General features: G+C 51.4%; 7 protein-coding genes, 3 long non-coding RNA genes and 1 other non-coding gene across 24 annotated transcripts in view; 3 read left to right on the top strand and 8 right to left on the bottom strand.

Moving 5' to 3' along the window:
- Positions 1–16614: 16614 nt before the first annotated feature.
- Positions 16615–39944, bottom strand: LOC106842432 (uncharacterized). The gene is made up of 6 exons (XR_011502573.1): positions 39666–39944; positions 39065–39104; positions 36303–36486; positions 34157–34245; positions 32566–32654; positions 16615–16710 (listed from the first exon to the last, which is right to left on the bottom strand). It is a non-coding gene; the product is annotated as an uncharacterized lncRNA (long non-coding RNA).
- Positions 28447–28550, bottom strand: LOC123283657 (small nucleolar RNA U13). Its single transcript, XR_006524333.1, has one exon. It is a non-coding gene; the product is annotated as a small nucleolar RNA U13 (small nucleolar RNA).
- A 5264-nt stretch (positions 39945–45208) lies between the features above and the next one.
- On the top strand, positions 45209–64902 carry L3MBTL2 (L3MBTL histone methyl-lysine binding protein 2). 2 transcript variants are annotated; one of them, XR_011502572.1, is made up of 18 exons: positions 45804–45958; positions 47788–48028; positions 49580–49713; positions 52136–52259; positions 53121–53200; positions 54822–54939; positions 55390–55524; positions 55817–55905; positions 58528–58759; positions 59195–59271; positions 59459–59563; positions 60268–60415; positions 60771–60853; positions 61205–61439; positions 61637–61692; positions 61929–61994; positions 62944–63060; positions 63527–64902. XR_011502572.1 is itself a non-coding variant. In XM_014858994.3 (17 exons), exons 1-17 carry the CDS (start codon positions 45935–45937, stop codon positions 63637–63639), a joined length of 2121 nt encoding a protein of 706 aa, XP_014714480.3. In that variant the 5' UTR covers positions 45209–45934; the 3' UTR covers positions 63640–64902. The 2 variants fall into 2 exon arrangements, 1 of the variants encoding a protein (XP_014714480.3); XM_014858994.3 differs by lacking the exon at positions 61637–61692 and having other exon boundaries at positions 45209–45958.
- CHADL (chondroadherin like) lies at positions 63090–72553 on the bottom strand. The gene is given in 7 exon segments (XM_070506816.1): positions 63090–63116; positions 67397–67425; positions 67428–67585; positions 68535–68701; positions 69257–70951; positions 71486–71654; positions 72435–72553. Coding segments are annotated over 7 exon segments (2259 nt in total). The 5' UTR covers positions 72449–72553.
- A 6980-nt stretch (positions 72554–79533) lies between these two features.
- RANGAP1 (Ran GTPase activating protein 1) lies at positions 79534–109572 on the bottom strand. The gene is made up of 16 exons (XM_014858998.3): positions 109251–109572; positions 106044–106193; positions 101594–101721; positions 100337–100396; positions 97435–97614; positions 94556–94690; positions 91993–92151; positions 90721–90834; positions 90210–90309; positions 90040–90124; positions 88813–89011; positions 85267–85386; positions 83538–83640; positions 82277–82365; positions 81884–82005; positions 79534–80609 (listed from the first exon to the last, which is right to left on the bottom strand). The coding sequence occupies exons 2-16, from the start codon at positions 106153–106155 to the stop codon at positions 80540–80542; spliced, it is 1776 nt and encodes a 591-aa protein (XP_014714484.1). The 5' UTR covers positions 106156–106193; positions 109251–109572; the 3' UTR covers positions 79534–80539.
- A 5631-nt stretch (positions 109573–115203) lies between these two features.
- ZC3H7B (zinc finger CCCH-type containing 7B) lies at positions 115204–168618 on the top strand. Of its 3 annotated transcripts, none has more exons than XM_014864378.3 (23): positions 115204–115463; positions 136865–136923; positions 140217–140250; positions 140383–140580; positions 141579–141737; positions 144143–144223; positions 145064–145120; positions 148629–148671; positions 149244–149437; positions 149783–150107; positions 151060–151118; positions 151778–151940; positions 153421–153582; positions 155242–155447; positions 156540–156640; positions 157889–158070; positions 160608–160693; positions 164011–164144; positions 164290–164395; positions 164534–164642; positions 164870–165003; positions 165134–165297; positions 165689–168618. In XM_014864378.3, exons 2-23 carry the CDS (start codon positions 136871–136873, stop codon positions 165933–165935), a joined length of 2997 nt encoding a protein of 998 aa, XP_014719864.1. In that variant the 5' UTR covers positions 115204–115463; positions 136865–136870; the 3' UTR covers positions 165936–168618. The 3 variants fall into 3 exon arrangements, with proteins under 3 accessions (XP_014719864.1, XP_014719865.1, XP_044635064.1); XM_014864379.3 differs by having other exon boundaries at positions 115214–115463; positions 151841–151940; XM_044779129.2 differs by lacking the exon at positions 144143–144223 and having other exon boundaries at positions 115252–115463.
- Positions 121184–142175, bottom strand: LOC139045025 (uncharacterized). 2 transcript variants are annotated; one of them, XR_011502571.1, is made up of 5 exons: positions 142037–142175; positions 133079–133216; positions 122535–122652; positions 121815–121894; positions 121184–121292 (listed from the first exon to the last, which is right to left on the bottom strand). It is a non-coding gene; the product is annotated as an uncharacterized lncRNA (long non-coding RNA). The 2 variants fall into 2 exon arrangements; XR_011502570.1 differs by lacking the exons at positions 121184–121292; positions 121815–121894; positions 122535–122652 and adding an exon at positions 128429–128975.
- On the bottom strand, positions 142876–145306 carry LOC123289361 (uncharacterized). The gene is made up of 4 exons (XR_006533284.2): positions 145171–145306; positions 144450–144557; positions 143502–143593; positions 142876–143091 (listed from the first exon to the last, which is right to left on the bottom strand). It is a non-coding gene; the product is annotated as an uncharacterized lncRNA (long non-coding RNA).
- A 4242-nt stretch (positions 168619–172860) lies between the features above and the next one.
- On the top strand, positions 172861–196815 carry TEF (TEF transcription factor, PAR bZIP family member). 7 transcript variants are annotated; one of them, XM_014864384.3, is made up of 4 exons: positions 172861–173126; positions 186686–187003; positions 191273–191493; positions 193215–196815. In XM_014864384.3, exons 1-4 carry the CDS (start codon positions 173024–173026, stop codon positions 193428–193430), a joined length of 858 nt encoding a protein of 285 aa, XP_014719870.1. In that variant the 5' UTR covers positions 172861–173023; the 3' UTR covers positions 193431–196815. The 7 variants fall into 7 exon arrangements, with proteins under 7 accessions (XP_014719870.1, XP_014719867.1, XP_044635041.1 ...); XM_014864381.3 differs by having other exon boundaries at positions 172956–173126; positions 186671–187003; XM_044779106.2 differs by lacking the exon at positions 172861–173126 and adding an exon at positions 182437–182677.
- A 1410-nt stretch (positions 196816–198225) lies between these two features.
- Positions 198226–209949, bottom strand: LOC123289335 (cuticle collagen 2-like). 2 transcript variants are annotated; one of them, XR_006533241.2, is made up of 3 exons: positions 208953–209949; positions 203428–204133; positions 198226–199958 (listed from the first exon to the last, which is right to left on the bottom strand). XR_006533241.2 is itself a non-coding variant. In XM_044779074.2 (2 exons), exons 1-2 carry the CDS (start codon positions 209830–209832, stop codon positions 199771–199773), a joined length of 1068 nt encoding a protein of 355 aa, XP_044635009.1. In that variant the 5' UTR covers positions 209833–209949; the 3' UTR covers positions 198226–199770. The 2 variants fall into 2 exon arrangements, 1 of the variants encoding a protein (XP_044635009.1); XM_044779074.2 differs by lacking the exon at positions 203428–204133.
- A 9311-nt stretch (positions 209950–219260) lies between these two features.
- TOB2 (transducer of ERBB2, 2) overlaps positions 219261–228585 on the bottom strand; it is an 11594-nt gene continuing 2269 nt past the window's right edge. For 2 of the 3 annotated variants that reach the window (XM_044779041.2, XM_070506814.1), the window contains exon 2: positions 219261–223178. In XM_044779041.2, coding sequence (XP_044634976.1) covers positions 222044–223081 — 1038 coding nt within the window. In that variant the 5' untranslated portion in view covers positions 223082–223178 and the 3' untranslated portion in view covers positions 219261–222043. Of the gene's footprint in view, positions 223179–223713; positions 224069–228585 lie in introns of those variants that run through there. The other variant, XM_014864385.3, reaches the window with a different exon arrangement.

Here is a 228585-nt window from a genome sequence, read left to right as displayed (position 1 = left end):
TGGTGTGGGAATAAAACCTGGAAGGCTAAGAGAGAACCACAATGAGTCCTCCACTGCTGGGTGTTAAAAGAGTGGAGAGGTTATGATCCTTCCAACTGAATATTACATTGGCTGTGAACAAATGTGAAAAATATGTGATAGTCTGCTAAGGGCGAAAGAAAGAAGATCCTCTTGAATTAGCCAATTCAAACTGTTTGTTGTTCTTACTGTTTTACATTGTCTTAACAAAAATAACCAGTATCTTAATGTGAGGTGAACCTGAACACTCAGCGCTAATCAGAGCCCACCTCAGAAAATGGATCAAGCATCCACCTGCCTCAGGTCAGTGTCCAGCAGATGTACATGGTGAGCCCACCTTCCGTGCTAGGCCGCACAGCACACATGACAGCCCTGTCCTTAAGTAAGTTAGCTTGAGAGCTAGAAAAGGTAGAGTTATGCTTTTTAAATAGGATAAAAAGAAAGTATTAAGTGGCGTGAACAGAGAACAGTTAGAGGGGGAAGGGGGAAAACCTGGCTGATGGGAATTCGGAACATTTCTGGAAAGGATATTTAAACTGGATTTTGGAGGGGAGATGAATGGGAAAAGGGAGGCACTCTGCTCAGAAGAGTAAAGTATCCTCTTGGGAAAACAGCTTCGGATCCACTTGGGTGAGACCAGGTTGTAGAAGATGGTGAATGCCTGTTAGAAAAAGACCTTCGTTTTGCTCCCTGGTACTAGGAGCCCAGGATTGACCTGAGCTCCCAAAAGGGAAATATTTAGAATTCTAACCCATTTCCAAGCAGTGAATTCCCAGCTTTCATAGCTCTAGTTTCTTTGGCTCAAGACAGCTGGGTTGAAGTGGTAGACCACATTTTCACTGCAGTGTTGCAAGGAGGAAGTGGGGGCAGAAATAAATGGGGAGGGGCAAAAGCGCCATCCTTGCCCGGGCCAGAGTTCCTGCTAGGGAGGTTGAGAAGATACAGATTAATCCAAAGTCAGGAATACAGGAAGGTGATTTCAGTGTTTCTGTGTATTTGAAAATTATTACAATGAAAAGGGGGGCGAGCTAAAAGGCGCTACAAGTCTCCAACTGGGCTGTTTCTACCACATCAATCTAGGGAATGGGCCAGTGGGGGCGAGCAGAATTCCAGGGGCTTTCATTTCCTTAGGTTACTGAATCCTCAAAAATAGCCCCAACTGAAAAATGAGAAAACTGCAGCTCAGGTGAAATAACTTTCTCAAGATCGCACAGCCAGGAAAAGGCTTACCAGAAAGTCAAAGGTTATCGGACTCCTTTCTTCTCTATCTCCTTTATCTCCCTTACTGTTAAGAAGCCCTAGTGATGGCTGCAATTAACTAATACATACGACACAGGGGCCCTGTTCCAAGCAAATTCAAAACATACTAAAAACTGAAAGGAAAAAAAAAATAAGGAATCAAAGATAAGCTCCCAGGACTTCTCCTTTTACAACCAAGAAAAGTGATCTGCAGACAGATGGGTTCCTGGAATGTTAATGTTCATGATGAGGCCACCCTATTTAAAGAGTACACAGGCCTTGGGACCCCCCGGTGGCGGAGCAGTTAAGCTCGCACGTTCCACTTCAGCGACCCGGGGTTTGCCGGTTCGGATCCCAGGTGCGGACATGGCACCACTTGTCAAGCCATGCTGTGGTAGGCATCCCACATATAGAGTGGAGGAAGATGGGCACAGATGTTAGCTCAGGGCCAGTCTTCCTCAGCAAAAAGAGGAGGATTGGCGGCAGATGTTAGCTCAGGGTTAGTCTTCCTCAAGAAAAAAAAAACAAGCCAGCATGAAAATGAATGAAATGTTTACAAATAAATTTAAGAAAAGAAGTGTACGACTGGTACACTGAAAACTACAAAACATCATTGAAAGAAATGAAAGACCCAAATAAATGACCAGACATTCTTGTTCATGGATCAGAAGACACAACACTGTTAAGAAAGTGTCCCAAACTGACTGAGAGATTCCCTGTGATCCCCGTCAAAATCTCTGCCAGCTTTTTTAAGCAGAAGTTGACATGCTGATCCTAAAATACATTATGGAAATGCAAAGGAGCCAAAATAATCTTGAAGTATAAATCTGGGGTATTCATACTTCCCAATTTGAAAACTTGAATAGTCAGACAAAGCCACAGTAGTCAAGACTATGGTAGGGACATAAGGACAGACATTAGACAATGGAATAGAGAGTCCAGAAATAAACCCACACACTTATGGTCAATTGATGTTCGATAAGGCAGCCAAAACAACTCAATGGAGAAAGAAGAGCTTTGGACCAGATAGTGCTGGGACGGTTACCCAGAAATCCACATTCAAAAGAATGAAGTTGGACCTCTAACTCACCCCAACTATAAAATTTAACTCAAAATAGATCGTAGACCTAACTGTAAGAGCTAAAACTACAAAATCCCAGGAGAAAAGACAGGTATAAATCCTCACGACCTTGGATTAGGCAATGGTTACTTCAATATGACACCTAAAGAACATGCAGCCAAAAGAAAAAGTTGGACTTCATCAAAATTGAAAACTTTTATGCATCAAAGGATGCTATCAGGAACGTGAAAAGACAACCCACAGAATGGGATAATATATTTGCAAATCATATCTGACATGGGTGTGTCCAGACTACATAAAAACTCTGACACTCAACAAGAAAAAAGACAACCCAATGAAAAAGTAGGCAAAAGATTTGAATAGATACTTCTCCAAAGATGATATACAAATGGCCAGAAAGCACCTGAAAAGATGCTCCACGTCATTAGCCGTCAGGGAAATGCAAATCAAACCACAGGGAGATACCACGTCACACCCCCCAGGATGGCTGTAATCAAACACACAGACAATAACTAGGCAAGGGTGTGAAGGAATTGGAACTCTCATCCACTGCGGGGAGTTACATCAAACGGTGCAGCCACTTTGGAAAGTTGCAGCAGTTCTAAAAAGTTAAATATTTGTATTTTTAAGAATGATTTGCACACCGCAGAAAGTTTATCGCAATAAATATTTGTCCACAACGACAACAACAGAAGTTATAGTTACAATACTAGCCAGCAATTCCACTCCTTGGTACATACACAACAGAGCTGAAAACATATGTTCACACAAAAACTTATGCACGAATGTTCATAGCAGCATTATTCATAATAGTTGAAATAACAAGCAACTCAAATGTCCATCCACTGATGAATGGATACGCATACAATGGAATATTTTTCAGCCATAAAAAGGAATGAAGTACTGATTTATGCAACAACATGGATGAACTTTGAAAACATTATGCTAAGTGAAAGAAATCAGACACAAAGGTCATGTTGTATGAGTCTATTTATAGGAAATATTCAGAATAGGCAAATCCACAGAGACAGAAAGTAGATTAGTGGCTGCCAGGGGCTAGGTAAAGGGGAGAAGGTGGGGTGACTGCTAACCGGGTTTCTTTTTGGGGTGATGAAAATATTCAGGAATTAGATAGTGGTGACAGTTGCACAAGTCTGTGAATATGCTAAAAACCAATGAATCGTAGACTTTACAAGGGCAAATTTCATGGTATGTGAATTACATCACAATTCAAAAGGAGGCCACGGAGCAGCTGGAGGGCCAGCCAGGAGAGTGCCGTGTTGGGGCCACCTCCCAAGAGCCCCACCTGAAGCTTTAGAGATGTGTATCCTGCAGATGGGAAGCCTGAAAAGTCAAAAAGGATGAGTCTGAAGGACGAGTAAGAAGACTTGTTCTCAGGTGGAGGCTCCAGGAAAATTTGTGCCAGGATAAGGAGCGCTGCCTCGGGAGGTAGCGAGCTTCTACTGAGAGTAGAAGAAACTGAGAGACCTTTAAAGATCACCTTCAATCTTTTGATAAAGATATAGATAGAAAAAAAAGTGAGTAATTCACTTTATAAATGGATGCTCAATAGTTATACAATCATCTCATCTAAGCCTGAGGTTTTCTGAGGGGGAAGTTTATCATCCTTCTTGCTCACTATAACGAAATTAACCCAAAAGTGAGACCAAGCAGCAGATACTATCTCCCAACTCATAACCCTAACTTGACATCAGTCATTTCCCATGTATGAAGCATCGAAGGCCTACTGTGTATGATAAGCTCTGGTGACAGAAGAAGGGAGAACTAAGAAAGACAAAATCAAGTGGTGGTCAGAGTAAACTATAAAGTTAAAAGGTGTGTGAAACAACCTAAGTGTCTGCCAACAGATGAACACATAAAGAAGATGTGGTGTATAGATACAGATATAGACACATAAACATGATGGAATATTATTCAGCCATGTAAAAGAAGGAAATCCTGCCATATGCAACAACATGGATGGACCTTGAAGGCATTATGCTAAGTGAGATAAGTAGACAAAGAAAGACAAATACTGTATGATTTCACTTATATGTGGAACCTAAAAGAGCCAAACTTGTAAAAACAGAGAGTAGGATGATCGTTCCCAGAAGCTGGGGGTGGGCGAACTGGGGAGATGTGGTTTAATGGTACCAACTTGGAACTAGTAGATAAATAAGTCCTGGAGATCGACTGCACAGCATCGTGATTACAGTCAACAATACCGTATTATCAACTTCAAAGGCACTAAGAGACTCACTCTTAATTGTTGCCATCACAAAACAGAAATGACAATTATGTGACACGATGGAGGAACTAGCTAATGCCACAGAGGTGGTAACCATATTGTGATATATAAACGTATCAGACCAACACACTGTCACCTCAAACTTACACAATGCTGTACGTCGGTTATATTTCAATTTAAAAAATCAAAGGGTTTGGACTAATGACTACGGAGAACGCAACAGTTCTATGGCCTTAGGCAAGTAATTTGACTTCAGTTGTCTCATCCGCGAGATCCTCCTACCTCACTGAGCGGTTGTAAAGATAAACGAGTAATGGCAAGGATGCGAAGAAATCAGAACTCTTGTAGGTTGCTGGTGAGAATATAAAATGGAACAGCCACTGGGGAAACAGTATAGGCGTTCCTCAAAAATTAAACATAGATCTATACAATCCAGCAATTCCACTTCTGGGTAAATACACTAGAGAATTCAAAGCAGGGACTTGAACAGATACTTGTGCACCCACGTTCCTGGCAGCAGTATTCACAATAGCCAAAAGGTGGAAACAGCCCAAATGCCCATCGACGGATGAATGAATAAACAAAATGTGGTACACACCTACAATGGAATATTATTCCTTCAAAAGGAAGGAAATTCCAACACATGCTACAACACAGATGAACCTTGAAGACATTATGCTAAGCGAAATAAGCCAGATACAAAAGGACCAACATTGTATGATTCACTTACGTGAGGTGCCAAGAGCAGTTTCATAGAGACAGAAAGTAGAATGGTGGTTTCCAGGGGCTGGGGAGGGAGGGGACTGAGAGGTTATTGTTTAATGGGTGCAGAGTTGAGTTTGTGTTTCAAAACAATGTGAATATATTTAATGCCACTGAATTGTACACTTAAAAATGGTTAAAATGTTAAATGTTATATGCATTTTACCATAATAAAAAGATTACATAAAACTGTGTTAATGAAAGTATGTTGTAAACTGTGAAGTACTGATCCATATGTTAATTTTTTCTCTCCTGGATGCTGTCATATATTATGACAGCCAACTATATATTATTCCCTATAAGGATGATGGAAAGATTTCTGGCCACGACTTCTAGTCTTTCCTCCTGGTTCACACACAGAACAGGGCCTAATAGAAGAGCACTGGAAAAAGGACGGGGAGAGAGCGCTGTTTGCGTCCTACAGCAAGAGACAGGATGACCACTATTTTCCATACATGGCTCGTGATGAGAACAACATGAAATGAAGCGGTAGCTGGGGTCTGTCTCGTATAAGTTACACAGAACAGCGGCCTCACCACCTCAGGGCTACCAGGTGGTCACAGCCAGAAAAAGACAGGAGAGAAGAAAGAAAACAGCACATCTAGAGGGTATGCGATTGGGCATTCCCACTCGTGTAGCAAGTATGGAGCTGAATGGCAAGGACAGGCCCATGCTGGATGCTGTCGTGAGGGTGGGGTTAGTGGGGAGACACTCACAACCAACAAATGGAGCTTCTAGCGATGAAAAGTACAAGGTCTGAAATGAAAAATTCACTGGATGAGATTAACAGAAGCTTAACTGCCACAGAGAATGACAATGGGTGAACTTAAAGATATGACAATAGAAACTACCTAAAATGAAACAGCGAGAAAAAAGACTGAAAAAAATGACCAGAGCCTCTGTGGGACAATATCAAGCAATCTAATATTTGTGTAATTAAAGCTCTAGAAAAAGGGGTTGAAAAAATATTTTTTGAAAAAATAATAGAAAATTTTCCAAATTTGATAAAAACCATAAGCTCACAGATCCAGAAAGCTCAATGAACCCGAAGGAAAATAAACACATAGAAAATCATACCAAAACACATTATAATAAAATTGATGAAAATCAGTAACAAAGACAAAATCTTAAAAACAGCCATAAGATAAAAGGACACATTATGGAACAAAGATGACTATAAATTTCTCATCAGAAACTATGCAAGCCAGAAGACAAAGAAAAAAACTGTCAACCCAGAAATCTATAACCAAAGAAAATAACCTTCAGAAATGAAGGCAAATAGACTTTTTCTAATGGAATTTTAAAAATTACTAAGTTAATGCAAAAGATAGGCAAAGGGAAAAAAAGTAACACAGAACAGACAGAAACACAAATAGCAAGATAGAACATTTAAACTCAACCAAAATGGTAATTATAGGAAATATAAATGTTCCAAATACTCCAATTCAGAGGTAGACATTATCAGATGGCAATTTTTAAAGACAAGACCCAACTAAATGCTCTCCATGAGAAATCCACTTTAAATGTAAAAACAAAGGTAGGTTAAAAGTAAAAGGATGGAAAAAGATATACATGCAGATGTTGAACAAAAGAAAACTGGTGTAGCAACATTAATATCAGAAAAAGTAGACTTCAGAACAGGAATGTCATCAGGAATAGAGAGAGATGTTTCCTCATGATAAGGGTGTCAAGTCACCAGGAAGATGCAATAATCTTAACGTATATGCCAATATATCTGACAATTTATATGAAATGGAAACTTTCCTTGAAACACAAAAATTACAAAAATTCATACCAGAAACATAAAAAACCTGAATACCTCTAAGTCTATCTAAGAAACTTAATTCATTATTAAAAGCTTACCAAAGACAAAACTCCAGACCAAGACTATTTCACTGATAAATTCTATCAAACATATAACGAAGAAATAACATGAACCTTACACAAATTATTTCAAACAATAGCAAGAATACTTGCCATTTTATGACATCAATATTACCTTAATACCAAAATTTTTAAAAATTATAAGAAAACTGAAGATCAATAGCCTTCACGAACATAGATGTAAAAATTCTAAGCAAAATATTAGCAAATAAAGTCCAGCAAGGTATAAAAAGGATACTCTACCATGATCAAGTGGGGTTTATCCCAAGAATTCAAGGTTGGCTTAATATTCCAAAATCAGTCTAATTCACCAGATTAACAGAATAAAGGAGATAAACAATATGATCGGCTCAATAGATGCACCCATTCATAATGAAAAGTCCTCAGCAAATTAGGAATACAAGTGAACCTCGCAGCCTAAAATGAGACCAAAAAACCACAGTTAACATCCTATGTAATACAATGAAAGAGCAAACGCGTTCTCCTAAGCTCAGGAGTAAGGCAGGAATCTCCATTCTCACCGATTCTTTTCAACATTACACTGGATGCTCTAGCCAGGAATATCAAGTAAGAAAAAGAAATCACAGACAAAACGGTTGGAAAGAAAGAGGTAAAACTGTTTTTATTCTGTCATGATCATGTAAATAAAAAGCCCTAAGGAGCCACAAAAAAGCTACTTGAAATAATGAATTTAGCAAGGTAGCAGGAGACAAGAAAAGTTTACAGAGACTATTTGCGTTTCTATATACGAGCAATTAACAGAAAGTGAAATCTATATATTCTGCTTACAAGTCTTTTGTCAGATATTTGGTTTGCAAATATTTTCTGCCAGTTTATATCTTGTCTTTTCATCCTCTAAACAGGGCTTTTACAGGGCAAATGTTTTAAATTTGATGAAGTCCAATAACATCAATTTTTTTCTTACGGATCATGCTTTTGGCGTTAGGTCCAAGAACGCTTCAACCAAACCCTGGGTCCTGGAGACTTCCTCCTACGTTATCAGATAAAAGTTTTAGAGTTCTGGGGCTGGCCCCGTGGCTCAGTGGTTAAGGTCGCACGCTCCACTGCAGGCGGTCCAGTGTTTCGTTGGTTCGAATCCTGGGCGCGGACATGGCACTGCTCATCAAACCACGCTGAGGCAGCGTCCCACATACCACAACTAGAAGGACCCACAACAAAGAATACACAACTATGTACCGGGGGGGCTTTGGGGAGAAAAAGGAAAAAAATAAAATCTTTAAAAAAAAAAGTTTTAGAATTCTATGATTTACATTTAAATTTATGATCCATTTTTAGTTCATTTTTGTACGGAAGTTTAGTTTGAGGTTCTTTTTCTTTTCCTTTCTTTAAAAATTTTTTGCTTATGGATATCTAGTTACTCCAGCACCCTTGGTTAAAAAGACTCACCTTCCTCCATTGAATTGTTTGTGCACCTTTGTCAAAAATCAGTTGGCCATACTTGTGTGGGGCTATTTCTGGTTTTTCCATTTTGTTCCACTGATGTATATGTTTATCCCTCTGCCAATACCACCACAGTCTTGATTAATGTAGATACGTCTACATGTAGAGAGACTCTTCCCACTTCATTATTCTTTTCCAGAATTGTTTTAGCTATTCTAGTTCCTTTGCCTTTCCATATAAATTTAGAATAATCTTGTCTATATTTAGAAAAAAAATCTTGCCGAGCTTTTGGTAGGAATTGTGCTAAACCTGTATGTCAAATGGGGGAGAAGTGACCTCTTTACTATGTTGCATCTTCCAGTCCATGAACAGAGACTGCCTGTTTATTTGGATCTTCTGTGATTTCCTTCAGCAGTGTGTTGTAGTTTTCAGCATACAAGTCTTGTACATGTTTTGCTACATTGACACCTAAGTATTTCTTTACTTTTTAGTGATTGTATTATACTTTTAATTTTGATTTCCATTTTTTAGGTTTTTTTATTTGTCTCATTGAAAGTATACAGAAATACAATTGATGTTTCGGTGTTGATCTTGCATCCTGTCACCTCAGTGACCTCACTATTAGTTCTAGTGGGTTTTTGTTGGTGTTGATTCCATGGGACCTTCCACATAGACCATCACGTCATCTGCAAAAAGAATGTTTCATTTATTCCTTTCTGATCTATGTCTCTTTTATTTCCTTCTCTTGCCTTGTTGCACTGGTAAGAATGGCCAGCACCATGTTGACTAGCAGAGGTGAAAGTGGACATCCTTGCCTTGTTTCTGATCTTAGAGGAAAAGTATTCAGTGTTTCACCATTAAGGATGGTGTTAGTTGTAGGTTTTCTGTCGATGTTCTTTATCAAGTTGAAGCAGTCCCTTTCCTAGTTTCCTGAGTTTTTATCATGAATGGGTATTGAACTTTGTCCAGTGCTGCTTCTCTATCAATTGATATGATCATATAATTTTTCTTCTTTCACCTATTAACATGATAGATTACATTGATTTATTTTCAAATACTGAATCAGCCTTGCAACTCGAATAAACTCCATTTGGTCGTGCTGCATAACTCTTAAATATTGCTGAATTCTATTTGCTAATATTTTGTTAATTTTTAAATCTATATTCGTGGGTGATATTGGTCTGTACTTTTTTTCCTTCTTTTTTCTTTTGTAGTGTCTTTGGTTTTGGTACCAGGTTAATACTGGCTTCAGGGGCCAACCTAGTGGGCATAGTGGTTAAGTTCCTGCACTCTGCCTTGGTGCCCGAGGTTTGCAGGTTCGGATCCCTGGCGCAGACATACCACCGCTTATCAAGCCACACTGTGGTGGCATCCCACATAAATAGAGGAAGATTGGCACAGATGTGAGCTCAGTGACAATCTTCCTCAGGCAAAAAGAGGAAGATTGGCAACAGGGCCAATCTTCTCACACACACAAAAAAATACTGGCTTCATATAATGAGTTGGGAAATGTTTCTCCTCTTCTATTTTCCAAAAAAAAAACTGTGTAGAATTGGTGTTAATTCTTTAAACATTTATTAGAACTCTCCAATGAAACCATCTGGGCCTGGAGATTTCTTTTTCAAGAGATTTTGAATGCAATTTCCTTAAGAGTTAAACAGCTATTTAAATTATCTATTTAATATTTGATGATGTGAGGTAGTTTGTACTTTTTGAGGAATTGGTCCATTTCCCCTAAGTTGTCAAATGTGTGCGTACAGAGTTGTTTGTAGTATTCTCTTATCATCCTTTTAATGTCTGCAGGGTCTGCAGCGATACTCCCTATTTCATTCCTGATAGTAGTGATGAGGTTTAGCAATTTTGTTAATCTTTTAAAAGAACCAGCTTTTTGTTTCATTGATTTTTTTATTTTTTTTTTGTTTTCAATTTCATTGATTTCTGTTATCTTTTTTTTTCAGGTAACATTGGTTTATAACATGATATAAATTTTAAGTGTACATCATATTTCGATTTCTGTGTAAGCTACATCATGTTCACCAACCAAAGACTAATGACCATCCATCATCATACACGTGTGCCTAATCACTCCTTTTGCTCTCCTCCCTCCCCCATTCCCCTCTGGTAACCACCAATCCAATCTTTTTCTATGTGTTTGTTTGTTTGTTGCTGTTAATTGTTTTTATCTTCCATTTATGAGTGAGATCATACAGTATTTGACTGCCTCAATCTGACTTATTTCACTTAGCATAACACCCTCAAGGTCCATCCATGTTGTCGCAAATGGCAAGATTTCATCTTTTTTTTATAGCTGAGTAGTACTCCATTGTGAATATATACCACATCTTCTTTATCCATTCGTCCCTTGATGGGCACTTAGATTGTTTCCAAGCCTTGGCTATTGTGAATAATGCCTTAATGGATGTAGGAATGCATATATCTTGACACATTCATGTTTTCATGTTTTTTAGATAAATACCCAGTAATGGAATAGCTAGATATACGGTAGCTCTATTCTTAATTTTTTGAGGAATCTCCATCCTGTTTTCCATAGTGGCTGCACCAGTTTGCCTTCCCACCAGCAGTGCATGAGGGTCCCCTTCTCCCCACATCCTCGCCAACATTTGTTATGTCTTGTCTTGTTAATTACAGCCATTCTGACAGGTGTGAGGTGATATCTCATTGGAGCTTTGATTTGCATTTCCCTAATGATTAGTGATATTGAACATCTTTTAATGTGCCTGTTGGCCATCTTTATAGCTTCTTTGGAAAAATGTCTGTTCAGATCTTTTGCCCATTTTCTAATTGTGCTGGTTTTTTGTTGTTGAGATGTATGAGTTCTTGATATATTTTGGATATTAACCCCTTATCAGATATATGGTTTGCAAATATCTTCTCCCAGTTGTTAGATCACCTTTTCATTTTGTTGACGGTTTCCTTCTGCTGTGCAGAAGCTTTTTAGTTTGATGTAGTCCCATTTGTTTATTTTTCTTTTATTTCTCTTGCCTGGTCAGACATGGTATTTGAAAATACACTGCTAAGACTGTTTTGAAGAGCATACTGTCTATGTTTTCTTCTAGAAGTTTTATGGTTCAGGTCTTACATTCAAGTCTTTAATCCATTTTGAGTTAATTTTTGTGTATGGTGTAAGATAATCATCTACTTTCATGCTTTTGTAAGTGGCTGTCCAGTTTTCCCAGCACCATTTATTGCAGAGACTTTCCTTTCTCCATTGTGTGTTCTTGGGTCTTTGGTTGAAAATTAGCTGTCCATAGATTGTAGATTTACTTAGATTTTATCTTTATTATTTCTTTCCTTCTGTTTGATTTGGGTTTATTTTTTATCTTTTTCTAGTTTCTTGAGGTGGGAGTATAGATTACCGATTTGAAACTCTTCCTCTTTTCCAATGTAAACAGTTAGTGCTATAAATTTCCCTCTCCGTTCTGCTTTTAGCTGCATCCTACAAATTTTGATACGTTGTATGTCATTTACATTCAGTTCAATTCTTTTTAATTTCTCTTGAACTATGGATCTTTAACCTATGGATTAGTTAAAACTATGTTGTTTAATTTCCAAGTGCTTGGAGATTTTCCTGGTATTCTTCGGTTACTGATGTCTGGTTTGATTCCAGTGGTCAAAGAACATATTCTGTGTGAGTTCAATCATTTTAAATTTGTTGAGATTTGCTTTATAGCCCAAGATATAATCTACCTTGGTATATGTTCCATGGACGCTTGAAAAAGAATGTGCATTCTGCTGTTGTTGGTCTATAATGTGATTGGTCTATAATGTCTCTAATGTCCATTAGATCCTGTTGGTTGATGGTGTTATTAAGTTCTATAGCCCTGCTGATTTACGTCCAGTTGTTCATCAGCTGTGGAGAGAGGGGTGTAAGTCTCCAGCTGTAACTGTGGAGATGTCTATTTCTACTTTCAGGTCTATCAGTGTTTGCTTCACATATTTTGCAGCTCTGTTGTTTGACACATACCCATTTAGGATTCTATGTCTCCTCGGTGGATTGACCCTTTTATCCTTATATAATAGCACTCTCTGTCCCTGGCAATTTCCTTTGTTCTAAAGCCTACTTTATCTAATGTTAATATAGCCACTCTTGCTTTCTTTTTATTAACGTTTGCATGTATCTTTTTCTAGCATTTTACTTTCAATCTACAGTTATATTTAATATCATTAAAGTATATTTGAAGTGAATTTCTTATAAACAGCATATAATTGGGTCATGCTTTTAAATCCATTCTGACAGTCTCTGTCTTTTAATTGGTATATTTAGACAATTTCCACTTAATGTAACTATTGGTATGTTAAGGTCTAAGTCTGCCATTTTATTTTTTGTTTTCTGTTTGTTCTCTCTGCTTTTCAATTTTGTTTTATTTTTCCTGCCTTCTGTGGGTTGCCTGAACATTTTTATTATTCCATTTTGATTTATCTACAGTGTTTGTTTTTGATCTTGGGGTTTTTTTGGTGAGGAGGATTGGCCCTGAGCTAACATCTGTTGCTAATCTTCCTCTTTTTGCTTGAGGAAGATTGTTGCTAACACCTGTGCCAGTCTTCCTCTATTTTATGTGGGATGCCACCACAGCATGGCTTGACAAGCGGTGCTAAGTCCGTGCCCAGGATCCAAAACTGTGAACCCCAGGCCACTGAAGTAGAGCACACAAACTTAACCACTACACAACTGGGCTAGCCCCTATCTATAGTGTTTTTTAGTGCATTTCTCTGTATAGCTTTTTAGCGTTAACCCTAACTATTACGTTATATACACATAATCTATCAAAATCTACTGGTGTTCACATTTTACCAGTTTGAATGAAGTACTGAAAACTTACCTCCATTTACACCCCTTTATTCTGCCTCATTCTAGTATCTTCCTCTACATACATTGAGAACCACACTAGGTAATACTACAGTTTTTGCTTCAACTGTCAAATTTAATTTAGAAAACTCAAAAAGAGTAGGGGGGCCAGCCCGGTGGTGCAGCGGTTAAGTGGGCACATTCCACTTTGGCAGCCCGGGGTTCGCCGGTTCGGATCCCGGGTGCAGACATGGTATCGCTTGGCACGCCATGCTGTGGTAGGCATCCCACATATAAAGTAGAGGAAGATGGGCACGGATGTTAGCTCAGGGCCAGTCTTCCTCAGCAAAAAGAGGAGGATTGACAGCAGTTAGCTCAGGGCTAATATTCCTAAAAAAAAAAAAAAAAAAAAAAAAAGTAGGAAAGTCTATTTTTCACCTATATTTTTGCTCTTGCAGTGTTCTTTCCTGCCTGATGTTCTAGGACTCCATTTTCTCTATCATTGCCTTTCTGTTTAGACAACTTTCTTTAGCCATTATTTTGGGGTAGGTCTGCTGGTGACAAATTCCCTTAGTCTTCCTTCATCTGAGAACGTCTTCATTTCCTCTTCATTCCTGTCTTGCTAGGCTGCTCTGTTCCTGGGCCTTTGGTTTAAGGATCTTTTTTTTTGTCTGTGCCTGTTGATGTCTCCAAGTTCCAGGTTTCTGGCTTCTCCAGATCCAGTCTGCGAAATGTGAAGCAAAAAGAAAACTCGGGAACTGACCACCATATTATTTCTTGGGTCTGAATGTCCCTATGTGATCTGCTCTTCTCTCCACTTTTCATAGTCTTCTTAAGTTTGTTCCATATACAGTCCCTGTGTATACGGTGTCCAGGGTTTTTAACTGTATTTAGCAAGAGAAATAGGGAAAGCTGCATCTACTCCATTTTCCTGGAAGAAGCCCAGAAAATGATTTTTTTAATAATAATATTTATAACAGCATTTAAAAATGAAATACTTCAGATAAACCTAAAAAATAAGTAAAAGCCCTGTACACAGAAAACAACTAAACATTAGTGAGAGAAATTTTAAAGGCCTAAGGAAATGGAGAGGCATGCCACGTTCATGGATTGGAAGACTCAATATCGTTAAGACGTCATTTTCCCAATGTTGACCTCTAGAGTCAATGCGATCACAATAAAACTAAAGGGTTATCTTCTAATTGACAAGTGATTATAAAACTTATATAGAAATTCAAAGGATATAATAGTCAAAACAATTTTGAAAGGGAAAAAAAATTATACACCCACTTTTTGAAAAGTTCAAGGACTTACTCTACCTGATATCAATACTTACTATAAGGTATAATAATCAAAATAGTAAGATACTATTGTAAGCATGAACAGGCAGATGAATGGAACAGAACAGAAAATACCCACATATTCATGGACAACTAGTTTGCAGCAAAGGCACCAAGGAAATTCAACAGTGAAAGAATAATCATTCTAATAAATGGTAGTGGAACAATCAGACAGTTATAAGCAAGAAAATAAACAATAACTTTGATCTATACATCAAACTATATTCAAAAATTAATTCAGACCAGGGGCCAGCCTGGTGGCATAGTGGTTAACTTCACGTCCTCCACTTTAGCAGCCCGGGGTTCATGGGTTCAGATCCTGGGCCTGGACCTACATGCTGCTCATCAAGCCATGCTGTGGCAGTGTTCCACATACCAAAATAGAGGAAGATTGGGATGGATGTTAGCTCAGGGCCAATCTTCCTCAACAAAAAATAGAAATTTAATTCAGACATAAAAGTAAAAGCTACCACTATTGAAAATTCTAGAAGGAGACATAGTAGAAAATCTTTGCAAACCTGGGGAGGCAGAGATTTCTTGGATAGGACACAAAAATGAATCATAAAAGAAAATTGTGACTAATTTGACTAAAATACAATTTAACACTTCCCTTGAAAAAACACAATTAAGAAAATGAAAAGGCAACTCACAGACTGGGAGAAAATATTCACAACACATTTACTTAATATACTTGATAAAAGACTGGCATCTAGAATAGATAAAGAATTCCTACAACTTAATAAAAAGACAAATAATCCGGGGCCAGCCCGGTGGCACAGCGGTTAAGTTTGCACGTTCCGCTTCTCGGTGGCCCCAGGTTCGCCAGTTTGGATCCCGGGTGAGGACATGGCACCACTTGGCAAGCCATGCTGTGGTAGGCGTCCCACATATAAAGTAGAGGAAGATGGGCACAGATGTTAGCTCAGGGCCAGACTTCCTCAGCAAAAAGAGGAGGATTGGCAGCAGTTAGCTCAGGGCTAATCTTCCTCAAAAAAAAAAAAAGACAAATAACCCAATTAGAAAATGGGCAAAAGATTTAAACAGACACTTCACATATGATATGATATGTGAATGGTCAATAAGCAAATGAAAAATGTTTAACATCATTAGTCTTCAGAGACATGCAAATTAAAACCACAATGAGATACCATTATACACCCACTAAAATGGCTCAAACTAAAAAAACTGTTGGGGTCAGCCCCATGGCCGAGTGGTTAAGTTCGTGCGCTCTGCTTCAGCAGCCCAGGGTTTCACCAGTTCAGATCCTGGGCATGGACCTGGCACCGCTCGTCAGGCCACGCTGAGGCTGAACAACCAGAAGGACCCACAACTAGAATGTACAACTATGTACTGGGGGGCTTTGGGGAGAAGAAGAAGAAGGAAAAAGATTGGCAACAGGTGTTAGCTCGGGTGCCAATCAAAAAAAAAAAACAAAATAAAAAACTGTCAATACCAAGTGTTGGTGAGAATAGGAAACAAGTAGAATTCTCCTACATTGCTGTTTGCCATGTAAAATGCCAAACTTTGGAAAACAGTTTGACACTTTTTTTTTTCCCAGATATTTTTCCTTTTTCTCCCAAAGCCCCCTGGTACACAGTTGTGTGATTTTAGTTGTGGGTCCTTCTAGTTGTGGCATGTAGGACGTCGCCTCAGCATGGCTTGATAAGTGGTGCTATGTCCGCGCCCAGGATCCGAACCAGCAAAACCCTGGGCCGCTGAAGCAGAGCACGTGAACTTAAGCACTCGACCACGGGGCCGCCTCCAGTCTGACAGTTTTTATAAAGCTAATCATACCCTTAACATGAGATGCAGGAATTCTATTCCTAGGTACCTACCCCAAACGTTTGTCCACACAAAGAACTGGATATGCATTTTCACAGCAGCTTTATTCTTAACAGCCCCAAACTGGAAACGACTTAAATCTCTGTTCCTAGGTAAATGGACATCCATACACTGGAATACTGTGCAGCAATAAAAAGAAACAGCCTAATACATGCAACAACACGGGTGAATCTCAAAAAGAACTTTTAGGCTGAGTGAAAAAAAAAGCCAGATATAAAAGCATATACAGTATGACTCCATTTATGTGGAATTATTGAAAAGGCAAAGGTAATCTATTAGTAGCAAAAATCAGAATGGTGGTTGCCTAGGGCCAGAATTGCGGGTGGAGTGAGTTTGACTGCAAAAGGTTATGAGGGTACTCTTTGGGATGGTGGAAATGTTCTATTTCTTGTTTGTCGTGGTGGTTACTCATCAAACCGTACTTAAAATGGATGCATTTTGGGGCTGGCCCAGTGGCACAGTGGTTAAGTTCACACGTTCCACTTCAGTGGCCTGGGGTTCACCGGTTCCGATCCCGGGTGCGGACATGGCACCACTCGGCAAGCCATGCTGTGGTAGGCGTCCCACATATAAAGTAGAGGAAGATGGGCACAGATGTTAGCTCAGGGCCCAGTCTTCCTCAGCAAAAAGAGGAGGATTGGCAGCAGTTAGCTCAGGGCTAATCTTCCTCAAAAAAAAAAACTTTGCTTTGCAAAAAGAATGAAAAGACAAGCCACAGACTGGGAGGAAATATCTGTAAATCACATATACAATAAAAAAAGGTATCCAAAAAACCAGACAAATGCAACAGAAAGCAAAAATAAACAAGTGGAACTAAATCAAACTAAAAAGCTTCTGTACACCAAAGGAAATCGTCACCAAAATGAAGACAGCTTACCAAGTGGGAGAAAATATTTGCAAATCATATATTCTGATAAGAGGTTAATATCCAAAATATATAAAGAAGTCACACAACACAATAGCAAAAAAAACCAATCCAACTAAAAAATGGGCAGAGGGTCTGAAGAGACATTTTTCTGAAGAAAACATACAGATGCCCAACAGGCACATGAAAAGGTGCTCAACATCACAATCACCAGGAAAATGCAAATCAAAACCACAACGAGATATCACTTCACCCCTGTTAGAATGGCTATTATCAAAAAGATAAGAAATAACAAATGTTGGCGAGGATTTGAAAAAAGGGAACCCTCGCGCACTGTTGGTAGGAATGCAAACTGGTACAGCCACCGTGGAAAACAGTATGGAGGTTGCTCAAAAAATTGAAAATAGAACTTCCATATGATCCAGCCATCCCACTCTTGGCTACTTATCTGAAGGAAATGAAAATACTGACTCGAAAAGGTATCTGCATCCCCATGCTCATTGCAGCGTTATTTACAAAGGCCAAGACATGGAAACAATGTAAGTGTCCATTAATCACGGATGAATAGACAAAAAAATGTGGTATATATACACAAGGGAATATTATTCGGCCGTAAGAAAGAAGGGAAGAAATCCTGCCATTTGTGACAACACAGATCGACTTTGAGGGCATTATGCTAAGTGAAATAAGTCAGACAAAGAAAAGTACCGTTTGATCTCACTTACATGTGGAACCTAAAAACAAAACTCACAGATACAGAGGAGAGATTGGTGGTTGCCACAGGAGGGAGGTGGGGGTGGGCGAAATGCGTGAAGATGGTCAAAAGGTACAAACTTCGAGTCATGAAATGAAAAGTCCTAGAGATGTGATCACAATACGGTGACTGTAGTTAACAATACGATATGATATATTTGAAAGTTGCTAAGAGAGTAGATCTTAAAAGTTTTCATCACGAGAAAAAAAACTGTAAATATGTGTGATGATGGTGTTAACCAGACTTACTGCGGCGATTATATTGCAATATATACATGATATCAAAATCATTATGTAGCATACCTGAAACTAATATGACGTTATATGTTGATTATATCTCAACATCAAAAAAAACGGGTATCCAGAACATATAAAGGACTTATATCTCAAAACAAAACAAAGCTAACAACCTAATTTTTCAAAATGAGTAAAAGATCTGGACACTTCACCAAAAAAGATATACAAACAGAAAATAAGCATAGGAAGAGATTTAACATCAGTAGACATTAGGGAAATGCAAATTAAAACCACAATGAGATATCACTACACACCCGTTAGAATAGGGGGCCAATACGGCAGTACTGAGAGGTGGGAAGGATGTGGAGGAATTGGAACTTTCAGACACTGGGAATGCAAAGTGTACCACCACTCTGGGAAACAGTCTGGCAGTGTCTTATAGAGTCAAACATACACTTACCTCATGACTCAGCACTCCTACGGCTAGCTATTTGACCTAGAGAGACGCAAACTTATGTTCACACAGAAACCTGTACACGAACATGCATAGCAAAATTATTCATAATCACCAGACAGTGGAAATCAGAATTAGTGTTTTTTTCTCTTGCAAAGTTTTTTTTAATTCTGATAAAATATGTGTAACATAAAATTAAACATCTTAACTATTTTTTTGTTTTTTGAGGAAGATTAGCCCTGAGCTAACTGCTGCCAATCCTCCTCTCCTTGCTGAGGAAGACTGGCCCTGAGTTAATATCCATGCCCATCTTACTCTACTCTATATGTGGGACGCCTATCACAGCATGGCTTTTGCCAAGCGGTGCCATGTCCACACCCGGGATCCCAACCGTCGAACCCCAGGCCACCAAAACAGAATGCATGAACTTAACTGCTGTGTCACTGGGCCAGCCCCAACATCTTCACTATTTTTGTGTGTATATTTCAGAAATGTTACATACATTCACATGGTTGTACAACCAATGTCCTGAACTTGTTTCATCTTGCCAATCTGAAACTCTATACCCATTAAAGAACTCTTCATCCCCCCTCCCTCCCAGCACCTGGCAACCACCATTCTACTTTCTGTCTCTCTGGGCTTAACTGCTCTGGGGACCTCATATAAGTGAAATAACAGTGTCTTTTTCTGACTGGCTTACTTCATTTAGTATAATGTCTTCAAGATTCATTCACGTTGTAGCATGTGTCAAAATTTCCCTCCTTTTTAAGGCTGAATAATATTCCGGGGGGGGGGTGTGTGTGTGTGTTCACGAATAATGTATTTATTTATCTACCAATGGACATTTAGGTTATTTCCATTTGGGGCTATTGTGAATAATACTGCTGGGAATATGGGTGTACAAATATCTCTGCAAGAGCCTGCTTTCAATTCTTTGGGATGTACACCCGGAAGTGGCATTGCTGGATCATATTCTATTTTTTGTTTTTTGAGGAACCATCGTACTGTTTCCCGCAGCAGCTGCACCATTTCACGTTCCAACCAGCAGTGCAAAGGGTTTCAATTTCTCCATTGCCTCCCCAACACTTGTTATTTTCTACTGTGGTTCTGATTTGCATTTCCCTAATGATGAGTAATGTTGAGCATCTTTTCATGTGTTTGTTGGCCATTTTATATCTTCTTGGAGAAATATTTATTCAAGTCCTTTGGCCATTTTTAACTGGGTTATTTAGGGGTTTTTGCTGAGTTGTAGGAGTTCGTTATATATTCTGGATATTAACCCATCAGACATATGATTTGAAAATTTTTTTCTCTCATTCTGTAGGTAGCCTTTTCACTCTGTTGACTGTGTCCTTTGATGAACAGAAGTTTTTAGGGGCCGGCGCTGGGGCTGAGTGGTTAAGTTCACCTATTCCGCTTCGGCAGCCTGGGGTTTTGCTGGTTCGGATCCTGGATAGGGACCTAGCACCACTCATCAAGCCATGCTGAGGCGGCGTCCCACATAGCAGAGCCAGAAGGACCTACGACTAGAATATACAACTATGTACTGGGGGACATGGAGGAGGCGGAGGGGGAGGGGAGGGGGAGAAATTGACAACAGATGTTAGCTCAGGTGCCAATCTTCGGGAAGTTTTTAATTTTGATGAAGTCCAGTTTATCAATCTTTACTTTTGTCGCTTGTGCTTTTGGTGTCATATCCAAGAAATCATTTCCAAATCCAACGTCATGAAGCTTTTCCCCTATGTTTCCTCCTAAGGGTTTTATAATTTTAGCTGTTAGGTCTTTACAGTTAGATCTCTTTATAGTTAGATTTCTTAGGTCTCTCAGGTCTGCGATCCATTCTGAGTTAAATTTTGTGTATGATGTAAGGTAAGGCTCCAACTTCGTTCTTTTGCAAGTGGATATCCAGTCTTCCTGGCACTATTTGTTGAAAAGACTCCTTTCCCCATTAAATGGTCTTGGCACCCTTGTTGAAATCGTTTGACCACGTATGTGAGGGCTTACTTCTGGGCTCTGTATTCCACTGGGGAGTTAGTATGTAATGAGCACAGAGTTGCAGTTTGAGAAGATGAAAACATTCTGGAGATTGGCGGTGGTGATGGTCACATGCACAGCAGCGTGAACGTGTCTAACGGCATAGAACTGTACACTTTAAAATGATGAATTTTATGTTATGTGTATTTTACCATGGCTTAAAAAATGTTTCTTTAAGAAATAAAGGAGCCGGCTCCGTGGCCGAGTGGTTAAGTTCGCGCGCTCCGCTGCGGCGGCCCAGGGTTCGGATCCTGGGCGCAGACATGGCACCACTCATCAGGCCACGTTGAGGCAGTGTCCCACATCCCACAACTAGAAGGACCGGCAACTAAGATATACAACTGTGTATGAGGGGGGTTTGGGGAGATACAGCAGGAAAAAAAAAAAAAAAAAGATTGGCAACAGTTGTTAGCCCAGGTGCCAATCTTTAAAAAAAAAAAAAAGAAAGAAAGAAAGACATTTCAGATAAGGGAAGGCTGGGATAATCTGTAGTCAGCAGACACTCACTCCAAGAAACGCTAAAGCAAATTCTTCAGGCTGGAGGGAGAAATGAAAATTCAGAACAATAGGAAGGAAAGCAGAACACTGAAAATGGCAAATATGTGGGTAAATATAAAAAACCATTGTTCTTTTCTTAAAGTTTTAAAAAAGTCAACTGGCTGTTTAAAGTAAAAATAACAGTGCGCTGTGAAGTTTATAACATTTATAGAAGTAAAATCAATGACAACAGTACAGAGGACAGTAGAAGTGTAAATATAATGATATTGTCGTAAAGGTTTTCATTAAATATGGATCAGCTATGATAAATTAAGGATGTCCACTGTAATCTCGAAAGTAACCACTTCAAAAACAATCCAGGGGCCAGCCTGGTGGCGCAGCAGTTAAGTTCACACATTCTGCTTCGGAGGCCCAGGGTTCGCCGGTTCAGATCCCGGGTGTGGACCTACACACCACTTGGCAAGCCACGCTGTGGCAGACATCCCACATATAAAGTAGAGGAAGATGCGCACGGATGTTAAAAAATAAAATTATTTTTAAAAAATGATCCAAAGAACTGGCTATAAAGTCAATAGAAAAGAAAGAATGAAATACTTAAAAATACTCAGTTAACCCAAACAATACAGGAAAGGAAGAATAAAGAAACAAAGAACAGAGGGGACAAAGAGAAAACAACTATGAGATGGCAGACTTAAAACCAATCGTTTCAGTAATTATATTAAACGTAAATGGAATAAGTCCAATAAAATTGATGAATCTCTGATTAATTAAAGAGAGAAAACATAAATTACCAACATTAGGAATGAAAGAGAGGAAATCTTTACAGAACTCACAGAATAGCAAGACAAAATATGAAAAACTTTAGGTCAATCAATATATTTAACAACTTAAATGGATAAATTTCTTGAAAAATACAATTTACTAAAACATAAGGAAATATTAAACAGTCCATTATCTATTAAAGAAATTGAATTGATAATTAACAACCTTCCCACTAGAAAACTCCAGGCCCAGATGGCTGCATTGGAGAATTATACCATTTAAGGAAGAATAACACCAATCTTATACAAACTCCTTCAGAAAGCAAAAACTTCCCAACTTGTTTTATGAGGCCAGCATAACACTGATACCAAAACCTGATACTATATAAAAAGAAAATTGCAGATAATATCATTCACGAACATAGAAAAAATTCACAAATTAACAAACATTATTACTGACAGGGCCAGCCCGGAGGCACAGTGGTTGAGTTCGTGCGCTTCACTTCAGCAGCCCGGGGTTCTCAGATTCAGACCCCAGGCGCAGACCTACCACTGCTCATCAAGCCATGCCGTGGCGGCATCCCACACAAAACAGAAGAAGACTGGCACACATGTTAGCTTAGACACAGTCTTCCTCAAGCAAAAAGAGGAAGGTTGGCAACAGATGTTAGCTCAGGGCCAATCTTCCTCACACAGACAAAAAAACATTATTACTGAGTTGTAAAACAAAATATTAGCACATTGAACCCAGCAATATGTTAAAATGCTAATCATATCCATGCAAAGTTTACACCAATAATACAAGGTTGGTTCAACACTTGAAAATCAATCAATGGAATCCACCACATTAATGAAATAAAAGAGAAAAATCAGATACTATCTCAATAAATACAGGAAAAGTATTTGACAAAATTCAATACCCATTCAAGATAAAAATGCTCACAAAGTAGGAACGGCAGAGAATTACCTCAAACTAATACAGAGGAGCTATGAAAACCTATAGTAACAACATCATACTTCTTGATAAATAGTGAGTGCCTTCCCCTTAGACTGGGAACAACAAAATGATGTCTGCTCTAAACACTCCTATTCCACATTGTACCAATGGCCCTAACCAATGTAATATAAGAAAAAGAAATAAAAGCCATAACAGTTGGATATAAATAAGTAAAACTGTATTTATTTGCAGACTACATGATTGTATAAATAGAAAATCCTAAAGAATCTACAAAAAAGCTAGTAAAATAAGTGAATTTAGCAAAGTCACAGGATACAGGGTCAATATTCAAGACGATGTGCTATCAGTGTAAAGTCAAACAAATCAATAGAAAAGATGAGAGACATCAAAAATTGACTCATATTTACGATCAAGTGATTTTCAACAAAAGCACCGAAATAATTCAATGGTGAAAGAACATTCTTTCCAACATATAGTGTTGGAACAACTGGATATCTACACGGTAAAGAATTAACCTTGACCCCTGTCTTACACCAAATATAAAAATTATTTAGAGATGGATTATAAAACAATGTAAAAATCTAAAACCATACAATTTCTAGAAGAAAACAAAGGGGAATATCTTTACAATCTTAAGATAGGGAAAATTTTCTTAGAACACAAAAAGCACTAACGATAAAAGAAAAACTTGATAAACTGGACTTCAAAATCAAAATTTTTGGCTCATCAAAAAAAAATGAAGAGCCAGCCCTGCTTGCCCGGTGGTTAAGTTCAGTGCACTCTGCCTCAGAGGGCCCAGGTTCAGTTCCCAGGTGTGAACCTACAGCACTCAGTTGTCACTGGCCATGCTGTGGTGGTGGCTCACATACAAAAAGAAGAAGACTGGCAGCAGATGTTAGCTCAGGTCGAATCTTCCTCAACAAAAAAGAAAAAGTAAAAGAAAAAAAGGAAGAGGCAAGTCTTGGATTGGGAGAAAATATTCATAATACATATTATGGCAAAGGACTTATATTCAGATTATGTTAAAAGAAAAACTCTTACAATTCAATTTAAAAAAAGACAACAACCCAATTTATAAAAATGGGCAAAAGACCTGGACACTTCACAAATGAAGGTATATAAATGGCCAATAAGCACATTAAAAGATACTCCATATCGTTTGTAATTGTGAAAATGCAAATTAAAACCCCTATGAGCTTCTACCACATGCCCATTAGAATGGTCAACATCAAAAAGACTGACAAGACCAAGTATTGTTAAGGACATGGAGCAAGAGGAACTCTCTCCCACTGCTGGTGGAAATGTAAAACGGTAGAACCACTGTGGCAGTTTCTTAAAAAAGCTAAAATACACTTACTATACCACGCAGCAATCCCTCTTCTAGATATTTACTCAAGAAAAAGAAAAACCTGTGCCCACACAAAGACCTTCATATGAATGTTGACAGCTGTATTCACAATAGCCAAGCCACGGAAACAGCCTGACAAATGATGAACGCATAACCAATTTGCGATCTCTCCGTACAGTGCAATCATGAGGAACAAACTACTGATAAACAACACACGTGTGAATCTCACAAGCGTTATGCTAAGTGAAAGAAGCCAGATGCAAAAGACCAAATACTGTATGAAATTCTAGAAAAGACCATGCTGTAGTAACAGAAAGAGGATCAGTGGTTTCCGGGGGAAATGGCTGGAGAAGGGCATGTGAAAATTAATAAAGGGAAACCTCACTTAAAATGGAGCTGGGAGGCAAGAAGGGGGAGCCCTCAGAGCACTACCGCTCCAGGTCAATTACAGGAAGGATTGTCAATTACCGACAACAAAAGAAGTCCACCAAGAATGTCAATTACAGGAAGAGATGTACATTGCATCCCCCACAAGAAACCCATTCCTGCAGCAACTCAGCCGATGAGAAACTGTCACCGTCCTGAACTATCGCTTTCCATCGATGGACTTTTGTTCAAAACAACTCCCCATTTCCTCCTTTTTCTCTATAAAATAGCGTTCTTCTCCTTTGCTTGCTGGACTTGCGTATGGCTTTTGCTACAGCTGGCTTGTCCCCAGTTGCAATTCCTTTGCTATTCCCAAAGAAACCATTTTGCTGGTAAAATAACTGGCTGTTTTATTTTGTCAACAGGCAAGAGGCACAGAGGAGCTTTCTGGGGTGATGGAAATGATTCCGGTGGTGGTTACACAACTGTATACATGTGTCAAAACCCACAGAATTATAGATTTTTTTTCTTTTTCTTTTTTCATCTGCTGCTTCTCCCCAAAGCCCCCCAGTACACGGTCGTATATTCTAGTTGTAGGCCCTTCTAGTTGTGCCGAATTGTAGATTTTAAATGGATAAATTTTATTATATGTAAATTATACCTCAATAAAGTTTACTTTTAAAATGCCACAATGAGACACCAGTTCACATCCACTAGAAAGGTTAAAATGAAAAGACTGACAATACCAAATGTTAGCAAGGGCATAAAGCAACTGAAACTCTCCTACAAAGCTGGCAGAGAAAAAAGAATAAAACCATCTTATGGGGCCAGCTCCGTGGCTGAGTGGTTGAGTTCCCACACTCTACTTCCGTGAGGTGGCCCAGGGTTTCGCCGGTTCAGATCCTGGGCGCGGACATGGCACCACTTATCAGGCGATGTTGAGGCGGCGTCCCATATGCCACAACTAGAAGGACCCACAACTAAAATATACAACTATGTACCGGGGGGAATGGGGGAGAAAAAGCAATAAAAATAATAATAATAATAAAACAAAACAAATAAAACCATCTCAGAAAAAAGTTTGACTATTTCTTAAAAAACTAATCACATAATTTCTCTATGACCCAGCAATTCTACTTCTGGTATTTATTCAAGAAAATGAAATATTTGTCCACAAAAAGAATGTTCATAGCAGCCTTATTCATAGTAGCCTGGAAACCTGGAGCCATAAAACCTGGAAACCATAGCAGCCATAAAACCTGGAAACAATTCAATTGTCCCTCAACAGGTGAACAGATAAACAAATTGGTACAACAGGCCACTACACAACAATAAAAATGAATGAACTGCTGATAAATGCACGAACATGGCTAAATCTGAAAAACAAGCTAAGACCATTACCCACGCGGAGCAATCATTCTAGTCAGTAGAATCAGACAGCAGACGTGTGAACAAATAATGCCAACTAGAGATTAGTTGTATATTTTAGTTGTGGGTCCTTCTAGTTGTGGCATGTGTCTTCCTCGTCAATATATGCCTAACACACAGTGGGTGCTCAGTAAATACTCTGAATGAATCAAAGAACTTCCAACTTCAAGACAATCCTTTATTTCTCACAGCCACTTGACAGCAACCACATGTATCCAAGTGCTCAGGCCAATACTCAGGAGTTAAGGCCAGCTCTACTTCACAGAATTTCCAGACTCACACTCTCCCACCACCTCCATGATTACTCTGGCCTCCTGACCTCCTGCCCAATTTTGCCAGGCCTCCTACCAGATCTTCCTGCTTCACCCCTTGCCCCTCAACGCCCCCAGGCTATTCCCAACACAGCAGAGTATAAGTCAGATCTCGTTCCTGGGCTAAACAGTGGTGGCCCACATTTCACTGAGAGCCAAAGCCCAAGACCTCACAGGCCTCACAGGAGCCGGAAGCTGCCTTCCCAGTCTCTCACCAACCACAGACGCCGCCTATGCTGTAGTCTATGCTCCTGCCTAGACTGTTCCTTCCGCAGAGACCCACTGGGCAAATTCCCTCACCTTCTTCAAGTCTTTACTCAAATCTCGCCCTCTCAGTCAGATTTACCCTGACCACCCTATTTAAACACGCATTCTGCCCCCTTCTTCCACAAACACACAGCGCTTACTATGCACCAGGCATTGTTCCAAGCCGTTTCGCCTTTTTTCCTGGGTCCCTTGTGCCAAAACCATCTTTCTCTCTGTCCTCTCCACCAGGCTCCCCACACCCATGCCTCTCCTTAAATGAAACCCTGGGAGGTTGTTAAACAATCACTAGCCACCTGCTGAAGTCCCAGGGGAATCTCTCTGTACTAATCACTAGGACCGGCTTGAAAAAGGGCTGCTAGGTTTCCATTTGCCACCCAAAGGAGAGAATAACCACCAGTGTTACAGCTTCCTGGAGGGCCAGGTGTCCTTAGTGACGGGGAACCACGTGCCTCCTGAGTAAACTCTCCTGAAGAATCCTTAGCCAGGGGAGCAACTGTTAACACTTTCTGAGACCACACAGGGACCCATGAGTAAAAAGACCCTCAAGAGAAAGCTAGCTGACCTCACCCCCTGCCCCACCCCTACCTCCTACCCGCCTTCCAAAGCCTGACTCTTAGAATTTGAGAAGTTCTGGACGGTTGACTGAGTACGTTCTTACACAGAGGACACTGCAGAGAAGTACCGGAGAGAACTGAGAGGAATCTGGGCTTATTCTGAGAGCCCCAGATAAATTCCCGTAGGCGGTGGCAGCAGAACCATCTTTTCAGAGATTCCCTTGACCTATTTCAACACAAGGCACCCTTTAGCTTTATCTTCTCAATAAATAGATACGTTATCTTCTTCGGGCTTAACCGTTCTAATTCCTCTAGTCTGTCTTCTTGGGTCCCATGTTCCAAAAACATTTTAAATATTTTTAAATATTAATAATTCTCCACTGGGTTCTAAGGCCCCCATCTGGCTCCTTAAATCTGAAACTTGTGAAATGCTCGTCATAGGAAGTGAAAATCCCCAGGGGTTCCTTTCTAATCCTTGCTCAGATTCTAAACCATCTTTTTGTTCCACTATATACTTTCAACAGGCAGGAACTAAGTCGTTCATCCCACAAAGCAACTTTAATAATCTGTCTTTGTAAAGCACTTTATAGTTTACAGATGGTTTTTTTACATTCCTTCTCTCATTTAAGGCAAATAAGATGTTACATATCTGCTGGAGAACATGCCATTAACAGTGGACACTTTTTCTTGGCCTCTGAACTACAGATACAGAGATGGAACAGAGTGGTGGGGTTTTAAAGTCCATTTGCAAGATGATTTATCACAGTTCAGGGCAAAGAACCAGACTTTCAGCTCCGCAGGGACGATGTCTTATGTTTCTCTTGTATTGTCCCGTGTCTTTCAATAGATAGATGCTTGTTAAAGTATTTTTGATTAATTAGAGAGTTACGTACTTTGCAAAGCCCTCTTTTCACTTCACTAAGTGGATAATGCTACTAATGGAGAATACACAAACTTGTTTATTGACTTCTAGATACAAAATTTTTTTCACGTCAGACAGGTAATGTGCCAAGGTCGTAACAAGGTTTGAGGGAGGCGCATCTCACACAATAGCATGAACACCCAATCATCATGTTTATGAAGCATAAAAGGATTTACAAAATTTTTTTATCAGACTTTACTTTTTAGAGCGGTTTTAGGTTCACAGCAAAACTGAGCAGAAGGTACAGAGATTTCCCATACACCCCGTCCCCACACATGCACCACCTCCTGCATTATCAACATCGCCCATCAGAGTGGGACATTGGTCACAATTGATAAACCTACGTTGACACATTATTGTCACCTAAAGTCCACAGTTTGCATTAGAGTTCACTCTTGGTGTTGTACGTTCTATGGGTGTGGACAAATGTATGACATGTATCCACCATTATAGGATCATACAGAGAAGTTTCCCTGCCCTAAAAATCCTGTGCTGTGTCTATTCACCTCACCCCCGCTCTAGCCCCTGGCAACCACTGATCCTTTTACTGTCTCCATAGTTTTGTCTTTTCCAGAATGTCATATAGGTGGAATCATACAGTATGTAATCTTTTCAGATTGCCTTCTTTCACTTAGTAATATGCATTTAAGTTTCCTCCATGTCTTTTCATGGCTTAATAGCTCATTTTTTTTTAGCACTGAATAATATTCCATTGTCTGGATGTACCACAGTTTACTTATCCATTCACCTCCTGAAGGACTTCTTGCTTGCTTCCAAGTGTTGGCAGTTATGAATAAAGCTCCTCTAAACATCCACGTGCAGGCTTTTGTGTGGACATAAGTGTTCAGCTCCTTTGAGTAAATACCAAGGAGCACAACTGCTGGATCCTATGGTAAGATTATTAGTTTTGTGAGAAACCGCTAATCTGTCTTCCAAAGTGGCTGTACCATTTTGCATTCCCATCAGCGACGAAAGTTCCTGTTGCTCCACATTCTCACCAGCACTTGGTGTTGTCAGTGTTCCAGATTTTGGCCATTCTAATAGGTGTGAAGTGGTATCTCAATGTTTTTTTAATTTGCATTTCCTTGGTGACATATGATGTGGAGCAGCTTTTTTTTTTTTTTTTTTTTGGCAAGCCATGCTGTGGTAGGCGTCCCACATATAAAGTAAAGGAAGATGGGCACAGATGTTAGCTCATGGCCAGTCTTCCTCAGCAAAAAGAGGAGGATTGGCAGCAGTTAGCTCAGGGTTAATCTTCCCCAAAAAAATAAAAATACAAAGTCATTGCCAAACCCAAGGTCATCTAGATTTTCTCCTATGTTATCCTCTAGGAGTTTTTTGTTTTTGTTTTTGTTTTTAAAGATTGGCACCTGAGCTAACAACCGCTGCCAATCTTTTTTTCTTTCTACTTTTTCTCCCCAAATCCTCCCAGTACATAGTTGTATATCTTAGTTGCAGGTCTTTCTAGTTGTGGCATGTGGGACACTGCCTCAACGTGACCTGATGAGTGGTGCCATGTCTGCGCCCAGGATCCGAACCGGCGAAACTCTGGGCCACCACAGCAGAGTATGCAAACTTAACCACTCAGCCACAGGGCCGGCCCCTAGGAGTTTTTGTTTTTTTGTTTTGTTTTGTTTTTAGGGATTGGCACCTGAGCTAACATCTGTTGCCAATCTTCTTTTTTTTCCTTCTTCTTCTTCTCCCCAAAGCCCCCCAGTACATAATTGTATATTCTAGTTGTGAGTGCCTCTGGTTATGCTATGTGGGACGCCGCCTCAGCATGGCTTGATGAGCCGTGCCCTGTCCGCATCCAGGATCCAAACTGGCAAAACCCTGGGCCACCAAAGCAGAGCATGTGAACTTGACCACCTGGCCACGGGGCCAGCCCCTTCTAGGAGTTTTATAGTTTTGCGTTTTCCATTTAGGTCTATCATCCATTTTGAGTTAACATTTGTGAAAGGTGTATGGTCTGTGTCTAGATTTATTTTTTTGCACGTGACTGTCCAGTTGTTCCAGCACCATTTGTTGAAAAGACTATCTTTGCTCTATTGCATTGCCTTTGCTCCTTGGTCAAGTATCAGTTGACTATTTTTATGTGGGGTCTATTTCTGAGCTCTCCATTCTGTTCCATTGATCTACTTGTCTATTCTTCCACCAATACTACACTGTCTTGATTACTGTAGTTTTATAAGAAGTCTTGAAGTTGGGTAGTGTCAGCCCTCTGACGACATTCTCCTTCAATATTGAGTTGCTATTCCGGGTCTTGTGCCTCTCCATACAAACAATTAGTTTGTTAATATCCACAAAATAACTCAGTAGGATTTTGACTGGGATTGAACTGAATCTATAGATCAAGTTGGGAAGAAGTGACATCTTGACAATATTGAATCTTCCTATCCATAAACGTAAGAGTATCTCTCCATTTACTTAATTCTTCTTTAATATCTTTCATTAGAGTTTTGTAGTTTTCTTCATATACGTCTTGTACAACATAAAGTTTTTAAATGAAATTAATGTATTCAATATGGACTTTGTCCATGTAATGCTATCTGCCTTTTTTTTAAAAGACTGGCACCTGAGCTAACATCTGTTGGCAATCTCTTCTTCGGCCTCTTCTCCTTCTTCTCTTTCTTCTTCTTCTTCTTCTCTGCAGAGCCCCCCACTACATGGTTGTATATTGTAGTTATGGTCCTTCTGGTTGTGCCATGTGGGACGCCGCCTCAGCACGGCTTGATGAGCGGTGCCGTGTCCGCGCCCAGGATCTGAACCTGGGAAACCCTGGGCTGCCGAAGCAGAGCGCACGAACTTAACCACTCGGCCACGTGGCCAGCTCCAATGCTATCTGCCTTTGAGGTCAGGGCCATGTCTGCTTAAGTAGCAGATGGCCATGATAACATCTGCAGGTGTGGGTATCATAAATGCTGATAAGGAGGAGGAGAATCTGATGGATTCCATTAGAAACTGGATTCTAGTCCCATCTCAGCCACTAACTTGCTATATGACCTCTGGCAAGAGATTTCCCTTTCTAGGCCTTAATGAAGGGGTTAGGCTAGACCAGTGGATTCCCAAACTGACCCAGGTTCTTGTACTCAAGTCCCCAATATTTTCTCCATAGGTCTTGGGTGGGACCTGCAGAAATCTGTATAATTAAAAACTTCCCCTGGTGTTCCTGATCTCCGGGATCCACTTCCTTATTTGGAGTAAAGGTTCCCAAATTTTCTCCATTCACGTTGCCTTTAGGGTTTCAGTAATTGTTCATGATGCCCTAGGCCTACAAGAAATACCTCACAGTTCTGTTCATTAAGTAGAAAGCCCAAATGAATTCATTAAGTGTTTATGTCCTAACAACTTAATGCCTTTTGGGCACCGCACACCTTCCCAAAGCTTGGAACCAGACAGGGCACCACCCCTCTCATTTCCTGTTCCACATTGATATACACACAGTACTTACTTTTTATCACAACCTTCAAAACCTCAGCTTTGCAAAGATATGACGATTGTCAAAAGGAATTTAGTGGGAACTAATGTTGAAATAGCTCAAGCTGGCAGTTTGTGCAGCATCAGACAGATGTCGCCCCCCGACCTGCCCCCTCCAAAGTCATGTATTGAAATCCCAAACCTAGTACTCAGACTGTGATTGTATTTGGAGTCAGGGCCATGAGAGAGGTAATTAAGGTAAAATGAGTCACATGGGTGGGCCCTGATCCAATATGACCGGTGTCCTTATAAGAAGTGATTAAGACACAAATACGTGTGCACACAGAGGAAAGGCTATGTGAGGACACAGGGTGAAGGTGGTCATCTGCAAGCCAAAGAGAGAGGCCTCAGAAGACTTGAAACCTGCCAACACCTTGATCTTGGACTTCTAGCCTCCAGAACTGTGAGAAAATAAATATCTGTGGTTAGGCCACTCAGTCTGTGGCATTTTGTTATGGCAGCCTAGCAACTAACACATTAGGTTTCCCCTAAGATTTTAAAACACCCCTTAGCACCCCTGTGAGTTCCCTGTCATGTCTGAGAGCACCTCAACACACGGTTGGAGAACCACAGATCTAGGGTCTCAAACATTCCATGAGTCTGACCCTACTCAAACCAGTAATGGAGATAAATGGACATATTGCTAAGGTATAAGTCAGCTGGCAAATTTTCATTCAGCATAAATAAACATTTCTGCCTTAATAACACACCTGATTCTTTGCTTCGGCAGATGTCAATCACCAGTTAGAAGAGTTACCCTCAGATTTAGGTATCCAGTTGGGAGGTTGTTGGCGGTCGTCTAGGAGAAAGCCATTCGTGAACTGGACGAGGACGGTAGCAGTGGGAATGCAGAAAAGTGGACATATTGGGATACGTTTTGTGGTAAGAAATAGTTCAGAACTTGCAGATGGATCTCGGAGTGGGAGCGAGCAGAATCAAGGATAATTCCTAGGTTTTTGTTCAGAAGGTAGTTCTGTCTCTACTGTGACTCTCATCTTGCATTTCACAATTTTTATGGAGAGCCTGCTAAGTGCCATGCCACGTCCAGGGTGGTGGGATACAGAGGTTGGAAAGATAAGGCCCCTGCTTTCACTTGATTAAGAGTGTGGATGCTGGAGCCAGGCTGCCTGGGTTCAAATCCCAGCTGTGCCACATAGAGTTGTGTGACTTTGGGCAAGTTACTTAACCTCCCTGAGACTCAGTTTCCTCATCAGTAAAATGTATCCACCTCCTAGAATTTTATAAAGATTAAATAAGTGAATATATTGAAGCACTTAGAATAGTGCCTAACAAAGAGAAGAGTCTATAAGTTTTAGCTATTACAATTCAGGGAGCTTTCATTCTACCAGAAGGAGGCAGAAAAGAAACAAACACTGAATAGTATATTTTGATGAGTTCAATGAAGAAAATTAAAAGGGTGATATGATAGAGAGCTTCATGAAGTACTTTAGACTGAGGGCTCAGGGAAGGCCTCTCTGAGGAGACGGCATTTAAACAGAGACCTAAATGGCAAGAAGGAGCCAAACATGAGATTATCTAAGAAAAGAACATTCTAGAAAGAAACAACAAATGCAAATTCCCCAAGGCAAGAACAAGCTTAACATGTTCCAGTGACAGAAAGAAGGGCAGTACGGACTGGTGGCGTGGTGGTTAAGTTTGCATGTTCCGCTTCTCAGCGGCCCAGGGTTCACGGGTTCGGATCCCAGGTGTGGACATGGCACTGCTTGGCAAAAGCTATGCTGTGGTAGGCGTCCCACATATAAAGTAGAGGAAGATGGGCATGGATGTTAGCTCAAGGCCAGTCTTCCTCAGCAAAAAGAGGAGGATTGGCAGTGGTTAGCTGAAAGCTGATCTTCCTCAAAAAAAAAAGAAGGGCAGTAGGGCTGGAATTCAATGAGAGAGGGAGAAAATGACGCAAAATGAAGTTGGTGAGGCAGGCAGCTGACAGATCACACGGGCCCCTATAGGTCAGAGTAAGGAATTAGATTTTTTTTTTTTTTTTTTTTTTTTTAAAGATTTTATTTTTTTCCTTTTTCTCCCCAAAGCCCCCCAGTACATAGCTGTATATTCTTCGTTGTGGGTCCTTCTAGTTGTGGCATGTGGGACGCTGCCTCAGCGTGGTCTGATGAGCAGTGCCATGTCCGCGCCCAGGATTCGAACCAACGAAACACTGGGCCGCCTGCAGCGGAGCGCGCGAACTTAACCACTCGGCCACGGGGCCAGCCCCAAGGAATTAGATTTTAAGAGCAATGAGGAGCAAAGGGAGTGTTTTAAGGACGAGGATGGCATGGTTTGACTTACATTTTAAGAGATGAGTCAGGCTGTTGTGTGAAGAACAGGTTTCAGGGTGGCAGGAGAGGACACAGGGAAACTTGGGGTGTCCTGTAGGCCTGTGGGCAAGAAGTCACGGTGACTTCATCTGGGTGGTAGGAGACAGAGGTAAGAAGACAGATTCGAGACGTCTTCGATGGAGAACTAGATGCTGTACAAAGATCTGGATACCCTGCCTAGTACTAGGCACAGGTGGGTAAATTTGCAGCACAGATTTAGATTTAGATCTGTAGACTCAGGGCTCTAGATTCACACAGACACGGATTTGAATTCTGGCTCCATCACTTAGTCATGATATACCTAATATAAGTCATCTTCACAGCTTCCTTCCCTGTAAAATGGAGATAACAGCACTTGGCTCAAAGGGTAGTTGTAAAGGTAATAAGATAATGCACGCAGAGCACTTCACACAGAATCTGGCCACACGGTGGGGCTCAATGAATGGCAGCTGTTATCATTTTTTTCAGTTACTGGACATTTCCACATCCATTCCAATGAGCAAACTGCAACGGTTCCTTTCCTGGCTTCCCCGCCCCCAGTTCCACCTGCTCTACTCCATTCTCCACTCTGATGTGGGACTCTCCCTAACATAGAAACCAATCACGTCACTCCCCTTTCATAAACACTGCAGACGGCTCCCACTGCCTACAGATTAAAACCCAAATGTCTCAGAACAACCTCCACGCCCCTCATGCTCGGGACCCCGTCCGCCAACCTAGCCAGCCCCTTTCCACATCCTAGCCTCTGGCCATAATAAATGATTTCAGTTCCCTGAATAAACTACTGTTCCAACTTACCATGCTTTTCCCTACCCCGTTTCTTCTGCTGAACTATCCTTTCCCTTTGTGTACCCATTAAACAATTACTCATCTACCACGACACAGCTTAAATATCGCTTATCCTGACGCCTCCCTTCCCCTCCGCCTGGCCAGAACTGCTCCCTCCTTTCTATCATCATTGTGCATTGCACATAATTCCCGTGCTTCACTGATCACTCCAAAACTCTCTGTAATCTGCCCCCGTGAATTCCCGGAGGGGGAGTACTTTGATCCCTCCTGTAGGTTCCCGAAACCCCCCCCGCACAGCAGCCGCTCAGGAAGCATTTCATGAATGAATGGGGAATAGGCGTAAGGAGGAGACCTTAACAAATACACTTCTTCAGGGGAGTATGTTTAGTTCCTAACCGGCCATCTTCTCAGGAAGGCTTTACCCTGAGACAGTTAGGAGAAAGGGCTTTGGAGTCAGAAAGAAAACTCTTGGAACACTGGCTCCACTTCATACTCACTGTATGACCTTGAACACATTACTTAAGACTCAGTTTCTCCATCTGTAAAATGGGAATGATAATTACCTCATAGGGTTGTTGCAAGGATCAAAAGAGAGAATTTATGTAATGCGCTCAGCCAAGTGCCTGGCATATATCAAGCACTCAGGAAACGGCAGTTTTTAAGAAGTGCAAAAAGTATAGAGCAGACTGTTAATGGTGAGTACAGAGTGTGGGGGGGATACATTTTGAGGGAGTCTAAATTTCCATTTTACATATTTTTATGTACTGTTTGAAAATCAGAAATATAAAGATATAGCAAATTTAATCATAAAAATTAAAAACAGATCCAGGTCTCCTAATCCATATCCAGTGTTTTTCACATGCTCCTAGACCTTGAAGAGAGGGGTGATGTTTAAGAACACGCATGGGGCCGGCCTCGCGGTGCAGCGGTTAAGTTTGTCCGTTCCCCTTCTTGGCGGCCCGGGTTCACCGGTTCGGATCCCGGGTGTGGACATGGCGCCACTTGGCAAAAGCCATGCTGTGGTAGGCGTCCCACATATAAAGTAGAGGAAGATGGGCATGGATGTTAGCTCAGGGCCAGTCTTCCTCAGCAAAAAGAGGAGGATTGGCAGTAGTTAGCTCAGCGCTAATCTTCCCCCCAAAAAAGAAAAAGAACAGGCATGGCCTTGGGCAGGCAGGGGGCTTACACTGGGAGAAGAAAACAGTTTCTTAGGACTCCTTTGCCCTAGGTTGTCCATTCTAAACCACAAGTAAGACAGGGGTCCAGGGTGACAGGTCTGTTCTGGGATGAGCATCATGCAGACAACAAATCAGCAGTCACACACTCACCTGCTCTCAGCGGCCAGATGTGAGTACAGACGCTTGAATCCTGTAAACAGTGAGGACCAGCAAACTGAAGAGGACGACGCCTTCTAGAGGAAACAGAGCTAGCGGCTCCAGCGGAATGCTGCCCACCACGTAGGCAGAGAAATCCGGTATCAGCTCATCTTCTAACTCTGTTTTAAGAGAGAAGCTGGAAACCCAGATTATTTTTGTAAAATTTTAAATACTACTTCAAAAACTTTTATAACCACAGTCCAGGCCAAACAAAACACTTCTGCGGGCTGAATTCAGCACATAAGCCTCCGGTTTCACCACTCTTTTCAACAGGATTTCTTAGGAAACTGAGGCTGGGGCAAACCATAAAAGTGAACGCCTCCCACAAGGTGCCGTTCCTCCATCTTTGCCTGATGGGCCTGTCCTCACACCTCTCCCCGTCGACAATAACGCTGACAGTCTTTTTTTGCAACGTAGCTGACACTGCACTCCACATGCATCAGGGTAAACAGAAAAAAGTAACTTCCAATCATGCTTCACAACCCAGCTCATGATACCTTCTTCAGGAATCTTTCCCCGGATCCTCTGCCCCATCACTCACCATGCACTGCAGTACTAACACACACTTGCAGAGCACACTCTGTGCCAGGCCCTGCTGGAAGCACTTTACCTATAAAAACCCATCTAATCCTCTCATATATATGAGGTGGCTAAGACTACCATCCCCATTTTACATAAGATTAAGTAACCTGCAGAGACACATGGTTTAGACAGAGCAGGACCAGGATCTAACACCACTTTCTCCTGCACTCGATGCACAGCTCCTTGAGGACTAGCATCTCACCTTAATCATTTTTGAACCCACTTTTCAGTACTTTGGCATGAAATGTTCGTGAGTGAATGGACGAATGGGTCACTCCCCACCCGTGTATGTGTATATGGTATGCTCTGAAGGGTGACCTTGACAACACAGGCATTAACTCAACAACCATTCTACGCATCAGACCTGTTGGGTTCTACACATGAAGAGGTCACAGTTAGAGGGCTCACAGGTTGGTGAGGGTACCAGATGTGCACATTAAAAACAATAACAATGTCAGTTGGTTTTGCTTGGACAAGTCAGGGAAAGCTTCCCGGCAGAGGAGATGCTCAAGCTGAGTCCTGAAGGAAGAAAGCAAGTGTCCCCCAGGCAGACAAGGGCAGGAAGGAGAGCCCGGGCAGAGAAGCAGCATGTGCAAAGGCACCGAGATGACCAAGACCGGGGCTTTATTGAAAGTCCTGCAACCAGCTCTGGACAGTTCACACGCAGGGAACATGCTGGGCATGCTGGGAGAGGCTGGAGGGTGGGCACCTGCTGAGCGTGCAGGGCCTTGACTGGGTAAGAGACGGGGACCAGAAGGGGTTTTGCTTATTTTTTAACAGTTTGACTGAGGTATAATTTACATGCCATAAAATGCATCTCTTCCATGCGTACAATTCAATGATTTTTAGTAAATTTACAGAGTTGTATAACCATCACCACAATCCAGTTTAAGATTTCAATCACCCCAAAAAGATCCCTCCTGTCTGTTTGCAGTCAATGCCTGTTCCCACCTCCACCCCAGGCAACCACTGATCTGCCTCCTGACTGTCCAATGTGCCTTTCCTCTAAAGGCAGCAAAAAAAATGACCTGAGCAGATTTATATTTTTTAAAAAGTCACTCAGAGTCGTAGAGGTCAGTGGGAGGAGGGTTAGGACTGAAGGCTGCCTCTGTCACTCTTTCCCTCAATACCCTTTTAAGAATCTACAAGTCACCTTTCTTGCTGGCGACGTTGGAATTTCCATTGGATGTTTTTTTCATAAGTAGCACCTAATTGGTCCAAGTATCAGATGGATGGTTAGTCCCATTAATCAACATTGTGTGCATTTATCACAGGAAAACTGTAGCATTTTCAGATTCGACTGTCATCAGTAGAAGAAAATGCTCTTGCAATTCAATTTCTTACATAAGGCCCACATTTTTGTTTAGCGCCACTCCTTCTGAGATGTCAGGATTGTACTAAGGGAATTGCTGCTGTTGGTATCCCCACAGAACCACGCCATATTTAAAAAGGGCGGCTATAACATTACCATGGATTTACAAATGCTTATCTCCTGTCCTGTATGAGGGAGGGGGCTACTTGTTTTCAAAGGCTTGCTAATTGATTTCAAGGTGATCAGCTGAAATGAGCAAAAGGTATGGTGAGTTATCACGAGAAGTGAATAAAATACTCAAAAGCACCTGGCAAAACTTCATTACATATTTGTTGACTCTGAACCTGGATCAAAAATGTGAGAACTGTGGTTTAGGGAAAAGTTTTTTCGGCATCGACAGGGTTGGTTTACTTAACTTTCCTAAGCTTCAGTCTCATTTCTAAAAAGGATAAGAACTCCTCCTGCCCCTTAAGTCTGTTGTGAGGATAAAGGAGATTACAGGATAGGTGGAAACACAGCCCAGAAAACACCTGGCACATATGACAGCCACTAGGAAACACTTGGCCCCTCTTCCCTTTCACAGGCCTGTGGGGACTGAAAAGAAAACCGCGTCTCTCAGTGTACTTGTCAGTATTTGTGGTAGCGGACTGCCACCTGTGTAGACCTCTCCGCATGTATTAGTAAATACACTCCTCAAAAACTGGTATTTGATAAGCACCTGCCAATTAATTTTATACATCCAGGAACGGTATCACCAAATTCCCATTATTCTATAAATAAGTTTGCTTCCTTTACCGGATACTTCAAAATCCCTACTTACGTTTCTCATGTTCCTTCCAATAATTTGCTAGGAGGTGGACCTGTCAATAGGAAGGACAAAAATTATTATTTATCACCAATGCCCTCAAAATAATTATTACTTAGAAAATCCAAAACAACCAGTTGGAAGTTTCAGAACTCAATCAACCCTGCCCCCCATCCGACCCCCTCTCAGTTTTGACTTGCCCAAGGACTCCTCATAGTTGGTCCAGCCCAAACCAGTAAGAAACATTAAAAAAATAATAATAATTAAAACTGCTGTGTCGTGTTGATCTGGGTTGCTGGGATACAGTGGTTGGTAGTTAGGGAGGCCCAGCAAGACCAGTATTTTAAACCAGTAGCCAGGAGCTCGGATGATGAGGTCACAGGATGTGTCAGCTTCCAAGCTTTGTGCTCATCTAAGGCAGTTATCCTGAAAAACCTTGGATTTATTCAGTAGTAACCCTCTGTCGCTACTCCCTGATCTAATTAACCTGTCTACGACACAGTTTCTTCATCTGTAAAGGGGGCTAATAAAAACCCTTACTTGGTGTCTTAATTGTGAGGCTTCATCTATGACAACACAATTCAAAGTGCTTTACACATTGCAAAGCACTACTTACATATTAGTTACTCGTTTTCCTAAGTGCGGCCACTTTTACGGAGGAGGAAAGTGCGCCCACCAAGATCAAACGTCTTCCCGAGGTCTCACGGCCATGAGGGCAGAGCTTGCTCCGTTACCTGCACCCATCAAACCCTCCCCAATTTTCAAAGCCTGGTTCAAGCACACGTCTTCCTCAGCCTGGCGCAGGGGGCCAAGAGCCCCATGTCCCAGGTTCGTATCCCAGCGCTGCCTCTTCCACAATCCTAGGACACATGCCTGTGCCCTGTGTGCCTGGGCTGCCACCGCGGGACAGAAGGGGTGGTGACGGCGCCTGGCCAGCCTGGGTGCTTAATAATGGCAGTTACCCTTTGTCGGCCCAGTGACCACTCCTTTCCTGTGTTCTCCCCGCGCCGCGGTTGCAATGTAGCCGGGACACTTTGAGGGTCGGCGGGGCCAGGCACTGTATAGTTGCTCCGGCCCAGCGCAGCCCCTTGCCTCAGAGTAACTAAGACAAAGCTGGGGGGCAGGTCTCGCCATGCCCCTCCCCGACTGGGCGCAACCCCGGCCGGGCGTCCCAGCTCCACACTTCTCCAGTCTCGCTGCCCGCTCTGCGCCCAGCGCCTCCCTCCCTGCACGGCGGTCGCTGCCCCACCCAGGCTGGACCTCGCCGTCTAGCAGTGCCGGCGAGCCCGCGCCGCGTTCCCGCCACTCGGGCCGGGCTCGCACCGGCAGGGGCCGCAGCCTTCCAGCCCGGGCAGGGGGGGCGCGGGGCCGGGGGCGGGGCGGGGCGGCCGGCAGTTGGCGCTCGGAACCGGCGCGCGCCGCCCGGCCACCTGACCTCTGGGCCCTGCCCCCCGCCCCGGGCCCGGAGTGGGCGGGGATGGGATGGGGCGGGGCAGGTGGTGCGACCGCCTCTCTCCTCAGCCTGCACCCCCGCCCCCTAGCACGGGAGCGCCAGGGTCAGGAGCTACCCACTGTGATCTCATTTTGCAGATGAGGCGCACTGAGGCCTGCCCAGAGTCACAGGTGGCAGGCTGGGTGTCAAAGCGGTTAGCACCGCGCCAGCTCGTTGTCGGCGCCCGGAAGCGTTGGTCTCCTTTCCTTTGGATCCTGTTGGAACGGAAGCTCTACGAGGGCAGGAACTCTGCCTGTGTCGTCGTCCCCTCCTCCCCCTTACCCGCCCCCCCGGCCCCCCTCGTTCACTGTTGTATCCACAGTGCCCAGAGCACTGGCAGTGGGCACGCAGTAAATTACTTGAATGAGTAACTCTTACTCCGGCCCTTCCGTAACTCTCTCACCTCAACTCGAGTCACCCTGTCCGCTCCCCAAAGGTCTTAGAGAATAACTGGGGGAAGGCCAGACAGAAGGGAGTGATAGGATATAGAAGAGAGCACCCAGCCTGCAAATCACTGACGCAGGGGAGTTACTCGATCCGCTTTAAGTGCTGGGTAAGAGAGGAGACCAGCTAGGAGGCTTCAGTGGGAATCGGGAGGAGGGGTGGTGGTGGTCTGGATTCAAGTGGTGGCAGTAGGGACAGAAAGAAGTGGAAATATTTGAGGTAGGTTTTGGAGAATTAAAGGGATTTGCTGATAGATTGAAAGTGAGGGATGGAGAGGGAGGAATCAAGAGGAAGCTCCGGGGTGGTTGGTAGTGCTGTGTCCTGAAATGAGGAAAACCAGAAGAGAAATAGGGTTGGGGTAAGGGAATAAAGTGCTCTGTTTTGGTTTATGATGCGATATCAAGTTGTCAAGATGGGTATATGAATTTGGAGCTCAGAGATGTGAATTTGGGGCATATAAATGGTATTTACAGCGCTAAGAATAAAAGACATCACTTACGGTGAGAAGTAGAGGAAAAAAAAGCAGGCCCAGGACAGATCCCCAGAAAATGCCAATATTTAGAGTTCAGGTAGAAGGGCAAGGCCCTGCAGAGGAGAGAGGATTGGCCAGAGAGACAGGAGGAAAACCAAAAGGGACCCAAGAAAAGACAGTGTTTCAGGAAGGATGGAGTCATCAGTTATGTCAAATGCCACTGAGAGAAGAGAGCCACGGCTGTACATCAGAGAAACTGTACGTGAACTCGACAAAGCAGTTTGGGTGGAGCGTGAGACCAGACAGAGAAGTGAGGAGAAGCAGAAGTGGAGGCAGTGTGTGCAGACAAGTCTTTCAAGAGATTAGGGTTGGAATAGTACAATGGCAGGGGACAGAGGATGTGGGCTCAGGGGATTTATTCGTATAGTATGGGTGACACAAGAGCCCATTCAGGTTGTTATTGGGAATGATGCAATAGCGAGCAAGAAATCAGTGATCCCAGAGGGAGGAACAGAGACTCATGGAGGGTAGGCCCTGAAAAGAGAGGAGTACCTGCGATCCGTGTGTAGAGGTGTGGCTCAGACCAGCCACAAAGGGTACCTTTACTGCAGCATGAGACCCAGGCCCAGAAGCTCCGCAGCAGAAGGAATGGCCACACTGTTGCCGAGGGTCACTGTTGCTTAGCAACCTGTGTTTAATAGGATGTTTCAACTGAATTCCTAATTAACGGCCATTTCAACTTACACTAACAGTTCCTGTCACTGGGGTCCCCACTCTGCTTCTTTCCCTCCCCCAAAGTCTGGTACCTCTGACTCTTGTTGAAATGCTACGAAACTGGAAAGCTCAGGTTTTTACTTTCTTATACTGTTAATAATATATGCATTGATACGTGAAAAATAATACATCACAGAGAAGATGGATTTAGGGACTCATTCAATTTTAAGGAAGGATGCCAAAAATTGCAGGATTTAGATCTCCAGTTGAGGGCTCTCTGATGAACTCCAACTGCCTTCTTGCCCTCTTGCCCACAGGCATCTCAGACTAAGCAGAACTCTTAATTCCCTCTATTCAACCACCCAAACTCACTCATTCCTCTTACAGCGTTTAAGCATTGCAGAACATGGTCCCACCGTCTACCCATCTGACATGTCTCCCCAGAGTCATTCTGGATTCCTCCCTCTACACATTCCATACAATTAATTACTGCCTCCAATACATTTCTCAAGTTCTCCTTTTCTGCATGCCTTCTGAGTCTGCCCTGGTCCGAACCACCATCATCTTTCGCCTGGAGCCTTCTAACTGGTGGTCTTAGTGCTTCTCTTGACCCACCTCCAGCTAGAGAGGGAGCTTTTAAAACCTAATCAAATCAATTCATTCCCTTGTTTAAAACCTTCAAAGGGAGGCTGGCCCCATGGCCAAGTGGTTGGGTTCGCGCTCTGCTTCGGTCGCCCAGGGTTTCGCCGGTTCAGATCCTGGGTGTGGGCATGGTGCCGCTCATCAAGCCATGTAGAGGTGGTGTCCCACATGCCACAACCAGAAGGACCTGCAAATAGAATATACAACTATGTACTGGGGGGCTTTGGGGAGAAGAAGAGAGAGAGAAAAAAGAAGATTGGCAACACTTGTTAGCTCAGGGCCAATCTTTAAAAAAAAAAAACCTTCGAAGGGTTTCCCATTACTTTCTCCTGCCAGCTGGAGTTATTCACCTCCTTCCCTGAATTCTGTGTCTTGGCCTGGAATGCCCTTCTCTCAACAATCCTCTTCTCCTAACTGGCTCCAAGTCAAGGATGTTTGTTTTCTGTGTAGCAGGCCTTCCCTGACACCCCTCCTGGGAGCTCCCTTCCCTGTTCCCCATCAGGCACGTGGCCAAGTTCCTTTTCGCTTGGAACTAGATGTTTAAGTTTTCACTGTCTCCCTGCAGGAGGCGGTAAACTCCATGAGGACAGAGCTGTTCACCTGTTTCCTCCAAATCCAGCACGGTGCCTGGCACAGTAGCCATTAAATAAATATTTGATGAATAAAATGCTTTGCCATGAGCAGATTCTCTGCCTGTGAGATTCATGGTTCCATTTTTATAAAAATTAATAAAAGATCAAGCAACTCATGAAGGTTATTCTTCCCAGCTCATTTACTCTTCTGGGTGCTGCCACTCTAGTGTCTAATAGGATCGTAATAACTACCACTTACTGTGCCCAGTGCGTGGCAGGCACTGCACAACCCAGTGAGGTGGCCCTATTATTCCCATTTTACAAATTAAAACCTGGACTCCATCTGCTCATCATTCTTGATGTTGAATCTTGAATTGTTTATTGCACCTTGAAATCATGGAATTTTTCAAGTGGAAGGAGATGTAAGCCAGTTTACTTGATGCAGAAGGTAGGGTGCAGAGAAAGAAAGCCTAGCTCTCCTCGCGGAGGAACCGGGCCTGGAATCCTGTTAATGGTAAAACAAAACTGTTCATAAGGGTCAGACTAGCAAGCTACCCAATCCACTGCTCTGCCTTCGAGAACAGCCTGCTGCAGTCCTTGAAGTCTTATTGTCTAGCTCTTTGAGCCCTGAGCACCTAGTGTATGCTAGGTTCCGTTCTTGGCTCTGGAAGTGCAGCAGAAAACAAGAAAGGCTAAAGCCCTGCCCTCATGGGGTTGACACTCCAGTGTGGGAGATAGGCAGTAAAGGAAACAAATGAACAAGATAATTTCAGACAGAAACAAGTGCTATGAAAGACTATCAAATGGTAAAGGCATACAGAGTAAGTAAAGGGAGCAACTACTTTAAATAAGGTCCGTGAGGAGGTGACTTTGAGCTGAAATCTGAAAAATGAAGGGCCATCCATGAGAAGAGTCACAGGAAGAATGTCCCACACAAATTGAACAGCAAGTGCAAAGCCCCTGAGGCCAATTCAAGCTTGGCAGTCAAGAACAGGAAGGAGGAGAGTGGACGGATGTAGGGAAAGGTGGTGAGGATGGTACAAGAAGAGGTTGTAGAGAAAGCCAGGGTTAGGTCATTCAGGGTCTTATGGAGTGTTTGGATTTTATTCAAAGTGCAAGGGGAAGCTATTAAGGGTTTTAAGCAAGAGAATGAATACGACTTGGTTTATGATTTTAAAAGATCACGTGTGTAGATTAAAGAAGGTGATGATCCAAACAGGGAGACCAGTTGGAGGGCTATTGCAGTGGACCAGTAGCTTGTATTAGGGTGGTAGTGGTGGAGGGATACAGAATATATTTTGGAGGTAGAAGAACCAACGGTACTTGTTGATAAGGTGGATATGGGGTTGGGGATAGAAGGGATTTAAGGAAAGAAAAAAATTAAGGAGGACTTTCACATGTATGTGGTGAACCTCAAATTTAGAAATATATTTAATATATATTCAGCCTCCACTTACATTTTTTTTTCCTTTTTTTTTTGAGCAAGATTAGCCCTGAACTAACATCTGCCTCCAATCCTCCTCTCTTTTTGCTGAGGAAGACTAGTCCTGAGCTAACATCCATGCCCATCTTCCTCTATTTTATGTGGGACACCTGCCACAGCATGGCTTGCCAAGCGGTGCGTCTGTCTGTGCCTGGGATCAGCGAATGCTGGGCCACTAAAGCAAAGCGTGGGAACTTAACCGCTGTGCCACCAGGCCAGCCCCTTCATTTAATTTCGTAATTTATTGGAGCACGGCATAGCATAGGAAAAGAATTTGGATTAAATCTTAAATTCCAGTCCTGCGTAATCTTGGAAAGTGTCTAGTTCCGCAGAGCCACTGTTTCCTCATCTTTAAAACCATGATTGGATGTCTACGGATCTGAGATGTTTGCAAAGCTCTACAAGACCACCTAGAACTCAGAGCGCGTAAGAAGGCTGTGGGAAATCCAAACGAGCTGAGGTGGAGAGGCTCATATTCGAGGTTTTTTTTATTCAGGAGATGGTGATGGAGAGTGCTGCAGGATTTTGAGCGTGCGGGACATTTACAGCATCTGGCATAAGAGTATTCCCGTCGGCCTGAATCGGAAACAAATCTCTCTGCTAGGCATTCCGGCCCAAGGGCACCTTAAATTTCTAATCACGGAGAATACGAGGTTATTGCTGGAACCTGGAAGCAGTACCTGACCATCGTAGGTGCTCAATAATTGTTTAATGAAGGATAGGGTCGGCACGAAGGGAAAACGTTGGCGTAAAGGTAGGAGAAGCTTCCGCGAGAGCCGTGGCCAGCCCTAGCGCCGGGATTTTCGTGTCGCTATAGCAACGCTCCGCTCCACGCCCACCCACCCGGGAACTACAAGTCCCACAAGCGCCCGCGGCTCTCCTGCCCCCCCCCCCCCCCAACAGGGGAGAAGGGGCGCGGGCGAGCGCGGAACCGGCTTTTCCTCTTTCCTGCACCGTGATTGGTCCGTGCCTCTGGGAGACGGCCAATGAGTGCGCTCAGGAAGAGCGGCGAGGCCAATATGGCTTCCTGCACCTGGTGACCGTTGAAGACACTGTGTTCGGTCTCATGGAGAAGCCCAGGGGTGTCGAGGTGAGAGGGAGCGGGCTTACCGTGACTGAGAAGAGGAACCCCCAGAGCCTTGCTCGTGGACCCGTTAGGCCTTTTGGCGACGCGTGGAGGGCGGAGGGTGGAAGGATGGATAAACGGAGGTAGTTAGCGTGAGCAGGGCCAGAGGCGGTTGGTGTTGCCTGTTGCTCCCGTGCTGCCGGGGCGACGTCGGGCGAGGAGTTCAGGGAGAACAGCCTCCCTGGCCTGGGGGAAGGGGAACTGGGTTGAGGATGAGAGCCGCCTCGTGGTCGTGTTCTTTAGAGATGGTGAGGCCTGTCACATCGCCGTGGGAAGTGAAGGGAGATTAAAGTTTAATAAACAGTCCGGCTGGAGCGTTCACGTGCGTCATCTCCCAATCAACTCACAACAGTCCTGTTAGTGTTTCGTTTTTATGGTTAAAGTGGCGGAGGCTTAGAAAGGTGGTGCGTCTCCCAGGAAGGTCACGCAGCTGATAGAGCGTCAGGTTCCCAAACTCCAGCTGTTATGCTTTTCTCACTCTGCTGCAACCTGTAAGCCACTCACCCCGTTATCATTTGGCCTCTGGTCACCTTATATTTGAATTCGGTTTCCTTTCCAGCACATTTGCATGTGTAGTTGTAAATATAAAGTGGAATAGCTCAAAAATTGTACAGGGGTAAAGGAGAATAATAAGAAGTAGTGAATAAGAATAATAGCTCACAGGTTTAGAGCTGTCCCTAACTGCTGGAAACAGAACCAGGCTTTACACATCTTATCTCCGTCTTCATAATCCTCTAAGGAAGCCTTGTTATTATCTCCTTTGTACTGGTGAGGAAACCGAGTAGCAAGGTTAAATATCTTGCATAAAATCACACAGTTAATAAGTGGTAGAGACAGGAGTCAAACCCAGGCAAATCTGGTTTGAAAGCCTAGGCTTTTAAGCAGGAATAATTGCCAACATTTACTCCACACTTACTACGTGCAGGCCACTGTTTTGAGTGGTTTACCTGTGTTAACCCCTACTTATCCCCCAAAGCCTGTGAAATAGGTGGTATTATCCTCATTGACAGATGCAGAAACTGAGGCACCGAGGGATGGACTTGCTGCAGATCATAAGCAGTAGAGATGGTATTTGAGCCCTGGGCTAGAACCCAAACTCTTCACGCCTTTTCTCCTACATGCCAGTTAGAGCCATATACAGCATCTCATTTACATTTCACATGCTGTGAGCCAAATATTTTTCTTATCTGATAGATGAAAAAATTGAGGCCCAGAGAGGTTAAATGACTTGTCCAAGGACTCACTGCTAGTTAGGATCAGAGCTGAGTCGAAAGCTATGGTACATACTGCTATGCTGTAACTGTTGTGTCTTTTGCCTCCCAAATCCTCCTTAGGGCAGTCTGGGTCCCAAATGAACTTTTCTATGACTTAAATTGTTTTTGAATTGAAATTATTTTGGTGTATAAATGCTGAAGGACGAAGAATGACTTTCTAATAAACGTCTTTCCCAGAATATCTTCAAGAGGCGCCTTAGGATATTTTCATATCATTGTATTCTGTTTGAATCATGTTAAGATATAATTTATAAATTTGCAGAAGGAGCTTAGTGAATTCCTAATACATGTTTTCTGTCTTGTTAAGCTATTCTGTTGAGTTGCAGTTGAGAAATGTATAAACGAGAAATGATCCTGCTGTTTGCAAAAGGGGTATTTGATTCTGCCTGCCACTTTGCCCAAAAGTATTGACTTGACCAAGAACTGGAAAGGGAGCTGGTAGCAGATCTGCAGCCTCCCTCCCCACACGCTAAGCCAACCGTGATTCTTTCTGCCTGTTTTGTGTCATCCTTTCACCAGGAGACTCCATCTTCAGAACCAATGGAGGAAGAAGAGGAAGATGACGACTTGGAGCTCTTTGGTGGCTATGACAGTTTCCGAAGTTATAACAGCAGTGCGGGCAGTGAGAGCAGCTCCTACCTAGAGGAGTCAAGTGAAGCAGAAAATGAGGATCGGGAAGCAGGGGAGCTGCCCACCTCCCCACTGCATTTGCTCAGCCCTGGGACTCCCCGCTCCTTGGATGGCAGTGGTTCTGAGCCAGGTGCCTTCAGAGTGTCCCCGGAAGATGGGCAGGTTTCAGGAGGCTATGGAGGAAGAGGGAGGTATAGCCTTGTGGGCAGAGCCGTCCAGGTGCAAAGGGCTGTTTGATCAGATGTCTAAGGACTGTGAGAGAGACAGAGCATCCCGAGTAGCCCCAGGGGCCATTTCTTCTGCAGCAGTCTGATTTCAAACTGTGATTTCGTTCATACGACTACTGTGTATTCACGTTAGATGCCAGTCATTAATGTGGTGTTGCTTTTACATTTGTGTGAATAACTGGTAGATTTCTAAGCCTGGATGTTGAGAAGATAGAACACTTGTTCTAGTTACTATCTGGGTAGGGACAAGAAATAACTTGTGGGTTGGAAGTGAGGGGGAGGGAAATATAGAATAAAGTGACCCTCAAGGAAGAGGATTAGGGTGGAGGTGGGCAGATAAGAATCCCCATGGATCATCTGGAAGCCAGTTGGCTTCAGAGATGTGATGCTTGGGCAGCTGCTGGACCCCAGTGTCAGGGCCTCCAGTGTGTGGACTGCCTGTGGAAAGAGGCAGGCTAGGCGGTCTCTGACGAGGCTCCTTTTGCTTGGTACCCAAACTCTTCAGAAGAGAAAACTCTTTGCCAGTTGATCTTACTTCCTTTCTATTCGTCCTATTTTCTCTTCCTCTCTCCTTTTTTATTTTTTTCCCTTCTCTCTTCTTCAGCCATTCTCTTAGAATCTTAGAACTTTAGAACTAGAAGGAAGATTAAAGACCATCTAGTCCAGGGGTTCTCTGGCCTAGCTGTGCATTAGAATCACCTAGGGAGCTTTTAACAAACTACAGACGCCTGCGTCCCACCACAGACCTGTTAATTAGAATCTCAGGCTTGGGCAGTTTCAAAAGCTCCCCAAGTGATTCTAATATGGTGTCAGGGTTGCAACATTGGTTTAGTTCAGTCTCCTTATAGATGAGAAGAAAATAGCCCCATAGAGGGGTAGGCCTGTTGGTGCAGCGGTTAAGTTCGCACGTTCCCCTTCTTGGCGGCCTGGGGTTCACCGGTTCAGATCCCAGGTGTGGACATGGCACCACTTGGCAAAAGGCATGCTGTGGTAGGCGTCCCACGTATAAAGTAGAGGAAGATGGGCATGGATGTTAGCTCAGGGCCAGTCTTCCTCAGCAAAAAAGAGGAGGATTGGCAGTAGTTAGCTCAGGGCTAATCTTCCTCAAAAAAAAAAAAAAGAGACCCACAGAAGTTAAGTGATGTGAGCACTTTTTCCTTCTCATTTTCGTCTTTGCAAACTTTCCAACACACCTGTTTCCCCAGTCATCCTCATGGATTTTCCTTAGCCCCACTGTTGACACATAGAGCCAAGGGATGCCAAGCAGCTTATTTTAGGTGAAATAGGTTCAGATGTACATACCTGAACTTCCTCCTTCTATTCCAGTTCTGTCAGCCTTAGTGGGGCTGGGAGTTACCTGGTTAACGCAGTGCCCCAGGTTTTGAAGGGCCCATCACTTTGTTTGATTTGGGGTGACTGTATCAGGTGAGTCATGTGCTAAGTTCTCTTCCCAGCTGTCTGTGAGATGTGTGGTATCGTGGGTACAAGAGAAGCCTTCTTCTCCAAGACCAAGAGATTCTGCAGTGTCTCCTGTTCCAGGAGCTACTCCTCCAACTCCAAGAAAGCCAGTATCTTGGCTAGATTACAGGTGAGAGGCAGTCATTTGGAAGACCCTTCCCGGGGCCCTGGGTGCTGAGACACCAAGTTACTGATGGCAAGGGGCCAAGAGGGCTTAGGAAGGACCTGGCTTCTGGCTGTCTGAGGTTGTAAATTTCCTGGTATTTTTTATGTTCTCAAACCGTAGAGGGCAGAGGAATCCATTTATGGAGCTTGTTAAATTGCAGATTCCTGGAGCCTCCCCTCCATTCCCCACCCTCACCCCTCAGAGTCTGATGTGTCCAGTAAGTTTTAAACAAGAACCTTGAGGGAGTCTGACGCCCCTGGTCTTCACACCATACTTTTATAAATACTCTGAAAGGAGGATGGCAAACAGGCACAAGGTTCACCAGCCACAGTGGGTTTAGGAAGTTGATGCATCGTCTCTGACTCCATGTCGTAGGCAGCCACCTAGAAAGTCTTACCACCTCTAGTTAATTATTGACATTCATAGAATTTTTAGGAATGGAAGTATTCTTAGAGATGTGTTGTCTAACCCACACATTAATTGATAAATGTGCTGAGGTTCAGAGAGGAAGAATGACTTGCCTAGGGGTGGCTCTGTAGGAAGACAGCAGCAGAACTGAGACTGGAACCTCATCTCAGGTGCCTAGCCTTGTGTCGTTGCATGGTAACTATGGCCACGGTCCCCAGCACCGGTTCTCAGACTGGACTGCACATTGGCATCACCTGGAAAGTTTCTAAAATATTGATGCTTGGGCTGGCCCATGGCCGAGTGGTTAAGTTCGCGCACTCCACTTCAGCGGCCCAGGGTTTTGCCAGTTCGGATAGTGGGCGCGGACATGGCACCACTCATCAGGTCACACTGAGGTGGTCTCCCACGTAGCACAACCAGAGGCACTCACAACTAGAATACACAACTATGTACTGGGGGGCTTTGGGGAGAAGAAGAAGAAAAAGATTGGCAACAGATGTTAGTTCAGGTGCCAGTCTTTAAATAAATAAAATAAAAATAAAATATTGATGCTTGGATCTTATGCCCAAAGATTCTGATTGAATTGGGATGGAGCATGGCCTGGACATAGGGTCTTTAGAGAGCTCCCCAGGTGGCTCTAATGTGCAGCAAAGTTTAAGACCCACTGCTCTGACATTTATTGTGTTAAAAAAAACCAAACCAAAAAAAAAAAACTGAGTAAATTTGAAAATAATTGGCTTTATTCAACAATTCATGAATCAGACAGCATCCCAGCTAGCAGATAGACGGGAGCACCAAAGAGCTGAACAAGATGAGAGATTTTATGGGCAGAAGAGGTCAGGGACAAGGAAAGAGCAGATTACCTCATCTTTCTTTGGGGGACAGATGGGATCCAGCAGGTGGGTTACCTCACTGGTGCCGACCAGGAAGTAACAGATTTACTTGTTTGAGGTTGCGTTCCTGGGAGAGGTTGAAACTGCTGTTAGGTTAGCGATTAAGTCCTGGTTTGCTGACATGGGGCTTAGCACAAGTGACTCCAATTTGGTCTTGTCTCTTTTTTATCAATTGAAGTTTTGTCGTGCCAGCTCTTTTGCTTAGTGCTTCATCCATTTTCTCTCTCCCCTCTGTGGGACAATTACTGCTGTTTCCCTCATTCTGTGGATTTTAGTCAGGGCATAGAAAACTTCCTCTCCTCAGTGAGCTAATAATAATATTGTTAATAGCTACAATTTGGGGGTACTTGCTAAGGACTTGGCACTTCAGTCCAACCAATGATGTCTAAAAAATGAATTTTAAAAAATTCCTATTTTAAAGGCTCAAAAATTGTTAGTAACTTACAAAGACACACAAATAAAATTGGAGAGCAGGGATCAGACCCCAAGTCTGCGTGGGATTAAACCCAAGTTTCTACTTTACTGATCTCTTTAGTAAGTTCTCTGAGCCTTTCTGATCAGTGCTTACATCACAAACTACAGACCAGATCAGTGGCTTTCACTTTGGGGGACAACCCCTCTGAGCACCTGATGAAAGCCAGGGACCCTATCCAGAACATTCATGTGTGTACAAAATATTGCCTCCTGATTCAGCTCATGGACCCTCTGAAGCCCACTCTGCCATAAATCTGTAGGAGCACCGGAGGAAGGAGATGGCTGAGTTGAAGCCACTAGGAAGAGGTTCCTGGAGGAAGCGACAGCTTAAAAGATAGGACTTGTGTCCCTCCCTGTTTGCCCCCCCACCCCCATCCCCCCAGCTGGACACTAGCTGAGCACTACTGAATGCAGGGCACAATTCAGTAACTCCCATCCCTTCTCCCCTTTCTGAGCTAAGCACTGTTGTTTTTATCATCTTGGTTTACAAATGAAGAAAGTGAGGCCCCAAGGAGATTAACTGAACCAATGCCTGGATAAACCAGGCAGTCCAAATCCAGATCCGTGTTCTTAACCATTAGGCTATACCCGTCCTCTCCTCCTCCCTCCAGGGAAAACCACCAACCAAGAAAGCCAAGGTCCTGCACAAGGCCGCCTGGTCTGCCAAAATTGGAGCCTTCCTCCACTCTCAGGGGACGGGACAGCTAGCAGATGGGACACCGACAGGGCAAGATGGTAAGACAGCAGAGGACTGGTGCTCAGGAAGTGCTGGGGGCAGGGGTGCCAGGACTGGGGTGGCCCTCCCTAGGAGCCGGGAATGGAAAAGGTGACCAGCTAGGAAGTGCCTGGCGCAGGCTTACTGAGGAGTGCATCCTCCTCACCTGGTAGGTATTGTGGAAATTACCCCAGAAAATTCCTTCAGTCGCCCTTAAATTGCCCTACCCTTGATGTCTTAAAAGCCAAGAATTGGCTGCTTTTGTTTTGCATTGCTTTTAGCCCTATGGCTTTTTTCCCCTAGAGACCCAGATCTGGCCTGAAGAGGGGTGGGGAGAGGGGTCATGGGATAAGGAGAGGAAACTTTCTTTCTGAGTGTGTGTAGCAATTTCTAAGCAAATTAAATGTAGGCATGGAGCAGCTCTGCTCTAGATGGTCTGTGTTTCCCACAGAACTGGAGCTCCACAGGCATGAGGGTTGAGGGTTGGAGGGGCCTAGGTGTGTGTACCTCCCAGCCGTTTAGACTGGCTGTGGCCAGTGAGAAGCTGGGGGACGTCTGAGGAATTTAAACCCAAGGGTCTTTGAATTTCCTTCCTTCTCTGGGGAAAGAAAGGTCAGACATTTCCTTCTGAATGTCTCCTTGCCTCCTGAGAGTCTGCGGCCTTTGAATAAGGTCCTCCCCCATCCTGATGGCCACTGGTGGGGCAGGTACAGGGCTGCTGAGGAGAAGTGGCCTCCTGTGGACTTGGGATCAAGGTTGCTGCTGGGGTGGGAGAAGGACCTACTTCTACAGGCTCTGCAAGGGCCAGGTTCCTGGAGTGGCTGCTGCTTGAGCGCCCAGCCTCAGTTCTCCTCAACTCTCTTCCTCTTTCTGCTCCACAGCGCTGGTCTTGGGCTTTGACTGGGGGAAGTTCCTGAAGGATCACAGTTACAAGGCTGCTCCTGTGAGCTGTTTTAAACACGTGAGTGCCCTGGAGATGAGGGAGGGAGAGCAGGGAGCCCCGGTGCTCACCCCCGTCTCACCCAGCTGCGTCATGAGCACTGTTCCAGGCTGGATGTTGGCACTGGGGGAAGAACAGTGGTGAGGCCTGGGTGGTCAGAGCCCAGCTTTGCCATTTGTTCCAGTTTACCTTCCTGCCCACTGCTTTTCAAAAAGGCCTCCAACAAATCCTCATTGAGGGCTTCTGGTACAGTGCTTCCCCTCTGAGGCCCCCACTTTGCTTATTTACCTGATGGAACTTTGTGCTAGTTGATGCCTAAGAGCCAAGTCGGAAATCTTTTTCTCTTTTCATCCAATTTTTGGTGTTTTCCCATTGAAAGCTTGGTGCTTCTGAACTGCCCTGGGCCCCTTGGTCCTCCCTGGCCCCTATCATTGAGAAGCACCAGGAGGGTGAGCCTTGGAGGGCTGGGCTTGGAGTGGAACTCAACACGCAGCATCCGTGGCCCGTGGTAGGCCGCAGGCCAGGAGAGAAGCTGAGAGCAGCACTCTTTTTTTGTCTTTCAAGCTGATTTCCTAAACCCCAGGAAATCCAGGAGGAGGCCCTTTTACTCTTGGAGTCTTCTCACCAGAGTCAACCCACTTCCTCACCTCTCTCTGAACTGCTGCTGAGCTTGGAGGAGTGTCCTGAACAATGAAGAGTTGGCGCTCCAGCAGCTTGACTCGCTGACTCCTCTCCTCTCTGAGTTACCAGTGAAAACGCACCTGTCTCCTAGTGGGGAAAGCTCCTTTGCCCTGAATTCTCTAGCCGTCCTGGCATTTTCATTGCAGGGCAGTTACATCATACTTGCACTTAACATATCTCATCCAATATGCGCTGTAAAAAGCCCACCTCTTTGTGCCTGGGTAGCATAATCATTTCTAGGTTCTGTGATGAACCCCATCTCTGTGGCCAGGGAGATGGAATGAGATACCCCGATTGGCTTAAGCCAGGGCTGAGAATGAAAAAATGGTCAGTTTACCCAAAGGAGATTCAAGGTATTCTTGGCAGCAACATGAGGATTAGATATTGGGAAGGCAACTGACAGCAGTCCATTGCAGACAGGGCACATTTAACAGGAGGAGAAGACCAGTTGGAGAGGTGAAGAAAGAATGTGCCAGAAATAGTGTGTGGTTAAACACCTCTGTGAGAGCTGGCATGGTAGTAGCTGAGAGACGAAGGAGTCATGAGCCTCAAGGCCCGGATTTGAGTGACAGTTGAGAGGTGATACTTGTGCCGGAGACAGTGCCTGGCATGCAGTGAGCTCTAGAAAGTGTTAGGCTGGCACAGGTGTGATGTGCCCAAGATGATACAGCTAGGAGCTGCTCCTGTAAAGATTAGCACTCGGGGCTGTCCGACTCTGGACCTCAGACCATCACCCCCCGCCCACCACCCCTCCATTTCCTGACCCAGCTCTTTAAGGACACTGGACACATCTTACTCATCTCTTTATCCCTAGTTCCGTGCCTGGCTTTTTGCACACAATGAGTGATGTGAAAAGCTGAGGTGTAGGGGAGAAGGAAGCAACGACTCGTGAGGCAGCCAGTCTTTCCTGCCTGTCCAGGCAGCTCACTGTCCCTCCTTGAATGCTCTCATCCCCACACAGGTCCCTCTCTATGACCAGTGGGAGGATGTGATGAAGGGGATGAAGGTGGAGGTGCTCAACAGTGACGCTGTGCTCCCCAGCAGGGTGTACTGGATCGCCTCTGTCATCCAGGCAGCAGGTGGGTGTTCCATTGGCCAAGCGGGGTCAGGGTCTGGAGAGTGATATCTCCAGATGGGTGGGCAGTGTTGTAGGCAGAAATTGGCTTCACAAAACAAATAAAAAACCCACCCACTGGAGTTTCTGCCTCTCTTCTTGGGATTCTCCTCCCTTCCCTACCTTAGAGGGGACCTCAGAGCTTGGCAAGTTTGGAAACTCGCATTTTTTAAGTTTATTCCAGGGATGATCAGGCGATAGAAAATTCTCACCACTATGCCATATTGCTTTCCAAGTAAGTGGCATGGGCCTGTTTTGGCTCTGACTGTGGTGGACAACAGGGACTCAGCTTGCCTGGAAGGAATTCTTGGAATAGGCCACGGAGAGTCCGGTGTAGGCTGGAGAAGAGGGAAGGCCTGAGAATATACCTTTCCCTGTCCCACTCTCCCTCCTGGTGCCCTTTCCCTTCTTTCAGGGTACCGGGTGCTGCTACGGTACGAAGGCTTTGAAAATGATGCCAGCCATGACTTCTGGTGCAACCTGGGAACCGTGGATGTCCACCCCATTGGCTGGTGTGCCATCAACAGCAAGATCCTGGTGCCCCCACGGAGTGAGTTGACGAGACAGTTCTCTGTCTTGGTTCGTGCAGGGCCTTTGGCAGAAGGGGGAGTCCTCTGTCTTAGGTTAGACCAGAACAGAACCCACTTGCCTCCTTGCTTCCTGTTCTCCCCTGACCCAGAGGCAGATCCAAGTTGTGCAGCCCAATTTTATAAGATGAGATGATTGCTGGCCTGCTCAGGCAGATATAAGTTGTTTAGTCCCCTCTGCTGATCTCTGGGGGCCTCTGCCCCCCTGTTGGTGGGAGTGTTGTCAGTCTGTGTAATCTGCTTGTCTCTCCACAGCCATCCACGCCAAGTTCACTGACTGGAAGGGCTACCTCATGAAACGGTTGGTAGGCTCCAGGACGCTCCCCGTGGATTTCCATATCAAGGTCTGGCAGTGAGCCCTTTGGGTCTCCTAACTGACCTCCTTCCTGCCCCTCTCCCATTTTATCTATCCTTTGTGCTACTCATTGGAGTATTTTTTCTAAGACTCCCTTGCTTGCTAATTTAGCGGCTCCTCCTCTCCACCCAGACTCTTTGATCCAGCCGTTTGCTCTTCCAGACCCTGACCTGTGCTCACAGCATTTTTCAGGAGCGTCCATTCAACAGATTTTCTTAAGCACTTGTTGTAAACAAGGCACTGTAGGAAATACAGACCCTGCCATCCAAGACTCCCCAGTCTGGCAGAGGAAAGGAAGTCATGCATCTGAGTAATTATAAAATAGCCTTGGTTCTGACCCCAGGGATGTGCCTCAGAATCATCTGTGTGGCATTTAATTTTACTTAAAATCATTTCGTTTAACTTAAAACATCATGCACGTGGTACAAATTCAGAGGGATCACAGGGTGCAAGCAAAGACCTAGTCCCTCCCACCTCTGTATGCCAGACCCTCAGTGTGGGGCTTGCTCACACAGGGCCTGGCCGCGCCTGAGGTCCCCTGACTCAGCCGCTCATGGGTGTGGGTCCCATGTTGCCCTGGGTAAGTGTCACAGCAGTGAGCGAGGGAGTGCAGGGCAGATGCTGACATGACACGAAACTGAACAGGCCTTGTGGCCTCAGGAGGCAGGCATTGAGGAAGGCTTCTGGAGAGAATGGCATTTGAACTCAACCTTGACAGCTAGGGTGTGGGTGGCCTGGAAGCCAGCAGTGGAAAACAAGGATGGAGTGGGAGTTGGGGCCCTGTCACCTAAGGCACCAGATGCCGGAAAAGGCCTTCAACAAGGAATGGTTCCAAGCACCTCAAGGACACATTCTCTGGCTTTTTTTCCTTAAAGTAGAATTGATTTTTCCCTTATTTGAACTCGCTGGGTGCTACTCATTTGCTGTTTATCTCCCTATATGTTGTTAATTATCTTTTCATGTTCTCTTTCCATCAAAACTGCAAGCTTTTTCTCCTGTGTTTCCCATTGTGCCTCACACAGTTGGCAGATAGGGCGACTGACGATGATCATTCCCTCTCTCTCAGCTGGCCCTAGTCTTAAGATGAGGCAGATGACTGTGGGTGGTGCAGGCGACTAGGGGTATCGAGGTGGCCTCCTTTCTGCTTTAATTAATAGGAGCTTGATTCTGGGTGGCAGAGCAGGGCTCCCTGTGGACCCACCGGCAAGCACCCGCTGACTCGCGGTCAGGTAGCCAGTCCTGCGGTGCGCGCTGGAGGCAATACAAAAGCGGCTGCCCCCGAAGATGGGGGTGTGCGGGCTCCGGGGGGGGCGGGGCGGGAGGAAGCGCCAATCCAGACGTGCCCTTTGATGCCGGCATTGTCATAAGTGCTTAGTAAAATGTTTGCATGAGTGACCCATCCGCCCAGGGCAGGTGTGTAGACATTTGCCTGTTAGTCGAGAAGAAACATTAAGTGAGCACTAACTGTGCCTAGTTCCGTGCTTGTAGCTGAGAATGTAGAAGCGAATCAAGGCGAACCTCCCTTCTGCCCTTACAGAGCTCCCGTTCCCACAGGTGGCCGGGACAGCCGAGGGCAGCGAAGTAGTGTTGGGTTGGGGCTGTGCCGCTGGGTGCACAGGAAAGGAGGGTGACAGGAGAGGCTAGGTGGGAAGGCACCAGCCAGGCAGTCGGTGTCAGGTGTGCTCCAGCCCTTGAGCTGAGGGCTGGAGGGCCTGTGCTGTAGGACTCTGTGTCACCTTTTCCCGGTGGCTGCCTTGTGACCTCAGACTCCCCTCTGGTGGGATTTGAAATGGCACTGCTCAATCCCCACCATGCCCAGGCTGGGGCTGGTTCCCCCTGAACCAGCAGTGCCCTGGGGCTAGAAAAGCTGTGCAGAGCTGGCCATACCCATTCCCCTACCCAGGCGAGATGGCACCGACGGCACAGCAAACAAAAGGAATCTCCCACCCCCTCACCCATGCCCCACTGTCGGGGCTCTAGAGCAGCTTGCGGTCATCTTGGTCACTGGCCCTTGCTGGGTCAGAGGGTGCAGGCTTTGCTACTGAGGTGATATGAGAGCCGTTCTGAGCTGCAGCCCAGCAGGGTCAGAGCTGGAATTCGGCTTATGGAGGCACAAGGGGACTCAGTTCTCTGGACACGAGGCTTCTGTGTGCCATCGGCAGGGGGCTGAGAGGTAGAGGGGAGTGTGGGGTACCTGTGGGATCAGAGTGCAGATCCCTGAAAGAGCACAGGGCTAGACACCGGGACCAGGTTTGAGGCTCAGCTCTGGCGCCAGTGCATCTGTGTGACTCTGGGCAAGTCACTTGACCTCTCCAGGGCACCTGTTTCCTTAGTCTGAAATGGGTTTGTGATTCCCATCCTATTGCCTATCTGGCATTTTGGCGCACACGCTGTAGGCTATGCACTGTCCCTCAGTATCATCCTGGAGAATCGGGGACCAGGGTGGAACCTGTTAGGATAGGAGGGCTCATCTGCCTGCTTCCTGACTTAAGTGTTTGGGGTACTTCCACCCCACCTTCCCTGTCCTCTGGTTACTTTTGAGAGACAGAACAAGAATGTGGGTGGAGGGTCCTCATGACCACAACAGGCCTATGTTCTGATGTCGCTGCAGATGGTGGAGAGCATGAAGTACCCCTTTCGGCAGGGCATGCGGTTAGAGGTGGTCGACAAGTCCCAGGTGTCACGGACCCGCATGGCCGTAGTGGACACAGTAATCGGGGGTCGCCTGCGGCTCCTCTATGAAGATGGTGACAGTGACGATGACTTCTGGTGCCATATGTGGAGCCCCCTGATCCACCCAGTGGGTTGGTCACGGCGTGTCGGCCATGGCATCAAGCTGTCAGGTGAGCAGAGCCCCAGGCCAGTGTGACCCCAGGCTCTGCTGCCCCAAGGCGTGCGTGACAGCACCTTCTCTACACCCCACAACAATGCTGTGTGGTAGAGTGATGATCATCTCTGCCCTGCAGATGACAATACTGAGGTCCAGAGAGGTTGAGTGACTTGACCAAGGTCACTCAGCTTGTAAGTGGTAAAATCAATTTGAATCCAGAGGCTACAGGCTCCATCCTCTCCCTTGTCATGTGGGAAGAGTCTGGGTCTCAAGGGTTGAAGAGCTCCTGATGTCTTCTGTCTGCTAGTTTAGGTGGGGGCTGGGGGTGGTGCTGCGATACAGATTAGAGCAGGCCAGCCCCCACATTTCTGAGGGAGGCGTGGTGATGGCCCTGTTAGCAACCTCAACACCCTTCTCTTCCTCACTCCTTCTGCCATCTCCCCAAAAGAGAGGCGCAGTGACATGGCCCACCATCCCACCTTCCGGAAAATCTACTGTGATGCTGTTCCTTACCTGTTCAAGAAGGTGAGGCACACCCCTGGGCACGTTCCCCTCGGCCGTAGGGCCATTCCAGGCTTGAGGACCCTGGCTCTTCCTGGGATGCCCCTTTCCTTCCCCGTTTCCTTCCCAGGCCTACAGCAGGTGAGGCCTCCTTCTCCCTGGCTTCCCCAGGGCCGGCCTAGCGATGCCCCAACTGCCCCGTTCCTTTAAGGTTCGAGCTGTCTACACGGAAGGCGGTTGGTTTGAGGAGGGGATGAAACTGGAGGCCATTGATCCCCTGAATCTGGGCAACATCTGCGTGGCAACCATCTGCAAGGTGAGCCTGGGGCTGGCCCTACAGCTGCCAATATGGCTGTCTGAGGGGACGGAGAGGGCACAGAGCTCTGGACTCCACGTCCTTCCCACCTGCCGAGCAAGGGTTGCTCCCGGGGTACCTGATTTTTGTGAGTAGGGGACTTATCTGCTTCTTGCTCAGAATCTGCTTTTATGTCCAGGTCCGAGACGAGTTGGACAAGTTTTTTTTGAGTACCTGGCCTGAGCCTGGTCCTGGGTCAGTTGTAGGCCCTGCCCTGTCACCTGACTGTGGGCCTTCCCACTGCCACATGCCATCTCTTTTGAGTGCTGGCCTAGCTGAGAGCCACAGCCACCTCCATTATTGCTGCAGCCTGAGGAACAAATGCCCGCCCCTCGGCCCTCCTGGGGGACATGCTGATTTGCCCCTTTAACGAATCTCCAGGCTGGGCCTTTGTGCTCCCCACTGAGAATACTGTGGCAAAAAGACAGATGCAGTCCCTGCTGGCATGGCGTTTGCTGTCTAGTGAGGACGGCAGTAATCTCGCAGGTGCAGGTCACAGGAGTGCTGAGTGCTCTGAAGCAGAAACTCAGGGAAGGCTGGGATCTAGCTCCATTTGGATCCACCAGCCTCGCGTCCCCACCGTGGCCACCTTACCCTGGGATAAGGGGTAAAGTTCATGCTACCATGTTCTCTGTGTGCCCTGCCCCCCCCCCCCCACCCCCTAGATTCTGCTGGATGGCTACCTGATGATCTGTGTGGATGGGGGCCCCTCCACAGATGGCTCAGACTGGTTCTGTTACCATGCCTCCTCCCACGCCATCTTCCCAGCCACCTTCTGCCAAAAGAACGACATTGAGCTCACTCCCCCAAAAGGTAAGACTGGCCTTGCAGTTGGAAGGGACAGGGTAAGGCCATAAACCCAGAGTCCTGACCAAGCCAGACCCCTGGAGCTCAGAGTCTCAGGGTGGATAGGAGAGGTGACAGAGCCATCCAAGGGGACCACTAGCTGGTGTGTGATTTGGTCCCTTTGGGCATTGAACAACCTGTACAACAGGACCAGGGTCCTGGAGCAGGCAACAGCCTGGGGAGAAGAGAAGGCAGCTGCTGGGGAGTCCCCAGGCTGGGTCCTGCGCAAGCTCCAGGCGCCCCTTTGGCAGTGCGCTCCTTTTCTGGACTCCCTCCCGCTCACCCGCCTCTCCCTCCACACCTGTGCTTTCTGTTCCTCCAGGCCACGAGCCACACACTTTCAACTGGGAGACCTACTTGGAGAAGACCAAGTCAAAAGCGGCTCCATCGAGACTCTTTAACATGGTGAGGAGACCCAGGATGCAAGGGGCTGGGGGCGGCCTCAGGACTGGCCCTGCTCACTGCCAGGGGTGGCAGTTCCAACCCCTTCTCTTTTCGTGAGTCTCTACTGCTGAGATCGGCCACTGGGGGGGAGAAGTCCCAGCTGTGACATGGGCACTGTGCTGAGCAGTGTAGCCGGTCCCTTTCCCAGAGGGGCTGGGGCATGGGAAGAAAGTGCAGTGGGGTCATTGGTCAGAGGAACTTTCCCCTGAGGGCACTCAGCCCCACTCCCTCCGTCCAGTTCTGCGCCGCCCCCCACCCCGACCCCGGCAGGGAGCTGGCTGGCTTAGTCACTGCCTTCTTCCCCCTCACCAGGACTGCCCCAACCACGGCTTCAAGGTGGGCATGAAGCTGGAGGCCGTGGACCTGATGGAGCCCCGGCTCATCTGCGTGGCCACAGTGAAGCGGGTGGTGCATCGGCTCCTCAGCATCCACTTCGATGGCTGGGACAGCGAGTATGACCAGTGGGTGGACTGTGAGTCCCCGGACATCTACCCCGTCGGCTGGTGTGAGCTCACCGGCTACCAGCTCCAGCCACCCGTGGCTGCAGGTCTGGGCTCTTGCGGCCCTAAGGGGCTCTTGACTTTCTTCCTTTTTCCTTCCTGCCGACCACTCCCCTGCCCCATGCCCACCTCATTCTTTGGCATGAGATCGAGAAGTCTCCTGGGCCACCTCTGAGTAGCGTGGCCCTTGTCTCCCCTCCTCCCGCTCCTGACTTCTCTGTCTCCCTCTCCCTCTGGCCTGCAGAGCTCCTTCCTTGACCTTGCCCACTCTGTCATATGCTCGTGCCCTTGTGCACCCAGGTAAACTATCCAGGTCCCTCTGAGCAGCCCTGGTGACGAGGGTGGGCAGAAGGGACAGCCGTTCTCCAGTCCCTCCCCTCACCTACCCCTGGTTCTCACTGCCCAACTTTGGATTTCCTTCTTGGGATGTCCTGTAAGGGAGGCTAGTGAGGGGCGGTCAGGGGTCTCGGGATGTGCCTGTACCCCATGTCTTCTCTCAACTCTTCTCACCTCCTGCCCTTGTCTTTGAACAACAGAGCCGACCACACCTCTGAAGGCCAAAGAGGCCACGAAGAAGAAAAAGAAACAGTTCGGGAAGAAAAGTAAGTGATGCTTTAAAGCAGCCCTGGGCTAGTGGGGACCTGGGAGCGGAGGGGGGAGTTGCCACTTAGGTGGTGCTCTTCATGGTCCCTCCATCTCCTCTCCCTCGCCCTTTGGCCCCATGGGCCTGTCACCCTGAGTATTCAGGGACCCAGAGCATAAACAGGCAGTCTTCAGTCTCTGGCGATAGTCAGAATGCTAAGGAAAAGAGACAAGATTGTAACTGAGAGGGGAGGGACCGCATCCCTGCTGCCCCGTGGTCAGAAATCGGCATGGCTTCCTCAGCAGTGCGCAGCTGCCGTGTTTGAAAGTGAAAAGGCTGGGAGGAATGGAAGCTGCTCCCCAAGGCTGTCCTTCTTCCTTCATGACCCCCTGAGGGGTGGGAGCAAGGGCAGCCACCAAGCTTCTGTGTCATGTCCCTAGGCGGGGCCCCCCTCTCAATAGGTGCTAAGCTCAGTGTGGCCTCAGCTCAGGCAGCAGGGTGGAGGGGGCAGGGATTGGAGGGGGCACAGCCATCCTCCAGAGCTGCAGGCCTCTGGTAGTGAGGTGGTCTCCACGACGTGGCACCACCCAGAGAAGAGGATGTCCAAAACAGGGACAAAGGAAATGCATGCAGTCCCTGGGGAAGATCAAGATCCTGTGAGGATATGAGTTGATCAAGTGGGAGGCCCCTGTGCTGTTCAAAACACGAGGCTGGGAAAGGCACGCTTTACAGGTGAAAGAAGAAAGGATTGGAGAAGGGAAGGACAACAGCCATGTGGGGGACGTGGCATTAATCCGCTATTGGAGAGAATCTCTCTGAGCCTCAGGCACACTGCCCTGAGATCAGAAGTCAGAGTTCAGGCCTTCTGGTCCTCCAGTTGGCACCTTCCCCTCTGCTGGATGAGATCCAGCCTTTGAACCTCACATGGATACAACCCTATGCTGGTTTAATTCTGTTTTTATTCAAAGGGAAAAGAATACCACCCACCAAGACCCGGCCCCTCAGACAGGGGTCCAAGAAGCCCCTGCTGGAGGATGACCTGCCGGCTGCAGAGAAGATCTCGTCAGAGCCCGTTCCTGATGAGAGTAAGAGCCTTCTAGGGTCGAGGCAGTGCTCAGAGGCGGCCTCTCTCCTTCCCCACCTGGGCACAGAAGAGTAGAGAAGTTTAAAGAGAGTTTTCTGGGCACCAAGCAGTCCTTCTCGGACCACCGGGCCTGGAGAGCTTCCCAAACATCCACCCCAGCTCTGAATAGAGCCGAGCATCTCTAGCCGGGCCCTCTCCATCTCTGCCCCCACCTCACGTGCTTGGCAGAGTGGGCGGCAGAGAGGCAGGTGCCAGTGACTCTGGCACAGCCTGCCTGGCTGGGGTGTGACAGGGCCCTGGACCTTCTCTGCTGTCTGCCCCCACAGACGGGGACAGGGCTCTCCCTGCCACATCCTGAGTGCCCCCACCTGTAAGAAGCCAGAGCCCTTCCCTAGATCCTGAGCCCCTGTCCGTCCCAGTGTTACACAGCCACTCACTCTGTTCTCCCTGCCCACCTCCTCCTCTAGTCATTGCTGTGCGTGTGAAGGAGGAGCACCTTGACATGGCCACGCCTGACAAGGCCCCCAGTCCAGAGCTGCCTGTTCCCATCAAGAACATCAAACAGGAGACAGACGACTAAGCCTTCCCCACTGCCAGCTGGCCACCTAGCTGGAAGCCAGCCCAGGCCCCTCTCTTGCCCCCACCCCACTTTACCTTGGAGCCTGAGCCTTTTTGCATAGACTCTGCCTGGTGCCGCGAGGGTGAGGGCTGGGCACTGAGGGAGCAGCTGGGGGCTCCTTTGACCTGCCCTGTTGCCTCTGCCCTCCTCTGTGGCAAGGCCTACGTGACTGGGGCTGCCTGAGGCCCCCAAACCTGTCTGAGCAACTGCCTCTCCAGCTAGAATTCCCAGAGCGCTCCCTTACGGTATCCTCCTCTGCACCCACCATATCCCTCAATTGCCAGGGGTGGCGGGCTGCCCCCCAGTCACACTGGAAGACAGTGGGTGAAGTGTGTGCGTGCGCATGCCCAAGCAAGTCATCTAAAGGCCCGGAGCAGCTCTCTTGAGGGGGAGATAGTCACCTATGCTTGCTGGACGGGGTGCTGACTGGGTTTGTGCAGGGCCTGGGCTGTTTGGTGTCATCCCAAAGATGGAGCAACAAGCCCAAGGGGAGTCGATTTCCAGCTGGTTCAGAGAGAACTTGATCCTATCTCCTTTGCTAAAGGCACTAGGCAGCCTCACATGGTGCAGAAACGAGGCCCAGACAGCAGCCTGTTGGTGCAGCCTGAATTCTCCAAGAAGTGACTGGGTTTGGATCACAGTGAAGACCGAGGATAGAGGCAGGTCTCAGGACAGGGGCCGTGCCTCTCCCCACCATTACACACACACCCCACCCCAGACTTGAGCAGTGACGGGTCAGTGAGCCCCCAGGGGAGGACCGTGGCCTGCTCATGGAGCCCTGCTTCTGCTGAGGGTGACGTGCCTGGTTAAACCAGTGCATTGTCCTGGCTGCCCTTGCAGTTAAGGGATCCAGTTCTGGCTGAAGAGCTTCTGGGAAAACTGGACTCTTGCACTTTGGCCTTTAGTTCCCTCCTGAATGAAGAAGCCATGCGTACAGGTGCTTTGGGCACAGAAGCCCCAGCATCCGGATGGCAGAGGTGGAAGACAGGTTTAGCTGCCCTTCCAGCCCTGGACTGGCTCCCCAGACTTCTTGTCTGAGACAATTAAATCCTCCCCTTGCTGAAGTTCAGTTTGTCATATTTCTGTTCCTTACAGCAGAGTGTATTCTGATAGGCCACCTCATAGTATCAATTATGAAGGTTAAGTGAATGCAATGTGAAGGTGTGTGCAGAACAATAAAGAATAAATGTCGCCTGTCATCTGAGCGCCCTGTCTCCATAGCAACCACATGCTGTATTATCTTTTATGTTTCTGCCGTTTCCTCCCCCCAAGACCCTGAGTTCAAAATCCGAGCCCGGGTCGTCTGCCCCTCGGGCCTGGCAAGAAGTTGGCCCCAGTGAGTGTGTGTGATGTGGAAGTGTACATAGCTGTTGTGTTGCTGGGAACTAAAGGCCAATTTGATGTGTCACAGATGGGAGGGTTGAGTTCTGGGATGTTTTTACTCAAGGCACAGAATGAACCTTGTGCCTCAGTTGCCCCTGGAAGGAACTAAGTCACAGTCTCAGCAGTGGGGCTGCTGACTGGGGAACATCCACGAGGACCTCTTTCACTCCCTGCTCCCACTGCTTGATGACCTGCAGGGGTTCCTGGCGTGGACTACACCAAAGCACACACTTGAAGCCCCTGCACCTCGCACCTTTACTGTCCCCCACTCTAGATCCTCAGCTCTGCTCGAGGGGCGGGGAAGCAAGGGAACTGCCTCTGACAGCGCCGTATGCCAGGCACTAGCTCACACGTTTACACATCCTATTTCGTCTCCACAGTATCCCTGTGAGTACGTGTGGACCTCATTTTACAGACAAGGAAAAGGAAAGCTTGTTAAGATTTAGTATCTTAGTTGCTCAAGTTTACGACTGTTAAATGACAGCAGTGGGACTAAGCCCAGGTTGATCTGCCAAATGACCGCCAGTACTCATTCACTGACTCACTCAGCGTTATTTACTAAGCACCTTCCACATGCCAGACACCAAACTAGAGGTTGTGACCTCAAAGGAGAGTGAGGCGCTGGTGGCTCAGCCTCGTGAGTCAGCAAGCTGAGCACCCCAGCCCAGAACACTCTGGGAGGGCTCAGGGTCCTTACCTTTCAATTCCTTTGTGTTCCTGGAAGGAAACTGCCACTTTCATCAAAAGAAAAAAGAAAAACCCAGAACTCCAGGGCTGGCATTTTTGGAGGAACATTATGTCAGAAAGGGTGGCTGGATGGAAGGGTCCGTGATGTCCTGACTCCTGCCACAGCCACCATACTATGGTTCCCTTTTAACTAAAGCCCTGACCTGGAGGCAGACCCATCAGAGCTGCTGCTCCTGAGCCAAGCTCGGCGTCCACACGAGCTCCCCGAGGGCTGATGCAGGGAGAAGGCACTCAGGCTATTTATTAACACAATGCCTGGCAGAAAGTTGGTGCCACGCCAAGTGTCAGCTGAGATTAATATTGGCTGTTGTCCTTAACGCTAGTTCCAGGTCTTACTTCTAAGGCAGAACTGCTCCCCTTTAGCTTGGAGTCTTTTTAGGGGTTCCTTTCTCACTCGCAGCCTACCTCCACAGGGAACACTGTTAGGGATAAGTTACACCCCCTCGAAGAGGATATGCCTCAGAATGAGACCTTATATAGAAATAGGGTCTTCACAGAGGTAATTAAAACGTCATTAGGGTGGGCCCTAATCCAATATGACGTGTCATTATAAAAGGGTAACTTGGACACAGAGGTAGTGGGAAGATGACATGAGGAGACACAGGGAGATGCCATATGAAGATGGAGGCAGAAACTGGACCTGTGCTGCCAAAAGCCAAGGAACATCTCTGGGGCCACCAGAGGCTGGAAGGGGGCCGGAAGGATCCTCCCCTAGAGCCTTCAGAGGGAGCCCTGCCGACACCCTGACTTCAGAATTCTCACCTCCAGAGCAGTGCGACAATGCGTGGCTGCTGTTGTTAGCCCCCCGGTCTGTGTGCTTTGTTTCGACGGCCCTGGGGAGCTACTAGAGACACCATCTCACGGCCCCGGGCACCCCGAATCTTCAAAAGCGGCTCCAAAGGCAGGCCGGGCCCTCTCCCCACCTTCCTTTGTTCTGTTCTCATTTTCCTCTAAGGACTGGCTTCTCCCTGTGGACCCCCTACACGCTCTCAACACACAGCGGGGGTTCCCACATGGAGCGGCGCCCATGTCCTGCTCACTCTTCTCTGACACGCTGCGAGATTTTGCTACAACTGAGCGTCCAAGTGTGAGTGGATTGTCCGCTGGATGTGATGTCAAGGGGGTGATGGAATGATGCAGAGTGGGGTCCAACCTTGACTGACAAGCGGTGGGAGGTGGTGCCAACACCACACCTGCACTTCTGCTCTTCTGGTCCCAGGGATGAGCGGGACCCTTGAGGTGAGGGTGGGAAACGGTCAACAGTGATCGAGCAATTACGGTAGTAACAGCAGGGTTGATTTCATGGACACACCGGGGCCCAATGTGCTGTCGCTTATTGGAAAGGCCACTGTCCCACAGCATGGAATAGCGTGTCGTCACTTCCTTACAAACCCACCCTGGGCCCAGCCCCAAGGTAGAGAAGGTGAGGAGAGGGGAATGGACACAACTGAACAGAAGCAACAGCGTCATTGACCAGATCTGGAACCACATGAAACTGAGACCAAGAGAAGTCAGGCCCCTGAGACCCTGGGGGCTTTGGAACCTAACCCACCCACCAAGGCCTGCCCCCACCTGCCCCGAGGCCAACCTTGTCTGCTCCCAGCTGTCTTCCCTTCATGGAGTTATTCTCCTGGCACTGGGGGTCCGCTTGGCCTTCCTGGCAGCCCAGCCCGGGCAGGCTTCAAAGACAGCAGCTGCAGCCTTCACCCTCTGGCCACGGGCCCTGGGGGGCGCGGCACAGGTGGCCCCCACGCGCAGGTTCAGCCCAGTGAGCCACCTGAGGAGAAGAGAGAGTTTGGGGAACCCACCGTGCCCAGCCCTCCTGAGGAGCGCAAGGAGGCCCTCGGGAACTCAGGGGCAGTGGGGCCTAGTGGGTAAGACGGACTCTGGAGAGAATCCTGGCTCGGCTCCTCACCAGTCATGTGACCCTGAGCAAGTCCCTCCAAACCTCAGATCCCTTCTCTGTAAAAAGGGGATAGTAGGGGCGGCCCGGTGGCACAGGGGTTAAGTGCACACGTTCCGCTTCGGGGGCCCGGGGTTCACCGGTTCGGATCCTGGGTGCAGACATGGCACCGCTTGGCCAGCCATACTGTGGTAGGCGTCCCACATAGAAAGTAGAGGAAGATGGGCACTGGTCTTAGCTCAGGGCCAGTCTTCCTCAGCAAAAAGAGGAGGACTGGCAGCAGTTAGCTCAGGGCTAATCTTCCTCAAAAAAAAAAAGGGGGGGATAGTAATAGTAATGAACAGTTACAGAGGGCTGACAACCCAGACACCGTTCCAACCAACATATGCATGCCAACAAATTTAATGTAATTCTTACAAACCACCACTACGGGGTGCATGCAAACACTGTCATCCCCTCGACAGATGAGGGACGGGCACAAAGTTAGTCACAGAGCCAGATTTAAGCCCAGATCTGCACACTCCAGGATTCTTGTTGCTTTCTTATGTAACTATGCAAAGTGCCCACATGTATATATCAGGTCCCACCCCACCAGGCTGGGTGGATTTCACTTCCACCCTATGGATGAAGGAACAGAAGCTCAGAGAAGTCCACCCCAAGCCCCATGCCCGTTTGGCTCCCCCTGGAAGGGTGGCCAGCCCTGGCAGGACCCTCCCCTAAAAGCTGCTCAGCTGGCACAGACATGGTGCCCTGGGGAGATGCTGGGGGCTTGATGAGAGCAGCTGGTGGGTCCCTGGCTGGGGCTCCAGGTGGGGGTGCTCACCTGTGAAGTGGGAGCAGCTGGCAGTCGCAGCGGAAGGGATTGCCACTGAGGTCGATGAGCTCCAGCTGGCTGAGACCGGGCAGGGCCGGCAGAGCCTGCAGCTGGTTCTTCTGCAAGTATAGGCTCTGGAGCTGGGGTCCCAGGCCCGAGAAGGCCCCGGGAGAAATCTGCAAGGAGGTGCCAGGCCCTGGGATAAGCCGCTGCCAGGCCCGCCCCTCCCCCAGGCCTGGAGGGAGCCCTGTGCACCCCCTGCAGAAGGGAAGTGGAGAGCCCAAGGTGGCCCAGGCAGGAAGGGCAGTGCTGGTGTGGAAACCCAGGTTGGTCTGATGCTAAAGCACTGCCCTTTGCAAGTCCCCCGGACCCCCAGTTCATGGTTCTTTCTGCTATGCCTGAAGCACCTCTCCATAACGGCAAAGCCTGTTGGGGGCTCCAGCCCTGCCCTCAAAGTGTACAACTGTAGGTAACCCCATGGACCCACATTCCTCCCTCCTCCACGCCCCGGCAGCGCCCTCCCTGGCAGGCCTCTCCACGTGGCATAGGATTCTGCTGGTCTGTCACCCACACCTGAGCTCCCTGGGGGTGGGCATAGTGTCTGGCTTATCTCAGCGTCCTCAAGCCCAGCCTCAGGCCTGGCACTGTGGGGGCGGCAGTGTTTGCTGAGTGAATGCACGCTGCATGGGCCATCGTGCTGCCCTCCCCACCCCCACAGCCCCTGTGCCCACCTGCTCCAGGCCACTGCTGTTCAGGAAGAGGTGCTGCAGGGACAGGCCCACGGGCCGAAAGGCCTCATGGCTCAGGGTCCTGAGCAGGTTCCCCGAGAGCTGCAGCTCCAGGAGGGCAGGCAGCCCCTCCAGGGCCTCAGTGGGCACCTCTCGCAGCTGGTTCCTGTCAAGGTGCAGCTTCTCCAGCTCCCGAGCTGGGCCCAGGGCCCCAGGGGACACTTGGGTGATGCGGTTCCCACTCAGATAGAGCCAGCGCAAGGCCTGCACACCTGCCAGGTCCCCAGGGGCCAGGCGATCCACAGCATTGTCCTGCAGGTGCAGGGAGAAGAGGCCGGGCAGGGCACGCAGGGCGGCCCCTGGCACCTGCAGGAAGCGGTTGCGCTCGAGATACAGGTAGCCCAGGCGAGGGGCCCCTTCGAGGGCGGCAGCGCTGAGACCTGACAGCTGGTTGTCAGAGAGGTAGAGGTACATCAGGCTGCCCAGCCCTGCCAGGGCGCCCGCCTCCAGCTCCACGATACCGCAGTGCTGCAGGTGCAGCGACACCAGGAGGCCCAGGCCTGGGAAGGCCGCGCGGGGCACCAAAGAGAAGTGGTTCTGCCTCAGGTCCAGGAGCTGGGTGTCGTTGGGGAAGCCGCGGGGTACAGCCTGCAGGCCTCGGCCCTCACAGCCGCTGTGCCGGGACTCAGAGGCGCACACGCAGACGCGCGGGCAGGGCTTGGCCGCCCCATCCTCCTCCTTGGGGGCACTGGGAGGGCCGAGGGGCCGCACAGCAGCCAGGTCCTCTTCCTCTTCCTCTGCTCCATCTCCAGGACAGCGCAGGTCCGAGGGCCGCAGGGCATCCAGGGCCTCACCTCGCAAGCGCTTGGGACCCCTGCACGTACCATCCGAGCGCACGCGTGCCCGTGCCAACCACTGGAGCAGTGGCCGGGCCTGGCATCCACACCACAGCGGGTTCCCCTGCAGCCACAGCCGGCGCAGCTGCCCCGGAACCTGAAGTGGCAGCAGGGTGTCCAGCTGGTTCCCACGGAGGTCCAGAGTGTGCAGATGTGGGCAGTGGGCAAAGGCCCTGGGGTCCAGAGCCTGCAGGGCCCCGTGGTCCAGCATCAGCTCCCGCAGGCTGGGCAGTGCCAGCCCGTCCTCCTCCCCCATGTAGGTGAATGGATTGTGGCCCAGCTCAAGATGGACCAGGCCTTGGGCCTGAGACAAGGCCAGCCCGGGCAGGGCCTGCAGCTCGTTGTGGTGCAGGCTGAGCCGGCGCAGGGCGGGCAGGCCAGCCAGGGCCTCAGGGGCCAGCACGCTGAGCGCGTTGTGGGACAGCTGCAGCCAGCGGGTGCGCAGCAGCCCCTGGAAGGCCATGGCAGGCAGGTAGACAAGGGCGTTGCGTGCCAGGTTCAGTGTGGCCAGTGCACCCAGTGCCCCGAACGTCCCTGGCCGCAGCTCCTCCAGCATGTTCCCCTCCAGGTCCAGCCGCCGCAGCGAGCCCAGCCCATCCAGCGCCTCCTGGGGCAGTGCAGTCAGGCGATTGGAAGCCAGGTTGAGAAGAAGCAGGCGGCCCAGGCCACGGAAGGCACCCTCAGCCACCAGCTCCACCTGGCAGTGCCGCAGGTCCAGATGTGTCAGATAAGGCAGGTCCTGGAAGGCAGCTGGAGGGATCACCTTCAGCATGTTGCCCTGGAGGTCCAGCCGCTGGGTCAGCTGAGCAGGCAGAGGTGAGGGAGGCTGAGCAGCGCAAGGACTACAGCCTGTGCCCCTTGCTAACCCTGGCCTTTGCACGTACTGTTCCCTCACCTTTCCCTCATTCTCTTCATCCTGCTCCCTGACACATCCTCCAGGAACCCTTTCTCCTCAGCCACCGGGGCATCCCACACTCTGGCACTTTTCATGTTGAATTGTCACTGCCCATTTACCTTCTCTCTTCCCCACTAGCTTTTGACTCCATGGAGCAGAGACCATATCTTATCCCAGTATATCCCTAGTTCTCTGCCACAGGGTCTGTAATTAATTCAATATTTATCTATAGTTCACCTATTTATTCCAATCACACAGCATTTTAAATAGATTGTCTCCCTGTTGGTGGTTGTTATCATTCCCATTTTACAGATGTGAAGGCTGAGGCGCAGAGAGGAAAAGGGACTTGCCAAGGTCTCCCACCAGGCAGTGGCAGGTCCACTGGCACCAGCCCAGGCTCCTCCTCCTGATGTCCTCCCCCTGGAGCCCTTCCCTGCTGACCTCGGGGATGGCGTTCGGCACCTCGGTGAGGTTCTGGTGCCGGCAGGCAACATGCCGCCTGGAGTTGTCACACACGCAGGTCCATGGGCAGCGCTGGCCAGTGGCCTGCCAGGTTGGGCCCAGCAGCAGCAGCAGAGGAAGCAGCAGCACCAAGGAGAGGCCCTGGGACCTGGGAGAAGAAGGGAGGGTCAGGCAGGCGTTCACAGGGGCAAGGAGCCCACGCTGTCCACTCACTGAGCCCTGTTCCTGTTCCCAGAGCCCCTCAGACATCTTCATCTCCCTCCTTTGGCCCCGGAGAGGGTGTCATTGCTCTGTGCTCACAAACCCCGGGCTACAGAGGTTCTATTGTTGGCCCTGTTTCACACTGGGAGAAACTGAGGCTCAGAAAGGCGATCTGGCGAGTCCCTTTGACGGTCTCTGCCCAGCTGCTCTGTGAGGCCTTGACGAAGGCAAGGAGGGCTCCGGGGCCCAGGCCGTGGTGAGGCTCCCTGGTGCAGGGGGAGGCCTGGACCTCCCAGTGTGAGGTTGGTGGTAGAAGGAGTGGCAGCCAGTCCTCAGGCAGATGTGGCGCCAGCTCCACAGTGGCAGGGAGTATACTGTCATCCACCTCAAAAAGACAGCCTGGCTGCCGGAGGGGGGACCCAGGCCCAGCCCGGGTTGCAAGGCAGGCCTCAGGGGACCAGGTCTTGTGGGCTCTGAGAGCCTTGAGGAGCCCAACGTCAGAGCCACGCTGACAGTGAGCAGGCAGCCCAGGCCTCTCCTCTCCTGTTCATCCCCTTGTCCTCCTCCGTCTCAGTGCCACCCAGCTGGTCTAGACTGGGATGGGGGGAACTGAGGGGATGGGTTTGGGGCTGTGGTTTGGGCAAGGTCTATCTACTTACCTGTCTGTCGACCCACCTGTCAACAGCTCCCTCCACCCCCGCCCTTTATCCATCCATCCATTACCCACCTGGACCCCTTCATCTCGCAACTGCAGCCACTGCCTCTTGCTTCTCAGGGACAACTACTGTCTCGGTGGTTCTCTTCGGCTCCCCAATGCTCCACTCACTACCAGCAACCAAAGGGAGCTTTCCAAAATACAGATGGGCCCTGACACCCCCAGCTGAAACTCCTCCAGCATCTCCCCATTGCCTTTGGGGGCAAGTCCTGACTCCTGATTCTCCACTGGCATCTGCTCAGTCTTTAGTGCCGCCCCTCGGCTCTCCCACCCTAGGCACCTTCCTCACTGCCTGGGACACTTAAGTCACCCAGCTCTTCTTTCAGTCTCAGCTCAAGTAACAGCCTCTGAGCAGCCTTTCCTAATCCCTGCGCTGGGCCACCCCCCATGCCTCCTCCATTTCCACTCACTGGGTTGTCACCATGTTTATCAGTCTCCTTGGGGTTCTATGGTCCAGCCCCAGCCTTGGGGCTGGTGGCATCCTCCAGAGTCTGTGGTGAGGCTGGAGGTTCAGCACGGGCCATGGAGGGGCCCATGGGGACAGATCCTGGGGCACGAGCATCCAGGGCCCAGAGGGCTGCTGAGCTCTCAGTCAAGCCCCCGAAGGACTAGCCCACAGGAGCAGGCGCACTCCCATACGCTGCCTTCTCAGAAGCCACTTTGGAGAGACCCTCAGAGGATCTCTGCCGAGGCAGATCCCAGAGCCCCCATCCTCCAGCTCCTCAGAGGCCCAGAGAGGGACAGGGGCTTGCCTGCGGCCACTGAGCCTCTCTAAGCCCCCCTTGTACCCCTAGGACCCAAAGACTCACCCCTCCATGCCACCTCACACCGCCAGTCCAGCCTGGAGGCGCCACACAAGGAAAAGGCCGGCGACGGTCCCTGTCTGGATGCAGCCCCCCTCCCCGCCCACAGGCCTGGCAGCGGGGACAGCGCTGAATGGGAGGCATTGTGGGCAGACCAGGCCAGGCTGAGGTGAAGGAGGGGCGGGCAGGGGCGGGAGCAGCGCTGGAGTTACAGGGCCTCCTGCCTGGCGCCAGCTCAGGATCATGGCCCAGGCCTGGGAGCAGCCAGTCCCTGGGCAGCCAGTCCTTGGGCCAGCCCGGCAGGGAGGGGCATGATGGGCTGCCCAGTGGGTCCCAGACCAGGGCTCCCTCCTGGCTGGGCTGCACCTCACTAAGCCTCAGTTTCCTACTCTGAGAAAAAACAGTATTAGTAACTAGCCCATAGGGTGGCCCTGGAGGTTCAGGTGGGCACCTGACACCCAGCAGGCACTCCAGAACCATTACCTCTGTTCTCTTTGAGCTTATTACACATTCACATACATTGAACATCTGCATACATTTAACACTGTACATACAATAGCCTGCAATTTTGTTTTTGTCACTCAACGTCAGATTATTGGGGGTCATCCAAGCTGATTCTCAGTCATATGCATTCGTTTTGACTGTTGTATAGTATTACATTGCAGGAATGCGTCGATTTTACTTATCCAGTAATCTCTGTTGCCTCCAATTTTTTGTTACTACAAACAGTGTTGCAAAGAATATCCAGGGGGCTGGCCCCATGGCCGAGTGGTTAAGTTCTGACACTCTGCTTCGGCAGCCCAGGATTTCGCTAGTTTGGATCCTGGGCATGGACATGGCACCGCTCTTCAGGCAATGCTGGGGTGGCATCCCACATGCCACAACTAGAAGGACCCACAACTAAAATATACAACTAGGTACTGGGAGGATTTGGGGAGAAAAAGCAGGAAAAAAAAAAAAAGAAGATTGGCAACAGTTGTTAGCTCAGATGCCAATCTTTAAAAAAAATAAAAAAAAAAGAATACCCAAATATTTATCTTCCTGGTAACACATGCATTTTTTCTGGTAAGGAAGACTGGCCCTGAGCTAACATCCGTTGCCAATCTTCCTTTACTTTTTCTCTCCCCAACCCCATACATAGTTGTATATCCTAATTGTAAGTCACTCTACTCCTTTATGTGGGACGCTGTCACAGCATGACCCGACAAGCAGTGTGCAGGCCTGAGCCCAGGATCTGAACCGGCGAAGCCCAGGCTGCCAAAGTGGAGTGTGCAAACGCAACCACTTGGCCATGGGAACGGCCCCACACATGCATTTTTTAAAATGAAATAATTCATCTAGACCATAGCAGACACTTACGTCTCCTATAATTGTTCAGATCTGTGTTTCTCATGGATTCTATCTTTTGTTATTCAGTTTGTTTTTATAACACACCACACAGAGACTTGTCCATGTGCTTTATTTCACTCAGCAAATTCCGTATCAATGGGACCACAGCGTGTACTCTTATGTCTGGCTTTTGCACTCAAGATTATGTGTGTGAGATTCATTCATGATGCATATTGTTTAAATTTGTTCATTTTCATTTTTATGTAGCATTCCGGCATTCCATTCTTTAACTATCCCACAACAGTGGCACAGGGCAGAGGCGAGAGCGCGATTTGCCTCAGATGCAGGCACTAAGGGAGTGTTCCCTCGGCAGGGAATTTAAAGACAATGGAAGCGACTGAGAGCTGGCCTGCTTTTGTCATCACGCACTGGCAATTCTAAACAACTTCAATGCTAAAGTGTCCCTCCCCGCTTGGGTGGACCATTCCCACCTCCGCCTTCTTGGTACCTCACTGCACCACAGTTAATCTATCTGTCCCACTCCTGACGGACATTTGGGTGGTTTTCAGAGTGCGGCTACTGTGAAGAGTGCTGATTACCATGTCTGCACGTGCCTCTTGGTGACACACCACCACCATTTCTGCAGTGACACATCCAGGGGTGGGAGTGCTGGTCTCAGCATATGCTTACTTGCAGCTTCACTGCACACCGCCACAGAGATCCTCGAGGTGGTTGGGCCAGTTTACACGCTCGCCAGCAGTGCGTGAGTTCCAGTTGCTTCACATTCCCACCAACGCTTAGTGTTGTCTGTCTCTTGTACTTCAGCCATTCTTGTGAGGGTACGATGGTAACATAGGGTGGTTTTAATATTAATATGCATTTCTCTGAAGACTACTAATGACATTAAGCCCCTTTTCATGTGTTCTGTGAAGTGCCCATTTGAGCCTTTTGCTTGTTCTTCTATTGCCTTTATTAATTTGTAGCTCTTTACATATTCTGAATGAGTTATTTTTTTTTCCTCCTTCTCCCCAAAACCCCCAATACATAGTTGTATATTTTAGTTGTGGGTCCTTCTAGTTATGGCATATGGCCTCAGCATGGCTTGATGAGCGGTGCTAGGTCCGCGCCCAGGATCCAAACCAGCGAAACCCTGGGCCGCCAAAGCGGAGCACTCGGACTTAACCACTCGACCACGGGGCCGGCCCCCTGAATGAGTTATTTTAAAATATATTGCAATTATATTCTCCCTCTCTCCAACTTGCCTTTTTACTCCCTTAATGATGCGTCAATAAACAGAAACCTGTTCTCAGTGCTACATAGCATACATTACCCTACAATGAATACTCCACAATAATGGTAAAACAAGGAGCTTAATTCACTCATCTTTTCCTTACTCCCAAGGTCTTGAAGATACTCATCTACACTGTATTCCCAAATATCTAGTTTTGTCTTTTACATTGAGGATTCTTTTATTGTGGTAAAATATATATAAAACTTACCATTTTAACCATGTTTAAGTGCACAATTCAGTGGCATTAAGTACATTCACAACGCTACGCAGCTATCACCACTATCCATTCCCAGAACTTTTCCATCATCCCGAACAGACTCTGTACCCATTAGACACTGACTCCCCATTCCTCCCTCCCTGCAGCTCCTGGTAACCTCCTTTTTTTTTGAGGAAGATTAGCCCTGAGCTAACTACTGCCAATCTTCCTCTTTTTGGAAGACTGGCCCTGAGCTAACATACATGCCCATCTTCTTCTACTTTATACATGGGACACCTACCACAGCATGGCTTTTGCCAAGTGGTGCCATGTCCGCACCGGGGATCCGAACTGGCAAACCTTGGGCCGCTGAGAAGCAGAACGTGTGAACTTAACTGCTGCGCCACTGGGCTGGTCCCAAACCTCCCTTCTGCTTTCTATGAATTTGCCTATTCTGGATACCTCACGTGACTGGAATCATACACGATTTGTCCTTTCACGTCTGGCTTATTTCACTAAGCATAACGTTTCAAGGCTCATCTATGCAGTATGTGTCATAATTTCACTCCTTTTTATGGCTGAATAATATTCCACTGCAAACATATAGCACAATTTATCCATTCATCTGCTCATTGACACTTGGTTTTTTGCCACCTCTAGGCTATTGTATTGCTGCTGTGAACACGGGTGTACGACTATCTGCTGGAGACCCTGCTGTCACTTCTTTCAGGTACACACCCAGAAGGGGGATCACAGTCAGTTGAAGCCCCTTGGTTTCTCCACCCGCTCACTCTCTCCCTCCCTCTCTATCCAGAGGCCACCACTTTCATGAAGTAGTATGTATATATACGGCATTAAGTTTCTCTAGTGTATTAAACCGCATTTTTTTTTGCAAACTTGTTTTCAAGATTTATTCCTGTGGATGCAAGTAGCTTCTGCATCTTCTCTCACTGCATCCACGTGCCATAATTTAATCATTCTTCTACCGATGGACACAGGTTATTTCTTAATTTCCTGGTATCCCTCATTAAGCTGCCCTTGTACTTGTCTCTTCGTGCACGTGGACAACGGTTTCTCTAAAGCGGATCCTCAAAAACGGGATTTGGAGGTCGCAGGTTACACGCGTTTTCACTTTTTCAGTATGTGCCAAACTGCTCTCTAAAGGGGCTTTATTGGTTTGACATCCCTCCAGCCCTGCACTGAGTACACCATGTAACAACAGATCCAGGTCTTTCCTGGTGTCACCTCTCTTAATGACATTTGCTAGTGTGGTCTGAAGTGCTATCTGCGTGGCTTTACTCCGCTTTCCCTGACTGCCAGCGAGCTGAACGCTTTCTGGGTTTGCTTTCCTCGTGTCTTCTCCCGAGACCTGCTGCTCCTATCCTTCGCCTGGTCTTCATTTGGAGGGACGTTCTCAATGCTAACCCTTCATGCCGTCGGTGCTGCAATGTCTCTTTCTACTCCATCACCCTGTCTTCACTTTTATGGTATTTCTTGGTCACTGTCATTTTTTGACACAGGCAAATTTCCTTATAGCTTGTGCTTTTAATGTCAAAAATGCTGTCCTGTGTTTCATTTCCTCTTTTTAACAATGTGGCTCTTGGTGGCTGGACTCCGATCACTTCGAATGCTTGCTGCTTCCACCCAGCCCTGTGCCCTGCCTTCCCCAGACTGACTCCACCCTGCACACCACTTACCACATACATACGTGTGCTTCAACACGTTTAGTTGACGTGCTTTTGAACGAATGGCACCGCACTGCGAGATTTTCTTCACTGGACACCACTATTGATTCATCCACGGTGCGCGCTGGACACACACAGCCCTGGCTGACACGTTTGCACTGCTGTGTAATGTTACATTGCGTGGCTTCGCACTTGATCTGTTTTCCTGGTCTTGGCCTGTGAACGTTTCTACCTTCCTGCTAGCAGGAAGTGCTGCTAGGAGCACCCACAACCACGCTGCTGGGGGTTTTCTAGTCTGACTTCTGAGCGGAACCGCTGGTTTAGCTAAGTTGTGGTGGAGCTCCCTTTAGTGGGAACAGCCTGGTGCTGAGCAGGCCCTTCACATGTCGGGGGTCCCAGGCTGCCCTGGCTGAGGCAACTATGATCTTACAGACCCCAAATCACGGTGCTCAGGGACCTGGAGCCTGGATCATCTCAGGGCTGGCTGCAGTTAGGAGCACTTGAGTCTGGGGGGAAACTGCAAAGGCTACAGGTGTCTCAGTAAGTGGCAGGTTAGGGCCCCTAGACTTTTCCTTGCACCTGGACCTGGTCAGGCATCCTGACCTCTGAGCTGGTCTGAAGGACTGAGTGGGGCTGGGCAGTCAGAAGCCTGCACTCTTGGGACCAACAGGATCCTCCTCAGCATGCGGGTTCGAGGAGCCGGGCACTGCTAGCCCGTCATGAGGTTAAGTGGGAGCTATGGTTCTCCCCTCAGTCTGAACTGAAGCTTGCACGGGTATTAACTGGGAGGGAGCAAAGGCCAGCCCAGGCAGCCTGGAGGGAAAGAACAGGCAGGCCAGAGAACCTTGCACAGGACCCTACTCAGGCCTGAGCCTCAGTTTGTCCATCTGTCAAATATCACTGGTGAGAAGTCCTATTTGAACTTCAAGACCCAGGTCCTGTATCCCTAAATCTTGAAGGCCTTCCTGACCTTGCTGCTCACATTGGGCCATGACTGCGGGTCTGCACCAGACTGGGGGCTCCCCAAAGGCAGCACCTCTGGCCCCAGAGCTCAGAACAGGGCTGGCAAGGAGACTAGGGGTTGGAGTTGGTCAAACCTCCACCTGCCTCCTGCCACATCACCTTGTATGGGGAGGAGGATGAGGCATCTCCTCTGCCACCTGACCAAGAAAGATGTCGCCCAAGAGGTCCACAGCCAGTAAGGAAACGCTGCCCTCTAAGAAACCTTGGAGGGACCTCTTCATTCCTGTGGGAGACGCAGGTTCCCAACATGTGCCTGCTGTCCAGGGGAGGCAGGAAGGAGGATCTGCTGGGCTGTCCTAATACTATGGGTGGCACTGAGAGGGAAAGACTCCAAGGGAGGTACCCTCTGCTGGAGGCCCTATGGCCAGATGTCCTGGGGTGACTTCCCAGCCAAGCCCAACCCGGTGATGTGAGCTCGGTAGCCAGACCCAGGTCCATAAACGGAACAATACAGGCCAGCGGAAACACAGCCCAAGGCTGCATAAAGCATGGTGAGGTGGGGCCAGGCCGGTCACACAGGCCCCAACTCAGGACCTCAAGAGTCCAGGGAGCGAGATCCCACCACCCTACCTGACCTCTGGGCATCACCCGCCCAGCTGTGAGAGGGGAGCAGGCACACCCACACAGAGGAAGCGCCAGGGCCTGGGAGGAGAGGCCCGCCCCTGGTGATGAGGTAAGGGTGGCACAGGGGCTCTTCTGCAAGATGGACCGCCCCTCACAGACTGGGGCTGGGCCACTGTGTCCGGCCTGAGGTGGGACTTTGGGTATGAGAACGGCCCACTTTAAGGTGAAAGGTTTCTCAGTCTTCGCTGCTGCCACACACAACTTTATTTGTGAAGCCCTGGGCACAGCCCAGACGCACAAAGAGCACAAGGGGGAACGCGCAGGGCGTGGCGGGGCACCTGCAGTCCAGCCCAGTCCCCACCTGCCCCTGCCCAGGTCCTGCAAGAGCGCCCGAGATGCAGCTCAGGCACCAGTGGGCCCTGCCCTGCCCCCAGGCTGGAGAACAGGTTTGGACCTGCCAAGGTGCCTCCTCCAGCTCGGCCCCCAGACCAGTCACAGACGTCTCCTCAGCAGCCAGAGGAGGGCCCCTCTGCATCCAGAGCCAGCACCGGGCAGGCAACTCCAGCTCCAAGACCCTTTGGTGTCTGCCCACTGGCTTCTCTTTCCATCCATGTGGTGTGGGTGCCAGGGTCTTGCCCTCGGCTGAACACTCCATGGCCCCACCTGCGGCAGTCTCTGACCCTCAGGCTTAGGGGTCAGCATAGCAGGGATGGATGGTGGGGACAGAGAGGACAGCAGTGGCTGCAGGACCAGGGCTTGGGGAAAGGAAGCAAGCCACCAAGTGAGTGGCCACAGGTGGGGCAGGAAACACAGCCCAGCCACAACACGGGGGGAGGGAACAGCACACGGACAACTGCTACCCAGGCCCTGGGGCAGCCCAGGAGGGTAGGGCAGGCAAGGTGGGTGGGGACAGCCACCAGGGCCTGGAGCCTGAGGCACAGAACAGCGGGGAGCCCTCAGGTGGTGGTGAGTTTAATGGCAGAGCAGCTCACAGCCCTCCCGCCAGGGGGCCAGCTCCCCTCCAGCGAGACCAGGGCCAGTCCAGCAGAGACATTAAAAACTCAAACCCCGACATGAAGCACACACCTGCACGAGCACCACACCGACATACATCCTCGGGGGACTGACATGACAAAGACCCTCCCTGCCTACGGCCAGAGTCCTTCCTCTGAGTCCCTTCCCAAGTCACTGGTCCAGGCCAAGGGACGGGGGAGGCCGCTTCGCGTCTAGACCTTGTACAACGTCTGCAGCAGATTGTGGCGGGCAAAGGAGCAGGATTCCAGGGCGCCATTGGGCCTGTGGGGAAAGAAGGGTCAGTGGGCAGGGCACACATGGCAGGGGCCTGGGGAGCTCAAGCTGCAGCAGGGCCCATTTCCAACTGTGAAGAGGGAGTGGGGGCCATTTTTGAGGCTACAAATGTGCCAGACTCAATTTTTGTGAATTTCACAATGACTTTGGCAAAGGAGATGTTAGACTCCAACTTCTGCATATCAGGGGTGGGGAGTGAGTGAGGCTCAGAGAGGTGGGCAATGCTCCCAAGGCAGCATGGCCCAGAGCTGGCCGGAATGCAGGCCTCCCCAGTCAGGAATCTGAGCCTCTGCTCTCCACCAGACAGCTTCTCCAAGGGCCCCTCCAGTGGACATAGGGTCAGGGAGCCCTCAGCAGCCACTAGTGGACAAGTAAGACTGGGCCACTGGAGTCCCACGTAGGCGCTCACAAGTAATGGGCTGGCCATTGTAATCATCAAGATCATTGGTCTCAATGCAGAGAAAGAAACTGAGGCAAGACACCTGGGGACATGGGCGAGTGTGGGGCACAGCCAGGACCCACAGCCCATGGACACCTCACCTGGTCCAGGCTGGCCTTGGGATCCCAGACCATTTGGCCAGGAGTTGAGGGAAGAGGGACATGCATGTCACTACATACTCACTCAGTTGGGCAAATGGGGAGACTGAGGCCTGAGAAAGGCCAGAGGCTGGCTGGGGGGCCACACAGGGCCTCAATGAGAACAGACGAGCCTCCCAACCCATCGTTGGTGGGCCAGGGTCTAGAGGCTCCTCGTTGCACAACTGCGGCCACTGCCCCACCACGGCCCAGGACCCTCCAGAACAAGGCCAAGGTCTCCATGTCTCTGAACATTTGGCGTCCCCAGAGGAGGGCCTGTTGCTGCAGAAGGCTGACGTGCCCAGGGTCCTTTGGTCTAGGTTGCTGAGGGAATGGTCAGAGAACTGCTCCCAGAGACATCACTGAGCGCAAGACCTCTATCAGCAGCGTGACCGAGGGCAAACGCCTTAACTAACCTGGAAAGTCAGTTCCTCCTCTGGGAAACGGGGGCCGTTACAAGTCCTCTGTCTCTCTCATGGGAAGACACTGTCCCTGAGCCCCGTGTCCTCAGCTGGGCACAGGGGAGGAGGCCTCAGAGGGGTGGTGAGACCCAAACACAGATGCCGAGAGCCCAGGAGGTGTGAGGGCCTCTGACAAGCCCGAGTGACCAGGCCAGGGAAGCCTCAGCTGAGCAGGGGCCTGCGTGTGCAGGCAGCCGCCACGTGAGCTGATGAGGGCACACTCACTTGGTCACGAATGCCAGCAGCAGGGGTGCAAGGGCCTTGGGGAAGTAGTCTTGCTGCACCATGTGGTTCAGCGCCATCAGCGGGCCATACAAGTTGGCAATGGCCTTGATCTTGTCTTCACTCTGCAAGGGGAACACACAGCGCAGAAGGCAGGGTGAGCTTCGAGGTTACCTGAGGGGCCTAGGTCTCTACCATTCCGCTCCTGCCGAGAGAGCTCCACAGTCAAGGTCAAGCTGAATTCCTTCATGAAGACCAAGGCTGCTTAAGCAGACCTAGGCCCAGGGACAGTGTGGGTGACGGGCCCGGAGAGGACTTGAGGTGTGGGACAGGGCTAGTGGGTGTGGCCAGAGCAACCTCTGGTGCACTCCCTCCCTCCCTTCCTTCTGGCCGCACCTTGAGCAGACCCATGTGGATGAGGAGCCTGGTGAGGAAGGCGTTGGAGTTGAAGGAGGATGAGCTGAAGGCCTTCTTCATCAAGGCATCTGCAAGGCAGAAGGAGCATGGAGCAGGGTGCTTGCTGTGGCAAAGGGCTGGTCACAGGCCAAGGGGCACGCAGCCCCCGCACACAGGCTGGGTCCTGCTCCTGCCCTCATCAGGAGATGAACACAGGAGGGAGGACGTGGGCAGAGATACCAGTCTGAGGAGACGTTAGCACCAGGGAAGGGCTCGACCTACCGGCTGGGATGCCTTGGTCCCTTCCCTGTCCAGCCTCACACATTAAAACAGGGACCTCACACAGCTGGGGCAGAGACCGAGCGAGGCGGATCACCCTGGGGGAGGTTTCTGTCATTTAAGAGGCGAGGGGGAATGAAGAGGGGGAATGAATGGGGAAGGGAAGGAGGAGCGGCCAAGGGCCTGCAGGACTGCCGAGGGCACTCGCTTCTGTGCTGGGCACTTCTGGGAAACAGAATTCAGGTAACTTGTTCCCACAAATGCCCCCAGGGCTGGATGTCAGGGAGCAGACCTGGAGACTCCCACCGGGCCTCACTGGCCTACCCCCAATGCTGCCCACAGTGCTCCAATGCAGGAGAAAGCATCCCATGCGTTCCCACTCCTTTCTCCCTTTTTCCACATGCTGTGCCCTCACCTGCAGGGCCCGTCCTCCTCTCTCTACCCAGCCACACCTGGCCCACAAAAGGTGGCAGGTGCTATAATGGAGGTAACTGAGAGAATGGGATGGTGAGAGAGGGAGGTGACAGGGCTTGGGGGAGGTGGAACAGAGACCCTGGGGAGCCTCAGGAAAGATACGGGGAAGGCAGGCGTCCCTGCAGGGACTGCCAGGTGGAGAGGACCACGTGCGCAGAGGGCTCAGAGGTGGGGACAAAGGCTCAGCTCTCATCCCCCTGCCTCCCTGAGAGGACCACCTCCACGGAGGCCTGGGGGCTGTGGCCGTCTGGTCTTGCTGTGCCGGATGCCGCCCGGCCTGGGCTCTAACTGTACAGAGCTGTACGGCTCTGGGAAAGGCCTCAGTTTCCTCATCTACAAAAAACAGAGAACAGCCAGCCTGCCTATGGCAAGAACCCAGCAAAAGAACAGGTAGGAGAGGCCGGAGAGCAGTCCACACTTCAGCACAGGAACAGAGGGGCTCCGGCCACCACAAATGTCCTCCGGCCCTACAGCAGGAGGCATCCAAGCCCCACCCTCCCCATGTTACCTACTGCCTCCTGCACTGCCGTCCTCACGCTGGCTTCGTCCTTGAACACAGAGGACACCTTCAGGAAGGCGGAGACCACTTTCTCCGGGTCAGATGTGTCAGTCTGAGGACACAGGAGACAATGGCTGGTCACCAGAGGCCAGGCCACTAGGGCTTTGGCACACGGTGGAGATAGGCCTTGGCAAGACATAGGCCTCTGGTGGGCAAGGACAGGTCCTGCCTCGCCCCATGCTGTCCCCTCAGAGCCTGGCCCCAGCCTGGCCCACAGGAGGTGTGCAGGACAGAGAGCGCGAGTGAAGAAGCGCTACAAACCATTCTCTCTGTGACCCAGTGAGCTTTCGTGTAATCTAACCTGAGGAAATAATCCAGAATGTAAGGAAGTTTACCTCAACTTCACTTCACAGAGAAAAGTGGAAACAATGTGAATGTCCAGAAACAGTGGCTTGCTTAAGTGCTACATCCACTCTGGGGGTAAAGGGCATGAAAAGAGTTTTACTGACAGAAGAAAACAAAAAACGGTTTTTTGTTTGTTTTTTAGTGAGGAAGACTGGCCCCAAGCTACTACCTGTCGCCAATATTCCTCTTTTTGGTTGAGAAAGATTGTTACTGAGCTAACATCTGTGCCAATCTTCCTCTATTTTGTATGTGGGATGCTGCCACTGCATGGCTTGAGGAGTGGTGCGTAGGTCCACGCCCAGGATCCAAACCCATGAACCCCAGGCCGCTGAAGTGGAGCACACAAACTTAACCACTGTGCCACCAGGCCAGCCCCCAAAAACGGTATTAAATGAAAAGCTGGACCACTAACAGTTTGTATCAGATAACCTCATTTATCATGAAAAGAAAGTACAGATAAACATAAACGAAACTGGCCACCACGGAGCCAGCTCTGGGAGCGGCCTGTTTTAGTTCTCTGTATTTACCATTTAACCTCTTTGAGCTTCAGTTTTCTCATCTGGAAAATGAGAGCAACATGTCTACATGTCGGGCTGCCAAGAGGGTTAAATAAAATCATGCCCAGAGACAGCCCCCGTGGCCTACTGGTTAAGCTCAGCACACACTGCTTCGGTGGCCTGGGTTCAGTTCCTGGGTGTGGACCCACACCGCTCTGTTAGTGGCCATGCTGTGCTGGAGGCCCATATACTAAAAAATAGAGGGAGATTTTCAGGGATGTTAGCTCAGGGTGAATCTTCCTCAGCAAAAAACAACAACAAAAAAAGCATGCCCAAGTACTCAGAATAGTGCCCAGCAGACAAGAGGTGCTCGACAAGCTTGAGAATCATCTCAGACTGAATGAGGGAATGAATGAATGAACAAACAAGTGAGGTTGGGGCAAGAGTACGTGAGCATGTGACCTCCACAGGGGCCCTGGGCAGGATGGCTATCCTAGATGCAGCTGGACCTACAGGACGTGCAGAGGAAAGCCTGGGTGCGTGTGTGCACAGGAGAGTCCCGGGAAAACTTCTCCATTCCAGGCGTCACAAGGCAGCAGGTCTGCCCTTCCTTGCAGCCCAAGCATGTTCGCAGTGGGTACAGCCATGCCGCAACCAGAGATGGACAGCATGGTCACACTCATTTACACGTCTACATATTAGAAAAAAGCCACCTGGCAGCGCCCCTGCACCCTAAGCTGACAGCGTCCCCTCCCAATTCCACGCTGCTTGTCCCTTTGCTCTGGCAGCTCCAGCAGCCACGGCGCAGGCAGGTTTGGAGTCAGAAACGCTGTTACCTGTTGGGCTATGAGCGCAGAACTCTTGGGCCCGAGGCGCAGCAGTTTCTCCGGAGAGGGGAAAGCCAGGAAGGTGGAGACGTCTGCGGGAGGTGGGGAGGACAGCACGGGAGCTGGTTCCTAAGGGACGGGCGGCACAGGTAGCTTTGTAGAGGTCCAAACACAGACTCCTCACCCAGAAAACGCGCCCTTCACTCTAGTCAGTCAAGGCTCAGAGTCTAGAATTCTTCTTCCTACTCAAGTGCAGTTCCCCATGGGGTGGAGGGCCCACAGATGCCGGCCCTGGCTGGCTCCTAGGACAGGAGCCTTTGGGGTGGCGGCGAGCCATCTGCCTAAGACTCCGAGAGCCTGGCGTGGCAAGCGGATCCCCGCCAGGACACGCACTGCCCCCAAACAACTCAAGAGGCACGTAGGGCTAAAGCGGACCCCACGAGGAACTGATTAACCTGGATAAGCACTGCTGGTGAGCACCGGAGATGCCTACAGAAAAACTACCACCATCTAGCTATTTATTGAACTGCTTCTAGAAAACCGGAAAAGAAGCCAAATTCAACATCAGTGTGGGGGTCCTTGTCCAACCCAAAGTTCTCCAGAAGCTTTATTCGGGAACCTATGAGGAACAGACAAGGCAGCCCTGACTACTCCATCAGCCTCCTGGCCACTCAAGGGACATCAAGTGTCCAAGCTGGGACACGGTCCCAGCCAGTCTCTGCAACGGGGGGCTGTCTCTACCAGTCACCAAGATGGGTAGCAAAAATAATTTCTACTTATGCTTATTTTTTTTACTCTATTCTTTTAGAAATACTTACATATGTTTTATAATATACACAATGCAGCATTATATGTTACACTCATGTTGCAATTTATAAATGAATAAACACATCTATGCTGATTTAAATACAAATATAAATACATTGGGATGATTTTCTTTTTCACTCATAGGAGCATGCAATCAAAAATAGTTTGTGCCGAAGCCAACATCACCCTGATCCCAAAACCTGACAAGGACAACACAAAGAAGGAAAACTACAGCCCAATATCACTGATGAACACAGATGCAAAAATCCTCAACAAAATTTTGGCAAACCAAATACAGCAATACATTAAAAAGATCATACACCATGATCAAGTGGGATTTATACCAGGGATACAGGGATGGTTCAACATCCGCAAGTCAATCAACGTGATACACCACATCAACAAAATGAGAAACAAAAACCACATGATCATCTCAATAGATGCAGAGAAAGCATTCGACAAGATCCAACGTCCATTTATGATAAAAACTCTCAATAAAATGGGTATAGAAGGAAAGTACCTCAACATAATAAAGGCCATATATGACAAACCCATAGCTAACATCATACTCAATGGGCAAAAATTGAAAGCCATCCTTCTGAGAACAGGAACAAGACCAAGGGTGTCCACTCTCACCACTCTTATTCGACACAGTACTGGAGGTTTTGGCCAGAGCAATTCAGCAGAGAAAAGAAATAAAAGGAATCCAAATAGGCAATGAAGAAGTGAAACTCTCGCTATTTGCAGACGACATGATCTTATACATAGAAAACCCCAAAGAATCCATTAGAAAACTATTAGAAACAATCAACAGCTACAGCAAAGTTGCAGGGTATAAAATCAACATATGTAAATCAGTAGCATTTCTATACTCAAACAATGAACTAACAGAAAAAGAACTCAAGAACACAATCCCATTCACAATTGCAACAAAAAGAATAAAATACCTTGGGGTAAATTTAACCAAGGAAGTGAAAGACCTATACAACGAAAACTACAAAACTTTCCTGAAAGAAACTGATGATGACCATAAAGAGATGGAAAGACATTTCGTGCACATGGACTGGAAGAATACACATAGTTAAAATGTCCATACTACCTAAAGCAATCTACAGATTCAACACCATCCCAATCAGAATCCCAATGACATTCTTTACAGAAATAGAACAAAGGATCCTGAAATTCTTATAGGGCAACAAAAGACCCCGAACTGCTAAAGCAATCCTGAGAAAAAACAACAAAGCTGGAGGCATCATAATCCTTCAAAACATACTACAAAGCTACAGTAATCAAAACAGCATGGTACTGGTACTAAAAACAGATGGACAGATCAATGGAACAGAACTGAAAGCCCAGAAATAAAACCACACATCTATGGACAGCTAATCTTTGACAAAGGAGCTGAGGGCATACAGTGGAGAAAAGAAAGTCTCTTCAACAAATGTGCTGGGAAAACTGGACAGCCACATGTAAAAGAATGAAAATTGACCATTCTTTTTCACCATTCACAAAAATAAACTCAAAATGGATCAAAGACCTAAAGATTATGGTCCTTCTAGAACCATAAGGCTTCTAGAAGAAAATATAGGCAGTGCACCCTTTGACATCAGTATCAAAAGGATCTTTTCGGACACCATGTCTTCTCAGACAAGGGAAACAATAGAAAGAATAAACAAATGGGACTTCATCAGACTAAAGAGCTTCTTAAAGGCAAGGGAAAACAGGATTGAAACAAAAAAACAACCCATTAATTGGGAAAAAATATTTACAAGTTATATATCTGACAAAGGGTTAATCTCCATGATATATAAAGAACTCACACAGCTCAACAACAAAAAATCAAACAACCCAATCAAAAAATGGGCAGGGGACATGAAGAGACATTTCTCCAAAGAAGATATATGGATGGCCAATAGACACATGAAAAGATGCTCATCATCACTAATCATCAGGGAAATGCAAATCAAAACTACACTAAGATATCACCTTATACCTGTCAGCAAAAATAACCAAAACAAAAAGTGACAAATGTTGGAGAGGTTGTGGAGAAGAGGGAACCCTCATACACTGTTGGTGGGAATGCAAACTGGTGCAGCCACTATGGAAAACAGTATGGAGATTCCTCAAAAAATTAAAAATAGAACTACCATACGACCCAGTCATCCCACTACTGGGTATCTATCCTAAGAACCTGAAATCAGCAATTCCAAAAGTCCCATGCACCCCTATGTTCATTGCAGCATTATTTACAATAGCCAAGACGTGGAAGCAACCTACGTGCCCATCAACTGATGATTGGATAAAGAAGATATGGTATATACATACAATGGAATACTACTCGGCCATAAAAAAGGATAAAATCGTCCCATTCACAACAACACGGATGGACCTTGAGGGTATTATGTTAAGTCAAATAAGCCAGAGAGAGAAAGATGAACTTTGTATGACTCCACTCGTAGGTGGAAGTTAAACATGTAGACAAAGAGAACTGATTGGTGGTTACCAGGGGAAAGGGGGGGGTGGGGGGAGGGCACAAAGGGTGAAGGGGTGCACCTACAACATGACTGACAATAATGTACAACTGACATTTCACAAGGTTGTCAACTATCATAATCTTAATAAAAAGTTAAAAAAAAGTTTGTGCCCACTATGCTTAAGTGGCATCCACACGTACCACCCCCTTGAAGATGTCTTAAGAGCACATGTTCAGGGGACCAGGGCTCTGATCCTGGGAAACAAGGAACTCACTCCACTGGTAGGGTCCGGAATCTTCCTTGATGGTGTGGGTGACTCCTCTCCTTGCTCTTGCTGCTGTGGCTCTTCTTCCTCCTCCTCTTCCTCCTCCTCCTCCTCTTCTTCATCTTCTTCCTCCTCCTCCTCATCTTCTCCTTCTTCCTCCTCTTCCTCCTCCTCCTCCTCCTCATCTTCATCCTCACCCTCATCATCACTGCAGAAGGGAGTTGGCTAAAGCAGACCCTCCCTGCTCAGGGGCCAACGCTGGCTCCAAGGCCCAGCTCTGTGAACCCACAGACCCCAGCCAGCAAAAGGTAGCAGCCGCTCCCAGGGTGGGGACACATGGGTCACCAGGGAGCCCATGATTCATTTCAGAATCGAAAGGGGAAGCCTAGTCTGTGGCCCAGGAAGAACCAGATCTCGCCCTTGTCCCAAAGGAACCCAAGTCCCACTGGTGAGACAGAATAAAAGAAAGAAAACTATCTGTCACAGCTGGGGCCCAGAGCTTGGCAGGAGCACGGCCTAAGCTGAGATGCCCACATCTCACTGACCGCAGGAAGCTGCGGTTACGGGGAGGGGTCGGGGTTTCCTTGCCCCGAAGAAGGCCGTTCCATCTCCCCAGGACAGCGAGGCTCCTGAGCTCATCTTTGCGCCCTTGGTTCCTAGCAGCAGCACAGGGCATAGCACTCAGGGGACACAAGTGAGAATCTGACAAGTGAATGAAGCCGATGGGGAGATGAGAGGGGTGGAGGGAGATGGGTGTACACAGCCTGAACCGACTCTGGTCCACACGGAGGAGGCAGCCCTGGCCCTGCCTGGCTCCACGTGGCTCTGCAAACCCAGGAATCCGTGGCTCTTTTCCATCAACCTCTTCCTTTCTAGAGTCGCTCTCTAAGACTGACTGCTTTTACGAACAATCCTGAGCCACCATCACTACCCCACCTTACCTGTCAGCATCAGACCAAAGCTCGTCCCCTCAGAGGCCTCCCCAACTTACCTGCTCTACAGGGAGACCACTTGCAGCGCTTTATCTGTCCCTTTGCTGAACGTACAATAACTGAATTATTCTGTCTCATCCCTTGATCCCTCAGCTGCCACAGGGAAGTCCCATGAGTCACAAACTTTGTCTTATTCCCATATCTCTAATGCCTAGCACAGCGCCTCACCCATAACGAGGCCTCAACCCACGTTTTTAGGATAAATAAAAGCAGAAACAACCAGCCCCTGACCGGGAGTTCCCACCTGAGGGACGCCAGCACCGTGGCCATGCTGAAGCCGTCCAGCACCTCCTGGAGCTGCTCGCAGCCTTCTTCTCCCAGGGTGTTGCCTGCTCGCGGGGGAGGGAATGGAGGCTCAGGACGGGCACCAGGGCCCACCCCGCAGGCCTGTGCCAAGGTCACCGCCCCTGTTACCATTGAGGTCCAGTTTCTCCAGCTCAGCCTTGTCCGCCACAGCCTCAGCAACGGCCAGAGCAGCATCTCTCTTGATTTCACAGAATGACAAGTTCAGCTCCTAAAAATAAGAGGTCCTACTCTGAAGCCTCCATTTCCCACGGGAGACTAAGGCAGGCTCTGTCCTCCACCCAGACAGAGTAAGACCAACGACAAAGATGACGCCATTTACCCAATCATGGGCCAGATGCTCAGTATGTTTACTTGCACTATACTATAATAACCTACGTCACTCCTCTCCTCCCATTTTAAAAATGAAGAAATTGAGGGTCAGAGAGGTGAAGAGACTTGCACAGAATCACACGGGGAGGACGTGGAAGAACTGGGCTATGAACCTAGGCCCACCTGCCTCTGAAGACCAGACCCCCTGCCAGCCCCCCCCCCCCACCCCCTCTACCACCCATGGCAGTAACCCTTGAGTGCGGGGGAAGCCTAGACCCCAAGGGAAGACAGCAGGCGGCGGGGCCGGCACCTTCAGCTTGGGCAGGCCCCCGCGGACGGCATCTGCAATGGCAACGGCGCCCTTGGAGCGCACCAGGCAGTCCCCGAAGTTGATCACCTCCACCTGCCGCAAGGACTTCAGGGTCTGCAAGGAGGAAGTGAGGGCCAGGGTAAGGGTGCAGGCCTCACCCCAGTACTCCACAGTCTGACACCACATCCCGTATCAGTCACCACGCCATGTCCTTCTCTGTCCAGTCTGGCCTCCTCAGAACCTCATCAGTTCTCGTCACCCCCCTGCTGACCTGGCCTCTGGCTAAACCCTCGCCTTCTATTCCCATGTTACAGCCAGAACCATTTTCTTGAAGCATCAATCTGACCACATTGCACCACTGCTTAAAACCCTCCATGGGTCACTAGCCCCCATGGCTCCCTATAACCCACAGGAAACAGTCTCAAGGAGTCAGCAAGGCCATAAGGTCTCGCCTCCCTCTCTTCACCTCCTCCAGCCCTCAACCATACCTTGAACACTGGTCATTTCAAACCGGGACCAATCGAGCAAGGCTCCCTCCCCTTTCTGGGCCTTCCCACATGCTGCTGATGCCTCTGCCTCAAACACTGCTCCCACCCTCTTTGTCTAGAGAAAGTCCACTTGTCCTGTACAACTTGGCCAAAACGTGGCCTCTTCCAGGAAGCCTGCCCTAAGTCTGATTTGAACTCCCTGTGTGGTCTCCAACACTTGTACACGTCTCTGCTAACACCCACAGTAGCAAGACTAACCTTTTGTGGGGTCATGGAGCCCTGTGAGGTTGATAGGGGCTGTGGAGCCCTCCCACCCAGAGGCCCAACACCCAGCCAGCCACTGTGTTCACAGCCCTGCAGTGTCATCAATTAGCCACTTCCTTTCCTCTTTGAACTAGGGGCTCCTTGAAAGCAGAGGCTTTGACTCAACTCTGCGTGGCCTGCACTCGGTACAAGGCTGGGCACTAGATAGGGGCTCAACTAACACCTGATGAAAGACTCGACGAGGATAACAGTCAGGCTGGAGAGGCCTTCCATGCAGCCTCTGAGAACAAAACCAGCACCAACGGCTGGGGCAGCTCAGGATGAGGGCGGCGCAGACACTCAGAGCTGCCCAAGGAGGACACAGGGGAGCTGGTGAGATATGCCCTGTTCTGGACATGTTTGCATGGGCTGGACCCATGGGGGGCACGCCACGTAGGCAGGGAGAGGGGCAGAGCAGACACCTGCCGATGGGTAAACTGCAGAGGCAGCAGCCAGACTCTGCCTTCCGGGCCCACCTCACCTTGGCCATGGCCACAGCACCCTTCTCCGTGAAGGTGTTATCGTTCAGGTTGATGACGCGCAGCAGCGGGTTGATGGCAAAAGCCTGAGCCAGGGCAGTGACGCCAGGGTGATTGATCCCATTCTGTGGCATGTGGACCTCCTCCAGAGTCCCAATGATCTGCGAGGGGCAGGAAAGAGAGGGCAGAGAGGTGAGCCCCGAGCGGCAGGGGCAGGCCCAGGGCTAGCGACATCCAGCAGGTGGAAGGGCAGCACTACACACCAGACATGGGGCGGGGCTGCTGTCAGCACAGGGGCTCATCCATGAATGTTTTGGGGTTTGGGTCACGGCTGCATCTGACCCTCTCCACCACCACATGAGGGAGACCTACCTGGGATTAGGATCTCCACCAGGTAGAGAATAGGAATCAGAGAGGCTAAGTGACTTGCCCAGAGTTATACAGCTCTAAACACAGGTTTCTTAGTCAGGTCTCCTCTGCACTGTGGGGATCCTGGGCTCTGGCCCAGTAGCTGGCCATGGCCCTTCTCCACAGAATGCAGCTCCACTTGGCCTTTCTTTCTTGGGGTGCTCCTGCCCTGTTTATACGATATGACTGGTGGCCACATCCTTTTTTGGGGTTAAGGAGGGTCTTCCCTAACCCACCTAGCCCTTTTTCATCTGGCCTTTGGACACCTCATTCTCTCTGCCTGGAACACTCTGTCTCCTTATTTGTTGGCATTTTCTTGACAGGCTGACTCCTAAGGATCCCACAACTCTCACTGTGGATGCCTCCTCCACTAGGAAGGCATCCTGGACGCCTCCTGGCACAGTCCAGTGCTCTTCCTCTGTGCCCCCTGAGCACCCTGTCCTCCTTCTATCATGGTGTTCATCACCCTGGAGTATCAAAGCCACCTTCTTTGAGCCCTCCGGAAGCAGCCCACGTCCCAATCTCCACTGCTCCCTGAGATGGAGGCCAGGCCTGGTATAACTCAGTACCTAGGCACCTTCTGTTGTCCTGGGATGCCCAGCTCAGCATGGATGGGTGCACAAATAAATACAGGCAGGCCAGCTGAGGCGCATCACCAGTCCAGGCTTCTTAATATTTTCTGTGCCATGGGCCCTTCAGGCAGTCTGGTAAAGCCCCTGGGCTCCCTCCCCTGAATAATGTTTTTACATTTTAAGCTAAATTATATAGGATAACAAAGGAAATCAATTCAATTGGAAGAGTTATCAAAACACTTAGAAAAATCCCCAAACATGTGCTGTAGTGATAAACCTGCATCTTACTAAGTCACTAGCAAGACGCAGGAGCAAGTCTACCATTGCCATAACCATGACGTATGAGAAACATAAATATTTCTATGTATCCGTAACAACCATAACTTCACACGACAATATCTGTGATTTCTATTGCTAACAAAGTCACAGAAATCTCTAAAGCTGCTGTTTATGGTCTACATTCACGATGGAAGGTAATGCTACATTTTAGCCATGTTACTGATAATTATCATGCAATGTTCCCCCAATCCGTGTCCAAAGACTTCCTGAACTCTATCCATAGACTAGTGGGATCCTATGGACCCCAGGATAAGACCCCCATTCTAAGAGCACTAGAAGACTCTTGATGAAGGCCAAGCACAACCACAATGTATCCCCATGCCCAGCACGCTGAGGGCAGCAGGCCAAGGGAGAAGCTGTAACCTGTACCGTCACGATGTTTACAGGACGCTAACAAGGCTCCCCCAGCTCAGAGGAGGAGGCAGGAGTGCCCCTGCAGCCAGCAGTGCACTGAGATACGGGCACTACCTGCAACATCCACTCTCCACTTGAGGCAGGCAGGCTTCGGCAGGAGGACCACCCTAAGTGGCAGGACTATGGGGGACGCTGCTCTGGCCTGAGTACAGTTAATGCTGCTGGAATACTGTTTGCCAAAGAAAACGTTTAAATTAAGAGAAGAGGGACAAAGCCCAAAGATCCCCACCCCATGGGGACACCTGCAGCACTCTCACAGAGCTCACCAGCAGGAACGCAGCAGTGTCCTGGGAGGAGGGAGGTGGGGAGGCTGGGAGTGGGGAGGAGAGTGGGAGGGCAGAGTAGGGGAGAAGGGCACCCTAGCGCGTGCCATCCCAGCACCCGGGCCACTGCTCCTGTCTCCCTGTCTCAAGCACAAGTCTGATCACTTCCATCTCCGTGCCCCGCCCACAAGAGGCCAGAGACCCCGACCCTCAGCAAGCCCTGCCCAGGCCAATGCTGTGCCAGGCTATGGTCAGCACTTACACAGCTCGGGCATCACCAATCCCGTCCCTGAGCCTGGCAGATGTCACTCCCTGCTCAGAGCAGCCTCACAATCTTCCCGAACAGTGCTCCAAGGAGCCACTTCCTATTCACCTGCAGTGGTGGGTCATGCAACTTTTCAGACACACAGGACAGGAACTCTGCCCCACTGCAGTATGAGCCTGCGGGCTCAGAGAGCAGAGGCTACTCATCCTAGGTCCCTCAGCTAAGTTCCAGAGCTGGTCTGTCAGCCTGCTAAGCTTAGCCCACTTCAGCACACGGTGGGGCAGGATGGGCAGAAACCACTCACCCCAAAAGCTTCTGCCAAGGCAGTGGCTCCATCGTTCTCTAGGCGGTTTCTGCCAGCCACAAAAACCTTGAGGGCCAGTGGCTTGCCTTGGGCACTGGATTTCCGGTGACACTCAGTCAGAGCTGCTGCCAGGATCTGTAAGGGAAAAGGCAAGGGGCACAGGCCTAAGGCAGGAGGCCCTGGTCTTCAACATCCCACGCCACCCACTGGTGGTGGATACGGGAGACAGAGAATCACTCCAAGGCACAATGGTCACAGCTCACATGTGCCCAGCACCTTACGGTTTACAACGGGCTTTCACATCTACCACTTCATTTGTGTGTCCCACCACCCTGCGGGGTTTAGCGTCATGTTAGAGATGGAGAGACCGAGGCCCAGAAGGGAGGGAGACACCAACACTGAGTGGCCAACTTTAAGACAGGTCCCAGGGAACGGGCTTCACAGTCAGCTCACTTTACTGTCATAAGCCCTCCATCCGGAGGGGACCATCATGATTCCCACTTTCCAGCTCAAGAAACTAAGGCTCAGAGAGGGACAGAAAGTTTCCTATGGTCACTAAGCAAGTGGCAGACTCCAGACCAGAACCCAGATCTTCTGGCATCTCCTCCATGGTCCCCAGTGCCTAAGGGGAGCTGGCTGAGGAGACCAAGGCCCCACTGCACCCATCTGACAGAGGCCTGTGCCCAGGCCAGCCACACACAGCAGGGTCTCAGCTGCTGGGAGTAAAAACCCAAAATTCAGTTTGTCCTGTCCTTGGTGTGGAGCCAGGATGTAGCTTCTACATCAGTGACACTAATAAAGCAAGAGTTCAAAAATGTTGGCTGGTCAGTGGCAATCAGAGACTTTGTTGAAAATAAGACAGAAAAGATCCACAAGGGCAGCAGGAGAGGAGTAACTTTCCTAGAGCACCCTCTAGGTGCTCGGCACCCTCTGCAAAGGGACCTGCACACCTCATTTTAACCTCAAAATGAGCCTGGCAGGCAGGTGGTATCAGCTTTACTCTACAAACGAGGAAGCTGAGGCTCAGAGAGGTAAGTGAATTGGCCAACGTTCTACAGCAAATACCCAGCGGAGCTGCGACTGGCAGGCGGGTCACTCTAAATGCACACAGCTCTCTGTCCTGGGGGAATATAAGAGCCGCCATCGGCCTGACTCTAGGTGGTGGTGGCTGGTTGTGCATACGCTGAGTGCAGAGACCGCAGACTTCTGCTGTAGACGAGCCTCAGAGGAATCTTCGCAGAGACGGCAACCAACGGCGCCAGCACACCCCTTTCTCCCTGGTTCCCCTGTAGGGTCACCATGGTGAGGGCCTTAGCTCCTGCAGGAGGTCCAACCTGGGAATGACTCTGGGTCTGGAGAACTACCAAGCACAGGCCCACATCTCACTCCCATCTGAATACTCTGGGCCTGCTATTCCCATGGTGCATGGCACACGGGCCACATTTAATACAGTCCGGGTGGAGGGAACAGATTCCAAAACTGGAGACCTTGGTTAAACACCCAGCCCCTGGTGCCTGAAGCCCCCAGAAGGTGCAGATCAACAAGGCCAGCACCCAAAGGTCTCATCCAATCACTGGTGAGGGAGATGAGAGACAACTACCAGTCAAATTCCAGAGTAGAGCGGGTCTGCTGGGGAGGCCCCTGGCCCGAGGGTTCAAACCTCTCTTCTTCCTTGAGTTATCCCACCTGCTCCAGGTAAGGGCTAGGCCAGACAACCACTGGCCAGCTGGGGAAGCTCCAGGAGCCTCAGCTCCCTGGGACTGCTGCATGGCAGAGGTGGGACAGATGGAAAACAGGCGTTTCACAAAGACTTCTCTGGCTCTCCCAGCACATTCCAGTCTAGGTTGGGCTGGACCTGTTTTTTGTGCTACTGCAAATATTTTTCCGTCTTCTCACACACACACAGCTTATTGCCCAATGACCCAGGGAGAGGCTGGCTGAGGGGATGGGAGCGTGCCCCTGCCTCCTTTCCACTCCTCTCCCCCTCTGCAGGGAGGCACTCTGGCTCTCAGCCTGCAGCCCTGTGAGCATCGCACAGGCTCCTCTTGCTGCTCTGACAGAGCCACATGGACCCAGGTTCAAATCCCACATCGGGCCCACACTGGCTACATCATCTGGGGCACTCCAAGATCTCCAAGCCCAAGTCTAGTTATCTGAAAAACTGATGTGGGAGAGTTAAGGTAATGCACACAACACAAAGAGATGTCCCCAGTTGCTGTCAGTTCCTGTGTCCCAGCCCCTTTCTCCTTCTGGTCAGAAGGTGAAGAGGGAAGGACAGGAATGCAGATCAGCTCTTAGCCTTTGTAGAACCTGGGCCCAAAGGAGCCAGGCTGGATGAAGAAGACAATGAACAGGGCTGGCCTCCCTGGTACAGGCTCTGGAAAGAAAAGAGGTTCCTTTCTACACTGACCAGCCTGACTTACTGGCAGGACAAGAGAGACACCCAGGGCAAGGCCCTGTCCGGGAACAAAGGTGAGCTGTGACCCGGGCTCCCTCCCCACACGCATATGCCAGGCCCCATGTGGCTCTGCCAGTTCTGCGGGTACAGCGGGTCTTGGGATGTTCCCAGCCCTGCATTTTGCAAAGCCGGCAGATCAGAGTACGTATGCAATATTGCCTGCATGTTGCCAAGGCAACATAAGGACTGGAGATGGTTGCCTGGCAACCCCATCTTCATGAACTCCATCTCCTCTCCCCACTAGCCATAGGCTGCTGCTTTTGAGGCCTTTCTCCTTTGGGAGAAAAACAACAGCCCAACCAGCCCAACCAGTGGGTAGTCAAGGACACATACTTCACACAAATGTAAATACAGCAGGTGACTAGGCAGGAAGGCAGGGTGAGAGACAATGGGACGTGGGGGAGGGGGCCACTGCACCCACCTTGCCGCCACCAATGCCCATGCCACAGTTGTTGAGCTTGAGTTCGTGCAGGGTGAAGCAGGCAGAGCTCTTGAGCAGGGCCTCAAAGCCTCGCACGCCATCAGGTCCGAACGCGTTGTCACTTAGGTCCAGCTCTACGAGCTGGGCCCCGGCCGTGATGAGTCCCTCCCCTAGAGAGATCTGGGCACAGAGGGAACTCACGTCAGTCTCACACACACCCGCCAGGTGCCGCTTCTGTGCCAGGCCTTCTTTGCCCTCAGGGGGCACCCAGGCTAGTGGGAACTCGCAGAGACACAGACCATTTCAGTACAGAACTGTATTATGCACCCAGGACTGGAAACCCTGCAGAGGGCTCCTAATTCAGCTGGGGCGTGGGGCCTGGTGTACGTGGGATGATCAGGGCCCCTGTAGGAGGTGGCACTTGAGCTCAGTCTAGATGAAAATCAGACAATCAAATATGAGGTGATTCCAGCCAGCAGTAAAAACACGAGCAGAGAGACACAGCATGCTGTGTGCCTGGGCCAAGCAGCTGGCAGACTCCAGAGGAGGCTGAGGATGGAAGGGAACTGGGATTTGGCTAGAAGAGAAGCAAGGAGTCAAATCAGGGAAGAGCCTTGAATGCCAGACCAAAAACTGTGAACTTGAGCCTGAGAGCAATGGGCTTTGAGGTGGGTGAGGGACAGGGAAGACATATCCCCCAAACCTGAGGAGGGGAGACTGATCACAGAGGGAGGTGGAGGCTGAGTGCCCACCCAGTGGTGTGGACAGCAATCCAGGCAAGAGAGGACGCTGCTGGCTGGCTGATGTGGTGGGAGATGGAGGAGAGGAAACTGAGCCTCAGGGCAGTTCTGCAGACCTCACAGAGGGCAGGAGACCTGCAAAAGCTAAGGGTCCACTGGATGTGCAGGAGGCAGGGAGTCTCCAGGGCTTCTGGTGGTGACTGGGCAGTGGGGTGCCCATCTCCACATCACAGTCCAGGACCGGATGTGGCAAGAAGCAGCTGAGCTCTCCTGGGAACTTACTGGGCTGGGGATACCTACAGTCCCTCAGAGAAATGGGTTAGGAGACGAGGCTCCTTCGGAGACTGGGGGCAGAAACGGGGCTGGGCATGGATCCGGCAGGCGGTTCATGGCGGGAGGAGAGGGGAGAGGGGACACTGCCCTTGCCCATGCCACAGATGGGGCAGCTGAGGTAGTTTCCTGTCCTCCCCACCACTCAATCAACGACCAAGGGCCATTCTCTGGCTCCCCTGCCCGCAGGAGAAGGCCCAGCCCCTGGTGACGGGGCCCCACCAGACCTCCAGCCTCAAGCAGCCAGACCTGCTCAGACTCTCCGTGCCCGCTCCACCTTCCCTGCATTTCATGCCTTTCCCCAACCCCAATCCTCTCAGCCCCCTAAGATGCCTTCTTGTCATTGGTAATAGGGAAATAAGAACACCTCCCTCAAAGCTTGAAGAAATTAAATGCTAAAACTTAGGTTAAACAATGTGCGCAGAGACCCACAGCTGGAATCCAACAACTGAGTTTTCTTCACCCTCCTTTCTAACTTGAAATCTTTTTACTTATAATCCCCCAAAGGAATTTACTTAACCTGCATTCTAAACCCTAGGCCTCACAGGTTCTTGTTCACCCTTTGAGGCTGGTAACTAACTTGACCAACTCTCCCAGGGCTCTCCCTCAATCCCCTACCCAGAGAGCACTTGCCCCAGGGTCCCCCTTAGGGCACCTGTCACACCCTGGATGATCCTTAGTTGTGGGCTGGAATGAGGTGCGTGAGAAATGAAGTTGGTGCATGGGTGTCTCAGAAACCCCAGTGCCCAGTGGCGCAGCAGTTAAGTGCACACGTTCCGCTTCTTGGCAGCCCGGGGTTCGCCGGTTCGGATCCCAGGTGCGGACATGCCACTGCTTGGCAAGCCACGCTGTGGTAGGCGTCCCAAATATAAAGTAGGGGAAGATGGGCATGGATGTTAGCTCAGGGCCAGTCTTCCTCAGCAAAAAGAGGAGGAATGGCAGTAGTTAGCTCAGGGCTAATCTTCCTCAAAAAAAAAAAAAGAAAGAAAGAAAGAAAGAAAGAAACCCAGTGCTGGCTAGATGAATGGAGGCCTGAGAAGGCAGCCCCAGCACGCCCAGGGTGAGGGACTCAATAACATGGATGATCATGCCAATAACTGACAAAGAACCCTGAGGGCACCCTGTGTGCTAGGCTCCGTGCTAGGAGGATACACTGAGAGGCTGCCCAGTGCCAGCCCTGCCTCCTTCCCTTGAGCCCCAGGCAAGCCAGTCTCTTCTACAATGCACCCTTGCACACACGTGTGCTTGTGTGTATATAGACACACACACACAGACACACACACACAAAGCTGGGAACTTGACTCAAGCCAAGATGAGCCCCAGCAATGGGGAAACGGAAAATGGAGGCAGAAGGAAGCCACCCATGATGAGAATCAAAACAAAAAGAGTGGTATGGAGCAAGGGAGGGGCCGGAGACAGATGAGGCGGCCCCAGCAGGCTGTAGGCAGACTGAGGTCATGAGGGAACAGCATGCCATGGTGCAGGGGAGAGAAGTGCCAGGACAAGGTGGGTAATCAGGCAGGGAGCAAGATCCAGGGTGGGAGCAAAACCACACAGCTCAAGAATGAACCCCAGGAATCACCAGTCTCTCCTGTCTGTCCTGTGTCAGGGCCTCCCTGTCTCACAGGGTCCAAGTCCTCACCCCCTGGCACGCTGTTATCACCTATACTCCCACCTACCTGGCAGGACACAGGGCGGATGCTGTGTTTGCCTGGCTTCCATTTCAGCATCTCAGTCACCCACAGGGTGAACAAAGTGTGAGAAAAAGTCCTGGGAATTGCCAAAGGGGACCCTGTGTCTAGGGAAGGGGAGCTGCAGCCTCGTTCACTTACCAGGGCTGGTGGGATCTCGGACCGCAGCCTTCCCGTGAACATGTCGCTCCAGTGGCATCGCTTTGGAAGGAGGAAGAAGAGTTAGCTGAGACCCTTGGAGGCGGCCTGTGGGCAGCACCTCATCCTCGTAGACTTGGACTACCAAGCACTACAACACAGAATTTGGGCTGGACCAGCTCTGGCTGAAGTTGGGGGGACCTGGAGGCGCCCCCCCCAAGGGCCATGGCGACTCAATACAAGTGTCAGGAAAACCCTAATTTGTCCAACCCTCTGGTTTTCCGGGAGGGAAATCAGGCTGAGAGGGAGGAGACTGGCCCCCTGGTTCCACGGTAAAGCAGTGAGTGGTAGGACCAAGATACCAGTGCTCCTTCCTAACAGCAGTTTCCCACACAGTGTGGGCTGCAGCAACGCATGACATGATTTTGAGTGGCAGACGAACAGGCAAGTAAACACTACAGGATCCAGCAGCGAGGAAGTTACTCTTTTTTTCAAGTCTCACGATTCTTCAGGGGCTTTAATACGCTCACATACACTGGGAGCCCGCGAGGGGAGCGTGCAGCGACATTCTCCGGACGTTTTGCACACGCTGCTCCACTTTTCTCACAGAGAATCTTGAAGGACTGGTGTTCTGTGGAACCCACTGTGAGACACTAGAAGATTGTGTCAACCAAAGAAGGCACCACTTGGATCGAGCCTTTAAGAACGAACTTGCCATTCAGCTATGAGGAGTGTAGTTAACTGGCTGTGGCACCTTCCCAACCTGCCACAGCACCTAAGCAGAGGCCTGGGCATTTGTGCCCAACACGAGACTCCTCTCTCTTGGGCAACCTTTGCTCTGGAGCTCCTCGCTGGTGGGCTGAGCGTTTGTCAGAATGGCCTCACAGTCCGAGGCTCTCGCTGCCCAATTCTGTGCCCTTCCCTCCTCACAGATGCTACATCTGCATCGACAGCCGAGGCTCTCCCTGTCCAGTTCTGTCTCTTCTCCCTTCATCTTTCACACACGGTACCCGATAAACCTCTTACACTCCTAACACCATTTCAGCGTCTGTTACTGGAGGTCCCACGGACACATCACGTGGGAAGAAGGGCTCTGGCCAGTGCTGTATGCTCTGCGAGGGCCAGAGCAGGAGCAGCTGTTCATGGTGACCACCAACAAGGCAGGGGCCCGAGAGGGTCTGGACACAGGTAGGGGCTGTGGTGGTGTGAGCGGAAGCTTGTCCCCAACCAGTCTGAGCCTGCTTGCCCTGAAGACCTCACCTTCAACTCTGACTTCTTCTCCAAGGCCTTGGCAATGACCTTGGCTGCTTCCACGCCCACCGTGTTGCCCTCCAGGCGCAGAGCCTCCAAGCCGTCAAAGTCTTCAATCTCTTTAATCACGTCCTTGGCTGCCCAGGACCAAAGAACAGAACCTTAGACTTTCGGAGTCGTGAACAGCTGAGGCAGGAGAGAGCTCAGTCACGACCTTGTCACTCACAACTCCAATGGCTACGGTGCACCCACCACGTGCCAGGCCCCAGTTTACAAAGGAGAATCAGACAGGCTCACAGTCTAGTAGGGGACATGGCTACACAGGTAATTCCTGTCACGGGTGTTGAAACGAGGCATGCACGAAAGGCTGGGGAGCTGCGGGAAAAGAGAAACTGGCTGCTTGGGGCAGTGGGAGCACTTGGGGCACCTTATGGAGGGTGTGTGTGGAGTTTCCCAGGACAGGGGGTGCACCAGGCCAAGCAGGGAAACAGCCCCCAAGTCAGAGGGCCAGCAGGCACAATAACACGAAGGCTTTCAGTGTCAAATGATTCATGTGTGGGATGCTCACCACTGTATTGTTTTATGATGATGAAAAACTCCAAACAAACCAAATGTGTGCCAACAGAGGACAGATTAATTCCCTTGGGGACATGAAAGCACAGTTACACTAATGTCATTATAAATGGTGACACAAGTGTTTACTTGACTTGGAAAACATTCATGTTATAGCGGTAAGTGCAAAATGAGGTTATCCAACGGGGTTTGGTCTGATCACACTTCTAAAATGTTATATTTATTCTCACACACACACCAGGGCCTAGAAGCACAGAAATCAAATATTAAAGCAGGTATCTCTAGGTGGTGAGATGACAGGTGATTGTGAGTTTTTCCATCATCTGGCTTGATATATTCTCAATGTTACCAGGTTAAACAGCAGCTTTTAAAGTATCTGTAATTACGATACCAATTATTAAAAAAAAAAAAAGGAACTCAGCTATGTTTAATGAAACCAAAAAAAAGACTAGAAAGAAATGCACTAAAATTAACTGTAGTTACATCCGTGGGCTGTGTGATAATGAAGATTTGTTTTTTTCCTTCTTTCAATGTTTCTGTACTCTATAATGAGCATGCATTAATATTATAATCTGAATAAAAACATACAGGGTTACACGAAACAAAACAAATCTAGTCTGGCTGGCACAGGATAGAGTGGGAAGAGGGGATGGGGAAGAGACGGGGATGTGTGTAGAAGATAAAAGGTGAACTCGACCTTCTAGGTTACAAGGACCAGAGAAGGGCTTTCAGAAGGGTTGTGAAGTACAACATGTGAGGGCTCCCCAAGAAGCTGTCCGACGGCAGCCTCTGCACTCGCCTCCCTTCCTCCCTCTCCCTTCTGCTGCAGCAGCACTTCCCCAGAGTCCCAACCAGGGCAAATCTCTACCCACAGGCTTCACAGCCCCCGATCTCTCATGTGTGGCCTGCGACAATTTTACACTCGTCTGAATGATAGCATCATTCTATGGAGACTTTACTAACACCATCTTCCTCGCTGGGTCATGAGCTCTGTGAGGAAAGGGACTCCCTTTGCCTCTGCCTGTGATCACATCCCCCAAAGATAAGCACTTAACATTCTCCACCACATCTAATAAGGTAGTTACTGTTAATGTCTTTTCTACAACTGGGTAAATTGAGACACAGAGAGGGTAAGCAAATGTCTACTAACGTCACACCACTAAAAAGTGGTGACCAGCATTCATTTTCCATTTCATGACAAGGACGGTTGGACCAGTATGAACCCGCATTTTCTAGAAGGGGAAGCTGAGGTTTCAAGGAATGAAGCAACTCTGCCCAGAAGTTCAGGAAAAGCAGCAGAGTCAGGCTTCCAACTCGTTTTCCAAAACTGAACCTATGTGCTCCTCCCCAAACCCCTGCTTCTGTGCACAGCCATAGACTTTAGGCAGCCCCCGGCAGAGATGTCACTCCCCCTCAACATCCTGAGTGACCATCCTGGAGCTGCAACAACAGGGTCCCAGTTGCCCAGGCCTCCTCTGCAGCTGGCACCCAGGGCAAGGGTTAGGATGACCTCTCACACTTTGGAAGACCTGCTCCAAAAGCAAGCCCCTACTAACATCCCAGGACTGGCCAGGTCAACGAGGAGAGAGGAGGCTGCTCAAGGAAATGCTTATGCAGTCCTTAAAAGCAAGGCAACAGACAGGCCAGGGCCCCAAGGGAAGACAACTTATGCTATATAAGTGCCATAGTACAGAGATACATAGATACTGTGCCTTCCACAAGTTCAGCCCGGGGCAGAGTCACAAGCACAAAGCTAGCTTGGAAGGAAGAGCATCAAAATGAGAAGAGGAGAGACAGCAGAGGGTGGGGGGTCACAGCCTCTCCCACTTGGTTTTCAATCCAAATAGAGTTAAACATAACTTAAAAACAGCTTAAGGATGGGCCCCAACCAGACCTGAATAACTCACTGTTCTAAGGCTGTGTGGCAGGGATTTCTCTTTTCAGCCTCTACCACCTCACAAAGTAACAAGTTCCAGGTGTTTATTACACTGCCATGTAAAGCAGAAAGGCCTCTCTTTGGTCCTTAAATGACTTACCAGGGAGAGAAAAGGGCTTTGTTCTAATCATCAGCTTCATGGCCTCCTCGCTCAGGCCTCTGGCCTCCCCCAACCATACTAGCTCACTCCCAGCCAAGATGGAGTCCCTCTTTCTGGGCCCATGATTAGGCCACCAGGCTCCTCAGCCAGGACTCAAGAGCCTCTGCCCTGGGATCCCTAGGGGATTCTCATTTTTCTCCCAAGCCCACCCCATGTGTCTCAGCACCTGTGTCTAACACACGTGGTTATCTCTGCCTGCAGTGCCCTTTCTCCTTCAAATCTTCTCCAAGGACAGTTCAAATACGACCTCACCCATGGAGACTTCCTGGGCCCTCGTAAGCTAAGAGTGATCCCTTTCTCCCAGCTTACTTCCCAGAGCTTTCTCTTCACGTCTCTCAAAGTATATTTCACCCTCTGCTTCCTGTTAGTTATTTGGGTACCTCATTCCTATTAGGAATAGTGGGTACCTCCTCCAAGTTAGGAGCTCCTCAGAGGCTGGGGCTATAAGCTGGGCATCCCTGGTGACCTACGAAACGGGAGGAGCATGTCCAGCCTCTGCTGGTGAAGCAGTTACCTGTACGGATTTTAGGGCCAAACTTGAGCTCTAATCCCAGCTCCACTACTTACAGCTGTGACCAGAGGCAAGTTCCTATCACCTCCCTGAGCCTCAATTTTCCAATCTACAAAATGGGAATGAAACCTACCTCAAAGGCTTTTATAATGATAAGTCCAGATACTATTTGTAGGGCACTCAAGACTCTGCCTGACAGTGTTCGATGAATAACATTTAATAGCAAAATCACGCATACTGAACTGAGCTGCAGGTCTGCCGAGAAGCACTGGCACAGGGACTCAGCTGCACCCGTTAAAACCCTGCCTCTGCTATTCACCAGCTGTATGGCCCTGGGCAAGTTACTGAAGTCCCCTAAGTCTTTTTTCCTTATTTACAAAATCACATCATTTCTACCTCCCTCCCTCAAGGATGATGCAAGAATCAAAAGTGATAAAAGCACAGGGAGGAACTCTGTAAATTTTAACGCCCTGCAGAGTTGTTGAGAACGTGCACTACCACGCTCCCAGCAACCCAAGGACTCAAGCAGTCTCTGACCCAGGGGAGGAGAACAGGCCTGCCTGCACACCACGGCAACCAGGCAAGTGCAGACCAGTTTCCCTGGTTGGGCCAGAACCTCAAGAGGCCTTACAAGCATTGACGTAGGTGACTTCATTTGCAAACGTCAGGGGACTCAGAGTTGATCAGTGCCAGCCATGCACTGGCCAGGGATGGAAAGACAGGGTCTGCATTCTGGTTCCTACTTCTCTCCAGTCCTGGTGCCTGAACACAGACACAGGCATCCATCCCTAGCCCCTGGGCGTCTGGTTGCACGGACCAGAATCTCCCAAGACGGCTTGGATTGTTGTTTTAACAACATGAGGCTCCACGAAGGCCTCAGCTCTGGGGAAGGTGACAGGTATTCCCGGACCAGCCTGGGATCATGGGGGTGAAGGTGGGGTGGATCTGGAGTAAGAATTCAGGGGCTATATCTTGGGACTGCCACTAACTGTGGTCCCTCATTGCCTACTATCCCCTCCAAGAGATAAAGTGGCCCTTCCCACCTGCCAGCCTGAGCTGTCACCAGCAGGGATGCCCGCCACAAACATGAAGACTGGCAGGGAAGCCAGCGTGTACTCATGAGCAAATCTTTGAGCCTCACTGTTAGATGGGCCCAATGATACCTCGCAGAGCTGCTAGGACAAGCGACATCATATAATGTAGCTATAAGAGCCTGATGAGCAGTAAGAGCAAGTGCTCATTCACACACTCTCCGGGGCCAGCCGGGACAAGAACTCACCATCTTCTGCAGTGTTGAGCTTGAGGCTCTTGCCCTTGAAACTCAGTTGTCCCCCGGCCACCTGGGTTTTGGCTAGCGTCTCTGCCAGCTTGGCAATGTCTTCAGAGGCCATGTTGGCCACGACGGGGGGCTCCCCTGGAAATCTGCAAACTGAGGAGGCCGAAGTTTCATTAAGAGAGAGGAGTCTTCTGGGGTCCCTTGGTTGGAGAAGTCAGGGTAGGACATCAGCTGTTTCAGGAGCCTGACCCCACCTCCTCCTGCTATGGAGACCCCAAGAGCTAAACCACTGGGAGAAATGAAAAGAGCATTAGGGAAGGAACAGTTCTAGAAAGGGGGAAGAGGTAGCAAGAAAGCAGAAAAGTTATGTCTCAGCCTCTCCAGAGTTACAATCTCACTACAAGTCCTTCTCCACCCAACTGCCCCAGCTGGGACACCTAGCAAAGCCAAGTGAGCGCCTGCCCCATGCTGGAGTGGTTAAGTTTGTGCACTCTGCTTCAGCGGCCCAGGGTTCGCAGGTTTGGATGCCAGGGGCAGACCTAGCACCACTTATCAAGCAATTATGTGGCAGCTGTCTCACATAGAAAGTAGAGGAAGATCGGCAGAGATGTTATCTCAAGGCCAGTCTTCCTCAGCAAAAAGAGGAGGATTGGTAGTAGATGTTAGCTCAGGACTAATCTTCCTCAAATAATAATAATAAAAAAAAAGCGAGCTGAGTTGCCTAGTTCCTGGGCCCCTGGTGAATGGCAGTTGAATCCCAGATCCATGGCTGCAAAGAGTCTGCCCCAAGCACACACCTGACTGATCATCTTGGCTGCTCTCTCTTTGAGGGTCCCATTCCTCAAACAGGACACAGACGGCTATGGGATCCAGGTCATCCATCCCAGAGAATGCCTCACCCCCCATGCTGGCATGACTCTGGGGATGGGGCCCAGGGGTCAGCCCTCTGCACGTCTGGTTTCAACCCTGGCCAGAAAACTGGGCAGCCCATGGTGGCCAGACCTCAGGAGTTCCTAGGAGACCAGAAATCTCTACATCACAACAGCCACCATCACAATAGACCAGGGGCAGAGCTGCTGGAAAAAGGAGCTTCCAGCCTGGAGCTCAAGAGACTGAAAGAAAGGACCACTCGGTTTCCCCAAAGAGGAAATGGCAGGTAACCAAGGGAGACGAGGGAAGACATACAGGGACTGAACCAGGAGGTGCCCAGAGAGACTTCTTATCCAGAATGCCTCATTCCCCAATCTACTCATCAAGACACAGCTGTGACAGCTCCCCATCCATCCTCCCACTCTCCCAGGCTTCCTCTGGGCTCAAACAGCCAGCTTCCCACTCCCTTCTGCTTATCTGAATCCTTATCACCCTGATTTATCTGTCTATATGCCTTTTTTTTTTTTTTCAGGAAGATTAGCCCTGAGCTAACATCTGCTGCCAATTCTCCTCTTTTTGCTGAGGAAGACTGGCCCTGAGCTAACATCCATGCCCATCTTCTTCTACTTTCTATGTGGCATGCCTACCACAGCATGGCTTTCACCAAGCGGTGCCATGTTTACACCCAGGATCCGAACCGGCGAAGCCCGGGCCGCCAAAGTGGAAGGTGGGCACTTCACCGCTGAGCCACCGGGCGGGCCCAAACCCTGCCCTCTTGAAGCATGTGTTCTAAACAAGATATTTAGTATCTTAGACAGTGATAAGAAGAAAAATAAACAGGGAAGGAAGAGGGTAAGGAATCTTTTGGGGGGATGCACTTTAAAGTATAATGGTTAGAGAGCAGACTAGAAGGAAAGAAACGAAACAAAGACTTGAGGGATATTAGGGACTGGGCCACGCATGTATTTGGGGGAAGAGTGTTCTTGCAAACGGAACAGCAAACACAAAGGCTCTTGTGGGGTATGTGGATGGTTTAGAGGAAATGCAAGGAGGCCAGTGGGGCTGGAGCCTAGAGTGGGAGGCAGAAAGTAGATAACAGATGAGAAAAGAGAATTAACAAGAGGCCCAAGTCACAAAGCCCATTTTAAGAACTGGGGTTTTTACTGTGAATGACAAGAAGAGCCAGTGGAGTTTCTAGCAGAGGAGAGACATGATCTGATGTGTATTTTGACAAGATCACTATCTGCCACGTAAGGCCTAGCTAGCATTTACAAGGTGTTCCAAGGGGCCGGCCAGGTGAAGCAGCAGTTAAGTTCGTGCAATCCATTTCAGCAGCCCCGGGTTCGCCTGTTCAGATCCCTGGTGCAGACCCAGCACCGCTTATCAAGCCATGCTGTGGCAGGCGTCCCACATATAAAACGTGGAAGAAAATGAACACAGATGTCAGCTCACGGCCAATCTTCCTCAAAAAAAAAAAAAATACATATATATATATATTTATATAGAGAAAGTGCTCCAAGAATGACAGGACAAAATTGAATAAAAATTAGCCTGAACCCCGCCCCCCCCACCCCCAATCTCTTGCAGTTCTGGGACGGGACAATTTGAGGTCAGAAAAATGGTAGTGGGGCCTCCAAATGGAATAGGAACACAGAACTTCTCAGCTGGAGGAGGGCTCATTCCTCAGACTAGTACATACACACACGCGCGCGCCCGAGCGATCCACTAAAGACTAAGAAACCGAAGCACAGAAAGGTGAATTCACTTGTCTAAGGTGTGCAAAGGGTCAGCGGCAGGGCAAAGACAAACGCTAAACACAAACAGTTCTCTCCCTTCTGGGCAAAAATGTCGCAGGCTTCCTTAGGTGCACATCCATGGCTCCTGCGAAGCGTTCGCAGTGACTCACGCCGATCCCAGGCCCTCCGCGGGGGTGGGCCCCTTGGGAGGCGGCGGCGACTGAAGCAACACGCGAGCGCTCGCGGCAAATGACAGGCGGGCAGCGCGGGACCCACGCCGACCCCCGGCGGACGCGCACCGCCCCTAGCTGACACCGACGCTTACAAGAGACGCCACTGCTGGCAGCTAGGGCTGGGCGTCCTGGGCGAGCCAGACGCCCTCTCTAAGCCTCAGTTTCCCCGCTTGTGAAAGGGGCCAGCACCCCCCAGCACCCCCTGCTCCCACTCCCTCCGCGCTGGGCTGTCGAAGGCTCAGGGGAGAGACCGGGGGGTGAGCAGAAGGCGCTCAGGGGCGCCACGCCTCCGTCGCCCAGTTCCAGGGCCGCGCCGCCCCCGCCCCCATCCCAGGCAGGTGACGGGGAAACGAAAGGGACCCCGACCCTACCGTAAACAAGCGGCGCCGCCGCGTGGGGCGACCCGAGCGCGCGCGTTTGCCCGGCGGGGCGGGGACTGATTTAGGGTCCGGGTCAGATCAGGCCGGGGTCACCTCCGAGTCCAGCGGTCCCGATGCCCAGCTCGCTCATCCGCCAGCTCCCCAGGCGGCTCTCGCCACTCGCGCCCGTCTCCGATACCACCTGCTCCCCGCAAGGGATCGAATGATGGCGGAGGAGGAGGATTTTGAAAGCCGGCAGTTTCTTTCCTTTGATCTGATTTGTTCGAGGCCCAGGCCGACTTCCCTTCCCCAGCGCGCATGGCCTATCGGGCATGGTAGTCCAGTTGTCCTGCGCGCGCGCGGCGTGGCGCGGCAGGAGCGCGCCCCGCGAACTACCAGTCCCGTGATGCATCGCGCCCAGAGCGCCTACGCCCGCTCCCTCTTCGCCCTCCCTTTTCGGCTTCTGGCTCTTTCTCGGGGTAGGCCACAGGGCGGTGTTTAGCCGCGAGCTCCCAAGGAGACTACAATTCCCATAATGCGTTGCGGCATGGCCGTCTCAGCTTTTCCGGAAGGGTTCACGTTCACCTAACTTTATTGACAAAGGCTGGTAGTCCCGAAGGCATGCTTGTGCATCTTTCTTTTCAGAGACAAACAGGTATCCATTTCCTGGGGGGAGAGCCTTGCCTTTTTTGTCCTGAAATTGAAAGGACATTCAAAGCCTTCTACATAAATAGCCACAAATTAATTGATAATTAAAAAAGGAAATAATAATCCTGTAGTAGAGAAACACTGCGACACCACCTTAACCCAGTGGTCCACATTAACATCAATAGATACGAATCTGGCCATATAGATCGGCATGTAGGTGAGGATGCCCTGGGCTTCTCTCCCTGGGGCAGCCCTAATTCATACCATAAAAAAAAGTCCACTGGGTCGTATAGTTTGGCATGTAGACCAGGTCACCCTGGGCTTCTCTAGCTGGGGCAGCCTTAATCCACATCAACAGGACAAACTGATATCCATCGCACATCTCTGGATGTGATGCACTGAGAAGGACACAGCATCACCATCCAGCAGCAATGCATTGAATTCATCTAATCATGAGGAAACATAGACAAACCCAAACTGACGGTCATGCTACAGACTAACTGGTCTGTACTCTTCCAAAACTGTCATGAAAGACAAAGAAAAGCTGAGGAACTGCTGCAGATTAAAGGAAACTAAAAAGACACGACAACTAAATGCAATACATGGTCCTGGATTGGATCTTGGAGTGGGGGGAGGGGATTACTATAAAGGGCAATATTGAGACAATTAGCAAAACTTGACTGTATATTAGATAATAGTGTCGTATCAATGTTAAATTTATTGCTTTTTATCATTTTATCGGGTTAGGTAAGAGACTCCCCTTGTTCCTGGGAAATATATGCTGAAATAATTAGGAGCATGTCTGCAACTTCCTCTCAAATGGTTAAAAAAATGTGTATATATATTTATAGAGGGCAAATGTGGCAAACTGTTAATAAGAGAATCTGGGTGAAAGGTATATGGGAGTTCTTTGAACATTTTTGCTACTTTTCTGTAGGTTTGAATTTTTTTGAGAAACACAAATGCCTTTTCCTTTTTTCTTTTCACAGGGAACTTTTTAGCCATTATATAAAAAACGTGTTCGTTATAAACATTTCAACCAATATGAAACAGGATAAAAAGAAAGTGAACGTTACTGGGAAACTCTAGCATCCAGAGATCATCACCATCAACATGTGTGACCTTCTTTTCCAAAGTGACGTCTCACAGCTGGGCCCACACACATGCTTTTGCTTTACCTGCAATTCAGAGTTAAATATATTATGTGCCAGATCCTTTCATACTCAGCTAATTTAATCTTTGCAACCACAAAGGAAGTGGGTATCGTTACCACCCTTCCCAGCATAAACGTGAGAAAAATGAACCACGGTTCACACAACTACTGAGATGTGGGCCCTCTTCTCACCCTCCTTCTCCTTCTCTGCCTACAAGGCCCTTATCAAATGCCGCCTCCTCCAGGAAGCTGTCCTACACCACTCCAGTCAGAACTTCTTCCGTGGCCCTCAGCCAGATGCAAGCCCCCACAGGAGTTGGTCTGCGGCTCTGAGGGCTTTTTCACAGTCAGAGATAACAGTATTGTTAATAATATTCTTGGCAGCTTCCTTCTCAGCCTGGGAGAGCCTCAGGCACAGGGACTGTATCCATCCTGGCAGCATCCTCTCAGGACCTGGCCTGTCATAGGTGCTTCAGGTTTCCTCATTTGAACTGGATTCCAGTCAGGGTCACTGGATGTTTGCTTAAAATGAATCATCCCCTGGGAAGGCTGAAATGCTCCCAGTTAGGCCTGATACTATTCCTCTGCTGACTCTGGCTGGGACTGATCAAATCAGTCTGATTTTCCTTGGGGTGATCTCAGGCTTCCTTTTCCAGTTTTACTTCCGGAGACTTCCTCTGATGGAGACCTCCCAGAGGGGAGAGGAAGGCGGGTGGGAGCACATCTTAGGCAATCTTCCCCTTCCTTGTCCAGCTGATGGCTCATAGGGTTTTCAGAACTGGAAGGGAATACTTAGCAGAAACTCAATGGCCTTCAAGGGCCAAGGAGATAACAGGAGGTAATGGGGGCCCAGTGGGGCTCCTGGAGACCAGAGAGTAGATGTTCTGCCTGAAGGTGTTCACATTCAAAGCTAAAAATCACAACCCCAGTCTGACAGCACCCCTTAGCAATGCAGATTCTGTTTGGATCTAGATTCTGTCTCAAACACCTTTAAAATGGGGAGACTGGGTTTAAAAAGGAGAAGGAAGTTTGCATAGTGAGTCAGAAGGGTCCAGAACTATCAGTGTTTCTGAGCAACACATTTGTCATCTCTCTCTCTCTCCTTCCCTTTCTCCAACTGTCTCTCTCTTTCAAGTTATCACCTGAGAGCCCGTTTGCCTGGCCCAAGAAGTGAAATCATAGCCTTTGACATGGATAGAGCCAACTTAGGCCACCTCTTTCCTCTTTTTAACAGATGAAGAACTGAGGCCCAGAGAGGTCAAATAACCTGGCCAAACTACACAGTAATTTAGATAAGAGATAGTAGAATCCAGATCTCTGGGGTCCTTTTCAACACACACACAAAACAAGTCACTTTGTGAGTGTGAGCTGGGTGTGGGGTGGAATAAAGGGAGGGAGAGGGTTCCAGACCTTTCTCTCTCTCTTGTGCAGTTGTGCAGCTTTTTTTAAAAGAATGTTTTGAAGAGAAAAGCAGGCTGCCTCTGATTATTTTGGTTTACTCTAACTGAGTGTTTTAAATTCCATTCTGGTGCCTGAAAACAAACTTAATTGCCAATTGTAAATGGAATAAATAACAATATTTATGCTGGTTTCCTGAAGAGCTACCAAGGCTGTAGACTTGCCTGTTTAGTCAGATAAAAACAAATGCCTGAAGTATGCCAGGCACGTGAGGAATGTGAAGAGAAATTCCCAAGGTCCAATTGGGTGTTGCCTTGGGCCCCTGTTGAGAGGTAGGTGGGCCTGGCCTGGCAAGGAAGCCTGCCCCCTCATCCCCAAGGGTCACCTCCCCTAGTGGGAGAGGGTGACTACGTCATCTGTTAAAGACAACTCAAACCACATTCCCCACTGGGTTCAAGGCCCGGGCCCTCTTAACTATTTTTTTCAACCTCGATAAACAACCATGATTAAAAGTATTCATTCACTCCACAAATGGTTATGAAGTATCTACTATGTACCAGGCACTGTTCCAGCTCCTGAGAATCCAGTGACGAAATAGGAAAGGATGGTTTCCACAGAGGAGCTTAAATTTGAGTCTAACGTTTATAGAGGGTTTCCCAATACCAAATGCTGTTGGTAGATTATTTCCTCTTTTAATAATTCTTTTGTTCCAAAATGGAAATAATTTTTTAAATGAAAACTGTGCAATGAATACTCGCATGCTCTAGATTATCTACAATTGTTAACATTTTACTATATTAACTTTATTGCATATTCATCCTTCAATCCATCCATCCACATCACATTTTTGTTAAAAGCAAAACAGGTAATTTTTCTTTCAGCTTTCTGGATGCTTAAACATTTTCATAATAACACATTGGGGACAAGTGTGACCATGTTTTATCCTCTGCATTTCATCCACTCTATTACAGTCTGGTGCCTAGCTTATCTCAGCCCCTAGGCTCCTGGGTCCTCCCTGTCTTTTTTTAATTTAATTTAATTTTTTATTTTATTTTTTTGAGGCAGATTAGCCCTGAGCTAACTACTGCCAGTCCTCCTCTTTCTGCTGAGGAAGCCTGGCCCTGAGCTAACATCCGTGCCCATCTTCCTCTACTTTATACGTGGGATGCCTACCACAGCATGGCGTGCCAAGTGGTGCCATGTCCACACCCGGGATCTGAACCGGCGAACCCCGGGCCGCTAGAGAAGCAGAACATGTGCACTTACCACTGTGCCACCGGGCCAGCTCCCTCTTTTTTTTTTTTTTTAAAGATTGGCACCTGAGGGCCGGCCCAGTGCTGTGGTAGGCGTCCCACGTATAAAGTAGAGGAAGATGGGCACGGATGTTAGCTCAGGGCCAGGCTTCCTCAGCAGAAAGAGGAGGACTGGCAGTAGTTAGCTGAGGGCTAATCTTCCTCAAAAACAACAACAATGGTACCTAATCCAATAAATTGTCAAGAGTATTTCACTAATATGTGTTCATCCCCTACCATGGGCTAGGCACTGTACCACATGCTTCATAGGTATTTCAGTGTAATCTTTGAAACAAACTACAATGTTGACTAGGTATTCCTATCCTTATTTTACAGATGAGGACACTGATGCTGTGAAATTGCCCAGGGTCAAACAGCCAGCATACGGCAGATCTGGGACTCTCTGGGCCTGTGGCTGCCTTTAACCCATGATCTTGGGTCTATCCCAGGTGCCCCAGGGATTGATTTCCCACTAAATATCAGAGTCTCCAAGGGGTGTTTGTCAGAAATGCTGAATTAGGATATAGGGGCCGGGGGTTAGGAGTCTTCATTTGAAACAAGCCCCGCTCTGCAGTGAGTCTGAGAGCCACTGGACTCTGCTTTTCATTTCTGGACATAAACGCCCATCCTCATCATGCCAGAGGCTGTCTTTTCGTTTGTTAATCTTCGAGTAACAAGGAGAGATGGCACCCACAGAAGGAAGAGTTTGAAAACTTCTGAGGTGCAGGTGCATTTTTTCTCCTTCCAAGGGTCTCTTAGGGCAGACAGTGGAAACCGTAGAGGCCATGTAAAGCACACAGGCTCTGGAGGCAGAATTGCCACCATGGACAAGTCACTTACTCTCCCAGCTTCAGTTTTCCGTCTGTAAAATGGGCCTGCTAAAACCAATCTTCCAGGATTATGAGAATTAAATAAGTAAACATGGCCCCAAATTCTTGTCTCTCCTAGCATCCTAGGGTGGGGTGACGCTCCATGGGGAATCAGAGGCTCTGGGTTCAAATCCCGCCTGGCCCTGACCAGCTCCCAGGCAGCGCCAGGGATGCAATACCAGTCTCTCTGGCTCATCTCTTTACCTACTAGGTCTTCTAAGCAGCCTCAAATCCTTTCTGGAAAGATCCCATACGTAAAACACCAGCTAAGTGAGATCCTGCTGCCTCTCGGGAGCCTCCGGTCCTCATTCGTGAAAAGGGCACAAAGCAACTAGGGTTCGGTGGCGCCTCCAGTGAAACCACTGGAAACCCGGGGGCTTTTTACACATATGGGGAAGGGCGGGGGCGCTGGGTTTGATCAGCGGCGGCCCAGAAATGCCAAAAGAAAAAGCGCTAAAGGGGAAGGACGCTTTTAGAGAAGAGAAAGGCGGAGGCCAGGCAGGAGCTTTCGGCGAGGAAGGGGGACTTCCCGCCCCCGGGTGCGCTCCCGCACCGCCCACCCGGGCGCGAGGCGCGGGGAGCCGCGCTCTAGGACCCGAGGAGGCGGAGCTGCGCGGAGACGGCGCCTCCAGCGGGTGCTGCCGCGAGCGGCCGGCCGAGGGGGCTGGAAATGAAAGTAACGCGCTCCGGGGCCACATGGACGGAGCTGCCGGGGCGGCGGCGCCGGGAGCACGATGCGGCCGCCCGTAATTAAATAGCATTTACTCTTATTATTACTAATAATAATAACGTAATCATACCTCTAGTCATAGCATACCACTTATCGGGCTCGGCGCAGGCCCGCGGAGAGCGCAGCCCGGCCGAGGTGAGTGCTGCGCGCGGCCCGAGCCCGGCGGGGCAGAGGCCGGGGCCCAGCGCGCCCCGGCGGCCGGCGCGGGAGGCTCGGGGGCGCCCGGGGGCCGCGCGGGGCCGGGCGGAGGCGCGGGAAACCCGGGCCAGGCCGGAGCCGCGCGGGGCTGCCTGGAAAGTGCATTTTGCAGAAATAAAGGAATTGCCCCCCCCACCCCCCATTTCCGCCCTTTTGGGGCACCTCGTTCCCGTGCCCTGCCCCAAAGTTTCAAAGTTATTGTGCGGCCGGGGGCACCTGCCGCTGGGTGATGGGGCCGCCCCTGCAGCTCCCAGGGGGGCTGCCTTGGCATTTTCTTCCGTGGGGGGCTCGCTCTTCGGCGTCCGGAGCTTTGGGGTGCGCGGATGCCTTGCGCCCCCCGCGAAGGGGGTCGAGGGGGCTGGCAGGGGCGTCGCTGGCAGCGCGCCCCGGCCTTTATTGTGCGCCTTGGCCCGGCAGCGTCGGCAGTGGCGGCCGCGGCGAGGACGGAGGACCGCGGCCGCCAACGGGTCGCCCCTGCCGGCTGCGGCGGCCACGCGAGCCCGGGGATGCGGGGCCTGCGGCCCGGCCCGGGGGGAGCGGCAGGAAAGGGGGGCGCGGTCTGGGCAGGGGGCATTTCCGGGTGCAGGACCCGTCCCTGGGCTCCGAGGCCTGCGGGGGCCCGGTCGCTGCGGCTGGGGCTGCGGGGCGCCAGCTCCAGCGCCTGGAGGGCGTCCCCGGGGGGTGGGTGCCCGGGAGCCGCCGCCCCCGGCCTCGGACTCCCTCCCGCCCTCAGCGGGCCTCAGGGACTCCTCCGGGCATGCTCCCTCCTTTCCCTTAAAACCCGTCTGGCTCGGGTGTTTATAAGGTGTCTGGTTTTGGGGTCTTTCACGGAGACAAAGCAGTTTCCCCAGGGGAAAAAAAATCGTGTAGAGACGATTCACTCCGATAGACCCTGATGGCTGTGGTGCCAATATGGCATTAATGGGGAAAAGTAGGGTCTGGAGCCCGGAATGGCGGGCTGGGGAGTCTGGGTGCAGGAGAAAGGGGCGACTGGAGGCCCCCAGCAGCTTTGTTAGGGATTTCATTTCTCTGGGGTTGCTCAGTGGGATTTTGGTTCCTGGGTACAAGACTTTGAACCCCAACTTCTTACTTTTCCTCAACGCCTGCAGTTCATCGAGTCTCATGAAAATAGCAGAATGCAGATCCTTGAATTTTCACACAAATGCGATAATTATAGTACATTTAGCAATTGTTGGACACAAAATTCCAGCAGAATCTTCAGTTCTACTACCAAGACTCCTCCACCCTTCTCCCCACACACAACCGTAGCCACCCTGGTCTTGTTTCCCCATTTTCACTTCCCATAGACATTGAACCGCAAGTTAGAAATGATGCCTGGCCAAAACACAATTGGAGCAGGTTTGAGGCATGGGGTGCCTCGTGGGGAGGGAGAAACCTGTGTCCAGGACGGGTGAGATCTGAGGATGGGGGAGAAATTTTGTGGTCTGTGAGCTGGGATGAGGCTTGTGCTGGACGGATGTTGTGAATTCTAGGCTGTTGGCTTTTTGTTTAGGGTGCACAGTTAAGAATGTGTGTTTTGTTGGACTGTTTGGGGCTGAGCTCTGTAGGATGAGCTGGTCTCTTGACTCTTAGGTATAGGAGAGTTGAGGCGTCGGTAGATTTGGATTTGAGAATCTGAAAATAATAATCCCTTAAATAGCACTGTTTAGTTCCTAACAAAGGGCTTTCACATATGCTAGCTCATCTGTCTTCCATAGCGACCATGTCAGGTAGACATCTTTTCTGTTCTCGTCTTCCAGATGAGAAACCTGAGGCTTAGAGGGTTGACTCTCTCTCTGCAACGTCACATAGCAGAGCTAGGATTCCTGCCTGGTTTCCTGACTCCAAATCCTCACCCCTCCCCAGAGTCTTGGGCTCCCTTAGCTAATTACTTTTCTAGCGCCTCTTGTGAGCGTGTAAGATGTTGTGGGGCAGGCTTGGGGTCGAGTGTGTCACCTCAAGTCTGACTAGAAAGAGAAACTTAACTATAGTGCGCCAATGAGAGAACAAGGAAGTACTCCATGCTGGGATCAATGCAGTGGGAGTGGAGAGGAGAGAGCTTGCAGTGTAACCTGGAAACGTTAGGGAAGGCTTCTTCCAGGAAGTGAAGCTTGAGCTTGAAAGAACTGGGACGCTTGGCCAGGGTGGAGAAGAGGAGGGAATTCCGGGGCTTGCCACAACTGCTTCTGCGCTGGGAAGTTGACGCGTGTTCTCTTTAATTTTTACGGTGGCTCTGTGCGGGGTGGGCATTATCATCTCCATTTCACAGATGAAGAAACCGAGGAAACATGCGATTTATGTAGCTCGCCCAAGGTCATTCAGCAGGATTTGAACCCAGGCTTGGGTGACTGTTGAGTGTGCTGCATCGGAATTGGTGTCAGAATTGGACGACCTCCATCTCAAATACGTAGACAAGAACAGAGACCAGGACGGTCTGAATGGGCAAATGCAACAGGGATGGAGGCTTAAGCTAAAAGGTCAGCAGGCTCCCTGAAGCCAGGAAGTTTTACTGAACTAGCCCTACGTTCCAGGGCCTCGCAGGGCTGGCCTAGTGAAGGTACTCTCAGGAGATTTCTGGAAGTGTGACTGGAGGAGGCAGAGTGGTGGTGGGAGGAGGACTGGGCCCTGAGCGTGGAGATCTAAGCCCAGTTCCTTGGTGCCCGCCGGGTGCCTGGCTCGACACCTTGGAGGAGGTTGTAGCTTGGAAAGGAGACAATACGGATGATTAGCCTGAGCTTCCCAAAGACTGGAACTGGGTCTGATTCGCCCCTGGTGCCCCAGGCGCCAGAGGAGGTGCCAGGAGGACGCGTTCAGCTATTGTGTTGTCAGATTGAATTATGCCCCAGCGTAGAGAAGAAAGGTTTATTTTGCTCCGGGGGTAGAAGGTCTTCCTAGAAGTGCCATTTGAACATTTGAAAGATAGGTTGAGAAAGGGCATTCTGGGGAGAGGCTGTGAGACAGACAAAGGCAAGACAGTGGAAAGAAGGCACAGGCAGAACTTCTGCTACAGCCACAATGGAGGTGGCACGTGTGAATCCGGGTCCAAGTCAGGCTCTGCCACTGTGGTCCCTTGGGTTCTCTGGGCCTAAGTTTCCCTTTCTGAAAACAAGCCCTAAGCTTTGATGATTTATTTTATTTTATTTTTTTTGAGGAAGATTAGCCCTGAGCTAACATCTGCTGCCAATCCTCCTCTTTTTGCTGAGGAAGACTGGCCCTGAGCTAACATGTGTGCCCATCTTCCTCTGTTTTATATGTGGGATGCCTACCACAGCATGGCGTGTCAAGCGGTGCCGTGTCTGCACCCGGGAACCCTGGGCTGCTGAAGCGGAACGTGCGCACTTGACTGCTGTGCCACTGGGCCAGCCCCTGATGATGTTTGATGGTAACGTGTGGGAGAAGCCTAGTGCCCAGGGATCGGGACAAAAGACTCAGATGAGAGGAACTAGAGGGTTTAAAAATTTTAATAATTTAACAACACAGATCCAGCGATTACCTAGTGGCCAGGCCCCGTTGTGAGCTCTTTTTCCTGGATGAGCTTATTAATCTTTATAACAGCCCTCTAGGTAGGTGCTATAATTATCCCCATTTTACAGGTGAAGAAACTCTGGCACAGAGAGGTTAAGTGGCACTGTGTAAGTGGCAGAGCTGCAGAGCAAACCTAGGCAGTCTGGCTCTTGAGTTGGCCCAGTGAGGTCCTGGGTACGGCTGGGAAGGGGGCGAAGAGACTGCTGGGGCTGCAGTGGTAGACCTTAGCCGGCAGAAGGTGGAGGTGTCCTCTGAGGAAGTCTGGCTGCAGCCGAAGCCGGAGCTGCAGCCTGGGTTGATGAAGTGACTGCTGTGTGTCAGCTCTCAAGAGCCTCCACAGAGGCCAGCTCCTTTCATCACATTTAATGGCCCGTAGAAATTGGGCTCATTTTCCTTTATCTGTCATCACCGGCTGCGGGGCTCCTTCCCGCTGTATTTATTTCCCCTAGTTAGTCTCTTCTTGCAGGCGTCCTGATGGCTTCTGCAGGTGTGTTAGCGTTGCTTGCTTCCCATCAGCCGGTGGAGGCCCGGGGGGATGGAGCAGCGACATGTCTGCATTCAGAACCCATCTATAGTCGACTTCAATTCAGCAGCAATTCCTGAGCCCTGTATCAGAGGCTGGGACGTGGGCTCGATGGCATCGGTGGCAATAGCGACAGCAGCTACCATGTATTTAATGCTGCCGTGTACCAGCACTGTGCCTGGCACTTTCTGTGCCTTTTTGAATCCGCATAACGACTCTTTGAGGCTGAAATGATTAGTAGCAGCCCCGTTTGCAGATGAGGAGACTGAGGCTCCAAGATCACATGGCTGTGGGGGAGAGAGCATGGAGTCAGAGGGAGCCAGGCCTGTTAGACTCCTGGGTCCGAGGTCTTAGCTGCTGGGCTGGAGAGATGCCTTCAAGTGATTTCAGTCTCCATGAAGCTCTTTTCTTATCTGTCTGGAAATCCTAATTATCTGACATTTGTATTGTGCCCACAGTCCCTTATTAATCCTCATGAAAAATCCTTCAGGGTAAGAGACTTCCCTGTTTTTCAGAAGAAAACCAGTGGGTCAGCCACCCTCCATCTCTTTCTACCCTGATGCAGAAAGAGAAAAGGTGTCAGATTCCCTGTGACCAAGAGCCATGTCTTCTGAAGTGCCAGGGTCAGCCAGCGAGCATCTATTGAGCATTTCCTTTGAGGGCTGCAGGGGAGGTCAAGGCTGTGACCCCTCTGGGGTTTTCAGAGGTTCGTCTGTGCTCTTGTTCTCTGGAGCATTCCGTGTCATGCCCTGTTCCTTTGCAGGACAGGAAACGCAGGGCAGGGAGTCCAAAGTCCTGAGTTTCATTTCCAACGTCAGCACATCCCGGCTGCATGATCTGGGGCACAATCATTTCATCAGTCTTGGCCTTAGTCTCCTGTTCTGTGAAATGGCCTTGCTGATTCAGTCCTGTCTGCCGCTGGTTTGCTATGAGAGTCAAATGAAGGAACTTTGAAAGCTATGAAGCCCCCTGGTGTACGGGCCTGGTTGCGGTTGCCATGAACATTTAATAACCTCCAGAATATTCCTGAATCTTTTCTACTACCCACCTTGATCCAGGCCTGCACCACTGCAGTAGTCTCCTAACTGGTCTTCCAGCTTCCCCGTTTGCCATCCATCCTTCAGGAAGCAGCCAAATGGATCTTCTTGAGATTTAAATGAGACCCTGTCACTCCTCTGCTGAAAACTTTCCAGTGGTTTCCTGACGCATGCAGAACACAGCACTGGCTCTCCAGCGTGGCCAGCCTCAGCCTTCCCCTCACACTGTACTCTCTACCTGGCTTGCCCTCGCTCCAGTGCTGCAGTCACATGGTCTTCTCTCTTTTCCTTGAACATTCTGAGCTTGTTCCCACCTCAGGGCCATAGCTTTTAGTGTACTCTTACCCATCGCCCATCTTCCCGTGGCTGGCTCCTCTTGTCTCTTAAATGCTGCCTTGGAGGGCCTTCCCACCCCGCCACATCACTCCTGCAGGTTTCCCATTTTCATTTCTTTGTAACCCTTATCTCTATACTTGTGCATTTAACACTCACCTGTTTATTTGTCTTCCCACACCTGGACAGGCTCCACAAGGCCAGGGACTTTATTAACCTTGTTCCCCAAGCATCTGGCAGGGCCCCTCACACAGAAAGGTGTTCTATGGAAATTTGTTGAATACGTGAATAATAGGAGCAGGGTGGTCCAGAACAGCCCTTGCCAAAAAATAGTGGCCTAGACAGAAACTGCAAAGAAATTGGTGTTGACTCATTGAAAAGTACTTACAGGATAATTTTGTAAGTTGCCAGGTGCTCCCTAACAGCTCCCAGTTTGGCAGAAACACAAATTTCTGACCTGCATAGTCTTGCAAGGTGGGTATCATTAACTTCATCTTGCAGATGACAAAACTGAGGCTCAGAGAGTGCCCTGAAAGCTAGTCTAGGATGTGCTGGCATTGGAACCCAGGTCTGGTGGATGCACAGCTTAGGGCCCCTTGCACGAGCCCAGCCTGTTTCCCTGGCTTCAGGCAAGCAGAGCAGCCCATGGGACTCTCTTGATGCCTGGGTGGTACAACCACAAGGATTTCTGAGCTTTCTGCTAAAACAAGAAAGCTCTCCACAGTACCAAACAGTCACTCTGAGCTATGGGACTGTGAGCGACTTCTGTTTTGTTTTGTTTTTATACTTGCCCATAATTCCCAAGGGTTTTACGATCAGCTAATGTTATTTTTCTATTTAAAAAGGAGAGTTATCGTTTAAACGTCTCACTTTAGCACCGCAGCCTGTGGGTGGTGGTGGAGAAGCCGGAGCCTGGGCCTCTGGAGACAGACAGGTGGTTTGAACCCTTCCTGTAGTTGTTGGGAACATAAGACAAGACTGTGAAAGTAAAAGCCCTTTGTAACCAGAACGCTGCAGGCGGAAGGAGGGCCCTGTTTCGCTGCTGACTCTTAGTTTGGCTGATGGTGGGGCTGTGGGGGAGGCCCCGGGAAGTTTCCTGAACTTTGGTTTCTGTTCAAGGTGGCCAGTTAAAAGAAAACAAGCTATGAGTTGCTGAGGCTGACAGGTGGTTCCTGATGGAGCCAGAGGCGGTGCCAGGACCTCCATCTTTCTTCCTCAGCAGCTGTGTGGCCTTGGGCAAGTCTCGGACTCCTCCAAGTCTCACATTTGTGTGTGTGTGTGAGAGGAAGATTGGCCCTCAGCTAATATCTGTTGCCACTCTTCCTCTCTTTTTTTTGACTTGAGGAAGATTGTCACTGAGCTAACATCTGTGCCAATCTTCCTCTGTTTTATCTGGGACCCTGCCACTGTGGCTTGACCAAATGGTGCTAGGTCCACACCCGGGATCTGAACCTGCGAACCCCAGGCTACTAAAGCGAACTCAACCACTATGCCACTGGGCCGGCCCCTTGCTTTTATTTTTTTTTTTTTCAAGACTTTATTTTTTTCAATCCTCGCTTTTCTGAAGAAAGTGGAGATAATGACACCTACCTTTGAGATTATTGTAGGGATAAATAACATGATTCCTTAGAACAGGGCTTCTGCATCGTCTCTGCACCGCAGACCTGTTGGACAGCCTGGAGAAGCCCACAAACGCCTTCTCAGAATCCTGATTTTAAAATAAAATACACAGGATTACAACAGAATCCAATTCTCTTGAACTTCAGCTGGGCTTTTTTTTTTTTTTTTTTTATCAACGCACTAAAAAAACAAGATCTGGCAGTGAGTCTGCTCTAACTACTGTGATTTCGAAGTTGTGATGAGTAGGAATGAGATTTTGTTTCGTCTTCAGTAGCTGAGATGTGATGGGGAAAGAGCTGTGATTTCTTGTGCTGACGCTGCTGCGGTGTCTTGCCGACATTCATAATGGAAGGGAATGCTAAATATCAGGTAGAGGTTAGTGAAGAAAAGTTGTGTTTGCCCATCCAAGTTCACTGATCCCTGAATTCTCTCTGTGGGCCCAAGTTCAAAACTCCTGCCAGAGAAGGCGCTTGACACCTAGTGGGTGATCTCCCGAAATGAGACCCCTCCCTGACCTCCTTGGAGCAGAGGGTCCTCGGATGGACAGACAGGGTGCATAAGGACTGTGGGGAAGGGATAAATGCAGACCTGGAAAGCTGACTAGTGAGGTTGGGGATGGCGAAATTAAACCTTTCCTGGTCTCTCTGAGCAAACCTTCAAGGGCCTGGTGAGTCAGGAGAAGTGCCAGGCGTGGAGATGACATAACCTCAGGTGGTGTTCATGTGTGTGGCATGTCTGCAGTCTGCAATGACTCCTGCTCCTTCTAGAAACCTGGGGCAGTGAGTGCTAGGGGGCCTGAGTGTGGGCCTAGGCTGAAGGCAGCCTGTGGGGATGGACGAGGAGCACCACTGGGTTGAGAGGTGCTTGTGTGGGCTCCAGAGCCCAACTGCCAGGGTTCAAATCCCAGCTTTGTCACTTACTAACTAACTGTGTAACCCTGGCAGTTTACTTTACCTGCTTGTGCCTTGGTTTTCTCATCTGTAAAATGGAGATGATGATAATACTTTCTTAGGGGGTATTGTGAGGATTAGGTATTATATTTAAAGCTCTTAGAACAATATCTGGTAGGGAAAAGTGCTTAATAAATGATGAGTGAAGTCAGCATCTTCCCTGTTATTCTAGGATTCATGAGACTCTGCTTACTAAGAATAGGTTCCTGAGCACTGTTTCTCTGTATGGCTCAGAGATGAATCAGATGCAGCTTCTGCCTTCAAGGAGGTCGTAGTTTAGGGAGAGGATGGGGACATAAACACACAATTTCAGTTAACTAGGATGAGTGCAATGGTCATGGTGAGCTTGGGGCGCTGTGCTAGTGTGGGGGTCAGGGAAGGAAGGCTTCCTGGTGGAGGAGCCACCTCAGCCGAGCTTTAAAGAAGCACCGGGCGTTAGCCAGAGTGGGAAGGAAGCAGTGGGTGTGCAGGTTGTTCCAGACAGAGCAGGCAGCTTGAATGGGAAGCCGGATGGTCCACCGTTGCTAGAGGGGAGGCCAGGCCCACCCTGTGGTGCTGTGTGCCTGGGAAGAGCAGCTTGGCCGTTGTCCTCCTGGTAGTGGGTGTCGTGGAACGTTTTGTTTGTTTTTTAACTTTTTATTCACAGGAAATTGCAAAAATAGTACAAAGAGATCCCTTCACCCAGCTTCCCCTGATGGTGATATCTTATGTAGCTGAGGTACGTTATCAAAACCAGAAGACTGGCACTGGTGCCTTGCTGCACTGCAGAGCTGAATCACTTTGCACCTTTCTTTAAACCCGCATTCATGGGCATGTGCGCACACACGCACCTGGCAGGGTTTTGAGCAGGGGAGTGACGTTGACATATATGTCAGACAGATATCCTGACCCCCAGATGACAACAAATTGGCGGGGCTTGGTGGAGGCTGTGGACAAGAGATGATGAGGGCCTGTGAGATAGCCGTGGTTGCGGAGATGATGAGAGGAGCCATAGTGTGGAGAAGGGTTTCTGAAGGAAAGGTGGAAGGAATTGGAGATTAAGAACAGGATGATGGTTGGAGCTGTGACTTGAGCTGGGACTAATGGAGGAGGAGCAGGATTAGGGGAGATGCTGCTGAGTTAAATGTGGAATGTGTTATGTTGGAGGAGTACCCAGCCCAGCTGGGATGGGCACCAGGGAGGACTTCTGGACATGGAGGCATCTGAGCTGGGTCTTAAAGGGTGAGTAGGAGTTAGCCAGCTGTGTGTGTCGGGGGGCATTCCAGGTGGAGGGCCCAGGATTAGGAAGGTCATGGAGGTCATAAGCAGCCTGGGTGTTGGATGTTGGGCAGGTAGCACTGCCTGGAAGGTGAGAGATAAGAATCTGAAATGTTGGGGAGGGGGTGAGCCTGGAGGGAGGAACAGATTGGTGAGTCATTGACATGACTCATGAGATCATGAAACGCAAGAGCTCGTGTGGCGCAAGCATGTGGAGTGAGGAGAGCAGGAGCACTGTCCCTAAATGGAGGCTCAGGGGCATCGCACTTGAGACCTGGGCAGAGGAAGAGGAGCCCCTAATGGACAGAGCGGGAACCATCAGAGGGGTGTGAGGAGGACCTGGCAGATGCAGCTGAGAGTCCTGGAAAAGGCCAGTGAAAAACTGTCCCTCTGCTGGACTCAGCACCTAGGAGGTCCCTGGGATGGGGAGGACCCTTGGCTCCTTCAGTGGAGTGGAAGTGGGCTTGCCATGAGTTGGGGAGTGGAGTGGGAAGTGAGGATGTGGAGACAGTGTAGACAACTCATTCCCAAAATGTGACCAAGAAGGGGAAGCAAAGTTGTGCATTAGCCAAAAGGGATTTGGGATCGGGGAGGGAATTATTTTGGGGCTGAGGGAGACTTGAGCGTGATGACTGATCGAGGGGTCTCGGAGCTGGGTCTGATTGCTTAATGGGCAACAGTAAGGGTGATGGTGATGTGTGTGGGCCCTGGGGCCAGGCTGCTGGGGTTTGAATCCCAGCTCCACCATGTACCAGCTGTGTGAGCTTGGGGACGTCACTTAACTTCTCTGTGCCTCTGTTTTCTCCTCTGCAAAGTGAGAATGATAGCAGTCCCTATCTCATAGGGTTGTGCGAGCCTTAAAGAAGATATTATCTGTAAAGTGATCATGACAGCCCTTGGCACATGGTAACTACTCAGCAAATGTTCATATTAATACCTACTGTTAATTTCTCGGTTTTAGTTTTTCTTATTTATGTGTTCAGTGTTCATTCTTTCTTATCTATATAATGCCTGGATTGGATGAGTTGATAGACATTCATCCGTTTGTTTTACCACCATTTACTGAGCGCTTGCTCTGTGTCAAGCTCTGGGCCAGGCATTGAGATTTTGAAGAGGTTGCGACAGTCCCTGCCTGGTCTGAGCAAGGTCTGAGTCTCTCAAATCCTGTCATCTCCACACCTTTTCCAAAGTGGAAAAAAAAGTGTTTCCTTCATGGTTCTTAGGTCAATAGTTGGGTCTTTTTCTCAGGGAAAACAGCCCATGGACATTTTGGAGGCCTGAGCGCCAGGTTTAAAGCAGGCTGCTGGTCCCCACGTGGCCCCTGCCCTCCTGGGTTAGCCTCAAGTCATCATCTCATTTTTGTATCTCAGATTACAAAGTTAATACTTGCTCTCTGCAAAAAAACATCCAAACTGTGCTGAGGTGTGTAAAACAGAAAGGAAATGGCTGTGTTCTGTTGCCCCTTGCAGATTCCAGTCTCAGAGAGAACCAGTTAAATTGGAGAATATTCTTTCAAACCCCTTCTTTATATAAACACACATTGCATACAGATGTGATCATACAACACAAAATGTTCTGAAATCTGCTGCTTTTTGTCTTTCTCAACTATGTACAGAGGCATCTCCGGGACATGCATGGAGATTCAATAGCCGCATTGTATTTTCTGTGGTATGGGTATACTATAATTTAATTGATTGATCGATTAAATTTTTTTTAAGGTTTTATTTTTCCTTTTCCTCCCAAAGCCCCCCAGTACATAACTGTGTGTTTTTAGTTGTGGGTCCTTCTAGTTGTGGCATGTGGGATGCCACCTCAGCATGGCTTGATGAGTGGTGCCATGTCCCCGCCTAGGATTTGAACTGGTGAAACCCCGGGCTGCCAAAGCAGAGCATGTGAACTTAACCACTCAGCCATGGGGCCGGCCCCTGATTAAGTCTTTCAATCTGGTGGATATTAAGGTTGCTTCTAATTTTTAACTCTTACAAAAAATACATCCCAGTGTAAGTATAATTGAGTGCTTTTATAAGGATTTTGGTAGGTTAAATTCTTGGAAGTGAAATTTCTGGGTCAAACGGAAAGGACATTTTATCATTTGGAAGGCTTTTGGTGGCAAGTAATAAAATTCCTACCTCAAAACAAGAGTTTTTTTGGGCTTTTTATTTTCTGAGGAAGATTAGACCTGACATCTGCTCCCAATCCTCCTCTTTTTGCTGAGGAAGACTGGCCCTGAGCTAACATCCATGCCTATCTTCCTCTGCTTTCTATGTGGGACACCTACCACAGCATGGCTTGCTGAGTGGTGCCGTGTCCACACCCGGGATCTGAACCGGCGAAGCCGGGGCCGCCAAAGCAGAATGTGCACACTTAACCACTGTGCCACCCGGCGGTCCCAGGGAGTTTATTATTTGACATAGTAAGTGAGGCAGAGCAGTTCCAGGGTTGGCTAATTTTTGGCTCAGACGTGTCATTAAGCACCTTTGGTCTTTCTGTGTTTCCACTCTGCCATCCCCAGTGTGTTCCTCTCCTTACTAAACTCTGGCAAACAGTAGCAGAAGAAGGGAACAGTTCTTCTGTCGGGATTTAAGTATGAAGGAAACTTTTCCCAGAAGCCCCTTGGCTGACATCCCCTCCTTTTTCATTGGCCAGGATCATGGCACATGCCCTTGCCTAAGCCAATCGCTGGCAAGGAAAAGGACCGTTATGATTGGCCTAGCCCAGAGCAGGTTCACCTGAGTGACAGAAAGGAACAGGTGGGGCTGTGCCAGGGAGGAAGAGGGAAGCCGGCTGCCTGGTAGGCAGCCCTGGCTCATTTGGTAGATGTTGTTACATTGCTTCACAGAGATGCTACTGTTCACACGCGCAGTGTTATTTGCAGCGTTGGCGAGTGCCTGTTCCTTCGCGCTCCTCAACCAGGCTCTCCTCCACTTAGTCCTACAGGTGAAAAGTTGTGTCTTGTTCCGACGTATGATTCTTCTATCCTTGACTTTGAGTATCTTTTCTTAATGATTTATAGTGCCTGTGAATTTCCATTAGTGTTCGTTGCTCATCTTTTTAAGTAATTATAACGATTACAAAATAATAATCGTTAATATTAATTAAATGTTTATCATGAATCGTCTCATTGAACCTTCACAACAACCCTGTACGGTAGATATTAGTATCCCTGTCCTAAAGATGTTTTAAAGGTAGTGAAACACCGAGAAATTAAGCAGCTTAAATACAGTTAGTAAGGAGCAGAGCTTGGATTTGAACCGAGGTGTGCGCCTGGGTACGTCGTCGTATATTGTGCTGACACCGTGACGGAATCGCTTCCTTAATTCACAGCTGTATTTCTGGGGAAAGCCAATTTGAGGCAGGTCCAGCTTGAAATTCCTAAATTATCAGAACCTGGACCTGGAGTTGAGGGGTGGGGACTGCCCGGCTTGGCAGTGGGATCCTGGGCAGCTCTGGGCCTCGGTTTTTCTCTTGGACTTTTTCTTTAAAAAGAAGCGAGGTTTGTTTGGCCTACATGCTCTTTGCTCTTCTACCAAGTGCCCGATCTGAGCCATGCCTAGCGCTCTCACCCTCAAGGAGCTCACCTCCTTCAGCTGCAAACTAACGATCTTTTAAATACTGTCTTAGTCTGCTCAGGCTGCTGTAACAAAATAACATAGACTGGGGGGCTTAAACAACGGAAATTTATTTTCTCACATTCTGGAGGTTAGAAGTCCAAGATCAAGGTGCTGGCTGATGCGGTTTCTGGTGAGAGCTCTCTTCTGGCCTGCAGGCGCTGCCTTCTTGCTGTCCTCACACGGCCTTTCCTTGGTGCTTGCAAGCATGCCCATGGGGAGAGAGCGAGCAAGCGCCGGTGTCTCTTCTAATAAAGACGGTCATCTGATCAGGTCAGCTCCTTATGACCTCATATAACCTTAATTACCTCCTTATAGGATCTCTTTCCAAATACAGTGACATTGGGGGTTAGGGGTTCAACATATGGTTTTGGGGGTACATAGTCAATCTATAGCATTCTGCCCCTGGTGCCCCCCCATTCATGTTCTTATCACATACGTAATGCATTCACTCCATCCCAACAGTCCCAAAGGTCTCAACTCATTCCAGCATCAACTCTAAAATCTAAAGTCCAAAGTCTCATCTCAATCAATACGTGTGAGTGAGACTCCCGGTGTGATTCATCCCGAGGCAGAGTTCCTCTCCAGCTGTAAACCTGTGAAACCAAACAAGTTATGTGCTTCCAAAATACTGTGGTGGAACAGGCATAGGACCGACGTTCCCTTTCCAAAAGGGATTAGTCAGAAAGGAGAAAGAAGTGATGGGTCCCAAGCAAGTTCAAAACCCAGTGGGGCAAATTCCATTCGATTTTAAGGCTTGAGAATCATCTTTTGGGACTTGATGCTCTCCCTCCATGCCCACTGGGGTGGCAGCATCACCCCACAGCTCTGCCAGCAGTTTGCCTCCCAAGGTTCTGCCAGCGGTTTGCCCCCACAAGGCTCTGGGTGGCAGCAGCAGGGCCTGTTGAAAAGGAGGCAGTGGCCCCACCCTTTGAAACCAAGAAGGCAGCCCTGATGATCTCTGAGTCACCTTGGGGGTCATACTTCCGTTTTCTTGGAGGATAAAGCCTGTTTGCAGCCAAATAGCTCCATGGTTCTGTCCCGCAGATTCCGGAAGTCTGACAGCCTTCCTCCGTTCCACGGTCCAGCTTCCTCTGTCCCCTTTCGTTCAAACTGGCAGTGTTTCCGCTGGTATAATCCCATCTCTATTTCTGACTTGTGCTGAAGGCTGATTACACCCGTGATTCACACCCATACTCATCTCCTTATCAAACCGGTTGTTCAGCCTTGCCTTTAGTGTTCCCTTCAGAACACACTTTCTCATTTTTTTGCAATATGAATAGGCTGAGAATTTTCCAGTTCTTCGAGTTCTGGTTCCTTTTGTTTACCAATTCCTTCTTCAATTCATCTCTCTTCTCTTGCATTTTACTATAAGCAGTGAAGAGGACCCATGCCACAATTTCCATACTTTGCTTAGAAATCACCTCTGCTAAATATCCAGTTTCATCACTCGAAAATTCTACCTTCCACAAAACACCAGAACACGATTCAGCCAAGTTCCTTGCTACTTTATAAGTATCACTTTCCCTCCAGTTCCCAGTAGTCTATTCCTCATTTTCTTTCTGAGCTTTCACCAGAATGGCCTTTAAAGTCCATATTTATACTAACAGTCCCTTGATGGCAATCTAGGGTTTTTCTAACACACACCTCAAAACTCCTTCAGCCTCTACCCATCATCCAGTTCTAAGGCCACTTCCATGTTTTTAGGTGTTTGTTATAGCAGCACCCCGCTTCTCGGTACCCAAATCTGAATTACTCTACTCAGGCGGGCAGAACAAAGTACCGGATCAGAGCCCTACCCTACGGCCTCATTTAACCTTAGTTGCTTTCCTAGAGGCCCCGTCTCCAAGTGCATTCACATGGGGGTTAGGGTTTCAACATATGAGTGTAGAGGGGGACACAAACATTCAGTCCATAGCAACCACCTACAAAAATATTCTTCCCAGAGGAGGGAAATTGATAAGGAGGGAGGATGTGGGGCATTAGGTACCTGGGGTTTGGGGGGCTTTACTCACCTGGCCCATTGTTAATGAGGCTATCTGATGCCCGTCTCCCCAGGCCCCTGGAACCCAGGCTCCAGGATCACTGTGTAGTCTTGAATAAGTTTCCTAGCTTCTTGGAGCACTATTTTCCTGCCTAATAGAGTTGCAGTAAGATTTAAATAAATCTCATTTATTTAATGATGATTCATTTTCATGTAGGGCAAAGCCAGACACAGAGCTGCCGTTTTGTTCAAAACCTCCTGTGACTTCCCGTCTTACTTAGATTGGAAGCCACAGCGCTCGCCCCACCTACAAGGCCTGATGTATAGTCTTCCCTGCTAATCTCTCTGACCTTCCTGTTTAGCACGCTTCCCACTGCCCACTCTGCTCCATCCACACTGGCCTCCTTGGTCTTCCTCAAATACACAAATCAGTCTCTACCTCAGGACCTTTGCACTCACTGTTCCTTCTGCCTGAACACTTTTCCTTAGGCATTCACAGGGCTCTCTGCTTTCTGTCCTTTAGACCTCTGCTCAAATCTCAAAGAGGCCATCCCTGAGTCTCCTGTATAATTGTAGCTCCTGGGGCTGGCCCCATGGCCGAGTGGTCAAGTTCGCACACTCTGCTTTGGTGACCCAGGGTTTTGCTGGTTCAGATCCTGGGCGCGGACATGGCACCACTTGTCAGGCCATGCTGAGGTGGCATTGTGCATGCCACAACTAGAAGGACCCACAACTAAAAATATACAACTATGTACTGGGGGGAATTGGGGAGAAAACAGGAAAAAAAAAAAGGAAGGTTGGCGACAGTTGTTAGCTCAGGTGCCAATCTTTAAAAGAAAAAAATCTAGCTCCCTGTCACTTTATCTCCTTAGTTTTTCCTTCATTGTGTGTATCCTTCCTGTATTACATTATGTATTTATTTATGTCCTCTTCCACTAGAACATATGCTCTAAAAGAGGAGAGACTTGGTCACCTTTGTTAATTGCTAGATCCCCAACAAGCCTAGAACATTAAGGTATTCCTTAAGTGCTCGTTGCACGGACGGGTGGGTGGATGGATGGGGTGGGTGGCTGGCTGTATTGAAACTCCTATTTCATGGTATTGTAACTGTGTCCCTGCAGTCTAGTTTCGCCACTAGACCATGGGCCCTTCGAGGGCAGGGATTTTGTTTCAGTTGTGGCTGAGTCCCCTGCACCCAGAGCAGGACTTGGCATAATGGAAGTGCCCAGTCATGTTTAAAGAATGAGTGAGTTGAGGGTGTGAACGTGGTTCCTCCTCTTCCTCCAGCTCACCCAGGGTTACTGTCCTGGTGGCTTCTGTGGTTGTGTCTTCCAGGCAGTGTGTCCCTCCGTCGCAGGCTGGCACTTAGCAGGTGCTCAGTAGTTTGCTTTCTGTGACAAGCATGGTGGGGCAAAGCCAGGTGTAGAGCCAGACCACGCAGCTCTTGGAGTGGTCGGTACCACTCCCGTCCTCAGGAGGGACCGCTGGAGTTGCCAGTAGAAGACCCCTCAGTCGGGGGAGGTGAGCATGGTACCTGGTGCATGGCAGGTGCCCAGGAAATGTGGGTTTCCTTCCCCTGTGTCCCCATGACCCTCTGGCTTTTTCCTAGTTGTAGGCCAGGCCTACTGGCCGACCCGTTTGCAGCCCTGGAGGAGGGTTTCTCACCGTCATGGCTGTGCAGATTGTGGGGTGCCACAGGAAATTAAGGGGTACAGGCCAGGCTCCGTGCACAGTGCTTCTGGGCTGGCGTCCTGTCGGGAATGTCCCTCCTTTGCCAGTCTACCCGAGAAACTTGTCCTTCTCCTTCACACCCAGGCCAGGGACCACCTCCTGCAGAGCCTTCCCTGGCCACCCCGATGGATCCCCTCTCCTTCTTCTTGGTTCCCAGGCCCCTTGCACCCACAGTTAGCCTGCACCACAGCTGCTGGCTCCTGTCAGCCCACCATCTTTCTCTCCCTTTGGACCAGGAGTTCTTGGGGGGCAGGGCTGGGCCTGAGTGACCTATTCTGCATCTCCCTGCGCCCCCATGCCCAGCATTGTGCCTGGCACCAAGTAGGAAGGTCATAAATGTTAGCTGAGCTGAATTAAACCCTCTTTGTTCATGTCTGTCTTTGCCCTTGGCACAAGAGACTGACTCACCAGTGTGGTTGAGAGAGTCAGAAAATCTTGCTAAAGGAGGGGGCTGCATCCTGGACCCCAGTAAGACCTGGGCCTCTGACTTGGTGTTGCTTCATATTACTATGAGTTTTAGCAATAGTTTATTATCACAGGGGTTGGGGTGGATGGGTGTGAAGGCCCAAGGCATCTGTACCTCCACTGGGCATCTCTTGTTCATGGCCGACCTCGCATATGGGGGCACTCTTTCTTTAAAGCCCCGCTGGTGCCCAGCCTCTCGGGGCAGCCCCAGCCAGCCTGGAAACGTTGTTATGTGAGATGAAATCTATTTGCCAACTGTGGCCTGCAGCCTTTACACTCAATGGAATGACTCTAGAGTGGTCGATATGTAGACCATATTGGAAATTGGAATTGGAAATTGGAAGAAACAATATTTTTGTAGAGAAGACTTCCCCCAAATCACCCCACAGAGACATCTCCCCTCTCTGGGGCCCGAGCATTCGTGGAGCCCACGCACAGCTCAGGTGACTGTAAAGGTTGCCGAGTGGTTCTGCCTCGACTGTGCCTTTCACGGGGGAGAGTGGCAGTGTCTTTACTGACCTGGTCAGTAGTTCCAGCTGTGGCCCCCACTTGCTGGCTGCAGGCCTTGTGACCTCTTGGATCCTCACTGTCCCCATCTCTCAAATGCGGGTCCCAGCATGGCCCAGCCCCCAGGGTCATCAGTCGGGATCAGATAAACTGTGGGAGATGACAGTGATTACATAAACCATCACATGCAGCCTGCCAGAAGGCCTCCCCCTTGCTGACACCTGGGAGCCAACTCCTACTCAACCTTCAAGGCTCATTTCAAGTGTCGCCCCTTTGAGGAGCTTCCACTCTCTTTGTGCCTCCCCCACCTGTGTTTACCACAGAAGTCTGGTTTGGGATGGAGCCTCTGGGATATCTTTTCGTGTCTCTAACTAGGTGTGAGGCCTGGGTGGGGGTGGGCACCATGGCCTTCTCATCTGCATGTAATGGGCTTATGGCACATGTCGAATTGAATGCCCAGCATGGGAATTCTGATTTAATAGACACCATTTGTTAAGTGCCTGCTGTGTGCCCGGTCCTGCAGCGAGTGCCTCCTGTGTATTAAGCCTGTCCGAGGGCGCTATTTGTAATCTCCGTTGTACAGAGCAGGAAACTGGGCCTCAGGGAGGCAGAGTGACCTGCTCAGGGCTCCAAACCATCTCCAGAGGCCATACGCACCGCCGCCCTACTGCTTTGGGTGTTGGGTGCTCAGAGAGGCGGGTTCCCACAGGGCCAGCTGAGGAGCCTTCGTCCGGCCTGGAGAGAGAATCTTTATTCCTCGGCAGTGATTCAGAGTTTTTGGGCGTGACCGCTTGGGATGGTTATGGCAGTGTTCGCTTCCGTTACGTCTGCTCAGACGTCAGGGCCGAGAGCGCTGACTGACACGTTGCCCTCTGACCGCTACGGTTTTGAGAGAACCACGGCCTGAGCAGAGCTCCGAGAGGGCACCAGGGCCGTGCTCCCGCGTGGCGTGAGCTGGTGTGGGGAGACTGTGATTAGCCGAAGGTAAAGAGAGTTGTCAGGCTCTAGGCAGGGGAGGACAGGGTCCAATTTGTGGGTTTGAAAGACCCCCTTGATGTCCTCAAGGAGGTGGGGGCCAGTGAGGAGGCTGGTCCACTGTCTGAGGGCAGGAAACACGCCAGGCAGTGGGAGGGACAGGGACTGGATTGTGACCCAGGTCGAATTGGCAGGGCTTGGTGGCCATGACCGTGGCCGTGCCCTGTGGTGCTAATCGTCCAGGCCTGTGGGGGCCTTCTCCCCTCCCACAGCTCCCTGCCAGCGCTGGGCCATACTGCACTGGGGATTGGCACACCCTCGTCTCCCACAAGACGAACTTCTATTCCAGGGCAAGGATGGGGTCCGACCCAACTGTGGCTCTCAGGCGACAGGATGACTGAGTGTATGGTGGAGCGACTCGGTGGAGGGGCTCGGCTTTGAAGGAGGGATAGCGTTTCATTCGCAGGATGGAGAGGAGCGTGGCTGCACAGGTGGAGGGAACCAAAGGGCAAAGGCCAGGAGGCAGGAACTCCCAGCAGCCTATTCTGGCTGGAGGCTGGAGTAGGGTGGGCGTGAGGATGATGAGAGCTGTTTCACAGACAGGGAAACTGAGGACAGAGAGAGACCAATGAAGAGGCCTGCTTGGCAAGGCGGGGATAGCCCTGGGCCATCACTGCCTGCCTCACTGCAGGAGAAGGGGTCATAGCTGTCATGTCCACCCCAGGAAACTCTTGTAGAGGTTTTTGCAAGAGGGATGACGCATATTCCTGGGTTGTTGGACTGTTGCTCTGCACATGTCGTCTCCTGAACCCTTACGACAGTCAGTGTGGTAGGAGCTGCCATCAGCCCTGTTTTCCCCATGAGGAGACGAAGGCGCAAAGTCACACAGCAAATGCTGGCATTCACACCCAGCTCTGTCTGAGTGCAGAGCCCTGACCCCTGGCAGGGCAAGCATGTTGTGGACACTTGTCAATGACTGTGGCCCTGCCCGAGGTGAGGGTCTGGTGTCAAGAGCACTGTTCTGGGAGCCTGAAGACTTGGTGTGGCTTCACTTGCCCCCATCCCCCCGGAAGAACAAGTGGGAGGGGGGAGGTTCCGGTGAACTGAGCTCCTTGCTCCCATGCGCTTATCTCCTTGGAGCCGCACAACCACCTTGCTAGGGGTCTTGTCAGCCGACATGCTACACCGATGAGGAAAGGGAGACACAGAGGAGCAAAGTAGCCTGCCCCGGCCACAAGGCATCTCACAGCTCAGAGTGTGACAAAGGACATGGCTCCAACTTTGCTTGCCCACTCACAGGTTGGTGACCTTGGGAAAGAGACTTCACGTCTTCGTGCCTCACTTTCCTGATCTGTAAAATAGGGTCAGTGACCCTACCCCACTGACCTTACAGGGTTGTTGTGAGGATAAGGTGCTTGAGCACAGGTGGAAGTAAAGAATAAGAAAGTAAAGAATTTTTAGAAGGTATGAATTTTGTATACTTGCTCCCTCCCCAAAGTAGTTGGGTGTTTTTTACACCTTTTTACATCTAGGTGCCAGCGAGGCAGCGAGGATCCACTCCCTTTGTCCGTGTCCCAGCCCTCTGCGAAGCTGTGTAGGAGCCAAGTACAAGGTGGGAGGGCCAGTCCCACAGCCCCGGACTGAGGCAGTCCCACCTTCCAGGCCTTGCCCACAGCCTTCTCGCAGTAATCATTGATAGGGAGGGAATGAGGGCCCCACTTTGGGGCAGAGACTAAAAGGGGCTCTTGAGTGGCCGGGACAGAAGCTGCTGGCTGCCAGCTGGGCGTTGGGAGCCCCAGGCTCAGTTCTGACCCAGGGGAAGGCCCTGGGCTGCAACTGGGTGGGACAAGCTGACCTGCAACTCGCCTTGCAGTCCATCCATGGTGGCCTGGAGGGGAAGCCAGGTGGGCTGCTTGGATCTGGCTGTGGGCTCCTGGCCCTGGGGGTCTTACCCAGGAGCTGCCAGACCCTTAATGATGCTGCCTGAGCCTCCCTTCTCCTTAAGCACTCCACAGTCAGTTTTCACTTCCTTCGTCTCTTGAGCAGGTACCCTGCACGTTTTCATTGCCATTCAGTTGCTGTGCACCTTCAAGCCAGTCCTTAGCCTGGCTGAGCCTCCGTCTTCCTCATCCGTCATATGAGGAATTCCCTCCACCTCCCTGGGTGGAGCTCCAGTGAGATGGTGCACATAGGGAGGGGCAACTGCGCGGAGGGGCAGCTGCGGGGCCTGAAAGGAGCAAGGCCTGGGTTCAAATCCTACCTCAGCTGCAGGCCAGCTTGTGACTGGGCTCTCTGAGCTTCAGTTTCCTCCTGGGTAAAATGGGGACAAAATGACACCTGCCTCATGGCACTGTCAGTAGGACTCAGTAAGATCCTTATACAAAGTGCCTGGGCCGGCAGGTGCCTGGTGCTGCATTGTAGCCATCATCATTGGCATCGTTTTGCATTTTCTGTATCTCTTCTCCCTGACCAAGTTTGATGGTAAAACAAGGATTTTTGCTTGAACTTGAGGGTGTCCATGCAGTATTGCAACCCAAGCCTTGTGTGGGAAAGGGCAGGGGGCCTCCATGCAACCCCTTGCCCATCAAGGGCACTGTACAAACTCGGAGTCCAGTGGGACATGGGCATGGAGGGCAGAGCACGTGGCACGGTTCCAACGGTCTTGTAGACCCTCAGATAGGTCACTGTCCTCAGTGACTCCCTTCTGCACCTATGAAATACGATGAGCGTGGGAGCGAGAGCACGTGATGGAGTGGGGTGTGGGGGGAGTGGAGAGCGACTGGCCCCTGCTGACTGACTGATGAACTGTATTCTCTCCCCCAGAGACTGATGGAGAGGCAGAGACGGAAGGCGGACATCGAGAAGGGGCTGCAGTTCATTCAGTGAGTGTGTGATGGGGCCGTCTGGGCTGGGCTGAGTCCTCCGAAGGCAATGCCGAAGCACGCACGGGCTCCTCCGAAGGCAATGCCGAAGCGCGCACGGGCTCTTTGCAGCTCTCCCTTTTCTTGCTCACTGAGCCTTTGCTGTTCAGGCTCCCATGTGTGTTGGGAAGCGAGGAGGTAGGAAGGGCTCCACCATGGCAGGGGCCAAGGGGGTGGATCTCTGAACCCCACATGTGAGCTATGAATGCCATGTGCATACACACCCCCTCACCTTGGTTACCCTTCCATTTTGCCCAGTGTACCATAACCCTCACCTGCCACAGATGCTCTTACACTCCCTGTTAATTCTCTGCTTGCCTGTGCACATCTTATAATAAACAGTAGTCCTTGCTTATTGAGCACAGCTTTCAGGCTCTGTACTGGGCCTTTCACACTTGTCATCTTTTTTTTTTTTTTTTTTTGAGGAAGATTAGCCCTGAGCTAACTACTGCCAGTCCTCCTCTTTTTGCTAAGGAATACTGGCCCTGAGCTAACATCCGTGCCCATCTTCCTCTACTTTATATGTGGGACACCTACCACAGCATGGCGTGCCAAGCGGTGCCATGTCCGCACCCAGCATCCGAACCAGTGAACCCCAGGCCGCCAAGAAGCGGAATGTGTGCACTTAACTGCTGCGCCACTGGGCCGGCCCACTTGTCATCTTTTTAATCTTCACAACAGCCCAGTAAAGTGGGTGGTCTTATCTGCATTTTGCAGAGGAGAAAACTGAGGTTCAGAGAGGTTAAGAAACTTGTTTAAGGTCACAGCTGTTAAGTGACGGGATTGTAACCCAGATCTGGCTGACTCCAGAACCCACTTTTCTTTCCATTATGTGCCCTGCCCCCCATACCCACATGCATGTTTGTTTTTTCATTTTTTTCTTTGCACACAAAATATTTTTACTGACTTTTTTGTCTCTCTTAAATAGATCCTCAGAGGCATATTTATTATGACGCTAATGAACTGCAAGCTTTGGGGCCCCTCTCTTGCACAGTCTCTTCCGAAGCCCTGGAAGGCTCCCTAGCAATTCTGTGTTTCTAATTTTGTGCTCTTTTTCTTAAATAGGATTCCCCACAAAACTGGGATTTGCATCTACATACCCTCATATGCTCTCCAGTTTTGGTCTCACATAGACCTATAAAACACGACCTGCCATCTTACCACATTATTGCCACAAACTGGGTCCTTTTTCACACAGACACACGATATCGCATTGCTCTCATGGAGCTCAAGGTTATATGGTCACAGCACACTCTCTCCTTCCTCAACTTGGAATGTGATCCTTTTCCCGTCTCGGGCCTGGCCATCAGAGCTGTGGCCCACCCCACACTCTTGGCTGGGGGCCAGTCTTCTTCCATTTGGGGGACGGGTTTGATTTGGGGGAAGTGCTCAAATTTTATTCAGAGGCAGTCTGGTGAACAAGGTGAACCTGGAGAATACTGTCTTTCATAAGATTTCTGCCTTTAAATTAAGTCACTGAGGGCCGGCCCTCTGGCCGAGTGGTTAAGTTTGTGTACTCTTGCTTCGGCTGCCCAGGGTTTCCCCAGTTCAGATCCTGGGCGCGGACCTAGCACTGGTCATCAGGCCACGGTGAGGTGGTGTCCCACACAGCAGAGCCAGAAGGACCTACAACTAGAATATACAACTATGTACTGGGGGGCTTTGGGGAGAAGAAGAAAAAGAAGAAGAAGATTGGCAACAGATGTTAGCTCAGGTGCCAATCTTTAAAAAAAAAAAATAAGTCCCTGATTTCTGTGGAGCTGGACCTCTGAGCCCTGCAGACCTGATCCCCGTTCTGATTCTGCCACTTCCTGGGTGGTGTCCATAGCTGTGAAATGGAGATAATGCCACTCTGTTGTGAGGGTTAAGCAGGCCAGGGCATTGCCTGGGGTAAATGTCTGCTCTGTGTCCCCCCTTCCCCTTTCCAAAGAGGAGTTCTGAAGTTTAGCAATAGGACAGCCTCCTGGGAACCTCCAGCACCCTCCGTCTGTTGGCCTCCTAAGGGGCTGCTGTGCAGGGCAGCGCAGTAGGACCTGCTCCTTGCAGAACTGCTGTTTCCTCGCATACGTACCTCATGTGCTTAGCAAACAGTTAATAGACACCTCTGGGCACAGAGCATTTTAGGAGCCAGGAAGTGATTCAGACAGGTGGGTTGGTGCTGGCTTGTGAAGGGCCTTAAACATGAGGATGAGGTGACCCTTAGGACAGAGTGTGACCTATTGAAGATGAAGCTGATGCTGGAAAGGGAGAGGCTGGAGGATAGCGATGGGGCCTGGGCTGGGGCAGTTGGGGGAGGGAGGGATGGGCCCTGGTCTCTGACAGTGGAGAGGCAAGTGAGAGGGTGGGATGGCGAGCCCTGCTGTCACAGTCAGGGACCCCTCCTCCCCACACCCAGGGCATCTCCAACGTCTCATCTCTTCTCACTTACTCACTTGGGCTGCTCCTTCTTGCCCAGGTGTTGGCGGAGGCTCTGCACAACAGAAAAAGCCCCAGCCCTGCACTCTGGCCCTGGCTCTGATGCTGACCTGCTGTGTGACCCTGGGCAAGTCACTGCCCCTCTCTGAGTGTTTCTTTTCCCCTTTCTGACATGAGGGACCAGATGAACCCCACCTTCCTTTCCAGCTCAGCCATTCAGCCTCAGTTCTCCTGGGCTGACACTTTCTTCCATACTGAGCTGGCGGTTTTTTGGTCACAGGGGAGGAGAGGGTGCCCAGGACCCCACCTAATTTCTTGAGTGTGGCATGAGGGGTTGACAGGCTCTGAGTGTACCTGCTATTGCCTGGGGTCATGTGTGTTTTACAGGAGGGGTCAGGAGAATGGCAGAGACTCCCAAACCAAGGGGACCCCAGGTGGACTTTGGTGCTGCCTGTGGGCCTGCAGTTGCAGGTTTGGTTTGGTGGTGTGTGGTTATTCCCAGGGGACTGGTTTCTTAGGCACAGGAGAGCTGGCTGGGGCTGAAGCTGGTCTGCTCTTTCTCAGCATCTGCACCTGGGGAGGCCTAGCTGCCAGGCCCTGGGGCAAATGCAAAGCCTTCCTCCACCCCTTCCATCAGAAATGGAAGGCCAGCATGGTGTCGATTTAGGGGGAAAACGCTCCTGTCCCCTCACCCCAATCCACAAGGCGACGTCTGAAGTCTGAGCTGGAGGAGCCCACTCCTGGTGTGATCTCTGGCCTGTGGCTCTGGTTCCTAGGGCCTCCCTGAGGCTGGGACCCCGGGCTCACCAGACCTTGTATCCCTCTCCTTTTCCTGCTAGGTCGACACTACCCCTGAAGCAAGAAGAATATGAGGTGAGTGTCAGCTGCTGGGCTGGAGGGAGGCGAAGGAGAGGGGTGTCCAGAGAAGGGGATGTAGGGGCTGGGTGCCAGGACTGGGGCTGGAGAAGGCCCCCTAAGCCCCCTCTGCCTCCTGCCCCCTGGCAGGCCTTTCTGCTCAAGCTGGTGCAGAACCTGTTCGCTGAAGGCAATGACCTATTCCGGGAGAAGGACTACAAGCAGGCCCTGGTGCAATACATGGAGGGGCTGAATGTGGCTGACTACGCTGCCTCTGACCAGGTGGCTCTGCCCCAGGAGCTGCTGTGCAAGCTGCATGTCAACAGGGCCGCCTGCTACTTCACCATGGTGAGCCTGGTGTCCTCCCTTCCTCTTCTCCGCCCCCGCCCTGATCACCGCTTCCCCCAGCTGCCCAGCCAAGCCAGGCCCATGCCCCGTGAGCCTCTGCAGGGCCGGCTCCTCCACCTCCTCCTGTCTGAATCTCACCATCCACTCCCATGGCTCTCAACCCCAGCTGCACAACAGACTCACCTGGAGAGTTTTCAAAGCAATAATATGTAATAAAAAAATTTTTTAGTGATACTGGTGCCTAAGCCTTACCCCAGAAGAATAAGTCAGAATCTGGGTGTGGCGAGGCGTTGGCAGGAGTCTGTGGACAGTCAGGGCTGAGAACCGCTACCTTCGTCATCAACTGCCTCTTTCTGCAAACCTCTGCCCTCTCCTGGGCTCCTCTCCTCCCATCACATCCTCAGCTGCCTGCTTCTTCCTGCAGACTTCCAACCTCCTCCTTTTCTCCTCCTTAACGCTTCAGCCTCCTCCTCTTCCCTGTCCTGCTTGCTCACTGACTCAGTCATTCACCAGATCCTGTGGGAGGCCCTGCTGTGGACTCTGCAGAGGCTCCAGTAAGACCTCTGCAATCCAGAGTGGACTGTTCTGGATAAACAAGTCTACCAGATGCCCATTCACACTGCTCTGTACCCTGAGCTGCCTTCATGGTCTCACTTCTTCTCAGAGGTGCCTGTATGCTCTGAGTCCATGATATTCTGAACCAAAGGCAGATATGGAAGTAGACGTGTCTGAGTGAGTGGGCTCATCACTGTAGAATTTGAAGGCCCCTCCCCTCCAGTGGCTGCCAGTGTCTGTTAGCAGCCCCTTCAGCTGGACACATGGATGCCCTTGACCAGAGTCTCAACCCCAGAGCTCTTTCCTGGAGCTTGCTAGCTGCCTCCCTGACCCCGGTCCTCCAGCATCCTCCATCCCTGCAGGGAAGGGAGGTGGGGGCAGGAGGCCTGGGGGAGGGAGGGTAACAGGATTTGACCGACGAGCCACCTGCTCCTCCCTGGCAGGGCCTGTATGAGAAGGCACTGGAGGACAGTGAGAAGGCACTGGGCCTGGATGGCGAGAACATCCGGGCGCTGTTCCGCAAGGCACGTGCCCTCAACGAGCTGGGACGCCACAAGGAGGCCTACGAGTGCAGCAGCCGGTGCTCCCTCGCCCTGCCCCATGTGAGTGCGGCTCTGCGTCTGCGTGAGGGGCCGGCCTCTGAGTCCAGGCTCCAAGCCCTCTGAGCTGGCCCTCATTGGGCCAAAGTACCACGTCTTTCTGAGCCTCAGTGTGCTCCTCTGTGAGATGGAGTGGCACGTGCTGATGTCAACACTGAGCTCGGAGTGTGTGCCAGGCTTTGCTGAAAGTACGTCGTGTGTATTAACTCACTTAACCCTCGGAACAGCCCTTTGAGGTCGATCCTATGATTATCCCTGTTTTACAGATGAGGAGCTGGAGGCACAGAGGGAAGGGAACTTACCGAAGAGCACAGCCAGGGGGTGGCACACCTAACATTCGAACCCAGGCAGTCTGATTCTGGAGTCGGCACTCTGAGAGTGCGGCTGGAGTGAGGACTAAAAGGGGTGCCAAGTGTGCCGGTCTTGATGGTCAAGGTGTCACTAGGTGGGGAAGAGACAATGGGAAATGACCCAGGGAGAGCCTTGCTTGTCCCAGCCCACGCATGGCTGGGCACATGCCCCCTCCACATTTATTCATCTACTTAACAAGTATTTGGTGCCAGATCTGTGCCTTTCAGGGACCCACAGTGCACTAGGAGACAAATGGAAACAGCCCTGGGGTCTAGGCCTGGCTCTGCCACTGACCCCGCATGACCTTGGACAAAGCACTTCTCCTCTCTGCACATCAGCCCCATGTCTATAAAGTGCCCCTCCTAACTTCATCCCTGAAATAGCAGGTGTGAGAGGGCTCAGAGAAGAGTAGATTCTGCCCAGGCAGGGCAGAGAGGGCTCAGAAGTGATCAGGAGCCTAAAGGGCTCCCTGGAGGAGGCAGGGCTTGAGTGGGGCTGGAGGAAGCAAGAAGGATTTGGCTGGGCAGAGCAGAGGGAAGGCTGTGTGGACAGTGGTCAAGGCTGTTGTCATTGGAGAGCTGGCCTGGGTTCGGGTTCCACTTGGGTTTGCCACCTACTAGCTGTGTGACCTTGTACATACGGCTTAGCCTCTCTGAGCCTTGGTTTGCACCCCTGTAAAGTGGGGGGGATAACATGCCATGCCTCATAGGGCTGTGCTGAGACTGACAGAAAATCATACGAGGCAGTCGGCACAATGGCCAGACACAGTAAGTGTTCAGGAAACATTCACTGTTGTTATACTTTTTGTTTATTATTATTGTCCAATTCAGTTTAGTTCACAATTGAGAGTCTTTCTTATGACAGTACTCTCCGATCCATACGGTGTTTTCCAGCATTCACAGCAGGTCCACATCTGAGACTCATGGCTACCCACTCACGGGAGGCAGGGCAGCTTACACCCACAGCACGGGGGGAGAAAGCCAGGCCCAGCGAGGGTGGTAACTCTCTGGAGGAAAGCACCAAACAAGGACTTCTGACCGAGTGGGGGAATTCCCCATTTTCCAGTCTTTGTGGGCAAATACTGACCGAGCCCTGCTCCATATGGGATACTGAGACCATAGATGACTCAGACTCCGGCCCAGGCTGCTGGAGCTCGTCAGTGAGGTGGGGAGGTGGACAAATGTGCAGGATGTCACAGCATCCCTGCTGCCCCTTTGGGGCCCAGACCACAGTCACTATTTCTTTGTTCACTGATTAGTCTCCCCCACCGGACTAGAGCCTCCTGAGGCCTGGCCCCCGTCTGCCCTGTGACTGTGATGTCCCTGGTCCCTAGCTCGTGCCTGGCCCCTAGCACATGTGCAGTAATACAAGCTTGGAGGGAGGGAGGAATGCTGGGTGCTGTTACTGAGCACTAACCAGAGCCAGGCATGTTCTAAACTTCACACATCCTCGCTCCTTTGGGCACGCGCATGGTCCACAGGCCCTCACTTGCAAAGAGTTCCAAGACACTGTTTGGTGAAAGAAGCAAATTGTAGAACGGTGAGTATAATATGACCCCACTCAGGTAAAAAAACAAAGAAAATCCCACAAAGCAAAACTAAGCATCCTTTAAAATAGGTCCCTATACATGTATGTAAATTTCTAGAAAAGCTCTATGGGGAAACGCATCAGACCTACAAGGTGTGTTCCCTCTGGGGAGGAGCCTTGGGTGAGGGTGGGCGCGATCCAGGGAGCACTTGCTGTCTCTGTAACGTTTAGTCTCTACATGACTCTCTTACTTGCTGAATTATGGGAATACACAGATAATATTAAAATAAAAACGAAAATTACTCCTTTCCCCTCCCCACAAGAGGAGGGGGAGAGGAAAAATAGAAGCATGGGTACCTGGCCCCACTTCCACCTTGCACTAACTGTGTGACTTGGGCAGCCGGTGTTCCCTCCTGGGCCCTGCTTCCTGGGTACAGCAGCCCCCTTGGAAGGCTGCACGAGATGTCGGGAGCACAGCTTTGTGCCCGAGGGCGGACTAACCAGCTCCACCCCGTGTCTTGCCTTCCCAGGATGAAAGTGTAACTCAGCTTGGTCAGGAGCTGGCTCAGAAGCTTGGGCTGCGAGTTCGGAAGGCATATAAGAGGCCCCAAGTAGGTGGGCTCTGGGCACTGCGGGGTGGGCTGGGGTGGAGATGGGGAGATCTGAAGGGGCGGGGGGAACCAGGTGCCTTTGGGAGAAGTGGGTGAGGTTGGCCAGGGCCAGGCCAGGACAGAGGGCAGTGATGACAGGTGATCTTCCTCCCTGTTGGCTGAAAGCCCTGGAACAACTTCCAGAACCTTTTGGAAAAGGAAAGAACAGCCAAAGCTTCCAGTTTACCTTAGACACCAGCTGTTAAATCCTGCTCCCTCCCCTGCCGACTTCAACATCCTGGAGATGGCCTGAGTTGACACTGGTGTCCTTCAGCCTTATGTTTTCAAATTACCCCTGTTTGGCACATATTTGAGATGTTGGTATCTGTTTGGCTTATTCAGATCAACATATATTTATTTGGCACCTACTGTGTGCCAGGAAGCCACATGTAAGAAAGGGTATGGCTCTAAAGTCTCTGCCGTGACCTTGAGCAAGTTAGTTCTTCTCTCTCCACTTTGGTTTCCACATGTGGAATATGAGGATAATTATGCCACCCCAGAGGGTCCATGGGAGGATCAAAATGAGAGGATGTTTGAGATGGCAGCTTGCACAGTGCCTGGCACACAGTAGGAGTGTGTGTGTGGAAGTCCTCTGCCTGGGTCACAGTTGCAGGAAGAGAACCCCCACATCTGACCCAGAAACAGAGCAGGTGATCCTGGCAGGCCTGGGGCAGGGAGCCTTGGAGGGCCCCGCAGACCCTAGCTGCCTGTGTCGGGGCCCCTCTGCTACTCTGGCTCGTGAGACCTGGACCGTCTTTCCAGAATCTTCATTTCTTCCTTCCTCTCTCCAATCTCTGGCAGGAATTGGAAACCTTCTCTCTGCTCAGTAATGGCACTGCAGCTGGTGTGGCAGATCAGGTAGGATGGGGGCCAGGACCCAAGCCTCCCTCCCCACCCCCAGGACTCACCTATCTTGGTTCATCCATCCTGAGAGCTTTGGATCCACTCTGGAGAATAAGTGACCTCCAGCGGCGGGTCCAGGGGCATAAGACTGAAGGGTTGGGCTCAATCTGTCCTATCCCCACTGCTGTGAGCCAGTCACCTGCCCTGGGAAGGGGGGTGACTGTCAGCCTGGGCCTGGGCCTGGGCCAGGCTCATGAGGACAGCTCAGGGACACAGCAGTTCCACCCCCTAAGAGGTGCCTCCTGTGACCGCAGGGGCAGAGTGTGGGGGACGGGCCATGGCTGCTGGTGGTGTCCCCCATCACTGCTGCAAGGTAAACTCTGTCAGCCAGGCCTCGTGGGTCTCTTCCCCAGCTTAGAGACCCTCAGTAGTTATTAATTAAAGTATCGGTTTAAAAGTATCAGTTTAAAACTAATCTTACTAATCGATATCTGGATACTTTAGCCTGGCATTCAGGCTCCTCCACAGCCTGGTTCCAACATCCCAGTGCATCCTCACCTCCTTCTACTCACACACCAATGACCGTGTGTGTCTCCTTGGCTCCATGATGAGCTCACTCGAGAGCAGGGACTGTGGGTTCCTCTGTTCTGTGCCTCCACGTGGCGCCACCTTGGAGTCGGACAGGCCTAGTCTCCGCTCACTTGGGGCGTGACCTACGGGAAAGGACTGCGTCTCTTTGAGCCTTGGCTCTCCCTCTGTGCACTGGCAATAAGTGTGCACGGTTCCCAGGGTGACTGCGTGGATGAAGTGAGAGCAGGCTGGGAAGCCAGCAGCGTGGCGGCTGAGCCAGGGTCGCTGCTTGCTCTCCTTCCCTACCAGCCCAGCTCACAAGTCTCTTCTAGGGGTCAGGGAGTGGGGAGCCCGCCTCTAGGGTCCTTGTAGGCCAGTGTGTGAGTGTGCGACATATCAGCTGCCTGTCACAGCAAGCAGAGCAGCAGTGGGCGGGCACAGCAACTGCTCAAAAGGTATCTGTTGAATGACTGAATGACCATGGCCAAAAGGCCACAGCAAATGTGAGTGGAATGCCCACATGGGCCAATCCTCACTGTCCACTGAGTCTGCAGCCAGGGGACCACAGATGTGCCATGCATGGCATCGGATGCCCCAGCCCCTGCCAAACCATTCACCCATCCCTGTAACCTTGCTGGGGCCCACCACACGCACAGAGGCCAAAGTTGGTCACAGGGATGGGGGTCTGTGAGAAGGTGAAGCAGAAGGGACCCCACAGTGGAGAGGACTGGGTCAGATCCTGCCTCAGTGCACCAGCATGGTGCTGTGCATGTGGAGGCCCGCACACACACACACACACACGCACGCACGCAGGTGGGAGGGGAGCGTCCCAGCCAGATCCCCTGACCTTGTGTAAGTTGTACACAGACATGGTGCGAGCCTGGCCGCTGGGATCCCTGTGGGACTCCCGCATGGGAGGCCTGTTCATTCAGCTAGTCAGTCATTGCACATGTGGAGTGGAGACTACGCGAGCTGTGCCCACAGGGAGCGCCTCGTGACCCGGGAGAGCGGCAGAGGCCCTGCGGGCCCGGTGTCTATGCCCGAGCTGCCTCTTGGCAGCATGGAGAGCAAGACGCAAGCAGGGCTGTGAGCTCTAGGGACAGGCCAAGCCTGAGGCAGCCTTGGTGGGAGAGAATTTCACAGAGGCAGGATGGCAGGATTCAGACAGGTGACAGAGTAGTGACACTCCAGCCGGGGGAACAGCTTGAGCAAAGGCCTAGAGGCAGGAGAGGGAAATGCACGCCCTGGACCACAAAACCAGTTCTCCCCGCTGGGCTTCAAAAGAACGTGGGCTATGCAGCTGGGCGTGTTTGGTTCAAATCCTGAGTGCACCCCTTGTCTGAGGGGGCCTCCCCACCTCCCAGAGAGGTGCTGGCACCTGCCATCTTGTGGCAGTTGTAGGATTGCAGTGGGTCAGACATGAAAGCTCCCAGCACACTGCCTGCCAGAGAGGAGGTGCCCCATACACCTGCAGTGCGATGTGAGCGTCACCAGCAGGAAAAGGGCAGAGGCGAGCCTGGAGAGCTGGGCTGGGGCCACCTGGTGGGCAGGAGGCTGAGAAGGTGTCTGTCCTGAGGGCCATGGACAGCACTGGGCAGGGAGAAGCACAGCTGTCCCTAGAGATGGTCATCTGGCACTTCTTTTCTCCCCTCAAGTATTTTATCTACTTACTGGGGGAGGAGCAGCCCCCTCATCCCACGTGATGGCCTTGGTTTGTGCAGCTTGTCTGTGATGGCCACGCGTGCCCTGGGAGACTGAACTGCACATATTTGCTGTGTGCCCAGGATGGGCTCAGGGCTGTGAGAAGGAGGAGCTCTGTGCTGATGGGTGTGGGGAGTGCACAGGCAGAGGGGATGGGGTCAGGATGAGCTTCCAAGTCAGCAGACACTCTCACCGTGAGAGGCAGCTTCTCTGGACCAACATCTCTGTGCCGAGGGACAACACCTCGCAGGGCACCTGGGCCAAGGGCTGAACGCGAAAGGGTGTGAAGTACTGGCCCCGGCCTGGTGTGAGGCAGGGCGCTGGATAAATCTTGTTGCTGTTGCTGCTCCTGCTGATCCACAGGATGGGGTGGCCAGCAGTGAGGGTTGGTCCTCCTCTCGGCTTCCACGGGGGCACAAAGGAGATGGGTCACCCAGGGCCTCAGCAGAGAAGGAGGACTTTAGCTGGACTGTGCAGGACTCAGAGAAGGGGAGGACATGCCAGGCTCAAGGAGTGACTCAGGCCACAGCCCACAGGTGGAGATGAGCCAGGCGAGTCCATGGGGATGGAACACGGAGGCTGGTGAATCAGAACATCCAGGTCACCAAGGTCAGCCTCCTGATAGCTTGGATTTAATATTTCATGCTACACATTTAACACACACGTAAAGCTCTTCCAGTGTGTCGGGCACCGTTCTAAGCTCTGCACAAATGTCAAGTGATTTCATCCTTGTAATGGTCCTAGGAGGTGGTGACTGTATCATCCTCACTTTACGAGTGAGGAAACAGGCCCAGAGTAGATGAGAAGCGTGGCAAGGCCACAGAGCAAGCTCGGCCTGGCTTTCCCTCCAACAGGAGGTCCACGGGTGGCCATGGGATCCCACCCAGCCTGTCAGCCTGTAATTGGGGGAGGGGACACTGGTGATTCAGAGTAGCACTTTTGTCTTTGAGCTGCAAACTATTGCATGGCACAGTGTGTGGAGGGCTCGGTAAAACCCTCACCCCCTCCCCAGGGTATGGCCCCTATCCTGTGACGGGTGAAGAAACCGAGGCTCAGAGGGCACTTCCCCCGAGTGTGAGGGGCAGATGGGAGGGGTGTCTGACCCCACTCCCCCGCCTCCCAGCCCAGCCTGTCCAGCTGTGGTTGATATGAGCAATAGTCACTTGGGGAGGGACCCGGGGCCCTGAGTGCTGGGCACCTTGGCCTTCCAAGCCCATGTCTGCCTGACCCACCGTGTCCTTCCTTTCCACAGGGAACTTCCAATGGATTGGGGTCCATAGATGACATCGAAACAGGTAGTCTCCCTCATGCAAGGGGATGGGGTGGAGATGGGGCCCCAGGGAGAGCTCAGACCCTCCTTCACAAAACCCCTGGGAAGTCAGACAGGTCAAGCCACTCCCAGCCCCTGCCCTGTAGATAGGGGCTCCTGAGGGCTCCCTGCCCTGAGGACTCACTGAAGCGTGAAAGAAAATGGTGGATTCTGGAAAACAGACTCCCCTGCAGGAAGGAGAGCACATCTTTCCAGCCGGGGAGGGCGGGGGCTGCCTCACAACCGGGTAGTGCTGGTGCTCCACTCAAGCCCTTAGAGAGGGCATTGCTCACCCCAGAGGAAGGATATTCAGGCCCTGAGCTAGGCCCATCAGGGAGATACTGTAGGACTGAAGGACCTTCTCCCACACTGTGGTGGCTTCCTTCGCTGCAACTGAGCCTCCGCCACTGGGGTTGGGCCAGCGGGGCAGGCAGTCTTCCTGGCAGGAGCTTAGGAAAGGTGGGAAGGTGTTGGATGAGGACCCCAGGACCCTGGGACACCCCCACTCCCACCAAGCGGGACCCCCTTGCGGCTACTGAGCCCACCCCCCATCCACAGAATGCTACGTGGACCTGCGAGGCTCCCCAGCCCCCCTCCCCTCTACCCCCACGATGCCCCTGTTCCCTCATGTTCTGGACCTGCTGGCCCCCCTGGACAGCAGCAGCAGGGCCCTCCCCGGCACCGAGAGCCTAGACGACTTCTCCGATGGGGACGTCCTTGGTCCGGAGTTGGACACCCTCCTGGATTCACTAGTGAGCCATGCTGCTGCCTCTTTCTGCTCCCCTGAACCCCTCTCCCACCTGGGACCCCATTACATTCATCCTCATGGCCCAGGGGGGTAGAGGGAAGGCCCTGTCTCCATGTCACAGTTGGGGAAACTAAGGCCTTGGGAGGAAAAGGGACCCGCTCTGGATAGACATGTGGAGCTGCAGAATGTGCAACTAGAAAGGGCTGTAAAGATCTCTGGCTCCACTCCGTGGGACAGGTCCTGGCTGAGGCCCAGAGGGGTCAGTTTGCCTGGGGCCCACAGTGCCCAATTCTGCCTAGGCCTGGGCACTCGAGTTCTCTAACCCATCCCTCCACTCCCCACCTCGCAGTCTCTGGTCCAGGGTGGCCTGCCCGGCAGCGGTGTGCCCAGCGAGTTGCCCCAGCTGATACCCGTGTTCCCCGGCGGGACCCCTCTGCTACCACCTGTGGTGGGTGGCTCCATCCCTGTCTCCAGCCCACTGCCCCCTGCCTCCTTTGGTCTCGTCATGGATCCCTCCAAGAAGCTGGCTGCCTCTGTGCTGGATGCCCTCGACCCCCCAGGCTCTGCACTGGACTCCCTGGACCTGCTGCCATACTCGGAGACCCGGCTGGACGCCCTCGACAGCTTCGGGTCTTCGTCTCGTGGCTCCCTGGACAAGCCCAACTCCTTCATGGGTGAGGCCCAGGCGGCACATTCCCTCCACTCCCCCATAGCAGTTTGTAAAGTGCCATCACATCTTCGGTCTCTGGAGAGCAGAGTTGGAATTATAGCTGTTTCGCCAAAGTCCAGGCCCTTTCACCCCTTCGTCTGAGTTGCTGTGTCTCCTGCAGCGCTTGTGAGGGGCTTGGTGTCTTGTTCAAGATCAAACAGCAGGGCTGGGCTAGTCCAGGACTCCAGACTTGCAGGCTGGTGCTCTCTGCCTGGCCTCTCTGGGCCCTGGGGTTGCCAGGCTGGTGGGGTCCCAGAGGGATGATCCTGAGGCTGGGGGAAGGGATGCAAGGCCATGGGCTCCTTCACTGCCACTCTGAGCTGGGGGCCAGGGACCCAGAGAGGAAACACCCATCTGGGCCCTTGCAAGACTGGCTTTATGACAGTCAGACCTAGCCCAGGGTACTCACGACTGAGGGGGATTCACGGGGCTACAGGAACACAGATGACTTCACTCAGCCTTGGGCCCCAGGGAGACTTCCTGGAGGAGGTGATGGCTAAGCAGGGACTTGAAGGAGAAGGTCATCTGTGGGCAGAGGCAGCAGTGCCACCCAGGCCTGCCTGGTAGAGGGGCTGGCAGATGAGCAGAGCAGTTGGCCAGAGAGCAGGGCCGGTTGGGGGCCTAGAAGACCTGAGGCTGGTCTCAGAGATCCTGTGAACCAGGCTGGGGAGCTTGGGCTTCCTCCCAGGGGCAGTAGGGGCTGTGGAAGGTGGAGGCACAGGGTGGACCTGCTCAGGCTGGGACACTTCTCTATCCCTGGGCAGTGGCTGTCGGGGAGAGTCGGGGATCAGCAGGAACAGGAGAGGATGTGTGGCCTGGGCAGCTTCTCTGAGTTGGAAATACGTAAGAAACAGTCCTAGGAGGGCCCCTCATGCCCTTCAGAGCAGGGCAGGTGACCCCATGTCTTATCCTTACAGAGGAAACCAACTCACAGGACCATCGTCCCTCAAGTGGTACTCAGAAGCCAGCCTCCTCGGTGAGTGACCAGGCACCTCATGCCCTCCCGGGCTCCAGAGGAAATGGTTTAGGGCTCCAGAGTCGGGGGTGAGCCCTCTGCATGATATAAGGTGCTGCATCCCCCAAGGAAGCCAGGGAGGGGCCCCCTCAGAGCAGACGGGCCAGAGATGGTCTCTTCTTACCCCTTCCAAACTGAGCCATCTGTTGAGGCTCAGAAGGGTTAAGTAACTTCTCCAGGGTTAGCAACATCCCTGGTCTTAGAACTCAGCCAGGTTCTGAGTTGAGAAGAGCACTTGACTGGGAGTTAGGCAGCCTGTACTCTGGCCTCAGCCTAGACACTAGCTGTGTGGCTCCAGGGAATTCACTAAACCTCTCTGAGATTTGCCTCCTTCCCCGTCTGCTGATGCCTTGGGGGCTTGGAGCATATGCATAAGCCCATCGGGGCCACTCCTGTTTCACTGCTTTCCGGTTGGGCTTTCAGTCAAGGAAAGGTTCTGGGCCAAGATCACTCTCACCCACGCACCGACACTAAGTTCTGATGTTCTGGATTCTTGGATCATGTTACAAGGAGCTCCTCCACTCGGAGGGTAGAGGAAGAGGGAGGGTCCTGGGCTACAGTTCTGCTCTTGGGTGGGATGAGGGGAGGATCATAAAGCTCCCCCCACCTCTGGTGCCCAGGCTGGCCCAGGTGGCTCCAGCCATTGTCCAGTGCCCAAGATGGCCAACCTCCTCCTGTCACAGCCAGAGCCCTCCATGCCCAACACCGCCTTGCTGATCAAGAACCCTTTGGCTGCCACCCACGAGTTCAAGCAGGCCTGCCAGCTGTGCTACCCCAAAACAGGTAACATCGCACCTTCCTACTCCACCCCTCTGCCCAGAGAGGCCGGGAATCTCAGGAGCTTAGAATCCCAGAAAGACAGCATCCTAGTGTTCCAGTCAGAGATAAGCGCAGAAAACAGAAGCCCCTCTGGGTATCTTGAGCAGACAGGGATATAATATGGGAGATGGGGGTTTTCAAAACTGCTGGAAAGGCTGGAGCAGTGGGAGCCAGGAGGCTCCGCTGGGCCTGTGGGCTACTCCTCTGCATGGCAAGGACCAGAAGCCGGGTGGTGCTGCTCTCACGCAGAGGTTGGGGCTGCTGGAGCTGCTGGCCAGTGTCATGGCCACCCCACAGCCCAGAGGCTGGTACCTGGCTGTGGAATGCAGAGTCCAGCTGGCTGCTGCCCAAACACGTCTACCAGAGGAAATGCAGCCTGCACCTCTCTCCACACACCACCGCCGGGTCCACCTCTCACCTGAGTGCATCTCACTGGTAAATTCAAATCTTGCCCAGAAGCCAGGTGGCAAAGGAGTCTGGGAAATGTAGTTCCTAGGCACAGCCCCCAGAATCCAAGGGAGACTATAGAAACAGTTCAGAATAGATGCCCAATGTTGGTAGATAATTTTCAGCACACCTAGAGTCTCAGAATTTGAGACTCTGAGACTCATAGCATCTCATTTGCCAGAATCCCACAGTCCTGAAGTTTTAGAATGGTATTCTCTTGAAATCCAAGGGTTAAAAGTCTTAGCATCGAGAATTCTCCATATCAGGGGTATTGAAGTTAACAAGAGGTCATCTAGTTGCTGTCACCCACCCACTGCTGGACCTCCCCCATCAATCCCTCTGCCACATACATGTCACCCCTGACTGACAGTGATCCCGCCAAAGGTCCCTTGGACCTAGAGACGGGGAACAGAATGCTGTCGTCTTGGATGGCTATGCCCATGAGCAAGTTCTTCCTTGCATGGACCTCAGACTGCCTCTCTGATCTGCGTGCCCACTGCCCACTGCCCATTGCCTTGGGGTGCACACTTGGTGCAGCACAGCCAGGTTACATGGGGTCCCCACAAGGGCCATTTCCTCTTGGTCTCTTTGAGGAGATCCCTCCACCCCATTGTCAGGGGAGAGGAGGCCCTTGGTGAGAAGATTTGAGAGGAGCAGGGGAGAGAGAAAGGGATGGGGAGGGAGAGGGAAGATGAATCTGGGCAGTGCATCTGGAGCGGGAAGAGGGGCAGGCTCTGTCGGGGCCGTCTCTCTGCGAGGCACTGCCGTCATAGTTCGTTGTAGGGCAACGCGGACATAGACTTATTAGAGAATTGTGGTGGGGAGGTGATGGAGCTGAGAATGCGCCCAACCCGGCCCCCTGTCTCCAGGGAGCCTACGGCAGAGCTGGCAGGAGGCCCAGGCGAGGGAGTGGCCAGTTCTCACTGCTGGGCCTGTAAGCCATCCCCCTTCAGTTCTGCTTCTGGCATCACAGTCCCCATCCACCCTGTACCCACAGGCCCCAGGGCGGGTGACTACACCTACCGTGAGGGCCTTGAGCACAAGTGCAAGCGGGACATCCTGCTCGGCCGGCTCCGCAGCTCCGAGGACCAGACCTGGAAGCGGATCCGGCCCCGGCCCACCAAGACCAGCTTCGTGGGCTCTTACTACCTGTGCAAAGGTGGGTGGGTAGCACAGCCCGGGCCCAGCTCCTCTCATACCCAGCCACTGCTCTGCTCCCCATCACAGGTAGACAGATGTAGACAGAGCAGGTGTGGGTCATTGAGGATGAATCCCACACAAGAATGAGCATCTCCCACCCTGACCAGCCCTGTAGACAGGTGGGAATGTAAGCGATGTTATATATGGCAGCCTGTGCTCTCCAGTGTGAAGGTCAGACAGTTCATGGAGAGCCTGCAGGTCCTAAAGGACTGTTGGAAGGATGTGGAGAGAATCCATGTGAACCGTTTAGGGCTGGCTCATAGTAAGGGTTCGATAATACTAGCTTTTAAAAATTATGATGTTGTCCTTGTCCTCACTCCTTTCAGTTTGGTTGATACTTAACGGACATTCGTCATGTACCTTATTTGCTTCCTTCTACTCGCCAACCAAGCGTCTTGGTGCAGGCTGCACGGCAATCCATGACCAGTTGCGATATTGTGGAGTGCTTTATGGTGTTACCCTTTTGTACCCACCATCACGTATTCTTATGACAACTCTGGGTGAGGGAGCCGAGGCTTTGGGAGCAGCCGTCCCCAGTTTCCACCTTTGTCCCCCGACCCAGCCTGTGGCAGTAGCCCACCCAGGCTTTCCGGACCAGCTCCTTGTCCTCCCAGCAGGATCTTACAGACATGTCGCTGCTGGGCCTGAAGGCCTCCGTCGGCCATGCCCCAGCCAGTGTGATGAAATCCAAGTTCTGCAAGACCTGCAACTCCCCCGTCTGCCCTAACCATTCCCTAAATACACTGAACCCTGACTCCTTTGCACACGCTCTGCACCTTGAACTTGGTCGTCCCCTGCTCTTCCTTCAGGCAGCGCCTGGATCTCGGGAGCCCTTCCCTGCAGGGCGTCCCCCCTGGATGCAAAGCTGGTGACAGTGCAGAACACAGTCCCTGGTGGTCACCTAGGCATCTGGCCCCCTCGTCCTTGTGTGCCGGCAGCTTGGCAGAGAGATGGGGCTGGGCAGACTTAGAGTGTGAGGGAGGGAGAGAAAGGAAGGAAAACAGTTCCCACCCCCAAGAAATGGTAGGTCTTTGGGTTATGAGCCTGCTGCCCTCCCAACTCCCGGGCCCCCAGGAGTTTTATTTATTATTTTACTTAATGCCCACAGCAACCCAGTGTGCTGTGTGAGAGACAGACAGCTGAGACTCAGGAATAGCAGGGGATCCCAGCCCAAGTCTGCTGACTCTCAGGTCCTGGCCCTTAACCAGTGGGATTTTCCTGGTGAATAGTAATAATAAAATCCCTCTTATTTGTTTAGAGACTTGTATACTTCTACAAAGCCCTTTCCACACCTCTCATTTCGCCTGACCCACACGGCAGCCCTGTGGGGTGGTGGAGCCAGGATGACTGCCCTGCTTTGCAGATGATGATGTGGATCCCCCCCATACACACCCAGATGTAGAGCAAAGAAGGGGCCTGGCCTGGGAGGGCTTTCCCCGAACTCTGCTGCTCTGCCTCTCCTAAGTCCTCAAGGTCGGCAGGCAACTACCCTACCTGTGGGAAATGAGCCTGGGCCCCACCAGGTGGCTGCTGGCCCCTCCAGCCGCAGCGGTGGGTGTGGGACACTATGGGCTGCCGTCCCGCCTGGCGGAACGTGTGTCCTGTTGCCTCTTTGCAGACATGATTAACAAGCAGGACTGTAAGTACGGGGATAACTGCACCTTCGCCTACCATCAGGAGGAGATCGACGTGTGGACCGAGGAGCGGAAGGGCACCCTCAACCGCGACCTGCTCTTCGACCCACTGGGGGGCGTCAAGCGTGGCAGCCTCACCATCGCCAAGCTCCTTAAGGAGCACCAGGGCATCTTCACTTTCCTCTGTGAGGTACCTGCCCACCCACCCCACCCACCTGCCACTTCCATAGGTGATGGCACAAACGAGGCCAGCAGAGGGGGCTCCATGGTCCCCTGCATGGTGGAATGTCAGTTCTGGAACCTGCGGGCTTTGGAGGTGTGACCTTAGAATCAGTAGTCCTTGGACTGTCAGAAAGTTAGGCCCGTAGGATCCTGTCATGAGAGAGCCCAGATCCTGTCCAGCACCCCCATTTTGCAGAGGCAGAAACTGAGGCCAGAAGGAGAGTAACCACACCTGTTCTTTCCTTATGGCCATCACAGGCCAGGCTTGGTGCCAGGCTCTTTAAGCACTCATCTCGATTCTGCCCACGCCTCCTCATCCTGCTGTGCTGCCTTTACTGCCCACCGCACCTTCCTGCCTGCTTCCCTGCCTGTGTCCAGGCTGTGCCCTGTCCCTGGAGGCCTTTCAGACCCTCTGAGGCTCAGCTCTGATCCCAGGAGTTCCACCAAGCTGTTGTTAATGCCCTCCCCACAGCTGTCACAGAAGCCCCTGCCAGGCCCCTGCCTCCCCAGCCAGTCATTGGGGAATGTGGGCAGAGACAACATCGGGTCCATCTCCATGGACTGAGAGCTCTGGGTCCAGGTTGCTGGCAGGGTTTGGTGCAGCTCAACCCAACCCTGATCCATTGCACAGCCAGCCCTTCCCTCGGACTCTTAGAGCAAGTAGACTACCCACTCCCTTCAGGGAGCAGTCAGCCTGCAAGTCAGGGCTCACAGCCGCTTGGCTGCATGACTTTACAAAGCACCAGCAGTTCCATTATGTCCTTTTGAGCTTCACAGTGAATCTGTGGGACAGAGCAGGTGTGGTTATCCTCGGTTTCCAGCTGAGGAGGCTGAGGCTCAGAGACATGGAGTAACCCCTGCCCCAGGCCTGTGGAGTGATGGGATCAGAGAGAGCCAAGGCCCAGGTTATCTGTCAGTTAGAGCCAGAGAGGTGGGGGCTGCAGACTCTGGAATTCAGAATCTTCCTCACTCCCCCAACTAAGGGCCAGGCTTGCAGGGACCCAGTCTGTCCCTCCCTGGGTGGCCATGCCAGATCCCAGCCCACCCCCTCCCCGGGCAGATCTGCTTTGACAGTAAACCCCGGATCATCAGCAAAGGCACCAAGGATTCGCCGTCTGTCTGCTCCAACCTGGCTGCCAAGCACAGCTTCTACAACAACAAGTGAGTGGGACCTGCAGCCCAGGCCGGGGCTGGAGGCTGTGGAGAGACCCCCTGGAGCAGCTCAGATGCCTGGGGAGCAGCTAAGGCCAGAGGGGAGACCTGGGGTGTTAAGGCAAGGGGCAGAATTTGGGACTCAGATCCAGCATCTACCGGGAAAGGACAGGACCACATTTACTGAGCATCTCTGTATTCCAAGCATTCTCTTGGAATTATGATGGTCTCCGTAGTCCCCTAAGGGTGGAGTTACTATCTCGAGTACTGATGAGAAAGCTGAGGCTTGGAAGTAGCTTACTCAGCCAGCAAGTGGGGAGCCACATCCCTGACTCCCATCTGGTGCCCTCCACTGTAGTGACATTGGTGTCGGACGGTGGCGGGGGTGGGTATGGCTGGGTCAGGCCTGGACCTACCTTTCCCTCTGACTCCCCTTGGCTCTGTTCCAGTATGGATGATGTAGCCCAGGCCCTGGAGTCAGACAGACCTAGGTCCGAATCTCGGTCTGGTCAACAGCCTGTTTAATGTCCTTTGGCCACTATGACCCTTAGTTTCCTCATCTGTAAAGTTGATGATGATCCCAATCTCCTAGGGTTGCTGTGAGGGTAATTAAAATTCCTGGCCCTTGGGGCCAACCCTGTGACCGGCCCGTGGCCGAACGGGAAAGTTCGCACGCTCTGCTTCGGTGGCCCAGGATTTCGCCGGTTCGAATCCTGGGCATGGACATGGCACCACTCATCCAGACATGCTGAGGTGGCGTCCCACATGCCACAACTAGAAGGACCCACAACTAAAAAAATACACAACTATGTACTGGGGGGCTTTGGGAGAAAAAGGAAAAGTAAAATCTAAAAAAATTCCTGGCCCAGAGGAAGTACTCACTTAGTATTTCTCTGGGTGCAGGACCAGCTTTGGAGCATCAAGCTGGGGAACTTGAGGGAAATGTCCCTTCTCCCAACCTCATGGCCAGTGGGATCTGGTGTCATCCTCCTGCTGGCAGCTTCATCTTTGAGCTGGCCCCAGATTGAGGCCAGGGGAGGGCGCACAGCTGGGACTCAAACCCAGGACTGCCAGAGTGCAGGACCCCCGCCTCTGACCTACTGCACCATCACGTTCTAAAAATGGTCAACAGGGCAGGAGGCACCTGGGAGAGGCCCCTCCCCTCAGGCTTGCTGGGCACTGGGGGAGAGTGGCCCGACCAGGCATGGTAGGGGAGGGTTGGGGGCTGCAGACTGCATGGTGCCCCCTGCCCGCCAGGTGCCTGGTGCACATCGTCCGCTCCACCTCCCTCAAGTACTCCAAGATCCGCCAGTTCCAGGAGCACTTCCAGTTCGACGTGTGCCGCCACGAGGTGCGCTATGGCTGCCTGCGCGAAGACAGCTGCCACTTCGCGCACAGCTTCATCGAGCTCAAAGTCTGGCTGCTGCAGCAATACTCAGGTGGGCGGCTGGACAGGGGCAGGTGAAGGGGTGGCATGGAACTGGCTGAGGATGGATGGGCCAGGCCGATGGCAGGTGGCAGGGGGAGACTTCAGGAGTTCAGAGGAGGGCAGTCACTGGGGGAAGGGGTTTCTTGGAGGAACTGGTGCTCCTTAGACTCCTCAACATCCAGACAATGCAAAGACTCTGCTCTCAGGGGGATTCCAGGCTCGGAAGGCCCTGGGTTTATCCTTGTTCAGGCACTGCCAGGGGAGCACTCGTGGATGAGGCAGAGGGAGGCGGAGCCGGGCTCCCACTCCACTGGCCACCGGGTGGGCATCAGCAGGTCACACCCCTCGCTGAGCCTCCGCTTGCTCGCCTGTAAAATGGCGATCGTAATCTCTGCCTCAGAGTTGAGAAGATTGAAAGCTGTTCACTCGCTCGCTTATTCATTCATCTGCCAGGGATTCACTGAGCACCTGCTCTGTGTCAGGGGACTGAGCAAGACCTGTTCAAGGTCCTCGCTCTCAGAGAACATCTGACATCTGTGAATGAGGGCAAGGCAGGCACTGTAAGAAAAGGTAATAAATCCTGTATTCCCTCTGTTCTTGGATGCACATTTTCCTCCACTGCATGTCATAATTGTATTAGCAGCATTTCTTTTGTGTGTGTGGAACACAAAATAATGGTGCATCTCACAATCCATCTCTTCTTGGGGCCGGCCCGGTGGTGCACTGGTTAAGTGCGCACATTCCACTTTGGGCAGCCCGGGGTTCGCCGGTTCGGATCCTGGGTGCAGACATGGCACTGCTTGGCGAGCCATGCTGTAGTAGGCGTCCCACATATAAAGTAGAGGAAAATGGGCACGGATGTTAGCTCAGGGCCAGTCTTCTTCAGCAAAAAGAGGAGGATTGGCAGCAGATGTTAGCTCAGGGCTAGTCTTCCTCAAAAAAAAAAATCAGAAAAAAAAACCCCAATCTATCTCTTCTTGACTTGATGAAATAGAGTAGTGTAATTTCAGATGTGCCTCAGTGCTGGGAGGAAAGTAAAGCAAAGAAGTAGGATGGAGAGGCACTCGGGGCAGGGGCATTTGGGGTAAGACCATCAGAGAAGGCCTTTCTAAGGAGGTGACATTTGAGCAGGGGAGGGCAGGGAGCGCATTCCAGGCAGAGGGAACAGCAAGGCTAGAAGCCTTGAGGCAGGAGCACGCTTGTTACAGAAAGTCTATCCACGAGGGCTTAATGCCTTGGAGAGGGAGTCAGAGATGAGGCCTGAGAGGTGGGCAGGGACCAGAGTGTGTGAAAGTCTCTAGGTCATAAATAGAACTGGCTGGGATTGTTCTAAATACAATGTGCAGGGTTTGGAGAGTTTTATGTGGGTGGAGTCTTATGATCTGATCAATGTTTTTAAAAAGTAGCTCTGGCTGCTGGGTGGAGAATGGGGGGTGAGGGCAGGCGGGTGCAGGGAGACCAGGTTGGCAGCAGTGAAAGTGGAAGGACAGATGAGGTTCTGGGTGGATTTTGATGGTGGAGCTGTGGGAGGAGTTGTTGGTGGAGGAGCTGTTGATGGACCAGATACGAAGAATGAGACAAAGGACAGTGTGAAGGTCAACTCCAAGGTTTTTGACCAGAGTCACTGGAAGAATGGGGTTGCCATGTTCTGAGAATGGGGAGCTGAAGGAGGAGCAGGTCTGAGGTCGCACCAGGGCTCAGTGGGGCCCATGGGGAGTCTGAACTGCCTGTTGGACTTGAAGTGGAGATGGGCAGGCAGCCAGACGTGGGAGTCTGCAGTTCACAGGCGAGGTCTAGGCTGGACACATCTTTGGGAATCAGCAAGAACGTGGATGTCAAGTGGAGTTGCCTGGCGCAGAGTAAGCCCAGATGACAAGTGGGCACCGTGGAGCGGTATCCATAGGACAAGGTCTAAAACGAAATCAGTTCTGGGAAAGGGCCTAGAACGCGGGAGGGGGTTTGGGAGGGGAGAGTAAGCTTCAGGGAAGAGGCTCCGAGCTACACCTCAGAAGGTAGGCTCAGTGTTAGCTGTCAGATTAGGAGGGTCTGGGCCACCAGACTCGGGTGTTTGCCCTTTGCTGACTGGCGGTGAAGAGCCATGACCCCTCGCTGAACTGGGGAGTCTGGCTGGGCCAGGCATGGAGCCCTAAGATGTGATGGGCCAGCGGCTGCCAAGCAGGGATCAGGCTTGAAGCCCCACTAAGGGAGGCAGGGGTCAAGGAAGAGACAGGGCTGCTGGCTTGGGGGCAGGGATCACCATGCTGTAGAGCCAATGCGATTCTCCCGCATTTTCCTACCCGTGGCCTCATTTTCTCCTCTCAGTACTGCGAGGGCTTGGAGCAGGCCTCCGTCCCCAATTGCAGATAAACAACAGGCCCAGCAAGGATGAGTGGTTTCCCTGCGCCCCACAGCTTTCTCTGGCAGGACCTGACTAGAGAATGGGGCTCTTCTGCCTGGGCCTGGGGGTGGCACCGGCCCCTCACAGATCCCCTGCCTTTCTCACTGAGCCCCTTCAGGGATGCCTCTGTCTGCTCCCACCCCCACCAGGCATGACCCATGAAGACATCGTCCAGGAATCCAAGAAATACTGGCAGCAGATGGAGGCCCATGCAGGGAAGGCCAGCAGCAGCTTGGTAAGGCCCCAGGTTGGCGCTGGGGGTGGGATCCAGCCCCATGGAAGGCCATCCCCCATCCCTTTACTCAGATGTAATTTCAGACTTATCAGCAAATGGTAAGAAGAGTCCAGAGAATTCGTGTATACGTTTTTCTGGCTTCCTCAGATGTTAACATTTTACCACATTCCATAGTCACTTTGTCCTCTGTGTGTGTGTGTACATATACTCATAGGTTTACATATAGAAATGTACACACTTTTCTGAACCATTTGAGAGTAAGTTGCAGATGTGATGCCCCATTACCACTAAACGTTTACTTCAGTGTGTATTTCCTAAAAATAAGGATACTCTCTTACATGATAACCACAGTGTAATTATCAACATGCCAAAATTAACATTGGTGTAATTATTCAGATTATGGTATACTACTCCAATTCTGTGAATCGTCCCCAAATCCCAGGTGACACATTGCATTCATTTATTGTGTCTCTTTAGTCTCCTTTAATCTAGAGCGGTTGCTCAGTCCGTCTTTGTCTTTCACGACGTTGCCATTTTTGGAGAGCTGATTGTTTTGTAAAAGGCCCATCCCTTTGGGATGGTCTGATGGTTCCTCAAACCACAGAGCTGATAGCTTCTCAGTTCACTCTTCGGGACACACATCATCTCCATTTGTCCCTTTACTGGTTACAACTTGATTAAAGGTAACTCCATTATAAAGGTTCCTCTCCTGTGAAGTTATATTTGTTCCCTTTGTAATCAATAAATATCTTCTGGGGAGATACTCTGAGACCATGTAAATAGCCTAGTATTCCCCAAACTTTTCACCCACTGGTTGTATCATCTCCCATCCCTCTTGATCCTCACCCTGGTCCTGAAGAAGTGAGCTGTTGCTTGTGGCATTTGCAGATGGGGAAACTGAGGCTCAGAGCATGCTACAGACTTGCCCAGGAGTACACTTAGGGGAGTAAATCCCAGCTTCTCTGACATCTTGTCTAGAGCTCACTCTGCCCCCTCCCCACCCCATACCACTCCTGTCACCCTTGAGGATTCCCCATCCACCATGGGGATCATAATCCTACCTGCTGTCTCCCAGGGAAGGTGCGAGGCTCACAGGAGCTGCCCCCTGCCATCCCTGCTCCTCATACCCTCCTCAGGAGGTTGGGACCATTGTAACCTCAGATGACAGTGGGGACAGACGGGGTAGTCTCAGGGCCCAGGAGGCAGTGAGTGGGAAGTGAGGCCTCCATGCCCTCCACATGAGGGATGACCCCTTCACCATGCCAGTCCTGCCCACTGATCAACTTGGGAGAAAGCTGGGCCCCTGCCCCTCCTGAGGCCAACCTGGCTTTGGCCATGAGCCAGGAGCGGGGCAGGCTGGCTGGTGGGGCAGGCCTGGGCCAGGCTGTCTACAGGGCTGCCTGGCCCCCTTGGGTCTTCCCTCTGTCTCCTTAGCCCCCTCGTTCCTGGTCATCCCCCTCCTGTTCAGTCCTCTTTTCCCCTCCCCCTCCTCCCTTTGTGTGTTATTTTTGCTCCTGCCGGAGCCCAGCTAGGAAGCAGTGAAGGGCTCAGGCTGGACCTACAGCATCGTCTTCTAAAGAGAATACTGAGTCCTTGCCACCTCCTATCCCTCTGGCCCTCCATCATCCTGCCCAAGGCTGCTGCCGGGGTCCCCAGGAACGGCGGCAGGCCTAGCTGCCTGAGGGTGCCCTGACGGGCTTCAACTCCCTCTTGCTGCCAGGGGCCCGCTCTGCCCACCCAAAATGCCACTCCTCGCACAGGAACAGGGCCTCCGTGCCGGGCCTGGCCACAGCCCATGAATGAGGTGTCTTGCTTGCTCTGCTATCAGAGGGCAGGGCCAGTGGCACTGTGAGGCCAAGGACGGGATGCCAGGGAAGAAGCTGCTCAGGCCCCGTGCCCATGGCACACCTGTGCCATCCCACAAAGAAACATGAGCACCTGCCTCAGCCCAGGTCCCCGTCCTCAGGCCACTTCCCCGTGGGTGGGTTAGCAACCTGTCTGAGCTTCTGCTTCTGCTCAAATGGGAGTGATCACATCTGCCCCCTAGGCCTGTGGCAAGGAGACGGTGAAACTGTACAGCTGTGAAAAAGGAAGCTCGGGGACCTGGTGCGGCTAAGCCCTTCCGGGCCCCACTTACCTCCCCTTGCAGTGGGTCCTCTCATGCTCCTGTGGGGATCCAGTGGAGCACCTAGAAAGCAGGAGCCATGTGGACACGCCTCCTGCCCGCTCTAGCACAGGCTGTGTCCCAGTTACAAAGGCGTGATTTCACCTTGTTTTGGGGATGATATGTGTGTTGTCCTGGGGCCGAGCCAGGCTGCCAGTCTCCCAGCACCAGGCCAGGGTCAGTCAACAAGCAGCAAGGACAGATCCCCTTCCTACTCCAGGGCAGGCCCTGGGCTGGGCAGTGCTAGGGACACGGGTGTTCCCAGGGCAGGGGACAGGGACCCGCCAGTCTGGAGGAGAGAAGGGGGACCCCCATCTGAGGCTCTGGGGAGGACAGGGAGGCTCCAGCTAATGGGAGAGACAGCAGGTTAGCCAGCATGGCTGGGTGAGGGGTCAAAAGTGGCAGGAGACAAGGCTGGGTGGGTACTTGTCCCACCTCTTGCCCCCACCCTGTCCCAGGAGTGCAGAAGAACAGGCCCTCCTGCCTGCAAAGGAATGGTTGGGGCAGAGGATGGGGAATGAACATGCTAGGGCCTTAGAGTCCAGGGCTGCCTAGAGGCCGCCTGAGGCAACCTCCTGTATGCCCAGCCCCTGGAAGTGGCTGCCCACCCTCTGGGCCCTGCTCTCGACCAGGTCGAGCCCTCATCACTAGGTGAGTTGGTCAAGATGAGGTAGTTCAGGTTCTGTGGGAGCTCATAGGATGGGCAGCTGCCACTTAGGAGAGCTCCAGGGAAGGCTTCCTGGAGGAGGTAGTGTTTGAGCTAAATTTTGAAGGTTTCTAGAACAAGCCTGATGAAGAACAGAAGAAGGGCATTCCAGCCAGAGGGAACAGCATGTGCAAAGGCAGAGAGGTGAGGGGGTCACATGCTGTGCCTAGGGAAGTGCCAGCAGCTCCACAGAGCAGGCCTGTGGAGACTACTCAGATAAAGCGGAGAATCCTTGATCAGGAGTCAGGAACCCCATCCCAGGCCTGGCTCCCACACTCAGAAGCCATGGGGCCTGGAGTTGAGGGATCGCTTCCTGCCGGAAAGTGGTAATGGACCAGCACATTCCAGGGCTCTGGGTGGCCCTACTGCTCCCAGAGGCCACCTGCACAACAGACCCCGGGTGTCGGCCCCAGTGCCTGCGGCTTTACTGGCTCCCCTCCCTCACAGGGCGCCCCGCGGACGCACGGGCCCAGCACCTTTGACCTGCAGATGAAGTTCGTGTGCGGCCAGTGCTGGAGGAATGGACAGGTGGTGGAGCCTGACAAAGACCTCAAGTACTGCAGCGCCAAGGCACGGCACTGGTGAGCCAGGGGCTGGGCGGGTGCCGGGGGGGGCGGGGCCCCAGCGAGCGCCACGGGTAAGGATGCCAGGGCTCACGGTGGAGGTCACACAGCCCAAGGCTCTGGCCTGAACCCTCCCCAACCAGCTCCCTGCTCTGTCCTGCAGCTGGACCAAGGAGCGGCGGGTCCTTCTGGTGATGTCCAAGGCCAAGAGGAAATGGGTGTCAGTGAGACCACTGCCATCCATTCGCAACTTCCCACAGCAATACGATGTGAGCACCGGGGTGGGTGGCAGGGTGGCAGTGGCACCTCAGGTGTGGGGGCCATGGGGACCCAGGAAGGCTTGCCCGCCGACTGGGACAGGGACGCAATCCAGCGGACTCAGCAGGCCCTCCCACGCCCACCCACAGCTCTGCATCCATGCGCAGAATGGCCGCAAGTGCCAGTATGTGGGGAACTGCTCCTTTGCACACAGCCCGGAGGAGAGGGACATGTGGACCTTCATGAAGGAGAACAAGAGTGAGTGGGCAGTCTGGGTGGGGCGGGACCCTCGTTACCAGGCACCCCGACTCAGTGGCAGGCTCAAGCACCCCTGCCATAACCCCCTTGCCACCCAGGCCCTTTCTGTGCCCAGGCTGTGCCCTCTGGGCCATCTGTGGTTGACTGGGCAGCCCAGCAGGGGTCATGGGGCAGAATGGATGAAGAAGCCCCTCTCACAAGGCACTCTGTCCCCTGTTTCCCACCAGTCCTGGACATGCAGCAGACCTATGACATGTGGCTGAAGAAACACAACCCAGGGAAGCCGGGGGAAGGGACCCCCATCAGCTCTCGGGAAGGGGAGAAGCAGATCCAGATGCCCACGGACTATGCCGATATCATGGTAATCCCACAGGCTGGGAGCCAGGTCTGAGCCTGACCTGGAGGGGCCTTGTCAGGGGCTTAGCCTCCCTGGGGGACATGGTCCGGGAAGAGGTGTGGGGAGTGGGCACCCATGGTGGCTGTACCCCCAGATGGGCTACCACTGCTGGCTTTGCGGCAAGAACAGCAACAGCAAGAAGCAGTGGCAGCAGCACATCCAGTCCGAGAAGCACAAGGAGAAGGTCTTCACATCTGACAGCGACGCCAGCGGCTGGGCCTACCGCTTCCCCATGGGCGAGTTCCGGCTCTGTGACAGGTGCAGGGCTGTGGGGTGGGTCTGGCGGGACCTGGCGGGCTGTGGGGTGGACGTGTGGAGTGGGCCTGAGGAGATGGAGGCCGTGGCTAGCACTGGCTCCTCTTGGCCTGGAGATGGCGTGCAGGGTGTGGTGTGTCCAGGAACAGCTGCTCCCAGATGTGAGGAGCATCAGGACGGGGTGGGATTGGAGGGGTGGACTCAGACCTGCCCAGACCCATACTTTGCAGCTCTGGGTCAATCCTGGAGAAGGCTGGGACATACCAGCTTTCACCAGGACAGAAGCTGCCCGGGGATGGGCTTGTCTCGGGGGAGGTTAAGCAGCCGGCCCAAGGTCCGGCAGCCATGGTGGACAAGGCACAGGATCGGGCAGTGAGCTTCCTGTCGCCCACAGGCTCCAGAAGGGCAAGGCCTGCCCAGACGGGGACAAGTGCCGCTGCGCTCACGGGCAGGAGGAGCTCAACGAGTGGCTGGACCGGCGCGAGGTGCTGAAGCAGAAGCTGGCCAAGGCCCGCAAGGACATGCTTCTGTGCCCACGAGACGACGACTTTGGCAAATACAACTTCTTGCTGCAAGAAGACGGGAACACCGCTGGTGCCGCCCCAGAGGCTCCTGCTGCTGCCACTGTCAGCGGGGAGTAGAGCCAGGTCTTGGCTGTGGGTGAAGTCCTAGGGTCAGGGGTGGGGATGGGGACCAAGGGCCTGGTGGAAGGGCCAGGGCAGGCCAGGGCTGGGGGTGGGGGGCCGCCCTCATCAGGCAGCCCCCGGCCCCCTGGGGCCCTGTCCATCTTCTCTGTCCCCACCGCCCCCGTCTGCATACCCAGGTGCACGAGCTGTGGTCCTGGAGTCCTCATCCCACTGAAACCCTGGGCAGACCCTCCCCCCCAACCTCCGCTTTCCTGGTTGGGGAGGGAGGGGCCTAGCTGACCCCTCCAGCTTCAGCCTACAGCTTTAACTTCTGTCTGCTCCTAAAGGGGGCCCAAAGCTCAGGGCTGGGGAGCCTGGGGTCCCCACTTGAATCTGCAGCAAGAGGGCCTTCTCCCTGCCCCACCGTCACCCCACCCCCGCCTCCCTGGGGGCAGATCAGGACACAACAGAGGGTAGGAGGCCCCACTTAGCTTTAAAATGCAGCCCCAGGATGAAGCCGGGGACGCTGTACTGGTCACTTCCCCTCTGGGCCTCAGTTTTCCCTCTGGTTGGAAGAGTGGGAGGGACTGGGCTAGATGATCTCTGGAGCTGACTGAGGAGTCTGGCTGTCTCTAGTGAGGCCACAGCCCAGCCATTTTCCCTCATGGGCCATTGAATGTAGACTGTAGATCTTCAGAGCCTTTGGTGATGACCCAGCCCAAACCCCCATTTTGCAGATAGGAACACTGAGGCCTAGAAGGGAGGAGTGATCGGCCCAGGGTCTCCAGCCCATGGCATGAGGTCAAGCTGAGGTGCAAACTGTGGTCAGAAGACTCACGGCCAGTTATTGGCAGGAGCCTCCAGGCCCTGGGCAGGGATGTCACAGTCTCTGAGTCCATGTGCAGCTGGAGTCCGGGCAGCGCCGCCTAGGGGCTGGGGGAGGGAGGCTCAGGGGTTGATCTTTCAGCAGCCCGTGAAGGGACAGTCCCCTTCTGAGGATGGTCGTAGGGAGTATAGCAACAAAGGTGACTTCCCCATGCCCACTGGGGGCGAGGTGGTAACGGGCAGGGCACCCATGGGCTCAGGTTCTGCTTGAGGTGCTGAGGGGAGTGGTTAGGGGATGTGGAGAGAAGGGAGACTTGACCCCCGGGCACCGTGGGCCACTCCAGGATCAGACACAGCCCTTCTTTGCTGGGGACCCAGCATGGTCCTCTCCCCCTTCTCCCCTAGACCTGGACATACAGTTATGACTGTCTTTCCCAGCCCCTCCCTGATCCCCAGCCTGGCCAGCTGCCTGGGACCCCAGCTGACAGCCAGCCCCAGCCGCCACCCACCAAGCCCTCTCCCATCCTCTCATCTGACGTGTCTGCGTGCACTCCCTCCTCTCCCTCCCACCCGCTCTGGGCAGACCCAGCCTCCCCTGGTTCTCTAGACATTCCAGAATGCCCTACACCATTGGCACAATGGTGGGGACCCCCCGGAAGGAACCGGGGACCACGGCTGGAGTCGGGGGAGGGGGTGAGACGGAGAGAATGGAACACCCCTATTTCTCCTCCAGCAAGGATTGATAGTGTGCGATGATATGATGACGGGCACCCCAGGCCGCAGGGGACCCTGTTCCTCTTGCCGCCACTGCCCAGCCTTTCCCGATAATCGTGGCATGCATCCTTTCCTCTCTCTGCCCCCTTCCCCCAGCAGACCAGCACTGCAGTTTGGGTGCTGGTAGTCTGGCTGGAGGGGAGGAGAGACCACACCCAAGGTGGGGGCCGTGGCCGTGAATGTCGATGACACTTGTCTCCCTGATCCGTGGTGTTGCAGTCTGTTGTCACCAGCCTTGTTTTTAGTGTGTATATATGTCGCCCCCGTGATACATATATACACAGGTATTAAATATATCGCTCTATATAATATTATATATGTGTGTGGTATCCGAGGAATCTCTTCTAATGAGGGCTACAGATAAAGAATTTGGCCGGAAAATGCAGCCATCCTGGTGTAATTAGGAGGGGCTTTCAGGGTCATCAGGCCATTTGCAAGGATTCAGGGACTGGAGCCATGGTTGGAGGTGATCTGGGCAGCAGGGCAGAGTGCCCCCCCTCCCCCACCTGGGCCCAGCTCTGCCTGATGGCTTCCAGACCACCCCAGCCTAGCGAGGAGAGAGCAGAAGTGCTCAGGGAAAGAAAATGATCGGTGTCTCCCACCCAAAGGAACAGGATTAGAGTCCAGATAGTTCTTCAACCTGTAATCCGTCCGGGGCCCTCGGGATCTGGGGCTCTCTGGCCTGGCCAGGCTGGATCCCTCACAGGGCTGGGAAGAGAGCGAGAGGAAGGGTGTCGGGTGGGGGGCAATGGGAGTACACTTTGATGACGGGGGTGATTATTTCCGTAGTGACCCTGCCTGGGAGGCTCAGAGTATTGAATGGGGCCCACTGCCAGCAGGCAGGGATCAAACGTCATGATGAACACAGTGATGGGTGGCAGGCGCCCCATGAGTGTCCCTTTGAGGGGGTAAAGAGGGATGCTGCATTTCTCAGCTGGGCAGTAATCAACTTAATGGTCCTTTTAAAATGTCTGTGTATTAAAAATTTAAGAATACCACACTTTAATATTAAATATTCATAAGGTCTAGTATCTTGATAATAATGTAGATGTTTTAATAACAATTTTTGTCCTTCTTAAAATAAAATGAAAGAAACTTGCCTCTTTTAGCCTTTGTTCTAGAAAATAAACGTGTGCACTTTGACCTCTGTCCCCCAGGTGTCGCTCCTGTTACTCCCTGCCTGGCACTTGTGTCTGGGGGCCTGGGCTGCTCTGTATTTGTGGGGCAGAGCTGGCTGCCGCTGGGCATGCCTCAAGGCAGACATTCCAAGGGGTGAGGGGCAGAAGGTCTGTGTCCCTGTGTAAACAGGCAAACCCAGCTGACCCGGCTCAGGCAGCAGCTCGAGCTTGGCTGGCAGGGACAAGCTGTGCTCTGCACAAGTGGCCCCAGGAGCCACCCTTTGCTGGCTCTTCTGCAGCCTGCCTGCTTGTGGCCTTCTGAGTGGGGCTGCCCAGTGGTACCCACACCTCCCAGCTTTTACCATGTGCGCCATTCCGCGTTCCAGAGGGCCGGCTCTTTGCCCTTTCTGGGTGTGGCTTTTCCAGAAAGGTGAAGGGCTGTGCCATGCTTTGGAATATGATCCCAACTGCAGCCCCGGCTGCTCTGGGTCCAGGGAAGGAGGGCCAAGTTACTTAGGCCCAGCTTCCTCGTCTTTAAAAGGAGAGCGTGTATTAGATAGGGAATTCTGTCAGGGACACCTGTATCTGCTAGGGTGGGAGGCACTTTTTCAAATCTCTTGGATTGTGCATGGTTGCACGTGATGGAGGGGGGTCCTGATGGGAGGGGCTGCACATGAGCAGGCCCTCACCAGACAGCTTTCAAGTGCAGGATGGAGAGGCCCCAGGAACAGAGGTCCAAGGCCTGAGAATTCTCTGAGGAAAGGGAATCATTTGGGTCAGGTATGCAGTAGGGTCTCTGATGCTTGAAAAATGACCAAATGAGTAAGAGAAGCAGCCAACCTGATTGAGCACTTCTCTGCACGTTTGGTGTCCACATCTTAGAGTCTAGAGAGGTTTAGCGAAGTTTCCAAGGACCCTCAAAAAGGAGGCAGAAAAAAGATCGAGAACCACCGGGCACTAGGTTGTTGGCAAAGCTCCCTCCAGTGCTGACGTTCTGGGGTTCTTAGTATCCCTGGGTGCACCGTGGAAGAGCAAAGTGGCATGGCAGGGGACAGCTCTTGAAAGAAAAATGCAGACCCATCCTCAGGCTAGAGGGATCATGAGCCTGCATCAGCTCCTCCCTTGAACTCAGAAAATCAGAGAGAGTTAGATAAACAGGACTTCAATGAACCTTATGGACTAAATTCTTATATTCTCGTAAGTTCCTCTAAGTTCTCTTCTGGTCCTCATTTGGCTCAGTTGGTAAGCATTAACTGAGCACCCACCTGGTCTCAGATCCTGGGGATACCAGATTACTGAAGAAACGTGGCTTCCCTTGAATCCATAGTCCACAGGGAGATGGCCCTACCTGGAAGAGTGTAGGATGATGGGACAAGTGCAGTGGTGGGAGACACTCCAGGTGCCAGGGAAGGGACCTCATCCAGGCTGGGGAGCCAGGAGGGCTTCCTGGAGGAGGTGAAACTGGAATTGAGGCTTAAAAAGATTGTCGTATCATTGTAATCATTGTGCACTTAGCGTTCTGCATCTTTTTCTCTCAATTGTATTCCGCATGTGGGTCCCCATGCCCTGCTTGTAACCTAGATATTTACCATCAGTCGCTGACATTGTATCCATCAAGGGGCCCCAGCTGACTTCAGCAGCCTCCAGTTATTGCACGCAGGCCCGTTTCTAGTCTTCGGCCCTCTGAGTGGGGGCCACAGTGAGCACCACCACCACAGTGCCCCAGCGGGCTTCTCCTCCCTGCCTCTGGGGAAGCTGTTCCAAGGAGAGGCCACCTGGACGGGTGGGGTGACTGTCAGGGGACCTGCAGGCAAGGGTGGGGATGGGGGCAGCTCTGCACCTCTCTAGAGAAAGCCCTTGAGAGCTCTGCCAGAAACTGCATCCACAGGTACCCCTACCAGGGGAGCCACCGACTGTGGGCATCAGACCTCCGAGTCAGGAAACCCAAGAAGAGCAGACAATCCCAACACACCTGCCACCCAGCCCCCTCCCAGTGTCTCCAGACTTGTATGTGGCCTCCCTTCTCCCTACCTCTGCCCTCGCAGCTACCTGCCCAGCAACCTGCTGATGTTGCCCCTTTGTGACCATAGGTGATGCTGCCAGCTGGATACCCTGGTGCAGAGTGGGAGTGCCATGTGGGCTGACTCAGTGGCATGAAAATTCCCTAAGGGTAGGGACTTGCCGGGCCAGGTTTGTTATTTAACTTTGAATTCCTCCCAAGGTCTAGGCTGGTGCCAGGTGCGCAGTAAGTACTCATTCACAGTCTTAGAGGCTTAGTACATTTGTACCTTGTAAGGGGTCTGCAGAGCGCTCACAGGAACGAATCTCTGAGAATGAAATGTCATGCAGCAGGTGAGTATTTTTGAGACATGTAGGGTACTTCCTGTTGCCTCTGAAATCATGTTCTGTAGGTAACTACCCACTCCACCTTTGTGGTAAGCCAGTCTTGCACACAAGAGGGTTCCTGGGCCGAGGAATGGTTAACACACCAGTCCAGCCTCAGTCAGCCTCAGGGTGCAAACTACAGGTCCACTCGAGGCTGCCTGCTCACCAGGCCTGCCGCACTCCCACCCCCGGGTCCAGAGGCAAAGGGCACTGGAAGGATAAATAAGAAACTAAATGTGTTATGAGGAAGGGGAAAGGGGAGGGAGGACAGGGATAGAAATGACACTTCTTTTTTTTTTTTTGAGGAAGATTAGCCCTGAGCTAACAGCTGCTGCCAATCCTCCTCTTTTTGCTGAGGAAGACTGGCCCTGAGCTAACATCTATGCCCATCTTTCTCTACTTTATATGTGGGACGCCTACCACAGCATGGCTTGCCAAGCAGTGCCATGTCCGCACCCTGGATCCGACCCGACAAAACCCGGGCTGCCGAAGTGGAACGTGTGCACTTAACCGCTGTGCCACCGGGCCGGCCCCAGAAATGACATTTCTAAAGTACGCCTTATCAAAAGTTCGAAGCTTGGGGTGTATATGGTTTTTTTAATTCAAAATTGAAATTAATTTTTAATTAGGAAAAGAACATGGTTTGGGGAGGTTATTAGGGAGGAAGAGTGGGTAATTAGAGGACAAGCGGAGAGCTGTTGGGAAGGGGAGGGGCCAGAAGGAGTTTCTGGAGTATTTTTGATTCTGTGAAAATGGGGTTTTAGAAAGCAGCAAAGGAATCAGCTCCGTGCGGGGAACCAAATGTTTATTGCATCCAACCTGGATGGATCATCAGAGACAGAACTAGAGCTGAAAGGAACCTCAGAGGTCACAACATTCAGTCGTTTTGGAACTGAGACCCAGAAGAGCTGTGCAGCTTGCTCAAGATCCCACATCAGTGCTTGTCAGAATCCAGAGCCTGACACCCGTGTTCTGGTTGGTCCTTGGTGGGGGGTGACATACAGAACCTTGGCTTCAACCACACCTTCAAGTGGCCTAGGGAGCACAGAGGCCAGTGTCCTGGTGAGAGGGCCAGGCAGGGGACTACCACAAAGAGCCAATTGCCAAAGTTCCCCAGGACAGGCTGGGAAGCAGGACGTCCTCCAGGACAAGCTTGCACCACATTTACAGAGCTCCCCCTTTCAGGGGTGCCTGCTCTTCCTGCCCTCCCAGCATTTGTCTGCTGGGCACCCGTCTCCTCCCCTCCCCAGAAGACCAAAGGAAGGCCAGGCTGCAGCTTTTGTCACTCCCCTTAGGAGAGCAGAACAAGGACTGCAGATGGTATAAAGCCCCAATTAATGCACACCACATGCACACCCGCGTGCCTTGCAGGGCACATGTGCATAGCTTGTAGACATCAGCAGCAAAACATGTCAACAACTCCTTGAGGCTCACAAGCACGCAGATGAGTGCGTGATGTCCCTCATGTGCCTGGATGTGCCAACAGAATATCCTTCATACTGAGCTGCCTGGGGGGCTGGGATCTCCGGTCCCAGCCTGAGCTGGTTTCCGTGGCAGGCCCTGCTCTCTGCTGGGCCTGGCCTCCTGGGTTCCCCCACCGAGTGTGCCTGAGTGTGTGGTGCATGCTCGCTGTAGGCATGGAGCCATCTCACTGTTCTCACCTGGCAGGCCCTGGTTATGGCTCCCAGCCTGGGGGAGAACTTCCCTTTGCAAAGTTAGATAACAGGCTGGGCTCTCTGTCAGGATTGGCGCGGTGGCTCCACGTGCTGCAGCTGGCACAGGGCCAGGCCCGCCCTTCCAGGCAGCGGGAAGGGAAGGCCTGGCTGCAGCCTGAGCTGGCAGGTGGCCGAGCTGGGGGTGGACGGGCGGGCCGGGGCCTGTGCTGCCCATTGGCTGCCTCGGGCTCCCGCCCCGCCCGCCTCCAGAGCCTGCAGTTCCCTAGCCAGCTCCTGCCTCTCCAGCTGCTTCTAAACTCCCCGAACAAGCACATCCTGCAGGGCCATGTCTAGCTGTGACCGGATCGGAGTGGCCCCTGCCATGGACATGCCTGAGGTCCTCAAGTCCCTGCTGGAGCACTCTCTGCCTTGGCCAGAGAAGAGGACAGGTAGGAATGGAGGTGGCCTGCATTGGCTGGCTGCCCAGGTACCCAAGGGGTGGGGGCAGCCACAGGCACAGTGGCAGGACAGGCATCTCCAAGCTAGGGAGGGTCCCCAGCAGGGATCTGCGCTGGGCCCCTTCCTGGCAGAAGGAAGGCCTGGGGTGCAGAGGAACACTGTGGGGAGTGCCACTGCAACTCATGGGCGGCCCCCTGGGTCTGCTAGCTTTGGGAAGCTATGGCCAGCGTGTGGCCGCTGACAGGTGCTGTGCTCACGTGGGACAAGGACAGGACCAGAGGGCCCCGCTGAGAGAATGCACTGGCTGCTGATTGTGTATTAAGTTCCCTCCCTCTGCATGTTGGGGTGGCAGCGGACTGGCAGAGACTGGAGATTCGGACAGGCAGGAGCCCCACTGTCTGGAGAAGAGACTTTCCTCCATGTGCTGCTTTAGCTCCCGCTCGCTGGAGGGCTGATCCCATGGATGGGATGGAAGCTGTTATGTAACAGGACCACAGGCTCGAAGCCCCGGTTCCTAGGATACCAGAGGCAAACACGGGGCCAGGGAGCCGGCGGCGGAGGGCGTGCACCAAGGGGCAGAGCCAGCAGGCAGCACCAGGTGTCTCCCAAGTCCTGCCTGAGAAACCCAAGGCCACAGCTAGCTTTGGGGGTGGCCTGCTCAGGGTACTCCCTCCTGATACATATTTCTCCAAATCTCTTCTGTTCTAAGACTCTAAGACATCAGGGGCTCACACCCAGGTCCTCATTGCTCAAACTCCACAGAGGCCTTTAAAGGAGCCCCGATGGCCTCTGCTCTGGAGTCTGACTTAGGCGCCCTGCTGTCCCCTCAGGGGACCTTTCTCAGGCCTCTCCCTCATCCTGCTGTGCTGGCACCTCATAGATCTTGTCACCAGAGCCCTGGTTGTCCCCACAGGACTTACTTCCACGGGACTCAGCTCTTTCCCAAACTCTGGAGCCTGAGGACCAACACCACAGCCCCCGCCCTCTTTCTCACTCCTCGGGGAGCCGGGCTCAAGGAAGCGAGGAAGCAGGCTCTGCTCATGGAGACTGCTGGAGGGAGGAAGGTGGCTCCCAGAGCTCAGGGGAGGGTCCCTGTGGGCTCTCACGGAGCTCTGGGCCCAGGCCCCTGAGACCACACCCTGTGGTCTTGAATGCGGGGCGGTTGGGCTCCCTCGGGCGGGTACCACAGAAGGAGTCTCTGTGCCCTCCTAGACGCAGGACCCCCGCTGCTCTCCAGGAGAAGCCCATCTTCCCAGGGAAACCCTCACCTCAGCCTGGCAGATGGGCCACAGCTGACTTTGTCTTGCCATCTCTGAACAGCCCATCTGGGTGGGTGAAGCTGGAAGTCCTTCCAAAAACTAAAGGTAGCAGGTTTGCTTCTTGGTCCAGGCACCCAGGAGGGCAGGTAGGGTGTCCCAGGATGGCGCAGTGCATGCACAGGAAGTGACAAGGCTGCCGGCGACTCTGCAGGGCCAGCTCCCCGGCTGGGCAGGGAAGGGTACTCGGAGGCGACTCAGGGCGCTGCTCTTCAGACAAGGATAGCAAGGTCTTTGAAGTGTGGCAGCAGCTGCTGGTTGCTGGCTCCCAGCTGGTCCACAGAGCCCTGTGACAGCTGGAAAGTCCCTGTCCCTCACTGTGGATGGGCAAAGTTGGGGCCCAGCACAGAGGGGACTTGCCCAAGGTCTCAGCAGAGCTTTGCCAAGGGCTGGCAAGCTCTGAGCATTAGTTGGTCTGGTAGGGTTGGTTGGCCCAAGAGGCGGAGACCGAAGTCTGGAGCCACTTCCTATCACTTCTCCATGTGGTGCCTCCCTGAGGGTCAGAAGCATGAGACCCCGTGGGACCTGACAGATGCCAATGGGTAGATAAAATGAGAGGAGGAGGGCTAAAGAGCCAAAGGGGCCAGTGTACTCCACAAAGACCTCTCTCATGTTACTGCCCCCAACCCACCATCCCCACTTTCCAAAGCTCCCAGACCAACCAAATCTGTTATAAAAATGAAAGCATCTGCCTGAAAAGCAATAGACTTCGGTGAAAGGAAAGTGCACGCACCACACGAACTAGGATTTCCAGAAGTCACGTAGCAAATACTTTAAAAGTTCTTATGGAGGCAGCTTCTCTCCTCATGTCCCAGCACTGGGGCTTCAGGGCTCAACGGGAGGACCCAGCTGCCTGGAAACAGGCCTTCCCTCAGGATCGCCCGCCCTTTGCTTTGGTGTGAAAGGGGGCAGGTTTCTCCGTGGGGGACTAAAACCCGTTTACGAACTGCCCACTTTCTACAGCCTGGTGACTGTGCTTCCGCACACATTTAGGTCACATGCAGAGCACATCCTGGGTCCAGCATGAGGGAATCTCAGAGGGAAGCCGTGCAGAGTGTGAGAAATTCCAGGTGTGCGCTCACGAGCCTCTGCTCTCCCTACAGCCTCTCACTCCATTTTCCAGTTCAAAGATACTCCCTGCGTCCTGCCCTTGGGGCTCCTCCCTGTCCTGCTGCCCGGGCCTCCCCCCACAGCCTGCACAGACTCCCCTGCCTTCCTGTCCCCGGCTAAGCAGACTTTCTCTAGCAGAGCTGACCAGGTTCAAGCCTCTCTCGGCTTCAGGTTAAAACGGCCACCCTGCACCCCCTCACTCTGGGCCACCAGTTCGACCAGCTTTCCTGAAGGCAAAAAAAGCCATGTCCAGCAAAAGGCTGGGCCTGTACCCAAGGCCCTGACTCAGTGTCCCCTCTGTCTCTGGGTCCTGATCCCTAAGGACTACTCTCCCTGTTTCTACTCCTGCCCTTTCTCCCGAGGATCTTCTTCCAGAGGCAATTCTGTTCCAGACTGCTCACTCTCTCTTACCTTCTTCTCCAGCATCTGTAAAGACCCTGCTTCTCTAAACTATACTGTTGGCTCTTTACACCCCACCCCTCCCTCACTCCATGGGGTCTCGGCTGTGCTCAGGGGCCAGTCCTCCATCTTCCTGCCAGCTGTGGTCACTCAGGCCTCCTTTTCAGGGAGCTGTGTAGCATGACAACACACCCAGAGGTTGAACAAGACCTTCGCTTTGAGCTGGGCAGGTGGAGTCCCAGCCCCGGGAGCTCCTAACTACAATTACTTGTAGGTCACCCCGCAGGGGATCCTTGACATGCCCTTCTCTCTCCATCCCCAATCTGTAAACAGGGGAAAAAGAATACCTGCTCCAGGGCTTGTTGCCAGGATTAAATGTTATCCCATGTGAAAGTGTTTGCAAACTGTGAGGTGCCACGCTGTTTTCTCTGTGAAAGGCAAAGAGCAGCTGGGCCTGGCCTTAGGCTTCTTCCATCGACATTACATTTGCAATCTGACCTCATTCCCTTCTTTCCACTCCCCTTCCCCTGGATACCCTCCTTGAAAGAACTGGATGTTGCAAGTTTGTGCAAGCACATGCAGGGCTGTGTGCTTCCTTGGAAATGCGCGAGGCTCCTGGGGGCATGGTGCCATCAGCCCTGCACCAAACCGGACAGCCCAGCTGGGCTGGCCTGAGAAAGGGCTGAATGATAACAGGCTGGATCTCAGTGGGACTTGCTGGGGCAGAGGCAGGGGGGCAGAGGCCTGAGGATCCCCCTCTTGCAGGATTGGGGTAAACAGGCGAAGACGGGCGGACTCATTGCAGCCTGGGCTGTCCTGAGCTTGGTTGCCTCCACTCCCAGCCTGGGGGCCCAGAGCAAAACTGAGAAATCGAAGTTTGCTTCCAGGGAAGTGGAAGGGAAGGGGCCTTCTATGTGCTGGGCGCCTTAGCTCCTCTACTCCTCACTAGCACCTTCTAAACGGTGGGAAAATGCACGCAGAGACTGGCTACCCTCCAGGCCAGGATGTGGGCCGCCTCTCTTTTTCACTTCCACCTTAAGGCTCACAGCCTCTTTCTCCACCTGTCCCCCGGCACCCATCAGAGAAATGAGAAATTCACTCTCACCGAGTGCCAGAAACCGACAGCAGTGTCCAGGAGTGTCCCTTCCAGATGGCTGTGCATCATTCTGGGCCTGACCCAAGGCCAGGCTGCTGAGGGAATGAACTCTGATTCTCACAGCACTGTCTCTTGAATGAGTGCTGGGAATGGCGCTAAGTGCTGTTACATCACCATCTCTGAAATGGCGTTGTGAGGGGGGTATGATTATGCATTCTACAGATGAGGAGACTGATGCTCGGAGATAGGAAGGCCATGCAGTTGTCCAGGGGTTTCAACCCAGCTCTGCCCGCTTCCAGGCTCGTCTCTACCCACAGGATTCCCCGAGGTCTCTGAAACTGTATCACAGGGCAGTACCACCTCAGTCCTCCAACCATGCATCATGGGCTTACTGAGTGCTTGCTACAAATGTGGTGCAGGGTGCAGGGACAGACACTGCCTCGGGCCTGGCATTTGCATGCCAGTAGGGAGAGACAGACAGCCAGCAATCAGGAGGGCAGGGCCAGCCTCTCCAAGGGGGTGACATTTGAACCGTGGCCTAGAGAGTGAGGAAGAGCCAGCTACACAAAGAACTTTCAGGCTGAGGAAACAGCACCTGCAAAGGTGTTTTCCTGGGGCAAGAAAGACACGTGTGTCTGAGGAACAAAAAGCCACTATGGCTGCAGAAGGTGAGCAAGGCGGAGAGAAGCAAGAGGTGAGGATGGAGCACCCTGAAAGGGGGAGAGCCTGCGGGGCCTTGAAGGCCATAAAGAAGAGTGAGGCTGTTGTCTCGCCACCTACAATGCCTCGCTCACCTCCACTACTCTTGGAGAAGTGGCAGGTGAGGAGGAATGAGGTATTCCTAGAACAACCCCAGACAGAATGACAGTAAGAGTTCATCTGAGCACTTGCGAGGCACCAAGGACTGTTCTCAGGAGTGTGCCTGCATTGACTCCTTACTTCTCTGGCACAGAGAAGTTAAGTAACTTGCCCAAGGTCACACAGGAAGTATTCCAAGAAGGAATCAGACCCAAAGGGTCTGGTTCCAGAGCCCACACCCTACCATTGCTTCCACTGGAGAACCCCCGGCTGTCGGGCAGTGGCTGCTGAGACATGGCAGAGGCTGGAGGTGAGGGCTTCTCTCTGGAAATGGCACTCTTGGGGCAGCTCTCCACCTGTAACCCAAACCCTGGGAGTGGACAAAATGCAAGCCAAACAGAAAACTAATACTCCTGAGACTGTTGAAGAGATGTGCAAGAGTGAGTGAGCAGCCTCCACCCACTACTGCCCCCCAGAGCAAACCGAGACCAAGGCACAAACCCCCGCCTAGAACTCTGCAGCCGCAGGCATGTGGGCTCCAAGGAGGCAGTCGTTGGCAGGCTCGTGCTGGGGGACTTGCCAGAAGGATGGCTCATGTTTGTTATTCCAGGTTCGATTGTGAATCAAACACAATGACTGTTATTTAATGTTTATAACCTTCCAAATGTATATGACTTAGCTCTGAAAGGGTTTGTTAACTCTCCTACCAGCACCAACAACAAAACGAGCCAACAAATATTTACTGAGTTACTACCCTAAACAGGGCTTTGTGCTCTCCTGCATTTGGTACTGGCAAAGCACACGGATAACTGGGCTTCGTTAGAGCTCACTGGAAGCCTTCTCAGTGCCCTGCTCTTACACACACAGGCTCATGTCACATTTTTTGGCAAGTCAGAAGACAGAGTGGTACCGTCCTGCTAGATGCTGAATATATAACCAAAGAGATCATCTTGGGGTATCTCCCAAGGGCTCCCATGCTAGAGTTTCTGAACTTCACGTTTAAATGATAATACTCCAAATCGGTATAATGGCTTAAGGAAAGGCTCTTGTTCTGCATGCGCTCAGTTGAATTAAGTTTTTAACTTGAGTTGGTTAGCAGGCTTCTTGGAACACTAAAGAGTAGAATTTAAAGCCAGTCCAGGTCTGGAAAATGGACCTTTCACATCCCATCTCTGCAGTAGCTTGGACTCTAGAACCTACCCTCAACCCTACTGCCTCGTCCCCACACCCAAAATAATTCTACTCCTGACCCAACACAACCTGAATGAAGGGGAAAGGTGGAAGCCGACCCACCCCATGCCTCACACAGCTCAGGCCGGCACCTGACATTGCTCCCCACACAGAATCCTCAGAACCGCTCTGTGAGGTAAGCGTATTGTTGACAAAAATAATCCACAACCAATCTATAAATGAAAAATTTGGGTGAGTTTATTCTGAGCCAAAATGTGAGGACCATGGTCCAGGGCCTTTCTTCCCGAAGGAAGAAAGGGCACCAAAGAAGTGAGGTGTACAGAGTGGTTATATACCCCCAAAGAGGATGTTTCACATAGGATTGAAATGTCCTTTTACAATAGTCACGAGACTGCTCTGTGGGCACAGCGACTGATGGACACAGCAGGTATTAGGTCTGCTGTCTGGGTGGACACAGCAGGGGGGCAGGTCTGTTGTCACAGGTGAGCACAGCAATCAGTTCCTAGCCTAGGGAGAGACGCTTTTCCTTAAAGAAATGCCAATGTTGGGGGAAGTTGCACCTTTATCTTAAGGGCCTTTGTTCTTGTCTTTGGGATATAGCAAACGTGTAAGCAGATATACAATGCATGCTCAAGGGCCATGTCAGGCCCTTTTGGAAAAAACAAAGTCAGGCCAAATTAGGTTTACACCAAACGGCTTCCTCATAGACTCCAATATATCCTATTGCTTCCCATTTCTATTTGTCAATATCATCTCTATTTCCAAGAGAAAAGTAACTGAGGCTTAGGCAGAAGTCACTTGCCCAAGGCCACGTGGCTGGTCAGCGGCTGAGGAGACATTCCACCCAGGCCTGCCTCCCAAGCCCACAAAGTCACCGCTGCCCCAGGACCACGCTTCCCTCAAGAAGCCACTGCATTGAAACCCTATTACTGTAGAACACTAAGGTACCACTTCATAGCTTTAAAGCCTTAACCACATAATAACATGTTCTTTTTATGGAATTATTTCTTTGTAGAGCTCACAAACACTATGGAAATTAGCTAATTACTTCTTGCAACCTTCATTCCTCCACTAAAAGAAGGGGCAAGGCCGCACCGTTATTCCCACTTTACTGATGGGAGATGGAGTTAGAGGTGGGCTGCTACGGCTCTTCTCAGGTCAGCTGGAGAATGAAGATGAGAACATATTGGCTCTTGCCTCCAGGATGGCACTGTTGAATGCTGCCAGTCAGCAATGTAGCTCACCTCCCAGCTTGCAAGTAAGCACGAGAGAGAACATGTTTGTAAGGTTTCTGCAGTGTTTGTGACACACCATTTACCCTGCGGTTATCCAGGGAAAAAACCCTCCCTGGGGAGTGTCAGTACATGAACAGAGAACCAAATCAAAACTAAGTTTTGATGTGGCCGGTTAGCTCAGTTGGTTAGAGTGTGGTGCAAGACTAAGTTTTGAAGCCGGAACCTGCCTGCCTGTTAGGTCAGTTGCTCCAGGCTGGGTGATGAGTGGAGAAGGCATTATCCTTTTTGGATAACTGTAGCTTAAAAAAGAAACCTAAATCTTTACCCTTTCTTACTACGTCCTGCCTTTGTCATAAACAAATGTTAGAACATTCCACCGCTATGTTATCATAAATCCTCCTCTAATAAGTTGAAAATTCCCCCCCCTTTTGATAACATCACATTAGCCATGAAAATATACACTTAATTCTTAATCTAGCAAGTCTCTCCATGGCCAAACTAGTCATTTGTTAAAAAGCTTCATATATTGTTTTAATCAATTTCCTTGGAATGTCCTTTGAAATTTGTTTCTAGAAACCTCTAGGTCAATTTCTCCTAAAGATATCTTAGTTTAGCCACATACAGAATCCCCAATAACAACTCTGCAACACAAAGATTTCCTGTATACAATTGAGTATTTCCACTAAATTGAGTGAAATGGGCACTGTTTTAGCCTCCTGGATAACGGATACACCAAGCAGTGGATTTGTACCTATCAGTTTTAGTAAAATTATAAAAAACTACCATTTGTTGCAGGCTTGCAATTGCGCGTTTGACATGCATTGGCTTATGGAAACTCCACAAGGCAGATCCTGCCCTCCCTCCATTTGACAGAAAGGAACGGAGGCCTGGAGAGGGGAAGCAATTGGCTGGAGGTATTAGAGTCAGAAAGCGACTAAAGTGTAATGAGTGTGGCAGTAAGAATTTGAGTTTTGGCATCAGGCTCCATCACCCTTCCCCAACCACCTCCCAAAGTCCCCTCAAACCTCTTGCTTTCCAGGCTCGCTCAGGGGCACAACTTCTTTTTCCCTCTCAACTCCCAGCAAAATTCTGATTGCATCAGCTTGACAACTTTCAGCTAAGCTGGGTGTTGCCGACATGCACCCATCCCATGAGCCAAGAACTGCATTCTACCATTGCCCCAGCCCCATACTGAGCCACTGGCAGAACACAGGACAAACAAGCTGAAGTCCCCGCCCTCTAGGAGGTTGGGCAGGGAGAGTCTAGTATTGTTCGGGCTCAAAGCAGAGCATGATTTGTGCTGTAAAAAGGTACAAAGGTCTGGGCGCTGTTTAGGAGCAGCTTCCTATAACGTCTCCACCGTTGTGTATCCCCTCACATTTTACGTTTTCACATGTTTCCTGAGCAACTCCTAGGGAATATTTAGATTTTAAGAAAGGAAGTCGTTCTCCCACACAATGTGTAATCACTACCATGTATAAAGGAGTTTTGGGATTTTTTCTCCCCTAGGAAAAGGAAAGGAAGGCCTTAGGAACAAAATTTCAGAGCTCTTTAGGACTTTAGAGATTAACTAGCTCAAATCTTTATTTTACGGTTGAGAAAACAGGCTCAAGGGAAGCAACTGGACTTTCCCAAGGTCACAAGCCAGTAAGCGGGAGGACAGAAACGTGTCCCCTACCCTGACTCAGGGCTGAGCCCTTTCTCCCCACCCCCGGGCCTCGACAAAGCGCCCTCCACGCTAGCCTTTAGCGAGCCGCCACGCCCACACCAGAAACCCGGGATCAGTGGGGAACACGACACCCCCTTAGGCGGCGGCCAACCTCATTCCGGGAATCCCTACTGGCCAGGCAGTCGCCGGCCGCGGCCCTGCCCTCAGCCAACCTCAGGGTCGCGGGGAAGGAAGGGTGCGGGCTGGGCTCTGCGTCCCCGTCCCACGACCCTGCGCAGAGTCCCCGGAACAAGCAGGCCCGCCCCTCGCACTCCCCGCCTCCCCTCGCGCTCCCCGCCGCAGCCCGGCACGTGCTGCGCCTCGTGCACCGCCCCGGGCCCCGCCCCCGCCCTCCATTGGCTGTTCCGCGCCTTCCTCCTCTTCCCCCGCCCCACGCGACTGGACTCGGCTGCGGCTCCACGTGACCCGCGGGGGGACGGCCGCGCGGCCCGAGCGGGCTCACTGATAGGCTCCCCCGGTCGGCCTGGCCGCGCCCATCCCCGCCTCCCTGCAGCGTCGCGTCCGGAAGGTGGCGAGGTTGGGATGAGAGGGAAAGGAGAGCGGTTACGGTGGTCTGGCAGGAGGGCGGGTGCTATGAAGAGGGAAGCGAAGGCGAAACCACCGGTAGAGGGGAAGGGGCCGCCGCCGAGGAGGGCCTATGACACAGACTCCAGCAGGCGCCAATCAGGTGACGCAGGGGCGGGCGGGCGGGGCTTGCGGCGTTGCTTCTCACTTGGCCCCGCACGTGTCTCGCTCAACCCGGCGGCCTAACCAATCACGGCCCGGAGGGCTGCGCCGGCCCCTCTCACAGGATGGGCCAATCCAAGGCCGCGATCCAGGGACGCTGGCCTGGCTCTATGAATAATTAATATGCCAGAGCCGGTCTGCAGGCGGGGTAGGGATGAAGGGAGGCGGGGGTGCCGCTGGGCGCCTGCGCAGTAGCTGCCCGTGTCGGCAGCTGCGGCGGGTCGCACGGCTCCGGCCCATCTCAGGGGCCGGGCGGGGGAGGCGAGGCGCGCGAGCAGAGCGCGGGGCACGATGTCCGACGCGGGCGGCGGAAAGAAGCCGCCTGTGGAGCCGCAGGCGGGGCCAGGCCCGGGGCCGGGGCGCGCAGCTGGGGAGAGGGGCCTGCCGGGCTCCTTCCCTCTGGTCCTGAAGAAGCTGATGGAGAACCCCCCACGCGAGGCGCGCCTCGGTGAGGGGGGGGGGGGTCTGCGCGCGCCCGGGGGCGGGGTTTAGGCGAGGGCGGGGCCTTGTGGGGGCGGGGCCGGGGTCGGAGGTCAGGGTGAAGCGGTGCAGCCGAGGGGGATGGGGCCAGGGATGACGAGGGCCCTGGAGGGCGAGGCAAGGGGGTTGGGAAGAGAAGGTCGGAGGCGAGTTGAGAGAGGTTGGGGCAGATGGGGGTTGGCAGGGAGGGTCAGGAGGAGAGGGTGGGGTGGGGGTCGCAGTGAGGAGGCTCATTGGGCAGCCACGAGCGCGCGCGCTATGCGTAGGGCTTACTGTTGAAGCTGATGGGGGTCGCAGCAGCCACTTAAATGACGCTCCAGGGCGCGTTCTCGGGCCGCTTGCATCAGACCATTTGGGATGCTTGTTTAAAATGCCGCTTCCTGGGCCCCGCCCTTCACCCACCGAATCTGCGGCTCCTGGAACAGGAATCTGCATTTTAAGGAGCACCTACCCCGCCTTGCCTCCGTGATTCCAAAGTCCACTAAAGTTTGAGGTGCGCTGATATACTATAGTGAATTGTCTTTGTATCTGGCCTTCCCCCCCCTTAGGAGGAGGACTTGTCTTCATCCCTGCGTGTGATATCCCCAGCTACTAGGGACTCACTGGAGATTTTCTGGAAGTGTGTCTCAGGGCTGCTGCTGACGTGGGGGAGGGGTGTCAGGAGAAGAGATGCGAGGAGCCTTCTGAGGGGGTTCGGGAGGCAGGTAGAGGGATGAGGGTCAGAATGAGGCCAGTAAGGCCCTTCACCTGGTTGTTTGGGGCTGAACCTAGGCTTTGGGGCCGCAGAGGCAGGGCTGGGCTTTATCTTGTTTCCTAGGCCACAAAGGTCCCTGGGGCCTATGTGGAAAGCAGATTTGGCCTTGTTTTTTTGGCCTGGGAACATGAGGTTCAGGGAGCAGCAGGAGTGCCACCTATTGTGAGGTTTTAGGTGCACTGAAGTGTGCTTTCCATCCGAGACCCTTGAATTTTCAAGAACCATCAGTGTAGTTCAGGGATTTGGGAAGGAATAGGCCTTCTGTGAATTACCTGTCTTGGAGAATTAGTTTCCTTTTTAAAAATGCCATTTCTCTTCCTTTCCTGGGTGTGTTCTCATCCCTATGGCTGTCACTGTTGGGTTATAAATAGCTTCAGTACATCAGGTGAGGCCAGGCTCTCTCCTCCTGCTTCAGGATCTCATGTGCACAAACCCTTTTGTTTGTTTTTAAGGAGATGCTTTGTTCCAAATCTGGGATCTGAGACAGGCTGCCAGGACAGGTGTACACATCTGTCGGGTTCCTGTTCAAGATTACCAAATAATAACCATCCCTAAGAATAATCCTACCTTACATTTGCAAAATACTCACAGAGCACTTTGACAGAATCTTATTTTATTTAGTCTCCACAGCAGTCCTATAGGGTGTTATCCCCACTTCCCAGATGAAAAAAGCTGAGGATGCTTCCTGAAGGTCCCATAGCTAGGCCTCACAAGTCTCGGTCTGGGGCTCTTCACCGGCAACCACTGATGTTAATCCCCATGACCTGAGTGACAGGCCTAGTCCTTTATCATCTCTTGGAATTAAAACTCTGTCTTGTAAAAACACTGATTAAAAATATCCTCAATTGCTTAGGCCAGGCAAAACCTGGACCTTATTGTTACTTATCCTTCAGTGTAGGTGTTTTTCTGTGTCCTCCCTTCTCCTCCCTCATTTGATCCCCATGCCCCTGCCCAACATGGATCACAGTTGTTTCTGAACAGAATGTAGAGTCAAGATCTTAGGGGAGGAGAACAGGTAGGCCATCTGGCCCACCCAGCCCACCAAAGCTTGGCTTTCTTACTTCCCATTTGGTTTTAAACCAAAGCCTGGTACAGAAAGCAGTTGCAGGAATTCACGTTAATTTGTGTTAGAAGCCACGACCAAATTCTATTTGTCAAAACCATGTTCTTAACTCACTGGGTGTGTCCTTTTTATTGGACCAATGGGCTGCTTTTTGACTGTCTGTGGTCTGGGAGTCCATGCATGACTGGTTTATTTCCAACATAATCATATCTGATTTCTCTTTTTCATTTCAGAATCCAGAGTTCAAACTTGTCTCCCTCAATTTGAAAACCCATTATGAACTTGTCATGATTTTGTCTCCCACTTCCCTGGTTAGCGTCCCTGTCACTTTGATTTCTTTCCAGCCTTGTCGCATTTCTCTCTTGTCTTTTTTTCTTAATTTGCTTTTTCTTGTATATCCACATGCATAACTTTTGACTGAGACAATTAAGTGGGATCTAGTCCCCCAGTAATTGATTAATTTTGCTTTGGATGGGAGCAACCTGTCTTCTACAGCTCCACCCGTCTGCTTCTTCCCAGAATCCCTGCCTTCAATATTCTGTGCTTATTCAGGGATAGAGGTCTCTTGAAATGGTTGCTCTGAAAAAAGTCCTGAAAAGACAGCTCCAGGCCCTGTCTATCTAATACACTGAAAGGGAGTCTGTTGGCAAACCCAATGTTCTTCATTCAGTATCCACCTTGTCCTGTGGCCCACTGTCTGCCTGCTCCTGTATTGGCCCTGGAGATCTAGAAATGAATCAGACACTGTCCCTGCCCTCAACAAGCTCACAGTAATAATGAATGTCTGCCGTGTGCCAGCAGCTCTACAAGACTTTCAAATGCTGTGTCTAGTCTTCATCAAAGAGGCAGCTTTATCCTTATTTACAGTGGAGGAGACTGAGCTTGGGAGAGGTTATAACATAGCTAAAGTCACACATCACAGCAAGTGGGTGGCAGAGCTGATATTCAAGCCCTAGGTTGGGTTGCTGTGGAAAGCATAGCTGGGGGCCAGCCCGGTGGCATAGTGGTTAAGTTCGCATGCTCCACTTTGGCCAGGAGTTCGCTGGTTCGGCTCTTGGGTGCAGACCTAGCACCACTCGTCAGGCCACGCTGTGGTGGCGTCCCACATAAACTAGAGAAAGACTGGCACAGATGTTAGCTCAGTGACAATCTTCCTCAAGCAAAAAGAGGAAGATTGGCAACAGATGTTAGCTCAGGGCCGGTCTTCCTCACACACACAAAAAAAGGGCATAACTGGAGGGGACAGGACAGGAGAACATAAAACTTCTTGGCCTGAGGAATCAGCCTTTCCTAAGATATCGCTAAGACACCAGGAAGGGTCAGAAACTCCATTTCCTCCTTGTAGCCTCCCTCCTGCAGTTGCTAACGCCACAGCCCATTCTCAATTAACCCTGGGACCACTCAGGCCTCAGAGCTTGACGCTAGCATTCTGGGAAGCCCAGGCATGGGCAAGGGCGTGCTGCCATCTCTACAGGAGGCCAGTGGCCTGGTTCAAGCACCAGGTTATAACAAGAACAGAGTTGGCTCTTGAAATGCATAGGATGGATCAGGACTCTGAGAGAGGTGGGTCAGCCCTGTGAGGCTCACTGCTCACCTCTTGGGATTGAGTTACCCTCTTGTGTGGTGTCTTATCGCAGATTTTGTGTGTGCAGATAAGGAAAAGGGGAAGGAAAAACTGGAGGAAGACGAGGCCGCAGCAGCCAGCACCATGGCCGTCTCAGCCTCCCTCATGCCGCCCATCTGGGACAAGACCATCCCCTATGACGGCGAGTCTTTCCACCTGGAGTACATGGACCTGGACGAGTTCCTGCTGGAGAATGGCATCCCCGCCGGCCCCACCCACCTGGCCCAGAACCTGCTGTTGCCTGTGGCCGAGCTGGAAGGGAAGGAGTCAGCCAGCTCTTCCACAGCGTCCCCACCATCCTCCTCTGCCGCCGTCTTTCAGCCCTCTGAAACTGTGTCCAGCACAGGTTGGTGACAGGCCTTTGGGCAGGGCCACCTGTCCCATCCAGGGAAGTCCACTTCCCACTGAGGGCTGCTTGTGTCCACACACACCCGGTGAGCCCCTTCTCTCAGGGGAGGTCCTGGTAGGCCTGCAGTGTGGAGAAATCCTCTGCTCCCCACCCTTCAGCACAGTCCCCTGAAGCTGGAGATAAAAATAGCAGTCACATCGGTGGCAGTCGCAGCCTTTCTGTTGGTTGGTGTGCCGCAGATGGTCAGGAAAGTGGAGTGAGCCCTTCCGGTCTGAGGCTCACAGGATGGAAATCCCATTCTCATTTCCTCAGTGCTGCTCTTTACCCCTGCATGCACTTTGCCACAGATTGTTGGGAAGCTCAGGCAAGCACAGTAATAATAACAGCTCACATTTATTTAGCACTTACTCTGTGCCAGGCATTAGCATGTAATCTTCACAAGAATCCTAGGAGGTTGATACTATAATCCTGGTTTTGTAGGTGAGGAACCTGAGCAGTAATTTGCCCAAGGTCACACAGCTGGTAGGTAGCGGCAGCAGCATCCAAACTCAGGATGTCTGACTCCGTACCCAGGTACTGCTTAGGCCCTGGCACGAAGAAGGCATTCTCACTGCCAGGACAAACATCCTCTCTAGGATTCCTCCTTCATCTTGTCCTCTTTCTGTTTTACCTCTGGGGGTTGGTTGGTTAGTTGGTTTTCATGCCCCTTGGACATGAGCCCACCAGAGGAGGCATAGTTCCTGTTTCAAGGGGCTCTGCAAAGCTTTCTGCAGGCTCAGTTAGAGGCATACAGGCTGATGCCTCCTGGAAGGAGCCCAGAAGCTAGTGTGGAACCCAGGGAACCAGCATCCAAGGAATTCTCATGCTCTATTTATTTTGATTTATTTATTTTACTTTTTATTATGGAAAAATTTTCAAATAACAAAAGTAAGAGACTACTATAGTGAACCTCCATGTAACCATCACTCAGCTTCCATAATTCTTAACTCATAAGCAATCTTTTCTTTTTTTTTTAAAGATTTTATTTTTCCTTTTTCTCTCCAAAGCCCCCCCAGTACATAGTTGTGTATTTTTAGTTGTGGGTCCTTCTAGTTGTGGCATGTGGGATCCCGCCTCAGCATGGCCTGATGAGCGGTGCCATGTCTGTGCCCAGGATTCAAACCGGCGAAACCCTGGGCCACCGAAGTGAAGCACGTGAACTTAACCACTCGGCCACGCGGCCGGCCCCCAGTCTTGTTCTTTATAATCTCTTCATTCCTCTCACCTGATTATTTTCAATCAAATCCTAGATATTATATCAATTCATCCATAAATATTTCAATGTGTATGTAAAATATAAGGATTCTTTTTAAAAACATAAAAATACCAGTTTTACATCTGAAATTGACAATAAATCCATCAACATTCAAGTTCCCAAAAAGTTGTCTGTTTTACAAGTTTGAATCAGGATCCGAAGAAGATCCCCACATTTCATTTAGTTAAGTTCTTAAATCTCTTGTAATCTATAGAGTCCTCTCCTCTTTTTTTCCTCTGCAATTTATTTGTTGAAGAAACTGAATTATTTGTCTTGTAGAGTGTTGCCCATGCTAGATTTTTGACTATATCTCTAATGCTGTTTGACTTGTTCCTCAGCCCCTCACTTTTTTCCTATAAACTGGTCATATCTAAAGGCTTCAGCTGATTCCAGCCAAATTCTTGTTTGCAGGCAACTCATTTTTGCGCTGGTCAGGTTATCCTAGAAGCTTGTTCCATGTGTGGGTAGGGGACACAGCTGGAAATGAGCCCCTGTCTTGTCCCTTAGGCTACCTAGGTGGCATTCACGTTTGATTTTGTTTTAAGTGAACCTTAATGAAGAATGACATACAGAAGTGCCCATAAGTATACAGCTCGAAGAATCTTCACAAAGTGAATCCACCCATGTAACTACCACCCAAATCAGGATTTAGAACACTAGTAGTATCCCAGAAGTGCCTCGTGACCTCGCTTGTTGATTACTCCCCCGAGGTATTCGCTGTCCTTATTTCCATCACCAAAGATTCATTTTGCTTATAATTGAGTATTTTATAAATGGAACTGTATGTTATGTTCTCTTTTTTGTTTTTAACTATTTTGAGTTAATTACATTTATACTCTCACTTTCATAGCTTCCTATAGCCAGCTTTATAGCACACATATGTGGGCATCAGAATCTCTTTACACTAACAAAATAGATTTACAGAACATACTTACAGAACACTGCAACAGAGAAGAAAAAACACAATGCAGGTGGAGTAAGATTTATAATGAAGAATTGTGTACGTGGTAGAAATGAAAGTAGAACTCTCCCTCTTAATTTTTCAGTTCCTTCTGTACAAAACACATAAGTAGTCTGTATTCTTTTGTGTCTAGCCTCTTTCCTCAGCTCTGTTTGTGAGAATCCTCCACATCATTGCCTACTGCAGGGGTTTGCTCATTTTCATTGCTGAGTGATGTTCCATCGTGTGACACACCACAGTTTATCCGTTCCACGGCTGACAGACGTGTGAAGCATTTCTAGTTTGGAGTTATGCATAGCACTGCCATGAACATTTGTGTGTATGTCTTTTGGTAACTATACATGTGCATTTCTTTGGGCATTTACTGAGGAGTAGAGTGGCTGGGTCATCGGACATGCGTACATTCAGCTTTGTAGATACTGCCAAACAGTGTACAGAGTGGTTGGAGCCGTTTACACTCCCGCCAGCAGGGTATGGGAGTTCTAGTTGTTGGCTTTGGTACCTTGGCTGTTTGTTTTGCAGGTGAAGAGTTTGGCAGCCTCTGTATTCCTTCAGTTACCACATTGATCCCTGGTCATTCACTCCTCTGACACTCAGCCCTCTTTGTAATTAACTCCCTCTAATGGGATATACAGTGAGTTTATGTCCATGATCCGGTTAAAACGTAAGTCTGATCCTGTCACACATCTGCTCAGAACCTTCCAGTGGCTTCTCCCATCTCATCAAAATCAGTGGCATAAAATTTGGATAAATTTTTGTTGGGGTTGGGGGAGGGACTGTCTTGTGCATTATAGGATACTTAGCAGCATCATTGGCTTCTAAATGCCAGTAGAACACACCCCACCCTGTCCTTACATGGCCAAATGTCCCCTGCAGGACAAAATCTTTCCCTACTGAGAGCCGCTGCTTTATTGGGATGAAAGGCCCTATATTTTCTGTTCTGGACCTGGCCTGTTACTCTTCCCCCTCCTTCATTCACTCCAGCTGCACTGGCCTCCTTTCCTCTTCTTTCAACATACCACTGCTTGCCTGTGCACATACTGGCACCCTTCATGTCCACTCTTTCTGAAATGTGCTGCTCCCAAATATCCACATGGCATCTAACACTTTTTTGGATATTTTTAATTTATCTTAGGTAATGTCAAGAATAACATTCTATGAAGGCAGGGATTTTACTTGTTTTGTTCACTGCTTGGTCTTTGCCAGGACAGTAGCTGCCAGAGTATAGCAGGTGCTTAATAGATACCTACTGACTATTTAGTGTACTCTTACCAGTAGCATTGAACAAGTAGGCCAAAGGCATAGATTTTTTTATATAACTTATCTCTAATAATGCACAATCTTTGAATTCTGAAAGTGTCTTTAATCCAATGTCCACTATAAAGTGGCAGCCAGGTAGAGCAGAGATGAATCAGCCAGACCCAGACTCAAATTTTAGTTCAGGTACTTGCCCTCTGTGTCCCTGGGAAAACTATGTCGTCTCTCTGAGCCTTAGTTTCCTCATCTGTAAAATAAGGTTAACGCCCATCTCCTTCTCAGAGTCGTCGTAAGGCTAATGAGCACAGTGACTGATATGTCTCAAGAGATTCAAAAATGGAAGCCGTTTCATTATTCAGTCTGCGTCCCTAACCCATCATAGTTCAAGGAGAGATTCAGCTGTTTCTCATTACTTGAGAACTTGAAACCACAGGAAGTTAAGGGGGTATAATGATTTAATGTTCTACTTAACATTTCTAGGGGGAAAAACAATCTGGAAATCCTGTCTCTTTTGAGGGCCCCTGTTTCCTTTTGAGCATTTTGTTCCTGAAGGGAAGAACTCTTTCCACGTTTGTGGTGTTGAATCGAATCACGTGTGCCAGTCTGGCCTGGGGGCTGGTGCTGTTCTGTTTTTCCTTCCCTCCGAGTGGCAGTGGCTTGTGCAACCATGAGATTCAAGCTGGTATCTGGGTGTGTGACATGTCTTCGCTGTCCAGTGGGCTGCTTTTGGACCACCTGTCTCTGTGTCTTTCAGAATCCTCCCTGAAGAAGGAGCGGGAGACGCCCAGTCCCATCGACCCCAACTGCGTGGAGGTGGATGTGAACTTCAATCCTGACCCTGCCGACCTGGTCCTCTCCAGCGTGCCGGGTGGGGAGCTCTTCAACCCTCGGAAGCACAAGTTTGCAGAGGAGGACCTGAAGCCCCAGCCCATGATCAAAAAGGCCAAGAAGGTCTTTGTCCCCGATGAGCAAAAGGTAACCTGGTATCTGTTATAAGTGAATGTACAGCATTGATTCAAGACCAGGGGTGTGTGCTTCCCCACGTTTGGGTTTATCTGGAGGACCGTCCCTCCTTGTGGACACCCTTTAGAAGGGTATGAGTTCAGAGCATAGAGCCGTATCCTGCAGCAACTGGTAGAAAGAAAGGGAGGCAGGTGGCGTTTGGCCCCAGCGTGACTCCCTGTAGTTTCTCTTTCATTACCACCACCAGCTGTGTTGATGTTCCCACCTTCCTGGCTTTAGCCCAGCCTTAGGGCGAGGGCTCACCAGGCCACCGGAACTTGAACAGCTTGAACAGGCCCTCACTTTGAAGGACAAAAGATAGTTATATGTTGTTATCCCCAGGGCTGAGCAAGCAGCCAAATAGCTTCCTTTTTTGGGGGGGGAAGAGAAGCAAAGGTGTTCTCTCTCTCTTTTTTCTTTCTTTTTTTTTTTGTGAGGAAGATTGGCCCTGAGCTAACATCTGTGCCAGTCTTCCTCTATTTTCTGTGGGATACTGCCATAGCGTGGCTTGACGAGCGGTGCTAGGACCGCACCAGAGATCCAAACCTGTGAACCCCAGGCCACCAAAGCAGAGTGCACAAACTTAACCATTATGCCACTGGGCCTGGCCCCCTCCCTTTTTTTTTTTTTTTAATTCCTGAGGAAGATGGTCCCTGAGCTAACGTCTGTTGCCAATCTTCCTCTTTTTTTGCTTGAGGAAGATTGTCCCTGACCTAACATCTGTGCCAGTCTTCCTCCATTTTGTATGTGGTTAGCTGCCATGGCATGGCTGACAAGTGGTGTAGGTCTGCTCCCAGGATCTGAATTCGCAAACCTGGGCCACCAAAGCAGAGCCTGCCAAAGTTAACCACTACGCCACGTGGCCGGTCCTCACAAGCAGCTTTCAAGCTGATGGTTTTGTGGGAACAGGGGGAAGGGGTGGGAGAGGAGGATTTTGCAGTTTTTCCATCCTCTCCTGTGAAAAACTCACGGGAAGGACTTTTCACCCAAGCTTTGGAGTCAGGCAGACCTGGATTCAAACCCCGCTTTGCCACCTAGACCTGGCTGGGCCTCAAGTTCCTCATCTGTAAAATGGGAATAACATAGCTGCCTCTCAGAAGGTTTCTGGGGTTTTAATCATGATGATGAAAATGGGAAACATTTATGTGGTCCTTCTTGGAGGCCAGGCACTGTTATAGAACCCTGTACATCCTGACTCATTTACTCCTCCAACGATTCTACTATGTAGTTAGTGTTATTATCCCCCTTGTAAAGGTGAGGGACCTGAGACACTGAGAGGTTAAGGAACTCACACGGTTTCACTGCTAATAGGTGGCAGAGCTGAGATTTGAACTCAGGGCCCTGGACCCAGGGGGCAGGCCCTTAGCCACAACCAGAATGCCTAAATGAGGCAAGGGTCTAGGCGGTGCTTCACAGTGGAGCGGCGTAGAGCAGGCCGCCAGTACGTGGAGTTCCCTTCCCTCCACCACATAGCTCCCGAAGGACTTTGTGTCCCATCCCGCCTCCCTGGGGAGAGGGTAGGGCCCCTTGGTGTCCTTGGCACATGCAGCTCCTCCCTGGGGTCCCAGCTTCCACTCTGGCTGCACCAGACGAGTTATGAGAGGAATCTGGGATATGGAGTGCTGGCAAATGGGGAGAGATTGGGTCCCCTGGTGGGGAAAGACGGGAGATCCATAGAGGACGCTTCCCCACAGGACGAAAAGTACTGGACAAGACGCAAGAAGAACAATGTGGCAGCCAAACGGTCCCGAGATGCCCGGCGCCTGAAGGAGAACCAGATCACCATCAGGGCGGCCTTCCTGGAGAAGGAGAACACGGCCCTGCGGACGGAGGTAGCCGAGCTACGCAAGGAGGTGGGCAAGTGCAAGACCATCGTGTCCAAGTATGAGACCAAGTACGGGCCGTTGTAACCCGTGTCCCCGCCCGGGTGGCGCTGCCTGCACCTCAGACCTCTGCCTGGGGGCTCCCCGAAACCCTACACGAGTGGAGACTTAGGACTCGTCACGGGCGAATGGCGGCGCACCTGCTCCAGGAGCGTTCACGTTTCAGCTTCATTATCACATGGCCAGCGCACGTGGCGACTTCCCTGGGGGCCAGCCTCCTCACTGGCGGGGCCACAGAATCTCTGTAGACGGGTGAATCAGCCTTAGTTTCTATTCTTGGATGTCCCAGTTGAAGCGGAAGGGGACCTCTGGAGGACAGACCTCCTTTCATGGGGCGCTCAGGCTGCCCTGACCCCCTCATCTCCAGCCTGGGCCATGGAGGCCTGTCTCCGCAGAGCGAGTCGTGATCATTGTCACCCTTACGTCTTCTCAGGGAGCAGGGCGCATTTCCAGGCGGGGTGTCTGTCGTCCACCTCACCCTCCCCAGAAAGTCTTTGAGAGAAACACTTGTTCCCATCTTCCTCAGAGGTGGAGAGACACAGCAGCTCCTCTGTAGTGTCTGCGCGGGTGCCAGGCCACAAGAGCCGGGTCTCTGCAAAGCCTGGGATGGGTTGGGTCTGGGGCCTGAGGCACAAGTGCACCGTTCTTAGCTCCCACACCCCTTTTCTCTTGTGGCTGAGCCTGGATGCTCTCTGTGCTTCGTCTGCTGTGGAGGAGAGACCCCCAGGGTGGCCAGTCTCTGAGCCCTGCTCACAGTACAGAGGGAGACCTTTTCCATCTCCTCTTCTCCAGGTCACCCCTGGGGGCCACCTGAATATTGTTTGTCCCATTAGACTAGGCCTCTGGGCCTGCTGTTTCTTTTCACCCAGTGACCAATTTCAGATCTTGGATTTAAAAGGAAGACCCCCCTCGTCAGGGAAGCTTAACTTCCCAGAGCCGAGACGCACCTTCCGCCTGGTGTTTAGAAACCTGGCCTCCACCGCCACCTCCACTGTGGACGGAGGGCTGGGGCGTGCTTCTTGGGAAACTCCTGTTTTTTCTTGCTCTGCTCTCCTGTGTGGGCCAGACGAAGAGTCCACTTTCCCTGAAAGCAGAAGAGGGCTTCCCAGTTCTGGCTTCAGGATCCCTCCTCCACGTGAGCTGGCTGGAGGGCGTCAGCCGGGCAGGACACCTGGTTTGGGGTCGCCAGGGTTGCAGCACAACTTTGTGGAATAGCAGGCTCTTGGGATATTTGTACAGGCTAGAGTCCCCTCAGTCTGGGTCCCAGGGGCCGTGGGCCACTCATAAAGCCTGTCCGGGGTGTGGCGTGGAGGGGTCCCTGCGGCTGTGGCCTCACTGCTCACAGCTGCTGCTTTGTCTTGTGTCCGGTTGGGCTCGTCCTTTTGCTCTGCCCGGAAGATTAATTGAGGAAATCTGTGGAAGCTTCTGCTCATTGTGGTCAGCTGGGGCACCTGGAGATGGGTATATTTATTTGCTCAGGGCGGGCAGCCTGTGGTAAAGAGGGGTCAGAGGTGATGGGCGCACTTTGTCATGCTTACCACTGGCTTTATTTAAAGTGTGGCTCCACGTCCCAGGCCCCGACCCCTAAAGACTTTTCGTTACAGATGTTAAGACCAGGGGCAGCCACCCACTGGCCGTGGACCGCCCCCGGGGGATGCCACGGCCCTCCAGGACCTGCACACCTGCCTCTCCGGGGGCCTCGACAAGGGTCCCTGAGGCCAAGGGAGGTCACCGCCTCCCTCCAGGCCCCTGACTTTTACTTTGTGGTTCTATAAAAATCATGTTCACACTTTTCACTCTAGTGTAATCACAACAGGGCAGTTGCATCCGGCATGTCAGTGTCCTGCCCCGGGCAGCTTGCCCGCCCGGGCGCTCTCCCTCTGGTCTGGCTACCCACCAAGAGGGCAGTTCTCATTTTGTTATTGGTAGAAGAGCATCTGACTTAAAAGCTCTTCATTTTCTTTGGCCAGAAAATGTATGGTTTGTGTTTCTTCAGTTTGTTTTTTCTTAAAGGGTGGACATTTAATCTCTGGATGGCGTCCATGTTGTGACCCCAGCGGGTGGGACGATGGCCTGATGTCTCTCCTCTTTGTCCCACCTTCTGCCTGTTCAGTGCCCTCCCCTTCCTCCCCGCGGGCACTGGGTGTCTGGTTCCTTCCCAAAGTGCTTACTTGGAAAGAACGTGGCTGCTGGCCTCTTTTAGAAGAGCCCCTTTGAGTCAGGAGCCTGACAGGGACAGGAAGGACATGTCCGTGGAGGTTGACATTTTGGGGAAAAGAAGTGCTCAGGTAAGCGTGTCTCCTCCCAGACCTAAGAATTGAGTCCTTGCAGAAGGAGAGGATTGCTGCCTGCTCAGTTTCCGTCGCAGAATTGGGAGTCTTCTTGACTTCCTCCTGGACCCCCTCCATCTTGGGGCTGAGCCAAAGACTGAGGCTCCTGTGCTCAGGTTTTTGACGTCCTCTACAAAGCAGCGGAGGCTGGAGAAGCCAGTGTAAACGGCTTTCCCTGGGTTCGCAGTGGCGGAGAAGCACCATCCCTTCCTAAGCGCCCTGTCCAGCTTCGTAGCCTCGTTGCAACCTCAGAACAGACAAATCATGAATGAGCTAGAATGTTGCGGGAATATACGTATAATAAATGTATATCTAGATATAGGAATAGATTTACAGAGGGAGAGCTTTCACGATGGCCAGCAGCCTTGTGGAGGACCTGGGTAACTCTTACTCTTGGCCAAAGGAAAGGCTTTGCCTGTCTGAGTCCTGAGGTTGGGGACGGCACTTAGCAGCGAACCTCGACTCTGGTAAGCATTACCCTGCTGAGGGGGGCTGCTGTGGCCCTGGGCGGGCAGCTCCTGCAGTCCTCCAGCCTGAGGCAGGGTGGCAGGTGAGGGAGCCAGCAGAGGAGGGCCCCTTTGTACTGGGCAGCTCTCCATCCAGGGCCCTGGGAGCTCTGTTCCGCATAATACAAAGGGCTGAGAGCCCCTGGTTTTCATGGCAAAGCCCCACCCCAGAGCTCCTTCAACATCTGTTAATTAAGTGCAATAAATTTTTCTAGAAAATGGCAAAGATGACTTCCAGGTGGATATTGCTATCTTACGATGTTGGGGATGCCAGAACACCACTTGGTTTTATTTTTCTAAGTGCATGTGATGTGATGGAGTGTGTGGGGCTCTGCCTCCTCCCCTGGGAGCTGGCATTCCAGCAGGCCCCTCTCTCCTTTACCTTTGTTGGAGGAAGGAGGCCAAGAGAACATCCCTTCTTCCCAGCTGGAGAGGGAGAAGCAGACCATAGCCCATTGGCCTTATGTGCGTGTGTGCGTGCGAGTGTGTCACTGCTGGTGGGCCGGAGTGATGTGGTGGGAGGGAAGCCGGGAATGTATCCTTTTCAAAACAAAATTAAATATTTTGAGATGAGAATTGTGGGACTGTTTTCTCTGTCCTCCTCCCTGCTTCCCAGTTTCCTCTGTCTGAGTGTTGGCCTGGGAGCCTGAGGGTTGTCCCAGGCACTCCTGCATCACCAGCCAGGTACCTTTGGCCGAATCACTGAACCACTCAGTGCCTCGGTTTCCTCGTCTGTCAGATGGAAGTGATTCCTGCCTGCTTACTCACAGTTTATTGAGGAAGCACTTTGAACAACTAAAAGTGCTGTCCCACTGGTAGAAAGACAGGGAACTAATCGTGAAAAGTGTTCCCAAACAGGGAACACTTGATGACAGCTATGTTAAAAAGAAAGTACAAAGACTGGACAAGTTGGGTCCTGGGGGTGAGATTCTAGGGCTTTTTGCCCTTTTCTGAGATTTTCTGTCTAGGGCCATGAGACCTTCTCCATGAAAAGACATTTGTACACGAGTGCAGCCCGTGCAGGGCACGGCACTGTCGTTGCTGGTTCCCTCGGCTTGGGCGTCCCCAGGCCCCCTGCTCAGGGCTGGCCTGGGCTCCCCGTGGCTTCCATCCAGCGGGGTGGGAGCTCACCCTTCTCCCTCTGCTCCCTCCATCCCCAGAGCTGGTGGTGCCTGCGTCCTCAGGAGGCCTGTGCTGCCTTCTCACAGCCAAGACGGCTCCGTCCTGCCTCCCCACGCTGCATGTTAGTGCTCAGGGTTCCTGTGGCTTGAGGGACCAGGAACCATTTATAATTTTGTTTCTAAGGGGAAAACGTGCATTTGGAGTTTGGAGGCGAGCTGGCAGATGGACTTACTGTTTTGTTTTGTTTGAGGAAGATCAGCCCTGAGCTAACTGCTGCCAATCTCCCTCTTTTTACTGAGGAAGACTGGCCCTGAGCTAACATCCGTGCCCATCTTCCTCTACTTTATATGTGGGACACCTGCCACAGCATGGCTTGTCAAGCAGTGCCATGTCTGCACCCGGGATCCAAACCGGCAAACCCCGGGCTGCCGAAAAGCGGAACGTGCGCACTTAACCGCTGTGCCACCGGGCCAGCCCCAAGGTGGACTTTTTTAAATGGACATTTTACAGATAAACACTGAGGCTCAGAAAAGCAGGGTGATATGCCTCAAATCGCAGCAGCAGAGCTAAATTCACACCTAGAGTGGGTTTCAAATTTCCAAATTCAATTCCCAGAACAGTAACCACAGGCGGCCCTGGGCTCAGTGTCACATCTTCCGTCTTTCAACCAACTGCACTCTTGGGCCTTCCCTCCTCCTCGTGGCTTCCAGAGGCCTTCCAGCTCAGCCTGCCCTCAGTGCGGTTCCAGGGCCGGGAGCTCCGGCTGCATCCCAGGCCCGGGGTGGGGCTCTGGGTACTATCTGATTTAAACTTCACTGGGGCTGTCGTTCCCCCGTTGTACAGATGGGGACACCAGAGTTTAGAGAAACTTCATTCAGCAAATATTTATTAAATGTCTATTTTGTGTCAGCCCTGCCTCCTGCCCTCACAATCTGCCAGGAAAGACAGACCTCACAGAGACACAATAGAGAAGGACAGACTGCGGCTGGGAAGGCTGGGGAGCTGGGCGGAGACCTCTCTGTGGGTGATGTGTGAACTGAGACCAGAGGGTGAACCATGTGACTTAACCCCAAGGCTCACACATGAGTTGGGCACAGAGACAAGTCCTTCGAGTAGCTTCTGACCCCTGTCCATACACTTCAGTTCCCTGGGCAGACATGGCCTGTCGGCTGGACGAAGGGGCCCGGCCCAAGGAAAGCAGTTTCGAGAGGACCCACCCTGACCCCCCCAGCCTCTTGTCATGGAAGTTGGGAACAGGAAGCTCAGAAGCCGGGGGAGGCAGATGTAACTTAAACAGAACCTTTGGCCCAGGGGTCAAATCTCTAGGCAAAGGCCATGCCCCACCGCCTTGGCCACCATGGTCTGTAGGGGGCTGCTACATGGTTATCTGACCCCAGCCCTGGGCACAGTTGATTGGTCAAGGAGTGAACCTGTGACCCAACTGAGCCTCCAAGTCCCTTCCCTGAGATTTGCCAAGGTGAGGTCGGTTTCTCTCGGGAGAGGCCTGCTGCACCCCACTGTGTTTTCCGCTCTGTGTACAAATGCTCTCGGCCAGAGCAGGGCCTGGTGCAGCCGTGGGCAGCACAGCTGCCGTGGGCTTGACGTGTGTCAAAGCGGGGAGGTCTCTGCTGAGCATGGGGCAGGTGAGAACACAGCCTCTGGAGTTAGTCCTGGGTTCAAACCCTGCCTCCATCGCCGGTTTGGGGTGTGATCTAGAGCAAGTCGCTTCCCCTGTCTGGGCTTCTGTTTTCTTGTCTGTAGAACGGGACACCAGCCTCACAGGCACCTGGCACAGGGTAGGTGCTCAGTACGTGGTAGCTGCCATTGGGGCGATGGTGTAGAAGGTACTGACCCGCACGGACATGAGCCCCTCCTAGCTCATCTGTCAGCCGTCAGGGAGGCGTGTCCACTGGATGGCGTGGGATGCAGCCAGGGTCAGACCAGCTGCGTGGCCTTGCGTGATCACTCCACCTCCCTGAGCTATTTCTCTCCCTGTACAATGTGGATGTGCTACACGGATCATGTGTGAGTGGCAGACACGCACCTCTCCCCACCACTTCCCAAATTTCCAAAGGACAAATTTCCTGAGGGACAAATTTCGAAAACTGGACTCATGCCCCCTTCCTTGACTGTGCCCAGCTACCAGACAGCCCTCATACACCTCCCTGAGGCTGTGCCAGGCCGGCCCAGCTGGCAGCTCCTGACCACAGCAGCTAATCCCAAAAAGCTGCCAGCCAGAGATAGGGGAGGACAGCAAAGGAAATCCGAAACCGGTTGGAAGGTGCTTGCCTCCAGCCAGCCCTCCCTTGCGCTCTCATCAGCCTCTCACTTCAGCAAACCCTCCCACCCACGGAGGCTGACGCCTGGACCCAGTGCAGCAGGAGCCTTTTATCCTAAGCTGCTTGTCTGTCAGCAGGAGCTGGGAATGTTCAGTATCCCCCAGCTCCGAGGCTGCAGGTGTCTCCGATTCTGGTAGGGGACATCCACTCTGCCCTGGATTCCAGGCCGACTCCAAGTCCAGACGGGGGTGCACTGGGGGACAGAAGGGCTACCGGGGCCTTGGTGCTGCCTCCAGGCCTGTGCTGGTCCCATGTGGGCTGCAAGGAAAGCAGAGGAAGGAGGAATCTCAGCTGGTCCTCTAGAGCCCAAGCCAGCTGCACCATTCCTCACTGTTCTTATTTCATTCCAGCCTCACAGCACCCTCGGATGGGCGTCCTCGTTTTACAGAGGAGGACATGGAGGCTCAGTGAGGTCTTAGGTGACTTGCCCAAGATCTCACAGCTACGAAGTATCAGAGATGAGATTCAAACCCAGACCTGGGGGCTCCTAAGCCCAAGCTCTTTCTGCCATCTCAGTCATCTCTGAGTCAAGGCGCTGACACTGCCCGGGCCTGTCCACACCGGAAGGACACCCCCACCCTCCACCTCCCTTGGGCCAGCAGAGGTCAGCCAACCAAAGCAGCCAAACTGAGACCTGGTTTGACATCTTCCCATGGGGTCCCCAAGCCACCCTGGCCAGCAGCAGCAAGGCCCAGGCCCAGCTCTTGGTGGTGGGGAGGAAAAGACTGATATTTGTCCCACATGCTGGGCCAGGAAGGACCTTCATGGTGACCCCATTTGGCAAACTGTGGAAACTGAGGTTCAGAGAGGGGAAACGACTTCCCTGAGGCCACATTGCTACTCCCCTCACCTTCCTCCCAACCTCTTCCTTGGTCCCACCCATCCCTGGACCCATCTCTCTTTCTCTCTTTCCCTCACTGCGTGTCTTCTCCTCCTGGGTACCAGGGTCAGAGGCTTTGGACAACAAGGATCTTAGAATTATCATATCCGGGCCCTCCCTGAATGGATGGGAAAGAGACCCAGAGAGGGAAAGGAGCTACCCAAGGTCACACAGCAAAATGAGACTCAGGCTAAGGGATCCTGCATCTCCACACTTCCCATCTCCCTGGAATCACACTGAAGTTGGGCGGCCCTTTACTGAGGGAGGGCGCTGGCTGCTTCTATTCCTATCCAGACCGTGAGCTATTCACAGAAACCTGGGCTTACATGGAACCAGAAATCAGGCTTCATCCTAGCCCCATCTCCAACTTGCTGTGTGACCTTCTGCAAGCCACATCCTTATCTGAGCCTCTTCTTCTTTAATAGTGCCATGGGGATCAGGATTCCTGTCCTGCCCACTTGTCGGGGTTTCAATGAGGTTCATATGAGATGCTGGATAGAAGCCCCTTGTAAATTGCAAGGATGAGACATGGGACAGTGTCCCAGCCCAACACCTCTGGGACCCAGAATGTGATGACAGGTGCCTCCCCCCCATCACACTCAAATTGGCTTCCCCAGAGACTTGCCAATGCCGGCAGTTCCACCATTAGAAAAGCTTGCTGGAGGGTAAAGAGGGCTAGAGACAGGAGATGGGGCCGGAAGTCAGTGGGGCCAGGCGGCTCAGGGCTGAAGAGCATGGCTGTTCTCCTGGGGTCTGAGTCCAGAACTGCTTTGACCACGTCTGCGGCAGGGCTGGGCCACGCCCCTGGCCCTAGGACTCTGAAAAGCTGCTTGTCAGAGCTCAAATCGCCCTCAAATCCTACCCTATAGCTTTGCCAAGGCCCCAAGTATGAGCCCCAGGGGTGTGACCAGAGCAAGTGGAGGCGCCCAAAGCTGGGGCTGCAGTCAGGAGCCAGGAGCCAGGAGCCAGTGCCCAGTCTGCCAATGACTCACCGGGCTCCTCCTTGCTCTGGGCCTCAGTTTCCCCACATGCCCAAGAGGACTGGAAGTGTGGATCTCAGAACTCATGTCCAGACTCAGTAACACCACTGGGCTTTTGCCCATGGGTGGCAAGCCCAGACTTCTCTTTCTTCTCTTCTCTGACTCACTAGTTTCTAATCATCCCTCTAGGCCCCAGTCCGCTGTCACCTCCACCAGGAAGGCTTCATCAATGCTCTTGGGGGCAAGTGGCCCCTCCTGCATGATCCCACACCTTATTCTGCAGGCCCTCAGCCAGGCCCAGTTTTTCCTTCACTCTTTTTTTTTTTTGCTGAGGAAGATTCACCCTGGGCTAACGTCCATTGCCAATCTTCTTTTTTTGCTTGAGGAAGATTGTTGCTGAGCTAACATCTATGCCAGTCTTCCTCTATTTTGTATGTGGGACACTGCCGCAGCATAGCTGACAAGTGGTGTAGGTCTGTGCCTGGGAACTTAACCCACAAGCCTGGGCTGCTGAAGCAGAGTGCGCCGAACTCAACTACTGGTTACTGGGCTGGCCCTGCTCCTTCACTCTTGAAGTGAGAATCCACTGAATTAAAATGTGTGAGATGCTTAGAATAGCTCACGGCTGGGAGCAAGTGCCACACTGCCAGCTTTTACTCTCATCACCACGCATGTTTTACAGGTAAGAAAATTGAGGCTCAGAAAACAGGAATGACTTGTTCTAGTCCCAGGGATTATCAGTGGTAGAGCCAGGATATGGACCCAGGCAGCCCAACTCTAGGGCCCCCCCTCAGCCACATGCTGTTCTGCTTTCCCTCCTGTTAGGGACGGAGTATCTCTGCCCCCAGTAACCCAGTCCCCTCCCATGAGCACCCATCCTGTCACCCCACGCCTGCGATTCTCTCTCCCATGTGCTCCAACCCTCCCTCTCCACGAGATAATTCCATGAGTCCACAAACGTGCTGTAAAATCTGCTCCAGCCCAAAAATTAAATACCAAACCTCCCAGGCCGCTATCACCCTCCGGCTCCCGCCATTCTTCTGCTCCCTTTATAGTGAAACTCCTCAGAAGTGAGGTCTCCGTTCGCAGCCGCCACTTTCCCTCCAATCAGACGTTCACCCTCCGCTGGAACCCCGCTTCTCAAGGTCCCCGATGACCGCCGTGGCATTGCCAAGTCGGCTTGGGGCCATGCCCAGGCTCCTCTCTCTCCCATCTGAGCAGCCTCGGACCCAGTTGCTCACTCCCACCTTCTTGAAACACTCTCTCCACTGGCTCCGGCTCTCCTACCTCCTGGCTGCTCCTCCTCGTCTCCTCAAACTCTAAAGGTCAGAGGCCCCCTGCTCTGTCCTGTGCCTGCTCCTAGGTGATTCACCCATCCTCACGGTGTGGGCTGCCATCTGTACCCTGGCAACTTCACATGTGGACCTCCAGCCCCATCCTCCCCCTGAGCTCCAGAGGCACAGACCCACCCACTTCCCCGGCTCCTCCCCTTGGACATATTACAGGCGTCTCCACCTTAAACTGCCCGAAGGCACCTGGTCCCCCCCACAAACCTGCTTCTCCTCCTTCTTCTTTTCAAAGTAAAGGACCTCACCTTTCCTCAGGTGCTCAGACAAAAGCCTTGGGGTTGTCCTTCATTCCCCACTTTATCTCACAGCCCCATCCAATCCGTCTGCAAATCCTATCAGTTCTAGAATCCAGGCACTTCTTCCCACCCTCCCCGCCACCCCCTGGTGTCTGAGCCACCATCATATTCTGCCTGATTTCCTGTTTTCACCCTGCAGTCTGTCCTCCCCACAGCAGCCTTTAAACCATCGACCATATCCTCACCACAGCCTAAAAAGCCCCATGAGATCTGGCCACCAACCTGGCCCACTTCCCCCTCCGTCTCCACCCCTGGCACCCGGGTCTAGCCACTTTGACCATTTTGCTCCTTCTGGGTCACGACCAACTCCTTCCGGTCTCAGAACACTTGTCTGCCTGGAGTGCTGTCCCCCAGATCTTCCCGGACTGGTCCCATTCTCAGTGCCTGGCCACCCATTGCTTGGCACGTAGTAGCTGCTCACTAAACCATCTACCGAACCCACAGGGATGGGATGGCAGGACAAGGGCCGAGAGTAGCAGGAGTGCCACGTCACCACCAGGTGGCGCTGCAGGCACGTCCCTGGGTGGTGACTTCGTGTCCAGCCTCCTGATTCGTCCTCTCAGCAAAGCCTCCTAGGAGCTCTTGTGCCAGGCGGTGCCATGGGGCACCAGCTGACTCAGCCCCGGCTCTGCCTGTCCTCCGGTGGCTATTGGTGGACGTGGTCCAGGGCATCCACAGAAGCCTGGAAGGAAGGGAGGGCTGGCTCCCACGGCCTGAACTTCTCTGGGGAGGGAGCAGATGTGTAGGCGTGAGGGGGTGGGAGTGGGGAGAACTGGGGTTCAGCCAGAGCAAGGTGTCTGCGATGAAGAGTTCTGGAGAGGCCTCGACGTCGAGTCCATCCATTGAGCCTGGGTTTGCATCCCACCTCCTCTGGTCCTCTGCATGCTTTTCACAAGCCTGGCTTGACTCTGCACCTCGGTTTCCTCATCTGTCAACAGGGGATAAAAATGTGAGCAAGAACTGAACCCCTGTTTTGGGGAGCCGAGGTGGACTGCTCTATTGGAATGAGGCTGAGGAGCTTTTGGGGGGCCTCCCCGGTGGTGGGTGGTGTGTGCATGGGAGTAGTGTGTGAGCTTGAGGGAAAGGCAGGTGGGCAGGAAACCAGCAGCCCCCCGGGGCCTCGGTCTCCTGTTCCATCAAAGGGGGAAAGTGTCTAGGGCTTCCCCTGCCCTGAGGCCTGTGACCTGAAGAGAGTGTGTGTGTGTGTGTGAGAGTGTGTGTCCCTGGGTATACGGATGTGTCTATGTATGTCTGTGTTTGAGCGTGTGTGTCTGTGCAAATGTGTCTGTACATGTCCACACCTAGGAGCCCGTGGGTGAGGACAGGCAGCCTCTCAGCTTGGCAGAGGAGGATCAGGGATTCCAGCAAACCAGGGGCTCTCATCTCCTCGGGGCCTGGAGCACCTGCTCAGTCAGTGCCTGGGGCAGTGCCCTGAGAGGGCACCAGGACATCCCGCTTCTGCTGCAGCCGCCCAACCCCAGTAGCTGGATCTTCTCTCTCCATCTCTGCCCACGGAGCACCCTGTGCTTCCTGATTTGTGTGGGTCTGCATTCAGACCCCAGGCCCTCCTTCCCTCAGGGGCACAGCATCACTCTCACCTGCCAGCCCTGCCGGTTGAGGAGGCTGTGGACTTCCTGAGGGTGATGGGCCAGGGATTAAGTTGGAGGGGCCAGTCTCCAGCATCCTCACTTCCTCATGTGGAAAGTCAGCCTGGCTCTTTTCCCGTCTCCAAAGAGACAATTATTAAGCACTTAATGTGTGCCGGATGCTTTATACATCTGGTCAGTACATCCTCACAACAGCCCTTTAAGGTAGCTTTATGCCCATTTTACAGAAGAGAAAACTGAGGTTCAAAGAAATGAAGTGACTTGGCTGAGATCACACAGTAAGTGGGATTCGAACCCAGCCTGGGTGGACTTTCTGCTGACACAGCTGGGTTGTGGGAGTGGGAAGGGGGCACAGGTTCCCTCTTCTCGGCTCCTGCTTTCCTGGGAATGGCCATCTGCCCGGCCGCCTGGCTCTTGGTATTTTGGCTCGAGTGACCTCCAGGGGAAACGGCGGTGGGTGGATAGGGGCAGAAGGCAAAGGAGCTGCTGAGGTTTTTGGAGTTCCTGAGCTGATTCTGGCTTCTCTCCACACAACCACCCCAGGCTGGCCAGGAGGTTTCTCCGCAGTTCTTTCTCCCAGACAAGCAAGCTAAGTCAGCCATCTCCCAACTCCTGACGGCCCTGCCCAGACAGTCTGAAGAGGCCATCCTTCTAGGCCCAGCTTCAAGGCCACTTCTTCCTGGAGGCCTTCCCGGATGGATGCCCCATCAGAAGTGGCCTTTCCCTCAGCGCTGCCTCTTGTCTCTCTGGACTTCTGAGCCACTTGGGGGCAGAAGCCCCATGTCCAATCCCCAGGACCCAAGCAGGGCTGTCAGGGTAAAGATTCAGTGAGTGCTTCCTCAGGGAGAATAATAATGATAATAAACTCTACCGTTGGTTGGGTGCTCACAAAGTGTCCAGCCTTGTGCTAAGTGCTTTTCAGGCAGTTTCTCAAGCAGTCTTTCCCACAACCCTCCCTGTGAAGTGCATCCTATTATTATCCCCATTTTACAGGTGAGCAAACTGAGGCGCAGAGAGGTGAAGTGACTTATCCAAGGTCACACAGCTAAGAAATGGCACAGGAAGGTTTCAAACTATCTGGGTCCAGAGTGTGTGTTACACTGAGGTGAACTGTCAAGAAATGGAGATTCTAAGGATTTATCCTCAGCGGGCACTGCAGCCCATGGGGGTATCTTAGACCACCCACTCTAGGTGGGGCTGGGCTGGGCAAAATAGTCTGTCTCCCTTCTCATGGCGCCAGAAGACGGAAGCACCCTAGATTCCAGCCACTACGCACGTCACCCTACCCTCTGACCTTAGTGTTCCCATTTTCTAGAAGAGGATTCTTGCCCTTCCCCAGCCTCCCAGGGCACCTGTGAGGAGGGAGTCAAGGCTGCCATTTTCAAATGGACTTTTCCAGTAAAACCTCTTTTTCAGCCACAATCATATCCAAAAGGCCAACATGTGAAACTGATAAAGGGGTGTTTTATCAGCATAAATTTCTCAGTTCAGGGTGCTGACAGGTCCTTAGTCTGAAGTCACTTGCAACGGTAAGTGTGTGACAATTGTGCTAGACACACTCCCTGCCTGGGGTGTTGGTGAGGGCTGCGGGGCCGCTGGGAGGTATCCCAGCGCCCAGTCTATTTCTGCAGCTTGTCTGAGCCACGTGGTATCAAGAAAGCCTTGAGGCAAAAAGCTGTTTTTAAAAAATGAATTCAAATCAAGCTTTGGTGACAGTTCCAAAGCCCAGCCAGGGGTTCTAGGTGTCTACAGAGCCCCTCTGATGACCCCAAGCCCTGGCTGTGGGACCCTAGGCAAGTCCCTTGCCCTCTCTGGGCTTCTGGCTCCCCCTTGGAGGCACAGGAGGCTGAGGTCCACTTCCAGGGGCCCATTCGTTTACCTCGACAGGTCTGGATTCAGTGATCAGAGACACTTGGCCAATGAGCCAGCTCCCCCACGGCTTCTCAGATGCCTCATGGGTGAAAGTCAGGCAACAGAGTGTCTGTGGAGGGAACCTTCAAGACTGGCCTGGGGGCTCAGCTGGGGTGTGGGAGACGGTAGGCAGGGCAGACAGGGGTGGGATGGAGAGGGGGCAGGGAGCTGAGCAAGCCCTGAGAGTTTAAAAATAAGTCCTGAGTGCTGTCAGCTACAGCCAGCCACGGCTCCCAGGGCCTGGTGACATCACCAGGGCACAGGATGTCCCTGGCAGGGGCTGGGGGTGGCAGAGGGGACGCGGAGGGGAGGGGGGAGGGGGGTCCTGACCTGCCCTTTCTGCACCTGGGAGCTGTTTGTTTTTGGGGAGAGCCAGCCTTGGTTGTCCCGGGCCAGAGGGCTGCCAGGAGTGCACTTGGGAGCGTTCCATCTTGCCTCTGAGAAGACCGAGGCGGGGGGGGGGGGGTGCTGGCTCTCACTGAGTGGCTCTTGAAGCCTGGTGGGCATGCGGTGGGGACCATCTGGAGAGGAGGCTCACTGGGATGGAGGGCAGGGGAGGCCTCACACTGCACCTGACACCCCTGAGCACAAATACGCTCCTCCAGCCCCTCCATCGCCTCTGCTGAGGAGGGACTGGTGGGGCTCAGTGCTGTCCCTGTTTTACAGACAAGGAAACAGACCCAGGCAGACAAAATCACCTACACAGCATGCTCAGCTGGGATGGAGTCTGAGCTCCCTGGCGGTCCCCAGCTTGAGCTACTGAGCAGGAGAGAGCTAAGGCGGAGCCAGGGTGGGTATGGGGGGCAGGGGAAAGAGGGGCTACCAAGGGGAATACAGGGAAGAGGGGAGGGAGGCCCTGCCGCCTCTGCTGTTGGGGCGCCCTGTTCAGCCTCCCTCCCACTCCTCCTCCTCCTCCTCCTCCTCAGCCCTCCTCCACCGGCTCCATCCCCGCACTGCCCTCAGGACAAAGTCTGGTCTCCTCACCAGGCCAGGCTCTCCCTGCACATCCAGCCTCGTCTCTCACCATGTACCTGACACACTCTCAGCCTCAGCCTCACCAAACTGCTCCTAGGTCCCTACAGGAGCAGGGATTTCAGGCCTCCGAGCAGCTGAGCAAGCTGTTCCCGCTGCCTAGAATACCACCTCTCATATCTTCCTGGTGAACGCCTAGTCATCCTTCACCATTCAGCTCCGCGCTGTCCTTGCTCCATGAGACCATGGCTGTGACGGTGGCTGTGCTGTGATTGCTGCACGCTGTTGCCGTCTTCCTCTACTTTCTATGTGGGGCGCCTACCACAGCATGGTGCGCCAAGCGGTGCCATGTCCGCACCCGGGATCCGAACCGGCGAACCCCGGGGTGCCGAGAAACCGAATGTGTGCACTTAACCGCTGCGCCACCAGGTAGGCCGCTGGGGCCTGGCAACTCTTTTAGGGAAGTGTATTCCCTCCTCCATGCTCAGCCAACGGCTGTTGTTCGGAGGCCACAGTTCAGACATTCCCTGGCCAAGGCCTCCAGTCTGCTCTCCCCCGAGACCCTCACTCGCCCTGTCCTTCCATCCTGCCCCCTCACATCAGAGCAGAGGCAGTCCCTACCAGCCACCCTCCTGCTGTTTGCTTGCTCACTCCCTCAAGAGCAGCCACGGGGGCCAGCCCCATGGCCGAGAGGTTAAGTTCGCGCTCCGCTGCAGCGGCCCAGGGTTAGGATCCCGGGCAAGGACATGGCACCGCTGGTCAGGCCACGTTGAGGCGGCGTCCCATATGCTACAACTAGAAGGACCTGCAACTAAGATATACAACTATGTACCGGGGGGATTTGGGGAGACATAGCAGAAAAAAAAAAAAAAAAAAGATTGGCCACAGTTGTTAGCTCAGGTGCCAATCTTTAAAAAAAAAGAGCAGCCACTGGGCGGCTCCTAAACCTTAGAGAGTGCAGGATTCCCCTAGGGGGCCTGTTTCAAATGCAGAGTCCCAGGCCTCATCTCCAGGAGGCCCACTCAGAGGGGCCTGGGGTGGAACCCTGGCATCAGCATTGTTAAGCAGCCTCTCAGTGGCCACGACCCTGCTTTAGGAGCCTCCTGGGGGGCAGCATGATTAAGCCCAAGACGATGCCCTGACCTGGGCACCGAGGCAGAGCCAGTGCAGTCGTGGTGGGCCTGGGGGCTGGGGAGGACCTCAGGTGGCGGCAGCCTGTGTCCTTTCCTCCTTTCCCAAGGGCGAGGAGAGTCATACCTGGGCAAGGGGCTTCCCCAGACGCAGTGGGCCCGCCGGCATCTGCTGCACCGGTGTGCGCGCAGGGCTCCGGGCCGCCGGCTGGGAGACAGCGTGGGTATAAATAACCACCGGCGGCCAGGCCGGCTGAAGTGCGTGCGAGCAGAGCGAGGCAGCAACCGCCGCCAGGGAGCGGGGAGGCAGAGGCGCTCCGCGGGGACGGGGCGGCGCGGCCCGGAGCTCCCTGGGCTCCCGGGTAACCTGCGAGGAGCAGGGGGCTCCGGGCCTCGAGGCGGGGCCGAGCGCTGCACGTTGAGCTCCAGCTAAGCCCGAGGCGGACGTGCGACAGCGGCCGGCACCGGGCTGGGGGGCGGCTGCGGACGCCGACGCCGGGACGGGGGCCGGGGCAGCTCCGGGCAGGCGGACTCCCACCCCCGCGGCGGGCGGCCACGGCCCGCTGTGCGCCCAGCCCGGGCCTCGGCGAGCCTGGCACGCCGCTCTGGGCCCCGCTCTTCCCAGCGGTCCGCCCGGCCCCGCCAGCATCCCCGGGCTCGGCGGGCGCGGAGGAGCCGTCCCGCGGTCGGGAGGATGGAACAGCGCGGCCGCCCCAGCTCCCTGAGGCGCCGCCGGGTACCAGCCCGCCCGACGCCCCTCGCGCCTGCGCCAGGCTGGGGGCCGGGAGGAGGGGCCGGGGCCCTCTTCCTTGGCGCGGCCTGGCCTGGCCCAGCGTCCTCCATTTGCGCTTATCGCCCAAGGGGAAACTGAGGCCGCTGTCCAGGGGGCACCTCTGTCCAGCGAGGGAGGTGCCCGTGGGGATGGGGGGTGATCGCCCTCGCTGGGATCCTTGGGCTCCCAGGAGAGCCCAGATAGCGGTGGGAGCCCCAGCACCACCTGGGGCCATGGCTTCTCCTCTGTTCAAAGGTTCCCTCCCTGACCCTGACACTGGGTGCTCTGGGTTCGCCTGCTCGGGGAAGCTTCCTCAGCCGCTCCTCCCACCCGCCTGTGCCCGGAACACCATGTGTCTTGTATTCCAAAGTAGGCACTGAAGCTGACGGGTTTCTCTGCCTACCCTCTGGATGACGTTGGGTAGACTTTGCCTCTGTCAGCCTCAGTGTCCTCACCTATAAAATAGGGCTGCTCGGGGCTGGCCCCGTGGCCGAGCGGTTGAGTTCGCGCGCTCCGCTGCAGGCGGCCCAGTGTTTCGTTGGTTCGAATCCTGGGCGCGGACATGACACTGCTCATCAAACCACGCTGAGGCAGCGTCCCACATGCCACAACTAGCAGGACCCACAACAAAGAATATACAACTATGTACCGGGGGGCTTTGGGAAGAAAAAGGAAAAAATAAAATCTTAAAAAAAAAAAAAAAAAAAAAATAGGGCTGCTCATGGGCCCTCCCTCTAGTGTGGGGAAGAGCCTGCTGCGTACACAGCTAACTGAACTGTCCTTATCACTGGTCACTCCCTCCTAGGGCCTCACCCTGGGCTGGTAGGCGGTGCCCTGCTGGGCTAGTTGGCTCCCTGTGGACCTTGGCCTTTGCCGGGGAGCATGTGGTCCAGGCCTGCCCTGTGGCCTGGCCGTCAGCAGCAGGTGGGGCTGGTACTGAGGGGCACAGGGGGCCTTGCCCAACTGCCCTCTGCACAAGACTCCTTGGAACACCTGGGGGTCCCCTGCAGTGCACCCCATGCATTCACTCCCTGAGGTAGCCCACCCAATGCCTGTTTCGAGCACCTCCTAAGAGCAGACTGGGATGAGGAAGGTATCTGCCCAGGCCTTTTCTGTGCTCAGACACTGTAGGAGCCTCAGTCTTTCATCTGTAAAATGGGGATAATCACGCCTCCCTCTCTCCCTCCCCTTCTGCTCTGCCTCTGCCAGGAAGACGTGAAATGCCACTGTCCCTGCTCCTACTTCTCAGGCCTGGATGGTGAGCCAGGGCTCTGTGCTCATTTTACCTTCTGACAGCAATTTGAGGTGAGAAGTGGTGTCCTTTTACAGTTGAGGAAACCAAGGGGTACAGTAACTCCTCCAGGTACGGTGACCGGCTGTTCTGGTTTGCCTGGGACCCAGGGGTTTCCTGGGACGCAGCACTTTCAATGGGACAACTAAGAGTCACCCTCCCTCCAGGCCACACACCTGGAAAGTAACAGCGTCCGAGTCCAGAGTCTAGCAGTTTGGCTCCAGAGGCCGTGTGCAGCAGCACCGAACTATACTTCCCTCAGGCAGTAGTTGCTGAATGAATGAATGCATCCCTGCTATCCCTGCCCCCCGCCCTGTATATCTGGACCCAGCGTGGACTCTGCCAGGAGTGTCCTGTGGGAGGCGAGCGAGGTCTCCGGGCTCAGCTGCTGCCCCTGGCCCCTCTCTGGTTCAGCTGGGCCTCAGGGAACCCCAGGGTCCAGCCATCAGGCGCTTAATTACCCTTTTGCTTACTGGGAGGGTGGGTTCCCAGAGGGGGAGCTACTCGCCCCCTAATATCAGCTGCGTCACTTTGCTTCTTGGGAGCTCGGTTTTCTCATCTATAAAATGAGGGTGATAAACCCACCTTCCGGGTTGCTGCGGGCATTCGGGCCAGGTAGGTGAGGCTCCTGGCACAGACACAGAGGAGGCCCTCAGTACAAGAACGGTGTTATTGTTGCTTATTACTATGTAATTATAGCACTCTACTCCATCAAGCATGGCCTCCTGAGGGCCACTGTCCTAAAAGCTCCCCATGCCTTCAAGTCCAAAGAAGTAGATACCATATTTCAGGTGAAGATCTGAGTTTCAGAGAGGTTGTGACCTGCCTAAAGTCACAGCAGGAAGGGGCAGGGCCAGCATTTGCAGGGTTCCATGCTCTTGTGGAACTTAGCTCAAGTGCTGGCAGTTGGTGGTGGTATGGGGAAACTAAGGCACAGGGTCGGGAGGGATTGATGAGGTCCCTGCAGGGCACCAGGCCCCTGCCTCCCTCCCAGGCAAGCTGATACTCTCCTTGCCCAAGGTGGCAGGACAGGTTGGAAGACAAGCCCTTTGCTCAGGCTGGGCTGCTCCCCCCGCAGTCGGCCAGCTGCCCTAACCCTCTGCCAGCCACTGTTCCCTGTCTGCCAGCCAAGCTGTGGAGCAGTCCAGGACATTGTGTCCAGAGAGAGGGCCAAGCAGGCCCCCCTGCCTGTGGCCACTGACCTCCCGCCCTGCCCCTCCGGGCATCAGGCCAACCTGGCCTGGCCCTGGCCCTGGCACAAGCAGGAGGCCAGAGCAGCCCTCTCAGAGGCCAGGACAGTGCTTCAGCTGCTCCCTCCTCACTGTGAGCCCCGCTTAAGAGGGGTGCCCCCTGCTCCGCCCATGCCCTCTCTCCAGAAGACTACCCCAGGTCCCGAGGGACAGGCTCCCTAGGCTATCTCTCAGGAGAAGCCAGCTGGGCTCCTGACAAGCCTGTTTTCCTACCTGCCCTTGGTGTATTTCCTCTGCCTGTCCCCAAATCCAGCTGCGCCAAGGTGAGAGGCCCTCATGGGCAGAGAACTGACTGTGAGCTGGGCACAACCTGTCTCCCCACTGTATGGCTGAGAAAGCTGAGCTGCAGAGAGAGGCTGGGAATCATGCAAAGCCACACAGCGAAATGGATCAACCGTGTAGAGCAGGAAGGGGGCTGACAACAGCTGGGAGGGGCCGTCTCAGAGGGGCAGGGGCACACCAGAGACGGGAGGGCCTCCTCTGGTCTTAGTTTAACTGCCGCCTGCTCAGAGACGCCTTCCCTCAGCTGCCCGCCCACATAGAGGAGAGCTCCCTCCACGCAGTGTTCCCGTCATGAGGTGTGTCCTGTTTCCCTGAGGACTTTTCTCTGCATGGCTTTTCTTGTTTGTTTATCGGGTTTATTGTTAATCTTGCGCACTAGAACGTGAGGCTGGTGAGGGCAGGGACTTTGTCTTGTCCCGGCTGCATCTCCAGTGCCAAGAACAGGGTCTCGCACATAGTAGGAGGTCAATGCATATTTGTGGAACGGACAATTGAATATTGTCTGTGCCTTTCAGTCCTTCAGACGTCTCTGGGCTCCTTCTTGTTTGGGGCTAACAGATAAAGCTGCTGTGAACATTGGCATACAAGTCTTTGTATGGACATTTATTTCCTTTTCTTATGGGTAAATACTTAGGAATGCAATGGCTGGATCACATAGTAGGTGTGTTTAACTTTTTTTTTTAAAGATTTTATTTTATTTTTCCTTTTTATCCCCAAATCCCCTGGTACCTAGTTGTGTATATTTTAGTTGTGGGTCCTTCTAGTTGTGGCATGTGGAATGCTGCCTCAGCATGGCCTGATGAGTGGTGCCATGTCTGTGCCCAGGATCCAAACTGACGAAACCCTGGGCCGCTGAAGTGGAGTGCGTGAACTTAACCACTCGGCCACGGGGCCACTCCCCCACGTTTAACTTTTTTTCAGGAAGATCAGCCCTGAGCTAACATCTGCTGCCAATCCTCCTCTTTTTGCTGAGGAAGACTGGCCCTGAGCTCACATCCGTGCCCGTCTTCCTCTATTTTATATGTGGGACGCCTGCCACAGCATGGCTTGCCAAGCGGTGCCATGTCCGCACCTGGGATCCGAACCAGTGAACCCTGGGCCGCCGAAGCGGAACGTGCGCACTTAACCACTGTGCCACCCGGCTGGCCTGGTGTGTTTAACTTTTAAAGAAGCTTCCAAAATTATTTTCCAAAGCGGTTGCACCATTTTACATTCCCACCAGCAGTGTATGAAAGTTACTAATTTCTCCACATCTTTGTTAACACTTCTGATGGCCAGTCTTTTTTTTTATAAACACTTTTTTCTTTTTAAAGATTTTATTTTTTTCCTTTTTCTCCCCAAAGCCCCCTGGTACATAGTTGTATATTCTTCGTTGTGGGTCCTTCTAGTTGTGGCATGTGGGATGCTGCCTCAGCGTGGTTTGATGAGCAGTGCCATGTCCGCGCCCAGGATTCGAACCAACGAAACACTGGGCCGCCTGCAGCAGAGCGCGCGAACTTAACCACTTGGCCACGGGGCCAGCCCCAAAACTTTTTTTTTTTAAAGATTTTATTTTTCCTTTTTCTCCTCAAAGCCCCCCAGTACATAGTTGTGTATTTTTAGTTGTGGGTACATAGTTGTAGATTCTAGTTGCAGGTCCTTCTAGTTGTGCCATGTGGGACACCGCCTCAGCATGGCTTGATGAGCAGTGCTAGGTTCGTGCCCAGGATCCAAACTGGCAAAACCCTGGGCCTAGATTAGTCCTGAGCTAACATCTGCTGCCAATCCTCCTCTTTTTGCTGAGGAAGACTGGCCCTGAGCTAACATCCATGCCCATCTTCCTCTACTTTATATGTGGGACGCCTGCCACAGCATGGCCTTCTGAGTGGTGGATCTGAACCGGTGAACCCCCGAGCTGCCAAAGCGGAACGTGCACATTCAACCGCTGTGTCACTGGGCCGGCCCCTAAGAAATCTTTGTCTAACTGAAGATCACAAAGATTTTTCTCCTCTCTTGTCTTCTAGAGCTGTTATAGTTTCAGTTTTACACTTCTGCCTTCTGGACATCTCTGTAGCTTCGTGAAGGCATCATCTACACTTGCTGTGCCCTGGGCTTCACCCCTCACCTCTCTGCTCCTGAGTCTTGTTCATCTCCCCCTCTCCCTGTTGAACCCCCAGAGCCCCTCAATGCTGAGTCCGGGTGTCGTCTTACTAGCCTGCCCTGAAGCACTTGGCATGCGTGCTGTGCCATACCTCCTCACACGCTAGCTTCTATCAACACTTTGAAGAGCCTGCCTTCTCTGGGCACTGTTGTTCCTGGGCTTCCTTCTGCCGTGGACCTGGTCAGGGTGTTGAAGTCATCATGACCTGGGTCTGTCTTCTACCCGACTCTTCCACCACTAGAACTACCCCTTGTCCTCCCGCAGGCCCTTTCCCAGGGCCCAGTCAGGGCCTGGCACAAAGGAGGGGCTCTGGGAAGGTTTGCTGATTGAGAGAAAACTCTCTCTCTCACTCTCTCTGCCCCTAGCCACAGATGAGGCAACCTGGGGGTGAGAGACTTAACTCTCACATTTTTTTTTTTCTCCTGAGGAAGAGTTGCCCTGAGGTAACATCCTTTGCCAATCTTCCTCTTTTTGCTTGAGGAAGATTGGCTCTGAGCTGACATCTGTGCCAATCTTCCTCTATTTTATACGTGGGACGCTGCCACAGCATGGCTACCGCAGAGTGGTGTAGGTCCATGTCTGGGAACCAAACCCAGGCCACTGAAGTGGAGTGCACTGAACTTAACCACTAGGCCATGGTGCCAGCCCTCACTTTTTTTTTTCAAAGATTTTATTTTTCCTTCTTCTCCCCAAAGCGCCCCAGTACATAGCTGTATATTCTAGTTGTAGGTCCTTCTAGTTGTGGCATGTGGGACGCTGCCTCAGCATGGCTTGATGAGCGGTGCTAGGTCCACGCCCAGGATACGAACCAGTGATACCCTGGGCCACCAAAGCAGAGCACACGAACCCAACCACTCGGCCACGGGGCCGGCCCTGAGCCTCACATTTTTAAAGATAAAATCCCAACTCCCGGGACCGGCCCGGCGGCGCGGTGGTTAAGTTTGCACGTTCCGCTTCAGTGGCCCGTGGTTCGCCATTTCGGATCCCAGGTGCGGATGTGGCATTGGTTGGTACACCATGCTGTGGTAGGCGTCCCACATATAAAGTGGAGGAAGATGGGCACGGGTGTGAGCTCAGGGCCAGTCTTCCTCGGCAAAAAGAGGAGGATTGGCAGCAGTTAGCTCAGGGCTAGTCTTCCTCAAAAAAAAAAAAAATCCCAACTCCCTGTGTGGGCTATGGAGCCCATGATGTGGCCCTGGGGACTTCTTTGAGTTTGTCTTGTGCTGCTTGCCTCTTGTTTACTGCTGGCCTCTTCATTCCTTCAGCATACCATGCTTGTCCCTGCCTTGCCCTGGGAAGTGGGTGACCTCCCTGCTGCTGTCTCTGCTAATTCTCTTGTAATTCAGGTCCCGGGTTGAAAGTCCCCTCCTTGGGAAGGCCTCCTTGCCCTGACTGGTCAACCTAAAGGGGTCACTTGGTCACTAGTTGCCATCATTGGTTGCAATTGTCTTGACAGCACATCCTTGACATCTGATGTTTTCTCACTTATTTGTTTGTGGTTAATACAACATCGTCTTCAGGAGAGCAGGGGTTTCATCTGCTCGTCGCCCTTATTTTCCTCACACCTGGAACCGCGTCCAGCCCTCATGGGGGCTCTGTGTTGAATGGTGAATATTGGATGTTGAGTCTAGTAAATCAGGGCAGAGCTAGCGGAAGGACCCAGATGTCTCCTGCCTAGAGTTACCCAGCCCTGCCACAGCCCAGCAGCCTTTTGATCAGGTCTTCATGCTGGGGGGTGGGGGGTCTCAGCCATGTGTAGCTGTGTGGTCCTGCCCAGGGCTCAGCCCATCCTTCTTTCTTTCCCTCCCTGGGAAAGGTGTCACAGCACAGGGTCCTCCAGGGCCCTCACCAGGGCTTGGGAGCCAGGGGGGCTGGAAGAGGTGCTGGCCTGGGGACCAGCCCAACTGTTCCTTGTTGTACAAATAGGACAGATAGCAAGAGGGGAGAAAGGTGTTCGAGGTACAGAGAGCTGGCAGGTGTGAGGACTGAGAGCCCACATCTCTTGCTGGCAGTAACATTCCCTGAATTACAAACCAGTGGATCAGCAGGTTCCTCTTGCCCAGGGGCTTGGAGACTGCCTGGCCGGTCCTCAGGCCCTGCCCAGGCAGGCCTTGGCCGAACCTGCCAGGCCCAGAGAGAGGAGGAGGGTGGGTGAGAGTGTGCCCCTCCACCCCCTGACTCACTCAGGGGGAGGTGGCAGTGGTGGGGACCAGACAGTGGCATCCCCTTGGCCTGCAGACAGGTGCTGACTCAGGCAGGCAATGACAAGGGAACAGGGTTCTCCTGCTGCTGTGACCTCACCTCCCAGTCTGCTCTCCAGGGAGAAACTCCCAGGAGGATTTGGGACACACATCAAGGGCCCTCTCCCATCCTGAGGCTGGAGGCTGGGCCCCTGGAGAGGAGGAGTGGTGATCAGCCTACTTTACAGGACGCTGTCTTGCTGGGGACAAGCAGCCACCCACCTTGGCAGAGGACAGAGTTGGGGCCAGCCTAGTCTCTGCTCTGAGAATGGAATTTCTTCTTCCGCCCCAGCCTCGTCCTGCTGCTGGCGGGGTTGGGTTTCGGCCTATTTGCTGACGTAAGGAAGCATCCTGGACTGGGTTGGCTGGTGGCATTTGAGGATGGACAATAATGGCCCTGATGATGAAAATGATACTTGTTGTTTACTCTGGGCCGGCCACTGTGCTCAGCATTTTCCTCCCATTATTTCATTTAGTTTTCACAAGTAAGTACAATTAATATCCCCATTTTAGAGGTGAGGGAACTGAGGTGCCAGAGTAAGTGGAGGGGTTTACTTGAGGTCACTGAGCTAGGGAGCGGCAGGGGTGGGAATCTGCATTGTCTGAGGGAGCAGAGTCCAGACTCTTCGCCAGGCACCCTCCCTGCAGGTCCCTGGGAGGGGCCTTGGCCTTGTTCCTCTCCTTCCTGGCCAACTTGTACTCTTTCTTCGCCTCCTGATCGATCCCTGGGCTCTCAGTCCCCCTGGACTGTAACTGTCCTGTAACTGCTGTCCCACCTGTGCTCCCGGGGCACACAGTGGGTGCTTATGGATAGAGGGTTTGTCAAGTGAATACATGTGGCTTTTTTCCGAGGAACTCTCTTGTGTACCAGAATGTTCTTTCTTCCTCTGCTGCAGAGCAGGGACCTTGGGCAGCCCTTTACCCAGGTGTCCCCCTCCACTGCTTCAGAGCCAGTGAACGTTGTGACTAAATGGAGGCACAAGTCATTTCTATGCCTATGTCTTGGAGAATTTGGAGGTTTGTTCAAATCTGGGCTGGCCGGGATGGTGGTCCCAGCACCTGAGCTGGCCTCCCTGGGCCTTTCTGCTCTCTGGCACATGCACAGGGAGTGGGAACAAGTGACTGTGGTCACCTTCTGTGGCAGGACCTGTGCTGGGTGCTTCCTTTATAGGAACATGAATAGGAATGAGTGTGCAAGGGGCCCTGGGGCCCACAGGTGGGCGGGCAGCCTGTATACAGGGACACAGGGACAGGCTGGGCGTCTCCCTGTTAGGACAGAGGAGAGCGAGACCCCTGGGAGTGACCTTATGTTTGGCAGGCCAGGGCCTGGCCCTCCCTCTGCTGGACAGGCTCCATGGGGGGAGCAGCCCATGGCAGGGTGGATATCAAGGGCTTCTGGGACCGTGTGTGGAGGCTGGATGTTTGGCCTGAGAGCCCCTAGACCCAGTCCACACACTTGTGAGGGGAGGGATCGGTGCTGACCTGTTCGGGGAGTGAGGGGCCTGAGGAGACCCTCATCCTACTGATGCCCCAGAAAAGCTACTTGTCCCCTGCACCAGCCGGGAGGGGGCAAGGTCAACCTCCCATCCCCGCCTCCAGTGTCACTCTCCCATGGCAGTTACTACAGCTTTTCACAAGAAAAAGTCGCACATGGGCCAAAAATCTCAGCTTTCCCATCCACTAGTTTTGTGAATTTAGCAGGTCATCTAACTTGGAGCCTGTTTCTCAATTGTGCTGTGGAGACAATACCTCCAGCACCCGGTCTCTGCAAGGGCGAAATAAAAGATTCAACAAATAACAGGTTTCCCTCTTAACCCAGGACCCTGTGGGGCTGACCTGGGAGAGGAAGGTGGAGGCGGATGGTGACCCCTCTCCAGCCCATGGCTCAGGCAGGCTCTCTTGTCCCTAACACAGCTCTGCTCTGGAATTGCTCAGCCCAGAGAAGGGCCGGGAATCCAAGCACCAGCTGTGTGGACAAAGCCTGTTGGGGGTAGTTCTAAGAGTCTAGCGGTCTGGGAAGGGCAAATTCTAGACCTGGAACAGGGTGGAGGCTGATCCCTCCCTCGGCCTCACCTTAATGATTTTATAGTATTGATGCAGATCATTTTTCAAAATATTTTAGTGGAAGTAATTATGGAATACGCCATTCTTAAAAAAGCCACAAAGAAGTATCCTGTTGTCCAGGCTCTGCTTCCAGGCCTGGCTCCTCACCTCTGGCAGAGGGAGCTGGGGCAGTTCCCAACCTTGCGGAACCTGTTTCCAGTGTGAAAGGCCTGTAGGAGCGGGCACTTCCAGGTGTTCTGTGTTGATGGCATAGGAGGTAAAAGGGGCCGGGGAGGCTTATGCCCATCCGGGGGGCAGGTCAGGATGACCAATTGTTTCCCGAAGCCAACAGGTCACTCCCACTCTCTCCATCTTAAAGGGGTCCCAGAAATAAAACAAGCTGGGAGCAAGCAGAAGGCTATTATATATCATGCTTTTAATACAAACTTAAAAAAATCTGGAACAATATAAACTGTACAGATTTGATCAATCCTTTTGTTTTTAAACTAAACCTCTAACACACCAATGTCCCATTCCAAAATATTGCACAACATTCTGAATACAAAACGCTTGATTGTATTCCTCCTTCACTAAAGAAAACAAGTTCCTTACCCTGCCCCCCCAAGCTCCTCTCCACATTGCCTCAATGCCCCCCTTCCCGTCCCTAGGGGTCAAACCAGAGAATCTATAGCTCACTGCATTGAGAAAAATCATCATTCTGGACTAAAAGCTTACATTCTTTACAAGACAATCCACCTTTTGATTTGTTCCTGGGAAAGGGGTAGATAGAGAGAGGATGGGGAAAGGGGAGAAATAGGTTTTAGTCTCCTCTTTTTTTATTTTAAAGTTTGTTTTTCCTGAAAAAATATCTTTCTGTCCTCTTTTTAAGAAAAAATCTTGAAAAGAAAAAAATTACGTTTTTTACGTTAGAAATATACATATATTATATATACCTCTTACATTTTACAAATGTAGCAAATTATTCAATACAAACGGACACCAAAAAATGTAAAAAATAAAAAAAAAGTTTTCCTACGAAACCAGGTAAATTAGTGCAGATTTTTGTTTTTGTTTCCTTAAAAAAAATAAAATTGAAGCAAAAATGCCTAGATTTGAGACGAGACAGACTGAACCGGGCCTAAGAGCCCAGCGCTGGAGTCATGCTCCTGAACACACATTTTTCTTCGTATTTCAAAAGATACTAGGGGCTAGTCCCCCTCTCCCTGTGTGGTGAGAAACAAGCCAACCAGGTGTGGCGGTACCTGTGTGCGCGAGTGTGGGAGGAGGGGGCTGGGAGGGACATAAGGCAGCATCCAACCTTTCCCAGAGAGCAGCCATCTGCCTGGGCACGTGACCTGTGTGGGAGCTGAGGGCTAGGGAGAGGGTGGCCCAGCCTGGGCTGGCCCCTGAGAAGTGTAGGGGGACAGATGGTGCTGGGCTGAGGAGCCAGGGTATTGCCTGGCTAGGGGAGGTAGAGCTGGTGCCCACTGCAGGGAGGAGGCTGGCAGTGTCTGTCTGGGCTGGACCCACTGCCATAGCAGTTGCCCACTTGAGGATTGCCGGAGAGGGTGGGGTAGGGTGCCAAGGACTTTGGTACTTTCTGATGGTGGGGGGGGCCCTGATGCCATGCACCCCACTTGCCAAAGCATCATGGCATGGAAGCTGGCCCACTAGGGTTGGGTCAGAGAAACAACTTCTCTCCTGGCAGAGGCGAGAGCGAGTGCTCTTCTGTAAGCCAAACACACCACCTGCAACGGCCAAGCGCCTGTTCAGCCCAGCCTGCTCAGGAGACCACTCCTGGGCCCAGTGGGGTTGGGTCGGGCAGTGAGGGGATGTCAAGAGGTACCAAGAAGTTCTCAAGCAGGCAAGGGCAGAAATGTACTAAAACAATGTCTACACCAAAAGACCAAAAAGTCTCAACTCAAGGCTCAGGACTGCCCACTTCAGGCACCGACTAACTCCCGCCCACCAGGGTGCTCAGGTGAGCAGCTCCCATCCCGGGCTAAGGTCACACAACAGGAGAGTCTGAGTTCAGCGGCTTCTTAGGCATCAGAGGCTTGCTATTCCCTCAGCCCCTCACACTAACCTTTTTTTGGTCAAAAACAAACAAAAGTGCAGATCCCTCCGCAGTCTGAAACCAGTTCCTGCTGCAGTGCTTTCCCCTGGGAGTGTCTTAGGCTCAGCCGCAGCCTCACCCCACCACGTGAACCACCCTACAAGAGGACTGACACGCCGTCCCTGGCCCGTTCCCCAGCCTCAAACATGAGTAAGCACTTGCTCAACCCAGAATCACACCCAGAGGGGAAGTTCCACATGGTTTGGAATCCTTTAAAACAGGACGGCAAACCACGCACATGCGCAGGCACACACCCCCACCCACACTTGTCCCACCTCCCCACCCACCACCTCAGGCCCAGGGAAGAAGAGGCCGTGTGAGAGAGGCCACATGTCAACGGCTGGGTCTCCAGGGCCATGATGATAGGCTGGGCCAGTTGGGGATGGTGGCGTGGAGCCATAGGACAGAGATGAAAGGAATTCCACTAGACAGAGTGCTAACCTCCCTGGAGTCAGAGACTTCAGCTCTAGGGGGAGGGTGTCAAGCAGCCAGCCGGCAGCTCCCTGTGGCCCAGGCCTGAGAGGGAGTGGAGGCTGGGGTCAGACCTATTTGGGTGGCAGGGCCCAAGAAGGCCTGCTGAGGTTGGATGGCTTTGAGTGAGAGGATAGCTGGGTGACGGAGGCAGTGACACAGGGCAGCCTCTCCCTGTTCTGGGGAGGGCCAGGCCCCAGCTGCGGCTCTTCCTTCCCTGTGAGCTTGGACACACCAATCCTAAACCAGGCGTGTAAAGGAGGGAGGGAGCAGGGAGCAGCAATTCACATCTGGACCATTCTTAGCACAGGAAGCCACTAATTAAATATGTTATATAGAAAACTACATGTAAAAAAAAAAAAAGAAATATAAAACCCAAACCAACCAAATAAATCAGAGGCAGGCAGGAAAACAGCAGGGGGGTTGAGTTAAACACGATCTTCGGGAGCCCCTCCCCTTCCATGCCTGGGCTGGATCTTTTTTCTTCTAGAAGTGAGAGTGAGAAGATTGGACATCTTTTTGTATATTTTTCTTTTCCTCTTTTTTTGGCCTTTCCTTTCCTTTCTCTTTTCTGTGGTCTTGGGTGCTCCTGGCCCCGCAGGCAGGTGGGTGGTCAGTTGGCCAGCACCACAGGCTGGAACGGCTGGCTGGGATATTGCATGGTGTTCAGGTTGTAGCTGAGGCCTTCCACGAAGGGCGTCTTCTCCAGGAAGAGGCTGTTGGTGCCACCTCCGAACACCTGGGCCACGTCAAAGCTGCTGCTGTTGCAGGTGCCAGCCCCACTGCCCCCAAAGGAGGCTGGGGTGCCACTGCCCTGGCCATCAGCCCCATCGAAGAAGAGGCTGGGAGAGCCAGCGCCGTTGTACACAAATTCCTTGGCATTGGGCGAGAGCTGGGATTGAGGGGCGGGGCTGGCCGTGATGAAGTTCAGTGAATGCACAGACAAAGAGAGGCTCTTGTGCTTCAGCAGGCTGTTGGTGGGAGAGCGGGCCATGCGCGGCTGCTGCTGGGAGGGCTGTTGGCCACCTGACCCGCTGCCGGCCACACCCCCACCACTCGCTGCCCCACCACCCTTCTTCATCTTGGTGGAGCCAAACTTAGTGGCAGCGAAGGAGGCAGTGGTAAAGGTGATGGGCTGGGCAGAGCGGGGGATGAACGTGGGGCTGGGTGACTGGCCAAAGGATGGCGATGGGGAGTTGGACAGGGAGCTGTCCTGGCTGCCGATGGGCACAAATACCTGGGCATCGGGGTTGAAGCTGCTCTTGATCTCCTTGTCCAGCTCTGGGGCAACACAGCCCTCACTGTCATCCAGGTACAGGACTTTGACAGCCCCCTTCTCACCAATCTGGTAGGACACCTCAAAAGGGTCAATCCAGACACTCAGCTCCTCAGGCACATTGGCCCGCACATCCTCTACTGCCAGGCCACTCCGCTTGGCGGCCAGCTCCACCACAGGGTCCACTATCTCCCCAATATGGACACAGCGGAAGCCAGAGCCCTTCAGTGGCTTGTCAGGGTACCAATGGCCTTCATATTTCTTTTTCAAGAGGCGTTCTAGCTCCTCCCCAAACAGGTCTGCCCGGCGCCGGGGCAGCTTGTTGTACAAGTAGGAGATGATGAAGTTCAGGGCCACCTTGATCTCCAGCTGCATGGTCCTTTCCTAGGCAGAGAATCAGAGCAGGGCACGTGCACAAGCCAAGGGCAGTGGCAGGAGATGGAAGGTGGGCAGCCTTGGGCTCTAGATGGCTCTGGGAAATGAGAAAGGGCATCATCAGTTTTTTGTTACGTGCTGTCAAGTCAGCTCCAACTCCTGGAGACCCTGTGAATGAGTGATGTCCACAATGTCCTGTCCTCAACAGCCGTACTCAGCTTTTGTAGACTCATGCCCATGGCATGAGTAGATATGCAGAAAGCCAGGGGGATCAATGGCGAAGGACAGACAAAAAGGCACCAACTCTGGATCACACAGACCCAAGGTCTGTTCTACCAGTGACTAGCTTAATTGTGTGACTGTGGGCAAGTCACTTTTTTTCTGAACCTTGGTTTCATCAGTTAACATGAGGCAACCATGAAGAATAACTTAGTTCAAAGATATAAACTACTTCACACTGTACCTGGTATTTAGTAGGACTTGATAAAGGCAGCTATTATTTTTTAAGTATTTCTAAAGAAATAGGGGCGCTGTGGTTTCTACTACTTAGAGAATTCAGGTCATTGTATACGACTGACACCAAAAAAAATTGAGCCCCTACTTCAGCCAGAGAAGGGAAGGCTCTTACTCACTTGTCCTTGCAGTAACTTGGTGAAGTCATGCTCCCAAACTGTCACAGGCCGAGAGACAAATTTAAAATCTTTCTCAAGGACAGGTCTGACCACCTGTTCTTGGCACCAGATCAGATTTCTCAAGTGTTTGGAGAAATAAGTTTAATAAAGTTTTCCTCCTTAAATGGAAAGGGATACAGGTCACCGAACAGGAAGGGGCACTGCCAACTTTTCACAGAGGGCTTGGATTCTAGTCACATCCAATCTGTCACCCCGGGCTCCCTGGATGTGTATGCTCTCTGGCTCACTCTGGGTTTGCAGAACCGATTTAAAAACTCCACAGTGTAACCAAGGTGTGCACTGCCATCCAGAAAGCCTGCAAGAATGGAGACAAGAGCATGATCTCCAGGAACAAGTCAAGACCTGTCACAACCAGAGGCGTGGGTCAACAGAACTGCTGACCGGGGGCTGCTCCACGGAAGCAGGGCCCTATAAAACAAAACGTTAAGAGCGACACTGGTGGGACCTGAGAGAATCTCTGTAGTTTCTGGCTAGAGGGTAGATGATGAGGGGGGCAGAGAGAAGAAATTTTCCATCACCCTGCAGCCTCCAGCTGGGGACCCATCATCACTCAGTCTCCCAGGGACTGTCTGACCACCTGTCCTTGGCACCAGATCAGATTTCTCAAGTGTTTGGAGATCCCTGGAGAGAAGACAGTCCAAGATAAACACTCAGATTGTTATTTTGGGACTCTCTCACAGCCAGATCCCACAAAGGTCAAAAAGGTTTATTCCCAAGGTCTGGGCCACCTTGTGTCTCAGGAAGATGATCTGTGAGGTCCTGAGAGCCGATGATCCTAATCTCCTCACTTTCTCCAAAATGGCAGCTCCTAGCCTCCTGCTGTGGGAGAACGGAGCTGAAAAGGGCCACCTTTGAGGGCAGGCAGGGCCCGAACATGTTCCTAGCAAGACTTCTGGGCGAGACCGTGCTGCCAAGCTCAGCACAGGGACAAGACTGATCCATGATCGGTCAAGGGCATCTTTTGTCCCGTGAAAAGACCTGGGGCTGGATTTTGATTAAAATCCCTGGGTCCAGCATAGAGTATCCAGGTACCAGTTCTAGGCTTCAGGATCTTGAGTTTTCTGAACCTGCCTCAACTCACTTCCCTGTAATTCTCAAGCCTGAGGCTGTAGCTCCTTGGGACATTTCTGTACTGAATCCTTAGGCAGAGATCTCTGGGGTGAGTATCAGAGAAGACGCACTGGGTCAATCTAAACCTAGCCCCCAGGACCACAGGGCCCCTCAAGAACAGAGGTCTGTAAGGGCTATAGTGGTCCACTAGAGATGTTTAACACAGAGGAGATTAAAAAACTGTGAAGAGGGACCAGCCTGGTGGTGCAGCGGTTAAGTTTGCACGTTCCGCTTCAGCGGCCTGGGGTTCGCCAGTTTGGATCCCTGGTGCGGATACGGCACCACTTGGCAAGCCATGCTGTGGTAGGCGTCCCACACATAAAGTGGAGGAACGTGGGCATGGATGTTAGCTCAGGGCCAGTCTTCCTCAGCAAAAAGAGGAGGATTGGTGGCAGATGTTAGCTCAGGGCTAACCTTCCTCAAAAAAAAAAAAAAATTTGTGAAGAAAGTTAGCAGTGATTCCCTAGAATGAGCCTGGAGTATCATATGACAGTGGCTAGGTCTAGTCCCACCTTCATTTCAGGTCTGAGCAGACAGACAGGGTCATGTGGGGAGTCAACAGAGGTGCCAGGAGCATGGCCTCTCCCAAACTCTCCACAGGGACGCTCAGGATTCAGGAGACCCTCGTCTCCCCTCGATCCCAGCCCCCAACACAGACTTGATCTCCAGGTTTCTTCAAATGTCTATTCATGGTCACCACAGATCAAGTCCACAGCCCTTTGGGGTTTAAAGAGAACTAAGAAGAATGGTAAAAATAAGGGGCTTTCTGTTTATGAGGATTGGGTTTGTCATCAGATGCAAAGCTAGCCACCAGAACTGTGGGCCCCTCAAGAGCAAGTCTGTGAGGGCCACAGTCCATTAGAGGTGTCCGACATGGAGGAGACCAAAAAGTTGTGAATAAAGTTGACACTGGTTCCAAGAACGGGCCTAGAGTTAAAGATAATGTTTCCAAAATGTTTTTGAAAAAACAGACTCAAACATGACATGTGACACTTTTCCCAAGGTACCATATGGCCTTTTGCTATGCTACCCAGACCAAAGGGCTCCTACACCTTTCTAGGCTTCCTCAAACCTTGCTGCATAATTGCCTTCCAAGTTAACCCCCTGAACAGTTCAGTCTCAGAATGGGAGCATTTTAAATGCAGGCCAAAGTCATTGGGAAATAAGCCTCCTACCCTAAAATACAATAGAACCACTGTCATCTGCCCTGCCTAGCGAACCATTTTCTGCAGCATAAGCAAGTAAAGCTGCACACCAATTTGTTCCTCAGTGTTGCCGCCGCACAAATAAGGAAGTATATAATGGCACCTTTGCCTCTTTGATGGGAGAACAGGCCAGGCCAGATGGCTGTGGGGTGGAACCTCACAAAAACGCAGGACAACCAGAATGAGATTTTCTGCTCTATCAGCTCAGGCTCTAATTTTGACTTCAAGAAGCTTATGAAACAGAGGATTAAGGCACTGGTGTTGTCCTGTCTTTAACTAAAGATAGGAGCGACCACTCAGATGAGTTTGCTCATTTTTTAAAAAGGCTATGGACAAATTCTAGAACATATATAAAATATTCATAGAATGTGATAAGATCAGAAACAACCACCCTTCAACAAAACGAAAAAGCAGATTCAAGTTAAGCAGCAGGAAAGACCTCCAAGATTTTTTCCAACAGTGACTAGGGCGCAAAAGGCTGGAAAAGTGGCAAAAAGCCTGAAAAAAAAACAACAACAAAAACCCCCCAAAGGCTAAGTGTTAAACAATAGCAGTATCTACTTTCTGTCAGTATAGTAAAAAGTTGCAGGGCCGGCCCCGTGGCCAAGAGGTTAAGTTCGCACACTCCGCTTCGGAGGCCCAGAGTTTCACCAGTTCGGATCCTGGGTGCAGACATGGCACCACTCATCAAGCCATGCCGAGGCCGCGTCCCACATGCCACAACTAGAAAGACCCACAACGAAAAATACACAGCTGTGTACCGGGGGGCTTTGGGAGAAAAAGGAAAACTAAAATCTTTGAAAGTAAATTCTGTCCACTTTTATTTAATATCTCATTCTCCTTACTTACTTCCAGTAACAAACTTAATCCTGGATTCAGATCACTTGTGCTGACTTGTGTTTTTGTTTTTTAAAATTATTTACTTATTTTCTCCCCAAAGCCCCCCAGTACATAGTTGTAGATTATAGTTGTGAGCGCCTCTGGTTGTGCTATGTGAGACACCGCCTCAGCATAGCCTGATGAGCGGTGCCATGTCGGCGACGGGGACCCAAATTGGCGAAACCCTGGGCCACCGAAGCAGAGCGTGCAAACTTAACCACTCGGCCATGGGGCCAGCCCCTGACTTGTGTTTTAAAGACTAAGTGCTTCACAGAATGACAAAAACAGGGGAAGGCAGGGGCCACCCTGCCAAACAGGTGACGCAGCGGTTAAGTGTGCACGTTCCACTTCTTGGCCACAGGGTTTGCCGGCCCAGATCCCGCGTGCAGACATGGCACCTCATGGCAAACCATGCTGTGGTAGGTGTCCCACATATAAAGCAGAGGAAGATGGGCATGGACGTTAGCTCAGGGCCAGTCTTCCTCAGCAAAAAGAGGAGGACTGGCAGCAGATGTTAGCTCAGGGCTAATCTTCCTCAATAAATAAATAAATAAATAAATAACAAAATTAAAAAAACAAAACAAAACAGAGGAAGGCAGGTCCAGTCAATGATAGGTAGCAGAGTTTCCAGAGAACTCTGGCAAAAATGTGAAGGTTTTCTTTTTGGAAGATTAGCCCTGAGCGAACTACTGCTAGTCCTCCTCTTTTTTGCTGAGGAAGCCTGGCCCTGAGCTAACATCTGGGCCCATCTTCCTCTACTTTATATGTGGGACGCCTGCTACAGCATGGCTTGCCAAGCAGTGCTATGCCTACACCCAGGATCCGAACTGGTGAACCCCAGGCCGCCAAGAATCGGAATGTGCCAACTTAACTGCTGCGCCACCGGCCGGCACCGGACAGAAAGTTTTTAAGAAGAAAAAGTTATGTTTTAAAGAGGAAAAGGAGGGATAACGGTGAGGGAAGCCATTGGGCCCCCAAATCATGGGTATCTTTAAAAATATTCAGGCACCTCAAGCCTGAACATCCTACATCCTTATCATCCTTACAATCCAGCACGACTGGATTCAAACGAGTGTGGAAAGGGGAATAGGGGAGGAGAGGTTCTCAATTTTGACAAGGCCTGTAGGGTGCCAGGGAGTAAGAGCCAGGCTCCAGGCGGGCCAGGCGACGGCCCCACCCCGCCAGTCCCAAGGCGGTGGCCCAGACGGGCGGGTGTGGTTGAAAGGCTTCCAGGACTTGTCCTACTGACTGCACGACCCCGCCCAGAGTATCACACCATCTCCCCCAATCATGGACCGTGCAAGCCCAAGACTGACTACAAGGCTTCTCGCAACTACCAGATCCCTTTCTAGGGCACTCTAGGTTCCTCCAAACCCAGAAAGACTTGACTGAGCCCCAACGTAAGTGGGGAGGCCGGCGGCGAAGACACGCTCTGCGCTCTGGGAGTCGTAGTCCTCAGAAACCTCACGCTCAGGTTGGAGCAAGTGACCTATTTTCTCCCCACACTACACTTCCCTGCGTGCTTTGCGAAGGCTCAGCCGGCAAACCACGCATGCCCAGTACAGGGAGCTGGCAGAGGGTCGGAGAACGAAGGAAAAGTTTCCGACGCACATGCGCG

The sequence above is a fragment of the Equus asinus genome, chromosome 4, assembly GCF_041296235.1.
Source record: "Equus asinus isolate D_3611 breed Donkey chromosome 4, EquAss-T2T_v2, whole genome shotgun sequence".
NCBI lineage: Eukaryota > Metazoa > Chordata > Mammalia > Perissodactyla > Equidae > Equus > Equus asinus.
Note: the sequence above shows the minus strand (reverse complement) of the source record. Positions and strands in the feature narration are given on the sequence as shown.

Bases quoted from the DNA above. Each gene is read 5' to 3' on its own strand.
- LOC123289335 (XM_044779074.2), bottom strand. From the start codon at position 209,832: ATGGCCCCAGGTGGTGCTGGGGCTCCCACCGCTATCTGGGCTCTCCTG. The intron at 199,959-208,952 runs GTATGACTCTCC...CTTTCCTTGCAG, and splicing joins TGGGGAAGCCCCTTGCCCAG to CCCACATGGGACCAGCACAG.
- TEF (XM_070506815.1), top strand. From the start codon at position 186,218: ATGTTAGCTCAGGGCCGGTCTTCCTCACACACACAAAAAAAGGGCATA. The intron at 186,597-186,685 runs GTGGGTCAGCCC...TTGTGTGTGCAG, and splicing joins GGATCAGGACTCTGAGAGAG to ATAAGGAAAAGGGGAAGGAA. The intron at 187,004-191,272 runs GTTGGTGACAGG...TGTGTCTTTCAG, and splicing joins TGAAACTGTGTCCAGCACAG to AATCCTCCCTGAAGAAGGAG.
- RANGAP1 (XM_014858998.3), bottom strand. From the start codon at position 106,155: ATGGCCTCTGAAGACATTGCCAAGCTGGCAGAGACGCTAGCCAAAACC. The intron at 85,387-88,812 runs GTGAGTTCCTTG...CCCGTCCCTTAG, and splicing joins TTCCGGACCCTACCAGTGGA to GAACCAGCTCCCGTGCTGTC. The intron at 82,366-83,537 runs GTAACATGGGGA...TCTGCCTTGCAG, and splicing joins GGCAGTGCAGGAGGCAGTAG to ATGCCTTGATGAAGAAGGCC.
- L3MBTL2 (XM_014858994.3), top strand. From the start codon at position 45,935: ATGGAGAAGCCCAGGGGTGTCGAG. The intron at 52,260-53,120 runs GTAAGACAGCAG...TCTGCTCCACAG, and splicing joins GACACCGACAGGGCAAGATG to CGCTGGTCTTGGGCTTTGAC. The intron at 63,061-63,526 runs GTAAGAGCCTTC...CTCCTCCTCTAG, and splicing joins AGAGCCCGTTCCTGATGAGA to TCATTGCTGTGCGTGTGAAG.
- ZC3H7B (XM_014864378.3), top strand. From the start codon at position 136,871: ATGGAGAGGCAGAGACGGAAGGCGGACATCGAGAAGGGGCTGCAGTTC. The intron at 150,108-151,059 runs GTGAGGCCCAGG...TTATCCTTACAG, and splicing joins CAAGCCCAACTCCTTCATGG to AGGAAACCAACTCACAGGAC. The intron at 155,448-156,539 runs GTACCTGCCCAC...CTCCCCGGGCAG, and splicing joins TCTTCACTTTCCTCTGTGAG to ATCTGCTTTGACAGTAAACC.